This window comes from Puntigrus tetrazona, chromosome 9 (genome assembly GCF_018831695.1).
Source record: "Puntigrus tetrazona isolate hp1 chromosome 9, ASM1883169v1, whole genome shotgun sequence".
Taxonomy (NCBI): Eukaryota; Metazoa; Chordata; class Actinopteri; order Cypriniformes; family Cyprinidae; genus Puntigrus; species Puntigrus tetrazona.
This window is the reverse complement of record NC_056707.1, coordinates 10,551,528-10,838,030: the sequence shown is the minus strand read 5'-3', so window position 1 is coordinate 10,838,030 and position 286,503 is coordinate 10,551,528. Positions and strand designations below refer to the sequence as shown.

Genomic DNA, 286,503 nt, shown 5'->3' with positions numbered 1-286,503 from the left:
AGGTAAAAACCACTGACTGATTCATCAACACACCATCAGAGGGCTCCACTGACACTGAAATCAACCACAAAAAAAGACACATTCACAGAGCAATCACTCTTTAGGTGTCTGATAATAAAATGTATCTAAAAACAATCTATTTATTACAGTACGTATTGATTCATTCTTTGACTTTTCACAAACCTCTGATGGTGTGTAGTATGATTGTTGTGTAGGTGGTTGTTTCTGTAATACACCTGTATGTCCCACTGTAATTGAACTTCACAGGTGAGACGTGAAAGATCAAAGCTTGACTGTCGTATTCCTTTGAAGAACGTCTCCCCGGTTTAATTGGTCCTTTTAACTGAACTTGTTTTCTGTGTTTAAAAGCTATCAGATCAATCTGTGAATCAGGCCTCGGTGCCCAGGTCCACTTCAAGTTCTCATATACCTTTCTAGATTTACAGATCAGTAATACTTCACTGTTACTGGAGCTTTGTCTGTAAATGAGAAAAGCTTTTGATTTCTCATTGTATGAATCTGGAAAGACAAAAGGTAACCTGGTTCATTTCAGTAAATGTATCTTAGTTAAAACATTTTATTTTAATAGGATATTTGGGAAAATATTAAGAAGAAAAACAAGAACTCAGCTATTTTCTTAATGCAAAAATATTATAGATTATTAATATTTTGTAATATTTTTTACAACACAAAATCACCACAAGAGAATATACTTACTTGAAGCAATAGTAAGTGTGTGTCTCTTAACAGTTTCTACACTTCCTTCTTTGGTCAGAATACAGTAATAATTCCCTTTACTGTGTTCATCAACGGTGTGTAAGATGATGAAGGCAGAGTTGTTGTACATCAGTGTGGTGTTGGATGTTTGTTCTCCATCTTTCTCCCAGTGTAATGTGGAGGATTCAGACAGGAAAGGGACGTCACATCTCAAAGAGACATCAGATCCACGCTGGACTTTAGAAAGGTTTACTTAAAATAGAATTATCAAATGTTTAGTGATTCAGTCACACACATAATAGTTACCTAAATATAAATAATTCACATTTTGTAGTTATTTGACTATATTTAAATAAATGCAACAATTTCACAAGTTCATATCTTTGTTAAATGGTTAAGAAAATTCTAAACATCCTGTTTCACGAACTTTTTTTCAGTAACTATTTTCCGGCCAATTATACTCATTCAAGCAAAATTATAAAAATATAGCTATATTGTTTTTATTAGGTTCAGATCTGTAACACTCACCATCTCCAGATTTGTGACAAAACCCACTTCTTAACATTATTATAAAAACAGAGATGATACGCATGTTGTTGTATTCAGTCTTATTTCTGGGAGGAAGATGAAGTATCGCTCTTGCCGTGCAGAAAAAAAGAGGAAATGAGATAACATTGTCTCAAAATTAGACCAACAGCTGGTACAAACAAAAGTGGTAGTATATTGCAGAAGTCTTAAAATATGTTTTGGTAATGATGTGCATAGTTAACCTTTATCAAATTTTTGAATAAAAAAGCTAGTTTTTTTTAATGACTTGAGGAACTACTGTCCTGTTATGCACTTTAAGTGTGCTATTTGTTATGTTTTTTTGTTTGTTTGTTTGTTTTTTGTTCAGTGTATTCTTAACCTTTAATATAACATTTTAAAAAGAGAGTATAAAATAAAACAATACTAGCATTTTATAGACACGTTTCAGCAGACTTGAAAAAGCATACCATTGAGTAATTGTCACCGCTCGACGACTGCTTCTGGTAATGTTTTAGCAAACAAATTTTCAGCACATCTGGACCTGCAGCTGGAATTGCATTGCTTATACAGTTCAAAAAGGAAGAAAACATTCTTTACAATACATAACAGACAATGTTCCTTTTTTGTGTATTCATTTGTCTACGCACACAATTGTGACTCGTTCAATATGACAGTTCTGACAATAGCCTATTATTTGACCATTTTCAGATATAGGTAGGCTACATTTACACAAATTCTTTCAGTAGAGCCTAGTGCGCGAGCGAAAAGCCCATTCTCGCGATACTATTTCTGACACGGGAGAAAGTAAATAACAAATATGGCGACGTCCGTAACACTGCAAGGTTTCATTACAATTTAAATGATCTTATTTTAAAATGAGTCGAGCTGAGCCACGACATCCTTCTTCAGAGCCGATTTAACAAACGCGTTATAACGCACAGACGATAACTGAGCTGCATTTTCGACCTTTATATCGTTATCTCCGGCACACTGTATTTTGACTTTTCAGTGTTGCCTCCAGAATATTACAGTCCATGGTTTGCCCTGCCTCCTGCCTGCGTTTGTCCAATAATAATTGACTCTTATCAGTAGATTTCCAGTAGATCAGTACATTCCCTCTGAAGATGACGGAAAGAATGTTTGAAGAGAAACAACATGCCTCCCTCTATCAAAAATATAGATTTGATCCACCAGATGAGCTGAAGGCGCTCCTTCTCCAGTATCTGGACAAGAAGGTAAGACCTGTCGTGTACTGTTGTAAGTTTTGAGGGCAAAAATCTGACATGTTCTTCCACAGTGTCGTGTGCATGTTTGTTAGACAACCGTGAAACCCTTCCAAAATATTGAACACATTCATTAAAAACCAATTTCAATACATTACTGTAATAATAATGACAATACACTTTAATAAGAACATGCTAATGTGGTTATAATAATATTTATAGTCTACTACTTATAAAAACATCTAGAAATACAAATTATTGCAATATAAAATGTATTCGGATTGTATGAGATGGCATTGGGAGGTTTATTGGCATATTACCTTAGTTATATATCATGGTAACAGTATATTTCTAAGTTACCAGGAGAGGCCAGTCATAAGAGCAAATGTTGCGAACTAATCATTTAACACCTCTGAAGTCACACACACACAAAAACTGGTGTTGCATAACCTATAACACATGCTTCACAGAAAGGAAAGCCCCATCAGCTGGCTGTGGATTTGGGCTGTGGAACGGGGCAAACCTCTCGTCCCCTGACAGCATATTTTGAGCAAGTTGTTGGCATTGATGTCAGTAAATCTCAGGTGGAGCAGGCTAAAGCAGTGCCAGGCTTCCCTAACCTTAGCTACAGGTAAGTAATGCATGGTTCTACACTTCCTTAAAAATCAAACAAACAAACCATTTTTGTCCCATGGCTTATTTAATCTGATAATGTAAAAGATATGGAACGATGCACCAGTATAGCTTTTTAAGGAAGATAAGTAAATGTCTAGATTAGTTTTTTTAGTTTTTTTTTTTTTTTTGAGACACAACATCGTGCAGTGAAGTGTTGACAGATTACTGTGGTCTCTTCCCCATCATGTTAAATGACAGAGTGGGCACAGCAGAGGAGCTGCCATTCCCGGATGGCTCAGTAGACCTGCTGACGGCTGCGTCTGCAGCTCATTGGTTTGACACCGAGCGTTTCTTAAAGGAGGCTGCACGTGTCCTGAAGCCACGTGGCTGCTTGGCTCTCCTTGGCTATGGAGACAATCTGAAAATACACTACGAATCCTGTGGTGATCGACTTAATAACATATATGAGGACGTAAGCCTATTGCATATGTATAGATAAATCAATGAATACAATGAGTATCTAGAGTACAGGTTTAGTAAATGAGCACTGTTTAATATGTACATGCCAAATCTTTAGCTTAATGAATGCATGTTTATCAAGGTTAAATATGCGTATAATAACTGATAACTGCACACTTGCATAATTTATCCTGCAAGGTAAAGCAAATACTGCTGCCTTATACGAGCAGTAGGGTAACTGGGGCCAACAGCAAGCTAAAGGACTTATTTGAAGCCATACCCTTCCCAGAAAAAGAGAGGTAAACCAGACAGTTGCACTCGCTGTAATGAATAACTAAGTGTCTTTGTAAATGAGCCTCTACAAAAATCTGCTTACCACTTTTTTTTTTTGTTTTGTATAGATACATTTGTGCTTAACATTTAATGCATTCTTTTTTTTTTAATGAAAAATAAAACGTAATGCTTTTTAGAGTAAATGTTATGTTTTGTTTTAAATAATGTCATCACCGACATGAGTTGCAGGCGTAGATTCTAACAGTTTTGTAATATTCTTCTGTCTTTGTAAGAATTGAAATAATTCCAGTAAGGAAGCAGCTGAGCATCAAGAATTTAATTGGTTTTATTCAGACCTTCTCCATGTACCAAGCCTATCTCAGAGCCGATCCGAGTGCTGCAACCGCGCTGCTGGAGAGAACAACATCTCGGTAATTACCTCTTTTCTAAGAAACTTCAACACCTCAGGCACTTTTACTGTCATGCAACTTGATTATATAAAACAAAATTAGATTGCATGCTTATTAAAATAATTTTTTTGAACTTCTAGATCATGTTGTTTTTCTTGTCACTTATTCTTTTACAGTATTCTAGAGGAGATGAAAGTGTCATCAACAGAGGCCAAAGTTGACTTTATAATGGAGTACTTCTGTGTGCTTGCCTGTAAACCTGAGTGACGCACGACTCATCTCAAATGTATCTCGTCCCTGGTGTTTAGCTGCTGTAGTGCTGTGCTATAGTAGTACTAAAAGTACATTTTACATTCTTAATCGAGTATTTCGCACATTTTTGGTCTTACAATCTCATTTTTTTTATAATTACACATGAAAGATTCTAAAATCATTAACCATTTAATATTTGCACTGTGCATTATGATGTTGCATAATGATAATGATAATTTATTTTCACTACTGTAATTTTGTTTAAAATAACAAATAAAATCTATGATTTATATATTTTTTTTCAGTTGTGTGGTTTCTTTACATTAATAGTAAAAAATTCTCTAAATGTCACAGAAATGTTTACTCTATCTGGGTGTTATAAAAATGTATATTAATCTTTCCTAACAGCCACAATTTACATTCATATCAACCTTTTTTTATTCCATAAGACTGTTGTTCTTCAGAAGCATTATGCATTTCTGTACTTTTATTTTTTTCACATTCTTTTGTATGATTTTGTAAAGCATGTCCATTTTCATTAACTTTTCTGCTTATATCACTTGTTTTGCAAAAGATCTCGTGATTTTAAACTGAATAGAGGTGTCTTTCAAAATTAGGCAAACCCTTTTTTTCCACATTTTTTCCATGGCCTGATATTACAGTGATTGTTTTATCTCATCCTTCCACCGTGATATCTGGTTAGCCTGGAAACTGTTTATACCCTTTACGGTCATTGAGATGTTTATTATATTTGACAGACCTATTAGTCCAGGGTGAATTTGAAAAAAATTTCCTCATTAGCAAACTGGGCGCATTACAGTTGCCTCAAAGGAATGTTTTAAACAGCTTTGTGCTATTTGCATGGTTGTTGCTGCCCCTCAGTCTGGGAAGAAGGAAGCAAGATCAGAAACCTAAGCTGACTCCTCCTCATATCCCGTCATGTCCTAATTGGATTTTTTTCAGGCTAGTATGCTGACTTTTTAAATCGCTCCAGCTTTCTGACTTGTACAGGTGTCAGAAATGGCTGTACGTTTGTTTGAGGATAAAGAACACGCGAACTCATACTGGAAGTACCGAATTTCTCCTTCTGAAGAGCTCATCGACAACGTTCTGCAGTTCCACAGGAGTAATGTAAGACTTTTATAACTCTTTGTAGTGTTTTATTCATCAGACTTTGTCACTTCATTTACAGTTGCACATATTGTTTACTGCATTTTCTCAGGATAATTCAGCCAGTGACCTGGCAGTGGATGTCGGCTGTGGGTCAGGCCAGGGAACGTTGCTCCTAGCACCACATTTTAATCGTGTGGTCGGGACAGACATCAGTCCTGCTCAGCTGGAGGTGGCAAGGAAACATGTGAACGTTTCAAACATCACTTACAGGTAGGCAAACCTTTTTTAGACGCCAATGCATGTGTGACAGCTCTACTTTGTATAACTCTCCTGTCACAGTTTAGCTTTCATCACCCATACACTACACAGCACTTACATTTAGCAACAATTTTACTGTTAAATTAATTGTTAATCTGAAAAGTTGTTCAACTGAGAAACTGGGATATTATGGGATTTCTGTCGCTATAGGCTTCTCTGTCATCCCTGCATATGCAAACCAAATTAAACTAATCAAGCTCAAAGATTTGTTCATTTGAAGTTTGATTTTTCATTTCAATTACATTTCATTTATTTATTCTTTTATCAAAGAAACATATTTAAAGTGACTTACTATTGATCGGCTAGAAGCTAAAATATTTCACATGTTCTGTGCGGATTTTGGGGGGGATAATCTGCAGATTTACATAAAGAAAAAAAGGCACATAGAATCGAGAGTGCCACCTCTAAGGTGAATTTTTTTTTTTTTTTTCAAAGATCAAAAACATTTTAAAAAACAATATGCAAGGGCATGTACAAATTTTTAAATGTTTTATTTTGCACTATATTTGTATTTAAATATACATTTCCCGAGTTTTCTGAGTTCTCTGTATGTGCATATTTTACATTCGAGTTGTATTTTTTAAAGCAATACATCATTATGATATTTGTTGTATTGCCTATATGTTTAAATGTAAGTAAAGTGTGTCCAGAGGTAATGACTTGCATTACTGCACTACAGCATTTGAATTAATAATGTGTCCATATGCACACACTTCTTTTTTTTCCGTATTTGAAATACAGGGAGAGTCCAGCTGAAGATCTACCATTTGAAGATGGCTCTGTAGATCTTGTGACCACCATGTCTGCGTTCCATTGGTTTGACCATTTGCGTTTTCTTCAGGAGGCTCACAGAGTGCTTAAGACTCATGGCTGCCTCGCAATTCTCAACTACACCATGGACATGGAGCTGAGTTATGGAGGCTGCTCGGATACTTTAAACCACATCTGTAAAGAGGTGGGAATCGTAACACTGGTATTTGTGACGTATGAATGCCTGTCAGCTGCCTAAACATCTGTGTGTATGTCATATAATCTGTGAGAACATTTTAGAAGAGACATTTTCTTCTCATATATGACCCATAACCATAAATGTAATATTAAATCATTTACTCAACAAACATTACTCATTTAACATTACTCATTTATTAGAATTTAACAATACTTTAACTTATATTTCTCTGTTCAGCAAATAGTTACTTGACATGTTTTTTTTTTTTTTTTTTTTATAAAATAACAAATCTGTTACATGTGCATCAACATCTGTCTCGTTACAGTTTTATGCAGCCCTGTGGCCTTTCCGAAGCCCTTACCTAGGTTCCAGCCCCTTTGAACTGTACAAGAAAACATATGACTCTCTACAGTATCCAGTCAAAGAATGGTAACAGAGTTGTATACAAACTAGCTGTTAGAATATTAACTTCCGAGGTAATTAAACAGACTGAGACAGTTCAAAGTGCAATCAGTTTACATATAATGGATGATGCATTATAAAATAAAATAAAATGATTTCAGTTTGAACATTTAAGGGTCCCTGTAATAACAGGCTGTTGCTATACATGATCAAATACATAAAATACATAAACGTTACTTTGTAAAACAGCGGGAATGTTGTATTGACTCACTGGAAGCCGAACAGCAGCTGTGTTTTGTCTCTAGGCAGGACATTTTTTGGGTGAGGAAGCCTGTCACTGTCTCTGACTACATCGGCATGGTACAGTCTTTCTCCACTTTCCAGACACTCTTAAAAAAAGATCCAGAAGAGGCCAGACGACTCTCACAGGACACTGAACAAAGGTACTAGACGCAGAGTTCTCTTATGTAATTCCTGTGTAATATAGGCCACTCCTGTGTGTATCACATCATCTCTCTCTCTCTCTTTTTCTCACACTTCATTATTCCCGGTCAAGACTGTTGCATGCAATGGGCGTGACATCTCTGGAGACAGAAGTTATCATGGAAGTTAAATACCTGTATTTTGTAGCCCGCAAGCCTGCAAATGACAAGACAAATATCATCCTGTCCTAACAAACCACGCATCAATGCAAAGCTAAATATCAATTTCAAAAAAACTGGCTGACCAAATTTGCATGGTCACATATTCGAGTATGATCAGCTGAATTACTCAGATCATAATCCTCAAATAAAAGGTTTTCATGCACGCAAGATCTCGGTCATTATTTTCTAAAATAAATGAAAGCTTCTTTTTTAATGTAATTTAATTTACGTTATTTAGTTAAAACCGTTACAGTAGATGTGCATTGAGGTCAGTGTCTCTGTGCAAAAAATTGCAGCCTATGTTAAATGTTTGTCAGAATAAATGAATAAATCGTCCTCTCATGCGTGAAGCGATCGTTTCGAAGTGCACGTGAAAGAGCGTCCGCTAGGGCGCAGTGTGGACTCGATCAAGCAGCAGTGCTTGCTCGAGAGAAACCGGTCCAGGAAACATCCACGAGCTGCCCGTGCTGTGATGTGACGACACGACCCAGCAATACCACGGTACAGTGATTTAACACAGACTTTCAAACGCAAACACAAACAACGGAAAGCGAGAGTGACAGTGCCGTGTACGCTTCAAAATATTTACAGCCGTTCTTTGAAACAATCAAACCTCCATACTTTCTGCTATATTTTGGAGGTGTGAGATGTAAAAGCATGCTTTTTTTTCGCGTACAAATGCGTTTGAGAGTAATTATTTCTTTTTGGTAGGCCTGCAAGCCAGACTGTATGTTAATGAAATGTGGCACTGTGTGTCTTGGAGCTAGCTGATTATGCATAAACAGCTGAAGGGTGAATGGAAATAGTGGATGTCAGGATCTGTGTGTGTTCAAGTCTCTTACCTAGAAAAGTAGTGCACAGACCTCCTATCAAATGACAGCACATGATACAGTGGGTGTAAGAGAATATTGTGGCAATGCTCATATGCGAGGTAGTTAATAGGTTATACAACACAAACAGTCGACTTGCTTATTCTTATTAATACATATCAAGTGTTAAATGTGTTGGAAATCGATCTTAGCAGAGCTGTACTGTACATACAGTATATATATAAATATATGCACATATATATGTATATAAAATATGCACATATATATGTATATCTGCACATGCGTCGTAGTACTCTTCAAAATATCAGAAGAATTTAACTCAGCGAGAAGATTTGTTAAATAAGTTTTAGACTCTTAGACTACATGGACCGTTTTATCAATGTCCTTGCTACTTTTTATTTCTGGATCTGGGAACATTTCAGTTGTTTTGCTCTCTATGCAGGGTCAGAAGATGTGTTCTGAAGATGAACAAAGGTATTACGGGTTTCAAACCCTTTATACGAAGCACAACTTAAGATTTTTTTGGATGAAAATCGGGAGCCTATTGACTTTCTCATGGATTGCCAAAGAACGAACACTTGAAAGAGTATAAAAGACATGGTCAAAATAGCCCATCTGCCATCAGTGGTTCAATCTGTATTTTATGAAGCTATGAGATTCAAAGCAAAGGGTGAATAAACATTGGAGACATATGCAGCGTATGCAGTTTGCGTCCACTGGATGTTCTCCTAAATGGTGCTATGGTGATGCAGAGGAGATACAGATACAGGGGAGATAAACTGTTGAATAAAGTCATTATTTTCAACGTGTACAAAAAGTATTGTCATCGCTTCATGAAATTTAGGTAGAACCACTGATTGGCATTGTGAAGCCTTTGGCAGTCAATAGGAGAGTCAAAATATCTTAAATTGTGTTCTGAAGATGAACAAAGCTTTTGCAGGTTAGCATTGACATAGGGGTAAGTGATTAATGACAAAATTTGGTTGGAGTAAAACTTTAATGACAGATTTTTCATTTTTGGGTGAACTATCCCTTTAATACTTGATTCACATCATTCAGTGGTCTGATATTTCCTAATATTCGCTGTCACCCATGGCAACTCTATATATTATATCAGTCTGTTGATACAGATAATGGTTCACTGCAGCTAGAGAACTCTGCTCAAAAATGCTAGAGCCCCTCAGTATTTTGACCGTGTAATCGGTTTGACATCTGAATGAAATATAGTAATATGTAAACAATATTATGAGCTAAATCCAGCAGAAACTGACTTGGGTAACAAAAGTGTATTAATTACTGAAAATTGTTGCAGTGTTTGTCTTTTAGCTAGACTGATGGCTTTGAACATTCCATGAACAATTTTTTTTGGTACCACTTCAAACTATGTACTTGGTACAATGCACTGATTATGTACATACAGTTATAATTATACTAGTATTGTACCATTCCATACACCTTAACCTATCCTTAAACCTACCCATACAGCCAAACGTTTCACATAGTAAAAGTTGATGAATGTCTAAAAATATCTACTCGATATCTAAAAGGGTGTTCATGCAGGCCTGAAAACTTGAAAAGTGCTCTTTCCCTATTTTTGAATGGTCATAATCGGGACATAATTCAACAACGATTGCTAAAAGAGCTACCGAACTATGTGTACAAATAACATTATGATGCTTCTATCTTTCTGACATAATCGTCCCCTCAAAAAAGTCCCCCCCGTAATCTGAATCTCAGGTGAAAATTGCCACTTCGACCCCCCTCTACAAAAAAAAGCAGTTTTCTCATCCAGTAAATATTCATCCAAGACATTTTAATATTTTGCTTTTCATCACTATACGCGTTTATCATTCTTTAGAAAAAAATATTACTAAAATCAAAAATGAAATTTGGTTGATTTGACACTATAGTATGTCATAAACGCTACACTATAATTCTCTGCCTTTGTAGGAGGTCAGTTTTCCCCAGTACATACAAAGGGAAACACAATTCTCAAATTCTGCCTTCGTCTGCCTTCGAGTCGACAAGTTTATTATCAAGAATATGATCATTTCCAGTACAGCACGATCAGCAGATAGCAGAATCCTCTTGAAATAAGCGGTTTTGCGAAATTAGACACTTCTGACATATTTTGTTACTTGCCTCCACCCCCTCCTATCTGACACTGAAGCGTCCGAATACACAGTGACCCATCACATGCTGCGTTTTAATCCATTGTGAAATATTTTCATCCTGACTGAGCCGATGGGCCTGAGCTGTTGAATCATCCGCCCCTTCACGCACACAGGATCTGAGACCTGGGCTCACCTCTCCTGTAGCTCTCGCGTACTAAAAGTGAGCCCTAGATTCTCGTGTCGGTGTGAAAAGAGGCTTAGAGCACTTTTTGCAACGTTATGAACGTACTAAACATATGCAGCATGATAAACATGTTTTTAAAAGGACAAACAGATATTCATTATCAAAGGGCACAAACAGAATTTTGTCAGATAGAAAATGCTTTCGTTAAACAAAGGCGATATATACAAATAAAGTAGGCACTGGGATTTTCACTGGAAGTTTCTCATCTGCACAGTATTCCCTATATATGCCATATACCTTTTAATAAAGTCAGTGCAGCTATTCTGTTTATGAGGGTTTTCACTGATGAATAAACTATACAGATAATTTGCATTGATAAAAGTTTGGATTGAAATGTGAAAGTGTGAGTGCAATTCTTATTACTAGAAAATTAAGTGTGTTGTTTGTTACACATTGCATTTATTTCTTCATATCTGCATGTTTTCGATTGGCGAGGTGTTGTTTTCTAATACAAAATTATTGTTAACCTATGTCAGGACTGGGACTAGAACCCGGGTCTCTGGCAGGAGAGTCTTATGTTCTACCTCTGAGCCACAGAAGACAGTTGAACCCAATAGTGAGACGCGTTCTTGGATTAACTCAGCCAAGTTTAATGAGAAAAAGGCAATGGGAACAAAAAATCCCTTTTCTTAGAGAAGGTCAAAAATAATAATCATCAGTCCAAAAAAGCAAAAACATCTCCAAAATTCAGGGAGAATAAACAAGCTTAATTTAACATAGAAACAAGAGATTTGTCAAGATACGTTCTAGAGCAGACTTACAACAGGACTGGCTAAGGAACATCAATATCCAAGCAAAGAACCCAAAGAAAGTCCTCTGTTTAAATACATAGGCTAAAACAAGGCACATGTGAAAGCAGTTGCACTGATTAGAAACGAAATGCAGACATGAGGCTCTATAGGGACCTCTAGTGGCCAAAATAAAGCATCTCAAGCAAAAGCTCTGACAGGACCCCTCCCTCTAGGAACGACTCCTGGCGTTCCATCCAGGATGACTGGGCTTGCGAGCATGAAATTCTCGAATTAGATTTGGGTCCAAGATGTCTTTGGCTGGAACCCAGGAGCGCTCCTCAGGACCATAGCCTTCCCAGTCCACAAGATACTGCCGGGACCCACGTACTCGACGGACGTCCAGTATTCTGTGGACTGTGTAAGCTGGCTGACCACCAATGATACGAGGAGAGGGAGGTTTACCTGTGGCAAGAAAAGGAGATGACAAACAGGCTTTAACAGAGAGACATGAAAGGTCGGATTAATCTTTAAAGATTTAGGCAGGTATAAACGATAAGTCACTGGATTAACTTTCCTGGCAATCTTGAAGGGGCCAATGAACCTCTGGGAAAGTTTACGGGACTCTAGCCGTAAGGGAATGTTCTTTGTGGAGAGCCAAACTCTTTGACCCGGGCGCAGATTGGGGGCAGGTCTGCGCTGCGATTAGCCTGGTGCTGGTACTGTTGACAAACCTTAAGGAGCTTAGCTCGGCCTTTTCCATGTCTGGCGGCAGCGTTTAGCAAATTGTTGGGCAGAAGGAACTGCAACCTCCACCTCCTGCTCAGGGAATAGTGAAGGGGTGTACCCAAACTGGCACTCAAAAGGGGACATGCCTGTAGCAGAGGAGCGGAGGGTATTGTGTGCATATTCAGCCCACATAATGAAGGAGGAAGACCAGGAGGATGGGTTGTTAGCTGCCATACACCTCAGTGTAGTCTCAAGATCTTGGTTAATTCTCTCAGTTTGCCCATTGGACTCTGGATGAAACCCAGAGGAAAGACTCACTGTAGCCCCAGAGACTGACAAAATGCCCGCCAGAATCTGGAAGAAAATTGGGGTCCCCGGTCAGAGACAATGTCTTGTGGAATGCCAAAGACCCGAAAGACATGGTTTATAATTAGTTCGGCAGTCTCTTTTGCAGTAGGTAGTTTAGGCAGAGGGACAAATCGGGTCGCTTTGGAGAACCTATCAACTATGACCATAATAGTGGTGTTGCCTTTTGATAGAGGAAGTCCGGTGATGAAGTCTATGGAAAGAGGAGACCAAGGTCTATGAGGTATGGTGAGGGGTGCAATAGCCCCCTGAGGAGACTGGTGAGACACCTTACTTTGGTTGCATGTGGGACAGGCATTTACAAATGCAGTCACATCCTCCTTGATAGTTGGCCACCAAAACCGTCTCAGGAGAAATTCGAGAGTACGGGAAGTGCCAGGATGGCACGTGAGACGGGAGGAGTGTCCCCACTGGAGGACCTGGGAGCGGGCAGCTTTGGGGACAAACATACAGCGAGTTGGCCCACCACCTGGGTCAGGTTCTTGGGCTTGGGCTTGTTTTACCGTATTTTCCAAATCCCACCTGATAGGAGCAATTATCCTGGAACTAGGGATTATTGACGCAATAGAATCCTCCTGAGGGGATTTTACATATACTCGGGACAGCGCATCAGGTTTAAGGTTCTTAGAACCTGGACGGTAGGATAAGATGAATTGGAATCTGTTGAAAAATAAGGACCAGCGTGCCTGGCGGGGATTGAGTCGTTTTGCCTGCTGAATATACTCCAGATTTTTGTGGTCGGTGAGTACTTGGAATGGGTGTTTAGCCCCCTCAAGCCAATGCCTCCACTCTTCCAGCGCTAGCTTAACAGCCAGTAACTCCCGATCCCCTACATGATAGTTCCTTTCAGTCGACGTAAGGCGGTGGGAAAGGAATGCACAAGGATGCAGCTTGTTGTCCTCTCCCCTTTGGGACAACACTGCTCCAACTCCTACATCTGAAGCATCGACTTCCACAATAAAGGGTTTATCTGGGTTAGGGAGAATGAGAATAGGTGCAGAGGTAAAATGGCTCTTTAATTTCCCAAACGCCAACTCGGCTTCAGATCCCCAGCGAAAACCGGTTGTGTTCCCCTTGGTTAGGGCAGACAAAGGAGCCACCACAGTACTGAAGTTCTGAATGAACTTGCGATAAAAATTGGCAAAGCCAAGGAAACGCTGTACCTCTTTTACTGATGAGGGGGAGGGCCAGTCCACGACAGCTTGAACCTTTTGAGGGTCCATTTGTACCTCTCCAGGCTTGATGATGAACCCCAGGAAGTGCGCTTCGGTCACGTGGAATGCGCACTTCTCCGGTTTAACATAAAGATTGTTATCAAGAAGCCGCCTGAGGACCTTACTCACATGTCTTACATGCTCTTGGGGGGAACTCGAGAAGATGAGGATATCATCTAAATAGACAAACACAAACTGGTTGAGCATGTCGCGGAGAACATCATTGATAAGGGCTTGAAACACTGCAGGGGCATTAGTGAGACCAAAGGGCATAACTAAATACTCATAGTGCCCCGTGGGCGTGTTGAATGCGGTCTTCCATTCATCTCCTTGTCTGATGCGCACAAGATGATAGGCATTGCGCAAGTCAAGCTTAGTGAAGATGGAAGCTTCTTGCAGTATTTCGAAGGCAGTAACCATTAGTGGCAAGGGTAGCGGTTTGAATAGTTATCTTGTTAAGACCCCTGTAATCAATACATGGCCGAAGTCCACCATCCTTCTTCCCAACGAAGAAAAACCCAGCTCCGGCAGGGGAAGTGGATGGCCGGATGATACCAGCTGCAAGGGCTTCGTTAATATATTGATCCATAGCAGTTCGTTCGGGGAGATAAAGAGAATATGCGACCTCTGGGAGGACAGGTTCTGGGAGTAGCTCAATGGCGCAGTCATAGGGGCGATGAGGTGGTAAGGAGGTGGCCTTCCTCTTGCTGAATACTGCTTTGAGGTGATGGTACTGGGCAGGTACTTGAGACAGATCTAGGGACTCTTGAGACTCGAGAATAGGGTCAAGGGAGTTCTGGGCTAAGCAGGTAGTCTGACAGGTGGGACCCCAACTGAGGACTGCGCCAGTGGACCAGTCAAAGTGTGGATTGTGCTGGAGGAGCCAGGGGTGACCGAGGATAACAGGAAACTCTGGAGACTGTATGAGGTGAAAGCACACTCTCTCTTGGTGCTGGTAAACGATAAGACCAAGCAGTGAGGTGAGGTGAGTTACTTTCCCTGGAGCTAACGGTCTTCCATCCAGGGCTGTGACGGTTAGAGGGGCAGGAAGGGAATAATTAGGGATCTTGAGACTCTTGGCAAGGGAAATATCTATGAAATTCCCAGCAGCTCCTGAATCAATCAAAGCTTGGAGTTGGTGTTTCTGGTCTCCAAATGTGAGAGTGATGGGAAGGAGCAATCCAGAGTTGGAAGGTGAAGTCGTGTGGGTAACTCCGTTACAGTCCTTCCTTGCCTGTACGGGACGGGAGTTTCCCGAAAGCTCAGGGCAGGTGGAGCGAAAATGACCTTGTAAACCACAATAGAGGCAACAACGATCTCTCATACGACGATCTCGTTCTGTTGGGGAAAGCCTAGTCCTACCCAATTGCATGGGTTCCGAGGAATCTTGGGGTAACATTTGAGGCAAAGACGGACTAGCAGAGAATGTGTAACCAGGTGGGCGGTTCAGGCTCTTTCCCTCAGACGATTATCCAACCTAACTGCTTGATCCATAAGAGTCTCAAGATCGTGAGCAGGTTCTCTGGTAGCCAGATCATCCTTGATTGCCTCTGACAAACCATTCAGGAAACACACCATTAGGGCCTCATCATTCCAGCCGCTCCTGCAGCAACTGTCCGAAACTGAATGGCATAATCAGCTGCACTGCCATTACCTTGTCGAAGAGTGAGAAGTTTCTTAGAGGCTTGCCGGCCACTGAGGGGGTGGTCAAAGACCCGCTTGAACTCCTTTTCAAATGCCGAATAACTAGAACAGAAAGGTGTCTGGGCCTTCCAGACTGCTGTTGCCTACGAAAGAGCCTTGCCCAAAGGAGGGTGATAACATATGCGATCTTGGCCCGATCTGAGGGGAAGGAAGATGGTTGCAATTCAAATGAGAGAGAGCACTGAGTCAGGAAACCATCACATGCACTGGGATCACCTGAGAAACGTTGTGGTGGAGGTAGGCGAGGTTCAGTAAGGGAGTGGGCACTCGAGAATCCAGAGGGGTACAGGGGCAGCTGAAGTAGAGACGCCGCCGCTGAGGTAGAAGGCAAGCGGTCAAAGATCTGGCGAACAGAGGTCATGAGATCAGATAGCACTTGTGAGTGTTTAACCATCAAGGTCTCCTGCTGCAGCAACACTGATTCATGCCGTTGGACTGAGGCCTCATGCTGAGCCACTGTGGCAAGGAGTTCTTCAGGTTTAGGCGTCTCTGGGTTCATAGTTGGCTTGGATATTCTGTCAGGACTGGGACTAGAACCCGGGTCTCTGGCAGGAGAGTCTTATGTTCTACCTCTGAGCCACAGAAGACAGTTGAACCCAATAGTGAGACGCGTTCTTGGATTAACTCAGCCAAGTTTAATGAGAAAAAGGCAATGGGAACAAAAAATCCCTTTTCTTAGAGAAGGTCAAAAATAATAATCATCAGTCCAAAAAAGCAAAAACATCTCCAAAATTCAGGGAGAATAAACAAGCTTAATTTAACATAGAAACAAGAGATTTGTCAAGATACGTTCTAGAGCAGACTTACAACAGGACTGGCTAAGGAACATCAATATCCAAGCAAAGAACCCAAAGAAAGTCCTCTGTTTAAATACATAGGCTAAAACAAGGCACATGTGAAAGCAGTTGCACTGATTAGAAACGAAATGCAGACATGAGGCTCTATAGGGACCTCTAGTGGCCAAAATAAAGCATCTCAAGCAAAAGCTCTGACAACCTAAAAATATGAATAGAATGATTATATTGGTCGTTCTGTTCCATTTGTAAGAGCTCTGCCTCATCGGCCCCAGGACAGAATTACATCTGTTAAACAAAGAAAAATCATCCGATTGGCTGGAAGAATGATGACGAAACATGCCTAATTAATTAGATAATAGGATTATTCACATGAAGTGAATTCACATGAACAGATGGACCCTAGAAAATCAGATTTTAAAAACCCGCATCCATAGGTGCGTATTCAGACAAATACTTCAAATATCTACAAGAGCCACGAGCTATAGTTCAGACACACAGAATGCTCATCTCTTATAGCAGATTGGTTATGACTGTTAGATATAATTTGCCCAGATATTTAAAGTCATTTTAATGTGATGATAAATGTTAGCGATTCCTCACCCATCGTTGATGTGCTTGCAGATGATTTCCAGAAACTAGCATGGGGAATATCATACCAACATATCAGGTTAAATGAGAATCGTTTGTCGTGAGGGACTGTGGTCCTCATGGGTAGTAGGGCCTCATCTTCATATATCCTGGCAGGGTGTGAAATGAAACACAGTATTGAGTTTCTTATAGCTGCTCCACATTAGAGGTAGTTGTGACCTTAGGCTCTGGTTACTACTGACCTGCTACGTACAATTTATTTTGTTTGCAATATACCTTTCACAAACAATTCATCATACAGTATAATGAAGAAAAAAATAACACTTGGTACAGACTGCCTCCGTTCAAAAGGAAGAAAACAACAGAGAAAACAAAGGGAGAAGATATTCTATTATGGTCTTGTAAGGGTCCTCACATCTTCAGCATAAATGAGGTTGATCAAATGACCTTGAATTAACGTTTTTTTTTTTTTTTGTGAGCTGTTCACAAATATAAATAAATAGACAAACAAAAATATATATAAATTAGGTTATGTTCAGATTTTTGTCTGTAAAATTGTATTTTAAATGTTTTTTATTAAACGAGGGAACTAACATTCATATTCATTTATTAGTTTGACTGTAAACAAAGCAGAGCATAATCAATGAGTGATAAATCCAAACGTGAGACACAGTATATTCTCACTGTAGCAGGGGTGCTCAATGTTGCTGCTATTTATTTATTTATTTACCCTTTACACGTCCGGATGCATTAACCTTCATGCATTTTTCATTGTAACCAAAAGAACCATATTAATTGCCAATGCAATGGAGAAGAGATTATTTAATTAAAACAGCGAAGCATTGTTTACTAGATTAAGATAAATGCATTAGGCTAAATTAAAAAAAATAAATAAATTGTGAAAACTTCTGAAAACAGTAGTTGGCCTAAAGTTCATAAGAACCACAGATGGACCACAGCTATCTGACACATTTTAAACAAACAAAAGCCGGTTGTTATTTGGCTATTTAGGTACATTTTAAGTAGGCTGGGTCAAGCATTGCCTACAATTATTGTGTCTCTAATTGGCATTTGAATGGCATTCATTTGTAGCTTTAATTGTTTGCCTACAATCCCTTTTTAAGTTAGCTGTAGTTATTTTTTTTAATAAAAGAAAACCTAATGACTAGTAGCAGAGGAGACAGTAGGTCTGCTGGAAGATAATTGGAAAGTAAAGGCACAGCGATACATCATTGTGTGCTAGTCACAAACACATCCTCCAACACTTTCTGCTTCTGTTTTGCATGTGAACTTTTCCAATTGTTTGTGAGTTCGTGACCTTTTGTGTGGAGGGAAGCAGGTTCAGATATGATGCAGCTTTTGTTAAGAGTTACTCGCCTTTGTCCATTGGCCTAATTTGCCTGTCTATTGGAGTTCAATCAGTGCTGCTCATTTTGCCAGGGTTTAATAATTTGTTTGTTTAGGAATGCATGTATTTAATTGCTTGTTAGTTCACATTAACCTGGACTTGAACTTTGCAGACATAATTCATAATTGAAGACTCTCAAAAATAGCTAATTGTTCACTGTGCCTAAAAAGTTGTTGATACAATGGATGTTATGATTTGCCTTTTAGTATAGATGAGCTTTTGTTTCAGCTATATTTTCAATTTTGTTAGGAAAGCATTCAAACTGACATCCTCAGACAGACAGATAAGTTATAAAAGCATCATAGTGTTTTTCTTTTTTAAAGTTTTCCAAGCAAAATGTGATCTTTTTATGCTGTGTTTGTGTAACAGGTTTTTTTATGTTTGTGTAACAGGTTTTCAAGCTGTATTTCAACTCCATGTCTTAGTTTTTAATCGCAAAACAAGTCATCAAGTCACCACTGATGTACCATAAGATTGTTCAGCTAGATTAACAACTTTAATATTGCTGTCTTGCTTGTTGCTAGAGTTGACATGAGATGACGAGAAAGTTTGCTGTTTTTGCTCTCTGTGCTGAGAGAGGATTTTGGCACCATCCCGTCAGCTGAAGGAGATTGATGCTTTCAGACACGAACGTCCTCTAGGGACGTCAGAGGCCTCTCGCAGGTCTCTGTCAGAGACCATGTGCAAGTAGGAAAGAATCTTTTAGTTTCTCCACTTATCTTCTCTTTTCACCTAAAGAAGATTTCTTGTGACAATCTAAGTTTGCCCTAGATTTTTATCTTCGGAAATCTTTCATCTCCTGTGGCATCTACTGTGGGAACAGCTAGGTTTCCTCACTGTCGGAGTCAGCAATTTTACCATCACATGTGCAGCTGAGAGCCCTACACTTCAATAAACACCACAGCGGGAGGTAGCGCTTTAATAGTTAGAACTCGCATTGCACTGTGTGCTGGGGTATCGTTTTCTCCCAAAACATTCACTTTTTTTAAGGCTCCCTCGCCGAGCCTCAGGAAATTCACAAAACTGTGCAATTTAAAACCTAAATCTTGTTTAAAGGATATAGTAAGGTTTCTCTCTGGTTGACAAAACCGGCGATCTTTTGAATGGACTTGTGAACGAAGGAGGACGTTTGTTTTCTGATTCTAATTTCGTGGAGTTCTGGGTGAGCTGTTGAGGGAGAACTTTAGAAAAGTAGATTTAAAGGGATGATGGAAAGTCTCCATGTTTTTTTAAATAAAACAAATGGTCTTTGTAAGAGTGTCTATAATCGTTGTTTTTTTTTATTTCTTCAAATTGTTCATTTTTTAAACTAGTGTCGCACATTAGTGGTGAGGCTATAAATAAATACATTAACCGGACCTTGGTGAAAAAGGGTGGACCTCAGTGCCTACTCTTAAACTGAAGTACATCGTTTTACAGTGCGTGAGATTATTTATTTATATAATCTAAAAGCTAAAAGCGACATTGTCATGTTTTGCCTGAAAGAGAAAAGGGCAGAAATATACGCCTAAATTGAATGTCAATCTGAGTGGGCCAGCAGCACCTTAGTCCTTACGTAGCCTTGCTGCTGAAGTACACGGCAGTTTTTTAGTCAAGTGTCATTATCGTGTTCTTCTTTTTGTTAACAAAGTTTCCTGGTTTTCAATATTTTATTAAAAGGCAAAGTAAAGCATATAATAAAGGATACGCCGCTGGCTGTATTTCCCAGATCACATCTCTCTCTTGACACACTGTCGGCTAGCTCAGCTTCCAGACAGCTCCGGACTGTGACTCAAAGTCTTTATTCTCAGAACCCATTAGTCAGCATGTTTTTATTACCTTTCTTTTTTTTTTTAGATGTCCACCTCTTTGTTTCATGGACCCCTTTTTTCCTTGTGCTTGTACATTACTGAAGGTCTTTTTTAGTGTCTTGGCTGCCGTTTAAATGCGGTGCTGATATAAGTGTTTCCGATTCAAAGTATATCTAATAATGTGTGTTCTTTAAATTGTCAGAAAATGAATTAATGGTCTAGTTCTTGTACGTGTTTTTAATCTTTTTTGTATTTGTTTATTTTCCTGGAGTTTAAAGCAGCGGAATAACCGTTTGCATGATTTCCACAAAACTGAGGGTCCTGATGCACACTGACTCAACAGTACAAATCTTTTCACTTCTTTGAAGCATGCTTAAAAGAAATCTTGTGAACCGAATGTTTAGCCTGCAGCCTAGCTTGGAGATCTTCAATTCAGAGAATTGTATTCGATTAAGTCTTTGGTGCTTTCTCCCTTCATATTTCCTAGAAAATGTTTTGTATGTACGTTAGAGGCTACCTTTGTGTAAGAGCATGCTCTGAGCACATCATGATTTTTTGATGAATATTGAACCAAACATTAGAAGGCTCACCTCCACAGTTCAGAAACATAACCTCAGCTCAGGGGGGCCGGATTGGGATAACAGGGTCTGCGATTATCTCAGCTGGAAAAGTCTCTAGAGCACAGACAACACCGCTAACTCCCACAGGGGTCTTTGCAGTGCCAGGTTCTACACCATTATTTATGCTGAGATTGTTTACAGCACAGATACAGACGTTCAAATGGTCTGGAGAGACAGAACGGACCTGCTGACTGAGGGATGTGTCTGGTCACCTGTGTGTAGTTCCACAAAGTGTGCATGTTTCATACAGCAAGGGCTTGTGTGCTTCAGTGAGCTGTCACATTTTATTCGGTGTTTGCGTGTTAATGTTGACTTACGGTTTGGACTTACTAAAAAATGCATTTGTGTATTTCTACGTGCTCCTAAATAAAACACGAGAAGTCTTTGTGTAAGCATTTTTTTTTGTGCTGTGACACTTTTGTTTTTTGGTGAACTTTGACACGAAAACTTTCAAATGTGAAGCATATCAAGGCATTCTAGAAGTATGGTATGTGGTGACAAAGTTTCTCCATGAATTAGCATTAATTAGCATAAATTATATACTGTTTCAATGCAGAACATCATTTCAATGGTTCATATCATTACATTTTTAATTTTACTTAAAAATAAAGGTTAAGTCAGTCAGATGGTTTTATACATTGATCTGTTTTAATCAACTTATTTTGAAGATAGCCTACATTTTTTGCTCACTCAAAAGACTTTTGGGCTTTTTTTTGGCTGAAAAGTAAATAATTTGGGACTAGATCTGAATGTTATGCAGTATGAGAATGATTAATGAACTGCATAATTCATAAGTATTCATCATCTATCTGAAAGTCTGCAGTGGGTGTTTACAGACCCTCTACAGATCTTTGTTGTTATACTGTAATCCTGTTGAATGCACAGAGATCCACCAAAGTCTTTTTGTAATTCCTCCAGCTCTGCCTTTTGTTATTTTGCATAGGTTGCAGAATCATAAGCCAGCCTCACTTTAATGCAGATTCTCACAGTATAATCAGTGTATTGTGGATGCAGGAGAATAAATCATGCTTCGCGCCTTATTAATTACTGTTTAGCCCATGTATAAAATGAACATTTTATCTGGCTGTGTTAAGGTGCATAGTTTATGTGACTGTGTGTGGAGTTTTTGTTTTAAAATGTTTGATGTTAACGTTTTATAGGCATACAGTATATGCAATATATTATACATGTTTACTCATTTATTATATGATTTTATTTAAAACTTACGCCTTACAGTTTGCCATGCAGTCAGGCTTTAAAATGCATTTTTTCATATACATATTCATATACAAACCGGCGTATGGAATCTGTCTGAATCATTCGAACCGATCACTCACATAGTAATCCGTTCTGAGATATTTCACGCTCAGCGTTAACCACAAAGGAGAAAAAGATCCTAACCTGTACTTCGACAAAGGTTTTTAATTAGTTAAAAACATCTTAATGCTCATGAATGACTCGGGTAAAGACAATTTCCAACCTTGAACACTTTGAGACGTTTGGAGTGTTAAATCAACGCTGGTTTGTTTTTACCTCCATAAACGTAGAAACTGTAGGGCTTCAATTGTGACAGAAAATATGTATTTGAAAAAAATATTTTATTTGGAGCAGAAATCTTAACATGGTGTGCATGCCATTGAAAAGCTAGAAAAAATAGATAACAATTAACAGTTCAGGCTCAATTCCAATCCCTGCCATCTGTCTGTCCAAGGATCTCAACTGGCCTGAAGTCGTCCATGCCTAGTAGGCTAGATATTCTCTAACAGAAGTACTAATGATTCTGCTCATTTGTTAGGCCTTCGCCATATAGCACTTTTAAAACAAGCTAGAATTCTTGTGATTTGGGTTTATTAAGACTACTTTAGCATATACTGAAATTCAAATTTTCTTCTTTTAATGAATTTTACCCCCAAGACCTGTCTTCTTTAGAATAGCAGTACTATTGTTCACAGTAGCCCAGTTAACAAGTTTCTTTGAAAGAGCACTGTAAAAAATATATTTAACTGGCCGTTGCTGTTTCAAGTTTTCCTTATCTTAGAGCTTTCTGTCAACATTAGAATAATTCTGTTTCTCTTTTCATGTCTACATTCAGTTTACACTTATTTGTACTGTGCTAGCGCTCTCTTGCAGTACTCCTAGTGTTTTAAGGTGGCAAATTATTCCATAAAATTATTATTAAATTATTATTACTTATGCATTCCGTAATAGATTATTTATATATATATATATATATATATATATATATATATATATATATATATATATATATATATATATTCTCCTGAAATATACACCTAGGTTGGCTTATAATTTGTAAATGTAATTTACAAATGGCATCAAATGAATATTTTTGCTTGTGATCTTTTTCATATGAAAAAAAAGTGACAATGTGTTTATACAATAACACAAATAAAGAGACATTAGACGTGGTTCTAAATGCATAGGATAGAATCGACAAAAACTGTGAGCTTTAAATACAACCCTGATTTCAAACTCAAGTTAAAATACTGAAATATTCCTCACTGATCTGTCAAAATGATGTATGGTTAGGCATTACTGTAACTCTGATAGTATTCTCCTGAAAGAATAAACTCAGATACACCTAGGTTGGCTTAATTTTGGCTTCAGAATTTAGTAAATGTAATTTTCATTAATGGGTGTACTATGCCTTTAAAATTTCCTTTGGCTAAATATACATGTTTACAGAAAATCTGTTTGTTGACCTAAGACCACACTCTCTCACTCTCAAAAGGGTTTAATTTGTCTTGCATTTTGTATACCGTAAATTCTGGACTATAAAGCGCACCTGCATATAAACCACATCCGCTCTATTTAAAAAACTCATTGACGCTAAGCTTTCGAGCAGCAGCGCGGTTTCCTTCTTGTATAGCGAGATCGATGGCCTTCAACTTAAAACTTGCATCATACGAACTTCTTCGTGTGGGTTCCATGATGAAGGGGTGAGGATTTGAAAAGATAGAGTTTGACAGGATTGGTAATTTGTCGTCCTTCTATCCGCTTCTACCGAATTATATCTGCTAAAGAGGAACTAGCGTATTCTTCTTGAACTAGCGTATTCATCTTTGCATTTATTTTGTCTTAGTTTTGATTCTAATTCTGGTTAGAGCGCCCCTAGCGGTGAAAAAAAAAAAATCTGCAGAATAGCCGCACCTTTGTATGAGCCGCATGGTTCAAAACCTATGAAAAAAGTAGCGGCTTATAGTCCAGAATTTACGGTAATCTTTTTTTCTCCTTTATTGACAAAGAGGATATATGCAAATGGTTATAGCCCAAATGGGACCCTTGTTGAATGCATTACAAAAGAGGAAATAGGGCTAAGTATTTTAGCACACTTTGTAATAGCACAGCACTCTGTGGACTTTTCTTTCAAAGTTTGCCCCTTAATGAATTAGAACGGGAGACTCTCTTCTCAACAGTCTCTCATAAACCCTTAAGCTACTAGAATATGACATTGTTTCTTTGCCCCCATTTTGCTTTTGTGTTGTTGGAAAAGCAGATAAAATTTTAATTTTGGTCTTGGTTAAAAGCTTACCACAGTTTTTAGAAGAGTTATACATTCTTAAAGTCAGTTCACATCATGTGAAAGTCAGTCCTTCCCCTCAGGTACAGATCATTCTTAATACCGCTCCTTCTCTTTTCTTTAAAGAGCTCTTTATGCACGATTGCATTACATTTTCACATTCCACAAATGAATAATTGAGGTCCCTGCACACAGACTTATCATTACGGTTCCCCCAGAGTGGGAAGAATGTCCCACAAGTCTCTGAAGACCTGCCAGAATGGCTCAGTGAGACGCAGACCTGGGATTTCATGCATTTAAATGCAGCGTATTTGGGGACTGTGACTGCAGAGCTGTCACTGCGGGCTGCTTTGGGAGAGCGTTGTCGTTTTGCCGTACTGTCAGCACTAGTAATGTGTGAGAGCCCTCCACTGTAATGTAGCACCGCGCATAGTTCGGTGTCAGGGCGGTGTTTGCTGAGCGGCAGCGGGCCTGACGTGATCCAGTGCTGCTGCAAAGCAATTATGCTGTTCTTAAGATCGAGTGGTTTTCACTGCTGTTTGTATTGCACTTTAAAGAGTAGCTTTGAAATCAGTGGGAGCATTTAAAAGCAATTTCAGGATTAAAGTATGTCTGTTTAAAATTTTTCCCAAACACAAAAATCACAAATCAAGAGCAGTTATGATACCAGTGTATATTAAGTGTGAGTGTGAGTATACTACATATATACTATATACTGTATATACACTATAAAACGGTTAGTTCCTGGATTCTGATTGGTCGTCATGGCTGAAGGGCGTTGTTAGGCACAATGCAAGGACAGGCCTCTCTTAGCTTATTTGACATATAGCAGTTCTCAACCGCTTGATTGCTTTATCATTACAAATCGATAACTATATGAACACCCAGCTTTAATTTGCTAAACAGGACTATAATGCACTGAGATTTTAAGGTATTATGAATGCTACCATCTGGTTTGTATTATGAAATGCGGTAAATATGACCTGACTGATGAGAGATTTATCCAGCAAATGCATTTTTGTTAAAAGTATTAATGCTTGTTTGACAGGTTGAGTATGAAAGATGAGATCGAATGTTTCAGCAAGGATCACAAGGACTGAAAATACTACTGTATGCTGTGAAAATTGCATCACGTCACAGCACAGTATCAAAAGAACGATACAAATCCCTTTCTACAATACTCCAGTCCACCCTAAGATAATATAATATGTACGCAGAAACCCAAGTCAAGGCAAAGAGTCTGTGAAAAGTCAATAAAGTCAATAATGTATTATGAGACTGTGACGGACATGCCGCAGAGCGTACACAAGAGAAAGGCCAGCGGTCGCATGGATCATCCTACATGCATGAGTTTGTTTATTGCCTCTGCCATAGCTGATGGCTGCTCTCATGATGAGGCTCGTATCGTATATCAGGAAATAATCAGGAAACACTAGGTGATATTGTGTTTCTGACAGCTGCTGTCTGGAACGGAAATGCATAACTCTCATCACTGTGTCAACTTGTTTTGCCCTCCCTTATATACAGCCAGTTCATATTTGTGTTGACATTTTTGCCTTTTTGCGCTCCGCTGAGCAACTCTCAGTGCTTAATACACTTAATTTTTTTACTTGAAATTATTAGTGCTGTCAAATGCTTCATCTCGATTAATTGCATTCAAAATAATTGTTTTTGGTTACATATGTTGAAAAAATGTACATGTATTTGTACATATATTCATATGTTTTACACACACATATATATATATATATATATATATATATATATATATATATATATATATATATATATATATACATACAGTATATATATATATATATATTAGTGTATATACATAACATATTTTTCTGGAATATATACATGCATAAAAAATATACACAACACATACATGCATTATGTAAACAAAAACATTTATTTTTATGCGATTAATTGTGAATAATAGTTTGACAGTGCCTTATATTATAAATCTATAGATCAAAGAATGAAGACCCCTTTAGAGAATATGTTAGCAGAAGTGAATGTGATGAATTTCACATCTAGTATGCATAAGCCTTAGTTGATATATCAGCATAAGTTATGCATAAACATATGCCATAAATTAGTTTCTATTAGAGCTCCCATTTCTTCATTGTTTTTCAATTATAAATGAAATAGAATTAGGTATTTGTTAGCATAAATTCCGCTGGTTCTAGGAAAATTTGGGTTAAGCAGTTATCGCAGTTAAAGTTAAATAATCAATGGTTTCCTCTAATCGTTCAAATGATTAATTTATTGACATTCATTTATCTTTCTTTTTGACATCCCACAGTGGCAAGAACTCCCACATTTATAACTCTTGTTCTGCAGTCTAAAAACTATCCTTGACCTCATCTATTATTTCATCAAGGAGAAGCCACACAGCTTTTCTGTAGCGCACTCATGTTTTGCCCACAAATGAGCTTCAGTGGTCTTTACTTATTATTCACACTCCATTCCCCTTTTGTTCTATATGGAAAATGGACGTACTTGTGCAAATGACAGGGCTTCAAGGTCATTGATTGTTCTCCATGACTGTATGATCCTTTAAAAGAAATAGGTGTGCACCTTGAATGACTCATTGTTTAAAGCCTGCATGTTTTTTATAGTGTGCCATGTTCACGTGATTATGTAAATATGCCACACAGCAGCTTAGGTTGTTACATTTGTTAAATCTTTTGGTTGTTTACTGGCTTTGTTAGCACACTCCACTGTAATATGTGGTTCCCTAGGCATTTATATGGAGTGCCATATGTGCTGATGTGATTAGTGTTGCATTCATGTCTCAGTACTAAAGTGTGTTTTTTTATTGGGTTTTTAAGATGTGTTTGGCACCTTCAGTCCAGGCGTTCAGTGCCTTTCAATTATTCATTTGGCATATGCTTTTATGTAGAGTGGCTTACATTTTATTAGTATGGCTTCCCTGGCAATGGTGGTAGGTAAGACTGGTAACGTTACTTTTATTATTTATATACAAATCTCAGGGACCCCATGCCATGTACTTATCCAAAAACATGGTATTATCATATGACATGTACAAAAATAGCATGACCATAATGATTTATAAGATGTGCTGTAAAAAGAAGGATCTATCTATCTGTCCTGTAAAAACTGGCCATTTCCCATTTTACGTAACCTTTTGAGTCTCAAATACTAAAAATGGCCATTTTCTTGAAATTACATGAAACCCTTGTCTGAACAAAGAAAATTCTAAATTGTTGAAACGTTAAGGCTTCGTGAGTTCCCAGCATGCATTTCAGCATCAATAAATGATACAGTTACTGTTATAGGATTATTGTTTTGCTGTTTACTAACTTATTTTAGACTTTTTTTGTTGTTGATTTATCATTACTGTTAGTTATTTATTTGCTGCGATATAAAATGCTGATCTTTTTTAACTTGTTTTTCTGGATATTTGATTATTTTAAGCTGTTTGACAGGCAAAGACAATGTTGTCTACTTATTAAAACAACGCTTGCCATTCATAAACAGGCATAAATTCGATAACGCGGTGACTTTTTAAACATTCTTTTCTTCCAAGAAACAGAAAATGAATTACATTAATGACAGCAGTTGTTGTGACAAGAACTTTTCTATTATCAAAATATGACAGTCAGCATTGCATGAATAATCAAATTTAGATTTGCTCAACAGTATCTTTTATGTTAAAAAAAAAAAAACCCAAAAACTATTGTTGAGAGAACTCAACAATAAGTTGCCTTATTTTTTATGTTTATATATGAGTGTGTATGTATGAGTTGCAGCACCTGTTGAGACTTCGATATGAAACTCGATAGAGGGCCCCTAGCCTGTTTTTGGCCTGATGACGTACATGAATATTTATCACAACGCTGGTCTCCTCTATCATCAACTCTGATATATGACACTGTTGCTCCTGTGGAAGGCTGATTGATTATGTGCACTGCATTACTAATTTATAGTACTAAACTGAAGGCTTTAGTCCAGGGTTTCCTTTCTTTTTTCCAGCGGCTAAACAATAATTTTTTTGTTCAACTCATTGTTTCATTGCCATATTGCTGTCGCTCAGCTCAGCGCTGCTGCAGATGAATTGGCTTATATATGACCCCATCGCGTAGCCTTTTAAAAGAGCACCCTCTCCGAGCCGATCGTGACTGCAAGCATTTGGGTTCCATTATGATCCTCTTTTTCCATCTGTTATTTTCAGACCATCATCATGTAAATTTGAGCTCTTCTTGGTCCACTACCTTTGCCAAGTCAACACAGCAAGCTACACATGAGAGCTGGATCACCATTACTCTCGCCCATGCAGTCACATCCATTTCTCTCTGTTTCCTCACTGGGAATCCTCACAGCTCTTAGCTGGGTTTCAGCCAAACGCTGCTGCAGTTAGAGGTGCACTGAGTGGCGCGCTTATGTTTAGCAGTCGCTGCTGTTCTGAGGCAAAGCAGTCTTTGTCATAGTAAAGACCTTTAGTGTTGACTGTGCAAAATGAGCCGTTGCAAACACCGCACGACGCCCTTCCTGTGGCCTGACTTTTGCTGATGCGGAAAGAAGGAAAGTTGTTTAACATCATGTTAAACAACTTTTATCCTCTCCACTCAGTGAAGATTGTAGTAGGCTGACGTAGACAGCTTAAGCAGCTCTGAGTAATATTAGTTATGTCTTAAATAATAAAACGGATTTCATCTCAATGAAAGTTTTGCAGCTTACTTTTAAAACGTGAAGATGAAGATCCTCTGTGTCAGTTCTTTAAGTGCTTCGTAGAACTGTGTGGGTTTAGAAAATCATTTTTTTAACTTCCAGTGAACAGATAAATCACATTAAACCACGGATGTAATTTTTAATATCTTACATTATGTTCCACAGAAAAAGAAAATCGTAGGTTTGGAATTACATGAGGGTGAATAATTTACGATGACAGAAATTTCACAGAAAGATATAAAAAAAATAAAATAAAATAAAACATGACAGCTAACTCATTGACTTTATATTAAGCATTTACTGCAGTTTTCATTCGATTTAGTCACTCTTTAATGGATTTCATAGTTTTTAATGCAGTTGCCTGATAATTTACACTTTGGCAGAGGCCACAAATGCCTCTGATATCATTATCACTCGGCTCCGAGCTGTCTGTTCTCCAACTTGCGGATGAAGTCCGTTGGGATCTGTGCCTGTTGGGAGCTGTAATGCTGAAAAATGTGCTTCATTTATTTGCACAGGTTGTTTGAGCACACGTTTTGCATGCTTGCTTTCTTTTCTTTACTAAATAGATTGTTGGGTAGCGTTTATCTTATAAAACATATTTTATGTCTCACTCCCTGAACAAACGCAGCATTATTTAAAATGTTTGGCCAATAAAAAAATAAATAATCAGAAACACAAGAAGTTGGCTGTTTATGAGTTGGTTTGGCGTTGACAGATTGTAATTAAAATTTAAAGTGCGACTGTTGTTTTTCTGGGCTGTAAAGGGATGGAAATGCGGTACAAAATCACCATATGTTGTATGGAAAAATAACAGTGAACCTGTGGGACATCCTCCTCTCAAGATAACAGGTTTCCCATATCTAGCGTACACTTTTCTGTTTCAGGCTTTCTGATCATTTACAACAGTTCATAGAGCTATGGCATTTTTTTAAACCTGCCATTTAGGCATTAAATATTCTGGCTAATATGAAATTTATGGTTAAATTCAAATTAGCCTCCCTCCCTTTTTTTCTTCACGATATTTTAAGCTGAGTTTGCAAATGACATACATTTTAAAGTTACCCTTAGCCTCCATAACTAAAGTTTAAGTATTCTATTTCTGTTAATGCAGTGATCATCTTTGGATTGCAGACTAAAATGGTTTATGCAAATTAGTCAAACTGAGTATTAAAAATTTAAAAGGGAAGCTGGCTTCAACTCCTTTTTAGTATATCTCAGCTGTTTAAAGAATATTTTTTGATTATCAGCCCTTTAACTCCGAATAAAAATAAAGTGACTTTTTTTTACTTTATCACCGCTTATTCTGAATAAAAATATTATTTTTTCTCTTCACATATTACGATGCTACAAGTGTGGAAAATTTCGGTTTGAAATGAATGTCTTTGAAGCCTACAGCATGCTGGTAAATGTTTTTGTCATATATCAAGTCATTCAAGAATGGCTGGTATTGGCAAAGTGAGAGATATACGGATATACACCGGATATACACCGGGGGAAATTATAATCACTGAAGGTCTTTTTTAGATCCAAACAAAGGATCGGGGGCCGACTCACCTATCTGGGTTAATTCTACAATAAATTGCTCTTGAATGAATACACCAGAAGCCGCGAAGCTGCATCGTTAGGTTATCAGTCTCCTCTGAGTGACTAAACTAGAACACTTCTGTTGAAGATTGGTTTGTTGATTATAATGGAGGCATTTTAGTTTTGTCACATCATTCATTCTCTGTGTGGATGGGGTATTGAATTTGATTTTATAAGACAGCGGTGCTCTATTTGCCAAAGAAATGAGTTTTGAGAAGGACTCGGTGCCACTAGAAATTGGTGCAATCCTGTTCGCATTGCCTTTAGCTTTAAACCATCAGTCTTGTTGTTTTATCTCAGATCTCGGGCAGTTATGATTGATTGGGTGATTTTGATCAAGAGGGCCATTGATCTTGTTGTCACCCAGAGCTGCTGCCAATAAATTTACTGCTGACTTTATGAAGGCATCAGTGCTGTAACTGTGCTGTATAGCCTATTAATGGCGTTTAATCAGGTAGTAAATGGTAGTGTTTACTACTCTATGGATTTAGTGAAGGTTTAATGTGTTGTAAAATGCTTTAGAGAGCTCTATAAATCTTGAAAGCTAATATGCGTGGCATACTGTGAACAAGTTAAATTACAAATGGATTTAAAGTGAAAGATACAGACGAGATAGCTCATTGCACTTTATCACCAAGCATTATCACCGCATATTATTAATACATGGCTCTTAATTCCAATTTTATGAAATATTTGCTTGTTAATAAAGTAGGAGGAGATGAATATCAAAAGTTGGCAGTTGGAGCTTGAGACAGGCGCATAGATGAATGTTCTTTTCCGCTGATGGCAAAGAGGATGGTCAGATGTCAGGATCAGTGAGATGAAGGTAATGTGCAGTGTCTGAAGATATGACAGAAGGGACTCTATACAAGTCTTTGAACTGCTCTGAAACCTGACTCAGAAAGAGCTGATTGTGCAGAAATACAGTCACCGGCAGACCTCAAAAGGCTGTTACCAGAAATGATCTTAAAGGCAATAGCTAAAATAGGGTGGTGAACGAAGCCCTCCTGTAGCGAAACCATGCATTTGTGTAGGACACACATCCATATTTCAAACACAATAAACACTTTTTTTCTTACTTCTGGTATCTGTCAGAATGCGGAAAGGTAAGAGGGATGTCATTTGTGACAAGCGCAAAAACAAAACAAAGTCCATGAACTGGAAGCACAACGTGAGGATTAAAAATCGTTTAAAAAATGTCAGAGGATATAAGCTAAGAGGAGACTGCTTTCATTAATGTCTTGTGAACCAAAAAGCTGTGTGTTGTTAATAAATTTAAAACCATTGCTTCTAGCTAAAATCCTCCTCTATCTGTAATTGAATCATGAGGGAAATATGCACAGATCAAGCATGTTTTACAAGCAAAAACAGCCCAAAACAATTAGAAACAAATATGTTTGAAGTTAGAGGACGACAAGTAGGATATTTTCACTGAAGGGAGCATTATTAAGGATTGGTTTTTGACCAGAAGCAATGATTTACTTTTAAAGACACCTTAATGATTGATTTTGTTTCTTATATACGTTCAGCTTTTTTTGATGTATTGTTAATTTCGACGATAAAACAGACTCAATAAAAGGGATGCTCTTGGGTGCCTGAGGGGGAGTGAACTTTTATTTTTGGGTAACTTGTAACCCGTAACACTGTAATTAGCAAGTTGGTACGAACCTTTAATTAATGACATTGACTTTTAAAGTTGAGTTTGAGTGAAGGCAGTGGCGGTGGATACAGTGCTTCCACGGAGGGATCTGCAGTCACGCGTAGAGGTGCCCATCAATGTGTAAATTTATGCAGTGAAGTTCCGGTGAAGTATTGTGTGGAAAATGTCATTCAGAAAGATATTCACGGATCTCTCAGTCTCACGTAGAAAGGTCTTTGTGAGTAGTTTCATAAAACGTTGCCCTTTTATGCTTTTTAGCACAGCACATCTGCTGCCCGCACATTTGAGCTGAAGGGTTGATGCAATTTCAATTGTGTGTATGCTAATGCTATTAAAAGCTAAGCTGAACTGTGTCATGGATCTAAGTATATGGAAGCCAAAGGAGAAGACAGACTGACTGAAAAGCTGGAAAGGAAATACAGATTTAATAAGACATTTTACATTTATAAATTTTAATCTGATTTTGTGACTGCAAATACGAAGGCAAATGATACTATTTATATCGCTCATTCATTTTTCATAACCCCTGTCATTAAGTATTAAACTTAATGAGTAATTTATCATGCACTGTTTTTTTTATAATTACTAATGTTTTCTTTTTACGATTTTTGTAATTGTATTGCTTGTTAATTTTTAAAATAGTAATTAATAAGTTGGTTTGATGAATTATTTAACTTGATTTGGTCAGAGGATATTTTCTTTTATTTTAACGCTACCAGGTAGATATTCACATGCTTAAAGTTGTGTCCTAAATGACACACTATATATACTGCATATATAGTACACACTTAGCTTTGGAATCTGATAGCCCCTTCCACTCCAGTCCAGTAAATAAAGCTGTGACAGTTTAGTGCGTACATTGTCCTACATAAAACAGATTTATTTTTCAGGTTGGTCATGTATGTTAGATGTCACACCCACTGAACTTTGGCTAAACATCTCATGCATATGGCATAATTATCTGGAAACACTGCAGATTTTAAGTCGTCTTCATCTGGTATAGGGGGCGATTTCAGATACAGCCATATATACTTTCTAGGTTTTTTGGGAGTCACATTCTTTAAAGTTCTGCCTGGAAACAAAGATGCCGTGACACCGAACCCTTTAAGAAAGAAGAAAGCCATCTTGTTTACAGCTGTGACATTGAGCACTTATCAGGATCAACTATCTGCTGGATTTTAAAAAAGTATGTGAAATATTTGAAGTTTGCTTCATGGAATCGTTAAAATATTTCCAAGAATTTTACACAGCAACATTTCCTTGCCCTGAAACGTGAGCCAGCCAGTGTTGCCAGACATATGTTAATTATCACATATTTACAATAATCAATAATCAATAATGAAAAAAAAAATCTCAAAAAGTACAATAATTTCAATATTTTCTGAAATTTTTAAATGTTGGTCATTTTAATCATAGGGCTTCTATATTAATTCATCTAGCTGTGGATCATACGTCTACCTTGCCGTGCTTTTGAAGCAGCACTATGCAACTTTTCCAAGTTTATGTCTATTATTATTCACGCAGGTATGTGTTACTCCGCAGCATTGACCAGAGGTGTAAAAAGTACTCAAAAATTTATAGAGATACTCTGTAAAAATTTTACTCAATTAAAAGTACAAGTATCTTAAAACATAAAACACAACTTTAAATTGTATTAAAAAAGTAGAAGTACTTTTTTTCCTGACATACAGAATTTTGAAACGAAATAGCACAGGTCAAACGCATATATGTAGTGCAGCAATAACAATTAAATGACTTTTATTCATCAGATGAACACAAACTAAAATCTAAATCATGTAAACGAAATCATCTCTCTTCGTATAACATACGTTTAGGACATCCAAAAATGACACTTCAAAAACTAAACGAAGTGAATGTGACAGTAAGTCATGCAATCCCTCTTAATTGTAACATTTTTGTCTTCAGAAATGTAAAGTACAAGTAGTCAATTTAAACTGTACTCAAATAAAGTAAAATTCCCTACAAATAATGATTAATTAAGTACAGTAATCTGACTCAAGTCTTTTACACCTCTGTACATCTATGATATGTATTTTTTTTCCAAATATGATAATGTTGAGCTTCTGTTATGATACTTGGACATTTCCAATCTGTCAACACTGTCTTTAGCCGTCAACCTAAAGAAGTACATGAGACTATGTATATTCTAGAGCAAAAAGAACAGTAATGCCTTTACCAAAAGGTGGCTGAATGGGGAACATAATTTACTGTTATACATCTGCCATATTGATAGCTAAGTTGCCCAGGATTCTGACACGACTGCTAATCGCACATTTACTTTTCACAAGTGTCTTCCTATCAGTACCGAAAGTTCCCCTTCTTCTAAATTAGCCGCGATTCATGTGAGAGGTTCAGTGGCTTAGTTGCATCTGAGAGCTTTGACTGTACATCAAGGTTAATTAGCCCTCTGCAATGTCAAATCCCCATCAAGGGCAGATAGGGAATGGGTAATAAAAAATACCTGTTAAAATAACTGCAGCTCGTTAGACCATTCAGCTCTTGAAGCTAAATGGGTGTCTAATGAAGGTTCAGTTCATTCCTGAGCCAATCATCAGCTAATAAACAGAACAATTCCATACACAGTTACATAATTGATTGCATAGACAATAAACACTTAAAAATATTGTTTTTTTATGTAATTGCTTCATGACTTTCTGCATTGTCTCACATTTTTTCAGTTAGTCTACAGGGAATGATCAAATGGTTCGAAGCTAATTTGCTGTATCCCATTATACTCTCAAAGATGCTTAAAAGAACGAATTATAAACTATGCTGAATTATAAAAATGATTTTAAAGCCCTGTTGATTTAAAGCAGGAGTACAATTATTGTTTTCTCCTCTGAATTCTCATTAAAATTCTCATCTTAAGTCTCTGATCTGCTTTTATCAATTCCCTGGGAAGAGCTTGTTATAGAGTCTTACACCATGGAGGAATGCACAGAAAGCGCAGGCGGAAAGAAACAGCAAGCCAAGAATAAAATAAGCCATGATTATGAGAGGTGAGGAGAGGTATGTTATTACTTTTCTAAGCAATCAAACTTATGATTTCCTGGAAACCACCCACAGCATGGCCATTCTGCAGAAATTGTAAAAAAAAAAAAAAAAAAAAAAAAAAATATATATATATATATATATATATATATATATATATATATAGAGAGAGAGAGAGAGAGAGAGAGAGAGAGAGTTTATTAAAGTTGTTTTTGTTTGTGTGTGACTGTTCGGTGAGCCTAATATTGATTTGCTGGCAAAGTGAGGCACTGCTACATTTTCTTTGTGAGATTTTAGCAAAATGTTGTTGTTTTTTTTTTCATAATTTTATTTTTGTTATTAAATTTACATTTTCAGTGTTAATCAAATCACATGTGCCATGTTTAAAAATGATGTGCTTGATTTAATGTGAAGTGTGAATATGTATAGAGTTGAGACACAGCGACCTTTTTTTTTAAAAGATTTTATTAACAGAATAATGCATTTGCATTTGCCTTTGCACTTTTATTTTTAATGGGCCAAATTATTTTTAATGGCACATTTGGTAGAGATTTGTTGGACTTGTCAAATATTTAGTCCTTCAGCTTGCTTTGGCATAGATGTTCATTGTAACTGTTAAAGTGTAGTTGGAGGGGCGTGCTTATGTTATGTTATGCTCATGGCCAAGCTGTCAAACTGACGTCATCAGAAAAGGCTCGTTGTTTTTGAGGGGAGGAGCATTTTCAGATTTGGATTAAAGATACGAAGACACTTTTTTGTGGATTGAGAGTAATTTTGATTTGACATGGACTTTGATGTGCAAAACATTTTAAATGTGCAATAAAACAGTGATTGCACCTTGACAGTGTATTTAAACTCGTCTTTGTGGATTTATTGCTTTCAGCATATGCATTGGCATGTTTCCTAAATTGATTGAACTAACCCATGCCTGGATTTTTGTTCCCATAAGCTTGTTTAAGAGAGAAAGAGAGCCCTTTCATCTCTTTGATCTCAAAGCTGTTCTCCTCTTTTTTTTTTTAATCTGTTCAAGGTATTATTTAGAAGTTAAACTGCTAGGAATGATGAAAGCCAGTCTCCTGGTTGTTGGTCACATTCATCTATTATAGTAGAAAATCTGTAATTCCATATTCACTTCCATAATTTTTCATTTGAAAAGCCACCTTAGTTAATTAATCTCTGGCAGACTCAAACCAAAAAATGACCGAAAACTGTGTGTGTGTGCGTGCCTCATTAAATCTGCAGTAGTGGAGATAAGTGCGCTTGTGAACTGCTTGTCTCACCGCAAACTCTTTCATAGTTATCTGCCGTGGCAGTCGCCGCTGATAAAGCTGTCTTGATTTCAGTTCTCCACGTTTGCCAGCTCACTTTTGCAGCCTCTCTGCGGGCGAGCTCAGATAATGGAGGTGAGGACTATTTTTGGAGGCTGGAGAGTCACCGTTGTTGTCGGCATTAGCGGCGCTTCGGATCTGCGTCTCACAGCGGTATTTATATTGCTCACAATGGAGCTTGAATCGATGTAGTTATTATATCAGAGTCACGTCGCTGTCAACATTTTCACATAGGTGCAGCATTTTCCCCTCTAATTCGAGTAATTACATCATTCCTGTGAACATAATGAATATATTGTAGGGAAATGCATGCTGAGGGTTTCACACTGTATAACACGATTAGCTTGTAAGAAACATCTATGCTTTGCAGACAGTCTCTTTCGGTTCCTTGTTTGCTTGGATCTGTTCCCAAGGCCCTCTAGATGTAAATACATATCTGTGTGGCGAAATGAAGTCATTTTATCACATCATTGCGGATGTTGCTTCGGGTTCTTGGCTCAGTGTTTTAGCTTATTAGCAAAACATCTGCCAAGTGCCTCATGTTTCTGAGCAATCCGCTGACAGACGATGTGTCCCTGTCCCTGTGATTGACACCCCTGTGTGTGGGCCTGAGGGCAACCTGGCTTAACCTCTACATTTTTAATAAATCACTCTGTTGACTTGTGTGTTTTGGATCAATGAGCTATGTGGAGAAAGCTGGAAGAGGAAAATGAATTACTGTGGAGATGAACGCCGCATAAAGCGATCTATAACTTCTGATGAGGAGTTTCTGCTTTCCGGATCCTCTGCTTTACAGTTTTAATAAAGATTCAGGTTTTTACTATTGAGTTTTGCATTTCGATGAATTATAGTGTATATTTGCTTCCTTAGGTTTTACGATTTCATTAAACCTCATTGAACATATTCGCTGCAGTGGCTCGTCGGCATTGTCCTTTATTAAATGATTTATCATCTAATAATCAAATGCAAATACAATCTGATATTATATTTTAGTCTTATATTTTCCTACTAGTTTAAATGGTGTTGTATAAACGACTTTCAATTGATTAGCAATTATAGTGATGATTAAACAGTCTGCTCTGTTTTGACACGGCTGCCTGTTGTGGAGCTGAGAACTGGGGGAGGTTTCTTTACCCTCAGCGTGATTAACCTCTCAGCGCTGAACGGCTGATATGGATTACTGTGAAGGAAATGGAGGTCATGGCATCCGCAGTCACACACATGCAGTACGCTGCTTATTATGGCTGAAAGTATACGCACTTCTTTACAGTAAAACGGTTCATTGCGCTGGGCAGTAAAGTGGGAGTTGGAAGACATTTTTTGTTCCTTTGAATTTAGTTTGGGGTCATGCATTTTTGCCAGTTACCCCACTTTTAAATATCTGCTTTATTTGTGTCCCTTTCAAGTCGTTCATCTTGCTTCACAGTAATAAACGGGAAAATGACTAATGTCAGTCTCTCAGGTCAGTGACGGTGCCAAAAACTTTGCATTCTGTATACAGTATTTGTAGTTATTGTATTTTGGATTAATTTTGAAAGTAAGTTTCATTCAGTTTGTTGATATCACGTCCGTGGTGATCGTGTGCGCAGGCATATCTGAGTGACGATTTCCTTCAAACTCTCGGTGCTCCCAATAGCTTCGGCCCACACATCCGTCATATGACATCACCGATCATCCGTCTGCCCACAATCTCCTACCGTCTCTAAACTCAAACTATCAACATGCACAAACTTACCCTGTCACGCTCATCTCCTGCTAGACCCAATTAACAAAGCCAGCTGCTGCGTGTGCACCTTTTTTTATCAGTTACAGTTAACTTTCTTTTGTTTTCTTACTCACAGATGTCATATTCATGTTACAAATATATAATTTTTAGCCACAGTAAACACTGTTGCACCATAATGCATTTTGAGCACCTGTTTATGAAGTGGCAAACTCGCTAATGCATTGGCCGCTTTTACATATTTCAATAGCGTGTCTGTGTGAAGCATCATTATAGTTTGCTGCATGATTGATACTTCATAAAACGGTCTGGTGAGAGAAGCTTTTGTCATTGCCTTTTAAATCAATATCTGCCAGTTAGCAGTTTAACTTTTTATCTGGATCAACTTACAGTGTTGTATAACCACATGGCCAGTCTCCCCAGAACAGCTGAAAAGTAAAAAAAAAAGCTTTAAAGTGGAAACCCATTGTGGTACGCAATCTTGTGATCTCAGCAGTTTTTCATTACCACTTACTACCTTTAGTTCGGTTCTGAATCAAAATGGTCATAGCATTAGCTGGCCATAAGCACTCATTTTTAGTAGATTCTAATAAAAGATGAATCATTTTGAAATAACACTCACAAATAAATGGAGTCAGCTTTGATGTAGACTAGATGTAGATTTATGAAAGGTTATGTAGACAGACACTTCAGAGATGTGTATTTCTTTGTGACGTTCCTTTCACCTATCGCCTGGCGTTCCTTTTATACTAGCGAGAGGTACTTAGTCCTGCCATTGATGGTTATATAAATGCCAGTGGAAGCAGTTTTTCCTTTCCCTATTCACCTTTCTCTTTACTCTCAAAATCACTTCCATTATCTCTTAACAGTCAAGTTTTTTCCTTAAAGCATCTGTAGCTTCAGAATAAACATGCTAATTAAAAGCAGTTGTAATACTTTTCTTTCCAGCTTTAAAAATCAAGAAAAAGTTAGCGCTGTGCTCTGAGGCAGATCCATTAGAACAGTCAAAAGTGTTGTTGTTCTCATTAAATTCATAGCTGGGAGTCTAGAAACAATGATTTTCAGGGTATCTCTGCAGGCTAAGTTGAAGGTTAGACTATTAAATTATCATTTGCAAGTTTGGCTATTTTTCGCTATTCACAATACGTTTCAGCACTGGAGTTGCATAATTTGGTGGGTTGAAAAAAAACAAAATTAATAAAATTAATAAACAAATTAAAAAAACGTATTTTAATAGCCTGTTAAAAGTTCAAGACGTCTAGTAAATTCTTGTTCATTTATAGCATAAAAGATGCTTATACAGAAAAATATACAAAGATTCTTAATTTTTGGTCATAGAATAACTGTGAAAAAGCTTTGTTTTGAGGGAATGAGGCAGAGAGCTGTGGGTGAGAGAGCTGACTTCTCACTCAGGTGGCCCATTCTGATTGCATGGGCATAAATGTTTTTTCATGCCCCCCAGCTCCGACTTTAATCAGGAGGAGAACAACCCTGCTATCAGCCTGCATATTTATCTTGGTTTGCAAGAGCAGCTCCAGTTCCTCTAACCAGGACAAACAAAAATTTCATCTGTTGTTAACGCAACATAAATATTTAAAGCAGCAACGACCTTGTGATGAAAGTTGAGTTTTAAATAGGTGATTGTTCGATAAAAGCTGTAATAAGTTGAATTTAACTGTGTTTTTAACCTTACTTGTCGACGTTAATGCAATTTAATAAAAAAAAAATGTCATGTAATTTCTTTCAGGTTTCTGGTATGCACCAAACTTCCTTTTACCTCCAATATTAGTCAAAAATACACTTTTTTTGAACAAGCTACACGGTGATAAATAAATGAGTGTTAAACCACAAATTATGATCGGCAGTTAATTTTCTATACATTGCATTTGTTTCAGTCCATATTTAGTTTGTTTTGGCTCACACATTCCAGCTCTATATAACGAGTGTTCAGCAGAACACTTTAATGTTTGTTACATTAAGTAGTTTCTATCCTTCTCCTCAGTGGCAGGCCTGGCAGCTCAGGCATTCAATTACAATCGCACATATATCTCAAATAACTGACAGCTCTCAGATGCACACACTACTGTCATTCATCCGTGGCTCACTCCAGCAAAATAAAATTGGAACCACATGTTCTCACACACACACACACGTATATCTATACATAACTATAACATATACCTTATTGGTGTAAAATTCTCACCACTAGACCAACACTTGCTAATTCATCTGTGTGTGCATTTTAATACATTTGTTAAACATTTATCAATAAATTAATCAAAATGATTTTTGTTTGTATATTTTTTAACAAAGCTATTAAGCCTTTGTTACATGTTTTGGGTCAGTGAATGGAACAGTCAGTGGGTGGTCCGTCTGAGGCTAGGCAACTACTAACCCTAAAATATTTTCAGTTATTTTTTTTACGTTATTGTTTGTTACTTCACACATGAGGAGGCCACATGGATCTGTGTCTTATTATCGAATGAGCTAATTCTGAATAAGCCTAAGTAGTGTGTTTTTTCTTTAATTCGTGTTGCTATATCATGTGTTGTTTAAAGGAGGAGTGAGCGTGATTCGTGTTCACTATGTGCCTTTAATGAGTATAAAACATTAGGGCAGCAACTTGCCTTGTATCCAAGATATTTTCAAGAACTTCTACATCTGAATTTAAATCCACCTGAGGTATCTAATCAGTCTTGTACTGCCTCTAACGTGTTCTCAATGATACTCAAGAAGCCAAAGAAAAGGCTAATTATATCTCTGATTTGCTTTCGTCTTGTGATGGTGTTTTCTGGATTAGCATTATCTTTTACTCAACGAGTACTTGGATATGTGACTTAATGTGAGTTCACGTCTTTTTGTGGGCAGTCTCAGTATTTTTAGATTGGGTTATTTCCATTTAAATTGCTACTATTGAACAAACCAATGAACTTTGATCTTGTTGAAAAACAGCGGGAAGTCTTTAGAGAGCATCGATTTTCTAAGTTGACAGTATTTGGCGTTAGGGTCAGGGTTTATCCCCCTTCAGAACTGTGGAACACATATGGCTTCCCTATGGGACTGCTTTCTATTGACCATGGTTTTTCGTTTGGTCAATGAATGCTTAGAAGATGCCTGAAAAAGCTTTTGATGAGACAGATCTCAAGCAAGCGCAGAAGGATTATCTGTTGATTGATAATAATAAGCCTCAGTAAATGAATTTGTGTTAATTTTCCTTTAATAGACATTAGACTTATTAGGTGTTATAGGTATTAGCAAATGGTGGTGCTTGCATTGACCAAAGCAATAAAGCATTTGGTTAGCTTTGGTTTTAAGACTTTCTGAATTATTAAAAGTGCGGTTTCTGTTTGTTTGAGACTTTGGTGGTCTTGGATACCTGGAGAGCCGCTAACCGCTAGCAGTCACATTCATCTAAAGCCAGTTACTTTGACTAGTGCAGTGGTATGCAAAAGGCCATTACTTCTGGACTAATTGTTTTTTATTATATGCCAAATATGCCTTATGACTAATTCCTCTGGTGGTGCAAGAAAAATGTGCATATATTTTCCCCTGTCTGCTGCTTTTGATGTTATAGGTGAAAAGCTTAAGACTCTGTGCATTCTTGCGATATCATCAACCTCATGTTTTGGAAACTTTTCTATGAAATGATCATTAATTTCAATATTGGGCTTGCCGGTAGAAAAAGATTACCATAAGCATTGACGTCATCCTCATTTTTTCATTTGTTCTTCATTCTGATAAGGGCGTTTTAGCCAAAAACAATAACAAAGCATTGGCTTAAAATTGGCTCATTGTACAGCATGATTCAAAAATCCCTTCAAAGGCATTTTTGTTCTAATTATTTGCTTTAATCATCTTATGTTTTTCTCTAAACAGTCATAAATATAGCTTCTAATCAAGCACTGGAATTTTCATGACTTTCATACAATGTTAATTTGGTGCTGCTTTGTTATTTTAGTCTGTTATTAATGAGGAAAATCAGCCTTGTGAGACTTACCTCCGTTGATTAATTAAGAGATATTGAGAAAACATGAAGTCAAGAGCAGGTGAGCGCCCTATAAATATTTTATTTACTAGCTATGTGAAAGGCTCTCTTTCTTCATCCAGTGCCCTCGCTGGACGGGATCACTTCTGCTCTATTTAGCTGTAATTTGAAAATCGCTCGCAGCCAGACAAATCTAGGTTGAATCTGAACAGTCCTGTTTTTACTAAGTTAGACTTTTTACTTGACTGGTGTTTCAATGATGAAAATGACTTCAAAATAATGGAACGAGTGAAGCTTTTGTTTTTGCTGGTTTTGGCCAATTTTTCTCAGCTCAATCATACTTTTTTCAACTTCATGCTCTGGAAATGGCCTTTCCCTTTAGCATTGTTAATCCTTTCCTGCGGATTATGTGGGAGAAAATCCTTTTGTAAGATTGTGATTTTTTTTAAAGCATTTAATCATTATTTTATTATTAATGCATTCTTGTTCATTCTCGTTCGAGATACCGGCTCATGGTTTCTTATTAAATTGGCTATAAAGTTCACTGATCTGGACCAACATTACAGGATGCACAAAGCTTCATACATCGGCTAGAAACATTACATCACTAAACTAACACAAAATATATACAGATTTGCAGATAAGTCTCTAAAGAGGATTATAATAAAGCTTTTATTTGGTCTGATTTCTCTCAGAATTCATGTTTCATTATGTGTACACTTACGTCATATGTTAGTTCATATCATCATATGTAATATTTATCTAATCACAGATGTTCCTGTGCACAGAAGCCCTTTACTGTCTGCTGTCTAATGAGTGTTAAAGGGCAATTTCCTTTCCTCTCTAGGGTTGAAGCGGACATGTGTGTTTGCCATGAATATGTGTGTGAGCGCACATCCTTTTGTCTTTGCACTTTTAAGGTAGCTGGGCAACAACGTGTTTGAGAAATCATTTAGGGTGCTTCAGATTCACCTAAAAACACTTGTGATTAATTGCATCCAAAATAAAAAATATATATATTTACATAATATATGTGTACTGTGTATATTTATTATGCATATATAAATACAAATGCATGCAGTATATATTTAGAAAATGTACGTATATATTTTTTATAAATGTATACATTTATGTTTAAAATAAATTATCTTTATATAAATATATACATGCATTTAATATATAAACATAACAGTTTTCTTAAATATGTACATTTATAGGTGTGTTTATATGTAAATAATAAATATATAGTACACATAATACATATATATATATATATATATATATATATATATATATATATATATATATATATATATATATATATATATATATATATGTATATATATGTTTATTTATTTATATATATAATAATAATATATAATAATAATATAATTATTTATTTAATAATGAACGAAAATGCTGCCTTGTGAGCAAATCAAATCTGGACAGGAAATGGCTTCCCTGTGGTGTGTCATTTTAATGTTTACTTTCATTAATACAAATGAGTCACATGGGTTTCCTTTTCCTATTAATTAAATGACAAAAAGAGCAGTGACGCATTTTTTTCCCCAAAAATAGAAATAGTGTAAACACCACAAAATCCATTTTAAAGGTCTCCAGTTGCCCTGTTGAAAACCACTGATAAATGATCTTCAGAAACAGTAATACAATACTGATAATACAATACAGTAATATGTCAGGAACAAGGTGGGAAAATGGTTGGTCCGTGTATGATGCTTTTTAAACCAATTAGATCCTCCGAGAAACATTTAGATCACTGCGCATACTGAAATTCAGGGGAAAATATATATAGAGAGAGAGAGTACTGTACGTTACATTATTTTTGTAATACTCTTGTGGCTGCATTCTATTTACTGCTTTTCCAAACCTGTCATTTCTCTAGCTTTGTATTTTCATGGGTGTTATGATTGCCCTGAGGATGGCGCAGTGCCTGAGATCTCCATTTGATTAAAGCTCAGAACTCATTCCCACAGGCTCATATTATCTGCTTATAAAATCGCTGTCTATTTTAAAGAAGACAAGAATAGCATTATAATTAATTGGCCCTGCACTTGTTAGTATGCTCATTGATGTTTTGACTCATTCAGTCTGTTGTGAAGAGCACCAGGAGAGCCAGATACTCTTTGATGCCCCATAGCCCCCAACATTATACCAACTGGGGACAACTGAGAATGATTATAGCTTCATCCCTAAAGGCTGCGACTTTGACAGTCTAGAATAAACATCTAGAATAGACAGTGTTTGCACCTTAAAAACCCTTTAGGTAACCCCCATATATGCTATATATATATATATATATATATATTTCAAGAGAGAGAGTGAGAGAATCCAGTCGGTCATGTGATTTGTAAATTATCCACCAGATTAATATCCATTTGTACCGAAACTATTTAAAGCCCCCACTTGCCCAGCAATATTTATGTTATGTAAGGAGCTGACTGTGGGAGGAGAAATAGTCTGTGTCTCATGAGGCGGATTGTAAAGACTGGAGTTCTGTCATCCTTATCCAGGCAGTTTGACTCCCTCCGTAGGCCAAATTAACTACCGTTCATGTTTCCCTCTCTGTCTGTAAGGCTTCCAAGAGTCAAGTGCCCTAATTATACTACAGCAGAAAGAGGCTCTCATTCACCCGGCCTCTGTAGACAACAGAGTTCATCAGCGCTGGTGGTTTTCTTTAATGAGGGAACTGCTCAACCCGGGTTATCGGGGGTCTGTCGGATGTTAGCAGTCCACATCTTACAGACCGTCCCCTGACATGAACCACAACAATCATCGATCGCCCTCAACATCTTTTTCTTCTTTGCCGCTCTCCTCTTCTATTGTACTGTACAGATTCAGGCTCCCAGCAGGATTACTGGATTATTATTTTGTCATGGATGTTGCTTTTTCAAAAGTGCAGCTTAGGGTAAGAGATGACAAATGTGAATTTGATGTAATTTGTTTGGTCTTGAAATCACGAAAAGAGAGAGGAAGTTGGATGCCGGAAAAGCTCCAAAAAGTCTAAAAATATCCTGTCATAATCTAGGCATACATCTATATTAAAATCCAGTACATACAAATGTTCATGTTATTGCTGATAACCAATATTTTTAGATTTGTGGTGTTCCCGCTCAAAAATGTACAGCCTACAAAAACAAATAGCTTATAACGTGATATTATAATATATAATTACAATTATATATTATAATTATAATAATTTATTTTAGTAAATAGTAAATATTCCAACCAGCCGAAAAACTGTATTTAATTTTGGAATTCATAAATCTTGGCCTTGATCTAAGCAAGTTTTTGAACAAATAATTATATTTTTCACTCAAAAATAAAGGAAAATTGCATGCACCATTAAATATGCAATAGTGACCAATAAAGATAAATGGCATAAATCTACTACAGAGGTTGGAAATCAGAGAATTGGTTTTCGTATGTCTTAACCAATTGCATCAAGCTATTTTCCGCATTCAGAAAAATAATGATTTTTTGAGCTTTACTGGAGCTTAACAGACTTCCACTTATTAAAAAAGGCAACCAGGATCTTCATGATGACATTCAGTTGTAGCTGTTTTTTGGCAGCAGTCCTTTCAAGCCTGATATCAGCGAGCCTTAATGAACTGCTGTGACATTTAATATCCGGGGAAGACCTGTGGGAAAATGGGAAGTGCATGGGATTTTTAAGCCCAGAGCTGCAGACACACTTAACTGGTCTGAGTCAGTCCATCTCACACTTGATGCACCAGCCACCCTCACTCCTCAACGGATGCCCAGAGCTGCTGTAACTGAACCTCAGAGAACGACCACCTGCCACGCTGAAGGATAAAACGCAGATTTGATGAAGCTGCGCTCAGGACGCTGCACACAAGTCTGGAAACAAAATTAAGCCCTGTCATTTTGAGATGCTGCCAAATTCCCCCGACGATCTTCAGTAAATCCAGCTGTGTGCTCATGCTGTATTCTCCCTGGAATCCTGGGACAACTTTTACCTTTTAAGACACTGCTATATAAAAATATTCATTGTCAGTAATGTCGGGAAATGCATCCAGTACAGTTTCAGAGACCCTGCTTGTTTATAGCTCTTATAGAGTCCTAAACGATGGGCAAAGAAAAGCTATACGTGTGTTTCTCCGTCATGTTTCTCTTATATAACCGGGGTGAACTCAAGCACACCTCCCTCTAGTATATATTCTACTGTCTGTTTAACCTTGAATGTGGTTGTTATCCGAGTATTCCTCATCTCAGTCTTTTAAAGACATTTCATTTTTAATGTTGTGAAATGTAGGTTTAAGTGTCATGCTTCAAGTATGAAGTCTTGGAAATTACAGTAGTATGTCATCTCTTCACAGACCTTACAGTACAAGCAGTCTTTCTTTCTTTATTTCCAATTTAAAATGTTTTATTTATTTATATTTTTAAGGCTATCTACATACACATACAGATAGCCATAAGAATTGTAACTTGCATTTTTTGGTTTGTTTGTTTGTTTATATAAAACTATATATGTTTTGTTTATTAAATACTTTGTTTCAGAGAAATGTAACAAAAAACAATTATTCCTTAGAATTATGCCTTTTTTCATCTTTATTTTGAGATTAAACATCACTAAACTTTATTATTTGTCTAACATACATTTGTAAACATCTTTATTTATTTGATTAATTTGATATCATGTTTAAAAAAAGACAGTTTATTTGAATCCTTGATTTCATTAGTTCTCAAAAGTGTCCTAAAATTGTCATTTAAAGTCATTAAAATTGACCTTAAATGACAAATTGCAATCGGTTTATGTATTGATTTACTATTGTATATTTTCCAGGCACTTTTCTGTAATTACAGTATTTTTAATGGGTTTTACTAAATGGAAGAACCATGCCTCTATGTATAACATAATGGTGAAAAAGATGTCAAAATGTCTTTTTCAAAAGAGGGGTGTTTAAAAAGCAGAGACCTGGATTTGCAGCCAGAGCCGGATCCGTTAGTGTGCAGCGCAGGGAACTAATGAAAAGACTGGGTGTTTCGACCTCATGTATCGATGCTTTATATAGACAGGAAAATACACCTCTAACATGTCTTTCTGTATGAGAGATGGTAGTTTCTCACCCTATCACATCTTGTTATTCTCATCATAGAGAGTTGAGTCGGTGATTGTTAAAGCTGCATTGCTGGCCTTTGCTCTGTCTGTCCTGTGAATGAAAGGAGACTAACATCTACTTGGTCTTCTGTTCCTCTGAAGACTCTGTGTCTACTGCTTTGACATGGGTGCAATTACTTATGATGTCTTGCTGAATTGTGCGACTGAGAAAGCTTGTGTGTGTGTGTGTTTAGCCTTTGACTTCGTCTTTTAAAATTCAGAAGCATGAAATGAGAATGTAGAATGAAGGGTCAAAGAGCATGTGTGTGAATAAAATAGCAAACGTTGACTTCCATTTGGTATTATATCTGAAGTACTAATAAATAATCCTTCACAGATTAAGGATCATTAACAATTATTTTATATTAGATTGTTTATCTGTTCATATTTTATCTGTTTCATCTAAGCTAACTTAGTACATTTCATCTCCTTTTTTGTGATACTCCTGAAACAGTTTTGCAGGGCAGCTTTCACGCTATTTTTAGTGCTTTACTGTTATTTATTTCTTTTAGCTTGACAATAGCGGTAACGATCCTTTCATTCCTCACGCATCTCCTTTTGTGGAGCAGAAAGCAGCATGGGCATTCTGCATTTGTGTTTGAAAGAAAAGTGCATCATACTGTGCATATTACGAACCATCATTAAATCAGAATGTTGAGGCCTGTATTGTATTGAATGCATTATATTACTGGTAAACTGGATCCGTGATAATCCAGAACAAGTCTCAGTGATCATCAGTGCACCTCAACGTAAAAAAAACATGCCATGGGCTTGAGCTTTCAACCCTCTGCATGGGTCCTCAAAGCGTCTTTAAAAATGAACTCTATTCAATGAAGAGAATCATCTACGTCTGAAGTGTAACTGACACGTCGTCTTAATGCTCAGAGCACTTCACTGATTTCTTCATGATACCCCCTTAACGCTGCAGCAGTCTCCAGGGATACCACATAAATCCACACATATCTCCTCCTGGACTCTCACTCAGAAGTACTTGTCTTATCAGTAACAGCTTCCCATTTTAAAGGCAAGGTAAATGCCATCATCTTCAATACTACCTTCATGTTATGTATTTAATGTTATGTAAATGTATCAGTATAACATATTGGTTATTCACTGATATTTAAGTTTTTTATATCAACAGATATATTTATAATTATTTAACTATGCTACTTTTTAGTTTTTCAAACTTAATATTTAAAAACATAAAAAAATTAATAATACTGATAAATGATTTCAAGCAAATCTGTTTTTCATACTATACATTTTTTCTGTAAAATCATAATAATTATTAGTCAGTAATATCAGTTGCACTATTTTCTATTTTTATTTGACAATCTCACAATCCTCACAAATTTTTATTTATTTATTTATTATTTTTTTGTTGTTGTTTTTCTCCGAGACATGAACAGGCACAGAGCAATTAAAATCAGTAATTAAATCAATCACCTATGCCACATTCAAACCTACTCATGCAAATGTAACCATCTGGATATTCTCATATGTGGACAACCTGTTTGGAATATTAAAAATCGCTAGCAGATATTCATATTACATTATGTCATTCTTTAGTTGTGGGAAATGACTGTAAAAGAGAGCATAGGGGCAGCGAAAAGCACGGTTGTTGCATTACATTAACAAATCCAATGAGTGACTCATATTCACCTGCATCAACCTTCAAAACTTTGAGAACCTCATTCAGTTGCACTCAAATTTCTAAATAAAACTGCCTATTGCTCATCCCTACTGCACTCAAACCTAAGAATAGATATGATCACAGTCAGAGTTCAGAGCCAACAGCTCTCTCCACATTATCACATATGCTGCTGTTATGAAAGAGCAGTTCTAGTCTTTTATTCTTTTACTTTTGCTTTGGTAGACAATAGTTGGCATTCTGATGTCCACAGTCTTTCCCCCCCATTCACGACTTCTCATCCCATTGGGACGTTTGTTTGGTTGGTTGATTGGTATTTGGGCCGTTTCAAATTAACATCTGCTCTGTACTTAGGATCTGGAGCATTTAGGATTCTTGCCAAGATGGGGCGGACAGGGCGCAGGGCATTTTTGCCAGTGCTTTTATGCCAAACCTGTTTGAAAAAGCTCACAAGCTGCAAAAGAGATGGGACGAGAGAGAAACAGACCTGTTTCTGAGCCCGCCGGCTTAAATGTGTGATGCCATGACCTGGCAGAGCAAGCAGGGTGAACAATAGACTGTCTTTGTCAAATTATCCGTCTCTCCTTTTTGCTTTTCAATGAGGCTGAGTGTGCAGGCCTGCTGGATGTCCCTCAAGCTAAGCAAAAACATTATTCATATTTATTCTTTTGCATCATTTTGTGATTTTAATGCCAGTGTTTCTGAGTTTTTAAGTCAGCAGCAGGTCACAGTGGTATAGTCCCATTAGAAAGAAAAATCACAAATGGGATACTGTCTTATAGAAAGAAAAGAGATTTGATGGAAAGCAAATGGATTAGTTAGAGAATTAGTTTCTCCCAAAATTAAAATCTTTTTTTTCCAAATCTGTATGACTTATTGTCTTCTATAAAGGTACAAAACCTGTCAATGGGGCGGTACCTTTTCAAAATGCACATGTTTGTACCTAAAGGGTTCATTTTGGGACCTGAAAGGTACATATTAGTTCTTCAGATGCACATATTTGAACTTAAAAGATACAAAAGTGTACAATTTGAAAAGCTACCATCCCAGTGACAGATTTTGTATCTTTATTTCTGAGAGTGAAGATATTCTGAGTAATGTTTCAATGTTTGGTCATTTATTTAAAGATTATTATTGGATTGACAGAGAACCAAAGTGTACGTGACAGGGATTTCATATTTATGTCATATTTTTTCCCGCTTACCTGAGACGATTTCAGTATGAATTTAAAATCCACCATTTTTATTTCTCTGAGAAAACTCAGTGTTGGTAGTTAAACATAACCAAGAACTCCTTTGACACCTGAGCTCTGAAAGAACAACCTCCAAGCAATGAAATGTTCCTGTTCTCACGGTCCTGTCATTAAACTGGGAGTTATATTTCTTGGAGGGTGAGGTTAGGATCACTGTTTGACCAGACAGTGAAGATATGCAACAATAAAACTTGATGCTATTTAAGACAGGATTGGTATTTCACTACCCCGTTCCAGACCTGTCACTAATGCCTAGAGGAATTTTATTGAGAGTATTTTTAAACTTTGGTGTGAGCTGTAGAGATTTAATATAGTCAGACCATATTTCCATTTGCTGCTTCAAAAAGAATCAAGTTGTCAGAGTAGTCAAGCTTTATCAGCAGCGCAGGCAGTCTGCCATGTCATTAGAAAAGTGTACACGGCCCATTTATCTACACTACTGCTCAAACGTTTGGGATCAGTAAGACTTGTAAAGTGTCTTATGCTCATTAACACTGCATTTTTTGGATCAAAAAAAACAATACTGCAAAATGTAATTACAATATAACATTTTATGTATAAATATATATAAATGTATTGATTTTTGTGTTAATATGCTATCACTTTTTATTAATTCAACATATTCTTGAAGTATTGATTTCTTTTAAAAAAAGGAAAGAATAAAAATTTACTCACCCCAAACATTTTAACAGTAGTGTATATTGTTAGAAAATCAAATGCAGTTTTTTTAATCCTTTTATTAATCGGAGAATCCTGAAAAAAAAGTATCACAGGTTTAAAAAAAAAAAAAAAAAAAAGCTTTTCAACATATAATAAATCAGCATATTAGAGTGATATTTGAAGAATCATGTGAAACTGAAGACTAGAGTAATAAAACAGAAAGTGTAGCTAGAATAAATACGAACAAGAATAAATACAATTTTAAACTGAAATAATAGTAGCGTATATTTTCACGGTCACATAATAAATGGATTACAGAGAGCTCTTCTATTGTACAACTGTAGGTAGCATATGTGGTAAATTATACTGTATATACTGTGAAACATTTCTACATAAGCAACCAAGTATAAGTGCATTTAAAAACATAAAACACTTGATCTACAAGTAATGACACAATGACAATAGAAATAATGTCACACTTTGTTTAAATGGGATACAAATGGAGTTTGAGCATCCCAAACACCGGCCACTCAACACAAATGTCTATTTTTGCACCATTGGAGCTGAATAGCAGCAATTGTTTTGTTTGGTTCCTGCTTCAGAGGATATCGGTCTTTTTTTTTTTCAAGGGAATTACTCAGGTGTCCTTGTTTTCCTCCACATGCATTGACTCGATGAAGAGCCTTTGAGTCTGTGTACTTTGCTTTAAATCATGAAAACCACCCACATTCAGAGCACTTGGTAGCATGAGCTCGTTCTACATCGGTGAACAAACCCACACGCTTACTTTACACGTGGGAGGCATTGTGAAGCAATTTGACTTCAATGCAAACAAACACCTTTTTGTGTAGCCAAGTTAAACACAGAAAATGGGGCAGAAAATTGGTTGGAGACTCAGCCGAGCTCTTCAGAATTAATGCAGGAGTTGAACAATCCAAGACCAGAGATCCTGAAAAATCTTCAGGACGACTTATTGCAAACTGACATATGTGAGATCAGAATTTATATTTATCATTTATTTATTAATCAGCTAGTATGCATTTTGTTTGTTTGGTTGGCTTTAATTATACTTTATTTTCGAAAAAATAGAAATTCAGTTTGAAAGAAGTAGTTTATACAACAGGCAATATTTAATATTTCATGTATGTGTGATACAGTAGAGAATATAGAGATCATATGCTGTCGTTGTGATGAGCCGCCTGGGCTTTTCTTGACTATTAAGTCCATTTCTAACAGCTTTCATACACAAAACACAACCTTAATCTGGGTTTATCTGGATTTCCCAGTGGGGCATTCAATGCAGTATTCATACAGTGATTTTTTACATTTGGTGTTCACAAACTGAACAATGATATTTGATCTTAAATGTATCAAAGCGAATGTTTGACATTGGCCTTACATCATGGATTTATCTGTCTTTAACTTTATTCATAATGGCTGGTCATAATTAGTCTGATTTGCTAATTGCAGTAGCACCAACTTCTTTCTATAATAACCTGAACTGAAGCCTTTTCCTACAGAGCATGTAGTATATACAGCATATGTTATGCAATGAGGTCTCTTCTCATCCAAACAGAGCATCCTACTCAGATGTTTCACTCTTCTATAAAACATCTTCAATACGCAATTTCCTTCAGTATTTTAAAAGGAACCTGAATAAAAAAACTGAATAGCATCGCAGTGCTTTCACTCGGGACAATACTGATGTAATAAATGGATCCGGGCAAACACTTTCAAGTAGACCGCCCGAGAATCCAGTCATTAATAACATTCTTTGATATCCCCTAGTTTGATACCCCTATTTTTTGATAGACCCCTAGTGAAGGGTCAGACACCTATACCCTCTTAATAGTGGTCCAGTGAAGATAAACTACTTTCTCTAAAAATAACTTACTTCCACCTTACAAATGGAAAAGTTCACTGCTCATCATTTCAGCTTCTCGCTCTCATTATTGAAAGAACTTCACAGGGTGACACTGGCTTGCTGGGAAATGATATTGCTACCACTTTGAAACGAATGAATATCCCGCTGCCAGACACGGATTTAGACAAAAACTGTTTATAATAAATGCAAATGGCTCATAAAAGATTGTGCTGATGAAAGCAGCTAATGAGCGCTAGTCTTAGAAGATTAGCGACTGCAGTTTGAAAGTGATCGGAATCATTTTAAAAGAATGGAAATGTGATGGCATGATTTATTTGCTGTCTCTTGTGTGAAATGGACCAGAGAATATCATTGCTGGTTTTGTCCTCTGGCTCCATAAGACATGCTTGGTTAAATGTCAATATGTGTCCATTTTTCAATTCTGTGTAATTCGTCTATGTGTAGTATGCATAACAAAACCTTGTTTACGTACTTGTACTTGTTTTTTTCATACTGTGCTTTAAAAAAATGTTACGTGATTTAAAAGTTGGCAAATTGGTAGGAATTTATATGAAGGACCAGACCTGACCCTGCTAAACTTAACCATCACGGAAATCACACAAAGTCTACGAGTGAGATTGTAGAAATTCATCTGAATTAGTCACCTTATTAAATATGTATGAATTGGCTGTAGGATAGTGTTGAATAAAATACACGTTCTGTATTGTTTCGAAAAGTAAAAAAAAAAAAGAATCAAATAAGTGGGACTAAAAGCTAGCTCTGTTTTATCCTAAACTGATGAATGTGAATCTAGCAGCGTTTTATTTTGACTGTTGTTTGCACACTCTTAAAAATAGAGGTGCTTGAAATGCCATTCACAGTGATTTTTGGTTCCACAAAGAACTATTCAGTCAGAGAACCATCTCTTTCTTGTCTTTAAATAATCTGAAGAATCTTCCTTCACCACAAAGAAAGCATAAAAGTAAAAGTAAAGCATAAAAGTTCTTCGGATGTTAAAGGTACTTTATAGAACCACAAAAAGGTTATTCTATGGCATCGTGAAGCACCTTTTTAAACGTGCAAAAATATAATGTGATTGGTACTTAACGGTTCATTCTTTTGAAAATAATGTACCACCTAAACTAAACCCTACCATAAACTGATAGCGATAACAAAGGCTAATATAAGAGAAAAACATTTGCTGAAGCAACCATGCCAGCTGTCTTCTACAAGTCTTTATTGTGAAAAAGGCTCTCTACCAAAATGTAGATAAAAAGGCATATTTTTCCAATAAGTCTAAGGCAATAGGAGGCTGTGCTGTGAATATAGCAAATAATGATTTCGTTTTCATTTGTCTTGGACCAATTTTTAGAGGTTCTTCTCTTGTGGTACAATACAATTGCCCCCAGCCACCCCTCTTAATCCTTTTATAAACCCACAAAATAAAACCAGAGCTGTTTTCTATCATTCCCAGCAGCAGTCTTCAACCTCTAAGAACACTGAACACTGTAATTGTTTTATAGTTAAACCCAAGTAAAGGCATCTGGGTGGCACACGGAAACCGGGTTTTGGGATTGTCTGCCCAGTTTCAAGATCCAACAATTTAACAACAGCCTTTATGAAAGCCACTGGAGCTGAAATCACCATTTCTGCTGGTGCCAGACTTGTACCTGCTTGTACCTTTGGGATACACATTTCAATTACAGAGCCACAAATGAAACGTGTATTGTTATTTTGTACTTTTAAGTCATTGCTGCAGTGGGTAAGGTGCGCAACCTGATATAAATCAAATTTATATTAGGTGGCCTGAACTACTATGTAATTACATTTTAATTAATCATTTGGCACGATGCACTTTTGTACCACTTTTAAAAATACCTATATGTAATTACATCTGTAATTAATACTTACATTTATAATTACACTGTTGACCCATCCATTACACCTTATCCGACCCTTACCCATAACACCTAACCTTACCTGTACCCTAACTCAAAGTGTTTGCAATTCAATATGAAGACGGAATGTACATTGTACTTATTTTTTTACGTAAGTACATAGTAGTTAAGGCCCCCTAATGCAAAGCGCGGCCTTGGTTTGTTTAAACAATGTCAGATCGGAGGAGTGCTTTGTATAATTGTTTGACAATCGGTTTGATAAGATGTGCTGAAATTAACCTCTTAACCTTTAAACACACAATTTATTCATCCGACATTGTAATCTCAATCATTTTTTTTAATAATAATAAGCTTAGAATGTTAAAACGGTTTAAAAAGTGTCGATTTCCTCATTCCTTTGAGATAACAGCTTCTGTAATTAGTGCATTACTTACAGTAACACTTTGAGTGTAACTGAAAATAACTCCCTTGTGATGATGACTATTAGCTCCGGTGCTACTCCAGAGATGGATGATGGGTTTGTCTCATTAGCGTGAAGTCTATGAATATTCCTTATGTCATTCCATTTACCCTTTCATCTAACAGAGAGGAATGTCCTTTCAAATATGGCTATGCATTCGAGGTGATTATTCCCTTCCCTCTCTCTCAAGGTGATTAGACAACATTTTTAATTGCCTGTTATTAAAATGATAAATAGCTGATGCATTAACTAGCGATCCTGGAAAATGTGCTGCCCGTCAGTATTAAATGGTACTTTACTGTGCAGCAAAAGGGAATCCAGTTACAGGCATGTATTGAATGGCATCTTGCGATAAGATTTATTCAATACTATGCACTTCATAACGAAATCAATAAAGCATATGAGGCCAGGAACAGCACATTTGAAATTATTTATTGATTCCCCGTACATAATATATATAGAATTTGCCTGATATAGCACCAATAAATTAGGTCATTTGTTAGCTGTGTAAATGTAATGACCATTCATAATGTCACAACAGCCTGTTTTGGTAAAGTCTTACCTCGTCAATATTTTTTGATCCTCACCAGCTAGATAAATGTTCATACAGAGACATATGCAGTCTGCGACACAACTTAACTCCCAGCAGAACTTTAATGCATATGAATTATAGATTTACACTTTTTCACAAAACCTTTGCCTGTGGTGTCCAAATGATTTGCATTCATGACACAGGAACAGCCATTATCTGCATGAGGAAAAGCATATGACTTGCTTATAGGGTCATTCACTTTTTTTAGAATTATCCTTTTTTTGGCGTATGTGCCTTAAAAAAAATATATATATCAAAAAATTGATAGGACAGAACATAGCTGACAGGAAGCGAAGTGGTGCAAGCCAGGACTTGAACTCTTGACATCTGAAGCACTGAATGTCAAAGCACTGCCCACGGGACTACCAGAGACCAATTCATATGAAAATATGTAATGCATAAATAACATAATTCCTCGTATGCATTTCTTTCTTTCCCAGTCTCTAGCGTGCTCCTCCACAGTTAAGTTCTGTCAAGATTCCTGAAGGCTGTAATCTTTAAACCTACAGTAGGCAAGAAATTATAATTATTGAAAGAACTGTCATGTCTGAGTTGACTCTAAGCTGAAATGAAAGTAGAGTTTAGTGATTTTCTCCACGTTGAGCTGTGTAAACCTGACTTTCATGAATAAGTTCGTCCTGTATTGTTGAGACCTTTTTTACAAAATGAATGACAGCGACTCACAGTGCATTTGAGTTCTTTCCTTCGTGTCTTTTCTTTTTTTTTTTTAATGGAGTACTGATTTAGGTTTCAAATTCGCATTATAAAATTGTGATGCATTGGTGATGCAGGCAGTTATTTACAATAATTTCTTTTTTTTTTTTTTTAATGGCATTACAGAATTAAGTTGAAAGTAAAAAGAACACAGCACATGAACACTTGAACATCCTTCTTGCTACAAAATGCAGAGACATCAAAATCATGTAACAGACATCAAACTAGTTTAGTAACTACTATGCTCTATCTGATCTGCTGTAATTTAACAGCTAAATTTTGGTGACTCAAGACCACATGGCTACCTTTGTCACTCTTTGTTCTCCTGACAGCACATGATGCGTTACAAAGCAAATCTCAAATGAGGGAAAATTATTATAACGGCTTTATTATAACGGCAACAGAAATCAGATGCTTTGAAATTCAGCTGACATTAGAAAAGTCTACCGTCTCTGCGCCACTGTCCAGTTCGCTACAGGCTTTTAAACCACTCACTGTGGGTACAGAGCTCCAGAGATACACAGATATAGCTTAAAAAGCAATTAGCAGAACCATGCGAATGAAAACATCCTTTTAGTGCTAATATATGAATTATTCCACAAAAAAGGCTGCAAGCTTCTTAGCCGGTAGGTTGCTCTCCGCTACAGAAAGACAATATTTTCCCTCGACATGACCTTATGACGAGAGCCCATGAGATGAGAGACACCAAATAAATGCAGTGATCCTTTCTGGTTCAGTGCTTCTAATAGTATCTGATAGCCACTGTTAGCACAAAGCACTGCGGCTCTGATCCAGAACCCGATGAGCCGCCTGACTGTCTGTTGTCTGCAGTATATACTGTAGATGTCTTATCTCTTCGGCAGAGAGTTACACAATTGGGGCTTTTCATGATAACACTGAACCGAACACTTTTGACTTTTAAGCAAGTAAAAGGTTAAATGCAACGCAGTATAGCACATTGTCCCTAATAGCATTCTATTCTGATTTAAAACAAAAAGACGCAGTCTTTAGCCGAATTTACTCTGCACTGACAGACGGAGAGTTGGTTTTCTCAGAGATGCTGTTGTTGGTCTGCACTATATACACCACACATTGTGTCCAATAGTCAATTTTTGATTGTAATTTAAAGGTTTTTATTGATTTCTTTCAGTACTTAAATGAAGCAAATTGATCACATCTCTCCAAAATCTTGGATACTTTTTTTTGATGAAGCAATGCATCGTGAGATTGACTATTGTATGAAAGATACATTCAGTTTAGACCTTAAGATTTTTTTACAGCTTTTTGAGTGTCTTACAATATCCGATGGTGATGTTCATTTTAGGGATTAATAATAATAATAATGTGAATATCATTGGCATGTTCGTGGTTGTAGCCCTCTTCCTTTCTTCCTCGTCTTTCTTAATTCAACAAAAGTACACTAATAATGACTGACTGACTGAATGAATGTCATCATTTGGCACAAAGCACATTTATGAGTGTGAAATTCACCGAGGATGATGGGTGACGCAAAGGGATTGTTCAGTGTCCAATGTTCACAAGATGGTAAAGGTTTGCAAACTCGTGGGATTAACAGTGTCCTCCCTAGTTTGGTGTGTGTCCATCCGAGGTGAAACGTATCCGTCATCACGATAATGACTTCCAGACCTCCAGACTGGAGATCAGTTTTACTGACAGAATACTGCCATGACAAAATACTTAGTTGAAAACTACCTCAAAGAAATGTTTCTGTCTGTATAAATGACTGGTATGTTATCTGTGTGCAGATAAGAGTGACAGCGTTCACTACAACCGTTTGGATTTACAACCACTTGATGAGAAACAAGTCTTTCTTTGTGTTTGCAGTCTGTGAAAAATCCCCTTCTGTATTGTTCAGTTTTTTTCGTAGATGATTATACGATTCCCTCGCTGCGTTTACTCCTCCAGACCACAAGAGCAGTCATGAGCAGCGTCACCAGAATGGGCACCACGATAAAAGGCCCCAAGATCCGATTGGGTGGATCGTGAAGCAGCCGTCCAGACATTGAGCAGTCACGGAAGTAGTGCCTGTGCACCCGGATGAAGAATTCGTCCACCATGCGGTTGGGCCAGAAACAGTTCATCTTCAGAGCCACCAGGAACGTGCAGTTGGTCAGTTCTCCATATGACCTTTAGGAGAGCAAACAGGAGAGCAATGTCAGTGCTATGCATATGATGGCGTTATACATTTTTAAAGCTGGATTCCTGTTTTCATAGAGAAAGTGGTTTAAATGTGAAGGGTGTGCTTTTTTTTCTTTTTGATATTGAAATGCTTTCTCCTGGCCTGTAGGAGGGATGTGCAGAGCCAAGTACAGGAAAGCTGCTTGTGAACCAAACAGCGTGGCACTTTCAGAGCGTTGCTCTTATCAACAACAGAGAGAGGTTCAACGTTTTTTTTAACTTACTGCAACAGCCACTAGATGGAACAATCAAACCCGCGAAACAATGGAAATGTAACAAACTCCTTTGCAAACTAAATTTCCAATGTTTTCATGAAATCTATACAATTCTATCTACATTAAATACAGTAAATGTTTAATATCATGCTAGACCATTGGGTATTTGTGTAATGTGTTCTTTTGCTAATTTATCAGTTGTTTTGTTTGCTTGGCTAATCTGACCAATAAGAAACCGCTATGCCTCCTTTTATTATACAGTTGGTATACAATTAAAAATGTGTACATTATGAAACTGATTAAAGATCAGGTAAATAAATGAAACATTACTAAACAGGGCACATTTTAAAGGAATTCTGCGGGTGATTTACTAATAATGCACAAAGTGAACTTGGCCATTTGGCAATCTAATCAACATAATGCAAAAGGTTTCAAAGTTTAACAAAATGTTTTGAAACACTCATCACTAATGGCTATTTCTGAAAATATTATATTTTCGTAATATTATATAATAATTTTATTATATTATCTATTTTATAGTTTATATTTCAGTTTTCCATAATTACTAAATAGGCATGTTTTATCTGTAGCACTGATATATTTCAGTACAAAAGACATTAAAATGAAAGTCAAGTTGTCAATGTTTTATGCTTGTCTATCAATTGGTGCCACCAAGTCAAATTTGCACAATTCAATTTTATGCGCCAAAATATAAAAGCACCATGAAATAAGCATGTCAAATACCTGGGAGATTTCAAGACTGTATTTTGAAAAACTCAAGAAAACCAAACAAAGCACCATATTATAGAGTTCACATGTGCTAACTATTTGCTTAAGTTCATTTGCATCTCTCTTGTGTCATTCCTAATCATCCCTAAAATGCAAGTCTGCATATTTGTGCAAGAGCGTGCTGCGTAACTGCCTTTATTAAGCTGAAATAATTCTCTTAGTGACCCTTAAGGAGCCCTGCTGGAATCGGAGAGCCCCAATAATGATGATGATGATGATGGTGATGAAGATGGTGTCATCTCTAGTGAAGGAGCTCAAGGAGAGACTGTTGTTCAGATGAGCTCTTAATAGGCCCCTGTGTGAGTGTTAGACCCAGATCCCCCTCCTCTGGGCCGTCTATTTATAAGCCTCGTCAGCCTAGCGTGGGATGCCTGGCATAACCAGTGCAGACTTTTAATCAAGAGTTTTCTTCCGGGCCTGTTTTGGGGGCTGGAGCAGACCGCACACCCCCTCCCCTCACATTTCACCCAGAGGGATAAAGATGGCTCTCAGGATGGCAGCTCAAACACTCAGGCAGAGCAAAAAGCACGTCTCATCTTCCCAAAGAGGCATGTGTGACACATACGAGTGTCTAGGTCACCCCCGTGTGCACAGCCGGCTGCAGAGGCTAAGGGTGCTTTGGAAAAGGAAATGAGAATGATTTAAGAGGCAAGCGGAGAATGACTGAAAATTCAAGAGAGGGGTTTAAAGGATTGACTTGAAAACTGAAATTTACACACTGAGCTGTACTATGTATATTTCTTTTTTTATTTTTAAATACAGCACTTTCATAATGATGTAATATATACTATTTCAAATGTATAATTATATATCTTTTTTTTTTTTTGTTGGTGTTTGTACTGGTGTGCCTGGGTACCAGTAAGTTGTGATGCACATTCAATAATGATGGTGGGACAGTTTTTCGGGTTTTACTGGAATTAAAGTTCAGGAGAAACCCAGGTTGTTAATGGACCGACCCTGAGCTCACACCCCTGACCGGCTCTGTCTGCCTATGTATTTATAGCATTCACAATAAAGACTAAAATAGAAAACACACCATCCAACTGTATCTCCACAATAGACAGTTAAATAGCATGCTAGTAATGAAAAATAGTATGGTATTTATTTGTATCGGTGTTTGCTACGTAAAAAACGTATTCACATAAGTAAACGTATTCACATAAGCTTGCTACGTATCTAAAACGTATTCGCATAAGTAACTTGTAAACTTTTACAGTTATTGGTAATATACTTCAATTGATACTTCAACAAAAGTTAATGCTCTTATCATGTTGGAAATATGCCGTACACAAAATCCAACCTTAAACTTACCCGGTGTTAAAAAACGAAAACTAAAAAAAAACTAAAAATGCATTTGTTAATGCAACCGTGCCATTTCAGCTCCTCGCTCTCAAGTACTCAGTGAGCTACTGAACAAAACTACCATTTATGAAAACCCATAGATATTGAGCTGGATATGCGTGATGCTAACGTTCAAAAGCATCAGCTCTCAAATATCCCTGCATATTAATATTGTTTTGAAATCATAACATGATATTGCTCAAGTAATTGTGGGAAAATTACACCTTATCAGAGTTTTACTGCCTTTCTTTTGGAAATGGCTGTGATATGTACTTATTGGTAAGTATTTCATGTCTCGCTAAAAGGTGCACCAAGGTATGTTTATGCCATGAGACCGACCAGGTAGCATGTATACTATATGTGGTCTCATTTGAAGCAACACAGGACCACGTTTGTAAAGGGCAAAAGATGGTTCCATACAAACGGCATAAATGGCAAAGTCCCATAGTGACATTTCATAAGGCCACTAAAGTGGTCGCCATCATGAACATGAGCAAATCAGAAGTCTAATAATATATCTTCTCCCGGCGGGTTGCAGTGTATGCAAGATATGCACATAAGGTTGTGGCATCCATCTTTACACCAGTCATCACATTTTCTTTACTCAGTAATGACTTTAAACACTATGTCATTGTTACCCTATAATAAATTCATGTAACTTGAAAGCCATTTGGGTTGCACAAGCAGCTGCCTAATTCATTAAGAGCACGTCAAACCAGAATGAGATGTGCTCGACTCGTGGAAAATAAGCTTTTGGTTTCTGCTCCGCTAAGGGGACAAATGAGCATTTCATCAAGTTTCTGTGTTTATATATCCAAATGCACAGAGTGATGAAGAAGAGATGTCAAACATATCATCACCAGCTTGAACAGAAACAGCTGTGGCAATATTCAGCCTGTGGCATCAGTTTGAGAGGAAGTCATTTAGTGAACGAGTTAAATTTGGATGTTTAATCATAAGGAGCCCTGGGAGCTTCGTTTTTGCCCTGTCAAAACCTATTATCATGCAATTAGCAAGTGAATACAGATAAGATGAAGCAGTTCTGGTTAAAATGCACTCAATGAGGATGCGAGACGACACATGATGGCTTTGTACTGAGGCCATCAATTACTCTCATTTCGCTCCAAAACTTTGGGACGTTCTTGTGCGGAATACAAAAGACATTGAAGCAGAATAGATTCTTACATTTAGGTCTGGTTCCTCAGACAATCTATCTCCAAAAGACCAGAAGATTTACTATTATGCTGCTACACTTTTGTATAATTAGGCAAAATTACAACTTGAATAAAACTATTAGGGGCAAAACTGTTGGTTGAGGGTGAATGGCATCACAAGAGAGAAAAATCACACATATTCTAAACATGAATATAAACTGTCTCCACAAAATAAATAAATCAAATTGATCCATTTATTTACTTTTTAAGGAAATGAATACAAGAACAGAATTAAATGTTAAAAAAGTTTATTTATTGGCAAGAGGGGAAGTCTTAGGCAGCACTGTGATGATCAAATGGGGGGAAAAATAAAACATTTGTTCTTAAGAATATATTGTTTTGCACATGGAGAAACTAATCTGATACAAAACTTGATACAGTGCCCTTCTTATGCATGTTACATAATAGTTACACAGTAATAACAGTAAATTATGCATAATTATATGCAACTAACATATAGTAGGTACATACTATTAATATTACTCAGTTCCTACATATATAATTACTCTGTATGGTTACACTTATTTTAAGGTATCGGTTACAGAGTTTAATATAAACCTCAGGAAGTCTTCGAGATTATAATGGGTGACTGCTGGTTCTTTTCTTCATTGACCATGTGGTGGGAAAGTCTCTGTGGAGCATTCAGTCTTGTAAGACAGCAGATTGAATTTCAAAATGGTTTAACGCCACTAAATATAACTAGTCAGGGACAAACATCAACACACAGAGACCATGACTACAGCACACTGTCACTGCTCAGGCTGTGGGATGTGAGGGTTTCCTGCCACTTTAACCAATCACAGAACAGAGATCACAGCAGTGGGTTCATGTTGGGGTTTTATGATCAGTATTTTGTGCTTTCGGGAACAGCCTCTTTGCAAAGTCTTCAGTGTTCAGATAATACACTGCACAAAGTAGACTAGTTCCTCAGTAGTCTAGTTAAAGAAATTAGATATATATATATAATGAAATAAATAGCGTAAATGTAGTTATTTTAAAATGGCATTGACAGTGAAAAATAAACTTGGAGAAGGAGTAGTTTTCTTACTCTATTACTAATTTATACATTTTATTTGTATTTATTTGCACTAAACACATTTTAGTAGACTTAAATAGATAGTCCATCCCGAAATCTGTCATCATTTATTCACACTCATGTCGTTCCAAACACAAAAGTCTGGAACATATTTTTGAAGAATGTTGCAAACCAAACTTTTTCTGTTCCCACTGACTTCCACTGTATTGACAAAAACTTTAATAGAAGTAAATAGGAAACAAACCAAATGTTTGGTTGCCAACATTTTCCCAAAATATCTTCTTTTGTATTCCATAGAAGAAAGAAAATGTTTTGAACCTAAATGTGAGTAAATGACAGAGTTTAAATTTTGTGAAAGTATTCGTTTAATCTAATATATTTTGCATAAGTCAATCAATCTTGTTTTAAGGATTTTCATTTGTACTGGAAAGCAATTAAATAATTATAACTTCATGTATAACACAAACACACACACACACCTGATGCGTTTGACAACACCAATATAATAAAATTATATCACACACACAAATTTTTTTTTGTCCTGATGATTGCAGAACGCCCTTTAAAACACGATCGAGCGTGTGTATCCACTGCAGTTACAAAAGCTGTTGATCTCTGTCCCCTGGATACTAAAGGGGACGTGAATTGTTGAAACATACTATAAGGTGTCACCCTCTAGTTGGCTCTCTCTCTCAAAGTCATTAAGTGTCATCAAGGCTGACGGGGGGTTAAATGCTTTCAAGTGTGGTCACATTCCACAGAGCTACTGGAAACTATCCCACAAGCACCTGGACTATTATGTGAATTGTGCATGCACGGGGAACAGATGGACCTCTGGATCAAAACCTAAAGCCTCCGACTGCATGGAGAGCAGCAGCAGGAATCTGGCTTCAAAACAAGTTAAGCTTTATCGACAGTATGGAGCATTCTGGAGGGTTTAAATGAGGGGTTTGCTGGAATTTCACAGTGGGATAGTTCTCACAAAGGCACAAATAAAATATTTTATACAGGTGGGTAACACGTTTTTGTGTTACATCTCAGTGGCAGAAGGAAGGTATAGAGGTACAGCCACATACAGTGTAAATCCTAACACTCCCAAATGCAGAGATTGCAGGACAATTTTACGTTTCTCTGTACCACTGCATTCAGTTCCTACTTTTTAACTCAGTTTGTGAACCAGCAATTCTACATTTCAGTTGCTGTCACCAAAACAGTCACTATATGCTTTGTCTTTTAGCTTTTAGTTTAGTTCTCACTTTTGATATGATCTGCCCGTCCTCGTCAGGAACAGGACAACAGGTCACATAGGACCCAAAGAGTCTGCTGAACACCAGATGGAAATGATGGTACAATGAGTGAGGATGCCCGAGTTGGAGTTACAGAATCTTAGATGTATTACTGGCTTCAAGAGGATAACGTTCATCATGGAATCATTTACAGGAGAGGCCAAGGGGGAAAAGCCCCAATATTTTCTGACCTGAAAGCATGATCCTTCTCTGTCACAACATTAGCCACTATAAGTGTCTGGAAGTATTTCTCCTACGTTTTCAGTACAAAAATAAATAAAATAAAAAAGTTAAAATTAGCTGCTATAACATAACATATTAACATGGTTTGACATTTAGTGTCTCATTTTGAGTTTAACCCCTGAGTTTCACATATCCAGATAACACGCATCAAAACTTCATAAAATGGCAAAATGAAATCTGATTACATACAGCAGGCAAATTTAAAGATTCAGACCAGACATGTGCTGGTTACTATTTAATTTAAAATTTATGAAGTAATGCCTTCTAAATACCTTTCAGCTGTTCAGGAAAACTATCATGTAACCGTTGGCAGGTTATCCGAGCGCTAAAACACAAAGTCGTTCCTTTCTCTGCTAACTACATACTGACAGCAACAAAAAGGTTTTCATTCAGCTACAGCTACTTGTTTTCTAAATATATGGCGGCCATAATTCCCAAATATCATTTGTACATACACATTTAAACTTAAACAGTCAAGACAAGTCTTTAAATGTATTTTTTTTTTTATGTCATTTTACATGGACAAAAAAAAAAAAAAAAAAAAAAAAAAAAAAAAAACAAAAAAAAACTCTGATGTATGCCACATAAGAAAGAAAATTTAGGTTTGGAACAAAATGAGGGGTACGAATTTTCATTATTTTGTTAACTATTCTATTAAATCCATGTCCTGCAATAACCTAAAACCACAACAAGATCTCCAGGTAATTTCTCCACTTTGATTTAATGTTCAGACTTCATTAAACCTGCTGGGATCCGTTAAATCTGTAGCAAAACGCTTCATGGTAAGGTTTTAACATCTGTTCATTAATCAGATTTCTTTAGAGGGAGTGGAAATTGCGTTTTAGACAAACACCTGCCTATAATCGCAGCTCTGCCATGTTAATTTATATATATATATATATATATATATATATATATATATATAAAAAAATTCTAAGTTTTTTTCCACCTCCAGGCTGTGCTTTACGAGGAGCTTAATGAGCATACCAGCGCTCACAGGAATGACCCCTGGAAGGGCAAAAGGGTTTGTCTCTATATTGCCGGTTCCCTCCAAAGCAGTTTAATGCACCATTTCCCAGGTGCGACAATTTGCTGAAGTACAAGAGTGCTGGCCTCCTCTGATCGTTTGTATACAACCTTAATTACCTCCAGTTGACTGCCCTCAGTGCTCGATAAGTCTTAGCTCACCATTCTGAGGCTCACTGGAGGCCACATGCTGTTTTGCTGTGTTGCTCAGACCTCATCTCAGACCTGTGGCTGTCTCTAGACGGCGCTTTGTGCATAATTGAGCAATGGAGCCGGATGACCTCACGGAGGGAGCCGAGGGGCCATACATACTTTAATGAGTGCTGTTTCACAGGTGCACGGGGCACTTGAACCTGCTTCCAGATCTGAGAACGCCATAATATCTCTAGACCTGTGACAATGCAAGCTTTGTGCAAAAACCGCTCTCCTCGAAGGCTGAAATATTGAGTCTGCTGTCGAACTAGATTGTTAAAAAAAATATTGCATTGAATAATGGAAGTAATATTGTTGGCTTAATGTCACAACAGATTTATGGCATGCATTTTTCTATTGATTTAAAGCAATGTGGCATGAATCATTATTGATGTACTCCATATATTAAATAAAGCCAGCCAACTCACATCTGTGCTTGTTATTGTGGTTTAATCGCATCCTGATCCTTTAGAAATGAAGACAGAAAAATATTGTTATCCAAGATGTTAAGGCTTTGATTTAGTTTGTTGGGCTAAAGCACTTCTGATGTAAAAAAGCGTGAAATAAAATACCAGAGATCAAGGTCATTACTGTTTATTACTATGAACCATTATGCACAGTTAGCACAATCTATGACTCACTGTCTAAAGGGAATCGGCTTTTAATATAGCTGACATATTCAGTCAAGCAGGCGATATGAATAATCATTTCGTGTCATAAATGACAGCTCAGTTTAACAACACCCGCAGGAATCATTCGTTCTCCTGAACAAAATCCTTTTTGCTTGCAACCTCACTGCAACATTCTGAGATTGATCTGACTAACAACAAATCCAGCAGCAATTTTGCTAATAAACACAGCGACCGTTATGCTCTGATAATCATTCCAGCTGAGTAAAGCAAAAAAAATCTGGGTTACAGTGAAGCACATGAATGTACAGGTAAAATATTCAATAGATAAACAATGTGTTAACGCGACAGTATGACAAATTGGAACAAAATGAGGGTTGCTAAAGGATGCAAATGGGATGGAAATGTTTTACATTTTGGGTGAACTATTACTTTAAGCACTTTAGGGGAAAAAAACAAAACAAAAAAAAAAAAACAGGCACAGTCAGCATTTTGCACCTTGGCAGGAGCTACAATAGAAACGACTTGGGCCGCATGGGACAAAAAGTGCCCGGAGTGTTGATGACAGCGACTGGCAGACCTTGCTGGCCCTGATCCGACAGCTTAGACATCCAGTGTCACTTTTCTCGACTGTATCTTTCTCGAATGTTGCAGCAGAGCACAGCGGCCTCAGTCGAACGCCAGAGTGGCAGAGTTTTTAGGGACGGTTGTCACGGACACAAAAGTAAAGACAAGACAGTTCTTCTTGTTAACCTGGAAATGTGAAAGTTCTTCCGTATCATGTGTTTTCTGGGGCACCATGAATAACCTCCTCCATTATGTCACAGAGACAGCTGGGCATATTGCGGCATTCCCAGGAACGGTGTACGCCTGGAGCTCTGCCACATGGCACACTAAATCCCTCTGAAGTATGTGATAATATGGGAACCCGTGTCATCTCTCTTACTGAGAAAACTCTGCTCTTCACTGACCTTGTCATGAAGTGTTCAAATAAACACGCGATGGTGTCAGCGGCAGGGTAGGATTGCACTGAACAAAAGTTGTTGAATGAGCGCTGAACCAATTTGTGTGTGATGTGAAATGTGTAAGGGAAGTTTGGGTTTGCAATGGCAGCAGGTCTTTTATGCTCAAAAAGGGTGAAAACCGTACTATTGCCAAATATTTAAAATAACGGTTTTCTATTTTAAAGCAGTCTAAAATGTCATTAAACGCTTTGATAATAAAGCTGAATTTTTAGCAGCCCTTACAAATCGCATAATTCTGAAATTATTCTTATGTACTAATTCTTCTGCGCTAGGATCGCTAACACTTTATTCACCCTCACCATCCATGCCAGAGAGAAAATGACAATAAAAGGCAATAAAATGACAATAATACATGGATTAATGTCCTTGGAGGATGGGTCAGCCATTTAAAATAAAAAAAATATGACCAATAATATAATAAAGGCTAGAAGTGGGATGTTTATCACTCACTCAACTGTGTCCTCCCAGCTGCACCACTGGCGCTGATCGAGAACCTCCATGTCCAGCTTGAACTTGGCCAGGCAGAACTCCTCAATGGCATTTCCATACTGACTGCTGCATGCTGTCGCCAGCACGGACAGATTCACTGCAAGAGACAAAAAACTGAGGGTGAGTCAAATGATACTTTTATTCCCTGCAGGATCACTGCGTTAGTGCTGTGTGTATTGTGGAGATCAAAAGGTAAAGAAGTATCACAAATGAGGCAACAAAATTCTCTCCTGATCAAACAAAATCCAAAAAGAGCTCTTACACTCTTACTGTACGTCAACAATCGCCTCATGTCTATTTCTGGGAGTTTTCCTATAAATTATGTATTTTTTTTCTGCATTTGCTTTTGATTTTGCTTTATTTGAAGTGGAAAAAATGTTTCCTTTTTGAAAGCAACATCTTCTATTTCTTATTTTCCCATAGGAATAATGCAATCTGGGATTTGTTTTTATGAATATGATGAGGTTTTGACTGCATCTGCCGTTTGTGTTACAAGATCTAAATAACCAAAAGAATCATTCGGTAGAGATCAGAAGTAGTTTCCTTGCAATAAGACGCATAGCCTACTGTACAGTACATACTATTGCAGGTTACATTAAAAGAGTAGTTCACTCAAAAATAAAAACTGTCATTTATAAGTAGTTTCAAACCTTTATGAATTTCTTTGTTCTGCCGAAGACAAAGGAAGAAATACAATTTTTTAAAAAAGCTTGTAACCAGGCGTAAATTATGATTTTTGGGTATACTCTTCCTTTAAGTGCCACAAATGATCTTTTTTTTTTTTTTTTTTAAGTATTGAGATTGGGGAAAATGCCCTTGCCATATTGATGCAATTCAATGATTCAATAATAATGCTGTTCACAAACGCTTTCTCCAAATATTTCTTATTAATCATACTGTAGTTCATAATGGCTAATGGCATGTTCTGGGTTCAATATAGACAATGTGGCCTGCTGCTGATAATCACAGAAATGAAGTTTGTAAAACACATAAATCAAGCTTAATTTAATTGAACCCTGGACATTTCTTTCAAATTTAACATCATGTCTCGATAACCAGCAAACTGAAATGAGTAAATTCATTTAATTAAAAAAAATCTCCTACAAAGTCACTAACAGATTAAACATTCCAGATGCTAGCAAACGTCTGAATACGAAAAAAATAAGAGGAGAAACAGTGATGAGTCATTTCATTAACTCTGACATAATGGTATTAATGTGCAGCTCTCTGAAAAACAATTGCCTTTTAAACAGAGCAGCCATTGTCTGACTGTCATTTTCTTTTATATCTGCCGCTTGCTCTGCTTCCTATTGTTTTATTCTCCTACAGGGATCTACAGTAGCAGCGTAGCTCTCGCCCCCAGTGCCGCAAAGAAAGCGGCTGATCAGTATGAGAGACCGGCTCGCGGTCAGAGCCGCAGTGACGGAGCTCCCCTCGACTCATTCTTAGTCAACAACAGCTCTATCACATCAATTATGTGACCGGTGAGACTCCCTCAAGAAAAATAAAGAGAGAAAGAAACATGTTTGTGTGAGGTCCAAAAAATAAGGAATTTCAATCCGACTTTCTATAATAATCCTTGAAGGACTCCGTGGGACTGCCCTGGATAAACTGAATCCCTACAGAGATTTTTGGCTTTTCATAGAATAGTGTAAAGGATAGATTTGGGTTTTGTATAAAAAAAACTTGTTGTTTTAGAACACAGTTCCCTTTAGAATTGAGTCCAAAGAGAATCATTACACATTCCTTTTGGATTTGTGTGTGTGTGTGTGTGTGTGTGTGTGTGTGTGTGTGTGTATATGTGTGTGTCTGAGATCAACCAGGTTGCAACTAAATTGGTTGTATTAGCGACAGAAAAAAAAAAAAAAAGACATACATTTTTTTTCATTTACATTTTTCAGGACTTTAAACTTTAATCCCAATAGCTGAAATGCAAGTGAATGTAACATCACAACATCAAACCGTGCTGGCAAATAAAAATAAACTTGGCAGCGGGGAGATGAAAGCATGATGAAACTACAAAATGCATAAAAGAACATAAATTTATCAAGAACTCTAGATATTGCAAAGTTTGAGATAGATATGGGAATACGTTCCTGCTTTATTTTATACACATAAATAATCCTAAGTAAATCCTCCAATGACTGGAGCTATCACAGACTGAAATGGAATATCGCAGATTATAAAAGGTTCCTGCAACACAACATATTCCTGGAAAAAAACTTTTATATGCATCATATTTCATCAACTTTCAAAAGACTTCAACTGATTTAACTAGCTTCAGAGCATCTTAGGTATAAATAACTAGCTTGATTTTATACTAATTGTGATTTTAAAATCACATCACTGATTTCAGTAAAGATCAGATCGTCATTATTAAAATGTAACAATTAAATAATATGATTTATTTATTTAAAAGTCATAGCCAGTTGTCAACATTTATAAAACAAGCTACAATTACAATCATACAATGTTCCTCTCTCTGTTTTTGTTAATGTGCCAGTGTTTACCCTTCCGTATGCCAAGAGATTCATGTTTTTGCACATTGGTGCTGCAGTCAGTAACATTTGGAAGAGAGAAAATGTTCATTTTTGTGATAAGATTTTGAATACAAGCCACTAAATCTCGTAGCATTGGAAAGAAAGTGTTCCTCACATTTCCCTGGGCTAAAACACGACCACAACTTCAGTAATACAAAATGGTTCTCTCTTGGGAAGACAAGAAGAAACATAAATCCATTTCCTTTTCCAATTCCTTATCTTGAATTAAAATCATTCCCACAATCCAAATGTTAAAAAAAAAAGCAAAAAAATATTTAAAAATGACAATATAAAAGCAAAACAAGTGAATGAAAAAAGCGAATGGTTATGTAGGGAAGCACAGAAAACTGGATATGCAAATGCAGTAAATCGACATCAAGCATGTCACGTGACCTTTGATGCAATATTCTCAATATGACAGGAACCTTTCCAATAGAACACTTAATTAGTCTCTGTATGCGTAAACATCACCATTCTCACTGACATTCACAGCATTTGTGTGAGTATGTGTGTGTGTGTGCGCGCGAGTGAGCAAGTATGCAGCTAACCACCTGCAATATGCTGGCAAGCTGGATGAGATCCAGGATCCTTTAGACTCAGTTAGTCAGTAATATGTCACTTCATTAACTGTGGTGCACGAATGCAAAAAACGCTACAAAGAGAGAATTAAAATGTTACAGTATAAACGTATCATGTTGCTACACGTAATTTTAAGCACCACTGTACCTTCTGACACCACGGCCTAAGCAACTTTCAGCCTATCAACCAACCAAAAAGGGACCCTACAGATTGTTCCATTTACGCACGGATTTCGATTGGATAACGCAATGCTCCACAAACCGAGCTGTACGAGGCCTGAATTACATCGCAGGTAAAATAGTAACAGTGCAGGGCCGGAGCAACTCCCTGATGTGACATATTTCAGGGTTTTGTGCAAATGACCTATAAAGATGTATTGGTTGGAGGACATGTTGACAACTTTGCACCCAAAGCAATTCTATTTCATAAGCCACATTTTATATTCCACTGAAGGCGAATGAAAGAAACAATTCCCAATACAGGCAAAAATGGCACGTTCGCTTACGGAATATTGAACCAAGACTGCACTGGCAGTAAAAGGGACAGGGCACAAAACTGTGTTCTTTTTTTGCATGCCTGCTTACTGATATTAGTAAAGACAGCTTGCCATTCATTATAAATGGCGGCAAGAAAACAAATCACTGCAACACTGTGGACTTTGTAAGTGTAGTAGTGCCAAAAACACTTGTGTCACGCTTAAAAATGCATGAAAGTCATGGCATTAGATAACAAAAATAAGTGGCATTAGAAAAGAAGGGATACTAAAGCACAAAACAAACTTTTCCCAGACTTTTTTTGCAAATACTTTTAGTGTGTGGGAGGACGCTGGGCCACACAGATCATGCCATCCATCTGTTCTGGCCACTGTTAAGTGGTAAACTCACAAACAAGTGTTTTCAGAACTACTTCATTTTGTCACAAACCACTTACAGTATTTGTACACACAAAACAGCAATTCAGTGTTTAACTGCCCTCAATACAACCTAATTATTGACCTTGAATATTTAACTAGGTACTTTGATTAAAATGGATTTTATCTGTTTTTTTATCAGTACAGATTTCAGGAAATAAATATAGCTATTGTTACGCGCGACTCCATCTGCCGTCTTTTTTCAACGTTTGTTTGCATTGAACTTGTTGCGGTGCATTCTGGGATTGCTTTATCCTTAAAGCATATATGTGATGCTGTCTTAGAATTTGCCCCAAAGCGTGATTTCTTAGAAGGCAGCATAATGTTGCTTTTTGTGATGTTCTCAATGCTGTGAATGAAAAATGCAGGTCTTCTTAAGTCAAGGTTACAATAAAACCTCAAAATACAGTAACGTGTAGCTAGTATATTACAGAAAGTTGACTCCATGCTTATTTTTCTCTCCTCAAACACTGAGATTCTCTTGCATAATGCAGAATGTTCATTCTAAGATGACTTTTGAAAGGGAGGACAAACGAGAGCATTTTGAGCATTTCTACAACTCTGACTGGCATATTCATAGTCATCTTTTTAGTGAAGAGCATTTATGCAGCTTTATGTTTTCATTGTTTAGAACCGATCGACCTTAGAATCTGAACACAAAAGGCACTCTTTAAACTCTCCATTGAATTGATGCTGCTCAAAAGCACCTTACAGGAGACAAAAACTAGTTCTAGTCCAGCTGTAGTTTGAGAACCGTGCCCTTCTCTCTCCTCATCATATCTGTTATGCTTAACTAAACATGAAATTCAGTTTTGTGTTTGTATAGCGGATACGCTATTAAGTCTCTTCTTCCAAACATTGACTCTCAAAATGTGTGAATATGTAACTGGCAATTATGTGAAACGATGACTCGAGTTAAGACAATTGCACTAAATTATCCTAATGCAACACTCTATATGAGCAAAAATGTCTCATTTATGTCTCTCATACAGGGCAAGTGCAGTACTGTAAATGCACATTTACAAAAACTGAGGGATGAGTCAAACTTCTTTTGTGGTAATCGACATCACGCCGCAAATGCTGTCAATAAAGTTGAACTTTTACAGAGGCTGTAAGATTAATTTAAACGTACCGTATTGTTGTGTTAAACTCATCACATCTTCAAGCACTTAAGACAGCAGTAGACAAATACCGCTGACAGATGTGTTATACTTAAATTGCCTGACATTCTTTCCTTCTGTGCGCTTTTTGTGCAACCGTCAATCTGTCATGTTTTCTTGAGGTGTAACGGCCACACAATTGGTCAAATGAATGCCTGCCGCAGCGAGCGTCTCGTGCAGTGCAGTCACTCAAAATCCAGACATATATATACACACAGGGAACAACAGTTGAACAAGCTGCTATCAGCTGAGGGGTAATCAAGAAATTAGCAAGACTATGGCCTTAACAAAAGTGACTAATTCTATATGAAAAAGGGTTTTTGTTTCCAAATAAACGCAATGTGAATGCGATGCGGCTCAGCTAAATGTCATCTGTGCATTTCGTTTTTCAGTAGTGACCATCACGGTGATTTGGGCTGGCAGCTGTATCAGTGGTTTGGGCATGTCTGACTGAAGTCCCGAGCGCTTTTGTGAGAGAGGTGTCATTTGTAGATGTGACACCATCTCTGGGACCACAGGAAGCCTTGAAGCTGCAGATCACCTCAGACTGTTTACTAGCACAGACCGCTCAGCCGTGAACGCAGAGCTACATTTCAGTAGAAGTAAAATCTGTTACGAAAAGAAAATCATGCTGTATTTAGGTAGTAGTTATAGCAAAATAATTTGACATGTGATGGTTTGTATGCAAAGTAAACATTTAGTATTTATTAAATTACATAGTTTTTTTTTTTTTTTTTTTTTTTTTTACAGATTTCATTTATTTACAGTTTAAATAAATATTTAAATAACTGACAGAATGTTAATACACCAACCTGCTCTAGTACTAATCACATGAAGTCATGTTTATTCACACACTGAAGCTGACAAGTAGCTTCCAAAAACTGTAAATTTAGCAGTATTATATTGTAAAATTACATGAAACGCACTGTTAATTTATTCATTTTCACTGTACGCACCTGTTAACTATTTAAAATGGGTATTTTTAGACATTTACCATTACAATCACAATTGTTTTTATTGTGTGGCCTAGCTGATTTAAAAAAAAAAAATTCAAATAATAAATTTAAACAAATTGAATGTATCATCACAACAAGTTAATTTACAGCATGAAAAATTTGTTTTCTTTTAAAGGGACAGGTCATCCAAAAACTCTGTCCTTAATTAAGTCACGTTAATATTGTTCTGAACCCGTAAGACCTTCATCTTCAAAACATAAATTAAGAATTTTTTTGAAGAAATTAAAGAGCTTCCTGAGATAGCAACACAATTACCACATTCAAAGACATCATTAAAATGGTCCGTGTGACATCAGTGGTTCAATCGCTACGAGAATAACGACTTGACTCAACAATTTATTCTCTTTCGCATCAGACTTCGACGGCATTCAAGACAGTGCTTCAACTATTTTAACAATGTCCCTACTACATTTTTGGGCTTTGAACGAGGTAATTGTGTTGCTGTCTACGAAGGGTCAGAAAACTTCATAAAAGATATCTTAATTTGAGTTCTGATGAACAAAGGTCTTACCGGTTTGGAGCAACTTACAGGCGAATAATGAACAGAATTTTCTTTTTTGGCTCAGCTCTCCCTTTAAGAACATTTTGATTACGCATTTAATTAATTAAATGACTTCTTTGTTCTGTGTGACATGTATTCTGTGCCTGCTCGTATGATCTTTCTAAACCCCAGTGTATGCAAAATTGAAGTGCACAGAGATGCTGCTATCCCAGCACGGACAAAAACAGCTGGCGGCTACTTCAGAAAAGCACGATAACATTTGCATTAGTGCCAGAAGAGACGCATTAGCCTGCAATATGCTGCAGGGAAAACATAGTGACAGTCATATAAAACCTTCCCAGTCAAGAAGCAACCCATACAAAACAGTGTTGCGAGCGAACTACGCTGGCCGCCTGATCAAGTACTGTCTGCCATTTACGGAAGCAAGCAATGTGCCAGTACAAATTGCCACTTGCTTCGCTCGTCCTCTCATTGCGTAACATGCTTTCTAACTATTGATAAAGCAGATGCCACCATTTACTCTTCTTATCACACACGCACACACGTGCACAACATCCATCATGGCATTCCAAAATAATCTACATGGCACAGACCCTTTGTGATGAAGCAATTACCAGGGCCATGAATGTCAGCGTATCTGGCTGTACAGGTGATGGATCACTCGTGGCCATTACACCAACGGCTGGATCCCATTAAAGAGGGTCATTTGTTGCGGGTCATCGTGACTCACTGCTGTAAGAGTTAATCGGCACCTTGCACTGTAATCTGTTGTAGGCAGCAATTGAAACGCACTTTATATCAAGCGGCAGCATTCAGCTGTAAAATAAAATCTGATAATTTGTGCGTTTGCATCAGAATATAATAAAAAAAAAAAACTTAATTAGCTGTTACGTTTCCAGAAATTTAGCCCATGCATTTGCTAAAGTTGGGTTGAAAATATGTCAAAAGAACTCTATAGTGAATTACCTTTTAATATATTTGAAAGTCTGTGGCTACAAGAAGATTTACAAAACGCTAAAAAGTCCTAGTGTTGGCAGCGTTATGAGTTCAAAATGTGTTGTACCAAAAAAAAAAAAAAAAACGTATCATCGAGGGGAATAAAATGGTTGATCAAAGCAACTGAGAAAACTATTTAAAGTAGTGGCAAAATTAAAACCAAGGATTATTAGTGATCTGCAACCTTTTTGAGTAATGCCAAGATTTCAGTTAAAAATCATTCTCTACAAAATGTAACTTTTGGGGTTTGAATTACTTAGAACACATAAACAGAATCAAGCCAACCAATAACTCCAACAAATTATTTGTAATTTCTTTAGCAGGGTCGCCCAGTGAAATATGTTCCTTGATCTTTGAGGTCTAGAAGACCATATTCATGACAAATATCATGTGAATCTAAAGGGAAATGAATGCTTTTGTTGACTCGCTCAAGTATTGGTTTGAACTCTGCGGCAAGTAGTCGCGGTTGAGAAGCCAATGCCACTCGGGGGCTGAGTAAGATCTTGTTTCCTGAGCTCCTGCTGTCAGAGAGGTCTTAAAAACACTGCATGGGGTCTCTTTAGACAATAACACCGATAGCTGCGGAATGATACTTTACAGCATATAATGTCACATTCAAAGCCATGTTTTGGGGCCTGCTGAGCGCAAGAATGCTACCGACCAGATAAATCAATCCCGCTCTTATATTCTTTAAATCTAATTTATACCACAGCGATGCAACGCAGTTTATAGGGTGACTCGATCTGCATAATGAATAATCAGCTAATGCAGGGAGGAGTCCCATCCCATCCAGCAGCGCTGCAGAGAGCGGCCCATTCCAGCTTGATGATTCCCTGCTGACATCTCACCGCAGGTTCCACATCAAAAATTAACTGTATTTTTCAGTGCTACACCTGCTTCTTAAAGCATTAAACAAAGCGCCACTTATATTTTGGAGCAGGACAAATGCTAAATGCGTCTCAAGGGCTCAGGGCTGGCGCACAAATGTTTTTATTTATACGATCAGCGGCCAAGAGCTAGGATTCAATACCCATGCCACCCTGTTTAAAAACAAAATATAAAAGTCCTTCTCCAAACCGGTGATTAGAACGAGATTTTTACTTAAGCCTCCTGCTTTTCGGTTTTTCCAGTCGAAAGGCTCCGGCAAACTTGAATGAGTGTCATATGAAATCAAAAAAAGAGATTTTTATGTGAATTTACCTAGCTCATAACATCAAGCTATGCTGCTATCCAAATCCAAAGAAACTCTACACTCTTTTCGAACGCCATCACTACATCTTTATTTCTATTTTTTTAGACATTCTTTATTTGGTATTTTATTAAAAAAGTTATAAAAATACCAATTGAGGTAAGCTTTACTATTACATTGTATGTTTCAATGTGCTTCCAAGAAGTCCAGAATCTCCAACACTGTTTTCTAAATGCTGGACAAATAGGTCACATTTTTGACAAAATATGATCGCTGACGGATGTGAAGCAGTCGTGCATTAAACTTGATGTTTAAAATGAACTTAAAAGTAAATGAAGACCATAAAAAACAACTATAAAAAATATAATTGCTCACATCAAGTCGTTTCACTTTTTAAAAAAAGTTATTCCACGCTAAAGTTAGGCTTTGAGATAACCTTGGATTATGCCTAGACTGTCAGCTCTCATCAGAACTATGGATAAATTTGTTATGTTCAGCTTCAGCAGCCATTCTGCACGATCAAGCGTGCTTGGTTTGTTCCAGCAGCCCTCGGGATGTAATTCCAAACACTCCGTTGGTAAAACTAATTCTATAATCATTTATGGCTAAATTCTTTACACGCGATGCTCGCTAATGAACTTGGATTCAAGACCTAGTCAACTGAATTATTTCAAGGGCAGAACTGCTTAAGGCAGTACATTGAGAATGAAATACAAAGCGCTCCTGACAAGCGTAAAGAAATAGAGCAGCCATAAATTCATCTTCACTTGTTACGGCTGTCCAGATCTCTCCGCCCACTGCCATCAGGTTATTCACCTCAATCAGAGAAATGCACCGTGCTAATCTGCATTTAGAGAACTGTACGGGACACATCCTTGCATTCCCCTTCATCCTGATAAAACGTCCTTTATTGTATTTAGTGTTTTATCTGCGGTAGACTTTCACTTGTCAGATTGTCAGAGCAATGAATCTTGGTGGGACGGAGCGTAATTCCGGTCTGGAACACAGTGAAAGCTTTGTTCGGTTTTGAAAAGTGCGCTTGACGTTTATATCTCGGCTCGCAACAACAGCATGAAGCCGCTGTTTTCTCTGCGCCGGCAGTTAACGGTCACGATGCCATCAATGTCCTGGGACCTGTCAGAGTCCCCTGGTGAGTATCAGAAGGACAAGATGGATATAGCCATCCATAAAAAAGTGGGTTAGGAGTCATCTAAAAAAGAAGAAATATCATGGGGAAAGGAAGGGAAAGAAAAAAAAGGGAGAATTTAAAAGCAAAGGAACTACAAATAAAAAAGGGGGAAAGACATGAAACTAGTTTTATACTGTAGCATCCATTATAGGGCCCTTCGCAGACCCAGTAAAAATTGTTGGAAAAACTGAAATCTAAGCCATCCAATCAAACTTTTATCGGAATACTTTTTTAGAGTAGGTAGCAGGCCTATTACAGAGATCAGTAAACACGCACTTCCTGGCGCCGTTTTAAAACCAGAAGACTCCCCTGCTAAATCTACATATTTTATAGGACACTCATAGCAGGCTTAACTGGAGCAGAAGTGTTTATTCAAGAGTAACATATTTATACAGACTGATTAAATATTTCTCGGAAGTTACATGAGCTTCATTCTCTTACTTGAATCCATCAGCATCCCCTCTTTCCAGACCGATGCTTGTTAGTCACCTCAAAGGAAGAGTCGTCTGTGTGCACTATTTGACTCAGAGTCAGGTTCGTTCACAGCAATGAATCGCTCATATTTGCAGTAAAATTCTTTATAGACATTCCTCCTTAGGAAAGTATGCCATGAATCTTCATAGAGCAGCAATCCCAATTGTATGGTGACAGGAAATCAAGGCGAGCGGAGTGCAGCTTGTTAGTCATGCTCAGCACAGCTCAGCGAGCTTGTTAAGGTAAGTGTGAAATGAATTCTTTCCAACAGAAGGAGGTTGCCATGCATTATTAATTAGAAAATTAGATAATTGACCCATACGTGGGTGGGCTTGTCACTTATGGATTTTTCACTTTCAGCATAATTTCAGATCTCTGCGTATTGTTACGAAAAAAGGTTAAGTGGCATAAGAGCATTTGTGTCCCACGTACACATCTTACATGTTTTTTTTTTTCTGAAAATTACAATCAGGATGTTACAGTACCTTCCAGCCAGGATATAGCCTAATTAAGATCAAATTATTTCAAATGCTAGCAACACTTGCATTATCGCCATTATCGTCACAACATAGAGAGTAAGATGGTACCTGCCATCAAATAGCATACAGATTTATCAAAATGTAAACAGTAAGACATTTATGAAATAATAATAAAAAAAAATTAAAACAACAAAAATGTTAAAAGGTATTCATTTAAAATAATTGGGCCATTTTCCCCATGACCTAATTTGCCTGAATGCACTATAACTTACGCATATATTAAGCCCATTTTTGCCAAGTAAATATTATAAATCAACTGTATATAATGTTTCAAAATAATTGTCCAAACTTAATGTTAATTTATTTAAAAAAATACACTACCTTTTCCTAAGAAAAAATATATTATATAGTTGCCTAGATATGTCCTAGTGCTTTCACTTTTTAACCTGAGAGCTAAAAATTAATTCTATAGCTATTTTTGGTTGGAGGATAAAACTGACAATCATTATTAACAGGTTTGTATAAATCCAACCTACAAAACCACAGCAAAAAAAAAAAAAAAAAACCGTTGAATTTCTCACTGGCCTTACACCTCACCAATACTTCCCATAAAGCACAAACAAGCAAACAAACTGCTTAATAGTTCCTTTCTGAAACATTAAATGTCACGGGCGTTTCACGGCCAGCATACCATTTCAGAAACACATATAACAGGCTGAAACGCAGCCACGAACAGGACAAACCAGTTGAACTTACCAACAAGCGAGAAGAAGAGCGCGTGTCTCCACGACACCGATGCCATGACGTGTCGATGTCAGTCAGAGCAGCAGAAGTTTGTCGATAGTCGCTAAACGGCTCTACTTTCTCCACTCTCCGCACATCTGCGCCTTTGACAGCTAATTTCGCAGACGGTTTCATTCAGCGCCGAAGCTCCGCTGAAGACGCAGGAGAGAGAATCCCTCCGTTCCTCTCGGTCACCATGCCGTGCGTTTCGCGAAGCAGCGCTTTATTGTGACGCGACGAAGCGGAGACGCGCCGCTGAAGTGAGTTCGCGCGGTAGTTCTCTCTGAAGTCGCTCGTGGAGAGACCGGCTGTGCGCTCCGGCGCGCGTCAGGCGCACTACTGAAACGAGTGAGCTGCGCTCGCGGCGACGGTAAACGCGAAGCCACCTCCCTCGCGGCTCATCAACTTATGCTGGCTAATAATAAACGTGAACGTAGTTAATTGGAGAAGTGAGGGAACCGCTGTAAGTTACGCTGTCGTGTTCACACTAGAGGGGGAAAAAAAAGAGTAATGGCGATATTTCCAATGGTTTCATTCTTAGTTCCAAACACTACTGCGCGAGTGCACAGTTTTTAAACCTAGTATACTAATATTATCTAATGCCACACATTTCATAAACTTGCCTCGTAACTTTTAATGGAGCCACGACAATTTTCTGTCCAGATGAAACGTCTTTACTAAAGAGCTGCTCCATCGAAAGACTGACTTTGCGCCTTCTGTGGTCAGGATCTGAATTACAGGGGGAACTGCCTAGCGATTATTAATTGGACTGTTATAGTAAATAAAGCATTAGCAGCCGTTCTTTTAATAATAAAAAAATCAAAACTAATAGGTCAATTACTGGGGATCCGAGTGAACCCAATCAAATAAAACCAGTCAATTAAACTGAAGTCCTCCAGTAACATCTGTTCCTCGATTTCATTTTTTTGTCTTTTTAATCTGATTTTTTTCAACGCTAGTAGATTTTTTATGAATATGTGCGAGTAAAATAGTATGAGTAAAATAAGTATAAATATGTGGTAGTTAAACAGGACAGAAATGGCAAGAAGCACAAGTTTTAAGCAGCTATCTGCAAGCGTTTCTGATGCCGACATTTAAATAAATAAATGAACACATCTGTTGTCGAAAGATTACTTTAAGTGTAAGGTGAAGATCAGCTCCAGGACTGATCGTGAAGAGCTCTGGCTCCACCTGCTGCTCCACTCCACACTTCAGCCTCTGCCAGAGGAAACACTTCTACACAAACACGCGTCTACACGTAGATTCTCACTGATGTAGACTTATTATTAGAGTTATTTCTACCGTTTAGTTGTTTTGCCTGAGCAAAACTATGGCAGCTATGAGTCCAGGAAGTGACGGATCCATTTCTAGATGGAATCAAGCAAAGAAACGCGCAAGGTTATGACAGTTTGTCGTTAAAGAGTAATGGTTTTTATGGATTTATTTATTTTTGGCACAACTAATTATTTAATGAATATTTTAGTGCACTTATCTTGAATTAATCATTTCCTTTTGAATGTAGTGTAAGGTTTCTTCTTCCTGATCAAATCCATCGCAGTTTAATCCTAAAGTACAATCATCATCAAGGTTTATTAAAATTACTTTTTTTGTATTTTATGTTTAAGCCATATAGGTTTACTCATAAATTCCGAATTAATATTAGCAACATTAAAAAAAGTTGCATTAAAGCAAGGAATTAGAAGGGAAAAACTAGGCCAGCAAACTCTAACATTTAAATTAATAATAAAAATGTCCATTTCAGTCACATTACGATTAAATTCAACAGCATCTCTCTTGCGCTCTCCACACACACACACACACACACACACACACCCCTCTAATAACAATGTTAAAATATCTTTACTTGTGGAATATCACAGTATACAAAATGACAAGGCTTACAGTCAGTGTACTGATATAAACAGATCACCGTTGTGTCATCTACACATCATTAATATACGGTATGTAAATAAGCCTACAGTGTGAGACTTAATTAGCATATCAACAGATTCCAGTAACTGCCTTCTGTGACTGAACACTTCCACTAAAGTCAGAGCAAATCAGAACAGGTAGACCATATAAACAACTTTCAGAAATCCGACAAATAATTATTTACAAGATTTTACTACATAAAAAGTTCAAATTCGACCTCCAAACATTTGATCCCAGTGATTTCAGATCCAGTACTTTTCAGTATCCTGAAAAAAAGCAGCAGATGTTTGTTGAATTTGTATCGGAGAAAGAAGGGTCCGCGAAAGGCTTCTCATTTGCAGTAAGCACTGGCGCAGATTGCGGATGGTGATCATTTCTCTTTCGTTGGATCACAGTGATAATATCGTAGTAGTTTGTTTACATGGTCCGAGTCCTTCGCAGTTTTGCTGTAGCCTGAGCCGGTGGGTGACAAGAGGTCTCAGCTGCTCCCGTGTCTCACATGACATCTAACACAACACAGTGAAGCACACTTAACTGCATTTACGCACTACGCAGAACACACAGTGAAATATTCGACTAAACACAGTAGATGACAAATCACACTGTAGTAACATGTCCGTGTATGTTTCAATCTTATACGAGCTATTAAAATAAGGCAGGTCATAACTACTGTGTTTGGATAAAAACAGCATTGATAAAACATTCAAACAGCGAATCTTGGCTCAGTGACTTTGTGACGCAAAGCTACACGACGGTGCTCTATCAGCTGTGCAGTTTAGAGTACAGTACTTAAGTGACTACTTAAAAACACAGAAAAGCAGAGCAAGAGAAAGGCAAAACAAACAAAAAAAAAGATTAAAAAATAGAATTTCTGTAAGAAAAACTACTCCAGTTCTAAAAACAGTCGGCGATGCATTGTGATCCACAGTGAAGCACAAGCTCTTTCACAGTCATCCAATCAGAGGAGATCGGAACAGGAAGTGGACAGCAGGTGGATCAGACGTTCTAAATGATTAAACATCCCGTCACAACAGGACTAGGTCATTCGTGTGCTTCTGCTACACCAAAAGGTCTATATAGAGTCACTCGAGAGGTATAAAAGTTATAAAAGAAACGGTGGTCCCCAAAAACCGGACCCTGCTGTTAGCCCTTTATGCACGGAAACGGAGTTCATTGAGCGTTGAGTTTCTCTGTCCAAAGACAGCGTTCTTGTAGATGAAATTGCAGCCCCATGCATGCCCAGAGTCCAGTGGAATGTGTTTGACTGGAATCCAGGAAAACTTTTGACGGTCCAGTGACAGGTGCTGGGCATGTGCTCAAGACTTGGCTCTCAGAGTTCAGTGGTCAGCAGACCTTTGGGCTTGTGGTTGTCGTCCTTGATTGGGTGAGCCACAATACTGTTGAAATCAATTGAGAACAAATATAAACAACAACTCCTCTTCATTGTTTGAAGTTCAAGCAACTTTTGTTGAACTAAAACCTTCGATGGTGTTTTGAAAGTGATACATTGCATGCAAAAAATAATACTGTTCATATGTTTTAGGTCAGTTTGCTTTTTAAGAAAGTATTTTCATTCACAACAAGGATGCATTAAATTGATCAAAAATTGCAGTAAATATATTCAAAATGTTACAAAAGAGTTTGGTAACACTTTAGAATAGGTAATACTTGTTAACTCTTAACTATGACTTAACTCAAATTCTTAATTTGCTGCTTATTAATAGTTAATGGTTGTTAAATTCAGGTATTGGGTAGAATCAGAGATATTGAATAAGGTCATGTAGAATAAGGCATTAATATGTGCTTAATTAGCACTAATAAATGGCTAATATTTTAGTGATACCCATGCTATTAAGTAACTAATAGGTGTAAGCATAAAATAAAATATGTTAACAAGATATTAGAAATGTAAACACCTATTTATACATATCAAAGAATCTCCAGCAATAATGAAAAGAAATGGTTCAGCTTTCACAGGAATACATTACAAATTAAAATTAAAACAAAAAAATTACAGTATTTTGAATCAAATAAAACCTTGGTGAGCATAAGAATCTTGTCTAAAACTTGGCTTTTTATCATCTACCAAGCTGAAAATGGTAATTCCGATTGCTTAGGAAAGTAATAGGAGCGTTGTCCTCAGAGCAGAAAAAGGTCACGGAGCAGGGATGAAACGAACCTTGTGGCAATCACATTGTGAGTGTGAGAGAGATGGGGGAGGGAGGGAACAGCAGCCCCTTCAGGATGGTGAGATGCTGACATCTTTGCTGTACAGTCGAGGAGGCCGTTAGTAAAGGTGCCAGGCTGCTAGAGGTGAGAGAGGAAGCAAGGGGACAGTCAGTCACTAAATCAACTACTAGAAATGAGAGAAGTCAGGGTAACCAAAGTGCACCCTCCACTGAGCACGTGACTTGTTAGTGAGGGAACATCATTTGCCCAATATGAAAGCTCGTTCTAAAATCTAGACATCTACAGAGTGCACCTACAGAACTGCAGAGAAATATGAAAAGGCATCTCTGTGTACATGCTAAGATAAAGCTGCTGTTCTTCTACTGGAGTCTCCACCAGGAAAATTAACTCTACAGTCAGTTGCTAAATCATATTAAATGCATCACATTCAAAGCATCAATCAATCCATTATCAGATTTCATTTTCATGTAATATCTTCATTAAAATGATTAAAGAGGTCAACTCACTATAGGTGCTGAAGCTGGAATGATCCATCGAGGAGTGATCGTGGGTTTGGGAGCCGGCACCTGTCAAATCAAATATTTTAATAGAACATTAAGAGAACGGGCATCACTGTGCTATACAAGCAATTACAGAGCCAACATTTGCTTACTACAAGCGTGACAAGCATATTGTGAGCTGCAGTACTGAACTTACTACAGGAATGGGGTCTGTGAAGTCTATCAGGTTATCAGTCAGAGGGGCTGTCAGCGGCTCAGGATCCTGAACTTTGACCTGCATCGTAAAAAGCCACACGCTCTAAAGCAAATGCCAACCAAAAGCACATTCAATGACTAAGTCTGCATTTCCTGCAGGATGCGTCGACGCAGGCTGGAAAGACATCGCAAAATGCGATGCTTTTGTAATTATTAGCAAAAAAATGCAAAAGTCCAGAGAATCCATCCTCAGGTTTCTATGATGGTTTAAACTTAATATTATAGTCCCAATAGTTTTGTGTTGCAGGAATAAATACTGAAACTTAGAAATAAGTGCACTGTGAGTTCCATCATCTCAAAGTCAGTGGGGTCTTGATTATATGCCTGAAGTATGGTTAACAAAGTCAAGATTTTATTTTTTTTTATTCTGTATTCATTAATAAACTACTACACAGATACATATACATCTATATATATGCCCAGAGTCCAGTTGTCTGTGCCTTTCTGCAATAATCCAAAAGCTAAAAATTTCTCTTGACTTTTGTTGAGGGATGTTAACTACAAGTTGCTATGACTGCAGCAACCCTGATGAACTACTGAGTAAACAGCGAAACTTCAACAAGCTGTTATGAATGTTTGACAGCCGAAGAAAAGCAAAGTGATATTGTGCTAGATTTAATAAAAAGAGAACATGTTTCAGTGGTGAGTAAATGATGGTGTGTATTGACAGCTGCCGTGGACTCTTGTTACAGTGTGCCAGCAGCTGGAATGATATTAAGCCACTTATGTTACCTTGGATGACTGGGCTTCATTCACTGGATCTGATGACAGAAGCGGTACAGAAGAGATGAAGTCATCTGCGTTGTCTTCCAGGCTGAGGACAGACAATGAATGAGCACTTTCATGAACAAATGCACTTCAAGCCTTTTTTCTGACCGAATCTTGAAGCTGCTGTAAACAATGACGGCTGTAACTGTGAAAATGTTCTTGTCCTTGTTTCCTGACCAAAAAAAAAAAAAAAAAAAAAAAGATTCACATCTTTTCAGCGTGATGATGAACCATGTCTGAGAAGAGCTCTGGACACAACCCTTTTGAATTCTGAGCGCTGGAAATGAGCACAAAGACATTAAAAACCTTTGAGCATTTCAAAGCACCTCTCAAGCTTTTCATTAGCGTTCATTCAAAGGAAATCACAATGTTCACCCTTGAATGAAACCTTATGAACGCCTCTTATGAAGTGTTTGAGGAAATGACTTGGGGTCACTTTGTGATCACTGTTGATTATGGGTTTGTGTGTGTGTGTGTGTGTGTGTGTGTGTGTGTGTGTGTGTGTGTGTGTGTGTGTGTGTGTGCGTGTGCGTGTGCAGTTGGATGATTCCCACCAGAACAGAGCTGCCATCCAAACAGTCGTCAAAATTTGTACCATTGCAAAGGTACAAATTATTTATACATTTGGCAAATGACTTTGCCAGTGTGTGTTCCCTGTGTATCAAACCCATAATTATGGTGTCTACAAATTGAGCATACGATGTAGGCATGAGTAGTGAATTATAATTTAAACTCTGGTTCCTTTCCATAAAACCTCATTTTCGCGTCACATAATTTTAACCATCAGCCACATAATGTACATTTGATTGTATAGACATCTAATTGTCAATGTGATGTTACACAGATGATTTTGTTTTTTCCACATTAAGACGCTCATTTCACATACGTTTCTTTTATCATGTGACAATCAGAGCCGAGTGGTTGCCGATCAGTGTACAGAGCTAATCATGCAGTCAATCTGTGGCATGAGTACATGTGGTTACATAAGAACGTGTTTCCAGGCAGACCACAGCCATATGATCCATCTGTAACTACATATCAACAGCTGACACTAGATGGCAACAGTGAGCTTTAAATCACAGTCAACATTAAGGAATGCTCTGGGTTCAATAACAGGAACATGGACACTACGTGTCTATGAACAATCTGTGAAATGCTGTGAAAATTATTTATAATTTATTTTAATTTATCAACTGACTTTTATGACACTGAAGTGCACAATTTTTTTTCCCTCTTTGGAAACATTCTTACTAGTTAACAGTTGGAGCGTTTGGGGTCAGTCTGTCGTGCTAAACCAAGGCTGCGTGTATTTGACGAAAAATACAGTCAAAACAATAATATTGCAAAATATTATTGCAAACTTTTTTGTTTGTTTTTAATTTGGTAAAATCCAAAATGTATATTCGCCAGCCATTATTCCTGTGATGGGAAAGATGGAGTCATTACTGAAGGTTTCAGCGTCACATGATCTTTCAGAAATTAAATCTAGCATACTGATTTAGTGCATCTTATTACTTCTTATCAATATACATTTTTTGGAACAGGTGGAGTACAAAACATGAACCCAAACTTTTGAATGGCAGTGTAATGTCACATACTGTACAGAAGAAATAAAACGAGTCCTGGCATGTTGATAGAAGGACCAGGTGGCCCCTTTAATCTCGGTGTGCCCCAGTTTCTGCCTGCCTGCTTGTGCTCCACTGCCTCAGACTCTGTCCCAGGAGGATTACAGGCCCGCAGGCTCACTCACATGGCCCTACTACGTCTTAATCCACACACTCAAACAACAAAGCAATTCTTCTTTGTAGTCCAATCTTCTCACTGTACTTGGAGTAGGATCTGTGTTTTGGGGACTCACCTGCTGGTAGAACAGGGCAGCAGGCCGGGCTGCTTGAGCAGGTCCCAGGACTCCTGACGTTCCGCTCTCCCACTCACGGGCAGAGAGGATGTGCTGCCCATACGGCCTCCACGACCCATCAGTCTGATAAAGAGACGGACAGGTATTACCACCAACCCTACACATCTTTTCACTGTTAAAAGAAGTCAAATGCGCTACAATAATTTGGGACTTCCCCTTCTAATGAACAGGTTTGACTGCTTTAGGCATTTTTAGAACAAATCTCAAATGTTTAAGTATATAATGACATGGGAATTTTATAGCAACAGCTTGAATAGGACCCTTTTCTGGCCTACCTGGTTGTTGCCTCCTGCAGGTTACAGTTCTTGTCTGGAGTCAGTCCAAGTTCATCTCTAGAATCCTAAACAAAAGATGAACATTTACAAAATATATACAAGAACTTCATGCATCCTCCTCAGTGTACCTGATATTAACACGTCGTCGTCGTAAACCATGTACGCAGACATTACTCAGAGACTCTTCCTTTGAGGAAGACAAGCAGCCAACTATCCGAGTGGAGAGAAATATTAATATCATGTGTAAATGGGGCCTATGAGAGCGCTTGAATACCTTGAGTGCTGCCTCTGCCTGAGCTTTCAGGATGTTGCTCTTGAGTTCCTCAGGACATTTGAGCTGGTTCAGGACAGGGCTGCTGCCCACGCTATTCAAACTTTTCTCTGTCAGTTTTGCCACTTCCTCCTGCACACAAACCGAAGCATGTGCTCTGATTATGAATTTGTTTGCACTGTGTTTCGGTCTTTTTGCTTAAATAAACATAGCTCAGGCTAAAATAATCATCAGTTCCTTATAGCCTTAAATGGCACTGAGCTGGAAAGGATATAGAGACAGATCAATGACTGCCGTAATCATCTTTTCTATTAACATTAATTTAAAGTACATCCTGAGGTTAGAGTGGCCCAGTAGCCAACACAATCTCTGCTCCTTGCATTTAACGTTTATGTCAAGCTTTTTACAAGAAGCTTTGTTCTCCGTGTGTGCGTGGGTCTTCCGGATGGCTGAACTGACCTGGTTGTTCATGTTGAGGTTGACGTTGGTTCTGGCTGGAGCAGACACTGGAGTGTTTTCAATCTCTAGTTGCTTGAGCCGAGCTGCAGCCTCTGTGGACGAGAACAGATTCAACGAGCATCATTAAACAATGAGAGGTCAGACAAGACAGATGGAAGAACATCTGCAAGTGCATGTATTAAAACATTCACTCTGGGGATAATCAGAGCGCACAATAGATAGGCAAAACATGAAAACACTAACTGTGCAGACAATAATCAAATAATATATTAAGTAAAAAAAAGACTAAGCATGTAGATGGTAATTTAATCCTTAAATATATGAATGTTTGAATGAATCCCTAGCTGCTGCAATAGTAAAAAACTGTTTTATTTTCTGTTTCTATTTTTTTATCAGATTTGCATTTTTTTTTTTTGCATTTTACCATTTTAATTTTGATGAATGCTAAATCCATTTTTTGGGGGGGGACATGAATTAATGTACATCCACATTTAGTCTAGATCTACACTGTTTTCCCAGCTAACCTATGTTACTTATTTTTATAAAAAAAAAAAAAAAGATGTACTGGGCCACTAAAGACTTGAGGTATCAATTTAAAGATTCAATAGAAGAGAATTTAAATATAATTTACATATACTAAATATATTCTACCATTCAAAAGACATAATTGAGAACATGAAAAGAAAATGTTTTTAAATAACTGACTGCCGACTGCACCCCAACTAGTGTGTGTGGGATTGGTATAAGCAATACTGTTATTTATTATTCAGAAGTGAAATATTCTGGAAGAACACAATAACAGTGTTTACTTTTTACTAGTTAAAACTACAAATCCCTTTTCTGTGCCAGATTACAATAGTATGTCTATAACATACAATTGTGTGATGTATAACATGTATCAAATTTTTTTTTTAATTGTTGCAAACAAAATACATGAAAAGTATGAAGAAGAAAAAAAAAAAAAAAAAAATGCAAGGAAAACACTGTCCACAATTTCTGCCATTGCCTCCCACTGTGTCTGTAATGTTTTAACTCACCGGTCAAAGAGAGGGTCTCCTCTGTGGCCGTGCTGGCAGTGGAATGAGCAGCACCTGGTCCCACTTCTTCTGCTGTCGCCATGGGAACAGGGACTCCAAGAACCTCATCTACGCACGTCTCCAAAAGATCAGTCACCAAGGGCACGCTGTGAAGGATGAAAGGGTTAATTACCATCTGTCAATTACACGATGTAACCCTGTATATGCTGCTCGAACAGTGTCCACTTTGGTAAATATATGGCAAATGTGACTCACCTGGACAAAAATGCTTGAGGCCGGGCCAAAACTTAAGTTACACCAAAGCAATAGAACAATATCACATTTCAAATATGTTACAGTTAAAAAAAAACAAAAAAAAAACCCTGAAATGGTCAAAAGCAGACGGGTGCTGGGCAATGGTTGTGTAATAAATACGTATTTCTGTATCTGGTGTATTGCACAACACTCGGCATAATCAAGCCTTTACAATCAAAAATGAGCAGAGACGGTCATTACTGAAGAACACAAAAGGAACGGAACCATTATCTAACACAGTCATATGCCAACTGACCACACACACACACACACACACACAAGCATTCCACTAGATCGAGATTAAAAAGACCACACACGCACATTAGTAATGCCTCTAGAATCGCAAAAAGCAATGTATTCGTTCCCTTCCTGAGTAAACTGAGGGAGGGAGCAGAGTCACATTCCATAAATGACTAGAGTGAGATTGACTTCCAAAGGAGGCTTAATAATGGACACGTCACTCCTTGCCATGCTGACTAAAACCACTTTGCACTATTCAATATTCAGTGTCTGTGTAAATACACAAGTAAAATAAAAAAAACTTTCACCTTAAGACATGACAATAATGTAATTCACAGAAATGTACAATAAAAACCTCAAGAGAAACTGAAATGGGTTGTTGCTTCTGTTTGTTAGTTTTAATCAAACATCTTAAATGTCATGTAAGATGCATATCCTTTGGTTACAGTATACTGAAGACAGATCTAAAAACAGTATACGCTGCACTACACATCGTCAAATAGATAAGATGTTCAATAGCCCAAATAACCACATAAAGTGAGAACTAATCAGATCATTACGATCACACAAAGATATACTGAAATAAGATATTATAATGGCACTTTCCACAAATAAGAATGAGTTTTTCACTTACATGAAATAGTCCATACTAAAAAAGAATCCCTACTTAGTTAGGACTGTTGCCCACTTTGCTCTTTTAGTTTCTTTTAAAAGCTTAAGTTTAATATTCATAAATAAAATCTCATTAATATTTATTAAATGTACAGACAAACATAAAATCCATGTACATTCTTTCACTAGAAATGCTGCTGCATTTTTAATAGTTTAACGCCCTACTTTGTACCCTATTTGTAGAAAGTGTCTAATATCTTTGTTTTAAATGTACAGCAGGCCTAAAAAAAAGTGTGGTTATGATGATCAAAGAATAATTGAAATGTCAAATAAATAGCCAAAGTAAATGTCAGGAGAAATTTCCTGGGTGACAAAGCTGGCTGAACAATAACCAAGGCATTTTAACTGAAAGTACAGACACAGCAAAGATTTCAGGCTTGTCATGAAGGTTATCTCATCTCTCTGGCTGGTTTCAGTCTCAGAGGGGAAGGACAAAACGAGGGGAAGACTTTAGCCCAGGTAGTCTCGCTCGATCTCAGGCAGAGAATATGCCTTTTATCCCGGCGTTCCCTGGAGTTCAGTTTGTATCCGAGGAATGCGGGGGTGGAGGGGCTGTGGTAGCATCCGTGTATGAGAGGAGGTGCCTGTCGGTCACACTGGTGTCAGTGATGGGACTAGGGGGGGGGGTGTTAGCATGAAGGTCAGAATTACTGTAGAGTCCGATGTGCAGAAGTCGAAAAAGGGCAGAAAGAAGACGAAAAGAACAAGGAGGGGGCTAAGTTTGAATGCCCCACAGAAAAGGTATTTCCTGGTTATGAAATTTCACTTGAAAAACTGCACTACTTCTCACTAGCTACCTGCCTGAGAGCATAGACAGAACAGACGTCCACACTAAAAATCAAATGATTAAAATAAAATGATTTGATCTAGAAAAGAGGGATTAGTTTATTACAAGTAAATGTTTCCTGAATCTGTTCTCATTGCATTCAACAAGAAACATCTCAGATTAGATTTACAAATTATATTCATTTTGATTAACTGATTTACATAATTAACATTCAAACTACTGAGCAAATAGCAATGCAACCAAAAAATTGTTTTATTCTTTTATGGTTTTATTCTTTTATAATAATAATAATAATAATAATAATAATAATAATAATATTACCTTTAATTTTTATGTAGCATCAATAATTTTATTCAATATTTAGGTGAAGTACATTTTACTCTTCTAAAATGACTTCTGTCATTATGATTTTTAAAGGACAAGAACATTTTAGAAGATTCTGTAACTTTTTTTTCCATGTGCACCGTTAATGGTACATGAAACAATGATTTTCATATTTAACATCAATATTCCAAAAAAAAAAGTAAAAACTTAAACTATACTTTATTATTGTACAAACTATTTTAAAGCTTACTATTTATAAATTAATCATTTGCACCAATTAATTTTTTACTGATACTGATTAAATTATTAATACTTGTAATTAAAATTACAAATAAAATAATTGTTACTGTTAGAAAATAAATAGCAAGGTAATTGGAAAGCAGATCTTAAGACAGAAGTAAAGTGACAAGAAAGGAGTGCTACATTATTTTAAAAGAACAAAATATATTTGATTAAAGGAAAATGAAGGCAAAGAAGTATTTTTAGTCTATTTACTAGGTTAGGCAGAGGAGGTGGGTTGTATTTTGTTAGCATGGAGAACTGATATAAATGAATAAGAATCAACTCAAGTTAGAAATTGTTGTCGGAAAATGATGTTCACCTGATTCACCTAAACTTGCCAAAGAAAAGGTACTAGTACTGAGACTATCTGTATTAGTTTTGACAAAAGAGAAGACAGGACAGTCACAAAGCCAAAACCTGAAAGTTGACTATTTCAGCTTGCTGTTACACCCCACTATACAATTTCCCAGCTGAGATCACAGGTCTGCCCCACTGATTGGGTTGGACGGTTTGGACTAGAATCAAGAACTGATGCTGATACTGATTTGCAGCCAAAGGAAAAAAATAACTGATCCAAAGCCAATCACAAAGACTTCCTCAGAAATGCACTGATTGGTTGAAGCAAGTCTATGAAGGGTTAAAACAGGAGTGTACATACCTCGCCTTATGAAAAGGCCACTGGGGTTTCAGAACATCAGACTAGAACAAAGTTTAGACAAAAAAAAATAGCTATAACATTAAGCAGTGTGGATCAAATTTTCATAAGACAGACCAAAATATCCGACACACACGATAATCCAACCCCACCGTCTGATTTAATTTCTTTTCAATATTTCAAGTTTAAAGCAAAGCTCTGCGCAGCACAACAATACCCCCAAAAACAGCCTCGGGAGACAAAGCAAGATGGAAAAAAAAGACAGTACGGGAGAAAGCCAGGCCTTTCACGTCAAGAGAGAGTTTGTTGTTGTCAGCCCAGCAGGAGTTTTCTCCTGTGCTGAAGCAGCCATCTGCTCAACGTCAAAGCTAAACAGCATGAAGCACCTTCAGCACCAGTCACCAGCCAGCACCACAACCTCACACCAGCTCACCAACACACCAGCGGCAGCAGCAGCATCCAACAGCCCAAATATATCATTTATACAAGTGCTGCACTCTGCCAAAGTGATGTTAACTGGCTGTGCGGGGGCCTGAAGTAACAGCAGGGAATCAGATTAACCTGCTTAGAGGTCTTATTGCATTAAAATTGTGAGAAGCTCACCTCCTCTTGTCTGATTGGCTGCCTCCGGGGCTCCTGGGGAGGGTTTCGATTTCCATAGGACCTGGTGCAGAGGGTGTGCTGCTGACCACAGGCATACCGGACCAGGGAGGCCGAGTATGGGAGGGCTGAGCAGAAAAAAAAAAGTGTGGGATGAATTAAGTTCCTGCAAAAACTCGGCCAAAGCAAAACAGCTTCCAAGCCAAATGAGCTAAATATGCAGTATATACACAATAACAAAAAACTTGCTCATTCATAGTAATAAACTAAATTTACCAAATGTATGTGTCAGGTTTCTTTTTTTCCAAGTCAAATTCATAAAAGTTTATTTTTCTTACTAAAACTGTGATCTGTGAGTTTGGGGGTCGATAAGATTTTTTTCATTTTATGCTCACAATGGCTGCATTTAATTTGATCAAAAAACAACAAAACGGTACAATTTTTTAAAATGTGTTTTCTACTGTACATTTTAAAATATTAATAATTGGTATAATTGAACAGCTAACATTTTAGCAGCCATTAGTCTTCACCGTCATATGATCCTTTAAATTAGTCTAACATGCCGGTATTATCAGTATCATCTGTATTTTTCTATTAAGAGAAATAATGTTTTACCTTTGTTTCTAAGCCTGAACTCACTCCGTTATTGTGGTTACTGTGGAAGAAAAGAAGCAAATTCAAGTGACATTAAAATTAATATCAGGGTTTATGAGCTACTGTTGACTGACTTCAGGAGGGAGCACAAAGACCTTTTTAAAAGGTGACCAGAGAATGTGGTCAACTCAAACCAACGCTGGATAATGGTGAGCCAAGACATTCCTGATGTTGTTTTGGATGATGAATAAGTAAAACGGTCATATTTCTGAAGCATTATTATATTAGTCGCACCGTGAGAAAATTTCCCATAAATCATCACAGCAAAAGTGCCAGCACATGATGCTGTTCACATTTGAAACTAACACCAGCTGCATCACAGTCTAAGTAGGGGTGCTTATAAGACTAAAGTGGAACACTCAGTCTGACAGCATGTGCTTAAGCTGACAGACTAGTGATGCATTTTGCCCCTGGAATAAGAATGGAAAAAAAATAGTACTACTAACACTTAATGTCTAATATTAAATTCAAACCATGCTTAAAACAACTCAAAATAAAAATAATTGTTTAAAAGCATCTCTGTAAAGCAAAACAATTTTACAATGCTTGTAAAATAAAATCATAAAAGCAACTCTCAATACAATACTGACTGCCTTACTGGCCATTTTGGTACAAAATAAAAAGGCTCTGGGCATTAAATCATTCAGCATTTATAACGATCACTGTACACACTACATTATATACTAGCATACACTAATGGTAAAATAGCTGAGCCCATAGAAGCTCTGAACAGATATGAACAGTGTTTGTGTGCTTTCAAATGACACATACTTTATGACTGATGTTGAAACAGGAAGTCACCTCATCACTATACGAGAGCCATAAGAATTCCATTGCACAATGCAGGAATGTAAAATACTTACTCTGAGGATTTGTTAGGACCTGCGGGGAAACAAAAAATAAGCATGTTATTATGTAAGATCACAAAGCTGAATTATGAGAATGGAAGTGATTCAGTGTCGGGGCTCCAAAATAGTATATTTGATTTAAAGCTGTTGAGAAGGGTTTTCTAAAAACAAAAGCTGATTAGATTAAAACTATTTTTAGGAAGCGAAAATGGACATGAAAGACTGCAAAAAAACTGGAGAAAATTAAAAATAACAAAAACAACTAAGTGATGACTTGTTCACTGTAACTAATTGGACCATTACTTGTTGGGATCCAAAAAAACAACAAAAAAACGCATAAGTAAATAAATGCGGAGGAAAACCCTACTGGTCTGAAATATTTACTATATTTTTTTAAATATATGAATCGCCCAATACAACATATTGATATTTTCTCACCTCTGTTCTGCATGGTCCTTCTTGAGTAACGCCGACTTGGTCTTCTTTCAAAAGAGGCAGATCGTCTGGCTTTGTTGGCCTTAGTTGTCTGATATTCTGTCTTCCCACTTCCCAGAAGTAAAAGAAATGAACATCACTTACATCACTTACACTTACACTTACATCCTTAACTTTTTGATAAATCCCTGCTGACTTGATAAGACTGCAGGCATTTACTTTTACAGGCTTAGTGCAATGAAAGTGTAATGTTGTCTGAAAGAGAAAAGCCACGGTTCTTTGGAGAATAAGCAGATCGTCCAGCATTGACGAACAATTAAACAAAAAAAAAAAAAAAAAAAAGAGAGAGAGAGATGGGTACAAGGGAAATCAAAGATAAGTGAATTCATTGATGTAAAAAAAATAGGTTAATTTTGAAGTGAGTGCAAGTGCTAAAATAAGTGCAGGTAAACAAAAAGCCTGACCAACAGGGAGCTGAACTGCACAGTGTCAATGCTCCAGGCTGGCAGCTGAAGATAAGATACAATTCCATAGTAAGGACAACCCATACACGTCTGGAGCAGACCATGCTATGATTTACAACTTAGCAGCAGATATCGTTAGGAAAAACAGGAAGTCTCCAACCAGGGGAAAAGAAAATTACATTCAACTGACCACTGGGAATAATTAGAAAGGGTTTAAACTAAAAGCCACTGCAGATGTTAAAGTGCAGACAAAACGAAAAAAATTAAATCCATCAAATTAACACTCAAATATTAAATCTAACATAGCAAACATCAATAAATGTTTGCTTCCAACAAAACCAAGTAACCTCAAAAAGATTTGAGTGGTTCTTGGCCATGCAAAACTTGTCTCCACAAGGCTGGCTAAAATGTATACTAAGCTGACAGTTTCTTTGGGATCTGTAAGATTTTTTTCCTCTGTTTTAATATGTGCCACTCATGAATGAACGAATGACTAAATAATTCTAGAAAAGCATACCTGTATCTGAAACGTGAGCCCATGCGGATGAAACCAGAGCGGGCTGAACTCTTCTGAACTGGGCCACGTAGGCGGAAGAAGGCATGGTGCTCTACAGCGCACTTCCACAGATGCTTGCAAGCTTTTGGATGATCCATGCGGAAAACAAATGTGTGCTCCTGTTCTTTCCCCTACAGCGAAGGTCAAAATGTAAGAGCAATGTACAACTAATTTGTCCTCTGCTGTTACAAAAGGAATAAAGAAAGCATACAAATTTAAAATCAAGAGCATGATGGCAAATGTTAAGAACATATTGGCTTAAAAAAAAAAAAAAAGACTGTATGGAATTGGTTTTTTTAATCCTGGCATTCCACGTTTGGTAATGCTGGTGGATGGTGGCCATGATTTTGAAGCTCCATGAATCAGATAACTGCAAGTACTGTGACAAAACTAATCTATATGCCTTCGGGGGTTATCACATGTCCTCTGAAGCAGATCAATGGGTTTTTGTAACAAAAAAATATTTCAGAAAGAATATTTCAAAGCAGTCCTTAATTTTTCATCTAGGTTAGGATGATGTCTTTGATACAACTCATTAGAACTTATAACAAAGCAAGTGTTATTTGTCTTAGCTTTCATTCAGCAGCCTTTGACTGGTAGAAAAGACAAAAAACAGATATCTCTAGCTGCTTAATCTAATTTCTATGCACCCTGTTTGAATCTTAATCAGTTTTAATGCACAGGCCCAACCTATGCTATGACAAACCACTCAAGGAGACCTTGTAGTCTTATACAGGACAGAGACTACTAACATCATCATATGGGGACATTTTTCTGAGACAAACATATTAGTCACAATCCTGTTTGAATTAACACTGGAATTAATTACAACAGACTTACAGACTCAACAGAAACCCATACTGCTGTGTACTAATCACAATTCAAAAACACACCTTTACTGTTCATCATGTGCCTTGACTGACATTGGTATTATAGTTTTAAACTTAGAGTGATGGGCAGTTCTGTCCACACATTCACAGCTCCAGTGCTTTATAAAGTGTGAAGTGTTTCAGAGGCCAGGCATGCCTGGAGGGAGACTGTCATTTATTAACTCAAGCTGGAGAGATGCCAAGTGTCTTAGCAAGCACACACACACACACACACACTTTCTTACACACAAAGTGGTTTGTTCCTGGATGCATAAACACGTTTCACAATGACAATATAAACTGCAAAATTTCTTGCTACATCGCAATGGAAGCATAAACATAAATACACACGAGACAAATTTAAAGTACATGTTGATATAAGCTTTAAATCTCACTAAAGTCAAGTGTTTGTATGATGTGCGAACCCATACATGTGTGTATATATATATATATATATATATATATATGTGTGTGTGTGTGTGTGTGTGTGTGTGTGTGTGTGGGGCGAGATGTATCTTTACCTCTTCTGTCTCCTGCATTACCTGTTCATCATCCTCCACTACTACCAGGGTGAGTTTGCTTTTCTTAAAGTCCAGACGTGTGATCTTGGGCCTGTGCAGACAACCAGTTTGTTTTAGATAAATCTGCCATTGTCATTACCTTTACTAAAGAAAGACTGGAGGGCAAATATTAAAAACGTTCCTAAACTTTTGGTTAATGATAAAGTGTCTGCATTTTTTTTTAAACATCAAAATCAATGATTTTTTAGAACCTTTAAGTTTTGCACTTTAGTAAACTGATAGTTTGGATCCTTGATTCTGATTGGTTGAGTTGAGCCTTGATTCAAAGCTGTTGTAAATAACTCACAAAGCATGCACCTCTTTGTTCCTGTAACTGTGTATTGCTCAGCAATTACTTTGTTGCAACCACAACCATTTCTGAGGAACTACATTGTTTTGCAAATGTTATTAACGTTACATTTTATTAGCTTTTTTAATTTTGTGAAACTGTTAAATACATGGAATAAATATTTTATAAAAGCAATAAGCCCAGTGACGCTGTGGTTTCTAGTGCATTTACAACAGCTAAGTGGGTTTTATCAACCCTTAAACAACATTAACAACACCAATTATCCGTTATAAACCACAGCTTTTGGAGCTTACTGCTTTAGTATATCGATTCAGAACCGATGCAATTGTTAAATAAATGATGCATCTCAGAACATTTTACTTCAGCATTCAATTAGTATTTAAATGTTTATCAGCAAAACTGCAAGTTTAAAATACTCAAGACATGTTTTGTTTATTATGCACTGAAATAGATTTATGCACCAATATTAATAATGATTTTAAAGACAGATTGACCACAGGACATGTTGCAATACTAGTGAATTCTTTACACTGAAAGTGTTAAAAGCCACAAGAGTCTGTTAAATTAAATACCAGCTATAATGTATTGTATTGCCAAAATAACAATGACAAGAAAATTTGATTTAATACCTAATGTGGGATTTTTAATAAAAAACAAGCCTGAAACACAACAGTACACTTATTTTTAAATGTCTATGATTAACCACTTCCAGATGCTCATTTAAACAGGAGGAGGGAGATCACATTAAGCCATATCACAATAACCGTTTAACTGTCTCCAAATATAATACTTTGTCATACCATGTAATATATCTAAGAGTTTTGTTACCATAAATTTTATAAAACTGCATTTAAGACTCAAGGACCTACAGGAAACTAGCTTGACTTTATTGTTATTCTTCGTCTGAAAATGTACAAATGCATCAAACTTTATGATGCAGAAACAACACTTCAGCTATTATAAGCTGTTGAGGGAGCACTTACCAAAAAAACAGCCCAATTTTAGTTTCCCCCTCAAACACGAGCACTCCGGTGGGGGTCAGACCTAAGCTGTATTCATTTCCGTCTCGTGCCTGGAGGAGACAGCAACATAAAGAACAGATACGTTTTTGGATATATTGGTATTGAAGAGAGTCCCCCTCAAGATCCTGAATGTAACACTCTATCATGTTTCAAAGGCGTACCTTGACCATGTGCATGTCCACTCCATACATCTCCAACCATTTGGCCTTATTTAGGTAGTTTATCTCAGCTTGTGCTGGCGTTTGGCCCCTGTGAACATCAGCAAGAAACAGGTTAGAGCAAAATTTAAATAAAAAAAATAAACAACCCGAGATGCTGCACATCTGCTGCAAATTACAGCTCGTCAAGGTTACAGTGATGAGTCATAAATCACATATAAAGTGTTCGGGAGCAACAGCAGAGACAGGAAAGATCCAAGAAGAGTCAGAGGTGAAGACCCACACACTGACATTCATTCACCTGCTTTACATTTATATTTCTTCTCTAAGCACTTAAAAGATAGGAGGTGTGTTTTTATAGAATGAGCTCCCTTATTTATACCTGCACTCCTTCCACATGTTGTAAATGGCTACTTCCATTTCTTCTGTCTGGTTTGGGATAAAGCGGAATTCTGACACCAGGTCAAGTCCGTGTTCGGCTGGGTCACAATCACCCAATTCAGCTGAAAGAGCAAGGTTGCACAGCTCAACAACAAACAACATTCGGCAGAATTCGGCAATTTTGTTTTTGTATAAATTGAGTGTTATCAGGACAGAATGCTCCATCATGACCTGAACTGTACCAGCTTTTATTTTTAGAAAGATATTGTGGTTGTGCCATTTGTCATAATGTTACTTAGTTCAGAAAGAAAGAAGACAAATCGTTCTCTCCAACAGATAAAAGATGTAACAAAATGACACTGAAACCTTATCACATGACTGTTTCCAAAACAGCATAATTTTTTTTAAATGCAAGCAGAGTGCTGTGTATTTATGTAGAAGATCAGAGCAAAGGGGGAAGAGGGGGATTAGTTAGTCTTTCAGACTCACACTAAAAAAAACTGTTGTGAACCCTGTTTGGAATTTATTCATCGCTATATTCATGGCAAAAACAATTTGAGTACATCAAATCAAACAATTTCATTAATATGCTTACAACAATTTAATTTGTTTTCTTGTATGTTGACTTTTGAGGAAAAACAAATTAAATTAAAATATAATAACAGTGAGAAATTGACCTTTTTGATATAATGTGAGCACTAAAAAAAAATTTAGAAAGGTAATGCAAATCACAGATTTTCTGAATTGATCTTAAGAAACATACAGTTCTGTCACTCACCCTGTAAAGCATATGCAGCCAACTCCACTGCTGTGTCGAATGGGCACTCTAACCTGGAACAAAAGGGTATCCAATGTATTTAGGCAAAGTCATCTAAACGTTAAGGCTTATGAATCTTTTTCTAAAGCAACTGCATCAGATGTACCAATGTAGACAACTCACTGCTCAAAAACATATTTCATGCAGGCCAAACTTAAATAAGCAGACGATTAACATTAATTTTTAACAATGAAATAACTTCACTTACTTGCCACTGAGAATGTCCTGTTTTAACTGTAGTACAAAGAGATATCTACAAGAGATAATGAAGATGAGGAGTGAGTGAAACAGTTGCACGATTATTAGTAGATTGGTAATGGTATAAACAGGATGTACCTTGTTAACTCCTCGTGTAAGTTGTTGGGCTCAGAGGAGTAGAACTTTACTCTCATATGGAGGCAATACGGTGGTCCAACTAAAACAAGGCAAAAGGCAGAGAACATAACATATGTTCAACAAAATGCCTAGAAATTAATGTTTCTAGTAAGGTGTACAGTTTGTGGAGAAAAAAAAATAAATCATTATCAATAAAGATTGCAGAACAGAACAGTAATATTATTATTATTAGAAGAATATTATTATTATTATTTATGATTTAACGCCATTGCCAGCAACAATGGCTATATTCACGACAAGATAAAACATCACAATTTCACAATTCAACACACACACACACCCTACCCCTCCACCCCCCATGCCATGCGAATGAGTTTCCATGCATGGTTCATCATCACCTGCCCTTTACAGACATAGTCCTTTTAGAAATATCTGTTGGTATAAGGTTAATGCTTTACTAAGGAAAAATGTTGCTCTGTTCCCAAAACTTGTAAGCTGCCTACCTTAATTACATAAGGTATAGCAGCCCACAAGATTTGGAACAGAGCTCCTGAGCAAATAACCATGATTCATTTTGTATGGAGGAATGCTTGAGTGCATTGCATCAGTCCTTAAAAGTTGCTCATCTAATCAAACCTGTCCAAAACAACAACAACAACAAGTGAGTTCAGTGGTAAGAACAGCACTTTACTTACTTTTGACTTGCTTTTTGATGCTTTTGGTGACATCAAGCCAGTGCTGCAAATATAAGAAAATAAATATTGTCACATGTTGAAGGAACAACATTCTTGTTACAAAAAATAAATAATAATAATAGTAGTATGGTTTATAAAAAGAAAAAAAAAAAAAAAAAAAAAAAAAAGTTAATTCATCAGTCACTTTGACTAGTGGGCATAATTTGAAAACACTAGAAATTTCTGTAGCGTCTATTGAGCTGGGCCACTCTAATGGGGTGATGCATGAACAATGTGGAGGGAGGGAGGGTGGAGGCACTCATGCTGATGGAAGAATAGAGTGTCTCGATCTCTCCCACACATTCCTCACACGCTCTTCCCTCCCTCTTTCACGTAAGACTCTGCACTAGCCTGAGCTCTGTATGCTGCTCTTTGCAGACTCAATATTTTATTATTCTTAAAAGGTTTATCAGAATGTGCGTACATAAGTTCTTTTTAATAAGTGATAAATTATTATCACTGATATAATGATATAAATTATCATTAATAAATGATGATTGCTACTGGAAAATCATCAGAAAATTTAAAGCAAATTAACTACAAAAGACAATGGAGAAAAAAAAAAAAAAAAAAAAAAAGATTGAGAAAAAGCTACTGATTTTTACTTTCTGTGCAGTAAAATCAGTCTACAATGCAAGCTGGGAATGCACCAAAACTACTATAATTTAGATGGGCAAAGGAAACAAAAAAAACCTCCATCTAAACAGTCAGGAATTCTGGGAGTTGCGTTTGACTCAAACCACATCATAAAGACCACCCATCAACGATGACTGGCATACAACAACTTGTTGAGAGTGCATGTTACAACTCTCTTTGCCTCCAGTCGCTGCCCACATACATTTTAGTAACCTTCCCCCACACCTCTGTCTACCTCCCCTGCAAGTTTGCTCTGTGAAATGCTGTAGTACTCATTTGCATGTAGCTTTGGAAAAAAAATTTCAACAAAGCTTTCTGCAATGTATGTCCTGGTTTAATCGTGATGCAACCATTTACACTGGAGATGAGAAAGTGTTGACTATTTAAACATATCAATCAGATCAAATCAGCTTACATATCAAAGCACATCTTGCATCCACCATCTAGAAATTCTTTTGCTCTTACCGGGACTTGGGCTGAATCCATGAAGCGCAGGCCGAAGTAATCCTTCTCAACAACGTCCAGGTGATACATGATCTGTTCAAACAGCTCTGCACCTTTGGCTTTTTTCTGGAGACAGAGAACATGATTTCAATCCTAATACTCCACCGCCTCACACGCATAGTCTTTAAACTGATATTAAGTATGCAATATTACGCAAACGTTATTCTTGTTTATACCCAAGTATGTGTATTGGAACTAAATGTACTGGCTTGCAATAGCACTGACACAGCAGGTCAGTGGATAAGGACTTGGCCAAGCAGGCCAATCTAGCTTTGACTAAAACCATTTCTCTGTTCCAAACATCTGAAGCAAAACCTTCAGATCTTTCAAAATAGTTTAAAGTGTGTGTGTGTGTGTGTGTGTGTGTGTGTGTGTGTGCGTAATGACATGGGTACTACAAGGAGAAGGTGATTGAGGACATTACCTCATGATCCCACTTTTCAAAATGCTTATAAGGGGTAGGATTTAGGTGCAGGGTTGATGTAGGACAATAGTACATACATGTTTATGCAGTATAAAAACCATTATGCCTATAGAATGTTTAATGAACATTTCAATGTAAAAAAAATCCTCCAAACCGCAGGAGGAACTCTTCTGACTTCGTCTGAAAAAGCCTCAACAGCTCAACCTTTTGAAATTAACCGTGTCTGATTTCAAATGTATAGTTCTGCATCCCATCAAGCCACTGAAGACGTAAATAAAAACATTTCTCAAGGCCTTACTACTAAAGGCATTAACAAAGGGGTCATTTCGTGAACTGTCTGAAGTTTCAATTTCTTGTTTTCACAAGATCCAATGCAAACAAACCACTCCAACTAAACGCAATGGTTTAGTAAACAAAGTATTTTATGGACAGGTACACCGACGCTAGCATCTCCATGTATGAAACAAAGTGTCTCACCCAACTGCCGCACTCAGAGTTGGGACGGCCGGTTTAGCTGTAGCCCAGGCGAACAGCACCGGATGCTCACGCAGGCCCCAGTGAGTTGGCATAGTGTACAAAGCATCCCAGTGAGCTGCAAGAATGCAGACAAAGAGTCCATTGTGAGCTTGAGTGAACCCCAGGCTCAGGACTCACATTGTTCAGCTGAGGTTTTCCAGGCTGCTAGGCCAAAATACAGCCTTTGGAGGCGCAGTTACATTCCTCAGTGTGCTTCCAGCAAGCAGGACAGAAAGTAGCACTATGTTTAATTGCTTGCTCTGAACCCACATCCACCACCCTCTCTCATCAATATATTTTTTAGTTCCGTCAGTATGTTTATCGTGCGGATAAGTTTTTAAATTCATCCTCTGAAGTACTGACACTTCAAATATCAGAGCAATGTTTTTCTTACAGTACACCGTCAGCAGTTTGCACATATAGACTGCATACACACCATCAGATTTTGGGACCGACAACCACATTTCAAAAAATGTCACCAGTTCACACAGCAACTTACAGTAGCTTCTCAAATACTGTCTGTATAAACGTGCAGTGGGAGTCAAACTTGTATTCCTTACCAGTAACCATGGTGACACCAAGATGGCGAATTCCATAAAACCATAAAAGTAGCAAGTGTTTCGTTGAACTATGAGTGCATCCATCAAATCTTTCCTTCACCTACAGCAGCTTTTATATTTTTGGCTGGGTGAAAGCCTTCAGATAACACGGCTCATATAGTGACGCATCAGTGGAAGTTACAGAAACCACAACACACGGCAGGAGCTCGTTTATGCAGTAGAGCGTCTCTCTTGCACTGTATGACATAATAGACAACTAGTTTGGTTCCTTTCACGCAGCATGGGTTTGAGAATGTGGCTGGGAGCCCTGGGAATGTATGTCTGTGAATCCTGTTATAGAATGCAGTTGTCACTCCCTCAACCTACCATATTGTGTGTAAACATAACTGTATTAAACAGAACTGACAACCACATTCTGTTGCTGCGTCAACATGGCCATATATTCTTATATTAAAGCACTTATAAAATAGTACAGCTTCATAAAAGTCAATAAACTAGCGGACCGACAGGTTGACCCAGCCCTAATGCGTGCTTCTCATTTGTGATATTGTGCTTTCCTGCTTAGGCTTGGCTTCACTCCTCAAGAGTGTCAAGCCAGGAAATTAATTGAACTTGAATCCTCCACCTCCACACTGGCCAGTAAAACAGCAATTCAGTATTTATGGGTATCCGGGGTGACGGTTTGAAAAGCTTTTCCTTGGAGATGCACCAGATGGTCATTGCATGTTTGTGCAGCTTGCAAACTGTAAAGATATTTATGTCTCTTTTCTAACCGCATAGTACTTAAACAACCAGTTTGTCGCCTCTAGAGATGTGTCATGGTTTGTTTTCTGTACTTTGGTGCATAAATTGTATAAACGGGAGACCAGAAAAAACCACAACAACATAAATTTAATGAAGTTCATTCAGTTTCGGCAATGCTTTTTTAAAGGTGCATAATTTAGAATTAATATCCTGCCAAAAACCTCCTTTAGGTTTAGGTTTTCCAGTTGTGATGTAGACTGGCTTCTGCTCGTTTGATGTCTTTGGTGGAGTTGTTTACTCTTGGTTATGCAGTTGGGAACTCATCCTCTAATTTATCAGTCAGTCATCGCTAGTTCAGTTTATGCTCATCATTCCCTTGTGTACAGCACATCAGAGAGAACCTTTAAAACAACAACAAAACAGTGCCAGCTATCTACAATAAGAACAAAGGAGAAATAAAGGCAGATTAAGATCTTAGAGTAAACTACTACGGCATGTGAATCCCGCTTGCATTGGTTATTTCCTTGCCAAGCCTCAAACAGGCCATTTGTAATCTACAGTGAACAGCCCAGAGACCACACTGATCTTTATCAAACCAGAGCAACATAACCTCAGTAAACCACTCATATCTATTAGACTTTCCACACTGCATTAATAATTAATAAATGCCTAAAATTGATACCCCAAAGCAAATATGTGAATCTGGAACACAAAACCAGTCACTAATATTTGTTGCAATAGCTCTAAATACATTGTATGGGTCAAAATACCCCCAAGACCATGTTCTATGAAGATATTTTGCACATTTCCTACCATAAATATCTAAAAACGCTGAGGACTTTATTTGGATAGCTTTAAAGGCAGTTTTCTCAATATTTAGATTTTCTTTGCACTGTCAGATATTTGAATGGTTGTCCACTTGTGATTGGATAGACAAAACCCATGCTAATACCAGGTGTATACAGGGTCTCAGTCCACATACTGAACTGCAGTTAGCAACTACAAGGAGAAACGCAAAACATGCATGAGTTCTACAATACACTCAAGTCATACATCAAACCTAACACATTCAGGTGGAGGTCAAGGAAATACCTAACAGAGGCTCAGCAACAGTGTAAACAGAGACATAAAGAAGCTCAGGGGATCAAGTCATTCACTGCCCACACAGTCCAATGGCCGCATGCTACAAGAGGGATGATGGTATTACGGCTAATCAGTAAACAGAATGACAAGCATCTGGGTCAGATCTCGGAGACCTGGGCTTGAGGGCACAGCCTGAATCATCATACAGTTTTACAAGTCAGAGTCAAACCTCAAGTAATAACGCAAAACATACAAAAAGATGAACTGCATTAAGTACAAACACATGTATCCTTTGTCTAGTTTAATAAAGTAGCCTATTATAAATAATATATAAAAATAACCTTGCCACTGCTTACGGAAATGTATATTCATTATTAAAATTTAAAGTCACACTGACACTTCGCCCTTGACGAAGCTTATGGGTGATTTAAAGCATGGTATCATTAAAGTAACAGAAAAAAAGTTTTTAAATTTAATATGAATTAGTACTCAGCCTAACAGTACGTTATTATAGCTTGCTTCCTGTAACTGAGCAACAACCAGGTGGGCACCCAATATAATGAGAACATGAAGTTAACATTCATAGAAGAGGAAGATGAATAATATTCCGAAGCCCGAATTGAGAAAAATATAAAATTTTGTGAAGAAAAAAAAACATATTTGCACCTATAAAACATAAAAATTTTGTTCTTATGTTTACTTAATAAAAAGGCCCTTTGTCTGCTAAAATAGAATGAATTATGAAGCAGGATCAGAAGATACGTAGCAGACTTTGTGTAGCAGGTTTTCAAATTCATGTATCAAATATGATGCACTGGTTTATAGTTAGGATGCATGCACTGGCAGGAAAATAGGGCAGCCTGAGAGCACCATTTCTCATTTCACATGCACAGAGTGTTTACATTAAAATCAAAGTAAAAACAGCATCAGGCTTTGTCACAAATATTTTATGTGAGGGCTTGACTCATTGGTTGCAAGCAAAAGAACGTCTATGAAAGTTCTGCATCTCATCAGTTCGAGGCAGGGTCGAAAGTTAGACTCACGTGTGTTAAAAGTGCCAAGCATCATCTCTAATCACCACTAGAGATTGTCTAGTTTCACTGTACTTTTTTCCCAGGATTATGTAATAAGAAAACAAGACTCAAATAGCAGTGAACAATGGAGAGCATTCTCTGTCATACTGGAGTATCAACGTGACTCAGTAGGTGAGTTTCTGTCAGAATTAATGTCTAGGATTCAACCTTGAGCTTTAATAAAGGTCACCTTTTAAACTTTTAAGTGTTGTTCTTGAGTTGCACAATACAGCCAAGAAACAATGTATTACAACCAGCGTGACGGGCAAGAACTGACCGAACAGATTGGTGTATGAAAACGACGGTCAACCCAACACATGCACACTTGTTAGTGTTAGTCAACTCACCGGTAAGTCAACACTGACATCTGTGCCATCTAACAAAGACACTCGGCAGGTGATGATGGACTTGGCATCTCCAGCCGCGGGGATGTGCGTCGTGGCTCGCTGGGCTTCCCGGAGTCGGGTTTTCTCTGCATGTTTGCGGATGGACCGCCGGCCCAGAGTCCGGCGAAGGAAGCTCAGCATGTTCGGGACGATTCTTTAGTCCAGCCTGGAATAAAAGAAACAAATCTCAGTTACAAATGACTTTATTAAAAAAATTTAATTACCACAATTCAAGTGCAGAATCTACAATAAGCACGTTACACAACAGAAGGCACCTTATCTCCTAAAAGTTTACCTCAAATTTTGAATGAATAAATAACCGTTACTTAACCGAAGCATCTGTAACAAGACCACAATAAGGAAAACAACGGCTACGTCAATACAACCATAACTTCTTATGTAAAATAACGAGGTATGATATTTAGGGAATCTAGTTACGACTGCAGTTAGCTAAAATCACCTTCACCCCCACCAACTATAGCTCCAGTATAGTAAATATTCATAACACCGCCTGACAAAGCGCCAGACGTTTAACGCTGCTGTCAGGCGGGCTCTGTTTGAGGTTTAGAGCTAAACGGTAGCGAGCGGCTCACGATCACGCGCTGACTAACCGAACTCCTCTGACACCTGTTTGCTTAAGAAAAAAAACATGCGTACAATTCACTTTGAACGGCCTGCGGATGCCGCATTCATCCAGTAACGCGATTAGCTAGATGCTACAACGCGGCTGTAGCGACTGATCTAATGTGGTCCCGATGTCTATCGCGCGCGGCTCGGGGTTGAGCGCGCTAGCGGCGCGAATCCACTTGTTGATCCTCGGACCAGAGACAAAAGCGGTACTTACTGCAGACTGACTGATATTCCGCCGGTGGGGGAAAGTCCTTTAGTCTCGGCCGCTATCAATAAACAACTTTGTGTTTGGAAACGTCCATCTTCCACGCCGCGCTGTGGCCCATGCACCTTATGTTTTTGGAGGTAAGTGTAACTGATATCCTCCCGGTCCGAAAGATCGTGGGGCGGCTGTTTTCCCTCAGGAAATGACGTCACGTAAATCCCTAAAAGTGGATTTACATTTAAAGGGCCGGTGCGGAGTGAAAATCTCCTCGATACTTTTAACATTTAGCCACGTGTATTATCTTTTTAATGAACTACACTCAGCTATTTTGTGACATGGTAGAAAGTTGTGAATCGGTTATCGAAAAATAAACTTTAGATAAAAAAAATCCTTGCAAATCCAATTTCATACATAAAAATTACATATGTGACAGTATTTTGGAGCTTTGTGTACTGCACATCCCCCATATCTTCCAAACTGGTGGTGTAATGGTATCGTAGTACAGTAATAAGACAGTAACACCATGATACTGAAAAATTACTGATGAGATATATTTAGTCAGGAAGTGATAAGGACAAATGAATCAGAATTTAAGATCTGATTTGTCACATTTTCTTCTACAGGCTGGATTGTTACAGCACTTTTCAAGCTTGCACATTACGGTACATGCATGTTTGCAAGAACTGCAATAATGATTTGTAATTGTCTTTGCAGCATTGGTTGTATTAATAAGATTTCATAAAATGGACTAAAAATGTATTGGGTTTTTAATCAAATAAATAAAAAAAAACTTCTAACTTGATTTTTTGTTAAGAAAACATGCATTTTGTCATTTAAATCCAGAAAGCATCCAAATTATTTACATATAGCATATAGAAATATTATAGTTGCTAAAAATATAAAGGCTTTGGTAATTCTGAACCACTGGCTCATCTGGGCCAGCAAAAGATCCTCATTTTCTAGCTCGGAGCACCACAGCGCTCAAACAGCCAGGTGCTTACAGGTGATCTGTAGTTTTATTTTTCCCAACAGCACCACCCAATGGTTTACTCAGTGCTCAAACCACTGCACCTTCCAAAACCTTCAGAGCAAGTCAAATGTACAATGCAATAAATGATAAAAAAAAAAAAAATATATATATATATATATATATATATATATAACCTTCAGATATATCAAATGTATAATGCAATAATATATATAATAAATATATATATATATATATAATCATTATATACATTATATATACAAAAAGACCCAGATCACACACCTTATTTTTATTTTAAAGATTTTCTTTTTAATATACAACATTGTATGTACACTTTATAATATTTTCATAAAAATGGACAAGTGGCACAACTTGACCTTCCTGTTATTTGCAGCAAATAAAATGTTAACTCCAGTCTACAATTGTACATCTTTGTTGCAAAAGTGCTGTCCCCACAAGGCAGGAGGTGTGTCGTTTTTCCCAAATTCCATGCCGTATTCCCATTTTAAATGTTTATTTTTTTTTGTTGTTTTTTTTTTGGTAATACCTTAAACCTGTTCAGCATAGAATGGAATTATTTGGTCCTAAAACCAAGGTTCTCCAGCAATTATGACCAATAAAGAAACATCATATGATTGACTGTAAATGCAGATAGTACCTTACAAACAGTACAGGCATGGATTCAACTCTGCATTCAACTAGAAGTGACCTGTGAATTTGGGCGATAGGTCAAAAATTAAATTTGAGAGATTAGCAAATGTTAATTAAATGGCTTCTAAACAAATACTGTTTATAAAACTAGGGCTCAAAACTAAAAATCGCACCTCCTGAACCAGACGCCAGCTCTAAATGTGTCAAGCCTAAACATGTGATTTGGGATCTCACATTCACACCAACAGTAATACAAAACACACTTACACATACAGACATCAGAAACATACAGTAATAACACAACAACACACACACACACACACACAGGACACACTTGTGGGATATCCTGCTACAAGAGATAAACAGGTTAAAAATTAATTCTGATTCGATCCCCCAACATGGTACTGCATTTGACACATTGTGGTGTGTAACATTCAGATTTAACACACACACACACACACACACACACACACACACACACACACACACACACACACACACACACACACACACACACACACACACACACACACACACACACACACAGTTATTATTTGCAACATTGATGCAGCTTGTTATATCATCTACAGGTAATACTAGACCTTTCAACTGAGTTCTGATTTTAAATCCTAATATCTTTCAGGGAATGTTTGCCTGCGGGCAGATTAAATTTCTAAATGACAGTTCTCTTATAATAAAACACCAGAGGAGTGTATACAAAAAACGAATCAATTTCATTTTAAAGGAATCTTCTGTATATTAATTTCTGTGGGATGGCAGCCCAGAGTTTATTATTCTATAGTCTCAAAGGTACTTTTATTTCACAACTAATTCTGTAAGCTTGAGGAACTACCATCTGGAAGAAATATTTCAGTAATTAAAGTTATACTTCAGTCTTATCCTCACACAAAACTGCTGTTTGCCTTCAGAAGTCTCAGAATGTAGTTAATATCATTGTGTTTTCTGTCATTTTGTCTTGTTTATCTTTCACTGTATGGAAATTAGCAGCATGAATATTTTTTTAAAACATCTCATATGGGTTTGGAAAGACACAAGGGTGAGTAAATAAATCACATCATTTTCGTTTTAGTATTCCTTTAGCTTCTGCGTGCGAACTGATATTTTGCATCACAGCTGTAATGCAAAGTGCTTTAAAGTCCTTGTGGACTTTACTTTTTAGTTTGACAGCAAAATAAATAAAAATTTTCATCCTCCGCCAGAAAGTGAGAACAACCAAAAAAAAAAGATCCCTGTTGGGAGAAAAAAAAAAAAAAAAAAGTGTGTTTTGTTTAGTTTTGTAAGTAGTTCCTTATGTTGAATGAGCAGGGCTCAATATTGAAACTAAAACAATAAATATTTCTAATAAAAATACAAATGTTCATCTGCAACACAGGCCTAAATGTGAATTGTTTTGTGGGTATTGTTCGTTTCCAAATAATAGGTGACCACATATAAAAACACTCATTCATTCACGGGCCTGCCCTTACACACATATGGCACCAGCAATCTCCACTCTATTCATTATTAACATATATATCTGTTAAAACCCTGAACACTTAAAGTCCCAACAAGTACCTTATTCACCTTTGTTAGATTTCTTTCTCACTTCTTTCTCTCCTCATTGAAGCCTGGCATATAGTCTCTTTGCCAGCGTAAAGTGCAGCAGTGCTTGATTTATGTCCTGTGTTCCTGGCTCTAGATACTTCTCCATCACTCTGTAACATCATCATGCGGAAGAAGATCCTGTCAGTGAATTTCAGCATCATTTTCAGGGAAAAGCTGGCATTGCATTAGTTGGATTCGTACAGCGAGGACTTGAGCGGTTTGACCAGGCCCTCCTCGTAAACCTTCAGCATGGCCTCGCACACAAACTTGAACTGGCTCTGAGAAGACAGAGAACAGAGGGGAAGTCATGGTGAATGCAAGACGAGTCAGTCTATCACGCCACAGCAGCCAAGTGTGACGGCGGCATGTGAAACTGGGATGAGAGCATAATTCACGGGCTGTGTCTGTGTCACTGAGTGAGATGGGAGACGGGAGAATGAACAAATCAAAAGAAGAAATGAAAGTCAGGAAAATAGATCTCAGGTCAGTCCTTTAAAATCATTCACTAAGTGAAGCCAGAAGAGCGAACTGTGTTCAAATAATTGATCGAATTCAAACTTTGGGGTTGGAAAGAGTTTGAAACGTTACATTATTGAAACGAATCTCACAAAGCATGCATTAATTTGATCTAAACGTCAAAAGGAACAATACTGTTTCACATTACAATTAAAACCAACTTTCTATTTGAATCCATTTTAAAATGTCATTTATTCCTGTGATGGTTAAGCTACATTTTCAGCAATCGTCACTTCAGTATTCAGTGTCACATGATTCTTCAGAAATCATTCTAATACGCTGAGCTTTTGCTCAAAAAACCTTATTGTTTGTGGAGACTATGATTAAAAAACAAAAAACAAAAAAAAAACTGTAAATGTCTTTACTGGTCACATTTGATAACTTAAATGCATCCTTGCTGAATACAAATATATTGGCATTGTACGACCAGTAGAAAAAAAGTGATGCCCTTGTATCACCATTAATGAAAAGGCACAGAGTGGGCACAAGTGTTTTCACTGAGCATCAACCCTCAACCCATTCTCTTTCCTGCAGTCAAATTAGTGTGGACCCATGGTCAGCAGCCTCTGGGCGGACAGGCTTCGTTAAAGTATAACAAATCATGTTGGAATCACAGCTGTCTCAAGATCTTCTTTTATAGATGTGGAAACATTATACCCTGCTGCTGCATTTTAAATGTAAGCATTGTAGATTTTGTGGTTTATTTAACAAGCCATCATTAGCTGTGTAGGATTCCACTTCTTCTCAGCAACTGAAGGTGGAAAGCCGACGATAAGCCCCCAATGGATGGCTGACGGAGACAATGACAGGAAGAAAGAAGGTGGGTGGGACTTACAGGCGTCTGAATCATCATGGCCCTCTGATCCCGCATGGTTCTCACAATTTCTAATGGATACACCGGCTGGCCGCACTCCATCAGACACATTGCCGTCTCCATGGTGATGAGAACTCCCGTCCGGCCAATCCCAGCACTGGGACATGAAAGAGGGAGAAGGGGGAGGGATAAAAAGGGGAAACGGTAAGCCAAGACTTGATTACACTTTAATTCACTTTAGATAACTACATTTAGAAACTACTTTGAGACATAGATATATGAATTACCTGCAGTGGACAACAACGGGCTCGTCTTTCCCAGCTCGTTTACTCCGAACCAGAGCCACAAAATCCAGGAAGTCCGTTGAGTCATCTGGTACACCGTGATCGGGCCATGCCAGGTACTGGATCTGGGTCAATTCCCTGCTTTCTCCACTCTAACAGCACACACAACAAAGCTAACACAAATGTATGTATGTATGTATGTGTGTGTTGTTGTTTATCTTATATATATATATATATATATATATATATATATATATATATATATATATATATATATATATATATATATATATATATATTTATTAAGCATTGGCTTAAAGTGATAGTTCACACAAAAATGGAAATGATGTGGTAAATAAGTAAATAATAATTCTTTATTTTTAGGTGAATTATCCCTTTAAGCAACTTTAAGTCATCAATCTAGGTAGGAACTGTAACTTGGCTGTACATGGTTCAAGTTAAGAATATACTCAGACAGTTAGAATGCAAATCTAATACAACTCACCTCAATGTGAGTAAGAGTCATATCCCTAACCAAGAAAGCAGTGTTTCCTTCCTCAGTCTGGCAGGAAACCTGAAAGCCGCCATATGTGGCGCTACCTGAGGGGTTCGGCCAATACTGATGGCACTTCACCTGTGGTAAAAAGAAATAAAATGATGTAAGGATTAAAAAAAAAGATTGATAATAGTTCCTTTATTAAAATTAAACTATCATAGTTACAGTGTAAAAGATAAAAAAAGAAATATACATACACGTCCTCGCTCAACCTGAGTAGTAAGCATGACTACCAAAGAGGAGCCCTGCTCCCACGTCATCTGCCAGAAATCTGGGCACGTATTGGGCAGCGGCCCCTGGCAGGCGATATAGCGGTTTATGAGACTGGAGGCAGGGATTTCCATCTGTGAATATGACAAAGCACCGTTATGAGAGGTTATTAATTACCGTCCATCATTCCTTGGGTGTTTGAGTTTGGTGAAGATAAAATAATTTCACTTACATTGATGTAATTTGCATTGATGTAGTCATCTGTACCTTTCAAGATCACTCGAGTTGCATCATCTGACAAAAAAACAAAAGCGATGTGTTTTTTCCCAACTCCACTGGTTATTAGTAAAAAAAGGAACAGCATGCAGCGATACTCACAAGGTGAGATGTCTCTGTAGCGGTTTTTGGAAAGATTCTGAGGTAATTTGGCACATGACATTGTCATTCCAGGCCTTTTTCGATACAGTTGCTTTAAAATAAAATGAAGTTAGTCAGTATAAAAATTTCATACACTAAATTCCCCTCACAAAACACGCACTGCTTAAGTAACTACAGAAATCTGGTAGGATTGTGCCTGATATATGAGTTGTATAAGAGGCATTTCTAGGAGAACAATCATTTTGTGCTTAAAAACCTGATTGTAAAGTAAAATTGAGTTCTAGAGGCAAGTTTTTCTTTCAACTTAAGCACCTGCATTTTTTTAAATGTTTTCCCATGCATGAGATGGCACTGTACATCTCAAATTTGAGCGTTTCAATAATGGATCATTTTAATGACATCCTAAATCCATGCACTTTATGGAAATACAACATATATCATATCTTATTTAACAGTAAATCTGGCCCAAACTGGATGCTTCATGGCAGGGATGCATTTTTAGCACATAAATAATGCATGCTTCTGCACTGTAAAACTAGTATCTTAAATCCTGCAAGGGTTTAGCGACAAGTGTTATATTGGAACACGTCTCCTCGAGTCATATATTGCACATCTTGATTAACGCTTTCACATACACAAGCCCTACACACACTAACAGGAAGATATTAGGGCTGCCTGATGAAAGACAGGAAGTAATAGGAAGTTCTTTTGATATGACCACATCCTGAATAACCCTGCTCTCGATTTCAAAGCATGCTGTAAAATAGTAATTTAGACAAACAATTGCACATGAGCTTGAACTGCTCCTTTGCCTAGGAGAACAAAATTATTTATTTATTTTTTTTCCGAATTAGTCTGTTAACTCACATCAAACTGGGCCAGTACGGTAGCACTGTTAAGACCCTCCTTTAACTGCAGCATTGAGTCCCTCCAGGCGTCCTGGTCCAGCTGCGATGGGTCTGTAGGAGATTTCTCCGGGATATATTGAAAATCCGGTTCTGTCTCCAATTTCTCCTCAACCACATCGTAGATAGCTACACAAATAGAGACATTTAATGTAATATCAATGTGCTAATGTGATAAATTTACAAAGTTGGAAATGATTTTCCCTAACAAAAAAAAAACATAAAAATTGAATAAATCAATTGTCGAATGTTGTCTTTATACTTAAGTTTGGAAATCATAATTAAAACGGCCCTTTAAAGTGATAATAAAATAATTATGTAAACAGTGCATTCTAAAAAGATGTAACCAAGATATCCCTAGTATTTATTTCACTAAAGTTTGGGGTTAAGACTTTTTTTTTTAATGTAATGAATAATTTTATTCAACAAAGATGAACTGATTTCACAGTAAAGACTCAACACTGATACTAATAATAAATGCAGCAGAAGACCAGTGGAAGTATCGGACCAGTGCTCACCATTGGGCCGCACCAACAGGATGAGCTCCCCCGAGTGGCTCTCACAGCTGGCCTTGATGAACATGACCACCTGATCATGCGTGTGCTCTGCAATATCTCGACCATTGATCAGCACAACCTGATCGCCCTCATTCAGTCGAGGCACACACAAATCAGCCTGGAGAGGAGAAAACAACAGAAAATGAGCAAATTGAAAGTACTGGCCGTTAGACGAGGTTTTCAATTATTGTAAAATAAATATCAACCAGGAAAATTCCATGTCCAATTATGAACAGACCGGCATGAATCCTTGCACGTAGGCATAAACAGTCACATACAGGACAGTTCACTGCTAATCCTATAGGGGTCAGTCTTCAATGGATCTGTCTTTATTGTCTTCAGCTGTAATCCCAGCTGCGCTATAAATGGTAATACTACAGAATTTGTGGCAATAAACAGCATGTTAAACATACCGATGTTCCAGGCGCTACTCGAGACACGATGATGGGCATCTTCTGATCAGAGCCACCCTTAAAAGGAGAAACAGAAAGATGATTTCACGAGGCAATGGAATCGTCAAACAATAATCGGTCACAGGAAATGATGGATGAAGAGCATTTTACCTTCACGTTAAACCCAAATCTTCCGTTCTCATCTGGTTTCATCTTGATCAGGACAAGATTGTCGTGAGGAATGATTCCATTGGGCTAAACGTGAGAAAAATGGCAATAATGTCAACATTTGCATTTCAGTTTCAGTTCAAGTGCACTGCACTGGTTTTAGCTCATTTGCATTGATTTCCGTTAAACATAGGTTTTGGTTGGTTTGAAAACGGTGTATGACTTGGCACCTTCATGCATTTCAGACTGTCTGTTCAAACATGTTTCAAATCATTGTTTAATATCTTCCCAAGCGGTATTATTTGCATACTGACTTGCAAACCTTCGGAGATCAGGTAAAGCTGCTTAAAGGGAAAGTTCACCACAAACATTCTGAAATTCCATCACACTCACAGTCACACTCTGCTTAAAACAAAGGAAGGTATTTTTAAAAATTGGAGTAACCACTTTCTGGTTTCCATTGACTTTCATAGTGATTTTTTTTTTCCATACTATGGAAGTCAAACACCTTTTTAGAGGAAAGAAATTCATAAAACTTAAGGGTGCAACATGAACACAAAAGATAAAAGAGATAAAATATACAAAAACCCTTCAAAATATTAACTCGCACAAAGGCAGTGAAAAAGATTTATGTGCAATGAACTGCATGCACCAAACCACCAAGAGCTTTATTACTTTTTGAAAGTGCAACCACATCAGTGGTACACCATAGAAGGGAGGGACTCAGGACTATTAATGCCAACTTTGGAAAGAGGAACAACAAAGTAGCACACAGACAGTCTGGGTCGAGTGAGTCAGTTGATGTATTCTTACCGTAGCCTTTTCGGTTGCTATAGGGACATTGTACATTTCACTGATGTGGTTGTCCAAGTCCTGTTGAGAGTGGGACAGTATAAGCTGGCTGAGGTTCTTCCGGGACTGTTTGGGTGGGAGGGCAGGGGGCAGACCTTCAACTCCTTCTGGAGACCTATTCAATGAAATAATTTAAACTAATTTAAATAGGTATAAAAATAAAAGGCAAAGACATACTTCAAAAAAGAAGTCAAACATGTTTTGATTGACTCGAGCGCAAGTAAATGTTATAAACAATTTTATTTCAGGGTGAAATTCCCTTTAATAAATACACAATTCATTTTGTCCAAAACAAATTGTTATCAAAAGTTTAGAAGTAGCGACCGGCTATCAGAGACGTCAATCAGGTTCAGCACAGTTCAGCTCAATACACTTCATTCAGTTAACTGACCACATTATACTGTGACAATTCAGTGAACTGCTGAATTATGCAACACATTGTGTTTTAGCTTTCACACTTGGGTGCACACTTCCAATAAACAGCACGCCATGTAGGTTCACGAGTATCTGAGTGTGTGTTTGTATATAGGAGCGTAAGAGTGTGGGTTGGCTCCCAACGACCCTGTTTGGCTTCTAGTCACTTAGTAGTGTTCTCACCCCAGCATGGTGTCAGAAAGTGACCGCTTTGACCCAAAACCAAACACGCCACATCCATACAGAGCAGGTCAGAGGTCACAAGGAGCAAGTGATAGCAGAAACATACAACCAGAATAGATCCTTGTAATAAATCAGTCAAATTATCATTGCAAAACCAGAATTCTGCAATTCCCTTTGCGTTTGGACAGCAAGTGTTTTATTTCTTCATTTATATCTCACGAAAGGCACAAACAAGCATACGCTGAGTGTGTTTGTGCGCACACGTGTCTGCATGTTGCTTAATTCTTTAGGTGTACGGGCAGATAAAGCAGAAGAGAAAGCATTAAGGAACAACCTATGCATCTGTGTGTTAAGAATAGGTATTCATATTCAGTTCCTCTAAATAATAATTTAAGCATAATGCCAATGATGACAAATATAGTCTCATCTCCTCGTTACAGTGTCTATCTTACATTAATCACATTCAAACTTTGTTGTGAAAAAAGTTAATTTACACCTTGTCCTAACACATATCTGATGATGTATTACACGTTAGCAGATGTTGGACTAATTAGATTTCACTGTGGGCAGGGCTACCCAAAGCAATTTGCATTTATGCATTTAACAGATACTTTTAACCAAATTGACTCACAACAGAGAACATAAGCAATTTGTCACACAGCAAACAATGTTCCAAGTATATGAATATGGGCAGTTCAGCAATGCCACAGAATTCAAAACCATTTTTAAACATTTTAAACACAGACACTTTGCAAGCGTTATATAAAAAAATGTAAAAAATATAGTTGAAATATAAATATTTTCTATTGTAACATATACTATAATAAAGTCACATTCTTATAATACACACAAATAAACCTCAATCTTGCAAAAAAAAAATCATTTAAAGTGGCAGTTCACCCAAAAATTATATTTCAGCCAACATTACTCACCCTCATGTCATTTCAAACCTGTTTGAATTTTGTTCTGTGTAGCACATAAGATTTTTTTAAAGATTTTTATTTTTTTTTTTTTTTTTTAACCAAACAGTTTCGGTTCCCAATGACTTTCATTATATAGACGAAAAAAAAATGCAATAGAAGTCGATAGGAACCGAAAATTTTTAGTTATCAAGACTCTTATTACTTGTCTTCATTTTTGCGTTTTTGAAATGCATAAAGTTTGGAATGACATGAGGGTGAGTTATAAAAAAAAAAAAAAAAAAAAAAGAGAGAGAGAGAATAAGCAATTTAAGCAATGCGGGTGACACATCTGACTTGTCTTAAAAAGTAATCTAATAACAATAGGAGGTTTTTTTAATAATCTGTCTGATAATGACAACAGAGCCCATTATCAGACAGGTTATGTGGTGACACCCTCCCCCCTAACTGTAAACAGGTCATTTCTAGAACAGCTTAAAGACTGAAACAAAGGAAAAGGGGATGAGCTGTTATATATCTATTAAACTAGCTCAACAAAACAGCCACATGCCATGCAAATAGCCTATCAGCCACTGGCAATGTCATTAGGCTTAAGTATACTGCAGACCTATTCAAGAGGATCACAAAGAGCTTGACATGTTTACCATGCACCGTTAAAATCCAAAGCCCTGTGCCCAACGCTATGAGAGCGGTAAACACGTTTTACAACTGCGCAGCGTGAGTTTAGTTTCCATTCGGGGCCATTTAAGGGCGCAGACAGAGGGTGGTAGCTGTGATTGGAAGGCAGAGACAAAACAAACAGCCAATAAAAGATGGTTTTGGTGCAGTAAAACCACTTTTCCCATTTGAGGAACAGACTTCTGTTTTTTACACTAAATTATGTGGCTTCTGCAAATAGTGTTTTATAATAACTGAATGATTTAATGTTTGAATAAGTTAGAGTGGCACTGTGGCATGGACAGTCGAGACTTAAAATGTATTATAAAGTGCATTAATAAAGAAATAAATAAATTAAAATTTGAGTATACCAAACGTCTGCTAAAAGAGTTTGTTTCTGGGGTATTCTTTCAGTTTTTGTGATTTAAGAAACAGAAAGTTTTAAATAAAATGTCACTGATATTACTTTAAATAAAAATAGCAGTATTTCATACATATGACTGTGACCTCCGTACAGTGTTTTCCTTAAAAGGCATAACCCACATGTTGCTATGTTGCTTAAACAAGTCTGAACAGAGGAGGAACCTTAGAAAGCAACATCATTCGTAATGAAGCATTACTAAAGCCAGTTTTCAAGGATGGAAGCACTTACGGGGTAGACTCCAGGCTGATGCTATTAGCTTGTGTAGAGGAAGCTGATTTGTGATTGGAGAAAACAGGAAGGCTGGGGGAGGCATGGATGACATGGTCCACCAGGTGACCCATGGAAGAAGGTCTTAGCCGAGGACCCTCTTGCACAAATAAGGAGTTCCTACTGTTGACAGAACACTTTTAGATGCTGTAATCCTTTTTTACAATATGTTTTATGAATAAACACAAATCCTCTGGCTGAAGTTAAACTAAGTGTTTTTATCTATTAAAACAAAAACGTTCAAGGTTAGTATAAAGAGTACCCTGTTGAGGCCTGTCACAATTACTGCTCATGGTTACTGGATCTAATCAAAATGGTTTGAGATAACCTTGATAAATTGCACATTTCCCATCAAATAAGGATGAAAGAAAAAAAAATGAATGTAAAGTCATTATCTGGTTGGGAGTAAAGAGTAAATACAAAAAAAGGTGAAGACGTTATAAGAGATGTAACATTATGTTATATGTTATGTTATGTTTGCAGAACTAAATCTGGACAATTAATCTTTAGTTAGAAAAAAAACAAAACAATTATTAGTCTGCAATATATTATAGCAAATTCTAGTATGACATAACATAATACTAAGTGTTAAAACCAATCCTACAACGTAGACTGTGTCTCTTTCTGAAAACTCCATTTATTGCTTTACTAATAATGAGGAAGTCCATCTCTGAGTCTTTGACACAGAGAGCGTTACTCCCTGACGTCCTTTACGAGTAAAACTTACAAAACCTGCTAAGAATATGACTAGGTCATACTTCTGCCCTAAATCAAAGGGGAAATGAAGAAATAAAAAATATATTTTGTTTTAGGAAATTAAGCCTCTTTTAGAACATTTAAAAATAAACTGCATGCAACATTTTCATTACTGTAAAACAAGAGAAATGCATTCACTCTAGCACCATTTAAATAATTGTTTTATTGTATAAAATCTTTTTCTTTTTAAACAAAACTAATAAAACATTTACATTTTTCTTTGCAATTTGGAGTGAAACAGACTTGACATCTTACGGTCAAATTCACTTAAGTACAGCTTAAATATTTTTTTATTAATATATTTTTTCCTTTTCACTGCCTAAGCACCCTACCGGTCTTTGCTCGTTAGGTTGGGTGTTTCACTACAAAGAGATGCACTCACTGGTTGGGCGTCCCGGGGGGCGAGCGGGTGGGCAGGCTACGGGTCTCCAGCCTCTCTTCAGACAGTGAGTTCCTGCTCACTGATTCCCAGTCTGTCACACCCATCAACTTTCTGCCCAGGGGCTTGCTGGGAGATCTAGAGATGAAACACATTCTATTAAATTTCCACTATGCTCCAGGCTAAAGTCACTTCTAACAGTAAGATATTATTCCATTGAGCAACTCTGTTCGTATTACATGGACGCCATACGATTCAGAACAACAAAAGAGATGTATTGTTTAAATGTTTCAAGTTTTAATACCGATTACTGATATTGAATTCAGTTTTGTTTTGAAACTAAAAATCTGTGTTTTATTATTTTACCTTCATGTACCCCAGACATCATTCTACAATGTTTTATTTATATTTTCAATGTTTAACTACAGGTGTTCAGTAGATTTTGACACAGTAACCCCTAGTGAAATATCTCTTTCCACTGTATGGAAATTGTAGCAAATATTGACACTGAAGTGTCCTGTCATTTTTTTCTTGCAATAAGAATATCCACTTTGAAAGTCAAACGTACAGTCTTTATTCTGGGGAAAAAAACTGATCACATACAAGGTTGACTATGCTCATCATGACAGTTTCTCATTTGTTAACATTTCAAACAAGTCATATAAATATAAACATTGTTGCAAGTTTTCTCATCCATTTGTTACGCCGTTGTCAGCAGTGATTTGATATCATTGCATAAGCTTAGACAACCAGTTTTTGGTGTTTCAAGTAGATACAAGCTGCACTTTCATCACTGGAAATATCTACCCGTGGGTGTTACTAAAATGGTGACCACCGAGTCATCTGACTTACTTGAAAAGGACTTTGATCTCAACATGACTCTCAATGTTTCATGTAAAGATCCAGCAAAAAATTCACCTTCTGATCCAAGTTACTCCTCCTCACCAGCTGGTAGTTTATTTTTTAAGAAAGTTCACAAATTAATATATGCTAATGATCACTAACTGAAGAATCCTATCATAACCGGTCACCAAGACAAAATCCCAAAATACAAGGAGCTGACATTACCTTGCAAACACTCTGTCCTTGATTCCCTTCTCCTTGCCATACTGAACAGATTGTGCTTCCGTCCTCCCGCTGTGAAGAGATTCAAACTGTATGATTCTATGTGTGGCTCTTAGTGCTCAAAAGCTACACAGTGTTTCAAATGTTTTATTACTATAGTGACCACCAATAAACACTAATAATTCTAAAAAGCATCACAAGATGAATTATTGATCACCTCCTCTTCCTAGTTTCCATATATCTAAAACTGCCTAAAAGAGCATCATCAATTTTTCAAAAGTTTATCTTCAAGATTTACTAGAGTATTTGTTGGTGTCGACTAAGGTCAAGCCTTTTGGTGACTGTGGCCTCCCTCAGCCCTCAAGTGACTACTTCAGATGGCAAAAACTACAAATAAATAAATAAAAATATAACAATTTGTAAATGCTGCACAAAATTAAAGTCTTCAAAATTAAGTGTTTGGAAATTGTAAAAAAAGAAGAAATTTTTTTTTATTTGTAAATAAACTGAACATATTAAAAAAATTAAATTACCTTAAAATAAAACTAAAATATCAATTAAATGTAACAATCAAATAATGCTGAAACAAATGTATATATTTCAACTTAAACACATTTTTAAAAATAATTTTATATGTTTACAGAAGTGAAAAACCATGCTTGATTGGACAAACAGAAAAAAGCAATTCATAGCAACAAGCTGTAATTTCTCAAACGGCTTGCACAATTAAACAAAAAACTATTAAAAAACACTGGAAGAACATCATACCAGTATCTGAACTTGGAGCCCAAACTGAAATAGTGCGCAAAGAAGTTCTTCTGTGGCGGAACGGGCCGATCGAGCCGAAAGAAGGTGTGGTGTTCAACACAGGCCTTCCAGAGGTTCTTACAGGCCCTGTAGTTTACCATGTTGAACCCGAGCAATGTATCTCTTGTCTCGTGCTGTGGGCAAAAAGGAAGAGAGAAGATCTTAAAGCAATGAAATCAAGTGCACTGCATCCTTAACCCAAAACACGGGAGATGTTGGTGACATTTACATTCCCTGCTCCGAATGTTACGTCGTACTGAACATGGGCCTCTGTTTGAAACCTGACCAAAGTACCCAGCCAGAAAGCACTGCTCTGGAGAGACCTATTAGGACTGACACTCCAATCTACAAGACTCCATTGGTCACTGGGGACTCCAGAGGGGGGTAAATGCACTTCTCAGCCTGTTTCTGGTTCTGCAAATCGCAGGGGCTGCAACCTAGGTCCAAGGAAATCGTACCCACTCAGCCAAGCTGTGCCATCTGGGCATCAATTATGGATCATGACATCATTGAGTTCTGCTTTTAGTACAACTGCTTCTGAAAGGCCCCTGTGCATTATTCACACTGCCGGGGTGTTTTGAGGTCTCCAGCAGAGGGTCTGTGGCGCTGTGGAGAACTGGTTCAGGCACACGGGTTCTCAGCATTCGCTGTGACTCTAATGTCAGGTCTCATCCCGCTCCCCCGCATGCAAAATGCATCATCTAGTTTCCATAATTAATAAGCTGTAAAGAGTCTCTATCTCTCTCCACATCATCACTGACAGCAGGGCGGTAATTACAGAGGGATTTCAAATAAACAAAGATCAGTGGTGCTATGGGAGCCAATATGCTCTTTAATTTGATATTGCCTGAGCAAGATGGTTTATTAATAGGAATTACTGCTCCCTGCAGTTTGTAAATGGGAATGGTGACGTCTGTTGGGGTCATTTTATGATTCTACAAATTGTAATCAGCCAACAGTACGTTTCTGCACCCATACCATGCCCCACATTTTCAAATCACAACCTAATTATGATATTGCGACACATTGTTTTGCAGTTTGCATCATATTGTGAGATAGCTGGCAATGTCTTAGCAAACACTGCATGCTGTGCATTATGTTGCTTTGCTTTAATGATTAAGAATAACAGTGTTAAAAAAAAAAAAAAAAAAAAAGTACCACTTACCGCCTCTTTTCTCAGCTGGATGAAAAACTGCTTGCATTTAAAAGATATTTTTACAATCTTCAACCTAAAATAGAAGTAAAGAAAATGGTTGGCAAGACAAAAACACATTTTCAAGGGCAGCAACAAACACTTATTCTGAGCTGTTAAAATTCCATGACCCATTTCACGGCCCTTTGTGTGTCTCTAAGCTTCACTCCTATTAAAATATGACTCATAGTGAAGCTAAATATATTTCTACAGAACACACACACACACACACACACACACACACACACACTCTCAAATGTCTGAATAAACACGTGCCGGAGCAGCCTCAACCATTTATGATGCATTCTGTCACACATCCCCAGAACAACACTGTACAACTGACAAACAGCCAATGACTGAGGTAGGTCAAACTCAATCTCAATTGTCTCTATAGAACATGCTTCATTGGCATCCACCTATTTTTCTATTTTAGTCAGCGTAGTATAATAGATACATGATCTGATTTTAACAATCACTCTTGTTTATGAACTGAAGGGGTAAACAATAAAATAATCAATAACTGCAACCATTTGCCCTGGTTGACATCTATGGCGAACAGCCCCTGTTCTCTTCTGGGCTAAACATAGTTTTCCTGGCAAGCATCTGTGCGTGTATTTCAAATGGGAGATGCTTGGACTACAGCTACAGAAGCAGCTGGGCTTGAGTGCCAGAAAAACAGCCCGGTGATGGAGGGGGAATAAAGCTTTGCATGACAAGAATTTGGGTGCCACTTTTTACGCTTACATTTGATCATTTCCTATTCTGGATGATTTGAAATGAGTGCAAACAAAAATGCCTACTGAACCACCATGGTGTATTTTACTGTGAGAATGGAGTTCAGCTTGTTGCACGAACAATTTATGTATTTAAAATTTAACTAACTTTTTATACAAAATTATATAATAACAAAATCATTTTTTAGGGCTTTATTTAATAATGCCTTGAAGCAGACAGCAAAGCATTACTTCATGACTTAAGTTGAACACAAACGACACCACCAAGGCAAGATCACTTACCATGGAAAGTAGTTGATTCGTACCCTGTTCTTGTAGATGGCAATGCCAGTTGATATCACGCCTATGAAAATCTCTGTGTTGCTTTGATCCTGAAAGCAAAAACGGAGGGGAAAAGAGAAATTATTAATGAGGATCATTTAGCTTTTTCGAAACTGTGCTGTGTAATGCTGTTTAAAGAGTTATTCTCCCCAAAAATGAAAACTCCCCAAATGAAAGATCATTTGTCATGATCCGTTCCAAGCCTGCATAACTTAAAAGCTCTGCAAAATGTTAATACTTCTCTTTTCCAAACAACGAAAACAGAAAAGGTGATAATAGTCTTCTGAAGACACACAGGAGCTTTGTCGTTTCATTGATTATCTTTATTTGTAGCATAGAGGCTTGTGTGTGTGTATACACAGTGAAACGGCTCTGACTCACTCACCCTTGCATAGTGCAGTTCCACTCCATAAAGCTCCAACGTTCGTGCCGTGTTCAGGTAATTGAATTCAGACTGTGCTGGAGTAAGTCCACTGTGCCCAGGCCAAAAAATAAGGGAGAATAAGGAGTCAAAGGGAAACATGTGCTTTAGTTTCACATCACAATACAGCGAAGTAGAGGTAACCGAATGTACACAACTCTTGTGTAAATTGATGCTTTTCAGAAGCCTCCGATTTGTTAGTATGGCTAAGATGAGGAGGACAATGAGCTTCCTGTTCTCAGCACAGCTCTAGAGTGGGCGTACTGAGGCATGAGCTCTGAGAAAGCACATGCGAGTATGTTAACTAACACATGCGACCCATCATGAATATTCATAAAGCCATATGCGAAACCAACTAGACTCCTTGGCTGTGGCAAAATCTCTGACAGTAATAAGAATTTTTGATTAGAATAGTGCAGTGGCAAGTTTAGAGCGGTGACTCTTACCTGTGTTGCTGGTGATGTTTGGTGACCTCTTTTTCAAAGCCCTGAGGCTGGTTGGGGATGAAACAGAACTCAGACAGGTATCCTGGCAAATTCTCAGCTTCGCTGTAATCACCCAGCTCAGCTGAATCACACAATACAAACCCAGCGTTATAAAAAACAGCCCTGAACCATGACAGTACAACATGCAGACCTTGTCACCTAATACTGTATATAAAGGGATACCATCACTGGTGCCTAAATCTCTTAATCCCTTGCTTTGTGTGTGACTTACATAGAGTATTATGTGACCAAAAAATCTGAGCAAAATGCCCTACAAAACTGCATGCATCCAACACAAAAGCCTAAACATATAAATAAAAATACAAATAAATGCTGTTCTAATAAGAAATGTCTTTTTATAACCAAATCAGGATATCAAAACGATTTCACAATGTTTATGTGTCTCATAATGTTTATGTATTGTTTGCTTAAATTCAGGTATGTCATCATAGGTAAAAGCTACATTTATGTTTCCCAAAAACATAATAAAATAGATAGATGACATAATATTTCTGTCTTCACAAATAAATGCAGCATCGGTGAGTAATGACGCCTTTCAAAAACATTAAAAGTCTTACCTACTTCAAACTATAGTATTCTATATTTGAGTATATTATAAAGTAATAGAAATATTATAGTATTTATTGGTATATAAATATTACACATAGTACAGAAATATAATATTTGAAAAAAAATGAAAATAATGATTAAAATGTAGACAGTCATATTAATCCAAAGTGCATGAATACAAAAACTTTGTAATGTTTTATACATGCAGGTTTACCGAGTGTTTTAAAGTGAACAAATCAAACATTAACTCAAACATGAATACAAAGAGTATATTTCTTCAGCTGTTTGTTCATGTTTAAAATATTCAAATAAATTCCTTTTTTTCATGTTGGTTTATCTGTTGTCGACCCATGCCAAATGTTGTCAGACCAAACATTCAGCTTAATTTAAGCCAACCATTGGAACATCACTACAATCTTCCTCATTAATTTAAAAAAAAAAAAATAAATAAATCAAGAGTTTGGGATCATTAAACGCCTATTAGAAGATCGTGCAACTCACATGAGCACTCAGTAAACACTCGGACCAAAAAATAAAATAAATAAAACACTCAAATGTAGCATTTAGCATCAATTCTGCCACTAATGGCAGCTTGTCAGTAAACCCTAAAGCAAACGAAATGAGTTGCAATAGATAGCTCCGTCCTAGGCAACCGGGCTCGACAGAATCCCCTCTGACCTATATAGTGCCCAAACGGCATGCTAAAAGCCCCAGAGAGAGAACGGAGCAAATGTGCTCACTACAGCAATCTGTCAAGAATCATTATTGCTGAGCTCAATCTGGCAAGCGGACCCCCAAGGGCCCGGGATATGCCATGTCACCGCTCCATCTCGATTGGGCACTATTAGGTTAACTAAGATGTGCTGGGCTGTGTACTTCAGAGAGATTTCTTGCCCGCGTTTACTCCTGTTTTACAAGCTAGTGCTTGTTAAGCGTTGAGGTTGTGCACAGATGGAATGTGCCGTGCTGAGCTTGCGCTGCTGTACTTCGGTGGTTTGCTTGGAAGCTCGGTACTGGATTTGAGTTTGCATGATACCGTAATATATCAGAAAGAAACGTGGGACGCTACATCGGCGGAAAACAACTTTAATTATAATTCTGCTGCTATGCTAAATTGCTGTCAATTCCTCTCGCTCGAGAAATAGAGAATTGCAGGCGCCTCTTGTTCGACACCAAACATAACATTAAAAAGGATTTAGAATTGTAGCATTAAAGTTAGTGGGACCAAACCAGAATTAAAGCAAGCCACATGTAATTGACTGTCACATAATGTTTCACTGATTTAGATTGTGGCTTCTTTGTTATGTAGATCCTACAACCGTTCTTTTCAAAGGATGGCTCATACTTACACTGAACAGCGTACGAAGCCAGGAGCGCGGCAGTATTGTGCGGACAGGGCAGTCTGGGATGGATATAAATTATATTAAATTAACAGTGTAAAATGACTGCATTTAAGTTAAAGCCATTGAAGAACATGTAGGCACATGCAAATTCAGAAGCACAAACTGCAGGGGTGTCACAAGATGAAGGGACAAATCTACATAGTTACAGTTATCATTTTTAAAAATACTTTTAAACTGGAGTTAGAAATAGATTTACAGTTTTAAAAAAAAAGCCACACATGATCCAGCTCACCTTCCACTGAGCGTGTCCTGCTTAATCTGTAGAAAATACTGGTACCTACAAAGATGAAAAAACAAAAAAAACAATGACAAAAAATAAATAAATAAATAAAAAAAAATCGCTGAGCCACTAGACTCAAAAATTACTCCGATGTATTGTTCATGCGGTGAATTTGTAAATAATATAACGATTATAAAAATTTTATCAAACTTCCTACATAAAATGCAATAACATACTGTACTGCAGTAAAGTTTAAAGGCCACTGCACTGTCGCATGTTGAAAAATAAATATGACCTAACATTTACACACCTCTAAAACTTTTGTCCATTACAAACAATTTTCGCAACCGTAGGACGTTTTTTTGGGAGGAGTTTTGACAATTCAGAGCCACTGTACATGCGAATGCTGAAATCCAGACCCAAAAGTGATCTAAAATCCAGAACGGCGATTGTCTAATTCAACTTTCAATCATGTGATAATCCCATTGCTCCTTAATAATGAGGAGGAACTGTCCTTCCTCATAATATTTCAGGACTGGATGGATCCAGACTTTTTTTTTTTTTTTTTTGTGAAAAAGACAACCACAAAATCACCCTCATTGCTTGATAACTCCATTTACTACCATTTTTACTTATTTTGCAAAACATATTAATACGTATCAGACTCCGTGTTCAAGGTTTCATTTTGTGATGAACTTTAGGATAACAAATATGAAAAGGCCCTGGGAAGGACCTTCACTAACATCACATCAAACTGAAATTATCATCTAACCAAGCAAAAAAAAAAAAAAAAAAAAAAAAGGACATGGCTACAAGATCTAACTTGATTATAGCAGGAAGTTTTAAATATTTACATTTATGCATTCTGCAAAAAATTACTTTTTTTTATTTTCCAAAATAAGTTTTCAGCTTTCATGGTATCAAACCCATGACAATGCTGTTTTTTCATAAACTGTTTTTCACCACTTTTTCTTCCTGTTGGCATTTGCCAGTTGCTTTCTTTCAAAGTGGCTTCCACTGCACACGTTTGATTTGCCCATGCTTTCCCTGGGTACTGAACCCATGATGAACTCGGCATTGCTTGTGACGTCTACTGTTTGAGCTACGACAACACTACAAATAGATAATGCCACATTAATCACTATGATTCACTATGAATCACCATCGCCAATTCTAAGTAAGGAGGTCAATCACTAGTTTTACTCATGTGCTGCTTTACTCATCTCTGTTTTAGCCTGTACTTCTCTGAACTATTTTTGATCTTGGTATTACATCACTTCTTTTACAGCCTCCTTAGAAATGAAGATTACAACATAAGAGATTCAAGTCCGCTAATTAAATACATAAAAAAATAAATAAAATAATCAATCCATGTTAGATTAAGTTAGCCTTAAAGACTTAAATTCTACAGTGCAGGAAAAAAAAATTTTTTTAAACAGACATTTAAAATATAACCAATATATAAATGACTGAATTTGATGACAAACTTTTGTCCAATAAAATGACTAGAACATCCTGTCCACCTTCAAATTGTCAAATGTTTCATCTATACCTGCGAAAACATACACATGTTTAAACTATCTTTACACATAAAAACTGAAAACCACTCACCGTGTGTATTCTTCCTGAAGTTTGTTGGGGTCGCTCACAAAAAATTTCACCCGGAAGTTCAGATGATGTGGAGAGCCCCCTAGCATTTCATTTATCAGAACATTGCGTAAGTACAAAGAAGCAGAAAAACAAAGAGGGAGAAAGAATAATCAATGGCTGGTGGTAAACAACAGCCCAGGCTGGTGCCTTTTATAAAATTACTTACTTTTTAATTGCTTCCTTATGGGTTTATTTGGATCCAGCCACCTCTGTAAATTATTGATTGAGAGAAAGAAAGAGAGAGACAGAGGTAGAGAGAGAGAGAGAGAGGGGAAGAAAAACCTTAATAACATGGCAACAGTCCAACACAACCTAATGCCACTCAATAATTCAATAGGCTTGTGTTTTCTGCTGTGGGGAGGTGGAGATGTACTTATCTGCAGTTACAACACAAAGAGACAAACTGAGAGCGTTTGTGGAATAAAAAAAAAAAAACCTCTTTAACTTTGATCCAGTTTCAGCTCAATCAATAGGACTACAAAGTTTGTTCAACCGCAGATCGAGCGATTGGCGGATGCCTACCGGTAGACGGATTAAGGAGCAAAACGAATGCTGATGGCATACATGCAAAGCACAGACAGGTTTTCGGGAAACACGCATCAATGTTTTTGAGGCGTTTAAGACTTTAAAACGAAGATGCTTCACAGGATCTTTAGAGCTGAACCACTGCGTGTCCTGTTCTTAAATGTGAATCTATTTCAGGATTACTGGTCATTCACACACTCAAGCCTCAAATGCTCCACAAAAAAAAAAAAAAAAAAAAAAAAACTTTAGGAATCCCTGAGAGCAGACCGGCTGGACTCCGGCACATCTTTGAGCTCGACCTCTGAACTCACCGGGCTATCAGAGGATTCGTCGGCCAGGTGCAACCCAAAATAGTCTCTCTCGGTCAGCTCCAGGTGCTTGAAGACAGCATCCAGAAGGATCTGTCCTTGATCGTGCTTCTGTAGAGTATGCACACACAGAAATAGAGAGAAACATGTAAGACCTAAAAATAAATGTTAAAGGATTATTTGAATATTTTGTTGTAATATCTGTAATTATTTGAACGGATTTACTTATTAGTAAATCATTTACTTTTGTGTATTAGATATTTGAATTTCAAATCACTTAATTGTATTGAATATAATCATCTCTTTCTAAATCTAAAATCTTTTTTACAGTTTTTTACAATACAGAAAATATTGTGGCTGACATCGGCGGCAAAATGAAAAAGGAAGCATGCCAATTTTTCCAGTAAAGTCCAGGCCACTTTGGTTGTTAGAAATGGTCAGATGTAATAGGCAGGTTTTATTGGCTGTCAGATCCGTTACAGCATCCTGAGAGCAGAGCTGAGCCTTTAGCAGGGCTTTTATTTCCTGTTTTACCCTTTTAAATGCTCTCGGAAATGCCAAGACAGCATATTCTGAACACATGCCTTCAGAGAAACGCAGACAGACAGTTCAAAGCGCATACACGGCGTGTTGCTCAAACAAAATATGGCAACGGTCACATCAGCAGAATGAATGACTGGCCAGTCGAGGGAAAACGGGCCGTCTAACACCTCTGCAGAGCTGCTAAGTGTGCGAGGAAATACAGAAAAATGGAGCGCAAATACAGCATACATATTTCGAATGGAAAAACTAATATACAACAAACAATATACAACTATTTCAACCGAATTTGCACTTTAAATGTTATTTGTAACACTATTGTCTTGTTGTGGTGACTACATATCCTCTTTTTAACAGACATGTCCTGCATTTCTAAATGGAGTAAAATGCACAGGCTTTGTTTTCTTATTGTTTTCATACTTGCTGAGGGTAATGACTGAAAAATGGAACAATAGCATTTAGTCATTGTACATAATTGGCACATGCCTATAATGTATTAGGACTGTACAGAGTATGTTAATAGAAAAAAAAAAAAAAAAAAAACCTAGAAATTGAAGGCAATTTAGAAAACCCTTTCAGGAGCCTAGTCATGTTAACAATCATTCAAAAGTTTGGAGTCATTTATTTATTCATTTTTCATTATCTTTTCTTTCTCCAGCAGTTAAATTGCTAAAATGTGATAGAATATCGTTAGAAAAAAAATCTATATTGAATGAATGTTGTTATTTTTAATTTTTTATTAATCAAAGCATACTGATAAAATCACAACTGTTTTAACATTGATGATAAATCAGCCTATTAGAATGATTCCTGAAGGATTGTGTAACACTAAAGACTGAATTAACGGCTGTTGAAAAGGTTTACATCACAGTAATAAATTATATTTTAAACTATATTACAACGGAAATAATTTTTCTTAATATTACAAATTTTTTATTATTAAATGTAACCTTGATGAACATGAGGACCTTAAAAATTATTGAGCCCAAACTTTTAATTTGCAGTCTAGTTCAGCTCTAAAGTACATACCATATATTTTTTCAATATATCAGTATTAAAACCCATCTATAATAAATAGATCTTACAGGCATAGTCGGTATCTTATTTTCTTCAATAAAAATCCCATGCTTGAACACCACATCATAACTATAAGCAGCCCTTACTGACAAAGTCAGCAGCGAAGGAAACATTGTATAAAAGGTATACTGTGGGAAAATGTCAGGTATATCCAAAACAGGAAGGTTTTATATAGGATTTGATTCTTCTAAATGTTTTTCCAGGATGTAGATATGAACAAGGTTCCGGGACTTTCAGACCCTTGTGTTTCCTTCCCCTGCCCTCAGCACTTTTGTGCAGATTTACACACTAATTAAAGTGTCTGAGAGGAGATTTGTTGCAGACCTCATGGCTGTATAAGTGTGGATTTTCAATAGAAGTCTACAATACTAATGGTCAAATGTGGAAGTGGCATTGCACTGCGGTATTTCTAATGAATGCGTGTTATGATGAAAGTCAAAATGAAACGGGAATAGTGACAACTCTTTTCTTCCATGTGATACATCAGATTATCATAATTCTGTTATTGACTGAACGGAGGCAGAAAGGCAAAATAATAGCTTGCATGTAATAAAAAAAAAATCCCGGGGTTCAAGCAGTTTAACTTATATGATAATCACCAGAAAGAAGTCTATTGTTTTACTAGAAGATAGATATTTTTATGGTATGAGGTCAAATGTGAGGAAAAAAAAACAAAAACAACTGTTCACAATAATAACAATGCAAACATGCATCTTGAAAATTTTTATGGTGAATTGACATTTCATGCCAACTTTAAAGCAGGAGAGGAGAGTGGTATGACAAAAATGCAAGCAGACGTGTGGCGGCTTGTCCAAAGATCGGAGGTCTGCAAGAAGCCTGTGAGTGTTTTGAAGACAGTTACCTCCACACGGCAACCAAAGAAACACAATCTAGTTATGACATCTGTGTTTTGATACCAGGGAAAGACTGGTACTACGAAGTATTTGGACAAATTAGAACGTATGCCTATACAACATCGTCTCTGGGAAATGTGGGAGCATATTTTTCTATCCAAAATCCTGGGTTTATGCTTCTAATTCATGACTGGTGTTATGTCTTGTTCGGTCTCCGAGCTCATTGCTAATCGCGCAAAGCAATGGTTCTTAAGTCGTCCGCAGGGACTGCTTCCACGTGCCACACTCAGATGAAGTAAAAAAAAGTATTTATTATATCTGAAATATGAATATTTATCTTTCAAAAACACGGAAGTCGCTAGAGGGGGCCTTTCACCCAAGCTGTGTGAGAGACATTTTATTGATTGGACAGTTTTAATATAACTCCGAAATATCTGAGAAAAAAAAAAAAAAAAATCACATACACCTAGGATGCTTCGAAGAAGAGTAAAAGTAAAATTTTTGGTTTAACTAACCCTTTAATACATGTTCCTGTGGTTATTGTGCAAAATCAATTTGATAAAAAAAGTAATAAATAAATAGATAAAATTAAAAAAATAATAATAATAACAACAATAACAACAACATTATATATTTGATTTTCATTTGAAAATACAAATGAACGTACAAATTAATGAATGTACTGGAGTTGTGTGGATTAGTTGTGTGTTCAGAACAAGTGATGTAACGCTACCTTTCACAAAATCTGTTCCAGTCATGTTCCAAAGATTAATGTTTTTTGCCAAGGATTGAAACAAACCCTTAATAAAAAGCTACTTCCCACAACACACTGGTAAGAAAATCAAGATCAAAGTGACCGAATCTATTAGAACCTAGACATGCGCGTTAAGAAAGATGCTACAATGTAATAACCTAGTCTAATATTTCTAAACTTCTAGCTTCTTTTCTACAGTCCAGACGTATCATACGCCTCTTCACACCCACAACTGAGACATTTCTGACAGCCCCTCCGTAACATCAACTTCTGTAACACAAATAACAGCCTTCCTGTTTTTTTTAACACCTCGCCCTCTACTAATTATTTACCTCTGATCCTCCCACTCTCCTGCCATTAGACCTTGTGCTTCTGTTCCATGTGCATCCTATACTCATCAGGGCCTGCAGTGCTGCCAGACTATCTAGGTCACCGAGAGGTCTGGCACAAAAATGTATGAGACCAGAGAGGGAGTGCGTAAATTTGATCAATGGGCCCGTTACATGAGGACTGGCCTTCCTGGAAATGTTGGTTACAAATCAGAGAGCGGCATGACAGACAACCTCGAAGTAAAAATGCCTTGATTCATTTAACAGATCAGCAGCCGTTTAAAGTCATGGGAGGTTTATAGGTTTATTGCTTGCTCTTTTTCAGTATGGAAATACTTCCTGATACACAGGAAATCCTTGGGCATTGTAACTGCTGGGAAAGGTAATAACCACAGGGAAAAACCTGAGCAACCTTCTATAACCAGAACAGCCTTTAATTCGATGTTGGCATGAGCACTTATTTCAAGTCAGGACATAACAGTTCTCCGTAAGGACCATTTTACACAACACTTTGCACAACAATGACGATAAGGAAGAGCAACCACATCGGTTTTGCAATCAGACCAGCAAATGAAAGAGCTGGGGATTTGTGCCTTTGCTAGTCGCGTGTGCGGGGTGTGTCATGGCAGCTTTATATTACAGGTACAAGTATGTACATGAATCTCTGGAACCCTGAGGGCCACTTTTCATTCGGCTGGAATGTCAAGCATGTATCCCTTCTATAAGCAGAATTACACCACTATCCTCTAGCTGGAACATGAGCATTGTGTAGATGTTGCCAACTACTATGCATGAAAAAAAACGTCACGAAGATGGCATTTTTTCAAACAAACGTGTACTTTTTTTTTTCAAAACAAAATAACATTTTATTAGTCAGTATCAAGTGCTATATATATATATATCATTATAGGAGAAATTGAAGTTTCAGTTTAGCTGATTTAAAGTAATTTTTTCTTTTGCTTTCTCTCTACAAAAAAAAAAACCCCAGCAACAATCTGGTATTTTTTGGACTTTTTTAACTGACAATATAGATGTATCCAAAAATGTTTAGGGAGTGAAGTAAATGGAAACAGTGTTATATAATAACAAAACAGTAAAAAAAAAAAATCAGAGAAATATATTTTCAATCTGAGTATTAACAAACGCAAACAGTGAAGCAAGTAGTAAAAACAATTGTGCAAATCTCCTTATGCAGAAAAAAAAAATACAAAAAGTGCAAATGATTCACAAACAAAACAAGAGAGAGAAATATACGGAGTGCAACAGAAAAGAAGTGCTAAGGACATTTACACACTATATACAAATGATTTACATAATATAACAACCAAATGGATCGATCCGCTGACAATACTCTGTATCAGAATCTGTACTACCGGAACATCGCCCAGCAATCTGAAAACAAATTACAGTTTCATTCTTGTTAAGTTTGTTTTATGTCAAAGTGCTCCTTCGCTGTGTGTTTTGGTAGAGAGTGCTCTGTGCAAATGTGTTTTTTGTTAGTTTTCATGCATGCAGAACAATCTGAACCAATCTGCGCACTATCTGCAGACTAAACAACAATAATTCCTATCTGATCCAAAAGAACAAAAATGCAGGTGATGACATAATCATGTTCACTACAGAGGCTCTGAATGTCCAAATCTACCATCAACAAATGACTGCATTAAAAGTAAATACAGAGGGTGCACTGCAAGGTGCAAGACACTCATAAGCCTGAAGATAAAAAGGTTAGACTGGACATTGCTTACAAAAAAACAAAGCCAGCAAAGTTCTGGAAAAACATTCTTTGGATCAACTAGCTCATGATCCATCCGTAAAACACTGCGGAGGCTGTGTGATGGCTTGGGCATGCATGGCTGCCAGTGGCACTGGGACGCTATTGTTTATTGATGATGTGACGCAGGACAGAAGCAGCCGAATGAATTCTGAGGTGTTCAGAGACGTACTGTCTGCTCAGATCCGGCTAAATGCAGTCAAACTAATTGGGCAGCATTTCGTAATACAGATGGACAATGACCCAGTCACCTGATCTTAACCCAATTGAGCACACATTTCACTTGGTGAAGACTAAACGTCCGACAGAAAGGCCCACAAACAAACAGCAACTGAAAAAGACCTGCAGTATAGACCTGGCAGAGCATTAAAAAGGAGGAAACCCAGCATCTGGTGATGTCCATGAGTCTTGGAAGACTTCAGGCTGTCATTGCCAGCAAAGGGTTTTCAAGTATTAGAAATCAACATTTTATTCTCAGTTATTTCATTAGTCCAATTAGCCCATGAAATGAAGGGGTTGTGTTAAAAAGAAAATACTTTTAGTTATTTTAGCTCAACCTACTGAATTAAAGCTGACGTGCTGCACTTTTAATTCATCTGAGTTGTTACATTTAAAAATCATTGTGGTAATGTATAGAACCGCAATTAGTAAAGAGTAGTTTATATCAGTAACTGTATATTAGTATGAGTAAAAAAAATATTTCTTCCCTTAGACCACACCTAAAATGACTGATTAAAGAACCAAGCTATGTTCTCTTTCTCAAGGCTGGAAGATGACTACGTACCACCTTATTTCTTTTAATCGGTGGATGCCTGTAACTAATTAATGGAAAAACTGTGTATGAAGTCCCAATTACAATTTATAACATGTTTAAAGTATAAGTTGTCAAAAAAAAAAAAAAAAAAAAAAAAAAAAAAAAAAACCTTTCTCTTTAGCTCAGAATGTAGAGTAGTGTTTGTTAAAACGAGCATCACTATTATTATTTTTCATACGTAGATTTAGGGATTTCAACAAACCCCCACACATACTAATCATCGGTGCGTGACTAGCCTCGCATCATTTTACAGACATGAATCATACCTCGAATTACCTCAACGCTTGTTGATCAGTGGGATAAGCTATAACTTTTAGTAATTATCATAGTATATAACCTTTAGTAATAATAAGACTCATCTGATGAAATGCGTGAAAATACACAACCAACGAATACTGAAAGAGGGACCCAAGAACAAAAAGAACAAAATACCACAGAAACTTGGCCGTGCATGGGCTTCACCCAAAACACCCTACTAGTACGCATTCAGATGTAATCCATTAACAACTCAGAACACACTACCAACCTTACAGCACCGTAAATGTAATTATTCGCATTACTTTTCGAGGAGTACTTACATTGACTTTAAAAGGCTGGACAGTGTTGTCCAAAAGAAGAACGTTGCAGACCACCTCGGTGCGCTGCCTGTCGCGTGCCAGCTCCGTCGCCCGGACATTGTAGGATCTGCCTGCAGGCAACCGGAAGCGTGCGGTCATTACGGTCCAACCAGAGTCTGTAAAACAAAAATATCTACTTAAGCTTCTGTGATTCCAGCATAATCTAACAGGTCAGGTCAATAACTCATTCAAAAGCAGGAATAATTATTATTCTAAATATTTAATTGCAGCAGAGCCCGTTTTGATATAGTACCGGTTGAACTAGATCACAGCGTTTCAAGTCTGCTTCAGACTCCAACTTATGTACACACATGACAAACTGATATTTTTATGTACAGCCTACATTGCGCCAAATATATCCATTTCCTTAGGGGTCTTACACAGCTTTCCTTCTAAAAAAGTAACAACAAATGGGCACATGAAGGATGGATTCAGAGAAGAACTGCTAAACAGAAATACACTTGTTTTTTTTTTTTTTTAGAAAAGGGGAACATTGTCTCAATTGTTGATCTAAAAGGCCTGAATTGGCCTTTACATAATAATTACACCACTGGCAAAATCCCCAAATTAACCGTTAAAATATCCAATGATCAATCTGTATATTTTTACCACATTTCTCATGTTGTGTTATCTTAGAAGATCTGTTGTGCTTTATTCAGATGAAAAGAGTATTAGGGCAGTTTGTGTGTAAAAGCAGCCATGTGGAAACTCTTTTCAAAAGCAGCATTGTGCACAGGTCACAACCATCTGAGACTCCTGACCTCCTCTCATGTTCATTCATAGATCTACGGTCCCGCAAAGGTCAAAGTGAAATATCTCTGACCTTTAAAGTACCTCACAGGGATTCCTGGACATTGAAGCTTCTATGTATTTTGTGGACAAAAAAAAGCAGGAAACGCTATAATAATGAATAGAATAGAGCAAAATAGAATACAACAGAAAGCAAATATAGAAAGAAATTGCAGACATGAAGTAATATTTAATTCTTTTGTTGTAATGATTAATTCATTCAGTGTCTTGACTATTACCTCTCTCTTTATCGTAGATGGATGCAATGAGTAAAAGAGTAAAAGGTGCAACCAACACCAGGGAAGACAGTTTTTAATCAGAGCCCTTGTTCTTAATTTTTGACATGCAACACGTGAAATATTTGCATGAAGATGTTATATTCATTCTTTTATGGAGCGGTTTCCGTGTTTCATTAACTGTTCATGTTAGCACTGCATCCTATTCACCATAACTGATGTTTCCATAAACCAAAAATATCATTTTGTATGGTTTAAATGACTGCGGTGGCCCAAACCAGCTCAATAACAAAGAGCAGCCGCTACATTTACATTTGACAATAAACTGAATACAAAATACCATAACTAAAAAATGAACATGTTTATCAAACCATTCACAAACGCAGAACATATCTTATGTTCAATGTTCTTGTTGTATCATAATGCTGAACTAGCAGCTGAGGGACTCAAAATGGTGTAAACAAAAAGGCAAACAGCGTTTTTAATAGTTTACTACAGTCTATTCCAAAAACATCAGCTTTAATGCATTCAAAGCACACAAACTGAGCACAAAGGTCAGCAAGCATCTACAAAGCACAGGTGTCCTCAGTGTAGCTCAATCCTCCTACGCAAGCTAACCTTTCTATGTCCATTCCCTCGGGGGATGTCACCTAACCACATGAGCAGGCTTGAATAGGCTTCCATTACATTCTACATAACTAACAGTACATGCATTTCACTCACAAATTACAGCATATATGTAAGGCTCATTTCAAGTTTCTACCTCACAGAGTGGGTTTTATTTTTCAAACACCACCCAAATGTTTAGGCAAAGAAGAGAAGGCAGAACTATTATTCTGGCTGTAGTGTTGCTGCAGGCGCCATGTTCTGGAGATGCTTTGCTTTGTTGTGAAAGTCAAACTACTTTGATTGTGCTTCTAAAAAGGGACATAACTAGTAAAAGTGGTATTCATAACACTGTTCCTGAAGACTTCAACCCAAATGTTAGAGTGTGTTCAATGCATTTACAAAGACATCCTAAGAGTATGCTGGCTGTGCACAGAGACTATAAAGTGGAGCAATTCTAACTCTGCAAGGACAGTCTGGTGCTTCTGACTCACAACATTTAAGTAAGTTCTTATTAGAAGAACCTGCTATATAATATTCAATTCAGTTTTGAGCAGTATTATCCTTACAAGGCAAGATGCAAGATGATTGTTTTGTTGTCATATTGCAGGGACGTGGCATTACAATAGGGTAAGGAGCGTAACATTTCCCCCACATGCTTGCAGTATTCTGCCAATCACAATGTACTGGATAGCTGGCCAATCAGAGCTCACCTTGATTAGCTTTGTACAAATCGACCCATTTAAGGAAGGCAGGGCTTAGGAGGAAAAAAAATAATATACAGTATGCGGAAAATAATGTGTTTTTTGCACCTCCAACCACAAACACATTGCATTACACCAAATACACAAAATAACGCTATTTTTAGCAACATCATATGACCCCTTTAAACTGAGACAGAACAAGTATTATAGCATAACAATATAACACATTTTACATTTAAAAAACATTTTCATTGGAGGATGATAATTGTGGGCATAGGGTTATGCAGCAAATCTAACTTAAATCCAAAAATGTTAAGTCAGTGGGGTAACCATTTTTAGTTGAAAATTTAATATATATCACTTAGCCCTATCTGGGTATGACACACAAATAATACAAATGATCAAATGCAAGTAAAAAAAACTGTCACATTCACATCTGTTAGCAAAACAGCAAGACGTTGCAAAAGGCTACACTAACAAGCTCTTTGATTCCCCTGAGCCAAGACTCGACACTGAAAGAGAAACATTTCTGATTAAAGCTGCACATTCCAGTCAATTTTGCACTGCTTACAGTAGCAGGTTTAACTGCTAAGAGCTTGGACACATGGACCCTGCATGTTTTCGCTCCTGCATCCGGCCTCTCCACCGAGATACAACCACTCACCAGAATCACAGAACCACTTGAATAAGAGGATGAATACCACTGCAATCAATATCTTGTAAACAAATCCACCTCACTTCATTACAGAGAAGAATGCCTCCCTTGGGCTGGAGAAAGCAGAAGAGGCTCCGGCACTTTAGTAATGGAGACTACAGCCGAGAAGGCGTCTAGCTCAAGTGAAGTGTTCTGTATTCATTATACGTCCCCAGACCCTCAAGTCTAGATCGATAAACGCTGTGTGCACTACATGGTCAACTTGAGCCTTGAGCCCTTTACAGGGATCTATTGCATGTTGGAAATCCCCTCATCGCATCTCCTTCCATTCATCTTGCTTAAGCTACAGATGATTCAGGAAACTCACATGTCACTCTGACCAATAGCCTGCAGCATCTCTCCAGATGAAAATGTGACTCATCAAAGAGGCATAAACTGGATTAGTTCACCATAATAATGTCATTGCAAAAACCATGTTAAATAGAGCAAGAAGTCATCAGAGGCGAAGGCAAAATCAGTTTAACGTACAGGTATGAGTCATTATTTTAGAATACAGTAAAAAAAAAAAAAAAATCCAATAATAATAATAATAATTGTTATAATAATAGGTGGAAAAATGCATAACTAGAAGAATATACAAGAAAATACATTGTGTGTGTTATATATATTATATATATTTATTTTTATTAATGTTAATACTGTACTGTAATCCTGTAAATGATTATAGTTCAAGCAACTTGCTGCTTTATTATTCAACAATTCAATTCAATTCATTTAGAAATGAGTAATTCTGGTATAAATGTGGGGAATCATATGTTAAAGTTCCCTGCTTCTGTGAATTTCCAAGAAAAAAAACTCAATGTCTTGATGTTTTTAAATATGAAAGTTACATAAAAATTCTGCAAACTATCTTATACATCCTTGTATCATTGGAAACACTGAGCGTTCTCCCAATGTGATCCCACCTTCAGACACCTTTGCGAAGTGGCTGAATTATACAGTGCCTCGAGTACGCGGATCCAGAAATTGTTACTTTTATATTAAAAAGTGTTCAAATGGGACCAGCACATCTAGATCAGTCAACAAGTCAACCCCTGACCAGAACTGAAACAGCAGGAGGACGACCACAATTATGCACAGACATCATTGAGAATTACTGCTAGCAAAAGGACTCCCTCGGTCTAAAGTTAGAGAGGTTTAAGGTTACAGTAACACTGCTGAACGCTGCAAAACAAACGCAAGTACTCTCTCCAAAAGACATTTGCAACAATGCAGCATAATACCGCAGACGCATAATACAGAGCTGCAAAAAATACTGCAAGCTTGGAATAGTCTGCATATACTAAAAGAATAAAGCATTTGGCAAATTTGCTTCGCGTCTTAGCTTGCAGTTTGTTTAAATCCCATTTTGGGAGAACAAACACAGACCTTTCCTCTGCAGCGAGCGGCCAATGGCAGCCCACATAAACAGCGCAATGTGCTGCGAGTGTGTTCTCTGGCATGCGGGATGGGGAAGTGGGCGTACCTCCTGACTCAGGTGAGTATACACACTTTCAAACTAGGTCCACAGGAGCGTGTAACCAGATCTTACAAGCACGATCCAGCCAATCTCTGAAAGAGCTTGACATTTTTGCAGCCTCTGGCTACATTTGGCACAGCAACCACAAATGCAGTGACTGGAGGAAGTAAAAAAAGGAAAAGAGTGATTTTTCCAACCGCTCTGCTTCAAAAACAGTTCGAATTTGGATGGAGGGGGGGGGGGTGAAAAACAGCTTGGACAGTAGGGAACTTTAAGGGAAAGAACTTTAGGTATTAAGATTTTTAGGTTATATGCTGCAACAAGAACCGCTTTGTAAACGTCAGGACAACAATGAAAAGCTGTAGAACCAAATCGCAAGTTTCTAGTCTGGTGAGGGTAGTTGGTTTAATTAATCCTTGAGTTACTGATTTTAAAGGGAGAGTTCACCCAAAAATGAAAATTCTGTCATAATTTATTCACCCTCATGTTGTTACAAAGTCGCAAGACCTTTGTTCATCTTCAGAACACAAATTAAGATATTTTCGATAAAACCCAATAGCTTTCTGACCTTCAGCTTTTCTGAGAATGCTACAAAATTTCCTATTGTATTTGAATGGTTTACATAAATTTTACTGCAACGAAAAAGGTTATTTCTCCAAAAAGCTTGTTAACCTTTTTTTTATTATTATTATTTAAGCCATATATCACACTGTGAGAATCTAATCTCAGCTGATGTGGCCGAATATGCAATGCCTGTCCAAAAAACGTAAAGGTAAAATGTGAATTTCTGTCAATGTTAAAATACTTATTTATATCCAACTTTAATATGCAGAGACGGCTACAAGCAAAGCCATTAGTAGGCCGATTTCCTCGCCAAAGCGTAAACATTGAGGGCTCTATTTGTTTGCGGATCCCAGTGCAGCAACATCAGATATTTCTGAAATGTTAAGTGAACCCTTTAAAAACTATAACTTTACTATAAACTGCACAGTTGTCTCTTAAGAACTGTACTACAAAGGGGGTTTTCAAAGTAGAAAGAAAGAAACTAGATGAATGGATAGATGAATGACTAGAAGAACGTGTCGCTGCTGTCACACTGCTATGAGAATCAGTGTGTCTGGTATCTGAATCTGAAACCACTTTCCTAAACATTCAAATTAACTTCAAGCAGCGAAACCAAAAATTTCATTATTTCATTTCACAGCTCTGTAATTATAATTAGTTTCCACTCTCTCCAGATTTGTAGAACACAACATCAAACATGCCAGAGAAGAAATAAACCAACACTTAACTAACTTTTAACACATCCTATTACCCTTCCGCTCAGTCATTCCAACTACAGCAAGCCCAATAATCTCTCTATATTATAATTAAAAAGCTTTTTTAATTATCTTTGTGTGCCGCATGACTGCGAGCGAAAGATCATGCACAACTTATCCAAACACAGGGAACGGACTGTAAAATTGAAGGGCTACAGATGTACTCGTGTGCAGTCAAATATTTTGACTCTTCCTCTTTCGGTCAAAACACAAGAACTTTACTCATTAATTTTTAAAACATCTCATTGTCTCTTAGAGATGTGTCACGAGCCATACATTAAAAATGGAGGGGGGGAAAGAGGTCGTCTATTTTTGTCTGTCTGAGTTTGCTTGCAGACAGCCAAGAGAAGCCACTAATGCTGTAGGGAATCTCCACAAGTTTCGACATAAACTTCTCTCAATCTGATTTTCACACACACACAGAGAAAAAGTACAAAAAAAAATATTCTATATTAATTGTTTATATACAAACAAGCCAATGTTAACCTTAAATATTAAATTACACTCAATTAAGTTTTATAATACTTTAAATTACATAGCTATATTTCTAGAATAAATCTTGATGGATTCATTTTAACTTAAATTAAAATATTGAAGAACAAACAGTTGTAAAACAGTTGCACTGCTTAATATGTGTGTGTGAAAACATTCTCGGACAGGATAAAATAGAATTTTCTGTAACATTATGAATGCCTTTGCTGCATCCTTGCTAAATAAAAATACTAATTTCATAAGAATAAAACACATACCTACCTCAACTCTTGAGGTGTCAAAATAAAAGATTTTATTTCCTGTCCACAGTGTGATATAAGTCACCAAGTAAAAAGGAAGCTCATGGTAGTTATACCCTATAATCTTGGAGCGCCTACCACAAAAATGTGACACTCATTTCCTCAGTGCCGAGCGCGTGTTTGGTGACAACAGACGGAAACGACCCTCGGCTTTATAATGAACGAAATCTAAGATGTACGTTCGAAAGAAAGAATATGCTATTTTGTCAGGAAACCTGAAATGGCACCTGGAAGAAAAATGAAAATCCTCCCTCACAAAAACCAACACGGTGCTGATAATTAAATGCATCGGTACGCTTGTGAAACACCTTGGAGTCTGCGACAGATGGACTGCACACACAGCTGTGGTTTGCTTCTGTCATATCTGCTGAAACGCATGGGATGTATGACTGGTGATCTGTTTTCAGTGCCACATGAGCAGTCACCGCAACAATGCTGACAGAACAGCCTCCATTCATAATACGCAGGCCAGTCATCCATCTCTTACCTTCTCAGGCAGAAGGTTTCTATTGAAAAGAACGAGCAGACAAAACCTGTCAAAATAAGCTCGTCTCTTAATGACTCAGATCTGAGATGGCTGAATATGCTTGAATATATTTGAGCTGGTATGAGAAGGTGCAGTTCCTAGATGAACTAATTGTTGATTCCTGAATGTCCAGTTAAACATGCTGGGTGTTTCTCCATTGCAGTAACAAATGCTGCTATATTCAAATCCAAAGCTTCAATCACTTTTACCACCAGTGCACAAGGAGCTGCTTTAAAACATTGCTTATTTGAAAACTTTTGATAATCTCTCTCAAGATTTGTACTAAGTAACTTAGTATACCAAACCAGATAATCATTTCAACAAGGAGATTATTAGCTAAATCGCAAACACGAACGTTTCAAGTGTTATCAAAAGGGTCAGAGACTGAAACACTTAGCTGGTAGTGAAAGCTCAGCTGATTGGCCTTGCACGTGTCGTCTTGGAAAGTACATTATCGATTCAAACGTTTGTGGTCAGAACGATTTGTTGTTGACAAAACTATTATATTTTTATTAAGCAAGGATGCACTGAACTGGTAAAAAGCCACATTAAATACTAACTTTTATAAATGCTACTAAAAATGTTGCTTTGCAATTTATTGTAAATTTTAATAATATTTGATAATATTTACCATACTTTTTATTCAAATAAAGATAGCCTGGGTGAGTATTCTTTCAACAGCATTATAAAAGAAATTGACCAATAAACTTTCGAAAGGTCCATCCACACACCAAAAGATTCAAATTAATTGTTCAAAATAAACTTTAAAAGCAAAAACACTTTTCTTCAGTCCTACAGCTTGTATAAAGATGTTTACAGCAATTAAGCGACTATCGTTTGTTCTCAATGTGAACTGGCGAGCCTTGACCACTGCCGCTGAATTGTACAATTCTGCCATTTCAAGCGAATAAGTTCATCGACAGACATTCATGCTTGAAAACACATTTTAATAATGTAACTTTAAATGAACTGATGCCACACAGGCTACTCCCAAGTGAAAGTCAGCAATTATTACAATAAAAAAAGACCAGTGGAAACAACTCTACAGCTTAAAACTAAATGATATCTCTGTCTGACAGAGTACATGGTGCTAAGATCCCATGAAAGATCCATAATTAGGTGCTTAACTTGGCCATGGGTTGTACTCAGGAGGTCAGAGCTAGCGCTGCAATGTGCTCGGTCAGGCAATGTGGTTTCCCATACTGAGATGGGCAGGTGCTGCCAGTTCCAACTGTCTGAACACCTGCCTCCTGTTACCCCCTCTTCGAAGCCCCCCAATTCAACTCTACACGGCTTTGGCTCAGGTGCACAGAAATGCCGGCCAGGGCCCTCGCTGCAGCCCTCGCGCCCCTAACAGCTGACAGCCTAAAATCATCCAGACTGCTCCTGCATAAAACCCACTCAGCCCACAGGGACTGGACTGCTAACTCAGACCTCCAAGATCCTGAATCACTGAAAAATCGGACAATAATGGAGACCTCTGAATGATAACAGATTTAAAAGGTTTCATTCTGCAGATCTTTACAATTCACGCGTACGTCTACCTGCTATCCTTTTCACACGGAGTCGGTGGGGGTTTTTTTTGGGGGGTTTTTTATTCGGCAAAGATGTATTAAATTCATTAGAAAAGTGACAGTAAAATGTAAAGTAAATTCAAATCACTGATTGTATAAATAAAAGCAGGATATGCAGTTTTAACATAAGTGTTGATAAGAAATGCCTCACTAAATCAGCCTATTTGAATGACACTGATGAAAGCTGTTTTCAGAGAAGCCAATCACATTAAAGAATAACACACACACACACACATATATTATACAATTTAATATTAATGTATACTTCATAGATGAACGTAACAGTAAATGTTGTGAAATATGACTGTATTTGTGAATAACCAAATGCAACGTAAACCCTGAAAATATTAGAGACCCCAAACTCTCTGTGTGTGAAATATCGCATTGTATTCTATAAAGAGACACACACACACACACACACACACACACACACACACCTACATCTATGCACCCTTGCCAGCTTGAAGGAGGAATTCTGAACAACTGGTTTTCACCTGTCAATATGACGTCGCAATGATTAAGTCACGTGTCTCTTCAACGCCGCGATAAACCCTGTCAAAAAACATGACGTCACTGCCAATATATCACAAACCGTCTCTGATGAAAACAAACTGAATGAATAAATGAGAGAGACTGACCACAAAAACGCGTCGGTGACTAATAAATCACCAAACGTTTTCAATGTTTTGACCGGGATCGTCAGTGTCTGGCTATTAATAATGTTAAGCTAAATGAACATAATCCTCTCAAACGGAATAAATAATCATGTAAATCTCTAATCAAAGCTCTATTGTGTTGCTGAAACACACCGCAAGCTCCAACAAAATCCAATCTGCCACCGCTTCAGCTACAGAAAAAGCCGCTTAAACCGCTCGATCTTCTGGTGCAACGTTTACAAATAAAGCGGCGAAGAAGTGTTCCTTGCACGCGCTTGTTTTCTCGTCCGAAACATAACAGCGTTACACAGAAAACTACTTAAAATCTGTTGATAGCGCGTCCAGGAAAGCAGGTAGCATTTTAATACAAAACCGCAAGCAACAGCAAAATGACAAGCCGATTCTTACCGTCATAAACTGCTCCAGGGGTGTCCAGTTTTATAAGTGAATTTTATTTAGTAAGAGACCCGAGGCGGGGAGCGGAGAGCCCGCTCAGAGCAGCGGCAGCCTCATACTGACCCACTCCAGCCCAACACGTTCAACTCAACGGGGCCTCCGGTTCCAGTAATCCACACGAACTCGAATCTGCGGAGCCAGACAGCGGGGACGCTTCGCGATCCTCTCAGCGGGACCACTGGGGCGGCAGAAGGGGTCTCGCGGCAAACCAAAAACGCATTTCCCGCTCTGGAGGTCGGCTCGTCGGGGTCGGTCGCGTCTCGAGCTGCGTCTCCGTTCGCGGTGCTGTTACATTGCAGGAGCCGCAGAAGCAGCGGCAGTGCTGAGTGTTACATTGTAACATGGCGCGACATCTCTCCGCAGCGCCACCAGCGGCCGGGGGTGGAGTCACAGCCTGGGAGATGGGACATTACAGACAGACGGAGAGATAGATAGATAGATAGATAGATAGATAGATAGATAGATAGATAGATAGATAGATAGATAGATAGTACTGCCGTTAGAATCAACGTGGTTTAATATCTGATATAAATGGGCCACATTGGATTACCCCGATAAAACCAAACAACTGTTACAGTTACGCTGCTTACAGGGTTTTCCTCCGGATAGTTTATATGGACAGTGGTGACATCTAGTGGCAGAATTGTGCTGGTGCGCCCACTATTTGTTTTTCACGAAGACGTTCGATTTCTTAGAGGTACATCATTATAAAATAGAACATATTTGAGCTTCGTTTTATTTTTATTTTTTTGTATTAACTGTATGTAATTTATTATCTTAGCTTGTTATGTTTAGGTCATGTACTATGTAATAAACAAATACCAGGAATTCTTGAAATATGCACTATATTCGACGTTCAGTAGTAAACAAGTTATTAATCTTGCATTATGACAAAGGTTTACAGACTAAACTAGATGGTGGGGAAAACTTAGCTCGGCGTGAGCTATTAGCCGCAGAAAAAAAGTGTTCACGGAGACGCTGCAGAAAGCCAAACTCACTGGACATTACAGAATGAGTAATCTAGTATGTAGTACATGGAGTGGGGAATGTCCACACCCAATGTGTGCTTCAGCAAGATTGCCTCTCAAACATCTTTTTGGCATCCACTCTTCGGCTGACAGTCACTTACACTATGACTGTTATGCAGGCTTGTACCATCAGCAAACATTTTAAATATACAACTGTAAACTGAAAAAAAAAACCCTGTGTATACATTAACACATTTTTAAAACAATTCTGATTTCATGTCATTGTGATAGCATACATACATATATATATATATATATATATATATATATATATATATATATATATATATATATATATATATATATATATATATATATTCAGCCTAGTGTCTGTTACTAATTATAATGTAACACTTTGAGAGCCTAGAACATGATGGACTTAAGTTAATTTGTTTATTTGTGAGAAAGGGAAGACAAGTTATCTGTTGTATCACTTCAAAAGCACTGTCCACATACAAACGCAGCATGATTTTCACAGTGTAGAAACTAAAAACGTTTTTAAATATGATCAGACACTTTCTCGTTTTTGAGAAGATTAGAAATCCTATCCCGTCTAGATGTGTAAGGGGCATGTCTGAGCTGCAGCAGATGTCCAGGAAACAAGTTTCCGCTGGGGCTGTACATCTCTTCCCCCTTTGTGCCCATTAGAGAACGCAGGGTCTTGTTGCGTGTTAACATCTTGTCGTAGAACTCCAAACCACCCTTTGCATAATTGCTCGACAGACACGCTGCACGGTGGTCCGAGCTGTAGTCCAACCAATGACTCAGAGCATCAGAAGCCAGGAAATAAGACACGATCCCTAAACCCACAGCAAACACATTAACCCCAGCCCTGAAGAAGATGGACCCGACCTGGAGCCCAAAGATCTGCTTGAGGGCTACGCTATACAGACAAGCCCCTGCCAGACATGCTGGAGCAACCGCGGCGTGCAACACGGGGCCCCCAGCTCCCAGTCGGGCCACTTCTCTGGCTAGAGCAAACTTCTGTGCCTCCCGAGAGAACACCAGGGAGTTTTTCAGAGCCGAGCCTGAATCACTGTCCCACTCCAGCTCTTCGCCATTGATGAGAATAGTGCGGTTGGTGATGCCCGAGGGATCATCGGAGGTGCTGTTGAAGTTGGCCGGGATGCCAATCTGTGCTCCAGAGGGAAGCCATGGAGCGCCAGCCCCTACCGGGTGAAAGCCGAAGGCGGCAAAAGCAGTGAAATGTTTAGGGAAGCTGACAGCAGAATCTTTGAGCACCTCTTGGAAGACGTTCTCAAGCTTGTCAGACAGACTGGCTGGTTGTCCTTTGTGCCAGGCCTGGTACACTTTTCTATACGTGTATTCTGGAAAAACGTGATAGAAAATGTTGGCAGAAAATACCCCTCCACAGCCGACAAGGAGCAGAGGTGTCCGATACTTGTGAATAAACACAGAAAACCTCGCAAAAGGTGAAGCCATCTCTTCTCTTGCTTTCGACCACTTGACTGTCAACAAAAATATCAAAATATATTATCAATCATACATTATCATCTTTGCATTCCACATCATATGTCATCCCTCGTCTACCGTGCAAACATCATTTTTTTATTTTCAGAAGACCATGTGCAAATTAGTTCACGAAAGAATTTCTACGTTTTTATCACTTCGTGTCTCGCAAGTCCTTCTTTTCCGAAATAAGATGCAGATTTTGGAATAAGGCCTTTAACGTATACTCAAAAATCTCTTACTTGCTAGTTTGCGCTCATTCTCACAAGGACGTGCCGTTGACTGTTTCGGAAACGCACACCTACAGCAAGAACTCTTTACGACAGTTTTACGACAACACAGACGTTTTGCGGACTCCGTAGAAATAAAATAAATATTAGAATGGAAATTAAAGCGTATCATTTGTACCACTAAAATGCATAAAATCCATTTTGTGAGGAATCAGTGGCCATCGGCTTCCTTTATTGGCTATTCTATGTCACGTATGAATGGGCATATTTTTTTGACTGAGCCAAAGGTTTCGAGCCACCGAGCGCCTTCTAGAGGAACAAAACTTTCTGAGTCGTAAAATGACAGAAGCCGAAAGCCATTATTTCCCTATGCAGTGAACTTGATAATTTTCTATAGAAAGCAAGTATACTTAGTACATTTCCAAAACAGGCACTAGTAGTATAACAGATTAATTTCATATTTAAAAGACCCATAACATTTGTTCAACCTCTTCTTTTGAAATATGACAAATACCCCATTCACCTTTCTATTTAACAGTATTAAAAAGACAATTACGTCCGTCATTTATCCCTCAAGATAAATAGGCACAATTTAAAGTTACTAATATTGCCGTTTCATATATAATTTAGGGTTTGTTTGTTTTTTATCTCAAACATCATCTTTTTTAGCATCGTCCTGTAATAAACACAGCTGCCGCTTTAAAAGTGACGACGAGCATCACACAGAGGAACAGTCCATCTGCGCGCGGGGGGGCGATGCGTCCGTTTATGTGACGATGAACCGGTTTTAAAGAAGACGGTGTTTTAGGAAAAGTTCAGGGTGTTTGTCCAACCTCGTCTGTTCCGGATGCGTAATGCTGCTAGTTAAACAAACGATAAAAGCACTGTAAAAGTTGTGACAAGAAACACATCCACCCCTTCCAAACCATTCTATTTATAGCATCGGCAGTTGCGATGTGAAGATTGTTACACTGTAATTTCATAAGGGCGGAGGAAAATGTCTTAATTTTTTTCATTTAAGCTGAAGGGCAGACCACGTTTTGTTAAGAGCCTGACGATTTTTCAGGGATGTCGAGGAGGAGTCTGGATTTTTTGCACACTTGGTAAATCAACCAACCCATGACTGGTAAGTTTCCTGCCAGAGTTTGATGATGGTTTCTGAGGATCATTGTCATTTATCAGTGCTCGGAATCACGCTCGTGTGTGCCATGTCACATATACACCTTTAAAGGATGTCAGTTTACAGCCCTCGGATTCCGGTTGGCATTGTTTGTGGCCGTCGCAAGTGTTTATTAAATAAGATAACTCTAAATTGAGTGACGGGTCCGACGGAATACGTCAGCACGCCGCGTTCAGAGTGACGTCATCAATGATGGAGAGGAGAGCGCGTGAAACTTCTGAGCAATAGAGTATTTATAACGAGAAAAACATAGCTTCACAGCTGCCTGGGAGTGATATAATGATACATTTGCAAAATAAATTATAGGCTACAATTTTGTAATGACATTAGAAAAGTTAAACGGTATGGCTCCAACCCATTTTTTTAATAAAATGCTTGAAACAACGCTACGAACAATATTGACATATTGAAGACATGTATGAAATACGAAAGGTCGTCGATTTCTGTCACATAAGAATAAAACAAGACAAGTTTAAGTAAATCATAATTAGAAAATAAAAAGTCAAAATTATGGCGTTAAAAAGTAAAAATTGCCATATTAAGTCAGTAAATAATTATGACGGAAACTTTTTATGGCAGCGTCTTCTTTTTATGTTTTAATTCTGATTTTGATGGACTGATCTAAATTTGAAAAGATAAGATCAGAACTGTACAGTCATTAATTTATCTTAACTTGGCATATGTCTGAGAGAATGTCTCAATGTTATTTATTTTGTTATGAAGTAAGAATTCAAATGATAGGTTCTTTGTACTTTATTTAAATTTATTTACTAATGACATTTTGGTTAAAAACACTGGAGGGAGAGGGAGAGGGAGAGGGAGAGGGAGAGAGAGGAGAGAGAGAGAGAGAGAGAGAGAGAGAGAGAGAGAGAGAGAGAGAGAGAGAGAGAGAGAGAGAGACACAGAGACCTTTCCACTTAAACAAAGTCATACAGAACAACACAAAGGAATAAATTACCATTTTCATATTTGGATGAACTCCGCCTATTGCCTGCATCTGCAGCACATGAACTGTGATCATAAGAGGTCAGTTTGAGGTCTTTCTCATGGGTGTGTTTGGTCAAGAGGTTCTCACAGTTCTCTTATGAAAGCGAGAGCACTGAAATATTCAGGCCTGGTGGATTTAGGAAGGAAGTTTTCTCCTTCCTCACATTGTGAGCCGCAGGAAGGGGTGGCTGTCACCCACTGACAGACTTTTCCTCCTGAATAGCACACAGTGCCCTGCTCACGGGCCGGGCAGACATTAGCATAGCTGACTTCTTCAAACCCTTCGCTCAGCTAGAGTTCTCTTTTTAGGTAAGAACATGTGTTTTTACTTATTTCCATTCAACTTTTAGGTACGGATGGTAATTTCTCGATAGGTCTGTACATAATAACATTGGAGAACTTGCTAAATAGTTTTACACAGTCTATGTTAACTCTTGTTATTTGTTGTAACAAGAAAAATGTTCTCTTGTTATTTGTTGTATTTTGTTTATTTGCAGAACAATTAGATACAAATGCTTGTACATTATTTATTTATGTTTTATTTATTTAATTTTCTTTTATTTTGTAGCTTAATGTGGAATGTAAGTGTGGTGCTTTTTCGTCTCTCTTCTGTAACAGAATCAAATATACTTACAATAGATAAATACATGAATATTATCAACATATCGTCTTATTCTCGCTCTTTCATTCTCCTAGAAACGTCACAGAGCTTTGTTTGATTTTTATTTTTTACTTTATTTTAGACTGTAATCGAAAATAAAATAGACTCGGGTTTGAAAGATTTCAGGGCTTGCGTTGTGCAGAAAATAACAGCAATTACAAAGAACCACACTGTCTGTGTCTAGACCATATCCTTTGCAATGCATCCCTTTATCCTAAATTAGCTCTCCGCAGAACTATTCCCAAACCACAGAAAACCTCATTTGAACTTTTCATCGGTATTCTCAGCTTCTTTATTTCATATGAAATGGTAGAAGCCCTCATAACTGTCATATACCTAATGCTTAAACTTAAATAACGATGAGGGATAACTCTCCTGTCTCTCCTCAGGTGTAGCTGTTATCATGGCAACCAGTGCAGTCCCTAGCGACAACCTCCCAACGTATAAATTGGTGGTTGTGGGAGATGGAGGTGTGGGAAAGAGCGCTCTTACCATCCAGTTTTTCCAAAAGATTTTTGTGCCAGATTACGACCCTACTATCGAAGACTCCTACTTGAAACACACAGAGATCGATGGCCAGTGGGCTATTTTAGATGGTATGCGCCAACACCTCATTATGTGTAGCATTTTTCTGTATTATAAGTAATACTCGTGCTTTTAGCGCACTCGTACAGTTGCAGTTTTACCAGTAAGCTAATATCAAGCTTTTAGCCTCATTACAGCTCAGCAGAAATCACAGCTAATGGAAAATCCAGCAAAAATCTTGTTGGTAGTGGTTTTAAATTACATGAAGTCTCTCTGAGCTGGTTCAGGTTTGAAAAAAAGAAAAATAATAGTGATACAAAATAAGGTTAACATTTATTTTGCTTTCTAAAGATTGATAGGTCTTGGTAGGTAGAAAATATACGGAATATTATTTGTATAGAAAGAGATTTGGTATTTTTCTGATGATGTTATAATAACTTTATTTGTCGTGGTATAGCATGACAACAGTATGGCCTAGTCATTATCTTGTCCCTGTTACCTTTACTCCTTGCAGTTTTAGACACGGCTGGTCAAGAGGAATTCAGCGCCATGCGAGAGCAGTACATGAGGACTGGTGACGGTTTCCTCATTGTGTTCTCCGTGACAGACAAGGCCAGTTTTGAACACGTCGACCGCTTTCACCAGCTCATACTACGAGTCAAAGACCGGTTAGAAACCATGTGCATTAGTCCGCGGCTCATTTTTGACACTTCAGCATGTTCATTCATTCCTTTTTGTTTTTAACATATATTGCCTTTACCAGGGAATCCTTCCCTATGGTGTTGGTGGCTAACAAAGTGGACCTGGTGCATCTGAGGAAAGTGACAAATGAACAGGGCTGTGAGATGGCCGCCAAACACAATGTGAGTCTGAACATCACGACTGACAACAGTGCAGTTGTTATTGAGCCCACAATTAAAAGCGCTTGTGTCTGGGTGCGTGCCGACTGACAGCAGTTAAGGGGTTAGCTCAACCAAAAAAGAAAATTGTGTCACACTTACTCATATGCCATTCCAAACCAGTATGACTGCTGCTCCTACTACTTTTGCGGTGCTGTTTTGTTTGTCGATTTTTGGAGCATCCGACCAGATGCAAAACGAAAAATAAACATAACAATAAACTTAAATATGCACTGCACTTCAACACACAATTTACAAAATACAAGTCTAATTTTCAGTGGATATTTGATCAGTTCAGTGCATCATTTCCAAAACAGCAAAAAAAAAAAACCCTGAAAAGTAATTCTTCGGAGGAGGGGGATTATTATGATCTTGCATACATAATAATAGCCTGTTACATTGCTCAAAAGATTTGAACATTTACAGTACCTAAAATCTTACTTCATTACTTGCAACTCTTATTTAAAATGTCAAATGTGAATTTAAGGTGCTTCTTTCTTTAGATTACTTACATTGAAACAAGTGCCAAGGATCCTCCAATGAATGTGGACAGAGCCTTTCACGAATTAGTCAGAGTTATCAGGTAAAATAACTCATGATCTCACGTACTGTATGGAGTTTGTCTTTTCATAATGATGTACTAGCATGATATACAAGAAATATACTGCCTACCCAGACATGTTTGGACGTCACAGGGGTACTTCAAAGTTTGAATCTGCCATTGTTATAATATAAAATGGCACGTTTCTCTTTCATTCATTCTTTGCCTTTTTAGACAGCAAATTCCTGAGCGGAGTCTAAAAAAGAAGAAGAAGACAAAGTGGCGTGGAGACAGAGCCATGAGTTCCCACAAGCTTCACTGTGTGATATTGTGACTACCTCTCATCTTCAGCGTTTGGCAACATAAACTGCCAGAGAGGACTGACTAGAGATCTGCACTAATCAGAGGACCACAGACTTTATCAAAAGAACTGGCATGAAGTCAGACCATCACTTCCTGTCTCAGGGAAGCATATTAGGTGAGTCAAGGGATCGCTGCAGCCAGACCGAGGAGGAGCAATCAGTAAAACACGTCTGATTTGAAGCGCTGCCTGAAACCAGAAAATCACAGCCAAGCAGAAAATATCTAATATTAAATATATGACGTGGGATAAAAATTTTAGACCAGTGAGATTGCGCAGTGGGCGGAGCTAGAAAGATCCATCCAAACCTGAACCATGCACCGCGGTCATTCACGTACATACTTATCCAAATTGCCTGCAGCGTCCACACATTCATATAATTACGTGGATGATTGTTTTGCAGAGCTGTCTGAACATTGTTTTCAGTCGTTACAACAGTTATGAAGGGATATTGTTGTTTTAACCTTCAAGGAGGACTAAAATCTGCCTTAAATGCATATTTATTGACACATTTGAAGGAATATGTAGCTGTAGTAGAACTTGTCTGTAGAAAACATTGAGTGTTTGATACGTTGTCAGTATGGCCTTTACCGTTAAGCACAAAAAGTACTGACATGATTGAAGGCCCATTGCACTAGCAGGATTTTTGCACTTTTAGTAGTTACTCATGGGCTTTTGCTGTTTAAAATTTGCCTTCTGATTTCATGTTTTTAATTCTGTTGCGTACTTGCAGTACAGATGCTCTAAGCCATTATTAGACATTTTTATTTTAATGAAATTATTATTAGATGTCAATGAAATATGCCCTGAGAAATCACATTTACGTATACAGTGTTCAAAATATACAATACCATATCATGTAAAAGTAACATGGTTTCATCACAAGCTAAAAAAATTTGGCTTTGCCATTATAGAAACAAATTCCACTTTAATATCTATTTCATATTGTAATAATATTTGTTTTTCGGTTTTTTTATGCAGCCTTGATGACCGTAAGAGGCTTCTCGCGATTTCGACATTTTAAACTCTAGTGCACCTTTTGTTTTTCTACATATGCTGTGATTCAGTGTTGCCAAGAGTAAAAAGTGAAAAGTATGACTGAGCTGTACAGATGGGTTATATTTTATGCTTGATCAACTTTCAGTATTTATCAATTTGTCAAACCTCCTGTGCCTCAGTTTCCTCTGTGTCGGACCAATTTATGTGCCTGTGCCAGTGTGATAATAATCAATTTCTAACCACTGGTTCCTCTGACTCTTCCCAAAGGACAAAGAAGCTGTTAGAACTAGAAGCACGGGAGCCCTTAGCCAAATGTTATGTTGTAATGTTCAATAACTCTCCGCTCGACACATAAATAAATCAGCGAGGAGCCGCATCAAACCTTGCTGTTATCTGTTGAATGAGGAGGTCTTGGTTGATTTAGTTATTTTTGCGAAACGTTAGGTCTAATGAGCTAGAGAGTGCAACATGTCTGGAAGCTCTGTAAGAATTAGTTTAATGCTGACAGAGATTCATTTCCACGGTGTATTAGACGCTCCAAGTAAAATCACGGCATTCTAACAATGCATTTGATTTTGGTCTCCTACAAATATTGTAACTTTTTTTTTTTCTTTTGGTTGGTGAATTACATAAACACTTCACAATTAGAATATAAACCGGTGTAGCAGTTTGAGATCAGAGATCATAGAGATCATATCAATCCAATTCCATCTTGCTGTATTATACGATATAATAGATCTAGACTTTGTTGAGAATTCATCATCGTTTACATGCACTGCTAGTAAATGCGGAAGGGAGCTGTTTTGCATTCAGAGGTCATGAAGGGCCTAATGGGTTTTTTTCTGCTCTGTTGCTGTTTTTTTTTTAATGATGAATTAATGCAAAGATTGGTGTTGTGTTACATGTCAGCTGTTTTACAATGCTAATGTTTATTTAAGTTACATCTCAATCATAATGAACATTTGTTGTCAGGTTGGTTATTGCAGTGCAACAAACGCTTTGTTTTCTGTTTTTTTCACCATGATAAGATTGTTTTAATATGCATGTCATTGTGATAAAGCTGCTCTGCTTTGTTTCAAGTGACTCCGAAGTAAATGACTTGCCAAGTTGCCTTGGGTGGTTTATGATGGGTTTTTAAATAAAAGATTCTTCATATACAGCGAGTTAAGCGTGGAATTTATAAGGACCTGATTTCCTTTTGAATTTATGTATTTTGATTAGCTACATCAAGCTATGGCTTTACATCTTTAATGAATGCATAACGATTTTTCTTTCTGCATCCTCATCCTCAAGTAGTTCCAAACCTTTACGAATTTCTTTGTTCTGCCGAACACAAAGGAAGATATTTTGAAAAATTTGTAACCAGGCTGTTTTGGGTCACCATGGACTTCCATAGTAGGAAAAAAAAATACTATGGGAGTCAATGGTGACTCAAAACAGACTTTGTCCAGCAGAGCAAAGAAATTTGAACAGGTTTGAAACTACTTGAGGTTGAGTAAATAATGACAGAATTTTTAATTTTGGGTGAACTATTTCTTTAATGTAACATTTGGTGCAACGAATAAATACATTTGTCTTTACCAGCAGATGGCATTAAAGCACAAAGCATATTTGAAAAGCTAACACTGGATTTATCTGTGACACACAAGAACGATTTATTTCTAATCCTACATGAACAACATTAAGAATATTCAGATTTCTCTTGATAAATTAAAAGGCTGAGATCTGTAAGACCAACGGCATAATAATGATGAATCTTTTGTTAATGCTGAAAGCATTTAATTTACCCATTTTTACTGACAGAGGTACTATAGAGACAGGAAGATGATTGGAAGATGACGGAAGTCAGGTATTGGTACTGTACAAGCTAGTCTATGACTTTTATATTCCAGATTCTAAATCAAATTAATGTCATATGTTCAATGTCTTTTGCTATGTATAACAGATTTCACATTAATGAAAATTCTGCCTATTCACTAAATGAAGAATGAGAATTTGAGTATTTTGACGTTTCAGCGAATTAATATTGTATCTTATCTGTTACCCTCCCAAAATAATTAGGCTTCAATGCAACTTTTCTAGCTCTTTAATACAGTTCCTTTGATGATTCATACTGTGCTTCGAGTCTGACTCTAACATCCATCATCAAATGCTGAGTGTGTCAGCAAAATTTAGATTATGCAATAGAAAGTGGAATTTTAAAGAGCTCAGCATTTGATTTCTGTTTAAATGAAGCCCTAAAATACCGTACAATCACCAGCTGCTCCCACGTAGAATAAAGTTCAAATGTAATTGGTTTGATGCTTACTTTGCAAAGCCGTTAACAATGCACTGAATGGCAGTGGCATTTAGCTGGTCGTGTGATCTCAACGAGTTGGGCCCTGTGGTGACTTCCATGCAAAATATAGCAACTTTAAAGGTATAGTTCACCCAAAAGCCATTTAACACAAAATAAGGTCTTTAAAGAACATTTGTACAGTTCACAGTAGCCCATAGCATGGAAAAGATACAATATAGTATAGCATCTACTATGTTGTATGCAGTAAATGGTTGTACGTCCTTCAAAATAGCTTATTTTGTACTCCACGGAAGAAAGAAACTCACATGCAGCATGTTTGGAACAACATGAGTGTTGCAAATGATAACAAGTTTTTAATTTTTGGTTTAACCGTCCACATGAACTGTACTGTCACAGTTTTAATTATATACAGTATATTGCCACACTCATTGGGTCACCCCCTTCCAGGTTTAACTACTTTAGTAATATCCATGAGTACAAATCTTAATGCAAAAGCATATAATAATATTCTAGGAAATTGAGTGCTTCAACGGTTTGGACAGGACCCTTTTCTATTCTAATATGATAATGCCTCTGTGTATAAGGGCAAGGTTAAAAAATCCATTAACTGATTGAGTCGGTGTGGCAGAACCTGACTGCTCTGCATGAAGCCAACTCCTAATCTATTCTAACATGATAATGCCTCTGAGTGTTTATTGGAAGGGCCCAATACTTTTGGGTGTAGCTTAAAATAATCCATTAACTTGAATACTTCACGGATGAGTGCATATGTGTATAAGTACACAGTGTAACATTTGATACTGCTCTGCATTAGAAGATCCATCTCCTAATCCAACACTCAAAGCTCAATAAAGAAGCATGTGTTCTCTTAACCTTTTACACCTCCAGACATTTACACATGCTAACAGGAAAGTGACTTTATATTTAGGAATTCGTAAAACCTTGACATCCGTTGAATTCAGAAATGCACATGAATGGACACAAAGAGTGACTTTCCAGTAATGCTTGTAAAAGTTAACTACAGTACACTTTAGAATGCATTCTTTTATTTTCGGCTCTTGTTGAGCTGCTGACATTTGACTCATATTGACAAGAAGACCATTTGCATAACATGTTACGTACACAAATTATTTATATTAAAATAAAGCCTGTTCAAGGCCACTTAACACATCCTCAAGAGGATAGATAAAAACCGGTGAAACGTCTGCTTGTGTGGATTTTTGGTTTGTATGTGATTGCGATGACATTGTGTTTAGACAAAATGTTAGATTTGACTTGGACTTGCTTGCAGTTACTAGTTAAGCTATAGCAGTCAATTCTCTGCAACCTTGAGTATTCTGGGAATGTTTCCTAAAAATACAACTACAAATACAAGAAAAGAGTATGATGTTAAAAAAATTGTATAGTGATTTTTCTGTGGGGGTCTTAATCTTAATGAAAAAATACAGCTACAAATACAAGAAAAATAATTATATATATATATTACAGACCAATCAAGAGAATGTTGAGGTCGATAGTGTAGAAGATCTAATAGCACTGATAAGGAGATACAACCGCGATCAGATGATAGAAGCAGGTCATTAGTAACTCTAATGAGAGCAGTCTCAGTACTATGGTACGATCTGAATCCTGATTAAAACTCCTCGCAGATACCATTTTTCTCTAAGAATGAATATAGTAGTGAGGGTCTTTAAGAGGAAAAGGAGAATCGAGAATAGATTAGAAAACTATGTTTTATTATCAGGAGACATGGTGTTAGCTTTCACTGCTATGCTGATGATACTCAGCTGTATATTTCTTTGCGGCCCGGTGATACACACCAAATGTATCAATTCTGAAAAAACCGAGGTGCTAATTATTGGACCTAAAAACCCCACATGTAATAATCTAGAACACAGTCTAACTCTTGATGGCTGCTCTGTTAATCCTTCATCATCAGTTAGGAACCGCGGTGTGCTGTTTGACAGCCATCTTTTCTTTGAAAACCATGTTTCTTGCATCTTTAAAACTGCATTTTTCCTTCTCAAAAATATATTCAAATTATGACCTATGCTCTAAACGTCAAATGCAGAAATTTGGTCATGCGTTAATGACCTCAGGGTTAGATTATTGTAATGCTTTACTAGGGGGGTGTTCTGCACGCTTGATATACAAACTTCAGCTAGTCCAAAACACAGCAGCTAGAGTCCTTACTAGAATTAGAAGCATGACCATATTAACCTGGTTCTGTGAACACTGCACTGGCTCCCTATCAAACATCTGATAGATTTTAATATCTTGTTAATTAGTTATAAAGCCTTGAATGGATTAGCTCATCAATATTTGAGCCAGCTCTTATCACATTATAGTCCTGCACGTCCACTCCATCTCCCTAACATGGTTCGGGAAGCAGACACACTCTGTCAGTTTAAATCTAGATCAAAGACACATCTTTTTAACCTACCCAGAACACACTAATACGCTTATATTATTCAAATTTGTTAAAGGATTGTTAGGCTGCATTAATTAGATCAGCTGTAAAAAGAATGGCATCTTCGCTAAAACTAGTCTGTTTCTTTCTCAATCTGTTATTTAGCTTGTATCCAGATCAGATGGTGGATCAGTACCCAGAGATGACGTTTATCTGAGACCAGAACGCACACAAAAGTCCTATACACAATCTGACATAGCTGCGTTAATAATTGAACTGTAAATTAAGTGCTTTTCTCCATTCTCCAATTGTTTCTTGTCACTGTTGCCTCTGGGTTAGTTGGGGCACTTACTTTCTATCGATTACCGTCGATTTGATTACAGAGACCATCTCTGTATTTAAAACAAATTGTTGAATCTCCTCATACCATTATAACATCCCTATCATTGTATTCTCCTATTTGATACTGTTCAGTGCTTTGATATAATATGTATTGTTAAAAGTGCTATATAAATAAAAGTGATTGATATATATATATATATATATATATATATATATATATATATATATATATATATATATATATATATATATATATATACATATATAATTACCATATATATATACACATTGCAATTTAGAGAATAGGGTGAAATTCACCTCAACCATGCTTGAAAGCCAGTATCCAGTAACTAAAACATCCTGATATGAGTGCTGAATAATTATTAGACCAGAATACGCTCAAAACACACGCTTTCATTTAACGGCAATTTTTACTTTGCATGCATGAACATAGTATTCCATTGAACAGAATTAAGCAAACATTCCATGTTACATGACAATTGGAATTAAAGACCAGACACGTGTGTTGTTGAAGGACAGGAAATAACCATGGCAGTTTGTGCTAGCATTTCTGCAGTATGTATATGTGTAGTGTATGCCAATTTTGAGTGTACACTATTATAACTAGATGACCTTCTGTGTTAGTTAAATTAGATGCATTCCTGGAGCTCATTGCACTAGCAGCACAAAGTTCATGGGTGTGACGCGTAGGAAATGTATAAATTGATGAAATGCTATGAATAAAAACATTGACCAAATGCATAAATGTATACTGTGTAATACACAAGCTCAAACTGAATGAAACACTAATACATTGGAAGAAGAAGTCTGCGGTATTCAACGTGTAGTATGCAAATTTCATCTTAAGCATTTTCATTCTAGCATTTGATCAGATTTTTAAATTTTTATACCAAATTTGCAATAAACCTGTAAAACCAGACATATAAATGATTAAAGAATAAAAAATTGTGTGTGAAATGGAATTATTTATTCATCCCAAATTGAAAAAGTTGTCTTTAATCACTTACCTCCGTGTCATTTCAAACCCGTAAAAGCTTTGTTCGTCCTATGAACGATATTTTGGATGAGAACCAAAGAGGCTTTTGACTGTCTCATTGACTGCCACGTAATGAACAGAAAAGACATTGATATTTATACTTTCTTACTGTTGTAACTGTCATCACATGTCATATCAGAGCTCATTGACAGTGTCTCCAGCTGTTTTAAGGCTTTAAGTAGCACTGACATTGCAGGTTAACCTAGATCGCCTCAACAGGAGACTGTGTTAAGGACGGGATCTGCTGGAGAACTTCATGCCTTCCAGCTGTGACTCTCTAATGTGACAGTGTTGTACAAATGCTGATGAAGCTCTGAGCGGCCCACCCGGGATATCAAGCTAGATTGTGCTGAGCGCAGAGGTTTAACCAGCGTCTCACCAGGTACGACTCAGTAGAAGCACATTCAGCAAACATTTCATGCGCAATGCTGTATTGTTTCTGAAACAATAATAATAATACAAAAAAAACTAGCAGTCGCAGGATGGATAACAAGGCCGCTTGACACGTCGGACACATCTCTTTTCTCTGAAATGCCTTAAACTGGGGGGGAAAACCCATTTCTCCTACTTGCCTTTCTATGAGCATTGTCGAGCTCCCAAACAACATCATTACTATATCGTGCTCTACAGCAAACATGATTAATGAAGTGTCAGTCAAGTAAAGTGTCAGTTCACTACAAGCACAAAAGCCTAGCGTTCCCTGGTGGAAAAAATCAGCCTTCTGCCTTCTCAGCATGTTAACAGTAACATAACCCCTTATAGACTGGATCAGGCGTCTAGTCATGCAGAGATAATTGCTGCATCTGCTTTCAATCTTCAAGCATATTAATAGCGTCAGGTTCAGAAATCGACACGTGCGACGCTTTTTTCTTGACATTCACGATGTGTTAAATAAAGGCCTGCAAAACATTACTGATTAATTGGGGGAAAACAAGTTAGGAGTTCTGGGGAAATACTAGCCTTCAAGGGAGTGTTGTGTCTATTGCTACGGTGTCGTGTTGGGTTTGAATTAGTCGCTATGTGGTTAATGGGGTGTTTTGAGTTGATGTTCAGAAGTGAAAGGCAGTTGATACGGTGTTTTGAGTGATTTTTGATGAATCGTTATGTGGTCATGAGTGAGTGTGGTCATGTTCTGAGTGATTGCGAGGTCATTGGCATTGCAAACGTAATTTAGGGGGGCTTTAATGTGTTGCTGTTTGGTCATTCTGAAGAGGTTTTAAGGTTGCTACTGCTCAAAATACTCGGGGGGAGGAGGGCTTATCATCAAAGTCCATTCTGTAATTTTGTTTGGCGTCGGATGGACAGGGATATTCCAGGATAGACTTGATTTTTAAACAGACAGGGAACAAAGCCTGAATCCAGCGGTTCATTTCACAAATTCCATCGGAGAAAAAAAAAAGATAAATTGAACGTGTGTGGAAAGGATATTAGTCAGTCCTTTTCACTCGTTACAAAAAAGGCTAATTACAGCTCATTCAAATTGTAATACTTTTTTAAAAATCTTGGATGCAGAGCCAAACACTGGTTATTTTGAGCCACTTTACTGCAGTGAGCAAGTGTCTTTTGTTCATGCAGGCAGCGGTACATTTATTTCTCTTTTGAGCTTGCGTGAAGTAGAACCATTATCACTTTAATAATTGAAACAGCCTTTTCTATGGTGCATTTATGTGATTGCATGTTATTGTTTTTTTAAGTCCGTTATTTGTCATGCTTTCTGGGAAAACAAACAAAATAAATAAAATTATACATTAACAAACATCTGTGTGTACATGGTACATGGGCCTTTGATTATAGAGAAAGGATTCCTGTGGAGATTGTTATGTCTGCCAAAAGCTGCATCAAAATTCATTCGCTAGTAATTGTCGGGCTCATTCTTGTTTACTTTGCAGGTACGTGATTGGTCTAAATTGCACTGCTAAATGTAAAATGAATTAAATAAAGATTAGGGCCCAGTTCCAAAGTAACTATTTCCACCTGAAAGCCTTTCAAACCCATTTAAACATAATTTAACTTGTGTACTCTTGAGCATCAAAAGTGCATTGACTGTTGTACAACCAGCAATGATTGTTAAATCGCATCGATATGGTGTCTGACATGCTCTGCGCTCTTGTGACGTGAGGTGTATTTTATTTCTAATATACAAAAGTGTTTATTTATTTTTGCTTAAAAAAGAGAGAGCGATTTCGCTACTGATAAACTGAAGCTGCTGTTTTGTGTCATGCAGCTCAGCCAGCTCCTCTGTGGGCTTCAAATCAACTTTTAAAGCAAAAAAAAAAAACATACATAAAGGCACCTGCCTTATATTTACAGAATATGTTCAACCACCTACAGATATATATTCCATAGTTCACCTCCTTGTATTGAATATTTGATGAGCGCCGTATGTCAAGCTGAACCTGGTGTAAAAAAAAGTCTCCTAAGATCGATACGCTTTTTTATTATTTCTCCTGTGAAAGCAGAAATGTATGAATGCCATTTTCATCTTTGTAAAAAAATCGGACATCTTTGCAAAAAAATCTGTGTCATTGACAGCATAATGTATAAATTGATTGGTTTGTTATTAACTGAAAAAAACAGATTATTGCGAAACGTCGCTTATAAATTTATATCACAAGTTTCAGTTTATATCACAAGAGTGACTTGAAGACATGAATCATTTTGCTATGCTTGACTTCTATGCATGTATGTTACTACTGTGAGCAAACCCTAGCACACAGTTGAGTAATGTTATCTTGCAGTGAGGATTTAGAAAGTATTCATCCCCGCACTTAAGGAAGCAGGTTCACACAGTCAGTGGGCAGGATGAAGTCCTTAGAGAATCGAGGAGACGCGTCTGATTGCTCAAAGTTAAACCCAGGAGAATCAAACCTGACAAGCTGTCTCCATGCCGGCAGTGCTTTCTTGAAATCCTCAACACATTTTCTGAGCTGTTCTTGATATGATGTTATTTCTGGCAATACAAATATTAGGCCCAGGCTGGCAATACATTGTTGAATCCTTCTGATAAAAAAATGCAGAAGTTAGGTATACGATGTTGCCCCTCGTTTATAAGACATCTTCCTTAAAATGACATTTAAAGCATCTATATTTACAAAAATATGCAATAATTCACCCTAAAATTATAATTGGCTGAAAATGTAGTCAATGTAGTCTACTCTCGGGCCATCCAAGATGTAGCTAGATTTGTTTGAAACAAATCTTTGGTTATATATATATATATGAATGAAATGAATGAAAGTAAATGTAATATTTGTATAGCTTATGTATTTGAAACATCCCAAATGTACCTTATTTTAAGAAATGTGTAGCATTGCTGAAGTATTTTTAGTTAGCAAATTAATTTACATTTATGTGGAGCGATTTGCAATTGGAAAAGTTTGATGGCCTTTACGGAGATAAAGTGCAGCGTTTGCCTATAAAATTCCCCACAATGCCATGAGGCTGTGGATCATAACCAGCGGTTGCTTACATATTTTATAAATGGTTCCCAGGGCATACTGATATTCCAGTCCCCAAAATTGGAAGTCTGATCACTCAAATCACCTCAACAAGCTGCAGGATTTGAGGTATCACTCATGCCTGAAGCAAAAAGAGTTTAGGATTAAAAGGCAACTTTTAATACTTGGGGTTACAAGTATGGGCTGTAATAATGATGAAGTTTAACTTGAGAAGTGGCACTCATAAATAACCATGAGCTATTTGCTGCAAGTTGTAGATTCGTGCACTGATGAGATTTTTGCAACATAATGAAGAATACATTAGCGGTTCCTAAAAGCATGTATGCATAAAATAAGTTAACATCAAACGCATTAATGAAAAAAAAAGTTTTTGCAAAAAAAAGGGGATAAAAACTAATTGATATGTATGCTAATGAAGAGAGATGATTTTAATTAGCCTTCATACTTCATATTGCTCTCTGCTAACTGAGCTCAGAACTTTCAGAACCAAGTCTATAAATGCTTGCGAGCACTAAATAATGAGTATAGTATATAGTACTCAATTAATCTAAAAAAAATACAATTTGAATTTGAAAATAAACAAACTCATCTACATTATAAATGGCCTGAGAGTGGGTAGATTTTCAGACAACATAGGTGTCAGATTTAATTTCATTGTACTTATGTAATCTTTTTAAGAGTACGCTTTATTATTCTGCACATAATGATCTTCAGCATTTCTACAACATGACAGCCTGTGGCCTTCTTCAGATTACAATGAACATGGTGGACCAATATATGGACAGATCTGATTAAAAATGACATTACCACATAACTAGGCTCAAGAGGGCTTGTTATATCATCAGCAGACTGAGAGAAAGGACACATATGCATAGATTTGGGATGAGCTAGAAAACTGTCAGATTATGACACACACATGTCAGGTTTCCTTCCATTTTGCGATAACTTCATTATTTTGTGTGTGTGTGTGATGCTGTGGTAACATGGTGAATATTTTCCTTTCATAAAAGCATGTCTCTGCTGACAAGGTAATTATTTGGTGTGTTCGCCTCACTGTTTTTCTATAAACCAACTGTAAGCTGAGGACTATTATTGTTCAGCTTATCATTTTATTTTTTTATCCTCACATATTTGGCTTACATAATTGTTTTAAATTGATCTACGCTTCACGCTTCCTGACTGCACTTTACTTAATAACCTTACAGGTCAAAGATGAATTACTCAAAATGTCTTCCATATGTGGTGTTTGCTTGCACAAGACTCTTGACATTTCAAAATTAACCTATCAACACAAGCTACTGTGCCTTTGAGAGCTGTGTAGGATAGTAATGGATTGTGGATAACCCACTGACTTCTATAGTAGGAATAAAAATACTATAGAATGGTGACAAAAAACAGCCTGATTGCAAACTTTCTTCAAAATACCTTCTTTTGTGCTCGGCTTAACAAAGAAATTCATACAGGTTTGGAACTACTTGGGGGAGTAATTGATGACAGAGTTTTCATTTTTGGATGAACTATTCCTTTAAGTCCATCCTCATCACATCACGCCAACAGCTGAATGGTCCGGTGCTAGTGAATCTGAGGTGACTGAAATTCAGTTTTGGTAAAAAAAGCAACTCATTCAAGAACTAAACCAACAGTTTGTATGCATTTGAAACAAGTTTTATTAAATTATTAAATAGTTTTTTTCTGTAATGGAATACTACAATAAGAACGATGGAGAACTCATTAACTCGGTTTGCCCCTCCCAACATTCAGTAGTCCGTAATGAAAATCAGTTATCCTGAGCGTTGCTTCCATGGTCTACACAAATGTGTGGAAGTCATGCTAACTTTAACTAAAATCTTGATGGCATCATGGTTCTTAGCAAATTAAATAAGTCAATTTTCAAAAATAAATAATTGGCATTGCAGTTTAAAATTCAAAACCTCCAGCATTCAAATTGCCCAGCTGACTTAGGAACTGCCTGAAGTTTTAACCATCAGTATTTCCATTGCTGTAAACTGTTTTTTGTTATAGCGATGAGTGGCAATATCTTGCCATGAACATGTTGATCTGTCAGCATATGGCATTGTGTCAAAAACAAAACTATGGGTCACAGCTTTAACAGGAAGTGTCCTGTTGTGTGCTGTCGCCACCCAAAGCATTGTGCCCTGCAGGTGATGAACTGTCATTTTTTGCTCTTTAACAAATGCCCTGTGTGCTATTACAACCAATTTAACTGACTATCACTGTGCCATTATCTACAGAGTTTCCTCGTCATCCTCTAGGCCGCTGCTGGGCCTTGTGGGCAGGGACTCCTTCAGCAGGATGTCATCAACCTGCTTTGCACTGTCCTCCGGCTCCTCGGGTATGGACGGTGGCAAGCTGTCAGCGTCCGAATTGAGCACATATCCTGGCAGTGTGGCATGGGCACTGATGGTTGGCCCCCCGCTGCTGCGGTAGACTCGGCTGGAGAAGAGTGTGGTGGAACGGGTGCCCTGGCCGCCGGTAGCCAGCTGGGACTGACTGCTGGTGCTGTTGTTAAGGCCCGTCAACACAGAGCCATAGCGGTAGCTCCCACACACCACTGGGCCTTTCCAGTCAAACGCTAAGTTCCATCGTGTCCATGTTTTCTTTATCTCAGTCTGGACCTGTGGGTCAGATATATATGCTAAAGAACAATGTTGAAATGCACAGAGATTTTTTATACAGTCACTAGGGCGCATTTCTCAATACCTGGGTCTTCTTTACACAGTTTCAAAATACTTTTATATTATATTATTTATCTATTACTATTTATATTATATTAATATTTATATCTCTCGAATCAACTCATTCTTGCAAATATATACATACATACATATACACACATAAAACCTAAAAACACTAAATAAAGGCACAAAAATACAAAGATTTCTTTGCATTGTAGATACCAAATATTGCCTGGCCCAAAAATTCATTTCAAGAATTCATTCATTGCATTTTCATCTTGAACCAACGCGAAAAGATCAACGTAGGCTGTCAATATGCCCATGTTTCATTTTGACATCAACATGAAACATTAGGATATTGCCTCCCCACTTGCTGATCTGATCACGTTGGTTCAGAATAAAAATTCATTCTTTGCCATTATGTGACGCTTTTAGAGCATTAAAACCGTCACATGAAATCAAGCCATCACCAAAGTGGCTTGGATAAATGAATCATTAAACAAATTGTTTGGATGTCGTTGAACAAATAATGTAAAAAAACAAAAAAACAAAAAAACACAGAAGATGTGGAGGGCCAATGCGAAGCTGAAGGCTCAGGCGACTGATGCAGGGATCTGGGAGTTGGAGCAACTGAGAATGAAGGTGAAGCTGGTGGTGCCTGACAGAGCCAGAGTGATGAGGCAAAGCTGGAGCAGTGAAGCCCCAAGGTGGCAGATGGCCGACAATTGACCAAAGTGGAGCCAGAGAGATGAGGGAGCCCGGTGGAGCTGGTGGGATGAGGATCCACGATGAGGGAGCTAGGATCCAAGGCAAAGTTGATGGGTCGAAGGACTGAGATGAAGTTCAGGGCTCATAGGCTAAGGATGGAACAGCGCACCTAGATGGCTGGCTGGAAGCTTAAGAGACACAGGAGAGCTGGAACCAGCAGAGACTCAGGTGATTCAGGGCTGGATGGAACCAGTGGAGATGCAGGAGATTCAAGGACACAGGGTAATAATTCTCCATACCAGTTCATTACAAAAATGTGTTTTAGTTCTTCAATATATCTCCCAGAAACCAGTTTTAGCACACCGTCAGAGTGTGGATGGGGCTTCCCTCCAGTCCCTCGATCTCCACCAAAACTCCCTCAATAATGGACAATGTTGCCGGCTCACACACTTGGTCAGACGTTGTTTAAGGATCAGGCTCCGGGCCAATGATTGGCTCAGTTGGCAAAATCCTTTCAGAGACCGTTTGCTGGCAGGTGTGCCTTAAAGAAAAACTCATCTGAACTAAGGTCTACTATTTTGGGTCTTGCATTCTGTCACGCGTGGCTAAGTGATAATATGACCGACTAAGAGAAGCAATGTAAAACTAACCTATATGCCTCCGTGGGTTATCATATGTCCTCTGAAGCAGATTGATGGGTGTTTGTAACAAACATATATCTTAGTTTTAAAATTTTAACATTTTTGGGTCAGCTATTCCTTTACCAATTCAGTAAATTCTTCTTGCCATTCTGATTGGTATTGCCAGTTAAATTTAAATTCACACTCAGGAATTGAAAAGGAGATCATTCTTCAATTCTGAAAACAGCTGGAACAGAAAAAAACATAACTTCACACGTTCCGCCCACAGCTTGTTCTTATTGGTCTCCTGATTTAAAACAAACACTTGTTGCAAAGTGCTTAAGTTTAACTACAGTATGTTCAAATTTATATTTTTTATTAAAATGTACATAGCATTAAATGTGATTTAGCAGGAGGTAAGATCTCCATTAACACCACCAGATTCTAGCATCTGCCTGGCTGAATCAATGGCAGCCGTTGTTGCCAAAACGCCCACCACACACTGGCTACTGGTGGAGTGGAGACCAATGATGTAGCCAATCAGTTTAAATAAGCATGAGTAGGAGGCTGTGATGGATGGAGACCAGAGACCAGCATGCCAGGGTTGCACTCCTACTCTTTTGTAAAAGAGCCCTGGGATCACTAATAACCTGAGAGAGTCAGGACCAGTTTAAGACTCCCTGCTGGCCTCACTAACACCCAAAAGCAACCTAGCTTTCTCAAAGAGGTCTCCCATCCTCATACTAACTAACCTCAACCCTGCTTCAATTCACTATTTAGTGTGCAAACACCCCCAAAACGTAGGCAACAGCAGTACTTGCCTTGCCAAACACTTCAAACCCACTGCAGCTGTGTTCCAATTAAGATCCAAAATTCACCCTTTGTTTCCGGTGCCATAAAAGATACAGGAAATGAATCCTTCGTAGCCCAAAATGTAGGGTTACAATTTCAAATTGTCACAAAAAGAAACTTTAAAATGTTTAAATATTGATTTGTATCTTACTAATATAGTATGTGATTTTATAGTTTATAATTTTAATTATGAACATTTGTTTTTGTAAAAGAAAAAAAAAACGTGGTCTATGATTATTTGTGCACATGCACAACAGAAAACAAGAAACATGTTGTCCTGACAGGGCAATAGTTTTTAGTCTTGAATTGCGACTTAGCCTGGAAACAAAAAACTGGCCTAAGTGTCAAACATCAATGAGAAATAGTACAGGAATCAATAACACATACCTGTGATAACGTTCTTAATATTGTAAAGCAGCTTTGCTGATGCTTACCTCTCCATTACAGTAGCAGTAGATAATAGATACAAAGAAGCCCTAGAGAAGTAAAATAGATGTTAGTGTGATGCCTCAAACAGCTGACTGGTAAAATAAAATTAGACTTTCATTTGTATGTTTAGTCATGAGTCACAATTAGGAAATAATGATTCATTAGGTTATGCACTGGTCCATGTTTTGTCTTGGTCATAGATTGTATTCATTGAATCATTTTTATGCTAGGTGTTTAATTCGTTACAGATGACATTGACTAACTATTTAGTTTACTAAACAGAATAATACATATATTTAGCAGCATAAAACAAGTGAAATGTTTTTGCATTTCATTAAATAATTTTATTGTATTAGTTCTGTGACTGTGTTTGTGAAGATAATTTAAGTGTAAAGGGAAGTAATGTATTCTTGATGTGAAGTGCATGCAGTGAATCGTGTCATCAAGCTCCAGATAAAAGGCTCTTAACCTAACCAGCACCTGTCATTTAAGTCAAGCGAACATCTCAGACAGAAATCAATGGGGTGCCATGAGATGTCAAACCTATTTGAAATGCTGTGTATTGGATTGACCCGTCAATGCATGTCTCTGTCTTACATGCTACTTAAAACATTTTCTTTTTTCAGTCTGTGCAACAACAATTTACATGTCAGCAAAAATCCTTGTCAACATTTGTGGGTCGATTGTATTTTTAAATGATTTATGCTGGTTGTAAATTATTACATTTCATATTTTTTCTTCATATTTAGTTTTTGTATAAAAAGCACATTTTTATCCTTTCCTGTGACATGTGAAAGAGAACATTACAAGTGTTTTCTTTGCTCAGTTTTTTTCCATTTTTTGAGGTTAAACTAAACAGATCTTTTCATTTTTTCTCTCTCAATTCTTCATCTGAAATAGTCTGAATACTATTTTCATATTACAAGAAAATTCTTAATGCAAAGAAAAAAACATTTAAATTGCCATAGCAGTAAAAAAAAATCAGTGCCTTTTTTTTATAGCCTTTCTACCAAATCAATAATAAATCATGCAAACTGCATGCATGCATTTATATAAATGATGCAAAACTACAAATCTGAATTTATGATTTTTGGATTATCAAAAGAGAACATATGCAGCGATCACTGATTACATTAACTATTCATGCAGGCATCGTTTCCAAGTACCTGGAAAGAATTGAAGAACAGCTCACAATACATCCGCACCTCCCAGCCAAGACCCTCAAATGTGTGCGGCATCCCAACAAACACAATGTAGTGCACTCCAAACACAAACACCAAAACAAGCGTGGATTTGGCAAGCTTCCTGAACAGAGGGAAATAAAAATGTTCTGTGAATTAAAGGTAGAGTTCACTCAAAAAATCTGCTATTTACTCACCCTCGTGTCGTTGCAAACCTCTATGAATTTGCTGTTACCTCTTTACAGTGAAAGCGATCTGAAATCAGTGCACAGGGACACTCAGTGACTAAATTCCCTGTGGCGATTTCCCATCTGGTTCAAGACTGTTGAACTTTGAACAAGCAGATTTGCTGCATTTACCAACATAAATGCATATATATCACCTACTGCTGTTTACTAAGCTGTTTGGTTTAGGGGTGACCTCTGTGCTTCACACATTGCTTTATTATTGACAATTGACTTTATTATTGATTATTGACAATTGACTTACAAAGGTATTTTACACAATGTACACAGAGATGGATGTTTTGAGCTTCAACAAAAGGTATAAAATCATCATAAAATAAGTGTTATATGATGCTATACTAAAGACATTGTCTGCAAAGTTCATATGGATTTGGTTGGCTATGGATATAGAATTTAATCTCTATTCAGTTTCACACAAAAGTGTAAACACTCTGCCTAAATTCTCCTTTTTTGTTCCATTGATATAAATTCACCCTCCAGCCTATAACAACACAGAATCTTTATTGCCAATGTGACCACTCTTGAAATATTTCCTTTCAAGCAACATGGAACACTTTTTGATCTCATTGAGATCTGCGTAGGTGAGTGACGTAGTTGCGACGTTACGAAATCGTTTCTTTTTAATCTGATTTTGTGATTTTCTGAAATGACATCTCACACGCCTCTGTGCGGCTTTAATCAGGATAAAGAAAAGCGCAACATCTTTTTAATAGCTACGCCTTGCCTGCCAGACAGGTTAAAATGTCTTGCAAATTAGTCATGAAAAGAATCGTGAAAAATAATTGGAAAAAAGCAATGCTGGAAGATCACGAGGTACAGATCCTCTTTTAATTGAAGCCCGGCTAAGTCTGATCTACCAAAGTGTTCCGGTAAAAGGATCGCCGTACCAAATGAGAGTCAAAAGGATCTGAGGTCATTAGCATTACAGATTTATTTCTATTGAATTTCTCACAAAGCTTTCTTTGGCTGAGCAAAACGCCCTATTCACTAATGTGTTTGCAAATATGACTGTTTGCGTCTTTATGTCTTATCTACCAGCTGTGCGAGCTGACACCTGTGACTCTTCATACTGCTAATTAGTGGGGAGGCAGCAACGATCAAATTGATTACGGTTATTAGCCGCACAAAATGACATCTATTGGCATTGTGTTTGCTCAAAACTGGATTCTTTTGGGAGCATCCAGGATAACATTTTGACACGCCAAACCCAAATGGCCTTTATAGGGTCTAAAAGCATTTTTTTTTCAGAGCCAGACAAAAAAAAAACGGAAGCCAAAATGTTTCTTTCATTATGTAACAAGATCAAATCTATAATATCCAGCGCCTTTAAATGCGGCATTGATTTCAGCGCATGATGGAATGATGAAAAGCACAATCCGAATCAAACCGCAGAATGAGTAGGTGTAGGGGAAGCTTGTTATCGCATCTCTTAGCCACAGGCGATTCTGCCTTCAAGCTGTCAGATAAAAGATTTAGCCTAAATTACATGAGGAAATAACTAGTTACTGGAAGGACAGCTTCCACTCTTTGCAATCTAACAGCTGAGACGGTGCTGCTGTGATGATGCAGACAATTTGGGCAATGAATTTACAATTTTAAGGCACTTTAAATTCATAAAAAGAGGCATTGTGGAAGTGGACACACAAACCTGTATTGTTTCCGTGTGTCGTATCTGCCGGCGTTGGTTTCGCGGATCTTGGTGGCGAGGACCCTCACAATATTCACAAACAGGATGAAGTTCAGCTGGGAAAGAAGAAGCAAAGAAAAATATCGGAGTAAAAGATGACAGCTAATAAAATTCCTTCTCCTGCCTAAATATAATTTGAGCAACTGAAAAACTGTAATAGCGACTGAGGATTTCATGCATTATGCATATCTGAACAATAAAGCCTGTCGCGCAAGGGTCACTGGCAGATGACTAAGTGATGTGTATGGCTGCTTTTTCCCAAATGACAGGGGATGTCATTTCGAAAAATGCTAATTTCCATCTGCTTTATCATAATGAGTCGGATGTCTGTGCCAGAGATTTTAAGCTTAGTGTGGAGAGAAACAAAAATCCTTTCTGGAAGCGGACAATATGGTCTAGGGTCATAAGGGTGTAATTTAAGATATGGTGTTTGTATTACAGCATTTCACATACATTAGCAATGGTATTGTTAAACATGATAAATGAACATTTACAGTAAAAGCCTCAAAAGACAGAATGTAAAGACAGATGTAAAAAGGTGTGCGTTTATATATATATATATATATATATATATATATATATATATATATATATATATATATATATATATATATATATATATATATATATATATATATATATATATATATATATATATATATATATATATATATATATATATATATATATATATATATATATATATATATACACACACACACACTTTTTATTAAAGTTTGCATATCAGAAGTAAAAAAATAATAATAAAAGGTAATTAATGCTTTGCTTAAAAAAACACCTTTGTGAAAACTGACGCAGGGGGTTGCAAAAGGCAAGATGAACCTCAAACAGATGGCGCTTTGAAAACTACCAATAGAAATAAAAATTTATATTCCTCAAAAATACAGAGAGGGCATTCAAATTACTAAAAAGACAAAAAACCACCGCATTTCACTCATTCTGGATCCGTGGCGTTCTTTGACATCAGGACACAGGAAAACTATGATGTCATTCTTAATCATGGCAATCACACATTTAAATGACCCCTTCTGCAGAATATTGCCCTCATATCCACCATCTGTTCAGTGGGAGTATGGGAAAAATGGAAATGTGCTTTTACAGTTTGCAACATATGAATCATCATTGGCCACATTTTGCTCTCATTATACATCTGACTTTTACTATTAAATTGCTATCCATCCATCCACAACAGCCACAATGCTTTTAAATAACAGCATGAATTCACTGCCTGCTTAATCGCGGTCTCGCATCTTACAACCATATACAGTAGTTACAAAATAAGTATCAAAGTATGCAAGACAGCTAAAAATATTTCACTCCAAAAATGATTCAGTGATTAATCTTTCAGTGTTTGTGAATGTGTTAACCTAAATGACACTGCGAAATATCATCGTTTCAGCCTAAAATGGAGCTAAAAGACACTTCAGTGAATACGTTTTTTGCAACCACTCAACTTCAATCGCCTTATGCATGTAATTTGTAAGGAGAAACCCAGCTGTGCTGCCTGGCACAAGTTAAACAAGGCTGTGGAAAAAAAATAAGTCATGCTGAGGCAGCTTCATCATCCCCACAGTATACTACATTTCCTTGATGTGCACAGAAATATATATGAGCAGTTGGACATACACAATTTAATGTCTTACCAGTACAGATATTACTAAAACCTTCAGCAAATGCAAACATCTATTTTAATATGCACACGAGATCCATAAATAAACACATCTCTCAAACGTTTGATATAATGCCATGAAAACTACACTATATAATGCAATCCCTATATAACAATGAAAAAATAAAATTACATATAATTGTAAATAATCTAAATTATATTGACAAATAATTTAAAAAAGTTATGCCAAAACCGAGACCTACATCCACTGGAAATTAAAAAAAAAAAAAATCTAATTCATATAAAGAATTTTCTGTCTTATTGTGGGCCATTGTCATTCAGTATTAAATAAATTATCATTAAAATTATTATCTAAAAAAATAATTATCTAAAATTAGCTATTTAAAAAAATATATAAACACACACACACATCTGCTTAAACCGAGTTTTGTTGTAGATTATCGAGCTTCTTATATTATATAACGCACTGATGCCTGGCCAGTCTTTCAGCTATATAGTTACCTGCCAGCCTCAGTGATGGAGAACTGATTGTGCTGTGGAGCGTTGTAAATGACCTAAACACCTTGAATTGCAAAGGTTATGTAGCATAAGATTATTTTATATAATACAGTTAAGAGCAAAACATGTCAGTAATGGCTTAGATATATATTCCACTAACACAATTGCAATTAAATAGTAAGAAGGTACTATTACAGTGTCTAATCACACTAAGCGTTAAAAATAGATGCAATTTACACAGAGCGTAAACACTGACATATACTGTTTGCTTGAAATAAAAAAAATTTGCAAACACCATCAAGATGTAAAGTAATACAAATGATATTCATACAAAGAATAAACAGAAGAGATTTGCTATTCATACTAAAGATAGCCTGTCCTGTGTTGCAATTACCACAAAGTAAATGCTTGTCCCAGTCCACTTAACCCATGTCAAAAGCCCTGGCTCCACTTCTGCCAGCATGACTAAGAATAACAAATATTGTCACAGGGTATCAATACAACCAAAGCCCTTCAAGAAAACTCTGCATGCCAAGAAAAAATATATCTTTGATAATCAGTCGTGCAGAGAACCATATGGAGTCAGAGCACTTTCACTCCTGCTCACCGAGTGTCATGATGGCATCATCTAGGTGACTGGATGTGGCCAAAACATCATTAAAGGCTGCAGGCACCTCATGCTGACTCAAGGAAAGTGCCCAGTACTGTGATATGAAGGTTTTTCTCTCTCATTGTAATAGGCTTCAGGAAGAGCTGGGCATAAAGGGATAATGCACTCAATACATTCCCTCATGCTGTTCCAAGCCTCTATGACTAATGTTCTTCTGTGGAGCATGAAAGAAGGTATTTAATTGTTAACCAAATGGTTACCATTTACTTTTGCTGTAAGCACCCAACAATTTTGGCCTATTCATAAAAAAAAAAAAACCAACTGTGTAAATTCAAAACCGTTAGTGAGACCTTCTTCAGCGGTTAAAGAGGGTACCATTCCATTTGGTTAGACATTTTGACTCGCATTAATCTACAGAGTGATTTCTACTTTTTCACGATTCTCTCACCAGGCCAGCCAGTTCAACCTTCTCTTCAGTGAGGTGGTTTAGCATCTGTGGATCCATCACTCTCTGTTCATGACAGCGCACTCAAAAATGCATCAGCAGTGACCCTCTCTGCCACCTGGATGGCAGTAGATTGCCCAGAAAACATCTAGAAGCAGGCAACCAACAGCAGCTGTGAGCAAACGGCTGTATAGAAGCAATGGTGTCATGTGACCAAACACCAAACCGCTGGACCACAAACACTGGTGATAGCCGAGATTTGCAGAGGAAAAACTGAATCAAAAGAGATAAAGGTTGAGTACATTCAATTTCATAGCTTGCTACAAGTGTAGGTTTTAGAATAGAAAAAAGGCATTAACTCAATTTCAAGGGCCTTGACCGAGAAGCAGCTGTCATTTTGAGAAGAAAAATAAATCGTGGGTAACTGCAAAATCTGCATAATATTGATTCACTCTATAAAGCAGCGATGTTCCGAAATGAGGATGCAAAGTTTACAAAGGTTTTTTTTCTTTTTCTTTTTCTTATATAAGTATAATCATTTGTAAATGTCCTGGTTAAATAAGGATATACTTTTTTTTTCAGAGGAAAAACACAAAGTAAGTTATTTCTGAGTAGTTATTTCTGTAGACCATCACTTCAATTTGAAAGTGACAAATAAATCCAGTTTTTAACTTGCTGAAATCACTTCTAAATTAACATAATGAACTAGAAAGGCGAAGTGAGGTTAACATGTAGACACCCCCACTGAGACGCTTCGGTCTCTCCTACTGTGCCCATGTCTGAATCATGTTATTGTCTGCATCTAATAATTGGCAGAACTGGCAGAAACACATACATTCACGTTGTAATTATGGTAATGTTCTTGCCAGTTCTTCTGACATTTGCCTTCCTTGCCAAAGTGTTTTTCATCTTGCAGTGGTGAATAACAGAAAAAAGAAAGTTTAGGTAAAGTTAGACGATTTCTCCCTCCTCAGGGAAAATTGCCTCAGTGTTTGAACTCTTTCCCAGGCTGTTGCTTGGTTCTCACGCCGTGTTTATTAAGAGCCTGACAGTTTTTCACATCGCTTTCACTCACCCCAATGGCTGTCAGAATAGGGACCTGGTAGATCCATTTGATGTTTCCTGCGCTCAGCTCCCAGCATCTGCACAGATAAAGATCGAATGATAAATTAACCGGCACACACATGGATTATGATTCTTGGGATATTTAAAAGGCACAGAGCGTGACAGTTTTGCACTCCCAGAGGCGGTGCTAGCACGGTAATGATGTACTTTACTTCACAGAGCATACTGTATAGATCAAAAATACATAGTTTAGTCTCTTTCCCTCTCCTTGAAGTTACTGACCCACTCCTCTGCTTTGAAAAAAATGAGGTGCTTTATAAAACTCATTTTCATTTGTTTACCGCCAATTTGTTTTGCCGTTCATAATCCCATTACGAATGTTTACTATGATGTGCAGCTAAATAGATAATCTGCCGTACAGAGGATACGGTCCATAAATAGGATGTACTGTAAGTATTCAGAGGGAAGCAGAATGCATGCGGTCTGGAGAAATACGAAAGAGTCATATTAGACATTCGTTTTTAATTACTTCATAATGACAAATAGATTTTTATTCATCCGCATATAAAAAATTATAATAAACATTAATAGCACAGATGAATATTAAATCAAGGTACTGCAGGCAGCCGGGCAGTGTATCACGTGACAGTCCACTCTACTTTTACAAAAAGAAACAAAGAGGTGTTTTTTTTCTTTCATGTAAAATCTGACAAGGAGTCATTTTTTGCATAACAATGATAAATAAAACAAGCTTCGCAGCAGAAAGACATCAACAGAGAAGCTCTAGAGAACTATGTTTGTGCGTACAAATAAGCAGCACCACCTATAAATCACCCAAAAATCTGAATTTTCTCACCAGGTGGGCTGAAACCCACCAATATGCCATGAGGGGTAGTATTTTAAAGTGCTTTACTGTGGATAAAGGTTAAATGCCACTGTTTAACAAATAAATGCACTAATTATATTCTTCTTATTGTATTGTTATTATTTTACGTATTTTAGTTTATATAGCTCATAAGTGTTGCTGTTTACAGTTGCTAAGCAACACAGCAATATTCCACATTAATATGGAATTCAACTGCAGTCAAAGCCAGATTCTAGGGCACTTTGCTGACTTTGAATGTGACTCATCCAGTCAAATTTCTCATTTGATACTAGTTCTTCCCAGTATATTATAAATATTTGCAATCAGTTTGTTATTATTTGTTGACTATACTGTAAAGTTAACAAATCAGTGACCTCACTGGTTTAACACACTTCTAATTGAACATTAAGTTTCCCAAAGATCAGGGGCACAGATGTTTTCAACGGCGGGGATCAAGTTGTCAGCAGTCCTATTTTATTTAGTCCAGAAAAAAAAATTAAATCACCAGCTCTGTCATAGACTATAGTGCATCACCACTGTGGTTAAAACTACAGGCACAATGGTCATTCTATGGAAATACCTATTTGTCTGTCCATAGCAGTTTAACAAACAGTATTTATTTTAGATAAAAATCACACTGATGTCATCACTTTCTATTTGAAGATCTATGAAAAAAGGCCCACTTTAAGTCCATTGTCTCTTCTCAGTTATCAGAAATGTTCTCATGATTCCATATGAAGCTTGCAGTTGATGTAGGTTTTCGTCAAACGATGCTGATATTTGAAAGCATCAAAACAAACACGGCCATACCCCGATGGGAACTTGCCCCTATTTTAATATCTCCGCCCCACAACGTACGCAACCATGGTGACAACGATTGCAGAGTGATGAGTACGAAGCAAAATCAACATTACGCACCTATCAAAAAGAAACAACACAACCTCGGCACTTGATTCAAGCCATCGCTGGAAAGCTGCTCCAGTATTTAAGTGGGTCCAGACTTGATTGTAATTTCTCTGATATTCTCCTTTTTTTACCTGCCATCTCTATTGATCTGCTGTCTGTCCTGTGCACTCAAACTGAGCGCTCTCTTATTTCTTACAGCACAAAACACGCTTCATTACTGCTGATTGACTACAAGTGTGTTCTCAGTCAGACACTGCAGGCCACGGCTGTGCGGCGGAAAAAAACTTTTTTTCTAAAATGGATTAGTGCATGTTTTAGGAGTGGCTGCCACTAATGTAGATAATGTAAAATCTGATTAATCCTCTGTTTACTGAGGTTGCCTTTCGGAGGACCCCCCTCCTTTTTCCCCAGTGCCATCTGCTCCCCTGCTAAAGATTACATTATATAATAGACCTGATTTACTTGCATCGTGACTTTCTTTAACAATATAGTGCAAACACTAAGATGTCTATATATTTTTAGAGGTTTAATTCATTACTTTTCAATGCACTATGCACAGTGCATACAATGCACAATAATTCTCTGTAGGAGATGTTTCATTAAAAATATGTACAAGTAATATTTCAGAACAAATACTGTACAATATCCTATTTTGAGATGAATGTGGAATATCAAACACCCAGACAACATTTATGTTTACTCATTTGGCAGCCAGTGCGAGTTATGATGTATTCATAGGCTGTATCACTATGTGTATTTACAGGGAATCAGTCTCATGACCCTAGCAGAATGTAGATCAGAACAGCTTGATGATACATGTAATCATCTTCACATTTACTTTTCTCAGTGTTAGGTTTCACGATCTTGCTGAAAGCCATTAACCCACCATCACAACTGACAAATGTCAGGAGACAGACAGTTCATTTTTTGTCCTTTCTAAGTAAACATTTCATTTGCATTTACTCAAGTGGAATACATGATCAGGGTAGAGCTATTTTTATCTTCAACAACAATTAAAATGAAAAGCAAATTAAAAACTTCCAACAGTCTAATTCGTTTTCAAAAGCCATTCAGCGTATTACAAATGAGTTATTATTCTTGTGTTTTTGTTCTCTGACACAATCATGATTTACTGTATTTTAGTTTAGATTAGACTTTTTTTTAGTAATATAACTACAGTAATTTTTCATTTGTGCATTTGTTCATTTTTCCAAGCGCATGAAAACAGATTTTAATTCCAATAGTTCCGATTCAATTATAGATTATTCAACAGCTTCGGTCTACTAATTTGGTCAAGAAGTAATCCAAGAAAAGAAAATACATTATTTTTACTCTACAAATGAAAATAACAGGACAAAAAAAGCTAAGAAACACAGTGTGAAGAAACACAAACACACACACACACACACACACACACACACTGGAGTGTCACGTTCACTGGCAGGAGAAATAAAATCAATACTGTTGGACTGAAATAGAAGCTATAAAAAGAAGAAGATCAACCATACTCTTCAGAACTCAACAACTTTAAACTGTGCACAAAAATCACATTAAACACAAAATATCAAATACACATAAAACAAAAAACATACTAAGTTAAGTACTTACACAAATCATACTTTGTTTTCCCCAAGTGGCCCAATGTTTTTCTTGTCTCCAAATTTAGTCGTAATTTAGTTTTATGCAATGTAATTATGTTTTTTATGTAATTATGTAATTTTTCCATCTCATCCTTTAAAAGTGACTTTTTTTGCTGCAGTGATTTAAAAGCACTATGCTGTGCTTTCTGCTTTGCGCCTTGTTTCCAGATGTTCTTGTTAACGGTCTTGTTAACCTTTTGTCCCTTCAGTTTTTCTGTCGGTCTTGTTCTTTGTCAGATCTCGTCCTGTACGTGCTGCCCAAAACAGTTATGCCTGGACATAGTACACATAAACTTCAGCTGCTCTAATGTTATTATCTTTAGGAAAGCAGTATAGCAACATCTGGGAGGGTCGGCGACCTCACGAAATTCATCAAAAACATCTTGTGTTCTCAAGATGACAGGATTTATTTTTGTGTGAACTATCACTTCGCAATACACTTAAGAGTTGAGTTAAAGATCCAATCTGTGATCAGTTAAACTAGGCCACCTTAACAACACAGAAAGACTACAGCTGAAACAAAACCTTATGTTCCCCCCAGAGAAGCAGCAAGTTGTTGCTTGAAGACATTTGCTTTTATACCATCACTAACAGTCTCTAAGCTGCAAGAATACAAATTGTGCTCTCGAGGGGAGTAAGACAATGGCATTCAGACAGTGTTTGAACATAAAACAGGGAAAGATAACGCCTCGGGCATGGTCCTACATCAGTGTGAGTTGAACGCTACTTCATTAAAATGATCTGGTGATAAACAGCTTGAACGCTGCAGAGGTGTTTTAACACAAGAACTTTCCCAGATCCAAGACAAACAGTAACTGATCCGATTAGTTTCTGACTAGCACTAGCACTAGCTCTGAGTTGCCACATCAGCAATGAGAACTAATACGTGAACTATACGAGCTAAACATACAAAATATATAAAAATAAACAGTAATGGGATCATTTTGTGTCCACTTTTATTTGTTTTGTTTTTTTCCATAAAAATTACATATTGTGTCAACTTTGCAACCCGTGCTGTTTGTTTGAAACAGTGATGCCTCGTATTAAAGGGTTACTCTACCCCAAATAGAACATTTTGTCATTAATTACTTACCCTCATGTCGTTTCAGACGCCGTGTAAGACCTCCGTTCATCTTTGGAACACAAATTAAGATATTTCTGATGGCTGCCATAGACAGCAATGTAATGAACACGATCAATGTCCAAAAAACGTAGCAAGGAAATTGGTAAAATAATCTACGTGCATCAGGGGTTTAACCGAAAGTACATCTATATAAATATCGAAATGCAAAAACAAATTTACATAAAATGTATTTTAGCTTTACAGCCAAGATACACTGTATTTTCGAACGCTGCCATAGGAAGTCCTTATATGAATTAATTTCTACAAAAAATGATTAGAACATGAGATCAAGTCTGTGAGGATGAACACGTGAAATCACCTTGCATCTGCCAGCGTTGCCCTGACAACTGCCCAAGCTGCAACAAAAACAGCGGGAACACCTGAAATGAAAGAAAGGTGGGAAAAAGTATATTTCAGTAAACAAAGAATCATTGTATAATGCGAGTTGTATTATACGGTAAAGTCAGAGGGAATTTTATCATTTATATTATCTGGAATGTAATGAAAGATTCTAACACTAGGACTATAACAGGACTACTCGGTAAACCATAATAAATGGCCTAAAGGAAAGCTAACATCATGTAAATGGATGTTAAAATGCCTTTGGATATTTTAAGGAAGCATTGAAGCATGATTGAACCTTCAACATCTCCACGGGGGTTCAAGTGCACCCGCAGAGATTTGCACTCATAGATGACTATCCTGTGGAGTCATCTAAATAAAAAAACTACTGCTTGTTTACTTATTGTCAGTGGAGTGTTTTTCATTCTAGACACTGGGCAGGAAGAGAACCTTTTCTGTCTGGTACACGGGAAACATGATTGAATATTTCTATTCTGGCAAAGTGTCAAAATTGTTTTCGTCATTATTATTTTTACTCTGAATAGTTGCCTTCAATTCACAATCAGCAGTTGAAATGGAAAGAGCTAACGACAATTTCTGGATACTGATCACGGAATGTTTTCATATGCCCTTCGTTACGCAGCCCAGTAAAAAAAAAAATCAAGTTCAAATCTTTCGCTGACTATAGGAACACTGCCTGTATTATGTTTGCAATATAATAGATGGTTTTTTAAGATATATTTTGAATTGTATTAAACAAAGTGAAATATTAATACAATCCTGAAATGCAAACTATAATACTGAAATAATAGTAATAAAATAATGCAAAAAAAAATACTTTTAAAGTATTTCTCTGCTTTCGGAAAGCCCATAATGATGGTATTATTCAACAAATTTGAATATTAATACATTTTATCATTCATTTCATTTTGATTGGCTCAGCCACTAAAAGAAAAATGATCCTTGCTGTTGATGAGATGCATGGTATAACCTCAGAAAAACCAAGATCACATCATGCATATCAAGAAGCAAAACTGCTTGGATCTGAGGGTGAGCGTGTCAATCGAGGGTGCCCTCCTCTCAGACAGTAGTTCCCATGGCAATGATGGGATAACTAGGGGAATCTGGGATTATTTCACTGAAATAATGTGCGCCCTGACTCATACTACATTCGCTTTATGATACCACTGAAGAAATGGAGCTCACTGCACGTCCTTTAACCGGAACACATGCTGTTTTGGATCTGCCAGCATGAAAATCTACTTATCATTATCTAGTAATTCAGGAAATAGGTGAGTGCGAGTGTGAGTCAGTCTAAAAGTGAATATCTTCGTTCACCAAAACAAGGATGTTCTTTCAATTATTCTTTTTCCTCTGTAAAATGCAAAATAATATAGAATATTTATGCAAAAAAAAAAAAAAAAAAAGATGGTAAATGTTAAAAAATGTTACAATTTAAATAAATAAATAAATAAATAAAAACAAACATAAAAGTAATTCATACATCTCAGCAGCATACAATATTCAGTAGGTCAATAATAAAAATTTAAAATTTTAAGTCCAAATAAATGGACAATTTTGATATTATAGATGTAAACATTTTTGATGTAAAAAGTTTTGCTAATTAATTTATGCTTTTAGCATATTTTTGGGGAAAGGACAATGAGCTAGTCACAAGTTATTCACACGAATAATCCAGTCAGATCAAATGATAACCAAACTTCAGATTCAGGATGTGTTGTACACCATGGAATAACTTCTTGCAAATAAACAAAGATTATTAGAACATATTTTACAAGAGGATATGTTCTCAGTCTTTCTTCAATACAAAAAATAAATATTTATTTCTTGCCATTTACCTCTACTTATTATTGAATTATTTATTATTATTATTATTATTATTATTATTATTATTATTATTATTATTATTATTGTATTATTATTGCTGTATTTATCATTATTATTATTATTATTATTATTATTATTATTATTATTATTACTACTACTACTATTATTAATTACTGTTAGTGAAAACTGTTTTGCTAAAAAATTTTGGAAACTTCACACTCCTTTTACATTTACAAAAAAAATAAAAATAAATGAATGCAGAAAAGTGATTGACAGATACTTCCTCCTTTTGCTGAACTCTTTAAATAATTCTTAGATAAAAATTTTCCTTTGCCACAATGATTATTGCATCACACAGCACAGCTTAGTTTCCCTTTCTAAGCATTGGCTCGATCAAATAAATATGAACCCTTTATGTAATGCATACTCATTGTCCCCTTATTATAGGCACTAAAAAGTAGTGTTGAGGAAATTAAATTCACAACATGAATTCCTCATCCTCAGAACACGACTGATTTCCCCTCATTATGACTACATTAACCCAATCAACGTGACATTATTGTGAAGTACTTTCACAGACTTAACCCGTAGGTCATTAATAAGCCATGCCGAACACATTCACAAGAACAGGGAATCTGCATATCAAAGGTGCTTCTATCTCTGCCCTTCCGGTAGGAACACATCAAACAAGGAATGACAAATAAATAAAGAACACTTCAACTTGAAACCACTTGAAAAGGAAGCAACCTCTCAAAACAAACTGCGGTGAGCTCTGGTTGTGCTGTTTCTCTGTGTTGGAGCGGAGAGAAGGGTATGAATACCACTAGCTATAAATAATAGCTGATTGGTTTCCATGTACACATTTCTCAAAGGAATACATAAGATATAGGGTCCAAAGGCATCCATCTCTGAGATGGCATCTGTACAGTATGGATATAATGTTCAGCAAAAGCACCGCGACCTTAACAGTTGCAGCATATATGTGGGATGGCCAGCAACATCCCCGCTGGATTCACAATGCCGCTTTGACCAATACAATGAATCCCATCAGAGAATGGTTCTGCTTCTAGCAGTTCGGTCTTCTTAAAAAAAAAAAAAAAAAAAAAGACTACGCACTGTTCAAACTAAAAATGTGATAAGAAATGGAATGAGACCTTGTTAATACTAAGTATGCAAACAGGTTATTGCACCACTATTAATATTTAGCTGTATTAAACATTTCAATATTCAGAGTTTGTTAAACCTGTCAGGAATGTGTAATATATATATATATATATATATATATATATATAATAATAAAATCACTACGTATATTTTAGGGATATTTTCACCCCACTTAATCAGCGTCAATAGTGACCAGTCAATAATCAAAATTAAAACTATTAGTATTCTCTGCTGATTACACGTTTAGCTACTATAACACTGATAAAACAATGTAGAAGCTTTTATCAAAGTTCTGTAGATGTATGCATTTATAAAGCCTCTTGTTTTTGTTTAAGCAGAAAAAAATCTTCACATAATACATTTTTTTTCTCAAGATACAGGTTAAAAGAATGCAAAATGGCACAATATCTCTGCAGGATTTTTTTTCTGCTTGGATTTGCTTTGGGAGCTGCAGGGAGAAAAGAATTGCACCACGTAATCCAAAACTGCAGAAAATAGCAGAAGCACATGTAATAAAGAAAAATGCACCGGTATGAAAGGAACTCTGTCCATTATTTGTCAAGTACAGATCATGATTCACACGGTCAGTCAGAATGACTTTGTAGCTATTCTATATACTTTCTCCCTTCCTTTATCCCTTCATACACCTCTTTGTTCCACCAGCGTCCTCGTTGTTGGTTTGCTCTGGGTTTTCAAACTCAGTTAAGTAAATCGTGTTTCCTGTGTGGTGTTTATTACAATGTAATTCCATTTGTCAAAATGATATACACAAGAAAACATTATGTGGAGAGAAATAAATTCAATATAAAACCTATTTTTACATTACAAAGTATAATACTTTACCCTTCTCCTTCAAATGGAATTAGCAAGCACACATTAAATTAAACAAAAGTGTATAATATTACAAAAGATTTCATATAAATGCTGTTCTTGGAACTTGTATGGACAAAAGAATTCAGAACAAAGCCGTACAGCTGTTTTCAGTGCGCTAGTGTATAGGTGTTACAGTATCTCTTTCAGTCACATGCACACCATAGTCACTATATAAAAGCAGTCAGCTATAGGCAGCCAAAAATGAAAATATGAGTGAAAAAATTATTGGCCTTGTTCTATGAGGAAAACACAATTACGTGTCATGCAGCTGTCTATGAACAAAACCAGATATCTGGCAGTACAACACCACCGGCAGCATTTCATTTCAACACAACAGAAGCGGAAATATTTACAAATTGCCACTTCCAGGAAAATGACCACCATGTTATACTCACCCCATCCGATCAAAGTGAAGCCCCACAGGTACTTAGAGTCAGACAAGAAGGCCATGAAGATGAGACTGTGCAGGTACAAGCCCTCCACCAGGATCCAGTAGTAGTTTGTAGCCAGGAAATAGATAAACAGCAAGACAGTCACTTTACAACCCATCTGAAAAAAAAAATAAAATCAACATTTATATTACAACATTAAATAGCGGCAAACATCACAAGTTACTCGGTAAACATACTGGCTGGGGAGCAATACATTTGCTGTGACAAACTTATTTCCTACTCTCAGTTGAAGGCCACCAATATAAACAGTCTTCTGTTCAGACTAAGATGAGACATAAGAGCAAAACCAATGTCACGGTGTGGTTCAGGGAAGGAGTACTCGACGAGAAAATAATCTTGATAGTTTTTAATCTTACACAAAAGAGCAAATAACACTGCTACATGCAGGTAGTTAACAAAAACCACATGTTAAATGACATAATTAACAAGACACAGCTGAAGACAATAAGACAATAAACAGAAAGTAGGTCACAGAGCACGTGGGACATGAAAAACAACAGAAGCACATTACACCACTCTCCCGGAATTGCACCCCGAAAACAGGAAAACAGGAGGTTCTGGTGGAGGACGGGCCCCCAGGAGGGGGTTGGCAAACAGAGCCCAGGGAGGAACGGACGGAGGGAGGAGCCAGGGAAGAAACAGGAGGAGTCCGGAGCAGGAGGAGATCCGTAGGACCCAGAGCACAGCCCTGACGACCCACGGTGGAGCCGACGGAGGGAGGAGCCATGGAGGAAGAATGACCGTCGACTCCGAATAGCCGAAGAGCCAGGGTGACACAGAGGAGCTGGAGGGCCTGAGTGACGCCGCTGGCACCGACAACCAATGCGGAGGCGGGGAACGAGAAGGACACGGCGGAGCCAGAGCGACAGAGGACTGAGGTGGAGCCGGAGGGAAGGAGGAGCCTGACAGAGCAGGAGGAATCCCGAGGTGATGGATGGTCGGCGACAGACCAAGGAGGAGTCGGAGGGATGATGGAGCCTTGCGGAGCTGGTGGACTGATGGTCCACTGTGGAGAGGAGGGAGCTAGGACGTAGGTCACAGAGCACGTGTGACATGAAAAACAACAACAGTCCAGATACATGACAACTAACCTAGATGCTTTTGTTTGGTTTGCTGATTTGTGCTTCTTTGGATCGAACCAAAGACTCTCTAAGGTACTCATATTTGTTCAAATGCATTGCACCAGTACATGATCATGCCGATTCAGAGAAAAACTGTTTTACTTAGATAATATCATGCCATGAATTTTTTTTTTCCATATTATCATAAACCTATATGACCTTCTGGGAAACATGAAAAAGGCATTATAAAGAATGTTTCACCACTTGAAAATCTAAATAGAATTGGAACCCACTGACTTTAACTGTATGAAAAAAATAAGCTTTTGTGCTCCACAGAAGAAAGAAAAGGTGAACTACCAACTTTAATTCCATTCTGATATATTCTACAAAATTACTCACATCATCTGAAATTTGAATGATTAGCTCACTAACTTCTTTTATAATGACACACGGTCAGCGTCAAATGAAAGTAGAAGTGTGACTAAATGACAATCTTTTCACTTCAGTTAGCTGACTGACTGTACAGTAGGAGAACTGCACTTTAATGAAGCTATTTGCTCACTACCGTGACAGATCGGTGTGCTTAATGGTCATAAAGGATTTCCAAACCAATGAACTGAATTAAAAGGTATTTCACATCCCACATCAAAAGATTATCAACGTTTACTTATGATAGCTATTTCTCTCTTTAATATCAGGGGTATTTATGTGAATGTTTTACTCTGAAAAATCTTGGTTGCAAATCACAAAGGTCATTCTCACACTCTCTTGGTATTCTGAAGTCATGAAGTCTGGGATGATGTTAAAGGAAGACTTGTTATGTTTGCGGGGTACTTGTTTTTTTGGGTTAGGTGGATGATATGCTAATAATGAAATATCTTGCTGAAAATCCCAACAACACATGATTTCTTTGCATATATTCTCTCTGAATTAGCTGATCATATGAAAATTTGGCTAGATTATCAAAGTCTTCGGACACTTCAGTGTCTTTTGATTTTGCTAAAGGATGTAATGTGTTTTCTAAAGCACTTAATGGTAATAAATTCTTGTGTGTAATGAATTGTTTTTTCTTATGGCTTTGGCATATAGTATTTGAGCGTTCAGGAAATTAATGTAAAAACAAGTTGACTACACTGAACTAAAAAAGCCAATTTTGTTTCAAACAAAAAACAAGTTACCAAACATTTGTGGACTAAAAGGTATTAAAAAAAATCAGTCATAACAAATCAAAGCTGCCCAAAATATTCTTGTTGCTGTATTATCTTGAAAAAACTTTTTTGTATAATATAAAAATGCACTTTACTGATCTCAAAAAGTATATTTTTATTGTACCATATAAACAATTCAAATTTTTGTTTCAAAATAATCACAGAGCGCAGAGCAATTACTATACACAGTGAAGTATAAATGTCACTGTTAATTGATCCTGTATGCGGTGAATAAGCTACCAATGATTAAAAAAATCAATATGAATGATGCTGAATGTGGAAGTGTGCTTTGATGCATAGTTTCTTGGTTGTAAGATATACAGGCTTTAAGTAATATGCTATTGGGTGCAAGAAGCAAGCTAACATGCATTACTATCTGTATCTTCCATTCTATATAAATATAAATGCCTTTTAATTATGTATTTTTGTGCGTCCATTCTAAATGCTGTTTTAGAAAAGCGCTTGCGTGTGTAAACATGTGAGGGAACCCGCGTCAAAGATCAAATAAAGCATAATAACAGTGTATAAAAAATTGTAAATTAGTCATAGGTGCAATGTTCAATACAGCAGCATTTTAGAGATCTCTAATAAGTCATTCCTCCACCACATGCATGTGACGACAATCGCCCACTAATGTGGTTCAAACTACAGAAATGTGGCTGTGGCTCGGGAAACAACTCGCTAGTTGTTGTTGTTGTTTTTTTTTTCAAAACAATGCATCATATTATGACGAGTTACGCAGTTGTTCGGGAAACGCACCCGAGGTATATAACATTGAAGGGAGCAAAGCAGGGGGAAATACAGTAGCTATTACACAGGAAGCTGCTTGGGAAACGGTTACCTGTGGCACAGTGCAATCTTCACCTGAAAAAGATTAGACTCTTGGACACTTCAGTAAAGTTGAAGATGGAGACTAGGCCAGCTGATTTGTCTAGTGTCGTATTTCTCTCAAACGCCTCTAACCTCTGCAGTGTGCCTGGATCTGCCAAAAAGTATGTGTCTGTGCCTGTAGAATTTTTTTTTGCCCTATATAAAAAAAAATATATATAAATCTGTAGGCAGAAAAAAGGTTTAGTTTGAGCTGAATTTATATACAACCTGAACCTGTAAATGTTGGGATGGTTTTTATTTTTTATTTGAATAAAATAAAAACTAAAACAATTTCAAATCACATGAGCCAATATCTTATCCACGATAGAACATAGATAACATAACACATGTTTAAACTGTCTTATTGACAGAGTCTATTTACGCAATCAACCTGGGTTCGAGTCTGCCTTTTGGTGAATTTTTTTCTCCCTTTATTAAATTTCAAATCAAGTCAGGAAGGCATTTATTTAATAGGAATGAAGTAAATAGCCTCTATCGCTATTAGCGCTGCTGAAGAGTTTGTGGTTGTTTTTGACATATCTTTTGTTTAATGATGTTTCAAATGCTCTTTATATCTGGACTGCAGCAGACCAATTCAGCACCCTCTAAAACCTCTAAAACCTTTCTATACCTTGCAGCATTCATAGTGCCTTCTAAAACGATGCTGGCTTTTGAAACAAACATTCATAACACACTGGAAGGTCTCCTTCCTCTTGAGCCTGGGCCTATTTACTAAAGTCAATGAAAGAATGAGTGATGCAGTGTTATCCGAGGGCCCGAAGACCATGGGTATCCAACAAAAGTCTTCGGCCTTGTTCGTTACACAGAGATTTCTCCAGATTCTCTGAATCTTTTGATAATGTTGTTTTTAAAGTACTTCACAATCTTTTAATACTCTTTCACAGACTGGAGAGCCTCTGCCCATCTTTGCTTCTGAGAGACTCTGCCTCTCTAAGACATCCCTTTTGTGACTAATCATGTTACAGACATGATGTCATGAACTTAACTAGTTGCTAAATGTTCCCCCAGCTGAATCTTTTCAAAATGTCTTGCTTTTTTAAAAATGTAAAATTTCTCAGTTTAAACATTTGTTATGTTTTCTATGTTCTACTTTGAAAGTCTTTTGGTTTTCATTTTATTCACATTTAAAAAAAACAAAATTGGGGTTGTATACCGTCAGTAAGATAGTTCTTCTATTCAGTGAGGATGCATTAAGTTCATTAAAAGTGACAGAACTTGTACAAAAGATTTCTATTTCTATTTATTTACTGTTCTTCTGAATTTGCTATTTACCACAATCCTGAAAAAGTGGCCTACTGCAAAATAATGTCAGATCTGGTCCCCTCTCTCCCTCTAATATCGTCCCACATCCTTACATTCTTCCGGAGCTCCCCTTGAACTTGAGAGTGGCATGCAGGTGTCGCTCATCAAGGGTGTCAGGGTTCTGTCACATATTCTTAGTATGCTGACAGAATTCTGAACCTTATTTATAGTTTTGCCTTCTACGCTGCACACTCTCTAGTCCATGTGATGTTACATGTGCGGAGTATGGTGTTTACAGCCCAGAACCTGCTTTGGTTCAGTTGGTTCAGATCCATGTTTCTCTTCCACTGTGAGCACTCTCTTCTCTCTTTTGAGTGTGTTCATTTATCGCTTACACAAATACGTGGATTAAAGACCTGACAATGGACATGCCTGTTATAAAGAAGGTGTGACACTATCACATAAAACCAATAGTTATAGCTACACTATCAAATAAAGTTTTTTATTAAAACCAAGTCACATCAAAGCCTAATCGAGTAATGTTACATGCACGTTGCTTTAAATATACTGTAATACAGAAACAAATACGTTGTGCAGCTCTGGTCTGTTGCTTCCACTATTAGTCCACAAATGTTTGGTAAACACAGAAGTGTCATGAAAGATGCAAGTGGGTGAGTTGTTTACTAATTAGTCCATCTATTACCAAGTCTGACCCATTTCAGCTGACTTGTGGAACAGCTATAAACATGACAGGTGAGTGTTAACAGCTAGACAGTGTAATCAGTCACTCGCAGAAGCGCAGCCTCCACTCATGACTTTTCATCCATTTTGTGCTTAGAAATCACACAAAATCACTCAAGCCAATTATTGATAAAATAACATATCAACCTTGTCTGCACTGTGAGCACGAGGAAACCTCACTCGATTCAATCTTCCTGTTTTCTTAGCTACTCAGAGATGAGACTGTTCATCCAAAAGTTACTGTATATAAGGTGACTGCGTTCTGGCCCAAGAGTGTCAAAGAGCACACCGCAATGACATCCCAGTCCCTAGATATGGATTGGTGCCTTCATTGTAAGTCTATGTGATTTCCAAACTTGTTTTGTCGCCTAGCAGGTGATAATCTCTCCTCGACAAGCTGCAGTATTTGAGGTATCACTGAGCACGAATGATGCAGGATGAGTTCCCCATGATAGTTTAATGTCTATGATTAGGATTTCTTGAAATCCCTAATACAGAGTATGATCGGTAATAATGATGCCTGCTACAGCAACCACTGATCAAACCTTAAGACAGGTGTTTTAGCTCTGCTTTCACCACACACTTTAAGTGTCGGGACAGGAATATAAATATGACTGTTTGATAAGAATGGCAAGTAAGCAATACAGAAAAAAAAGTTTCCCAATATTGCAATTTTACTGTGTTTTTGTCCAAATGAGTGTGCAGTGATGTGCATAAGAAAAAAAAACTTAGAAACTTATGAAACTAATGTATATCCAACTATGAGAGGTAAAAGTAATAAGAGTTTTGAATTTTATTGCTCAGATGTTTCTGTTTTATAACTCCTTCTCATTTACATTCATACATCTCATGCAGAAGTTTTCCATAATATTCCTTGGGAGTAATACAAAGAGATATAAATTCAGACTTATAAAACTATACAATTACGTACACTAGCTCACATCATTTATTTTTGATGATTTGCTTGAGCAACATTTTAAATCTAAGGAAAAGTTCAAATTGAAACTGCTAACGTTTGATAGCAGACTGATATATCTTTCGGATTTATTGATGTCTGGTTGTGTCTCTCCAGTCGTCTAATCAAAGATTGCTACGTACTGCTAAATCAAGGCTGAAAAGTAGGGGTGATCGTGCTTTTTCAGAATGCACTACCTACATCTAAATCTGTTTTAAATCTAGGTTAAAAACTTACCTGTTGAACTGGCAAACAATCAACGATGAATTGTTTTTTTTTTTGATATTTTTAATGCACATAAATTGTGACACGGTTAAAATTTCCTCAGAAACTCTGAATATAATGTCAGAAGAAAAAATAAACAACAGGTTAATAAAAGTTTCCATTTGCTCACACACTAGGCTATAATAAACTTATGTTTTAAACCGTGGTCCTGTATGCAAATTCATAACGCAAAAATGTCAGGCTGATTCTATTTAGAGGTCCGTCAATGATTTTAATGTCTGAGTTTCCATTTACCACAAATATGAATGTAGCACATCAATCTTGACTCATCAAAACATTATCTCTCACAAGTGATTTGAATAAACTGCAATTAGCGCATATAATATGCAAAAGCAGCTATAATTACAGTGTCTTTGCCAACATGAGCTCCATTTTCAGCCTGCGCAGAGAGTTAGAGGTAAACATTGCAGCTTACGAGTTGTTGTTTTAATCAGTGTTTCTTTTTATGCTCTAGCTCTATTCTTTTATTCATCCTTACTTTGTTCCAAACTTGCATGACTATCTTCCGAAGAACACAAAGGGACGTGATAGCTTTGTGTGAGGAACAAAAGTGAAGTCATTCCGTTTAATCCGTAGTTTTACATGTGATGTGGCAAGTTTGAATTTGTGTATGCTTAAATAAGATTAAAGAGTTTTGGTGGAAAAAAAGACTTTGCATTCCATCTCTTAAAAACCATGCAACCTTTGAATGAAATGTAGTGTATGAGTAGTACATCCTGCTAAACATCTCCTTTTATTTCCACAGAAGCATGGAAGTCATACACTTTTGGAATGACGTTCGTTAGTGAATAATCACAGACTGGTCATTTTTAGGTTAACTGCCACTCTCTGTTCTATACTGAACTTGCTTTTTCCCCCCAATGGAGTGCATCTGGGACTCGGTAGTGCAACAACCCAGTCAAAGAGCTGCTATTCAGAGCAAGGACAATAACAGCACCAACTCCAGACACGTTAAAGTGCCAGAAACTAGGGGTAACCGCGAGAGCTTGAGAGTTTCTGACAGAAGATCAAAGAGACGCCAGAGAAAAGCAAGGTGCAGATTATGTTGTCAATAAACCCGGAGGATCACCTGAACACCTAAAGTTTTTGTTCTGTCTTTTCCCTGCCTCTCTGCTGATGATGTACTCTAAGACATCTCTGCCCTCTTTTCACAATACTGATTGAAAGCATAATGCCTACTGCAGACCACCACAGTGAAGCGGTTGGGAGGCTTGTATAGAAATAAAAATGTTATAGCAATCAAATAAAATCATAGGTCAGCAAAACACTTCTGGAAAACTGGCCCTAAAAGTCCAAAAAAAAAAACACTAACAAACAAAACAGCACTATTTACTAAAATCATTTAAGGTATCTATAACCAAAAACAGCGCTCTACAATTTGTTTAATGAATAAATGGAAATTTCCTATTCTTCCCCATGCACATCCCGGTTATTATAAATAATGAAAATTACTGAATGCTGTGTAGAAAGTAATCACACAATATCACAGAAGCATAATGGGTATATAACAATATAAATCATAATTTCTGTCATAGCAGCCTTAGTCATGCAATGTTAGTATTTTAAGATTTAGAAAGGACAAAATGGCTAAAAGTAATATTCAATTCTAATGTAAACACATTTTGAGTCATTTTAAATACTCCCACAATATAGTATCACAATTTTATACTAACTTACCAAGCATAGAAATTAGCTTACTGAGGTGGTCTTTAGGAAACTTTATGTCCAGTGTTTGAAGTATAACACCCACCAAGTGTTGGTAAAAATCAGCTGTGGCGGTAACACTGTTAAATCACTAGCCCATTTGGGGGATTACTTTTCTTATGTTTACTCATTCATTTCTTGACGTTTATGCAAGCCAAATCTGCATTTAGATGTCATACATCATGGCACAAAAAACAAACAAAACCAACTTATATTGATATTGAGTTTATGCAACAATCAATATCAAGAGACTTACATTTTAGACACCGGTTCAGTCGCAGTGACTCACTTATTAACACTGACGTGCTGCTCGCTACTGCAGATTTTTAATTTCACATTTAAAAGTATATTTTCATTTTGTAAATAAATTCTACATCTACATGTAAATCTAAACGCCACTTCATATGCAACTTCTGCATATGATACTGATTTTACTTGTTTAGTAACAGCCTAAATGTATTATTATAAATGACTGATTAAATGTTAAAATTTGATTCAAAAGTTTTTTGTTTTTTTTAAAAGTGACTTTAAGAGTCAGCTGTCCATGTTTTTGTTGTAGCTGTTTTTGGCTAGCAGACATTATGAATAGCCGGTAACTTAAAAAAAAAAAAAAAAAAAGTGTAGCCAAATTTGCTGGTAAGTGAAAAAGTTCATTTCAATCCTTGGTTATGTGCAAATTTAAAAAAAAAATAATAATTCTGTAAATAATAATAAAATAAAAAAATTTTCTTCAATACTCAAAAACAAAAAATATGGACTATTTCATGGGAATATACTGTATGTATGAACTTATCCGTCAGTAAAGTAAATAGTAGTAATAATAATAATAATAATAATAATAATAATAATAATATGCTGCTTGGCTTTAAAAAGAAGACAAAAAAAACAGACAAATGACTGCCTGTTGTCTACACTGAAAAGTATTTGCAAAGATTCCTAATATGATGCAGAAAGCATATATATATAAAGCAAATATTTTTCCGCTAAGTTCTGCTGTCATACTGTTCCATTAAAAAAATGGAAGGGTAGGAAATTTGAGAGTAATAGCAGCCTATTGATGTTGGCTAACATGTTGGCTGACTGACCTATAGAAAACGCAACGCACTCAAGTTGCTGCATAAACAAATGGATCAAAGCATAGCAGTTGAGTCTTTGATCTCTGAAGACACATTGTTTGCACCAAACATAAGCATTGCAGCTATGGATGCTAAACAACGGATTGCAAAATCCACCCTCACACATTGGCTTCATAGCACTTATCTCCTGCAATGCAGCTGTTTGAAGAAAGGCTGAGGGCGCAGTCAATGAGTCTCAGCATTGCCTGGAATGGGCACCGATACAGTTCGAGTCTGAGCGTTGGTGGCAATGGATACAGTAAACGGGGACAAGTGAGCTTTTTTAACCTCTATGAGTGGATTGCTGATGCTGGCCATGTGGTGGGCGTAGAGTATACACTCAGACATGTTTAGTACAAGCTTTGGGGTGGAGATTGGAGATGGTATTAAACAAAAGCCCTCCGGTAGGAGTACGACACACTACACAGAATGAGACTGTAAGAACTTAAACAGCTTCTTGCAATTCAGTAACCTCTGACGTCTAGCTTTGGCATTTCTTCCAACAATTTGAGCCCAACAAAGTGTCAAGATGAGGCATTAAATTATTTATTCCCCGCCATAATCAGAAATGGAGTCAGACCTCACCCAGATGTCACTTCGTCCAGACCCAACTTGACCTCTTTCAATTTCCGCTCTTCCAGGCTTGTTTAACATATTACCGTGCCTCTATGCAGCATTCTAGCTGGTAAATATGACATTCTATAATTATTTTTGCTTCTGGTTACTCATGGGTTATTAATTCAAATGTCACATTTTGCACACAGCATGATTTTCACTTTGAACAGACTGTTGATCATTTAGAAGAAATGATCAATATGTGCTGATCATACTGTACGTGTTGATATAACAGCTATTCTTGCTTATAAGGGATACTTATAAAATAATATTGGAACAAACATACTGGAGGGATAACATATACACATACGCTGTAAATCTGCATAAGATGGCAAAACTCACAAATATGAGGTAAACATTTAATAATTTACTAAAAGTTTATGTACACTCTTTTAAAGTAGCATAGAAAAACATTAAATACCACTAAATCTACCACCTACCATTAATTTTACACAAAAGCCATTATATAACCCTTATTTTTAGAATAGACTCTCCCTTTCAAGTGCCACGGCAAAGCATGCTCAGAATCAGAAATACTAGCTCAGCTTCAGTTAAAGAGAAATGAAAAGAAGCGAGTTAATTACACTCATAATAACGAAACAGTTTAGATTATTTAAACCGTGCCGGTTTTGTGAACTCAGAAGAAACACTAAGTTGTAAATATGCATAAAAGTTCATTAAACTAATTTGTTTAAACTTTGCTCTACACAAACCGGTTAATTAGTTAGAGTGTTTGCAATTTATACAGCATATTAATCATTTACTTATATGTATGTAATGTTTCGTTTTGAATTATATCACCCGACCCGACATGCCTGATACATTTTTGATGAAGCACTTTAATACTAAAATGAGATAGCGCTTGACTCACATACTGTGAAGTGTCCACTGGTGCCACATCCACGGCATTGGTGAAGTTATTCATAAGCACAGCGTCAAATTCCTGCAGCCCGGCACTAGTGTGCACAACGTGATCCTTCACAAAGATGCTGACGGCACGCAGCATGAAGGAAACAAACAGGTGCATGTGAATGTAGTTCCTGGTGCAGTGGAGGCGCCTGAAGACACAGAAATATGAGGCTTGTTAGGCAGAGGATGGAAAAGATGGGGAAACACAGACATGACGCGACATTGTTTCTACATGACGCCTGAGACGATTTTTAATTATTCACTGTAGCTTAGCTGTATGCCACTTAATGTTATGGTGTTCTGCATTTATATTTAGTTTACCCATTCAGTTTAAATCTGGTTTCTATCGTGTATCATTTTCACTGGGTAATATTAATACACTCAGCAACCATCTGTTCACCAAAATCCCCAAAGCATGTATGGGATAGTTTTTATAACAAAGCATGCTATAAAGGCTCTTTACATTTAGTACCCTTTAAATATTACTTTATTAAAGGATGAATTATTAGGGAGATCGCGTGGATTGCACCGTTACAATGCCGATCTAATCTTACTATTACAAAAATTTGGGATCGCTTTATTCATGAAGGAACATAATGAGGTATTTTATATTTTTAGATCATTTAATATTGGAGCATTGTAAAAATCCATGATGGCACAATATGCTTTCTAGGTAGGCAGCTCATTAGGTTTTCTAATAGCACTAAAGCGTAGAGAGTCTCACAATTTTCTTTGTTTATTTCTGATCGCTACGTGTCGAGAGCAGGCCTGACTCCGGTAATTCAAAACCACTTCAGCTGCCATGCAAAATTTGGCCTTAGGAGCAAATGCGTTGACAGGTGTATTTTGTCGGCAATTGCTGCGGTCAATCCACTGCATCAGACACTTGAAAGTGCATAAGAACACGCGCATATTCTACTGTATACAGCAGCTTGGATGTGACTTCATAATTTATTTACCTCAAAACTCTTTTGATTTGCTACATCTTTCATGACCAAAGTTTCAACAACTTTCATTACATCATCTGCAACATTTTTTTACATACATTTTGTAGTTGCTGTTTTGAAAGTTACATCCAAAAATCATAATATTTATTGCGTACATTGGTTTATGAGAATTTGAATAAGTATGAATAACTGTAATATCTATTAGCCAAAACAATTATTTGACTTTTTGTTCTTTCATTTAGACATTAAATATGCCATCGAATTGTAGAAAAAGACCCCATACAGAGTGAAAGCTTTATCGTATGGCCCAACCAATAAAAGTGTAGATGTTGAATACGTATAGTTAATATATATGTATAGCAAATGGGGATATACAGTACAGTGTATTCTACCATCTGTTTTCCAAAAAGGCCTGATGCAATTTTGTGGAAATTGCACACTGGCAGATACTTTATTACAATGCTGGCCCTTAAGCTTAAACCATTTATTTTAAAGTTGAAAGAATGCAATGGTTGTGGAAACAGATAAAATCCAGGAATAGTCTATAGTATTAGGCTTGGGCGATATGGTCATTTTTCATATCATCATATCGCCGACCTGTGGAATCGCCGATACACAATATTATGGCTTAGGCAAAAGAGAGACTCTCTGTACTTGTCATAGGCTATTTCATAACTATTTGGTGATTTTAAACCACACGTGCATGAGAGAGAGAGAGAGAGAGAGAATTGAAGCACCAATAACCAAAATAATATACTTTCAAAACATACTGAAAACTGACATGTTAAATATAAAAACATTCAAAATCAGTCAGGGTAAAAAGCAGACCAATAATAATAGGCATATTAATATTAATAATAACAAAAGCTTTATACATTAATAGTAGAATGAGCCTAAAGTCGTCTTGACTATTGACAAAGACATCTGCTATCATCAATATCTCTGACTATCGTCGATACACGATACTATCATTTATTGACACAACCCTATAATAATAATATGTATCAGTACATGTCAGCATGCATGTAAAACATCAACACAATAATGCGTAAGAAAAAAAAAATTTTTACTTCCTAGAATGCATTCTCTTTTCAAATTGCTTTACATCCCTGCATGTAGATGTAAGCAATGTGTTAACACTGCTCTTCATCAGTCACCCGGAGAGCAATTAATACTGACATTTTGTACCATTAGTTTTTAAATTGCTCACATTTGGAAAACCGAGCCACTCTCTATTTATCTCAAGCCATGGGTATATTTTCAGTCAATTTATTTTTGTTTTCAATGGTCTGTCTTCAACAGAAAATGGGAAAATGTGAGAAGGCACTTCCTTTACTGTGTGAACAGTATTGGCACGGCACGTTCTCACTGAACTCGAGACACGTCCAATGAGTTGTTAATGGAGCACGGAGTACAGAGAGAGAGAAAAGACACGGCAGCCCTGATTCTCATTTGTGGAATTACAGTATGATAGAAATAGAAATATTACACTTGAGGGTGTAAGAAACCTATTTAAAGCATCGTGAAAGGACTTTTTCTTGCAGTTTATGTGAAGAAGCACATCAGACATACGTTCAACTTTAGTCAGTCACTCACCTGAAGTATCCAATAATAAAGATAGCCACTAGAAGAGAGCTGAAGGAAACTGCATAGCCCACTGTATACATGATGTGCAGCCTTTCAAAAAAGACCTGCTGTGGGAACAAAGACGTAGTGCGTCAAACCACCTAGAAAGTAATCTCAGTCCATTAAAGACAAATGACTGTAATGTGGCTTACTCTCTTTTTGTTGGGTTCTGGGGATTTGATGCATTCAGTGTAGTTGACCCATGTCTTGTTGGAGCTTTCTGCAAGCACCCAGGAACCATTAGAGTCACACCTCCTGTAAGCGTGTCCTGGAAGATTGATAAATACTTTCTGCTGAACATTTAGGCTTAAAATTGTAGTATACTGCACAGTATGCTGCAAGTTAATTGTCAGAAATAGTATGTGAAACAGTACTCGCCGTCCAACAATAAAAAATAAATTAGTTTGTTTTACTTTTTTAATCTTTTTCCCAAAAAGAAACAAAAATCTATGGTAATCAAGAAAGACTGAAGAAAGATTAAGCATTATATATATATATATATAATGTAAAATACTGGGTCTCAAATGAAACAAACTTTGAAGGATAGATTTATAGTCTCTACATTTTATGAAAATCATAGATAATGCAGATCATTTTCACAACTTTCAAAACTTTGCAAAACTTTCAAATTATGTGCACTGTACTTCTTGTTTTCATTCTTGTCAAAAATTAAATATTGTGTTACCCAGGCCAACATACCCTAAGAGGCCATATATTTTTGTTTTAGCTCTTTCTGGTTTTCTCATCATGCACAACTTATATTTCTTATTATCTCAACATTTACAACATTTATGATGTCTGACCCATTATCAGTTACTTATTTATTTCTGATTAAATGTAGCAGTAGTGTAGTTTTGATCAGAACCTGTCCCACATGTAATGGTCAGGTGGCCTATTGTATATGACAATATATATATATTGTATAAAAATCACAAGCAAATTCTATAATATAATTTTATTTCAAGTGGATGGCACTGGCATTGTTGCATTTTCTCTTTTGTAAGACTCTGAAAAAAATAACTGATTATACAATCTGCTTTTTGTAGACTTTATTACTAAGCAAAGAAACTTTTTGCTGAAATGGCCACAAAATGAACAACAAATAAGAGCACACAGATTATCTATCGATCAGATGTGCGGGAACGTTGTGTTCATCACTGTCGCAACCGCAGACCCTGTTGTAAAATTAAAACAACTTTGATTTGTTGAGATAACAAGAAAATTAAGTTGTGAAAATGAGAAATCAAGAAAAAAAAAATCTATAATAATCCATGGCATTTTAGGCCTTCAGCACTAGGGTATATTGAATGGATTAATACACAATGTTCTCACAAAATTTTTACCTAATCCTCAACATATATGAATTTGTATCTAAACTCATTATAAAAAATGCATTTAAAGCAAAAAATAAGTTATCAACCATGTATCCAATTTGAGCAATTTGCTCTTTTTTGACAAAATCTTTTCTTTTACGGCTTAGGTGTGCTCTCATCTACAAGCTCAAAACCAGCGCAAACACCTTCATACCCACCCAGGTTACAGACTTCTTATTTGTATGTTTTTAGTTGTTCCTATCAGATCAAATTAAGAAATATATTAAGAAATTTGGAGCTAACAATTATGCATGTTAACAGGTGGCAAACAATGTTTCAAACCTGCATGGTTGAAGTCATAGATGTATCTGGGACAGGGGGTCTTGGTCAGAGTTCCAGGGAAGCCTTGCGGCCAACATATTAGACCATCCCACTCTGGGACGCAAACACCAACTGAGAGCAGAACAGTTTCAGAGGAGAGATGTCAATTCACCAAAGGACAAGTTCAGATACGAAATCATCCGATCTTTCAGCAAAACGTGTGACAACACGAGAAAGTCTGGCACATTTTCATTCCTTCCTGATCTTTAAAGTGGCAAGACAAACAAGATATGAGCTACTGTATAGTAAAAGCCCATTAGGAAACCGTCACACATCCTTATTATCTGCAAATGAATCATGCTTTGCTTTGGATAAAAGCTGTTAAATTAAAAAATATCACTCATAGTATCACCGGAACACATACTGTATGGGGGATGTCGTGCATGGATATTGGAACATATCCAACTGGCATGGTCTAACATGAGCACTCATGGGGTGGCCCACACTGACACATCATGCAGAGGCAACAAGTGAGCTTGTGCAATAAATTCATTGTTTGATTATATTATGAATCCTGAACTTGATCAGTGTATCTATCATTTCGTGCCAAAGCAACGCAACTGAACAATCCATAACTGTAATAATGACTGTAATGATTTCTTTAGAAATCCAAAGAAATTATGCAATTTACGTTAGGCAGTTAAAGACGTTGAATAAATCAGCAGAGTTTTTAACAGAGTCAGTCCAGCAGCCACAGATTTCTGTCTACATCAGACCACAGAAGCAACGAAGATTTAAGTTTGAAAACATTAGACAATAAAGTGCTTTCAAACTGTTCGTTCAGAGTGCTGTTCTGATACTATTTAACGTCAAACTGTGAAACTGCAGTTGTGACACTTATAAGTGTGACATGCGATATTTTCAAGTGAAACAATGACAATGTAGGATGGGACTTGAGTTCTTCCATCAAGAAAAATGACGCAAAACTATGAAAACTCCTGAAACGCAGCTGGTACTTTCTTCTGAGAATGCTTTTAGAATCCAATGTGACGGCTGAATATTCAACCTTGAGAACAGCTTGACATGTCTGCATGTTAGGTTCAATTATTACACAACTTCCTGCAATGATATTACAACCGTTGGTTGAATCATAACAGTTTAAAAGTGCGATCACATCAGTGAGGTTTCAGATAAATGTTATTGGCAAAGAAGGCAAAAAACATACACACAACCAAATAATTTGCCCTCATACAAGATTGCAGGGATTGCTATTTAAATCAAACAAAAATCTTTGCCCACAAAAATTTGCCAAATAACAGTAAATGTGACAGGACATTAAGCTAAAACGATTTCATTCTAGGGGCATACTAAAACACTGTTGCCAACTATACAGTGTATCTTAAAAATCATGTTCTGTGCTGTAGATAGCAGTCATTGCACCCACCACCTTTCTGCATAATATCCTTTTATAAAACATAATTATCTTTATCTCCTTGACTTAACCTATGGCGTTAAGATAAAAGGTAGATGGGATTAAGCCAAATTAATATTTTTAAGTTGCCAGGTCGCTACTGTTTAATTTATAATGAGCCTCCAAAAGATCTTGTTCTTGTTTTGTTTTTGTTTTGTTGTTCTGCCTTATCACCCATGAAGTTTATAATGAAGCTAAATGAATTAGCAAACTGTGCAGTGCCTAACCATGAGTTGCGCTAAACAAAGGTCTTGATGGAGTCTCATTAACTGTACGTCTCACTTTATTTCATTTGCGTCTATAAACCACACCTGATTGAGCTGACTCATTCAAGCTTAATAGAAAACTTGTTTTGGATGTTAATGGTAACATGAATACGTTACTAGACAAACTGCGGTGCACAACAACAGTAAAGTTAAAGCAGAGAACTGAAAATGTCACGTAATTGAAAAATGTGTGAAAGCAATGTTGAATTGATATGCCTACCTGCAGGGTCGTCTGTGGAGACCTTCTGTAGACACTGCAGCTTTGCATCCAGCAGCATCTGAACCTGTTCTTCAGCTGTTATCTCACCATCTTCACCTGCCTGTCCAAAACAAAAGGCTCGTTTTTATTTCTTCCATGCGTACTGAATCTTCAAAAGCTTCATCTGAGGATGTTATTTTCCAAGCTTAGCCTATTAAGACCTATTTGAGATCAATTAGGAAATTAGACCTGAGGTCCTTTTCTCCCTGCAAATGATCGTATCGTATTTTTGTCATTTGCTTTTACTTTCGTTGTATGGAAAACAACGGATCTAAAATTCGCTGCTGAAAAATGTTCTTCTCTCATACACTTTACAGTGACATAAGAGCGAGAAAACAATTACATGTCTTTCAATAACAGTTTATGAAAAATTGTCTCGTTCCATTGAGATATCAAAAGGAGAGTGCGTTATGTAAAAAAAAGTGTGCGTGTTGGTGTGGTTATGAAAGGGTTAGTTAGCGTTGACTTCCTCTCTCTGTCTCATTTCAGGTTGCTTAAATGAATCTGCGAGGGAGTGAGAAGAGATGAACTTCTAAATACCCTGAGGAGATGAAAGAAATTAAAAGATTCACTCTCTGTAATGATGAAAGAAATGTTTTCAATTAATGTAAAAGTGTATCAGAAGGGTATTGGAGCCCATTTCTGCCTTAATTAAAGTCATTTTCTCATGCAAAGTCAAGATACAGCTATAAGCATTGTAAATTTAGCATAGTTCGGGAGGATTTTAAAATGCTGCTGTAACACAAAAAAAAAAATTGTTATGAAATATAACATGAATTAAAGCTGAATGGAAATACATCCATTAATGTCTTGTCCTTTTATTCTTTACATTTAAAAAACGAGAATGGATCTTAGTCAAGCAAGATGCCATATTTAATTTGACATGCATGAAAGCTTGGCTGAAGAGACGGAAGAGCAGCCTCATCACTTAGGTTTAATGTCATAAGATTTTTTTCCTTAAAGGTTATTTTTAATTTAATTGGCTAGTTTAAATGCTCTGTGCAGTGTACGGTTCTGATATCTGTGGCATTCTAGAGTAAAGCTGGTTAACAAATCAGCAATCAGTTCTTCCTTCACATTCAGAATTTAATTTGGGTGTTATTTAATTAAGAGAGCGAAAATGTTGACTGAATGAACCACTGATTAGAATCCTACATATTCAACCTTTATGAAGCAGCTCTTTGCATATACTTCTTCCAATTAGCAATTTAGCAATTTCTGTATTCAGCTTTGTAGCACAAAAACTGAGAAAATGTGAACTGTATTTACACATATTACAATTTTATGCCCTTTTTACATTAAGTAGTAAACACAAACAATGCCAGAAAAAAATGGTGCAGCTAGACACATCAACAACATGTCACGAGCAAAATCTATTATTCAGGAATGCCCACAAGATTTAAGAAACCAAACTATTTAAGAATATTTTTTTTTCACACAATGGAAAGCCATTTCTAAAGTCCTCCACTTGCTTCCTTTATATCACCCACTGCTGCACTGATATTATGACTGAAATGAGCTTAAAACTAATGTGCTCAGTGGAACTCAGCGTGTGTAATACATCTACGATAATGTTCGTATATCCTTTGGTAGCTTCACAAAGTTTCAGGTGGACTGTTGGCTCCCCGGCAGAATGCAATTTAATAATAGCAATGCGGCTTCCTTGACGTTCATCAAGCAACACTGTGAGACTGCTGACAGTGCTCCAGTCAGATGATGCTTGTGCATTTCAAATTCCCTAAAGAGATCCAAAATGTATCTAAACAATCAATAAGCGGTTTGTGCTCAGAATGAAAACTATTCTGACATTGATCGCTTATAATAAACGTCCTCCAATTTGCCATGGGAAGAGATGTGTCTGGAAGTAATTACATGACTGAAAACTGACTAAATAAGCTGCCGACTACTTGTTGTTGGGACATCATGTTTATTTTTGAATGCTAGTGCCATTGAAACTATAATTAGCATATAGTTGAATAATTAGAGCTGTTCGTCTCAAAAGTAATGTATCATACATTTTCATTACAGCTGATTTTTATGTCAAAACAGCAACTGAGAAAAAAATATATGTTCACTGTAAAAAAAAGTGTATATTATAGTACCACTTCCACCGGTCTGACCTTTAAGATGAATTCAGGATACGTCAGTCTTATTTGAAACGTATCACTATAATAAATAAATAGTACATAATAAGCCCACTTAGATCAATGGCTCTCAACCAAAGGGCCAGTACAACAAGACTTTTTTTTATTTTCACATCATGTCTATTTCATAGTAGGGCAAACAGGAATATTGCTAGTATTGGGTTACCTCTTCCAATGAACAGGTCTGACTACTTTAGCAATATCCATACAAATCTTAATGTTAAAGCGTATAAAGATATTCTGGGGAACTGTGTGCTTCTAATTTTATAGCAACAGTCTGGAACACCAATGACTCGTACGTTCACTATATGGACAAACGTTTTGGCACACCCCCTTCTGTAGAACAGAAAAAGGCCCTATCAAAACTGTGGCAAGGAAGATGGAAACATAATTTGTATGAAAATTTTTTTTGTATGTATTTAAAAATTTCTAAAATATGTGTCTAAAATATGCACCCATATGTACAAGTCATTGGTGTTTGGTGATGAGTTTCATTTAAAGTCACACCAGAGGTGTTCAGCTTGGAATAGTGGGCTTTGTGCAGAGCAGTCAAGTTCTGCCACACCGACTCAAACAGTCATTTCTTTTTTAACCTTGCCTTATACACAGAGGCACTGTCATGTTAGGATAAAAAAGGGTCCTGTCCAAACTGTTGCTATAAAATTAGAAGCACACAATTCCCTAGAATATTATTATATGCTTTAGCATTAAGAATTGTACCTGTTCATAGGAAGGGGTGACCCAATACTTTTGGCAATATAGTGTATCTAAACAATATATTTTCCAGAATTTCGATGATAATCACCTCATGAAAAAGATATGATCTGGATTGAACCTATGGATGTAATTACATAGCACATACCAGCTCTTTGGTGCAAAATCAACACGTGGGGTGGAGAGATAGTTGGTCCTCGATTCAAAAGGTTGTGAACCACTAATTTAGATGTAATGCATTCAGATGTATCGAGTACAACGTGTAGATGTTTCTCACAGGATTTATGCACATAGTAATGATTTGCTCATTTATTACTGTAAATTTCTGACGATGTAGTGGTAATAATAAACCTGATAAAAAGGTAATTAGTAACATGTACAAGACATGCAATATGACCAAGCTGACCAACGTGAAAAATAAATCTTATGAAGCATTTTTAGTTTAATAGTGCACAACTGTGAAGTGAGCAAGCGTCATTATTTGGTGCTGCATAGAACAGATATGTGTGACACTGGGTGCATAAAAACAGAAATCATTCTGCAAAACAAAGTACAATTTATACATTACATGCATGAACAAAAATACATGCCACTCAAGTGTTTTTTTTTATGTGTCATTTCGCCCACTGCACAGGTCTATATGTGCTCACTTTGTGATTTCATTTACTGGTCTTCTATACAGAACTGACAGAGCAAGGAAGAACAATGCTTTACCAACATATACTGGATATATTATTTAAAAAAATATATATGTTGTATGAATTCCATACGCACTGAAAAAAAAGCAACTGTTTTTAAATTTCCACTCAATATGGCCAGGCTCACTTGGTCAAATTAAATAATATTGTTCAATCAAATTTACATGAGACACATTTCAGGTCACCTGACTGCGCATTTTTGTAGTGTAGGGAGTAGCAACTCTTTATAAAGTATAAACAGGACTATTAGGAGAGGCTGTGAAACAGCAAGCTTTCATCCAAACCACAACTGTTCCATTTCTCAGAGGCTAATACATATTAGGAATGATGGTTACAGCTTTCATGCAAAAAAAATTGTTCTGTCAATATCTATCTAACTGCATTTTAAAAATGTTTTGTCAACCTGAAACACATATTTCATGCTTTATTCGAATGCTCTATCCCGCAAATAAGATTTTAAAGATCAGATACGCTGATCCGTTTCCATTTAAAATTAGATTTTGAATGAAATTTTAAACACGCAAGTAACAAAGCACAGACTGATACCCGTGCGTGCATACACACATCTAATGCGTTTAAAGCGTATAGAAAAGGTGTTTGGTAAAATGCTGCGATTGAAACCAAATACTGCCAGGTCTACAACTGTTCAGTCAAATCGAGTCGCAACTTTTGGGTTTTCTTTAATGCAATTCATTGTCAGGTGCCACAAAAAGGTATGCATGCACTGTTAAGTTTTAACGGTTAAAGAAAATCATTGTCATGACACACCTGTACAGACCCAGTGTCTTACCTGAGCATCGGCTAATGTCCAGAACAGAATCACTTTGGCGAAGTTCCACAGGAGACAATCCCTCATGTTTCTGAGGTGAAGCTTCTGTCGAGATAGCAAGCGGTCCTCTTCCCTTAAGACTTTGCGTGTGTCCTCACACCCCCCAGTGACCATGATCTGCTCGTGTCATCGGTGAAAAACATCGTTAAACCTCCCCGAAATCTCTGCTTCAGTTTCTGTCGAAAAGCACTGGATCGCAAGACGTCGATGTTCTGCGAAGTTCAAACGCGCTCACGTCTCCTTCGCAGGGAAAAAAAAGCACAACTTTAAAAGCAAAGCGCCTGAAAGTTTGCAAATGTACTCCATGAAGACATGCCTTCGGTCAGTTGTGCCGACGGACTCACAGCGGGTCTCTTGAATGAGAGACACTCCTCCGGTCTCAATCAGGGAGCGTCTCACGCTCGCTAACGTCGGGCGGATCGATCTCAAAACAGCTATAGTATTGGAGTTATTAGTCCTCTTCACCTCAATAATATAGTAATGTTTTAATTTGTGCTTTCTTTCATTCTTTTTTTTCTTTCTTTCCTAAAGTGAACAAGTTTCAAGAGCGGAGAAGTAAAAACATTAGTCATCAATAGTCGTGTAGGTTAGGGACTATTTCTCCTTCCGCTCATCTCTCTCAACGCAGAAATACGGGCGCAGTGATAAGCAGCGTCTAATCGTCGTGTCTTTGAAGAGTTGAGGCAGAAATAACATTTTTAACTTCATGGAAGTTGTTAAGTGATTCTTCTGTAATGGGTGTTACTAAATGACAAAAACCATTTGAAACTTATTTAATTCTACTAATGATGGTTTTAAAATCTTATTGTTAAATAACTGGACTATCATGCAACAATGAAAATTATAATGGAGGGTTCAAGTTCACCTCTTTTTCAATAAAAGTGAATGAGGCTCTTAGTCGTTTCTAGTGAACAAGGTGATGTATTATTATGTACATTAAGTGACCATTAATGTAACTTCAGACATTCAAATATTTCAATAATCAGCTAATTTGTGAGTAATTCAAGCCCTTCACAGAAAGTGCTGTGGCTCAGTAATAGAAACAGATGGTAATATTAAAAATGTAACTAAGGTTCTTTCAAGAAAGCAGCATCTACCTTGAGGCCCTTGCTTATTTGGAACTGCTGGCTTTATACATGAGAGGTGTTGTACAGTCTAATGGCTGAAAAATACACTTTGGTATCAAATTGTTGAAAGGCCATGGAGGTACTAATAAGTAAAAATAACCAAATTAGCCTTCAGGAAGCTGCATATAAGATTATGTTATGGAGCTGTCCATGGTGCTGAAACACCAGCTCAAATCCAATTCCCAACTGACTGCTTATTTAGCAGCATCTTTTATTCATTTCACTACAACAGTTCCACATTTCAGTGCAATATAGGTGAAACAGCCTGTTATGAGAGGAATGTGATGCAGTCTAGAAATAAAACCCTGTATAGTAAAATGCGTGATTAACTATTATAAAAAGGAATCGTGCGGAGCAAAATGCCAACACATTTTCTCACACAGCAGACTAGATATTCAGAGCAACCCTGAGGATTGAGCGTAACTCTTATCAGTTGGATTCAATCTCTTTGAAGAGGAAGCGACAGGCCACCGCTTAACCGTAGCAGAGGCTGAGCTCACGCATTTGTTTTTTCCCTTTTTGACTTCAACCAAAAGTGGCTAATAAATATATAAGGAAATACAGTCTCTCTACATGTGTGAGATATTATGTGAATAAAAGGCGTGTAATGGATGATGACAGGGAACAAATTATAATCATTTCTCTGTAAGGTTTAAGAGGAAGTTCAATATAACAATCTCAGTCCAATTACTGAGGGTCTCAGGTGGAGATTATTGCTTTTATATGAGTCACGAAAGACATATTTGATATACCTGTTTATTCATACGTCCATATTCATATTAATCAAGTCACCTTTAATCATCACCACTGATAAGCAAGAAATGCACAGAGTATCCACTAGTGTAAATAATCTAGCTTCTTTCTGACCATGCTCTGTCCGTTTCTTCGTAAATAAAAGCTGCTAAAAGAAGAATATTTACATATTTATTGGTCTTTTGTTGCAATGCTGTATTCACTTTAACCGAATATCATTTTTTGCATTCATACACAAATAACCTAAGAATCTACCACGGCCTGATTTTTCTACCTTGAGAAAATCACACTCTGTTTTTCATTTTCTTCGTGCCACTGCAGCAATTTTACCTTTATTTTATTTTTTTGGCCTAAACCTAATGCATTTACATATAAATTAGCCCAGGGAAATATATTCAACTCAAATTCAAAATCTCATAACTGTCTTCTGTTTCTAATTGAGCGAACATTTCTTTTCCATGCAAGTGGCTTAATGAGCTTCAAAACATGCGCCGCCGAGGAAGGAGTTGTTAGAGTGCAGCGTGGCATTGTTTAAAATTCATAAAAGGCAGCTCATCTGATGCAATTCAAAAAAAGAAACTGATCATCCAATCAAAGCCGTTCTTCTGCAGACTGACTTTAAGATTTCAAACTGGTGTCACTTGTACAAACATTTGAAAACATACACAGATGGGGAGAATTACAAGTCAACTCTGGGATTTTTATGATGATGTTTTAAGATTTAAACAAGAAACCAGGCACCTATTATGCAGAATTGACTTTTGGTGTACAGTGAGTGACTTTCTGTTTTTATTTTATTGTTTGGGTCATATTAACTGTGTAGTCAGCAGATACATATTACACTGCTGTCACTTAATACACTGATCTGATGCAATTCCTTTCCCAATTCCTTTCAACTGCACGGATATGACAAGTGTGTTTTTGTAACTTTTAACTTTTGTAAGACTTTCGTAGCTTAGTTTAAGTGCATTAAGACATTAAAAGAGAACTTGGTTTAGTGCTCACACGCTATGTGACAGCTGCTTTTCCTGCTCGTGCTTCGAATTCATGCACTCGGACATGATAATCAAAACCAAACAGTGCTTTTTAGAGAAAGTATCTAAAGTACAATCTGTAAAAGCACAGCCCTGTTCTGAAAAGGGGGCGGGGATCAGCAGCTCATTTGCATTTCAAGCCAAATGCATGCTTCTGCTTCCACTTAAATAGAGCACTTTTAAAATGATTTAATAAATTATCTGTGGGGTATTTGAGCTGAAACTTCACAGACACATTCTGGGGACAACTGAGAATTATACATTATCTTCTAAAAAAGGGTGTAATAAGTGCCTTTTAAAATGAATGAGAAATATTTAAGATAAAAATCAAATTTTAATCATTTGAAACAAAAGGTTAGAATTCGTGCTGAAGTAAAGCGTTCATTAAAATGTAACTTTTTAAGTTAAAAGATCATATGTAAAAAAAAAAAAAGTGGATTAAAATAGAAAACAAATGCAAACGGGAAATATTTTCACTATAGTGGACTTTGGTATCCCACTGTTTGAGGTGCAAACGGTTCAAGTATAAAGCTAGTACTGGCAGCACTGCAGCATCAAGGTTCTCAGAAGTTTAAGATTGTATGTTTGGCTGGCAGTGTTGAGAGAGATTTGTGTCTAAAAAAAACTCTAATAGAGAATATGTCATGTCTATCCGCATGCAACCGAATCAGCTTTTACCACAAATTTATAGGTGGTCCAATTAAGACGGATTTAGAAGGGCTCAGAGTTATCTGAACTGCTTAAAAGTGTCACATATTGGGAAATTCAGAGGATTTACTTGAATTGTTTTCTCTAATGCCCGTCATTTTTTTATATTACATCCTAGCTGAAGCACACATGCACTGCAACAGACTAGACCTCATTAGTGCATGTCTGCACAGCAACCTTGCAGCTTCTTTTCACAAACATTTGACAGTGTCTTTTTATGTCTTTTTTTTTCGTAAATGTTATAGCCATATTTTCACAGGGTCATTTTCATTAAACTGTTAAAAAGTGGACAATGGCTATGGTGGAAGACAAGGCAGTCATTTCTTAAATGTTGAATACTTTTTTAATTGTAGAATCAGCCGTTTTTAATGTGCATACACACACACACACACACACAAAGTGGAAACAGCTCATCAAACGTGCTGGCCACCATTAAGTCAACAACATCTGAGATATCTACTGGTACAGTAAAAAACGAATTATAATAATAGTTATAAAATGAAATATGATGCTATATTTACATACTTGATTAAAAGTCATATTCTCAAGCAAAAGTCTAAAATTAAACATTAACATGTCAATAGTGCCCAATGCTATATATTGTATTCTGATTGTTATATCTGTAGGTAAACACTTTCACTTTGTTGCAACATAAATAATTTCCAAATGCCCACCCAAAAACAATTATGCATTTGATCTTGCTGAAAAAAAACTCATGTAGGTCTGTGTGAATTCCTCATTTGTTGGATATTTCAAAAGTGTTGAAAAATCATTTCACAGTATTACGCAACGCTGCTAGATGTGTCTGAATCTGCAAACCCTACTAATTGGTAAGCTGCATGGGATTGCTTCCTTGTCGTTTTCAATGGATCGCCACATGTGATTGCTGTTACTCTCGGCTGTGGTAGGAACACACTTCTAATTTACCCATAACCTTCGATGATTAGGAACAGTCTTTCTGTCTTTGCAAGAATTATTACTTCTCTACTCCTCTGACCTATATGGTTAAGAAAGAAATTTCAGTTCAGCTCAAATGCTCCAGACAAACACCAATAAACATTTTAGATAATGAATGCATTCAAACTAAATGTCAGATTTGTTTTAGTTTTTTGTGAAAGTATGCTTTAAATACAAGTAATTTCAATTATTTGTATTTATTGTTTAAATAACATTTTTTGGCCACACCAAGTTGAGATTTTATGAACTTCACACAAAAAAAAGAAAAATGAATCCTGAAACCTAAAATAAGCTTGAATAAGAATCAAGAAATACAACTGAACAATATATTAGAAGTGTATTAAAAGTGTTGGGAAAAGTTACTTTTAAAAGTGATGCATTACAATATTGCTTTACTCCCTAAAAAGTCACTAATTATGTTACACACAGCTCTATCTTTTATTTCAAAATCAGATGATACAACAGTAGCTTATCTATATCAACATCAAGCTGACTTTCAAAGACCAAATTGCAAAAATTGCTTGATCTTGCATGTTTGCATTGCACTACATCAGAAAGATCAGGCCCTCATCACGCACAATCAAACCTTTACAAATGATTGAGAATGCAGCAGCACAACTGGGCTTCAAATGTGTCCAAAAGGGCCCATGTCATACCTCTCTTTATCTTCCTGCACTGACTCCCGGCTACAGCTCGTATCAAGACACACTGATGCTTGCATAAACAACAGCCAGGGGCTCAGCACCCGCCTACTTGCACTCATTGTTGAGAATCTGCATCTCGTCCAGAAGCCTGAGATCTGCTAGCGAGCAATGCCTTATGCACCATCACAGAGAGGCTCAAAATCACTTTCCAGAAGGTTTTCATTCACTGTTCCTGGCTGGTGGAATGAATTTTCCACCTCAATTTGTAATATTAAATCCTTGACAATCTTCAAGCCACACCTGAAAACGTATCTCTTACGACATCACATGATCTTCCTCGACCTCTCCCTGTAGCTACCAATTACTTTGAACAGTGCCTGAAACTTTCTGTTGCAAGCACTTCTTGTGTCCATTTGCCTTTTCAGAATGAATTACTTATTGCATTCCTCAGCTGTAAGTCGCTTTGTATAAAAGCGTCCGCTGAATGCATAAATGTAAATGTAAATGCAATTTAATGAATCCTGTTGGTAACCATTTGGATTTGAGGCCAATAAACATGAACCCTGGTAAAACCTGAAATGGCCAAAACACTGCTTTCAGGTGTTGTTTATCACAGTCATACGGAAACAGCAAGACTTTTGCTTCAAAAAGGCTCTATTCCATCAATAGAGGCACTGAAAATTCAACCTGTTTTCACTCACGGAGAATGGACAAGCACTTTAGCCTCATTAGTAACACGAGTGAGTTGTTAGACAAGGGCAAAAAGTCAGTGTCCAAACCTTTACCTTCTTTGTCCTCTCTAGTGGAAAGGGCTGCTAAAGTCCACCTGAAATGCAGAGGCCATAACATCTTTTAGAAACCATTCTACACTCTTAAATCGACCTAAACTTTCCTCCTTCATTTCTCCTCTTCTCTAGATTGTTTCTAATCAAGCTGTCTAACAGGTGTTCTACAGTACAAATATTGACAATTGACTTTGTTCCTCCTCTTTTGTAAATTGTTTTGGATAAAAGCCTCTCCTAAATGAATAAATGTAAACGTAATTAAGACGCTAAAGGCCTCTAGGTGTCACTATATAGAGGCATGAAAAAGACATTAACTGTCATTAAATTATGCAGTGACATATACTTTTGACATTTTTGAGTGGCTAAACTGACCAAACATAAACTTGACTACAGTTGCAATGAATTAATTAAATTATCCAAGGCCAAAGATTGCTTTGTGTGAGAAAGAAACTTAAAAGTGATCACTGTGTCTCCATTCACAGTAACACTAAAGTCCTGCTCACGTAAAACTGTTGCCTAAAAAGCATTGTTACATCAGTTTTCACTGTAAAATTCCCTTGACTCTTATGTGTGTTCTGTGACTGATTTCATCATGAAAAAGTTCAGACTCATCTTTTGAATAATATGTCACTACCTGAATGGAGCGGGGTCATTTTCAACAATTGAGAATTTCACTATTTTTCCTTACTTAAAGGCATTGTATGTCTTCAGAACTTGACTCACGTCTTATACTTTTATACTGTTGTTGTTTTCAATTTATGTAATTGTATTTTCTTGACGGTGTTTATAACATATTAAGAAAGCAAATGGAAGCAATTGCGCTAGTTTGTTGATATAGTGATGCCTTTAGCGACTTAATAGCGATGTTGAAGTTGTGTGACTGTGCTTCGGTTTTTAGAACGGGCTGGAAAATTGCGGTGGCTTACATTTTTGTCACCAAGCCAGCAGAGGGAGCTCTTACCTCTGGGTGATCTGTGATCACTTCCTCTTCTGCTACTTCCTGTTTGTGGACTATAAATACTGTTGTAGGCCCCTTACCTGCAGGTTGCATTGTTCGCCTGTTCTATTGTTGTTCCCGAGTTTCCGAGTGTTTTCTGAGTTATAGATTCCCTGGTTTTGACCCTGCCTGTCTTCCGGTATTCTGATTGTTTGCTGCCTGACCTGACCACCGCCTGTTTTTGGATTTTGTTATTGCCTTGCCTCTGATACTCCTGTTTGCCCTGTTTGACGCCTCCCTGCTTTGACCATGCCTTTGTTTAATAAAAGCCTGCGAATGGATCCGCACGCCTCAGACCGCTCATTCGTGACAATTTTGCTAAAACAAAGATGAAGGAAATTAGTCATTATTATTTAATGCCACCATCCTTGGCCTAAATTTAAATGCTTTCCCTAAGACGAGAGGCATGTGGATCCATATACAGATCTTTATTCAAAAACTTGGTCGAAACACAGGCAGGGTCGGATAACTGACAAACAAACAGCGCTAGGCTAAACTTAGGGAAAACAAAAAATGTGGCTCAGTAAAGTAGCTATGAGCTAAAGCAGTGATAAGTGCTAGACAGTACTCGGCGGTTTGATCAGGAACTGAGTATTTTACATGGACAGGATAAAAAGCTAACAAGGGGAAGGAGCTAATCAATTACCAAGGAAACTAACAAGGTGGGCAAAGAAACAAGGGAACACTGAAACAATGGGGAACAATAGTCAACAATGAGTCAACAAAAACCAAGGCAGGGGAACATAGTTTGAAATCAAGACACCAAGGTCTATGGTATTATAGATGCTGTGGTTATACACTATCATGTTTATGAATATGTTCTCATGACAGATGCTTAGATACTGTAAGACAACATCTGTTCCTTGATAGCTTTGCTGTTCTCTTCATATGCTTTTGATTTCTCATTCCAGTGTTTATGACCACTTTTGTGTTGCTTTGCCCCTTACCTAGACCTTACCAGACTGACACTGTCAATTCTCTTCTCATAACACAATTCCTCATGTTATTCAAAGCAAAACTGTCCTTCAAATTCAGACTCAAGTTCATGGTCTTATCTTATTTTTTTATATTTTGACATTCTCCCATATGGCTGATAACATTACCAGCAACACTTTTTAAAGACTTGTGCTCTTCAAGAGCTTGTGCTCTTCATTCCCCTGCACTACTTCCTCAACCTATGTAGGATTTGTTTTCTTTTTCACAGTCTTTTAGAAGGCGTTATTATTCACTTGTCACAATAAACTCTTCTTTTTGCTGTCGGCTAAGAAAATTACTCTTGGACGAAAAAAGTAACTTAAAGAAGGCATAATTGGCTGAATTAAGCAAAGCAGATGCGAGAAGAAAGCCTGCGAAGTTTGGCAAGAAGGAAAACAAAGTTCCTGATCTTGCAGAGTAAAAATACCAGCACCTCTCCTAGAGTTAGAAAGCTCAGCTCTTATTACAGAGAGAGCAACTAATTTGTGTCTTATAAATAGAATTTTTACCTCATTATTTTTTTAAGCAATTAATACTTTTTTCAGAACAGACGCATTAAATTCATCAGAAGTGACAGGAAAGGGATTTATAATGTTACAAAAGATTACTGTTTCAAATAAATGATGTACTTTTGTATCACGGTTTCATACTAAACAGTGCAACTGTTTTCAATACCGATAATAACAAAATATATTTCTTGTTCACCAGATGAGCAGATTAGAATGAATTTTTGAAGGATGATGATGACACTGAAGATGAATTAAATTTCGAAATATATTAAATCAGAAAACAATTCATTTAAACAATGTTATACTGAATTATGCATAATTATATAGGCTGAGCACACACACACTCAGGTTGCTTTCTCCTTGATTTCTTCAAAGCATTTTTGGAAAACTCCTGCTCAATTATTGGTGAGTCTCAAGTGGTGCTTCACTCAAATGTCAGCGCTGTTCTACTTTCTCCAAACAGCTTTGTGGCTTCCTTTAAATCAAGCAGTTCCTGTAAACACTCAAGTTCCTACGAGCATTGGGCCCAATTGTATAATTTATGCTGACATTTATGCTCATTTGTATTCAAAAGAAAGGGAATGAAACTTCAAAATAAGCTTCTCTAAGTGGAAGCATTAGCATCTGATTAAGACTTACAGTGAAATAATGCACATAAAGGACTATGTTTACGCTTCTGATAGATAATACACTCTTTATTTAACAACAGCGACGGATGCTGTACTTGAGGAAGGTTGGTGTAAATAGTAAATAATAATTTCGTATATTGTAGTAATGTTTTTTTCTCTTTGTTTGTTAAACAGACTTAAATAGGCAATTTAAAAAACATGTATTTTTTTGTAAACTAGATACTGTATGGACATTATCTCTGATTACCAAGTCTATACACAATTGTGTTCATTCCTTCTGTGTTCTTTTTTTCTCCTTCTTTTCCTTTTTTTGTGCAACAGAAGACAGACAAGTACAAGTATTTGACTTTTGCTGTGATAATTACCGAGTTTATGCCAATCTTGCGATGTCAACCATTTCTCATTTATCTGTCAGTAGAATTCAGATGCAAAATAAAACAACTTGTGCTTGGTACCTTAACATGTCAGACAGAAACTTTCTGTGTAAAGTGGCTTTCAGCGGTTTGTGATGGCAAAGAACCAGAAATCATTCATTTTGGCAAGTTCGATACAACAAAGCTTTAAAAATGTAGGCAAATGAACAACAATGACCAATGGGAAAAGCAGACTGTAGGAGAGACACGGTAATTAGTGTTACTGTGAGACATTTTTGTATGATTTGGCTCAGCCCTTATACAAAGTTAGAATAAAAATGCATGAGCAACAAAAAACAATTGTCGGCATTTTGAGCAAGTTTGTTACATGATTTAATAATCATTAATCTTGCTATTTTATCTATTTTACATTAATAATTAGATTTTCAAAAGCTATTGCCGCATGTTAGAGCATGTTAGAATGTCAAGCAACTAACCGTGTAATGCCTTGGTGATCTTCAATGATCAAAGTACTCTCAGTGTTGATGTCTTGGCCAGAATCAGCTGAAATCTAGACTAGACGTCAACAGTGACGTAACCTCTGGCACTGGTCATTGATGGAACTGTTTCTAGCTTATAGTTCCAATATGCTGTGCAAAAATAAATCTTTGTCTCTCTCATAATCCTGCACGCTGGTGTTTTCAGCAGTGACAGTCTACTTTCAGATCAGCCAAGTGGGTAACTGTCAGTCAAAGTAGCTATGATGAAAGAAATCGTCCTTTTATCTTCCTGATCTCAACTTTTCAAAGACTTCCCCGACACACCTACTGAAAAAGAAGCCTGATCATAGCATACATATTTTCGTAGCTAGCCGGGAAAGGACAAAAAGATGTGAAAAGCAAGAGAAGGGAATGAGGAAATGGTCCTGTAGATAGGACTTTGGCAAAGGAAGGATGCTATAAGGGTCTGGCTTTTGAAGATATCATGAACTCTGCCTACGGGCCTTTCATCTGTGCTGTGATCAACTGTGAATGCTTCTCTCATGGTACTTCTGTACTTTTCCTGGTAACACAGATTTGCTGAACAAAAACAAATCTTGCAACATTGAATCTAAAATCTTTCTCCCCGTAGTTGGACATCGGACCGAAAGGCATAAAAGAAAACTAAATTATTTGATGCACTGTACCAAAAAGTTGTTGCTAAAGTTGCTTTACTTTAGTTGTTCAATCATTTTAAATGACGTGGGTCAGGAATTGGTTGGTTTCGCACTATTCAGAAATTACTTTTCCTATTCAGTTACTGAATTATATCAATAGGCCGCATACATACATTTAACACTGTCGAGTTAAACCGGAAAGAATTTAAAGAAATTCATGGAAAAAAGTCATGAACAATAAAGTTAATATTAACACATTATTAAAATATGAGGTTTTCTAAGGATGAATGTCAAATATTAATAATGTTTGTTTGAAAAGCCACCTACAGAAACTTGTTTGATTATGTATGTTGTGCATACTTTAAAGTATATAAAATTTTATGAACAATAAAACAAATAAATTAACATAAATAGAAGGAAAAAGAAAACTGTACACATACAGTAAGTCATTATTCTTTTTCTATTTGCTCTGTGACTATTCCTTTCTCAATATGTGTCTCAACATTACACATTAAAAGTAATTTTCCACTCTTGGGTAATTTTTGTGTAGTGGCTGGGTTAATCTCATTGACTATTAAAACTATAAACCCCTATGCCTCCCTCAGATGAAATAACCCAGCGTGGGCACTTTAACCCATCTGTTACAGTCGGAGTGCAGGATTTTTCATTCTCCTCAGGAAAAATGCAACACTTAGAGGTGCTGTATGTAGGATTTTTGACTCTACTAAAGCCTAAAAATACCATAATATGTTTGTGAATATTTAAGAAACTAAGTTAGCATACTTGTTTATGTGAAAAACAATACTACAGTCTGTAATTTTCCTTTGAAAATGTGAGTTGGGAAAAAAACAGAGCGTATTCCGTTTCAGTCGTGGAAGCTGGAAAATCAAAGGTGTCTGAGCGGGAATCTGGCAACCTGAGTGTAACAGGCTTTAATAAGAGTTAATTTTAATTTATTTTGTTTGGTGTTGCCTTTGTAATATTTAATGTTTAATGACCAAATTATTTTCGTTGTTTATGGGGGACTTTTATTTTGAAACAAAATCCGCTTTTCACAACGCACAACGCTAAAGAGAAAAGGGGAATGGGAGAGTGAACGCTTCATGACGGCTTAAAACTCGTTCACGAAAGAGATGTAACAAGTTTATTTAGCAACCCCCCGAAAAGGCATAAGGTTTGTGTTTTTTATACGCTGTTGATTTAATACAAGTGTTTTTGTCAGCATCGCTGAATATGTCAGGTAATGTTGATATACGTTTTGTATCAGTTTGTTCAGCTCTTACGGTGATTCTGAAGACGAAAGGGAACAGAAATAAAAGTCTGGAAACATCAGTAAAAGTTTCGGCCATCATTCGGACGGGGTCCGCTACACTGAGCGTGAGTCAAGTCTGAGTGGGAGGGGCCGGGTGGAAAAAAAACGTCTCCAATATTTTGAATTTGGACTGCAATACCTAGTTGAACCACTCTGTGTCAATCACTAGAAGCCCAGCTTTCTTGATTTAACAGCTAATCGCTGACCTGTGAAGAAACAGTCAGCATTCTGACATGTGCGCATAGATCTCAGATGAGAAATACGCTTTTTATAACGCTATTTCAGCAAAACAACAACAGTTATTGCCCAGTTGTTGTCAGCTTGTTTCACTTATTATAATTAATTATAAAACATAGTTTCATTGAAGAATATTTAAACATGAAACCATGTCTATAGTTTTCAGATAGAGGTAAGAACAAAATCAACACCATGGACCGGTGAGAACTTTTTATTTATAAGTTTATAAATAAAAGAAAGTTTATAAAGGCACAGCTTGACCTAACAAACATGTTGTGTTCTTGACAGCTAGTCTCTCAAATTATATGCTGTGCATTTAGACTGACAATATAATAAGGAAAATCAGTTATGGGACAGTTGTATAAGCCCCTGTGTATTAACTGCATGTTTCCTGTAGAAAACAGTATTATGGCCTTTAAAGATATTGTATGTGGGCGGCATATTATCCCATCTTATTAATACTATAATTGAGACACATTTATCAGGCTCTTAATTCTTACTATTTTTATTTTGCTGCCTGATGTTATGCTTAACTGAATAAGAGCACTTTTTTTCACAGAATAAAAGAAAGTACACTATTAAAGGCTTTAATGTTTAACTATTAAGATTCATTTCATAGTTATTTAGGTTTTTTCAGCACGTATGTTGAATCGTGCACTTTACAAGTTTGACAGTCGACAAAATGTGCTTCATACAGTAGTATAAATGTGTTTGATAATGTATAATGTAGCTCTGTATGACAATCACAATCACCACAGGGCAGTGTTAGGCTTACACAGCAATTACTGTCAGTGCCACCAATGGACAGCTCAATCACTGCACAGAACCTTCGGCTGGAGCGTAATTTCAGCTCCATGTGTCTACACATGGAGCTGAGAAAAAAAGCCACCATTATTCTAATAGTAAAAGAACAGCACACTTCCAGTACACTGACACCATTGCAGGAGTAAATAGTAAACATGCTGAGAACAAAGAAATGGACAGAAGTGTCACGCAAAGAACTTCCCACGTGCAATTTAAAACTTCTAAACCTCATTATGCATCAGCATTCTAAGAAATAACACAAGTCCTATCCTTTAAACACCTAGTTTGCTTCGAACTTTCCTCCCAACTGCAAGATAATTGCAAGCAACGCTGCGTTACCTCAGTTGCTGTAGCAACACTCTATTAATCACATGTGCAAGAAGTTGTTTGTTGGTGGAGAAGCTGCCATATCTCTCTCCTCTCTCCTCTCTTTTGTGCTTGTTGCTTTGCATTGGTGTTGTGCTCCTGCAATTAGCATAGAGCCGTGATGATAATCATCTGTGGTCCTCAGATCTAGAACGAGTGTGTGAAGATTTTCTTTTGTAAGCACTGCACCAAATCCTTATCATCATTATAATTTTTAAGCTAATGGGGCCAAAAAGGCTTTCTGTCCTTGAACCTTCCCGTCTTAATAAAAAGAATGGAAAATGTAGTGGATGAAACAAATCAGAATCCAGTCACTGAGAGTTTTCATATGGGGTCATTTAAAAGCTCCATGATGAGCAGTTTCTAATGAAAATGTGTTTTTCTGTTGGAAGGAAAGCGGATGCCAAACATTTAGGCCAGTGCCATTTCCCTAAACACTCATTTCAAATATGACATACAGCATAAGTTTTTAATCACCTACTTTGAATTTCCTCAACGCAAGTGCTATTGGACATGGCTCGTTAATTTTATCTTAAACGTTCAACCTAAAAACCCAAGTCTTAAAATCACTACAAAGCATCCTGCTTGTATTTCAGAAGAAGCTCTCAAGTCTCTGGAGCAAAGCTGAAGCCATATTAAATGTCTTGAGGTAAAATGTTCTGACCACATGATAAAGCAGACCTTATTTCAGTAGTCTAAGAAACTGAGGATCATGATACACATTTGAAGACTGTGAAATTACTTTTTTTTTCTTTCCAGTCAGCTAAAAGAACCCGAACATTTAAATCAGCAGTGCCAAGCATCTGTTTAGCTGGCCAACCAGCCTTCTCCTAACCCGACCAGTTTAAAAGAGTCCAAAATCAGCCCACAGATCATCACAGCCAGGTTAGAAGGTTAAGACCAGACCAGTTTAGACAGATTAAGGGACAGTTTCAGGGAGCAGTGGTGGCTGGGCTGGTGGGGCTGGTGCCATCATCCGCCATGTCTACTGTCCATAGAGTTGCAAGACACAAAGCACCCGCTCAATGTAGGCTGCTAGGCTTTCCTGAGGACCGTCCCTGGACAGCTGCGCTCGTGTGGAGCTGTCCAGTCTGATAAATGAGCAGAGGAAGTGAGTCAGGTTGGTGAGGAACGCAAAGATGTCCGTGTGCGCCTCAAGAGAGTAGCGATCCTGCTCCAGCAAAAAAAACTATGAAAACGGAAAAAACTAAACGCAGGGAAACACGCTGCTTACTTTTGTTTCGGTCCAGTCTTCTGTCACGGTGTGGTGCGAGAAGGAGCACACGAAGATGACGGATGATAATAACCAGTGTTTCATAATTTACAGCAGGGTAATACACACAGACGATTACATTACATGGACGACACTGGACAAACTAACTCTGAACAGAAAAGCAATTTATAAAGGGGAGGTAAATGAGGATAATTGTACACACATGCACCTGAACACATGAGACACCATTAATGGGAGACAAAACTAGGTCACACGGAGCACATGGGGGATAAAGAAACAACAAACCAGAAGCAGACTAATATATCATCATGATGCGATTTTTGATATTAAAGTTTAAGAACAAAACTTACACTTTAAAACTATTGACACAAGAAATAAGGCTACACAACATCTGAAATGTACCCGGTTAATATATCTGTAAAATATTTGTATGTGTTTTCCTAGAAGAGAAACACTGCATTTTAAATGCACCTATCTGTTAAAATAGAAGTTTGTTCATTATCAGCTAAATGTGTCATAATTAGTGAATAGATCATTGCGGTACTTCAACATTCCGGTATTTTATATGTGTAATATCACTGATACATTTTTGCACAATCATTTATTTGCTTATCCGTTTGTTGTGTCCAAATGGTCTAAAAATACATGACCATGCCATTAGCAGTGTGCGTGTCGGGCCGTCCATGTTATGTGCCCTACAACATAATCTCAGATCCTGTTGATAAACATGTGGGTTATTTGAAAGTTGAAGGTGAATAGCGTGACCTTCCGCATGCACCAATGTCACCCCGGTGAAGAGAAGGTGCAAATATTTGACGTAACCCATATACTCCTACATTACAAATACATATGCAGGCTCGGAAAGCAGAGAAAAAGGGAAAATGAATAACAAACAAAAACAGAATAGAAACGAATACCGTGACATTCAATTTTCATAAAAAGTAAATGTTGAAGCAATAAACACCAGCTTATTTTTTTTACCCGGGGTTTAGAGAGAATTTACAAAAGCTTTAAATAAAAGCAAACGTGGGAATTTCAATATAAGATCATTTAAGCGTAAATCAAGGTTGTTCAGAAAAAAATAATTAGTATCTATTAAGTGCATCCTTAATTTGTATTCCGGTCTTGGTCGTTGGAGTGTGTCTCGGTGCTCTGATAAGAATCTCGTGTGAACGCCACACTTCAGCTTTTTCAGATAATTTGCTCGTGCACTGCAGCCTTTGCCTGGAGAGAGTGGACACAGACTAGCTCAGAAGAAAAACACGCTAATCTGTCATCACGTCAACCACACAGCAACTCCCACTAATGAAGTGTCTGTCCTTTCAGAAAGACCCGAAACCAGCACAGTCGATATAGCCTCTGAAAAAAAAGTAAATCCTTCGCTAAAAGATTTTAGTGCAAGATAGGGACCAGTCTTGCAATGCCACAGATCAAAGTGAAAGGTCTCTTTTCTTAGTGTGTTCTGGAATAAAAACGGCACTGGCTGAAAAAAAAAAGCTCTTTCTTTCATCTTATGGTGTATGGCTTAAATAAATGTAACAAAAAAGAGAAATGTCAAATGAGATCCCTTTAATATTTAAATTGTTTTTCCAACAGCAGTAAGATTACACAAAGAGCAAATAGAGACTTTTGTTTGAGCCTGCTTCTGCTCACATTTTTCTTCTCTCATATACATCTGATCTTGTGATTTGTTTAATATTATCTCGCTCACAGTTAAGTACAAAGGAAAATTCATGAGTTATTGTCGTGAGTTCAATTGCTGGGGAAGGATAAAACGTGAACTTTAAAGGCAAAATAAGTCGCTTTGGATAAATGTGTCTGTCAAATTTCTGAATTTAAAAATATAACTGTACTGTTTTAAAATGAAGGTAGTATAGTGGGATAAATGGTGTATATAATAAATTCATCTATGATGAGCGTGTACTGGAAGACACCTCAGGTAATTAACTAGCAGAGCATAATATTGTTAATTATTGAACTATATCAAGGGAAAAACTATTTTCTAATAACTATTTTTACTGTAGCAGATTGACAGTTTGTTTAATTTATTTATAATTTTACCATTTAAATGTATTTATTTGAATATTTTCCATATTGCTTATAGTTATAATAATTATTTTATATATATATATATATATATATATATATATATATATATATATATATATATATATATATATATATATATATATATATAATCAACCTTTCTCCAGGGAACAAGTCTGGAACAAGTCTTTCTGTCCTATAAAGGTGATCTGATGATGGGAATAACAGTTGACTGGACGTTGGGTTCAGTATGTTCTCAGTAATCAGATTCTAGATTGTTGGAGTTATTTTACTGGTTCATCCAGAACTTATAAAATGACATTGAACATTTGACGGGAAAACAGCAACCACAAGGACATTTTACTGCGAGCATGTGGTTTTTAAGATTACTGCCGACTGGGTAGTTTTAAAAACTTAATACTGATCGCCATCTAGTGGTAAGACATGGATAGTGACTGGCGCACAGCGAATATTAACACCTTTCAGGGATATATATGTTTAGTAGCCTATTATAATCTGATGAAAAGATCGACAGCACATGAGATCTTTTTCAGGTCACATTACTCTTACAAAGGTTTACTTTGTTTTGCCCTTAGAATGATTTCTGAGGATCGTGTGGCACTCAAGTAATTGCTGCCAAAAATTGGACTTTGCCATCAGGAGTAATTCATTAATCTAAAAGATATTCAAAAATATTATCTTTGGCGGAGGCAGCAGTCTAAGCAGGGACGCCCCAGACTTCCTTCTCCCAGACACTTCTTTCCTGGTGGGAAATGCTCAGAACAGGTGACCGGGAGGCATCCGGAACAGCCGGCCTCTCTCCATGTGGAGGAGCAGGGGGTCTACTCCGAGCTCCTCACCCTATCTCTAAGAGAGCGTCCAGCCCCCCTACGGAGGAAACTCAACTCGGCTGCTTACATCCGGGATCACATCCTTTTGGTCATGACTCAGAGCTCATGACCATAAGTGAGAGTAGGAACAAAGATCAAGCGGTAAATGGAGAGCTTCTCCTTGCTGCTCAGCTCCTTCTTCACCACGATGGACCGGTACATGGACTGCATTACTGCAGAGGCTGCACCGATCCGTCTGTCATCTCTCAGTCCAACAAGACCTCCAGATACTCCTCCACCTGAGGCAGGAGCTCCCCACCATAATTATTGTTTTAAAACGCAGCCATTAAAATACTATTTTTTAAAATCTTAAATATTAATTATTGATGCGCTCTGGAATAAAAACAGAAAGGGCTGAAATGAAACAGCTCCTTCATTCTTTAATTTTTTTCATGTTACCATGAAAAAAGAAATGGCAAATGAGATCCCTTTAATATTTCAATATTTCTCCAACAGCAGTAAGATTACACAAAGAGCAAATAGAGACTTTTGTTTGAGCCTGCTTCTGCTCACATTTTTCTTCTCTCACATCTAGATCTAGAGATTCACTCAATATTATCTTAAACTGCGCTCGCGGTTAAATCCAAAGGACACTCAGAGTTATTGTCATTTTAAAAATCTTACGGACTTTTGAACAATAAGTCAATAACAGTCTGACTGAGCATTGGACTGAAAGTTTTACAAGCTTCACTGTGATCACTTTCTTTTATTTACAGGACCCCTATTATGGGTGATGAGTTCATATTTTGATTTTAGGAGTCCCAAACAACAGGTTGACATGCATGCACGGTCAAAAAACACTTTTATTTTCTTATAATATGCCTTTGTTTTTGCATTATGTGTTCAGCGACTCCCAAACGATTCGTTCATTGAATCATTTCTCTAAACCCCACCACTCAATGATTCAGAGTCAAAAAAATGTTTTGAGCGAAAATAACTTTATACCCTGCGCATGATGTTTTCATTCACTTAGAGCTGTGTTACACACGACAAGGTCGTTTTCAAAAATCTATAATAGGGCACATTAAATAGGCCTCGTCTCCCCCTTACTCGTAATCATATTTTCAACAATTGTCATTGTAGGCAGTGGATATTTCTCAGGATAACCTTCGTCTGGGTGATTATGTTCTCACACACAACAAACAAAAACTTTAAGACCGTCTGGCCATGTCTTTGGCCTAATGTTTCCTCATACCATAAGTTGTGCTAAATAACTTCCCGGTTCAATCTATTACAGTACATGTGCTTTTGTGTATCTGACTTTATAACTCAGTTTTACAAACAAACACTGGTAGCTCCGGAGTCATCTAAACTGATCTAAACTGTGATTTTTGATTCATAATGATTATTTTTTCCACACAAGCATTACACATATTTGTCACAGGGCGTGCGGGAGGGTCTGCATGAGACAGTTTAGAGTAGTGCATCTTTAATGTCAAACGTTCAATCACAGTGTACTGGGTGGGATATAAAGATCAGGATTCTCATGAAGTGTTTGAGGAAATTAGTGCGTCGGGAAATTACAGGAAATGGTAAATATTAACTCAAGGCATAAAGCTCACTTCTGTGATGAAGAAGCTGACTCACCTCACAAACCTTGTTTCTCAGGAGTGAAGGCAGACAATACAAAAATAGATGACACTTGAGAAGTCAGCCACACGACGCTGAATGTGACCATGACTCTCTTGTGACTGCATCCATACACGCTTGAAAACTATCATGTGGGGAAAGTGAGGGATCAGCCGCACTTGGTGAGTTCAAATTAATGTATTATATGTTGAAACCTGTTGAAATGTGAACGCTAATGACTGAGACAAAAAAAGAGCCATCATATGTCATTGATTGATATGTCATATGATGGCGTTTACTGTGGTATCTTTAAAAATATATATAATTATTCTACCAAATACAAGTTTGTCTTTCTGTTCAGCACTCATTTCTGATCATGAATGAATCTCTATTTTGGAATGAATACTGTAAAAGAAAGAGTCTAACTTTTCATTAGTGTCATATTTTTTACTGAGATGTGTTACTTTTTCTTGCCTTTATGAAATTCGTATTACACAAAAGGCCACTTATGGTTATTACCTGGCTTTCATTAACTTGTCATACTTTTAGGAGCAGTTTTTTCAGACAAAGATTAAGTCCTAGACTAAAATGTCCATTTAAATCAGATTTTAAAAAGTCTGCTATCTCCGTCATGGTTTTAAATAGTCTCTGACTTAGTCTAGTCCAGATTTTAATAGTCTGAGGAAGACTAGAGCTACTTCAGGACAAAATGGGGCTTGAATTAAACCTACCTAAATTATTGGTACCCTTTGTGGATATTAACAAAGAAGCATGTGAAAAATGCATATGCACTTTTAATCACTTTAATCTTTAAAAAAAAAAATTAATTCTCATTCAAGTAAAATGGAAAGGTAGGGAAATCAGTGAATGAATCTGAACAAATGTCAAACAGAAATCTTTTTTTTTTGTGCTATAATTATCCAAAACATGACATATCAAACTATATCACTATCTTATACCATCAATGGACCGTGATAACTTCACAGTGTGTTTCTGTAAGTTTATATTTTAATTTATATATACGCATATACTTTGATATAAGGCCACATTGCTCATTAAATTAACAATATAAATTTGCATTTTCAGTGCGTTCGCCACATCTCTGTATTTGTTCTCAAGAAGCAAGAAAAAGCAATGGGGTCTCCGGAAATAAACTCAACTGACTGTCTTCCTATCGATGAGTACATTAAGTCTTATTATCTGCCAGTGATGTACAGCGTCATTTCTGTAGTCGGGCTCGTGGGAAACTTCCTGGTGATCATTGTTTACCTACTAAAACTCAGGCCTTGGAAGAGCAGCAGCATTATAATGGTGAACCTGGCAGTAGCTGATCTGCTGTATGCGTTGAGTTTACCTGTGCTGGTCCAGTTTTACGTGACCAAAAACTGGACTCTGGGGGAGTTAATGTGCCGTTTCATCCGCTTCTGCTTCTACTACAACCTCTACGGCAGCGTCCTCTTCCTAACCTGCCTCAGCATCTTCCGTTACGTGGCAGTGGTGCACCCTCTGAAGGCTGCTGAGATCCGGAGGAAAAGATGGGCCATCTTGGCTTGTCTGGCAGTCTGGGCCATTTCCTTGGTGGAGATCGGCCCGATGCTGGGGATGATTACTTTACAGCAGAAGGACAACATGACTAAATGCCTTGACTTCGCCAGTAATGATCCCCAGGTGGTGTGGTGGTACGGTTGGGTACTCACGGGGTTTGGATACGTGTTGCCGCTGCTGGTGGTGTGCTGGAGCTACACTCACATCGCAGGCTCTCTGGGCAGCAGCATATCCAGAAACAGGCCGAGTCGCTCCCGAGTTCGCACGCTGTCCGTTCTGATCCTGCTGGTGTTTGTGCTGTGCTTCTTGCCGTACCATATCATGCGTCTGCTGAGGGTGGACAGCCTGCGCAGGCCTGGCGTGTCATGCATACAGAGGAGAGGCATCCACACAGTGTACATATTGTCACGACCTCTGGCTGGCCTCAACACCTTCTTCAACCTAGCACTGTATACACTGGCAGGAGACAAGTTTCAGCAGGCTTTCTGGAGCTTTGTGCAGAGGAAGAAGAGCACGAGCAGCACTGTATTTGTGATCCAGTCTCCAAACAACATGTCAAAGAAAGACCTTGTAAGGATCTGATACCGTGTGTAGACGCTATAAAGACACTTGGGGTTTTTTGAATGAAAGCTATTAGGCTCACAAAGGCTGCATTTATTTTATACAGTAAAACAACATTTTGCACTTTTTTTTTTATTTGAAAATTTTTTACATTTTTATATATTTTAAAATGTAACTTATTCCCACCATAGTAACGCTGAATTCCAGTCACATTCACTTTTAATAATAATTTTTGTATGCTTATTTGTAAACATTTATTCGTATTACCAGTGTTGAACACAACACTGCTTAATATTTGTGTGAAAACAATATTATTATTTTTTTCTAGTTCAAAAGAAAAACATTTAGATTAAAACTAAATGTTGTAATGTTAACTTTATTAATGTCTTTACATTCACTTTTAATCAATTTAGTGCACCCTTGCTCGGATGCGCAATTTTTTGTATTTTTTTAAAAAAGTAATTTTCCTGACCCTAAACTTTCAACAGTTGTATATATATATATATGTATATCATTTTACAGATTTTGTACAATGGGCAATAGCACTTTAAATAATGTATTCTGTATGACGGCTGCTTTCTTTTGTACTATGAACATTATAAAAATCTTAAAATATTGATATTGTAAATTATATATAAGAAAAAATTCAGTTACAAAAATGTATGTTTTATTTGAAACATTTGGGTCAGATGCTTTTGTGTTCATTTAAAATGTTTCTCCACTCATCCATTGGACTTCTTATTCTCAAGATATTTCAATCCAAGAAGGCTATTGCTATTGATAGGCTATAATCCATTGTAAATCATCTCATTTTATAATCCTCTACTATTCCACACCAAGTACAGTAAACACTGTCAGAGCACAGACAAAGATCGGTGTGGAAATGAACAAAGCGTATCCTTTGGGCACAAGCATCTGCTGACCAGTGTTGTTTGTTCAGTTCATCATATCAGTTTAGTTGATTCAATTATTAATTTGTATTTACACAAATGGACTCTCACCTATAACCTACTCTCATCCAAAGTCACTGAGATGAAAAGAGATCACTGGCACGTCTCCCATACCAGTGCATTCTTTAAGAGATTCGTTTTGGATGAATAGTATGCTGTTTTTCATTCATGACAAGAATAAAAAATACCTTAAAAAAGAAATCTGCTTTGAATCTAAGTTGCTAACAAGATAACAGTCAAACACAAACCTTGGTGTAGTTTGTATATGGCAACTTGTTAGTGAAATGTGGACTTTAACACTGACTTTTACCATTAAAATGTCACATATATATTCTTAAAGCAAATAGCTTTAAGCAAATAGCTTAAGCAAATGGCAAATAGCCTAATTAGCAAATGAATGCTGTGACTGAACAGCTTTATTGTGCTCTCCTGTGCATGGTGCTGGGAAAAGCAAACTTCACAGAAAAAAGGCAAAGTTCATCTAATACTGCATGTTGATTATTGAGATTGTTGTTGGCATAACAAACAATAAAATTATTTTCATTTCCTGTTCCTGTCCACAAAGCAACCAAAACAACTAAATATCTACACCAAAACCTGACACTAATGCAGGTGTCTTTACTTTTCTCTCTCTCTCTAAGACATGAGTAACAAAAACATAACAACCTTTCAGTGAAAAAGCTATTTCAAGTGTTCTGAAAATTATATTTCTGACAACTGGACACAATCAGGATATATCACTGCAGGCCATGAAATGGTAACCGGTGGATGGATCGGTCATTGTCTAATAACATGACGTCTTTTATTCTGCTAAATTACCAGAAATGTGTTATTGTGGAAGAATTTTGCAGTGCAGGTTGATCTTTTGGTGACCTTTCTCTTTCATTTCAAGCTGTTTCTTATAAAGGTGTGCTAAATAATGGTTTTCAGTTATGGTTTTTCAGTTGTATTTTAAACATATCCAAAAATCACATGTATTGGTTACCCACAAGATAAAAATATATATAAGATATTCTACAACCAATAGTACTGAGGTAAAGCGAGCATTAGGGCTGGTCAGTAGAGGGGACCGCCATGGCATAGAATTAATAAATAAATAAATAAAGACGACATTATCTTGTGTAAGTGGACATTATTTTTTTAAACATGCAAAAATTGCTTGGATGTATAACATTTTAAAAAAAGGTAAATACTTAAATGGAATGTAAAAAAATCAATGCAATTTTCAAGTTGTTCATACACAATATTCTTAACCCTGTGTAAAGAATGAGAAACAGTAAAACATTGGTGGAGTTTGTCTGCCCTCTAGTGGTTGAATCACAGTAACAGAGATTTTTCCCCATTTGGACACTTAACCCACGCTTTCTTTAAAAAATACAATTATGTTAGATACAAAATATCACACCAAATGGCACCTGCAAACAAATGACCTCTGACCTCTGAGCAGAACTGACACTTAATCGAAACGTGAAACATGCAGCATGAACAAATGCTTAATGTTTCGGCCTGTGATCAACATAATTACGAATTTTAGGTATTTGAGCATCGCTTTTATCGTCAAATTGTCCTTGTGGTATTTGTTATTTTACTTTATGTAATTGTATGAACAATATTAACAATATTGGGGCTAAAATAAAAGCAATATTTATCGAACAAGCCAAAACAGCGAAATGTACAGACTTATTAACATCTGTATTTCCCATAAGGGGTTATGTTTAATATCATATTGCACTTAAGTGAATAAAGCAATTAAATCACATTGCAACACTTATATTCATTTCAGAACACACACACACATACAAATACACACAAACTTGCATTGGTACATAACCTCAGGTCTTCTGGCCTCACACAAAGGCTCAAATTAGAAAAAAACATTTAGCAGCACAGATTCAAGTTAAAACATATAAAACAACATGTAAAAAGAAAACAAAACTTCAAAAACAGTAAACTTCTAGTCTTTTTTTGGTCTGCAATCATACATTTCTGGTACTGCATTCCAAAACTTTGATCTTTAAAGCTAGCATTCCCATGTTCTCCATAACCACAATGAGCAATAAAGATCGTTTATTTGCTTTTGGAGATAGAAAACGTTTTTTCCAGATGTGATTTGCATCAGCAGGGTTCGTATCTTTTATTCATTTGCACACAGCATCTGTGGATCTAGTTTTTAAAAGGTGCCACAAAGCACAGACCAGAAAAAGATCTGCTTTTAAAGCGCCGATGGTTTAAGGACGTAAAGACCACAAGCGCTTCATTCCCTGTGACTTGGACGTTCTGGCTTCAGAAAGTTTTAGGGTGGACGGACTACAGAAATGTGTGAAACAGCACTGGAGAAGAAACAAAATACTCAGCCATTCATTCAATCTTCCTGAAAAAAACATACTTCTCTTGCTGCATAATGCATTTTGTATTTGATTAATCCTGTTTTCAAATAATCCTAAAGTCTTTATGCTGCTCTATTTTAGGTCAGATGTGAACTAATGAGACAAGAAATTGAACTTTGAACAACTGTGTGCAATCTTTTTGGTTTTTTTTGTGTGATGTGAATTTTTCACCTTTAAGGGACGTACATACATGAAGTGTTTTCACATTCCAACTGTGCTATTTTTAACTTTTTTCTTTTTTTGCATTCATTATATACATAATCTCTCAACTCTGTCTGTTTAGTTTATACTTTTACTTGCATTGCATTTAATTTATTTTTTTAACGTTCTTCTTGTGCAACTCATACACCAATAAATAATACTTGACAAAACAATGAAGAAAAAGCATTTTAAATACCATGTAGTGTTTACGGTAGCAACAAGTCTCTGCTACTGTGTCACAGATGAGGCTCTTGTTGTGAGGGAATCTGCTAACCCTGAATTGTACGACATATCATTGAGAAACTACTAGAGACTAGAGATTCTCAGTACAAACTGTCTCCATGCTGCAAGCTTGCTCCTTAAAAAAAAAAAAAGAGAGAGAGAGAGAGAGAGAGAGAGAGAGAGAGAGAGAGAGAGAGAGTCTACTGAGAATCTTTACTGGCAAAAGGCCTGAGCATTAAAAACTTGTCAACATTTTACTTCATCCACTGCCTAGTGATTTTGAAAGCAAGAACACATCTTAAGTGTGCTCCCTTCACTTTTTCAGGGCTATAGCTTTCTATAACTCTGTGGTGTGGGGTTTGTTGATCCTTCACAAAGACGGTGGAGGTTGCTTGGCGAATGAGCACAGATCCTGCATTCTGCAAGGAATCTGCAGAAAAAAAAATGTGCACACACACTGCAAAAATGATTTTCTTAAGCAGTATTTTTGCCGTGTTTTACAGTAAAAATATCAAACTAAATGTGAGTGCTGAATGCAATTAATGTAAAAATGTTAATTACTGAAAATGGATCTGTAGTTGCACCGTGCACAATGACAGCTCTATTTCATCTAATACATATTGTGCAAAGCAAATGATCAACACTTCTCGTTGAATTTTCAAATGTTAATGTTAAATGAAATTAATACTTATTAATACTTATTCAGCAAGGACCCAGTAAATGAATCAAAAGAGACAAGATGTTTATAATGTTACAAAATTCTATTTCTAGTCTGTTTCGAATTAATACTGCTCTTTTGAATTTTATATAAATGAAAGAATTAAAAAAACACAATGATATTAAGCTGCACAGTTGTTTTCAACATTGACAGTACCAGGAATGTTTCTTGAGCACCAGATTTGCACATGATTTCTGAAGGATCAAGACAAAAGTAATGGCGGTTGATATTCGGCTTTTACAGGAATATATCTAAATAGAAAATTATTGTTATTATGTTATTTCACAAAATTGCTGCTTTTACTGTAGTTCTGAAGAAGGAGCTGGTTTACTGATGACAGCCTTTAAAAACATTTTAAAATGTACCAACCCAAAATTAAGTTATTGTATCTTCAAATAAGAGTTCACGTATGTTAATTTGTGCATGTATGTGTTGATTTAAGCAGTAAAAGTAATTTTAATGTTGAAAATAAATCTAAGTGTGATTTTTTTTACTTATTTATTTTACTTTACTTCTTATGTAACTGATATTATTTTTCCCCTCTGGAAATCTTTCAAAAATACTGCTCAAGGCAATGCTTTTTTTGCAGTGCAACAGGCTTCATGACTAAAAAAAACCCTCGTTAGAGTGCTAGACAGAGCCCAAACTGTGCCCTACTCTTCCTCAAGTGATCCATTATGTTCTCTGTGTTCTAGTGCACGTTTCCAAGAGGTATCACCAATGGACCACTTGGCTGGCATAGTCCTCGGTTGTGGTGACCTGAGGTTGGTTTTCCACACCGGGCTGTTTGTTCTGGTTGACTCTGCGCTCCCTGAGCCAGCGTCTCTCTTCTCGCCTCTTCAACCTCTCCTCCTGCCGCTCACGCTGACGGATGAACTGGTATCTCTGCAGGAAAAGTTCCTTGGCGAACTCGTACAACTGCATATCCAGGAAATTGAGCAGCTCAATGCGTCTGCGCATGTCGTCACGCAGCTCAACGTTGGCGGCACGCGTGCTGTTGATCTGCGTGAAGGCGGAAATGAACTGCAGGCGGAAAGTGCGCTCGAACAGGTATTGCGTCTTGCGCTGAAACTCGGTCAGGCCGTAGAAAGCCATGTTCTTCAGGTTGCTCTTGGCGCTGGCCAGGAGAATAGGGTTGCGCTCGCTCTCGTTCATGGTGGAGAGGTTGTAGCAGCCCACCAGGCTGAGATCGGCCAGCATACGCACCTGCCGGTTGTTGGCCAGGTTTGAAGGGCAGTCCATGAACTCATGCAGGGTGACCCCCGACCAGTCGTCTCCGTTATAGCAGGTGGGCAGTTCGTCCTGTGTGGGCGACCGGCCGTCACACATGTGAAGCGAAGTCTTCCAGGTGGCACCGCGCTGCACGTGCTTCCATTCGCTCAGGTAACGTGACACAGGGTCTCGCAGCATGGTGATGTAGTAGAAGTTCCTGAAATAAAATGACAAAGTTGCTTAAAAAATCTTTTTACTTTCTCTTTAGCAGTTTAGTTTGTACACAGGAAACTCTCTTTAAAGGGATATCTCACAAAAAAAAGGAAAATTCTGTTACTGATTATTCATGTTGTTCCAAACCTGTGGGGAAGGATGTTAATCTTCAGAACACAAATGAAGATATTTATGATGAAATATCATCAACTTAGTTTTCACAGAAGGACTCTTATCCAGGTACTGACCAGACGCAGCCCTGCTTAGAAGATCAGGCCCTTTCTTTCCAAACCAGATTTATCAAACCTTTACAATTAATCCAAAATGCTGCTGCCAGATTAATCTTTAATGAGCTAAAAAAAAATGCACATCACTCCTCTGTTTGTTAATGTGTACTGGCTACCAATAGCTGTTCGCATAAAAATTAAGGCATTGTTGTTCATTGATGCCTACAAAACTACCACTAGCTCTGCACCTCTTTACTTAATTTCAGTGCCTTTTAGACGCTTGGGTTCTGCAAGCGAACGTCACAAAATCACTTTCACAGATATTAACTGTTAGCTTCTGCTGAATGACCTGCCCAACTCAATCCGAGTCCTTAGCCATCTTCAAGAATTGGCTAAAAACTCATCCCTTTCCATATATATGTATAAATAACACTACTTTCTCTATTTTTTTATTCTATCTATTCCATTTCTTTACTCATACAAATAACAAAAACAAAACCACAGACCTTATTTTGCTGTTAACTGAATTTGAATATCAAAAAAACACTACACTAAAAACAAATGGGAAACCCATGGAGAATTAGCCTTTCTGATGAGTAAATTAGCATAATGACTGAACAACTATATTCCGCAGAGCTTTATGGGGTTTTTTTTCCTCATAAAAACCTAAACAAAAACAGCGATGAACTTATCAATCTAGCTTCCACATTTCCGGCGTGCAATGTAATCCACCAGCTCTTTCAGCGCAGAGAGCAAAACAGAACATATTCTTTTTACACACATCACTGCATCTCTTACAAAGAAAGACCATCTTCTCAATCCTTGTAAGCTGGAGGACAGACACAGAAGGGTGAAAAGCTGATACATGTTTCAATTCATCCGTCCTCGGCAGTGCGGCATTGAGGAGGTTTAAAATTCAAGAACAAAAACTTCTTTAGTGCTTAAAAAGTGAACATAGTACCATTTGTTTTCTAAAAGATCGTTCTATTAGCTACAACCGAATTTCCTGTTTTCAATCCATATTTACAGAGAACCAAACTTGAGATGTGAGGGGAAAAATTCATTTGTTTGAGCTAAAAATGTGTTACCTAGCTTTAAGTAAATATTAGCTATGTTATTCCAAATTGTTTCTTTATTTCAGTGGTATGTATATTACAGCCATAATGTAACTATAAAATAAGAGAACTAATTAATATAACACGTTTACAGAAAACGAGGAAATAAACTGATAAAACTGAACTAAAACAAGTGAACACATTAATAGAATGTGGCCACAAAACAGTCATGGAAATATCTTTTTAATTTCTGCCCACAATATTGAAGTACAACCTGTGTGTATTTCCAGGTGAAAGAACCATTCTTTTTAGCAAATGTGTTACAGTGAAGCTGGTAAAAATGAAAACGTAATAAAATTATGCCTAAATGTCTATGTTGTTTGCCTATTGGTTAATGTAATCCAAAAGTCCATATGGATTCTGATTAAAAGGTAATAAAAACAAACAATTTCTTCATTTGAAATGACTCACTGTAACAACACTCAATTTATATTTGTTCAGTTTGTCTATCCGTTTCAGTATCTATTAAAAGAAGCTACATCTGCATCTGGTGCTGTAAAGAAAAGTCAAAGATGCATCTGCATTCACAGTCAATTAGATTGTCAGCCCTTGTACATTAATCACAACTGTTATCAGGCGCGCGTACATTTAAAAAAAACACGTGAGGGAACAGATGCCACCACAGTGTTATTAGCAGCAGGCCGATGCGTTAATGAAGAGAGAGGAACCAGACACAGTCATGGTCTGATGGAGAATGGGACTGAAGCAGGTGGCGACCGCCCCTGTGCTGGAAAGAATAGTGAATGAGGCGTTTGTGATGTTCCCCCTGAGAGGACAGGCGCCCGGGATAGAGAACGCTTCTCTGACTCCTAAAGCTTTCAAGGGCTTTGGCTGTATTGTACCTCTGACGAGATACTTTCTGTTTACTGGTGATTGGGGATTGATTTAGAGCTACGCTGTGTAAATTTCTGGCTCTGTATGGATTGAAATCAATTTATTAAACTGATGTTTAATGATCTAACAAAAGATTACATTACAAGTCATTAACATTTGCCATAACAGTAGTCTGATAAGCTTCAATGTTAAATGATGGACTCACGGTTACTTATTGAACGCTACATGGGAAAGAAGACCAGAGGCCTTTTTTGAATCTATATCAATGGATGAGGTGCTTCAGTAATGTGATTGGTTACTAAGGAAGGCACACATGATCCAAGATGGCTGTTATGCTTTTACTAAAGGTAGAGCTGCAGACTTTGGTATGATAAAAAGATGTCTTATCTTTTTCTCTTTAGGGATATATGACATGACCTTCATTGGCAAATGATGTATGTACTGTATAGTTTCATTCAGAAATTTCTATAATATAAATCCTTATTATAAAAGTAAAGATGTGGTTTGTAAGGTGTACTCTTTTTGCAGTCTCTCTATAATAACATTTTGGTTTTTATTTATTCATTGAACGATGCAGATTTAACATTCAGTCCAAGATTTGCAGGATTTGTATTGCAGTAATAGATTTATAGTTTAAAGTTATTAATTTTAAATATTATAGTATTTATTAATTGCTATCATTTGAATGAGCAACTAAGCTATATTATCAGTTTTCTTTTCAAAAATGTAATTGTTCTTTTGTCATATTTATATTTTATTTATATTTTGACATTAGTGATACAATAACAACACTGATTTAGATCTTTTGAACAGTTAAAGTGTTGAAACTGCCATCAAAGATTAACTTGCATAGATCAAATGTCCACTACGAGACAAAGTGCACAATTGATGAAAACACGACTGGATTTTTAAGGTGAATTTTTTTAAGTCCCCATCTGTCCAATTTTCCTTTGTTCAGACAAACAGGATATCCCAAATTCACAGCACTTGTTGCACATCTTATATGGATTATATATATATATATATATATATATATATATATATATATATATATATATATAATCCAGTATATAAACTGGAAATAAATGAAACTATGAGGACTGAGGTGAGGAAGTATAAATAGAAAAGAGAGGCTCATATTTGTAAGTGTGTCAGTGGAAAATCAGTAGTTTGCGTTACACGCTGATGATGTTGTGTGGGAGGGGAGACGTGTCAGGGTTTAACACACACACACACACACATATATATAGAGGGGTGTCAGGCTGTAGGGTGTGATTAGAACCCTGCCAGCAGCAGCTGTATCCGGCTCGTCTTTCAGAGTGGGTGGAGTGCAGACACTCTCTCATTAGCCTGTCCCAGGGACACAAACACATGCAGGAAGTGGTGTCAGAACAAGCTGACTGCAAAAAGGTCATGGTGAGCACCATCAGTGTCACAGTATATTAGCCTCAAACGGCTCCAGCTCGGCCCTTTACCTCAGCCAAGAACAACCCAGGTGCAATTGTGGTGAGCTGTGCTCGTTTCTTTCTGCTCAATGATATGTATTTGAGTCATAGCCCAGAACAGTTCCACGAAGCACCCATTTCTGCCCACAAAATGTTACTGAATAACTGAATATACTGCCTCTCTCTTGGTTTATAGCAATAGGAAAAAATGAATTCAGGGGTTCGGACTTTTCATTCTAAGAGCTCCAATTTTGATGGACTAGCTTTATAAAACACAAAGAGATATATTTAGCGTGCAGAAAGAAATGTGATATTATAGTCGCTGCTTACAATTTGACAAAAAAAAATTGTCAAATAACTTGCTTATAGAAATATTGTATAAAATCTCTATTAATCTCCTAATGTTCAACAAGGCTGCATTTATTATCAAATTATCATTTTTTACTATTACGTATTACTTTTACCAAAAAAGAATGTATCTATCAATTAAGTCGAGAATGAAAGCATGAGGATGAATAGTAACAAGTTTATAGTATTTAATAATCCGCATGTATAGACAATAACAAATGACCAAACACTGAACAGAAAGCTACTTATAAAGGGGAGATAACGGAGATAATTAAACGCACACCTGAAGATAATCATACAATCTAAGGAAGACAGAAACTAGGTCACAGAGCACATGGTAAATGAAAACACACAAAACAGTCCAGGGGTGTCACACATATATACCTATTGTAAGAAAAAAATCAGCAGCCATTATTTATAGCTTCAGTGTCAAGTGATCCTTCAGAAATTCTATGCTGATTTAGTGCTCAAATAACATGTTTGCATTTTTGTTATTTTGTTATATATATATATGGTATACTCTGGTATACTCTCTTAGTATATATATTTATTTATCACCATATATTTTATTGTGTACCTATACAAAAACACATACAAACATCTCAAGAAGGTTACTTTCAGTTATCATTAGTCCCCTTCCAAGTATTCAAAGAAAACCTGTCTGAAGAGGCTGTTCAGTTTTGACTGAACTATTGCTTTAAGGAAAGTTTGCTGCAAACAAGCAAAAATAGCCCAGCCGTTCATCTAAAGTAGACCGAGGCAAATGTGTTTAGAGATTACTTGAGGTTTACCAAACGTCTGAAATCGGAAGCCCAGTGAAGCTCTTCAAACCCAGGGAGAGCGATCGTGGAGTGGAACAATGTGTCTCAATAACACTCAGCTGTCAACGGCTAGAGGCGATACGCCAAACACAGCTCAGCACGGCAGATTTCACAGAGAGCAGTAACTAGAGGAAGCGTGAAAACAGGTGAGACCAAAGAAATGAAATGTCACAGCGCATTAATGAGTGATACTTGGACTCCTCTGAGGATCTGCTAATACTTGACACATTATGTTCGAACTCAAGTGAACTCTCGTGTAATGTGGAAAAATCACATTTTTAATATATTGTCTTTTACACAGTACTGAAATTAAAGGAATAGTTTACCCAGAAATTGACTTTCGATCAGTAATTCAGGTGGTTTAAGCTGAAGTCCGTATTTTTTGGCGCTGTAGCGGTTAATAAACAGAACAGTGCGTCTTGTGGAAGAACACTATAGCTAGACTAGAGCTACGTTTATATAACTAGAGCTGCTTCTCTCTGTGTATGTGTATGGCGAACCACGCAGGTATGGGGCTACTCCGCAGCAGTACATACCCAAACCAGTCAAAATTGTCCAAATATAATCACTTGTTACAGTTGTACAGTAGTGATTCAGATCAAGCCAAAAACACGGTTTGGAAAATGGATTCAGTTAGTATATATATATATTTAGTAAATTTTGAACACAAAAAAATAATGCATCAGATAATGCATTAAAATTAATGCATCAGTAAAAAAGCCCCACCTTGAAGGATTTGCTTCTAACACACAGTTTTTCACTTTACAAGACATTAATTGACGCACTAGATCGCTTGCGATGTTTTTATCAGCTGTTGGATTCTGACAGCACTGCAGAGGACGCATTGGTAAGCAAGTGATGTAACGCTACATTACTCTAAATCTGTTATACTGAAGGGAAAAAAAAATCTTTTTTCAAAGCTTCATATTGGATGTCCTGAAAATGAGCCATTTTATGGTGAACTATTCCTTCAAATGGAATAGCAAATGGAGCATTTCGTAGCATCTAAGATCGTTCATACATTGTAGTTTACTTGTGAGTTATTAAAGAGCATCTTCTGAGAAAACTCTAATTCTGCTGTTCAACTCAGCACCAAATGGGAACAAAAAGGTACTTTCTAATAACATTATACGCTATCTGAAACAGTCCAGACAAAGCTCTCTGTTCTCTAGCTGTTTCGGTTTCAGACCTTTGGGTTGTGATAGGCTGTAATTAGCCACAATGGCACAATCACGCCCTGCTATTGTCTATCCAGTTACATTCTGACATTGAGCCAAATATATGTAGACAAACTATATGCCTGCTACTAACAGAAGCTTTAGCTTTCTCTTTTAACCAGGCAAATGCTGACTGATAAGAAAAGCTCTTGAGAAAGCCCAGTATCTTTTGTGTGTCGCTTGAAGTGTTGTGACTGGTTAAGTGGCCTAATCAGCTAAGAAAGAGGAAAAGAAACTATTTGTTTTAATACTCCTTTTAGGAGGCACTATGTAGCTTGAAGCTTCTTTTTCTAAGTGATACAGCAGTTTGATTCAACTGCAGTACAATCATCTTGCAAAGTCAGATGTGCACTTTTTTCATATTTTCCCTTGCTATATCAGATGCAGAAAAGTTCACGCACACGTATGAATACCAGAACACAAAGCTCACGCATAAACAACCATAGGGCCTATATACTACAGTGAGACTTTAACCAAACAACCATTTAATCCATTTAATCCTTGCAGAATTACTGTTGTTTTTAACTTTTTTAAAGTATATTAAAATTACAGTAAAATTACTATGCAGCCTTGGTGAGTATAACAAATGTTTCAAAATCTGATCCCAAACTGTATATTCAGAGTTACATATTACAATCAAGCATTGGTGTAAAACAGATGGATAACTGTTTATTACCTTTGGAAACCTATACATTTTAAAATTGCCCTAATACAGCAAAATAATAATAATAATAAATACATTAGATTAAACATAAAACATAATAGGGGGAAATACATTTTAGTAGGAATTGCTGTAGTTTATGCATTTTAACTTAAACTTTACATTTACTAAATAGTCAGAGAGCTACCTCCCTGTTAATCAAACACTTAACCCTGGTGATGCTAATTTTATTGTATCTGAAATGCATTTTGTCAACTCTTTTAAATTTCAAGTTGAAATGAAACATTCACAAATATTCACAATATTAATCACGTACATATACAAAATGTCCAGTCCAATCTGAAAAAGGCATCTGACAAATCCGTTGCAATTACGCCTTCAGGTAAAGATTCTCGGTGTGTCTCGAGTCACCCAGGGAAGCTGATGTATGTACAGTTCACAGTGACAGCATTATGATTGAGGCTGAGAATGCACTCAGCACCTCTATTGACTTCTGCCCTTTCCTCATTCAGTTTTCTTCCTGTGTCTCACAGCCATCACTTCTCCCGCGGGACCTCAGACCTTTCCTCTAAAGGTTGCTAGATTAATCACGCCTCTGATTTGGATGTATTTCACACAAAACTGAACCCCCCTCCCGCCCTTCCATCTCTTTGCCTCCGCTCGGTAGCCGTCTATCACATATTTCGTCACTGTCCCCGTCTCCTGTTCTTTCATCTTAATTATTGGTATCAGATATGACATTTTGTCTCAGTACAGGGATATTCTGTGTGAAATTACATTGGACCGGAGTCATGCTAGAAGATAAACCTGCGGATAAGGATGATCTTTCAGTGCTGTCTGAGGAGAGGAAGAGAGACTAATAACAGAAATTAAACTAAAAGTGATTTGCAATGAAAAAAGTAGTTTAAAAAGATGTTCTGTTGTTATGAGAATGTCCAGATCTATTTCAAAAGAACCTGGAAAAGTCATAAACTTTAATAATATGCTATAACATTTTCTGTAGTATTCAGGATTTGTATGCCGCATTGTGCTTTACTTGCAGACATAAGAGATTGAACAAAGTATTAATTCTGCAGGTCAGTATGGAAACTCAACCTGCAAAAAAATTCAGGATATTATATCTGTCCCTTAAAGCGTACCTGTTATGAAAGTCCCCAACAGTAGACTAACATGCACGTAAAGTCAAAAACCCTTTTATTTTCTAGAATATGCATTTATTTTCATTTAGTCAATTTCATTTTTTGTGAGCTTTTAACGCTCCAAAAGCGACACCTAGCGGCAAAGAATGAATTTGCATTTTCATTTTAAAACCAACAAGAAAAGATCAGCATGCAAATATTTCACTTTGACATCAACATGAAAAGGCACGGGACTCATTTTTGAACGACTCATTTCAACGATTCAGAGTCAACTCTTTCTTTTGAGAAACAGTAGCTTTATGCACAGTGCACTTTCAGATTTAAAACTTTGCAGGATGTTTTCATTCACTTAGAGCTATGTTACACACTGCATAAAAATCTATACCTGTATTTTAAAGATGCAGTTCACCCAAAAATAAAAATTCTGTCACCACAGTTGCTGTTAGACATTGATTTTCATAGCATGGAAGAATACAATGACAATGCCAATGCCAAAATATCTACTTTTCTTATCAAAAAAAGTTGTTTCCTGGTAATTTCCAATTACACTACAGATAAAATAAGCCAAAAACCGAATAGAGAAATTAAATCTCTTCAAACGGTTTCAGTAAAAAAAAAAAAAAAAAAAAATAATAATAATAATAATAATAATAATAATAATACAAAAAAACCCCATCTAATTAAAGCTCTGGCATCTTCACACAAACAAAGCTACAGACATTACAGAAGAATTTCCCACTCCCCAAAAAAGATTTCACAACTTCAACATCCAGTCCAGTTTGTCTGTAACAAATCTTTGTGTTTTATCTTGGTCAAATGGTTTAGGGCTGTCAGGTTTTCATTGTTGTTCTAAATGTTGTGTTAAGCAGTCAAAAGGGTTATATTCTGTAAATCTGAGCTTGCCTCCAGCAGATCCTCAGGCCAAACGGCAGCTGTAATCCCCATACAGTTTCCTAGCACTCCACCCCTCAGGCCAGAAACTGCATTACCAACAATACTCAATACTGAAGTTCAAATGCTGAAGAAAACACAGCATGAGGCAAATGAGAGCAGACAAGCTATAGTCGACATGACATCGCAATTGCATCCCATTTGAATTTCATAACGTGACATATTTCCAAGTGAAACGAGATACATAATAACAACAAAAACTGCGTCAGGAAAAGTTATGTAACAGATGAAGGGGATAAAGGGGACTGATGACATCGGCCAAAAAGAACATCATTAAAGAGACAGAGTAAGATGTATGTTAATAGATATTTTTTAGGAAAGATTACAAAAGACATTTTTATTATAACTTGCACCGCAATCGTGCAAAATCTAGGCCTGAAAATGATTTTGGACTTTTAAGGATGATGGATACAAGGGAAAGACGGAGTAATGCATATTAAATAAGTCATTGCACTTAAGATTTCTCATTCTGCAGTGACATTATAATAGACATGCTGCCCTAACAGCAGAAATGACATTCACGATGCTCAGTCTCAATATCATTAGTGCTCTTTTTGTAACGCAGATACAAAGAGAACCTTATAATATATATATATATATATATATATATATATATATATATATATATATATATATATATATATATATATATATATATATATATATAATACTGTTGCATAAAAGCTCCATTTACGAGTTTCAGATGAATGCTTATCAGAAATCCTGACAAAACTGTTCTTCTTTAGTGCATTTGAATTAGCATATCACTATAGTATATGGTTAGCCCTAAGAGCTTCTGTCACTTTTTTTTTTAAAGAAAATAATACTTTTATTTAGCAAAGAATGATCAAAAGTGACAGTAAATATGTTATAAAAGTTTCTGTTAAAATAAATGGTGTTCTTTTGAACTTTTAATTCATCAAAGTATCCTGAAAGAAATGAATCACAGTCTGTGAAAATTAAGCATACATATTTTTGGTGTTTACTGGAAATGTTATTTTATCAGGAAATTATTTATTACACCATTTCCAAAGCAATTTAGCCATTCCATTAAATTCTCATAAATGTCTTAAAACTGAATTATATTTAATAACCTAACATTTTTCTATTAAACTCCAAACTCACTGAAGGTATTTTATTTCCCACTCACACTTATCCTCTTTATAGCAGTTCAAAATTGCATACCGAATCAAATTAGCCATCTGGCAAATGACTTAAACCATGGGAAAACACAGAATCTGTGCCTATCTACAATATGAGACCACAAAACCAGACCACAAAACCAGCCTTTATTTTTATAAGATATTAAGTAAAGATTGTGTTCCGTGAAGATATTTTGTAAATTTACTACCATAAATATATCAGAAATTAATTTCTGATAAGTAATATGCTTTGCAAAGGACTTTATTTGGACAACTTTAAAGGCGATTTTTGTAATACTAAAATTTTTTGCACCCTCAGATTCATTCAGCTTTCAGATGGTGTAGCAATCCCAGATCTTTATGTTTTGTGGTCCAAGGTCACATGTTGGATCTATTCAATTTTTAGTTTCACTGCTTATATAAACAAACAAACATTTAAACTCGCAAAATATTTCATCGAGGGTATTTTTATGTAGAATGCCCCATCTATAGATCTCTATATGTTCTTATATCTTGACACAAGCTGTGTAAATCTAAGCTGACACATGCAGATTGTGGATACAAAAACCCAGCATAGGCTCATAGCTTTCTTTCCTGTAGTCTTACACTAAAACAGTAATGCGCTCGCTTCTGCTGCTCTGCAATCTTCTCCCGTTGTTGCCCTTGACAGAATGGAGCGAGAGCCTGGAAACATGCATTATTTGTAACGGATATCATTCCCTAATGGTGCCTGTACTCCCTCTGGCAGACCATAATGGACCGTTTTCCAGACTCTCTGAATCTCCTTCTGTCTCTTTGATAGTGACGGAATGGGGACGGCATGTCACCTGGGAAGAAACAAGAGGAACGAGCGGCCCTTCATTTACTTGTCAGGAAGCTGGCATTAGGGGTAGTTGACATGGTGTGCATACTGAAAATGGCACTAGCTGGCAGTTACAATGCAGCAAGAAAATCCTACCCTTCGACCCAGGTGCACCACGACAACCGCATCACTGTTCAGAGCACAGAAAGTTGAATCGGCTGCTCTTTACTGGCTGAAAAAACACCAAAATCAATCTAAGCTTGCTATTCTTAGCTTGTCTGTTCTGGTTCAGCTGACCAGGCTGGAAGCCCAGTTAGAGATTCAGAGTGGTCTGGTTTAAGCTTTTTTGTATCTTTTGTCTTATGTTGTTAGAGCTGAAAGTTCCTTGAGTCGTTCAGCATTAAACAATTTATAATGGTATAGTTCACCCAAAATGACAATCTTGTGCTTACTCTCATGTCATCCCAAACATTTCTTGTCAAAAGTCAGGTTTTGTTTTTCTTTGCATGGACAAAAGCACTGAAACACATTCTTGATGGGATGCATGAGTCAATGATAACAGAATTTGTTTACATTTCAAATCTGAGGAGAACGGATACATGCCATATACATACAGTACTGTGCTCCCTTTGAGAGAAAATGACAATTCTGCTTTTGTGTGAAACACAGAAAAGCACTCAGTACATGGTGATGACATACTGTTGGTTCTGCAGGCTCTCAACACCTGCACGCCACCAATCTGTTTTTAGAAGTTCAAACCGGCTCAAAGTTTTCACAGGAACTGGAAATTAATCGGTTTTTACAATATAGGCTAGCGAATACTACTACTATCGGCCATGGATGTAAACCCTGACTTTCTGACAATATCTTGTACATTTTAAGTTAAACAAATTTATCCAAAATGTCAGACTTCATGATGCATTATTATTTCATGATCGTCCGCCAAATAATTGATATTCTTGATGCTGCTCTGCTACACTCCATTACGCTCTGCTGTCTGTGCTATTAGGATGACAGCAAGTTTAAAGTGTTACAGTTTTAGGCTGGTCTGCCTCAGAGGTCTAACGGCGCTCATCAACGTCAAAATGATTGAGATAAGGAGGTTTTACCGTTCACAGAATCTGAACATGAATTACAGTGTGATGCGTTAGTTTTATTAATGAAACGGCGGAAGGTAATAAGTAGCTAAATATATTATATCTGACAACCGTTTTATGATAGAAATATTAAACAACAGTGATAACCATGTACATTTTTGCCATTATGAATTGACCAAATCAGTATTTCGTGGTTTAATGTGACGAGACGAGAAACATTAAAAGTGCCATTTTAGACATTTGACACAATATGATCACGTATTAAATATCATTCGCAATAGTTGCATTATTTTACATTTATAACTCCTGTTTACTTCTTCTTCTATTATAACTCCTGTTTACTGCATTAAATTAAAGATAACATTTACGCATTTCACTGGAAAAAAGAGGCCATTTTAAATGTGTTTATCTTAAAAAAAATAATAATTTACAATTTTACACAAACTAATTAGAGAGTACACATGCATATGATGGCCTTAAAGCTAACAGACACGGACTAACAGCCACGGAACTCCGATTTTAATTTCGCTGGGTCTTTTAATGATGCCTCAAAGCCATAATTTGTTGTGCGGGAATGTGAATGTAATTACCTCACTGGTCATTTATGTCCACTGAGGTCGAGGCAGGAAAATGAATGTGGTACATTTCACAGAGCAGCAGGCACTTCCTCTGATTGAGTTTAGCTTCATTCACCATCACCACAAAGCCGAGTATTTGCATGCACTGTATTAGAAGCACTCCGTCAGCGCGAGAATCAATATCTTTGCTTACAGCCTATTTTGTGTTATCAAACCAGCAGTCCAGACTGGTACACACAGAGAGAATAGAAGGATAAAAGAGGTTTAATCTGAGATCTGCGGCTCAGCCTCGTGTCTCTGTTTCCTGGCAAATCTGTGGAACAGCAGAGCGCTTGGAAGGGGCTAATCTCCACCCCACAGATTGGGAGGGGTGTGTTTGTGTGTGCGCGGCTTTGCTTAGCTACAATTTGGGATTCCTCGGAAGTTGAAGAAATCTGACAAAACCTCTATCTGGGGATATCTTTAAATAGAAAAAGAAAAAGTAAATGTACGCGTAGGGGAATGTCGATGAAAGTTTACCCCAAAAAATACAAATTCTGTCACTAATTAGTCTAATGTTTTTTTTTAATTCTGAGAGCTTTCTGATAGACAGCATGGAACACAATCAAGGATCAGAAATTTACAAAGGACATAATCCAAGTGAATTCCAGTGGGTTCATCAAAGATATCTTAATTTGTGTTACAAAGATGAAAAAGGGTCTTACCGGGATTGGAATGACGTGAGAGTGATTAATTACTGACAGAATTTTCATTTTCATTCATCAGGAGTAATGAAGAGTCAATAAGACCAACTCACAACTAGCCTAAAATGGTTGCCAGCTATCTGCCTCAGGATTTAAACATTTTAGAAATATTTGATGATAATGAGCTTTTAAAAAGGTTTGCCTTTAGGTTTGCCTTTAGAATTTGGAGGTTATCCAAACTTCAATTTTTCCTTTGTTTATGTTAACGTATTATGGCAAGAAATAACAGCTGTTCTTGTGTCCAGTTTACTCTTCTTTTACGTTTGCATGCCTTATTACCAGCCATGATTATCCTATTCTGTTAATTATGCACTATATATATATATACACACACATACATATATATACACACATACATATATAGATATTAATCAAATATGTGCAGCAATTATATGGGTTTTGGCCAATTTCTCCTTAAAATAATTTATTTTACTTTCTGCATTTTGTGTTGTGTTAAATGGTTTGGCCCGTATTACTCCACTGAGTTTCATTAAGACTGAGGACTCTAACATGGCCATTCTGAAATAAGCAATTTCTTTAGTTTCAGCCATTGTGTTGGGGACTGAATCTGTTATTCTAGAACATTGTCGTAATCACCAACATTTTGCTAGAGTTTCAGATGACAAAAAACCCGTCCATCTATTATTTTACATTTTTTTTTACATTTACAAGCATGTTAGTAGCAAGCAAGCAAGCATGCTATAGCTTTTTTCCTAATGCTCTCTAGCAATCCACAACCAATTTCTGTTTCTTTTACATTTTTCACATTATAAACACTGCAATGTTTTTTTCCTAGCGTTGCATGGTAACATCTAATGAACTCTATTCAGTGTTCATATATTGCCATGCAGATTTCTGGATGCTACAATTGGCACTTGCACAAGATTTATATGGCATTTGTGCATGAGAAAAATCACAGGGCTAAGATAGCTCTCTCTAAGGCTTTCAGAATGAGCACCACCTTAAACACCACAAAAGTAACCACAGAAACATTTGGTCAATGATTCATTTATCACTCATCCCAAATTATCCTCTCCCTCTCACTACTAAAAGTTTATTGGGACTTGCTGATTCGAGTGCCTGCTGTTTTCAACATATAAGATATTTTGTTGTATTAAGGATAAGTTTACCTGTTTACACTTTATTCTGTCACTTTCATTTACTTCAAATTCTTCGACATTTCACATTCTCAGTAAGTCAGCAGATTAATGTCCACATATAAATCCACTCACTGTTACATACAAATATTTACTGTTACATCATTCTAACTGAAATACATGTGGCTGTATTCATGAGCAAACAGATCGATTCCTGAATCTAGTTTCATTTTAATACACTTTATTTTTTGCATACAGCCTTTAGTGCTAGTGGTGATACTATTGATTACTCTTTACATCTGATACGATAACCACATATTTATAATTCATAAGTGTCCCTTCTCTGAAACGCATACTTTCAGCAAATCTCTAAGACGATAAGCAACTCATATTCTCCAAAAAACTCACTTACATAGTCCAAAAAATTTGAATTATGAGCCCTTCCCAGAAGGAACCCTCAAGCAAAGGTGATTTATTCCAACTTTCTCTATACATAATTTAGACTATCATACTCTCTGACCCTTAGAATTAAACAGGCAGTTACTTGCATTGCTAAATGCTTGAGGTCAGAGGGATGTGACCAGCAAAACGAAGGTAATTATATTACAAAAACAAACGCACCTGACACAAAACATTAACATCATCAGAGCTTCTCTCAACGGACACTAATTAGCAGAACATAACTTCAGGGCTATAAAAAGAGATGTTTACAAGTGGTTGCAGACGACCTGAGAAGACCGATGTTTCAGTACACAATAGGGCTGCACAATATTAAAAATGAACGCTGTACGCGATAACCATACATAAAAATCAATTCAGCTATGTAAAAAAATTCAGTAAATGTTTCATTATGAGAGGATACTTCTGACAAGAGGACAAATGGATTTTCTGACAAGAGGACAAATGGATTTTGAAATTGTTATGAACATTTCTTAGCCTTTTAACTACAAACCACTGAACAAATGTTTTGGATATGCTAAAAGATCAAAGTTTTTGACAACAAAGCCTCCATCCCTGCATGAGCGAATTACAAAACACCTCAGCCAGCTGAAACGTTCTCTCACAGATAAAGAGTCTAGACCGCGGACCACAATGCGAGTCATTGATAATGAGAGCACAGGCTATGTTAAACACTGCTGTTATTGATGTTGCGGGGAGCTGTTGGGAATCAGGGATAAGCGATTTGTCCCTGCGAGCTTGTCGCCCTGACTGCACAAGAATACCAAAAGCACGAGAGGGGCCAAGAATCTGATTGTGACAAATGAAGGCGGTTTCAAGGTGTTCGCTGACATTCCCTTTGGTGCACTCCGATGCGCCCGGGTTGGCCCTTGCTGTATGCTCTCTGAATGAAGATCTGCTTCTTTATGGCTGAATTCAAATGAGGAAACAACTTTTTAAATGACTGCGCACTTCCACGCTGATCTGTTGTCAGAACTTACAGCCACTGCGTAGTGGTATACTGCAAGTCAAGGTAATAAGACGTTATTTAAAAAATTGCTAATTATTTACACAAAGTTATGTTTCATTATGTGTGGAAAGCACATACTCTGTTTCTTTTACTCTGATTCCTATACAAATGCACACCCATACCGACACGCACTCACACGGAAATATACACACTTACACAAAAACGCGCAGTCCCCACTGCTTTAATGATTTTATAAATAAAATAACTCAATAACTGCAAAATTACATCATTCATCAAAAGTGCTGTGAGCCATGATGGCATTACCACCTCGGTGTCCATAAAATTTTTTAACAAATCTAAAGTTCATGCTGCTCATGCTACATGTATGTAATATTTGGATAGTCATTAAATTCCATGTTTGCCTCTAATTTTTTATGCTACAGAGGGCTTGTAATAGAGCAAATGAGCATTTACTCATATTTTCATTCTCTCTTGTGCTTACAAATGAATTCCAGTTTTATAAATGGCAATTAAAAGCCATAAAACATTTATATCGGTGCATCCCTACTACCATCTATTTAATTTTATTACGCAATGCACAATTTTATTGCACAATACAAAAGCGGATTTTTTTTTTTACTTTTCAAATAATGAAAGCTTTTGCAATACAAACTAGTATCTTTCCTTAACCTCTTAGGCCAAGTTCACACAGCAGCATAATACAACTGTTATTAATCACTGATATTAATAATCAGATATGTTTTTAATCAAATAAATCTTAAATCTCACATAAACATACAAAACGTGACAAAGTTTAGACATGAGGAATTGTAAAAGTTTATTTTAAAAAAAGATTGAGCATTAATATTCTGTTATTTAAAAAACATTGAGCAGAAAGATTCCAGAATGATATCCTACTTTTTTTTTTTTAAGTGTTCTCCACATGGGCTAGTCATTTCTGCAATTACAACTTTTGTCATTTTCAGTGCTTTTTATTTGCCCCCAGCCTCCCTTTCTGACTCTGTTGCAAAGCCAGGCACATTCCATCACAAAGCCCCTAAAATGAACACGTGTCTTTCTCACTGTCCTCTCCTCAGTGAGCAGAACTTTTAGTGGCAGCATGCAGGAGGAAATGATGTCTGTGCTGCTCGGCTGTGTCCTTGAGCCAGACTGGATCTGACTCCTCCGAGCCTAATTACCTCAGAGCATCCATGCTGCAGAGCGCTTCTTTAACTGCCCTCTCCTCTGGTTTTCTCCTATGCTGTGGCACTCTGAGTGCTGTTTGCTTGTTTTGCTTTTGTATTGTTTTCTTGTCTTGACTAAGCTATTGTAATCGTTCCTATAGGAAAGCAAAATGTTGTTTGTCAGCCCTGCACAAATCCGCACAAATTAATTTTTTGTGAAAAGAACTCAAAAGTTTTCTTATTAATAATTGTTTCCACTTTTCCACAGGATCATAATCACTTCATACATCATACATGCAATAAACTGCATAATAAATATCATCCCAACTGTTTTGTGAATTGTTGGTTGCTAAAATATTTATGAATAGATATATATATATATATATATATATATATATATATATATATATATATATATATATATATATATATATATATATATATTATAAGATGCAATGCACTGACCATTCCCAGTGTGAATTTTTACCATGCTAGATATTACCTTCAGGATTTTTAAGGACTCATTAAAACATCTTAAAAATGTACAATAACCATTTTTTATTTCTGAGATGATAACTGGGGACCACGCATAGAATTAAACTAAGCAAACATTATTCTAAGATTTCTCAAAAGTGCTTTTTTATTTATGTATAAAACTTTTTTAATAAGAAAAACATTACTTGGTGCACCTTTATTTAGGAAATGATTTGTTAAATGAAGGCTCTGGAGACGAATCTTACAATTCAGTAAACAAAACATCCTAGCAGGAACAATGTATATACCCAATTCAGCTGTTAAGTATAATTAAAAACTTTATTAATAGAGGGATTACTGCAGAGCTTCAGCAGACCTAATTACAATTCTTGTAACCCCAAATGAGTTTATTGTCGCTGACACAATTTCAGTACATCGTCAAGACTTCATTCAGGGAGCCAGTCATTAAATCCCTAATGCAGAAACACAACTAAAATGCCAAGTAAAATAAACTGCACAGAGTTTAACTGTAAACAAATTAACAGTATTTTATTAAAAAATTCTCTTATGCTCACCCATAAGCTGCATATATTTGTTCAAAAAATACAGTAAAACAATAATAATGAGAAATATTATAACATTGATAAATATACAGTTCAAAGTATTTGTTTGAAATAAAAATCTTTCATAACACTATAAAAGTCACTTTTGATCACATTTCATTCATTGCTAAATTTGGTAACACTTTGCAATGCAGACGCACAAATGAAATAATGCTTAATTAATGCACAGATAATCATGGGTTTGTGTATAACAATAATCAATTAATTGTTAATAGTTCAATTTGACATAATTTATTAATTCCCTAATAACAGATTATGTTAACTTCATATGTTAATTACCACACTGGACCAAAGCCATGCCTTTGTACTGCTTTAATTAATCAACATATGAATTTCCACTATTAGTTAATATAGTATATCATTAGGGAATTAATACATTATGACACATTTAACTAATGTGTTAATGCAGTTCTTTTATTATTACTAAATGGCTAAGTTCTTCATAGTTAAACATTAAAAAAACACATTTGTACCACAAGTGTTACCATTAATTTCTTTAAAGATAAAAATAAATATTCTAACCCAAGTTTTTGGAAGTTATGTATTTTATACACATAGCTCAAAGCAAAGTGATATGAGCATCAGACATAACCAGTTATCTCAGGAAAGCCCTACCTGAGCCATAGACACCAGCTTCAGCCCGTGCTGCACTCTGCCACGTATTAAGAATTAACACGGCTCATCTGTCTATTGATTGCTGGCCATGAATTGCTGGTCCAGCTTTGATGTCATTCTAATGCCACTGTATGAAAGATTCCAGATAAAATTATGGAAGCTTTGGTACATAAGCTTGTTATTTCAGGGGATTACCGGGACTGAAGCTGAACGATCGTTTTCATTCTCTGTCGCAAAAACTGGATTACCTCTCTACGATTCTCCCCCCTTCCCCGGCAAAATCTGGAACTCATATTTGATTTCCTATTGCGGCCATGAACTCTCTCCAGCCTGCAAAAAGAAAGACCTAAAGTGTGCATGCGTAAAAGGAATAGGGTTTTCCAACTAGCAAATAACACTTCCCAAAACATTTCCACATTCCTAATTAGCATTGCATTAGAATTGTATTTTAAGGAAACCCCTTCCTTCCTCAGCTGTGGATTTTACGAGGATGTCATGAAATATTTTCTGTTCTTCAAGATATTGACACGCCTGATTTCACACAAACTATTTCAGCTGCAAGATTTACTTCGGTCGAATTCAGTCCTCTGATTGCTGAACTACTGTAGAAATTTATAGTAAATTTCTATAAATGCTTCTAGAACTACAAACACCATTTTCTGTCCTCTTTCTATTTCAAAGATCAGCTTTAATGGCTGTCAAAATATGAATCCTTAACTCTAATCACCTCACATTTTAATTACTCTGTTCCATTTAATGATGAACCTCACAAGGGTAGCTCTAGTGGCATTTAACCATCAAAATGAAACTCTTGTATTTGCATATATTGAACGAAATGATTAAATGTAACATTTTAGCTAGCACGTGTGATTAAAAGATTAGTTCACCCAAAAAGGAAAATGTAAATGAGTTTGCTTCTCCATCTGAACAGATATGGAGAAATTTAGCATTACATCACTTGCTCACCAATGGATTCTCTGCAGTCAGAAAGAGAATCCAAACAGCTGTTAAAAAACATCACAATAATCCATAAGTAACCCACACATCTCCTGTCCATCAATTAACGTTTTGTAAAGCAAAAAGCTGTGTGTTAGTGCAAAACAAATGCATCAAGATCAAATGAGCCCTCTATAATATTGCAGTCTCAAGTAAAAAAGTCACCTCGAGAAATATGCGCAGATCAAATCGTTTTAAACAAATATGTCATGCATATAAATTCAGATTCTCATAATCATTCCAAAACAAAAAAATCACCTCGTTTTGAGAAAGCTCCAAAATTGTGCCAAACTTTCACTTTTTAGTTTTTGTTTAACGGATCAGTTTTGCCGCTCAAGTGATTTGTTTAAATGCAAAAGTGTGAACGCAGTATGCATAAATATCCATAATTTGCAGCTCATCTCCGTATTTGTGTACAGTGATGACAGAGGATGGTGTGCTGCGTGCTAGTAAGGTTTGATGGCCTTGGGCAGTGCAGAGCGCTGTGACGCCGATCCCCTCTCCTGCGAGCGGGAGATAATCCTGATGCATGCTGGAGACCTGGATGATTCCACAGCCCTGCAGAGCTGGACGGCAGCCCGAACACAAACTCACACACAAACACGCCGTCATATAAACTCTGTATACCGCCTTTCACGTGCATGTGCGTGAATCAAACACGTACAAACAAACAAAACTGCTCCCACATGCACACAATTCTTCTCAGATCACGATGACAGGGTAAAATACTTGCCGTCTGAATGGGAATATAACACCGCTGTCTGTGCGTCTGCCATGGCCGCCACATGAGGTGCCACAGTACGATTCTCATGAGAGATTTGTGTGTGTGGGAAGCCGAGAGCCAACAGCGATGGTTCCTCCTTACCTCATTACACAAAAAACATCTCAGCTAACAGTCAACAGGACAACAATACCACCGCTGATATATTCTCCTATTTTCAGCTCTACCCTGTTCCTTCGTATATTTATTTATTTCCATTTTATAGCCTCAGTGACATTTACTCTCAAGCTCCTGCCTGGCATGATTGTGATTTGTGCGTAATTACAGAAAATATGTGGCCCGAAATGGGTCTTTTCCACAAACGTAACCTAAAACGGCCAATCTCGCTCTGATATTAATAGTTTAATCTGATTACTTCCCTCAAATGTTCCGGTAATTGATTTGAAACGTAATATCTCGCATGGAATTGATCCACGCTCAGTCCCTGTGATGATGCCCTCCAGAAATTGTGTGTCAGTGCTGCCCTCAAAAACCATAATCGATACCAGAGAGGAATTTAATCCAACGATCTATAAAACATCTTGAGCAGGACTGGAATCGATAGTCCTCCAGTTGCATTAGAGGTTATACCACATAACGGTTCCGAACCGCTGAAATGAACGCAGGCGAACATATACCAGAGCAATCAACTGCTTCAATCAGCCGGTTTGTTAATCAATCAATACACCTAATTATGTTATCAATGGCCGTGAAATTGCAATAACTGCAACATTGGACAAATGATACGCCAGTTGTCCTGATCCATGGTTATGAAAAACCTTTATGTTCTTCTCTGGACAAACGTGACTGGATGGATGCAATAAGAAACTGTAACCATAGAAACTGAAGAAATGCTCTGCAAAATGCTAATTACTAACTGGCACCTGGGTTTGGCTGATTTATGATTTATTTAATCAACATAGTTCAGAAGTCAAGAAAGCTGAGGAAGTGTCTCACTAAGCATCCCGCTTGATCATTTTAGAAACAGCCACCTGGGAAGATTCAGAAAAATTAATCTTGGCCACTGTTATAAAGATGGTAAGGTCATTTAATTTTTTGGTGAAAAAATAAACATTCTTTACATTTTCAACAGTCAACTCCCCCAACACCAACTTAAAAGATAAGTTCACGTCCAAAATAAAAATTTACTGATAATTTGTTGTTAAGAAGTATATAGTTTTAAAAAATGACGTTTCACTAGATAAGACCCTCAGCTGGGGTTGTGTAGAGCCTTTTGTAGCTGCAATTTGGACCTTCTACCCATTGGCCTCCACTATTAGTCCCCTATATGGACAAAATCCTGGATTGGTTTCCTCAGAAACCCTAATCTCTTTGCAACTGAAGAAAGAAAGACCATCTTGGACTGCATGAGGGTAAGGAATCTATCAGAAATCTTCTACTCTGGAAGTGAATTTTTGCTTTAAATTCATCATTATATTCAAAGGGAATCATGATCAAGACAAATTATGATTAATGATTAATTCACCAATCAGCCGTATCCCAACTAAGTCATTCATAGGTTGTTTGCAGGAAACAGGTCACCTCTCAAGCAGTTCATCTCTCAGAACTACTCCACTACTCCAGTCCAAGTCACTCGTTCTCTTGATATGTGACTGCCGAACAGGCTCTGATAAGCACAAAGAAAAGATTACAGTTGACCTCTCTACTCCAGAAGGTTGTTTTTCTCAACACAAGCTTGCCTTCCAGAACTAAAATATCATAGCCACAATAAAATATTACAACCACCTGTTTCCTACGAATCAACTAATCATTTAATTCGCTAATTTCAAAGAAAAGGATGTTGAATAATTCCCTCTCTGTCACCGTCCATATAAAAGTCAAATGAAAAAATTGTGAAAGTCAAAATGAGATTACTGTTTATGAGTTACCAATTACTATTACTACTCAATCAGGATACACTGCAACAAATGTATTGGCACTTCCTTCCTGTATTCCTTACTTCCTTGAAAGGAGACTCATGAAAATCAGACCTGTTCAGAAAACCTAATATAGATACAAGCTAGTTAAATAAACATAAATGTAGTTTGTCTAACGCTAGATCTTCTGTCTCCACAAGTTGAGTTTTAGCTTTGTGTGTTCTTAATCATTAAATTTTAAAGTTCCTTTCCGAGCCAAATTAACCTGCCAAGTGTAAACCATCACACCAGATGGACACAGACGGATCCTGCAGCGTTTGTTGCATCTGCTCAATTGAGCTTCAGACGAAACGTCACACTGAGGTCGTTCATTACTCACACTCGTCACTCATGTATCCAAAACCCAAATTTAGACCACTTGTTTGGCCAGAGATGACAGATCTGACGTACATAGGCAGATGACAGGCCGTAAAAATTGGAGAAACTGGACAACCCTCCACATGCCTGTTACTAGGACTTAACAACGGGCTTCGTGTTCATTTTCACAAGCTGTGAGAAGCGCGGACGGGCGCAAGAGCAGCTCTCTCATGGCAAAACATTAAAGTGAACTTACCTACGAGTCCCTGCTTGTCTAGCTGTAGAACACCTATCAGATGTGAAAACTTAAATATCTGAAGAGCAGATCAACCTGCTCAAGCAGAACATCACTCCAGGCGTCACTCTTGTAAAAGCTGACGAGCTAGTGCTGGTTAATATCCTTTTCTGTAGCATTTAATTATCAGAAAATTATATCATACAATCAGGGGTTCCTTCATAAAGGCAAGAGAATGAATCACTGCTCCTCGTCTATTCCTCTTATCAAACCAGATAACCAAGAGTGTTTTGTTAAGATACATATTCTCATCTCTCAAAATGTAGCATCACTCATCACCTACATATAGCACCTGAGGAAAACTCGATGCTCTTCGGGATGCATACGGCCGTTAATCAGTGATTTACGTTATAATTTTAAAAGTAGAAATATTTTTGTTATAAAAACCCATCAATCTTGTTCAGAGGACATGTGATAACCTCCCGGGAGGTTAATAGGTTAGTTTTCCCACACAGTACTTCTATATCTGATTTAAGAATAATCATGGTCACCATCCAACAGCATTACCAAGCTTGGAAGAGCCTTGAAAAATTATTAAAGATAACTGACTGTGTAGTCCGAAAGAAGAAAGTCATATACACCTTGGATGGTTTCGGGGTGAGTAGCCTAATTTCATGTTTAAACATAGATATGAATACATCACATTTACAAACCTAAAACATACAGTTTTGTAAGTTTTTACAGATGCTAAAACGTACAATTTAGACGTATTTTAAAGTGTAAAATTTTAGTGCATTTTTCATCACTTTGTCATTTCTATCATTTTAATCAATATTTAATTTTTTAAACCCCTTAACATAACCTCAAACCTAAACCTACCCATTTTATATAGAATATAAAAGGATATAAAATGCAATTGACCAAAATATGCAGGAAAAACTACTAATTTTGTAGCAACATAGCAATAGTCGCTAATCTTACCTCTAAACCTAAACATAACTATCTTTGTACAGTATAAGAAAAACAGATAAATGCAATTGCTCATTAATCATTTATTTATTATTGTTTTAGTGTCTGTAAAAATGTAAGTAAATTTATTTTTTATAGAACTCTATTTTACATAAAATTGCATACAAATTATCATGAGATCACTTTGGTAGGTTATGGTGGCAATTTCATTTTGGGGTGAACTATTCCTTTAAGACACTTATAGTTTTATATGCAGTAGGCATTCAAGGTCAGATTTAAGGTTTAGGTTTTAAGGTACAGTTCAATATCTACTCCTTCAAGTTCAAGTGCATGATTTGCTTCAAAGAGCTGTCCCTGGAAATGTAAAGTTCATTACTGCTCTGAGGTCAAGTTGATCAAGTTTCTCACTAGAATTAACTTAAATTAACCCAAATGAGAGTGCACTCCTGTTAATATTTATTCCTGAAATTTAACTTTCTGTGCTATTAACCTCTGGCCCAATCAGACGGTGCATATTTCTTGTGCATGCTAACAATTTAGTAAATGTGAACTCTGTGCGTTTTCATATTAGCTAAGCGCAGCTGGGTGTTAATCAGTTTTTCTTTTTTTTTTCTTGATATATTAAATTAAAACAAACAAGTACGCTTCTTTGTTTGGAGACACCCCAAGAGCCTAAATTCACTTCACTGAAGATGCAATACAGTTTTCTTTTTTTTTTTCATCTTTAACACTGGACAGATATACAGTATTCACACTCGTAGCTGTATTATGAAATGCTTCAGTTATGTTAGATTTATTTATTTATGTTATTATTTATTACTCATTTGTTTTCAATTTCAGTGGTTTATAATAGTTTTTCCCTCCGTACACAACATTAAAGAGGAAATTGCATTTTCAGTGCCTGTGAAGGCCAATTCTTAATATTAATGTGGAAAAAAATAGACAGACATATGAGCTTGAAAATAAGGTGTTTATAGAGAGGCTGCGGCCATAGAAGTCATTAAAACTGCATCAAATACTCAAGTGGAGAGGAAAGACTTCTTGTGATGCACAAGAGTGACAACGGAGTTTGTCATGAAGACTTTAAATCACAAAGGTTTCTACTGATTCTGATGATCTTAACAGACATGATAAAGAAACAAAGCATGCATTTAATCAAGATATATATATGTGGGTATATATAGTTGACATAAAAATTGGAAAAAAATGTAATGCACAAATACAAATACACAAATGTATCTTCATTCTAAAACTTCATTCTTATCTGTACAGGGATAAAAACTATTACCAACTAAAGCCCTATTCGCACAGGATAATTACATGCTGACCTCTAGTAATTTTTAATAATCGCAGAGGTTGTCTGTGATTTTAATCCTGTGCGAATCTGCCATATCTGTAATTTTTAAAGTAAAAATACCCCTGCAAATGACCTACTATATTTCACTTAACACAGGTCTGAACATCTCTGTGATTTGGTCAGCATTTTGAGGTGTCATATCATTTTTTATCTATTTTTCATCTTTTGCAAAAAAGGATGGCTGCAAAGAATTTTAATATTTAATATTTTGCGTGCTGGGCTGTATCAATATACAACATACTACTGAAAACCATCAGAAAAACAAAAACAAGAAAGATTAGACAGAGATGGAAGACATGTATAGCATCATGCGGTAACGAACATTCTTCTTTTTACGATAAATAATATTATGCGAAACTTTGACATCATTAACAAGTCTGTAAATTCAAGTAAAATCACAGGCTTCCATCTCCCGTGCGAATGCGCCACACAGGATTCAGATGTGGAGGGGTAATTTCTAAAACACATGAGGTCTCTAGATAATACTAATCCTGTGTGAACAGGGCTTAAGAAAGCTGGTTTAAGAGCACACCAGATTTATCTGGTTATTTAATTTGTCTGGTGGTCTGTTCTTGGCCAACCAAAAATAAAAAAAATAAAAAAAAAGTCAAGAGAAAGCTCATCCAGCCATGAAATTGATTCTGTAATAACAAACAAGGGGGATCTGTTTCTCTCTACTGTTAATCAAATCATTTCAGAGAAGATGAAAGTAAAATCATTAGCTTCCAGCACTACATTACATTCGCTTACCAACCTGTTGTCCCATTAACCCTGAAAACTGCTCAATAGCTAATTAAGGCAATTACTCTGAGCATGACACCACACTTAATCAAGAGTGACGGAATCATCCATATTGGTAGCTTCATTATCAGCGGCAGCTCTTGGTTGGAGTCTTAATACCAAGACTGTGATAAAAAAGCAGGAGTACAAATGAATCCTGCTTAGCTTTAGGCCAAACAAGCGGGAGATGAAATTTTGGAACGTATCTGAATATGCATCCAATAAGATGTAACCTAATTTTCTAGCTGCCAGTGCATAATCTGAACATAATTACTTTAAATTCCTCTACTGGGACATCACGAGCTGTATATGCAAAGAAAACGCATCTAAATCAAGTTCAAGCATCCCTGTCTGTGGTCCAGAAGAATCAAGTGCTGTCTTTGTATCTTCTAGTACTATCTCTGCCTGCTGTGGTCTGACACCTCTTGGTCAGCGCTTCCTCTGAGAGCACAGTGTGACAGACACCACTCAGGGAGGCCCTGTTACAAACCATCCACACTGAGAGTATTGATTTTTTTTTCTTCTGTCTCATCAAGCCGCTCTCGCCAGGACTTGAACTCAGCATTGCCCTTCATACAACAACTCGGTGCACAACAACTTCGAATGTGTGCTGCTACACCAGTGCTGCGATTTTTTTCTAACCAAAAGGTACCACTGTTTTTGGAAAGAATATTATCTTTTTCTAAGGCTGCACTATGAAAATGAATGATGTTTAGGTTGGGTTAGGTCTAGATGTTGATAAAACACAATCTAATAGGCAGATAATTAATAAATCATTTAAATAATTTATTGCTGGTTTCCAGTCGTAGATGTATCCCTTCTAGTCACAGCAATGGATAACTCATAATCACTTGTATTTACATCACTGTAAGGGGAGGTTTAGGGTTGGGGTAGGCCTAGACCTTAATAAACCATATTTTGACAGGTAGCATTTTTCCTTATCAAATTGTACTACCTACTGTTTTCATGAGAGGTAGCAAAATCTGACACCAGCTCTTCTATACTCTTAAAGAGATTCTGTCAAATTCTATCATGACATTCTGACATTCATTTATCTTCAGAACACAAAGTAAGATATTTCTGATAAATTCAGAGAGCTCCCGTAGACATCAAGAATCATAACACAATCAAGGCTCAGAAACATAGCAAGAACCTAACAATGATCTTGAGACAGATCTGTCATCATTTCATAAATAAAAATTGCCATCACCATCAATAAAAGCACATGTCCAACTTTTATGCATACAGTATATTCGCAATGCAAAATATGTATTGTCGCCACATGTAAACTATAATGCCATATATATTTATATATATACAGTATATATAAAATATTTGCATTCATCATCTAGCTCTAACCAGCTATGACTATAATGCATAAAATATTCTAAACATTAACACCATGTTTTTCTGTGAAGCTGCATCGCGGAAAGTGGTATACAAATACATGATTTGACAAAGAAAAATGTCCATTAGTTATTTGAGAAAGCCTCAGTCCAGCTAAGGTGAGTGACAATGGACACACAATAAATATTTCTTAAGACTCCCAGATGAGTTGCATTAGCAGAGAGGATGAAAGCATTGCTGGACAGCTTTAACTTTGATCTGCTTTCATTAAACAGGAGCGCTGGACAGGTTTATTGCTGTGATTGCAAGTGCCGTACAGTAATTAAACACAGCAGCAGTGTTACCCTCCTCTGCATGTTGTTTGTCTTCTTTATGTGGAGCGAGAAACCATTCATCAAAGTCATGTATAAACAAGCATCTGTCTATGTTCATTTCGAATTTCAAAACCCAGAGGAACCATGTTGCAATGCCAATGTTGATGAAAAAAAATATGGTCAATGTGGGCAGAAGAACAGAAAACAGAAAAAAAACAAAATTCCTTTAAACATGCAACACCTTTAAATAAAGTAAAATACAAAGCATAAAGAAACTGTCTGCCAGCGTATCTTACATTTTTACATCTATCAAACAATGTATGACTTCACGTAGGCACACACAAAAAAAGCATATAATAAGATTATATGTTTTTACATTAAAGGGATAGTTCACCCAAAAATGAAAGTTGTGTCATTAATTCATTGGAACACAAACTGATTTAGATTTTTTTGTATTTAATCAAGAGTTTTTTGATCCTCCCATAGACAGCAACGATCCTTGCATGTTCACGACCCAGAAAGGTTCAAAAAGTAGTCCATGTGACATCAGTGGTTCAATTTAAATTTAAATTAAATTTAAATTTTTTGAAACAAAAATAATAATAATTATTATTATTATTATTATTATAATAAACTAAAATAAAATAACTTTATTCCGAATTTTCTTCTCTACCTTTTTAATATATTTTACAATAAAGTTTCTACCTCTGATTCTAAGTTTAATTTTTAACAGCCAATACTCCAGTCTTGAGTGTCACATGATTTTTCAGAAATCATTCTAATCATAATTCTAATCTTCATTTATCCTAATCTATGTTTTACATCCTAATGTTTCGGTGGAAAACATGATCTGATATCTGAGTTATTATGATGACAACTGTTTGCAGGGCGTCTTTATCTTCATTCTACTCATAAATAAAGCAGCTTGGTTTTGAAACTCCGATGTGGGAAACCTCAGGTGGCCATCTAGTGCGGTCTTTAATGAATACATGCAAAGACAAAGTACCTGTATTTGAGTCCGACAACAAATCCATGCACGTCTGCTGAGCTAAAGAATGAATTCATCACACAATTAAAAACTAAACACATTTCGCATGACTGACCGCCATGCGGGAAAGTGGCTTTTAACCACTGTTCCCAAAGGCCGCTGACACTCCCCTACTGAGATGTTCAGGCACACAAAAAACACTTTCTTATTGGGCTTAAAGTCTGTACACCAGGCTATACTTTCCTTTGTGATTACTACATAAGTCCAAAACACTGCATATTCCTTAATAATGCAGAAAGCTGCTGAAATGTTAAATACAGTCTGGTACATAGTGTTCACTGCGTATGATTTAAATTGTAATATAAAAAAAAATGCGTATCATATATATATACACACACACACATATATATACACAGTTACCTGACCCCCATCCCCATGTCTGTTTGGTGTTCATTAGTCAACTCACATTTATTTCTATACCACTTTATACAACACAGATTGTTTCGAAGCAGCTTCACAGTAAACTGAAAAATAATTTACCAACTATAAAACAACTGCGATTTGAGCTATAAAGCAACGGTGTTATTATTCAGTTCAATTTAGTTTAACAGCGCTATCAGTATTGCAAAGACACGTGTCGGTCATATTCACACAAACAGCTACTCAAATAGCATTTGCAGGCACATCTTTAATGTTACAGACATCTAATATATAACATATTATTCCGGTGGTGATTTTTCACATAATTTTCCACATACTCTATAAAACATCACTCTGAGAGTCAAATGTCAGCATCCCAGCCAGGTTTCAATCTTTACTCCAGCAAATTAGACCGTGCCAACCAATGAAGGCACCGTCAACCAAGCAGAACGCCCTAGCAACTGCAAATCAACATGCTAAAAACCACTTAGAACACCTTAACAGCCACCCACAGACCACTCACATTTTCTTCAGAAAAAAACTGATATCACATGTGGGAGGCAGGTCTTACTCTACTGATGGTATACAGTCAGCCAATTCTCAAATACTGCCATTATATCGTTATTAAATATTATTAAAGTCTCATAGTGTAATCAAACTAAGCATTTCAAGCAAGCCTTTGAAGCTCTCAAATGAGGGCATACAGTATGTAGCCTTGATAAAAGGAGTGGAAAAAAGAAACAGACTTAATTCCAAAAATAAAAATGATCAAAAAGCTAATTTTATTTTTAAAATAAAACATTCCCACTAATTATTATTATGCAAAGATAAAAGTAAACAGATCCCATGACACCATGAGCAGCAATTTAGCTACTGATAGTGCCTGGCTCTTATTTATTCTCTCTATTGCAGAGCGTGCCATGTGGAGCAATTAGCATTATGTTTCAACATCATCTTATCTCAACACTTCTCAGTCTCCTTCATTATTATATGAACATTTTATTATAACAACTGCCCAACTTCTTTCAGCTTAACGTTGCTGAAATAAATTTCGTTATGTACAACACACACTGAAAGAAAATGGCACCCTTTGATAGACATTAAAGTAAAAAGCACTTAAAGCTCTTTGGTAACACTGAAATTAAGTGCTGTATTTAATGGAAAAAAGTTGACAATTTAGTTTTTTTTCTATGCACTATAGATGCATTTGGGTTTTTTTTTTCCTATGCAGTATGGATGCATTTCTGGACACTATCCACCACCTTTTTGAGCATTATCCTTTGACCCAGATTCATACTATTTCATAAAGAAGCATTTATTTTCAGACACAAGTGCTGAATCTGAATATGCATACTTCTCTATATACTGTACTAGGTTAAAAATGTAAAAATGTCAGATTTCACAATATTGAACAGTAGAAAAAACTTCCCAATAGGTAATCTACTTTCGGGAAGATTCTGAAGTGCACATTCAGTGCAGCTTTTAAATGGCAGCGATAAAACTGGTAGGTCACATAACAATAATAACATAATGAATATGTCCAGATAATTCACATTAAACACATTCATCCTATAGAACATACTTTTTGTAAAATAAGTGTAACAAAGAGAGGAATTAGGCCATGATATACTTCAAACTAAATCGAAGAACACACTGAAATGGCGTCATTTCGAACTAAATCAGGGCAAAACCAAGCAAAAAAACTTTGCTTGATATATATCGGGGCCTTTAGGATCCACGTGCAGCTTTATTAACAGAACAAAGTCTAGTCAAACAGTTGCAGGTTGTTAATGAGAGAGCTAGGAGTAGATCAGAAATCCCAGTGCGTCAATAGGGTTGAGGTAGGCAGCAAACAATTAAGATCTAAGTCAGAGCAATTTAGAGCAGGGGTTTCTAAGCAGGCAGGAAAGAGTCATAAATGAGGTAAACAATCAGAAAGTCAAAATGCATAAGCAAGGAAACGTACGTAAAGGGATAGTTCAGCCAAAACCCAAAATTACTTTTTGTCCGCAAACTAAAGTAAGAGTAAGTAATGGCAGAATTTTTATTTTGAGGTAACCTATCCCTTTAAACAGTCTAAGAAACTGATAGCAGGTGAGGATGCATCGGTCCATGTATGTGTGTGTTTTGAATGCAGTTCAGAGTGTAATCCGGCTAAGACTCAAGCCTACGGTGGCAGGGCAGGAAGACTCTCAAAACCAGTTCATTACGATAACTACATATTTAAAAGATGTACTCAGAGAGCAAGTCATTTTAAATGCAGCCGTTATTTGTTTATATTCTGCTGGCTTAAATTAATCCCAGTCATTTTAGATTTTATACTGACACCTGCTGGCCTGAATGTATTAAGTTTGCCTTTTAACAGCTGCAACTTCTCTAGAAGGCTAATTGATCATCCATTGTATTACCATCAATGTTTTCTTCATTCTGTCTCTCGGCACACAATAAAATGGATATCGCATTAGCTATCTTTTGTTTGTTTTTGTGCTTTGTCCTTGCTCTGTGGTGTGGGAACTTTACAGGTCACCGCAGTTCATTTTTTCTCTCCAGCAGAGATTGCTTGACTGGACTTCTGTTTTTCCGCTCAAACTCATTCTTTCTAGACCACTGGATTGCATACATGATCTATTCTATCAAAATCTGTAATTCATGGTTTCAAAGGTTCACATTCTTGAGATGCACATTTGTGTTTATGTTTTGATAAAAAGGATTACGCACTGGCTGAAGCCATATCTAAACACTGACCACTAAACATTATTGGTAATACTATTATTAATAGCTCATAACACAATGATGTCAACACACGTGAGGTAGATGACCCAAAATGTTTTAATTTGTAAAATGGCAAATCAACATTGCCTTTCCTAAAATGATCAATTTCTCAAGGAAACTGCAGGTTGCACATCAAAGTTTGTGTACTTCTTTGATCACGCTATCAAACAACTGATACAAATGCAAAGATACAAATCAGATGCATTTTAAGAAGTGCTGTGCTTAGTTCAGGGAAACATATCAAATGGTCATGCAAATGTAAGCTGTGTCACATAGAGTCGCCTATTTATAAACATGCAAATTAAAGACGCAATCTGGACAGCAATCTGCTCACTGAGATCATACCCTTTTCTCAAGCACTTAGCTCTCTGCATTTAAAACCACTCAAGGCACATCATGAAAACATCCAAATACACCAAAGACATTTTAGAACAACACCGATGGGCCCATATTTAAGTGGCAGAGCTGCCAGATGTGATAAAGAGAAAGAAAGAGACCAGATCTGAAATAAAAAAAAACATGTAATTTTTCTGTTATTTCTTCTAAACCTGTGAGATTACAAGGAAAGTAGATGAAGCTTTTGCTTCTCATATGTTTCTATGAAACTCATAAAATGTCCCTACCGTACAAATATCCTCAGAATTAGGTGGCTTGAAATACCACACTGTGACAGGGAACTGATCAGATGACTTATTTTGATTGTTTTTTTGTTTTTTTACATATCTTACATATCTGATCTCATACATACAGAGCACAGAAAGACTGCCTTGTTTAGGTTAGTGAAACAGCTAACATCACTTGCAGCACCATGAAGAACTAAATGAAACAAGACTAAAGGAGACAGTTCAACCCAAAAATAAACTTTAATCATGTGCTCATTCTCAAGTATGACTTTCTTCTGCTGAACTATTCTGAACTATTGTATTAAATTTATTTTCAGACTGTTTTTGCTTTTTTTTGTTTGAAAGAAGTTATAGTAATACAGTAATACGTATACAGTAAACAAATGGACAGCCCTTTTGACAAACATGGTTAAAACACACAAAAGTAAGAAGTGATTTCAGCCACCTTTTAAGTTGTTTTATTCTGCATAAGGCAGGTTGCCATGTTAAGATCACATGACCAACAGCATCTTGAAATACGTTACTAGTACTAGTAGTAGTATAGTAAATATACTTTATCAATGCTCAAACACCTATACATGAATATAAATTAAACTATAAATAATCCAAGGAAAACAGGTACTTCGGAATACTGGAATATGTAGCATTAACTTTTTTAGTGATTTTCTCATGAACATTATTGTAGCATAGGCTATTTAACATATATATTTTTAAATAAAAGCTTTTCAGCTAAACAGTATTTTACTATTTCATATATACTGGGGCTGCAGTATTTTCAGCCTTAAGCCTGTAAGGCGCAGCAAAATTGCCAGAGGAGCTGGACAGTACAGGTCAGTCAGATTTAGGTCCGCTGATCAGATTAGGTGTTATGAAGGTGACTCTATTTTGGCCCCTTCCCTGCCATCACCCACCCACTCGTCTCTTCATATACCTGTCAGCAGGGCCACACCAAATAAGGAAATATGACATTTTACCATGTGGTGGTGATGAATCACGCTTGTAGTGACTTACTTTGTACAAACACCTTTGGTCAGGCCTGACTGATCACGGTTGAAAAATAACGCGCAGAAAGCCTCTGAGCTGGCATTTTCCCTGTCACAAGTTGATCTGTCAATCCGTCAAATAAATAGGGCTTCAGGAAAGTGGTGAAAAGGGAGTAAATCCCTGTTTGCAGCAACACTGACATCTGCAACACTAAATTTGCACTGCACTGGCTTCCTTCCAAAATAAAAGACGATAAAAATAAGACTCACTGGTATAGACTTGGTTACCACGCAAAATGAGGTATTATCGTGTGACGGGCTTGAATGAAAGATATTTCCTCCAGCATTATATCATAATCATCACTGAACAAGTAACACTGACAGTTCTTTTCCACGTCTGCTCTATTACTAGAAAGATATCTCAAGATCTTGTTTCAAATACTTGGGCCTCTTGTAAGCAATTCTGGTAGATCCCAGGAATAGACTCGGAATCTAATAACTAGACAGCTCTGTGAAATCTTTTGGCTTCAAAATGCGCTATTTAACACAGGAAATAATTTTAACCCACAAGGATTCCTAAAAAGGGACTGTTTACGCAGAGAAAAAAAAAGCCACCCACAAGAATTATGCTGGTAACTCAAAACCAGAAGTTTGTCTTCCTAGAATAGCAGTCCCACCATTAAATGAAACTTTATAGCTTGCATATAAAGGTTGAATTAATATTAGCGCTTTAAATAAAAATACAAAATGTGCATTGCTGCTTTTGAACAAAGTTGAATTTCCTGCCCCATAAATTTTCATTGTAAGTGCAGTAAAAAGAAAACATGCACATGTCAAAAATAATTGCTAGTTGTAACCTGTAGCAAAAACAGCAAAACTTTTTGATTCTGGAAGATTTTTACAGAGCAGTATACATATGACCAACCTGGGAAGTGCAGCTCAGTAATTATTTGAAGAGCGCATGGTCTTCTAACAAATAGCAGTAATTATAGCTCACAGTATAAAGGCAGTTTGTTCTCCGAAGTACAAATATTCATATATAGTGTATATTCCAAAGGGTTGAGAAGTAAACAGTGTGATTCCCAGCATGCCTCACCCTTATGTGACTCATCTGTTATCAAATCTATGTTTAACATCATTACATTGTGCTCAGCTTGATTCTGAATATAATCTGTAATGATGCTCCAATTTCTGCTATGGTAATTGTGAGAACAGTTAAACATTTGTTTCATGAAGCCAATCATGGATCAATCTAACAAATATGACCCAATCTAAGATGTCAAACAAAACAATTATAGAACTTGGCACTTGTGCCAACACATTAACAGAGCAATTTATTTTAGTTTAGGATTTTTCCCATTTGAAATGAACCGTTGAGTTTGTATGTTCTTGGTCTGTAGTAAGATACAGGAAGAAGAGATGAAAATACAGGTAAAATTTTCACTGACCATTTTTAGGCAAGCTTGTTGGTTTTTACATGATTTTTTTGTCAGCTGTTTGGTCTCTTTAAAATGTTATAAATAGTATGGAAAATAAAAATGAAAACTTGTATTAATACGCAAAAATGTAACTTTGGCAAATGACATGCATGTGTTTGGCATGCATATAATACACAGTGTCCCCATGCATGATGACACGAAATTTGTTGGCATGCATATAATATGCATTTTTCTCGTATATATGATACGCATTTAATTCTACCATCATGCAGCATAGACACGCAAAAGTCCATTTTTGTGTATCAATACAACACGTTTTTGTTTTTATTTGCCATACTTTTTATATGCTCTTTCTTGAGGACAGGTAGGTTTAGTATAAAAACGACTGTTTTGAGTTTATTGGCAAAACTGCTTGTTCAGTTTGCTCTGAATCAATCAGACACTTTGATTATGTTTTGTTTGTTTAGAGTGTTTTTTTCAGTCTGGACAAAACAAAAAAGGCACTAAGTGAAGTGTCTATTTTCCCTCAATACATTAAAACTAAATAGCCTGTCATCCTCATGTTTGTCTTTGCCAGAGATATAGGCCCAGTTTTGTTCAACACCTGCATACTCTCGTACTAAAAGCAATTGCAAATAAAGACTGCATTCACCTATTAAAGTGCATTCATTTTATACCCTATAAACACCATTTAATATTTCTTTATTTTCTGTTTTCTCTTTAGACATCAGCTATAAGTCCATTCCAAAGCTACAACTATATCCAATAAGAGATCCAGTTTAGACTATTTGTGAGTCATATATGCTAAAGCAGCATTTTTTGACAGCAGTGTCAAAAGAGCTGAGCGTCTGCTCTGGCAAGACCTGTCTCATTACACTGAGTAGCTTTCACAGTGCACGTCTCAACCTCTCAAGATTTATACAGATTTTCATCAACATGAAGAGATGCAGGGAGCTAGCAAAATGTTAGTTTGTTAACCAATTTTGGTAAAGAAATCAGGCTTGTTGTATAAAAGAAAGAGCACAATGAAATGAAAGAAATAAACCCATTTGAGTCAATTAACTTGGGTATGTAATTACAGTATACTGTTTAAGACAAGAATACAGCACAGTGAATTGTAGTACGCTGATATACTGTGCTATATAGCTCTTTGGGGGGATAAAAATCAATATTTGGGGTGATTTTGTAGATGAATTAAAAGCATAGATAAACATAATAGAACAAAGATACAAATTCTTCTTCACTGGATCCAATTTTATTGTGCAGACGACTCCAGAGCACACACACACGTCACGCACCGGAGCGCATGCGCCCTCAGATCATTTGGACATGGTAGTGTACAAGAGGTAAAAAAACTATAGAAATACTGTTTGTTTCTCACACAGACCGTTTCGTGTCTTAGGCCATCCATGTATCATTACGATGGGGTATGGTTTAATTTGGATTTCTCTGTGCATGTTTTGTTTTCCTTTCATAGAGGAAGTTCCCTATACCAACCATTATATGACTGAAAGACTACAACGGCTTGACTTAAAAATCTAAAAATTTTATCTAATGAAGAAAAAAAGGCACCTACACCTTAGATGCCCTTGGGGTAAGCTGATAAACATCAGAATCAAATTTTAGCTTCAAAGTGAACTATCTGATAAATCTGTGTTACAGCTACAAAAATCACTGTGTTTTGCTGTTTGACTTACATTCACGGCACAGAAAGCAACAGGAACTTTACACTGCTGTGTACTACTTCTCAATTGTTTACCTTCACCTAATCCAAAACAACTGTGTTTACAAGGATACTTGCAGAGACACGCGTTTTGACAATTTCGAGTGCATGTAATTTCAGGGGTCCAAAATGCGTGCTTTATATTAACCTCCTTGTTATTGAGTCGTGGTGCTGGTCTAAATTTCAGCATGGATTTTTGACTCTTCATAAATGCGCCATAGTCTGCTGTGTTGGTTCCCAAACGTAGAAAAAAATACTGTAACAAAATGCTGCTCCAAACATCAAATTGTTTTTCAAAGGCCTTTTTTGCTCGTATCATAGACTCTAGCTCCAACAGAAGCAGTCGACTCAAAAGATGCACCAACTTTCCCTTTCCTGTCAGCACATAATTATCACAGCAACTGGATTACAGCTTTTGCTCCAGAGAATATGGTGACCTGGATTAATGACACGTGAAAGCAATCTCCAGACCCCGCCGTGTCTAACCCACAAGGGCATGCTCAGCCCAGCACCTAATAAACATCCCACACCAATGAGGATGCACAGGACTCAAGCAGGTCCCTCCAGGCTGTAAATCCAACAAATTTAGTCCCCGCAGCCCCATGCATGCTCAGAACCTGCTAGGGCTGACAGATCTAGCAGAAAGGATCTGAACATGACAACAGCAGCCATCTAACAAGAGCAGTGATGTGTGGAACATACAAGGAGAAACGGGAAGAAGAATTTAAAAGGTGACAAGAAAAAGCGCTTTGCATCCTTGCGTAAGGTGGGTGATGGTGCCTCAGTATTGATCCGAGCCCATGCAGATGCTGACAGTAATTGTGTGTCTCTGTGTTGACTATAATGAATAAAATATCATGCAAAGAGTGTTATTGTGCCAAGAGGATGTCATCACTTTCTCCGTGTGAGTAATAATGGCCCATTAGTGCAGCTGCAGGTTACTCATTACTGTGATTGTCTGGGAAATGAGGAGCTTGTGAATCTATTTGTACTCTAATTGTTGAGGGGGAACGGAGGACCTCGACTGTTCGGAGCGCTGAATGTTTGGCCTTCCATAAGTACAATGGGAGATTTTTCTAGGTCTCATTACATTAGTGTGAAAACCCTAACCACAGAAGCCATGAAAACTTAACACACATTCAGGCACACATGCAAATAGACTGTTTTAATATTGATGAGCTGATGTGTTAATAGATAATGCGACTTTGTTTCACCATATACAGAGGGCAAATATAGTACAAACGAACATTTTTTTTTCTACATGTGTACCTAAGTATTGTATCAAACCCCGTATGTACTTCATTTAGTAACTCTTGCCGCAGACAGTGGAAGTGTGCCTTCAAAACTTGAATTGAGAATGCTATTTAAATTCCAGTTCCAGGTGGCATGATACATATGACGTGATACTAAATTGCAATTCATTTTGAACATAAGCAAGTCTCTTTACAATTATATGAAATGTAAATAAATTCACACAGTATACCAAATTACACTTTAAAAAAACTAAGTTCAGACAAACATAGAATGTTGGCATTGAATAAAATTTATTTTGATGTAAATTTGTATTTCTTATCATATTTAATTAATGCAATTAATTTACTAAAGACTTATTTCCAAAAAAAAAGGAAAGCCAATTCTAACTCACTAAAAATGAATAATATTGTTCTAAATTCTGCTACAGACACTAATGAAGTACTATACATTTTTTTATCAATTCGGAATTATGGTTTTGCCTACTGAACAATAAAAACGACAAAAATAACAAGGGAGGGGCTCAAGTCATGTCTAAGGATCTTAAGGAATTGCAAAATGCCAAAAAAAGACCCTCTCTCTTCATAATTAGCACGAAAACTTTGTAAAATGCATTTTGACCTTTATTCCAGTAAGCAACAACACTGTGAAATCAGTGTTGGGCAGAAAAACAGAACACCGTTTTAATGCTTTTGTGTTCGTAATTATGAACTATAGCTGTCTTAGTGTTTTTTTGTTTTTAACTGCAAACTAAGAGACTGTTTCTGTAAACATGTGCAGATCGTTTGCGGTGCCTTTAATCTCAGAACCTGTGTGCAGTTGGCTTAGTTAATTGCATCTCATTTCAGCAGATTGCACATTCGTGACTGCCCAGAAACTCCATTTGGTTATAATGCCAGGGGACTTGGCAAATTTAATTAGTGCTAAAATAAAAAGAGGCAGAGAGAGGTCCTGAAGAGAGGCAGAGCTATGAAAGAATGAGAAAGGAAGGTGAAAAGAACGAGTCAGGGGTTTTTCCAAATCAGAGGGTTTTATCATCTGAACAACATAATTTAAAAGGATGTGATGCCTATGGGTATACAATACTTGACGCCGGCATCCAAATAAAACCCTGTCATGTCTGAAATTCATCTTAATTTTCCTGTTATATGGTTGGTGGTCAGAAATCACAAGATTAGAATCTTTAATTAAAAACACGTTTACAATGCCCATTTTTCTTACGCAATAGGTTGTATTTCTGCGTGAAATAGAATGTTTAATGTGTAGAAAATTGGACAGGACTTGATCAAACGTGGCCTCGGCTTACTTCTTCAGAGAGGACCTCGCTGAACGGACAATACCTCACTATAGATCCTTATGAGTGGCTCCGAACATATCATGTCACAACCAGCGAGGACCACAATGCAGACTTTATTCCTACTGATAAGATAAACTGAAGCTCTGCCTTCATTTTTCTGCTTTCCGGACAGACAGAAACTCTTACTTTTCTACCTAACACCAATGTGACATATCTCAAACTATATCACACCATGTGAATTCATTTAAGCCAGAGAAGAACTGGTCCCCTCACTGAGCCTGGTTTCTTCCAAAAGCACTTAATAATGATTAATATTTTTGACTTGATGGCACCAGAGATGGGCACTCGAGTTGCATTTGTATAGACTTCAGACATGGCTCAGACTCGAACTGAAATGACTCCGGACTTGACTCAGACTTTAAGTTAAAGACTTGTGAATATCTCTGGCATCTATGGCACTAGCAAATTCGAATGAATAAAGTGAATGCCATCAAGGACGTTTGCTGCCGTACCATTGCAGGCGCAGTTCTATCATTGATTGGATAGAATTGATTGGCTCTTGACAAGTAGGCATTGCATATTATTTATAACAGCTTGCACTAATGCATCATGTACAATATGACCGGCAATGTGCATTAAAAAAATGAATAGTGGTTAGTGCGAATAGTGTTTTTTTCCTGCTCGTTTACATTCTCTAACTGTTGCTTTGTTTTGACAGCTTTGACCTGCAAGAGAAATTCATGACCGTAGAAGAAGACAAACAACCCAAAATAAGAGATCACTTCAACTCTCCCTTCTCATTGACTCTAACAGTGTCTGTTGATCTGCTCTGACACGGCTGACCTTTCCAGGTCCTGCAATGTGCCCGCACTGTTCGTGCCAGGCTAAAAAGGCCACACTATGCCTGAGAAACTTTGCTGCCACATTACCACCCCACCACCGGCAAGAACTACCCTGCATGTTCACAATAACAAAAAAAAAAGAAAAACCCGCACGATGCTTTTGCACTGCTGCACTAATCTGTATTATTAGATTATAGAATACCGTGAGTGCTGTAAATTCCAAGTGGCCTTTAAACACATGAAAAAACGAGGATCGTATGTCCATGAAAAGCTTCCTCCACACACAGAGTGATCCATCTTAACGGAAATAAACAGAGCTGGGTATCAGGATGAAATTTTCATACAGACACCACTTAGCACATGCGGTTCAGAGAGCAAAAGCGCCTGTTGTCAGAAGAGATTTATTTGCGTCTCCTGGTGTATCTTTAGAGAAGCAATGCGAAGCAGCATTTTGAAAGCACAGAGAGAGTGAGAGATTGATTTATGTTTCATTTGGGCTTCGGTTCTCCGTCGCATGCCGACTGTGAACTTCCAGAATGAGTTGGCTGATTCTGCAGAGATGAATCATATAACTGTGGTCTTGCCGTTTTGGGGTATGTGTGTGAATTTCTCTTCACCCCATAAATGTCTCCTCTCTGAAACTTCCTTACAGGCGACATGCGTTTTTATAGCTGTTCCTCAAAATGAGCGCTTTAACATTTTCTTTCATTACAATACATGTAGGCCTAGCGACTAATTATTTTGATCCGTATGCTTGGCGGCTGTTAAAGTGAGTGATCGGTTGAAGTTTTCATGATAAAAGAGCAGAACTGACACGGACACAGCCAGTTGTGTCAAACATAATTCATGGACTAACATTAGATCAGCAAGTAGCCGAGGATGACGACAGAGCTATTTTATATGCTATTTACGAGAACGACATTCACAGGCACTAAAAACACATATGTCTTTTATTCACAGGCACTTATAAAAGTGAAAGTCTGCATATTTTTGCCATATTAAGCCATCATTATACTTAGTAAACAACTAAAATAACTTTTTAATGGCTTGCTTGTCCAGACTGGCACTGTCAGGTTTATAGATGGAAATGCTCGACGGCTCAGCTCGGCTTTATGATACCTCGTTTAAAGTTCATTACAGCACAGGCTCTCAGTCATTTAAACGGGAATGCAGAATCCGAGTAAGAGAGCTATGGTCACAGATACTGTAGAAAATAACATTTTAGGCTTGGCATTTAGTCATTTTGACCGGCTCTCTCTTTATTGTGCATTTTAATGTGTTTGCCATAAAGCATGTTGGGTGATAAGTTAATAATATCACTGTCACATTAATCACATCACTGAATGACACAGAGAGGCCACAGGCAAAGAAAACCCCCAATTATACTGTCTTTTCTGACATGGTGAATATAACTATTTAAAATCATATGTGAAGTAGATTAATCTTCACATGAAGAGAAGACTAATGGTGGACTAAAATACCTTCTGAACAGTGAAAGAAACATCGCAGAGGGCATAAAATGGGAAAATGGATTCATAATGCACAGATCTCTTTGGAGAGCGTTTGTGTGGCAGAGGAAATATGTTAAATTAAGTTTACCTTAAATACTTAGTTTCAGGGGTGCAGTAGTGGTTGGCACAAATTTTGACTCAGATATGTAAACTCTCCAAATGACATCCCACTAAATTAAACGGGACTGAAATCTCTGAAGGAGATCTGAGTGCACTGTGAACACAAAACTTTATTATTTCACAATAACAGTCACACACAATAAGAATCTTAGATTCCCATAGCAGTGTATTTTTGTGGTAAGCAAAATAAGAGCTTTTTATTGATGGACAAAAATAAGGCCTGGTTACTTTCGAACCCAGGTTTATTGTGCGTGAAAACAGAAAGGGGTGTGAGTGCAACCAAAATATTTCCACTACATTGCTTAAATTACTACTTAATGGTAGTAAAAAATATTTTCTAAATTGTAATCGAAGATTATAGAGTATGGTTTCCAAAAACAATACTATGCAGCCTTTTTTCGAAAATGTTACTTTAATTGTATTGTAATGCCGTTTCTTTTCTTGTTTTAATGTTTTAAAAAAAAAGTTGTTCATACGTCAAATTTTTCTGTATATTGCTTTGTTTGTTTGTTCATAATAATTAGTGGCTTAGTAGTTGTAGCAGTACCTATTAGTAGTCTTATTAATGAGATCTAAGCCCACTTTTCCAAGAGTGTGAAAGCCATTTTGGTCTAGTCAAAGTGGTCTGAGTGGACTCATGTGTGAAAACACCCTCAGACTACATTTTACACTTCATCATTACCTTCATTAGAGGCAACAGAGCGGCAAATGAATTCTCCGAATTAGTTTATGAGAGAGAGAGAGAAAGAGGGAGGCGCGTTACCTCTTGCGCTTTGGAGGCTGCCTTTTGTCCATTATCACAGGCACGCAGTTGGTCAGTTCCGTCCAGTCCGCGTGCAATCCGCAACTCCAGCCCGTGGAGAACCTCGAGAAGAGCCATGACTCCTGCTTGCCGGGCCGGTGGCACGTGCATTTCTTTTGTCCCGCTTTGCAGTCGCACGGCTGCTCCAAGCGGATATTCCTGACCAGGTGCCTGCCGAAGGTGGTCCCGCCTGTCTTCTGAATGTGCAGAAACACAATCACATCGTCTCCCTTGATGTTGAAATCGACGTCGCGTGTCAGATCGCGCTCCGTGAAGTTGAATTTGGACGCACATTTAGTTGGGCTGTCTTCCTCCGGGTCATCGGTGGTCGGGTCTGGAGTGGACGGGGGACCGATCCTAACGAGTTTGTCTCCTGTCCTGAAATGGCAAGCCTGGCCGCCCGCCGGACAAATATACTGGTACCCAATCATGACAAAAAGAATGGCTAAAATTGGGATGAAAATCCATTTGTTGGGTTTCTCATTCATTTTAACACAAGGAAATTCTTCATGCAGTTAGTGTGAATCATGATCTCCTCTCCAGGTCTTCCTCCAGGACGTCCGCGTGGGATCCAGCCCAAAAAACCCATGCCACATGTTGATATGGTAAAAAAGATGCGCAGAAGTGTGACATCCAAGACATCACATAAGAAAAAAAACTTGCTCTCTCGCAAAGTTGCGAACAAAGTGTAAGTCACCGAACAAAACGCGTAACCAAAGGCTGTTTAAGAACCGAACATCGTGGTAAAAATAAAGTGCAAGGCTTCAAAATGCCAACGTTTGCTCGTCGCGTTCAGATGAAACGCTTTGAATTGCCTCGTTGCTCTGTTTTAGTCTGCGGAATCTCCGCGCACTCGCGATGAGAGCGTGCTCTCCATCCATCTCGCGACGCGCATCGGCGGGATGATGCGAATGATGTCAATGAGACGGTATAGCGCGAGCTCTTTCGTTGCACGCAAACAATTTCATCTGCACCTGGTCCCAGTCCAGCGCTCCGCTATATTCAGCAATAAAGTGTCGCCACTGCTGAGAGAATTCTCTGTGTGCATGCCATTATGTTCTTCGCAGTTCTTTGCTCTGTGCAATCTTTGTGCCATATCACTTTGTGGGAAATCCTGTAAAGGGAATATTAACGTCATTTGGAGGCAATCCTGTTTGGGTGAGAAGCCTTATGGCTTATTGTACATTCTGGAAATTCGTTTAAAATGCTTTTTTTTCTGCTAATTTTATGCACTTCATAGACTATACTTATTTTTGTGTTTATTAGTACCAGGTAATAAACGTCTCTGCTCGTGCATCTCAGCTGTCACCTGCCAAGTGAGATATTAGTAGATTAGTGCTGTCATATTTCAGACCGAGACTATTTATTATCAGACTAAGTTTTATACTTAATTTTAGTTTTGTAATGCCATTGCCAATAATCACCCGTGCTATGGCATTCTTTATACATCACTCGTCCCTTTTTTCTTTAATGCAGAAAGTAAATACATTGTTAATAAGTGAATAGGTGGTTATTTAAATAAACCTGGCTACATGCAAAAACATGTTTGCAAACTTCACAAATGTCAAATTAACTATGCCTGTGCGGTGTTTTGTGGTCGAAAAACATTATTTTTCTTTGTGTTTTTTCATGGCAGATACGTATGTGTCTCATCCGGCCAATAGCTATTCGCTTTTTTCTTATGCAGTGCCCCTTTGACAAATCGCTAAATTCTCTGGTTTATTTTTCTAATTATATAATAACTTAAAGTAGCAGCCTATTATTGGTATTAAATTCTAACTCGTATCTTATGGAGTAACTTAGAATCAAAATAAAAACACGACTTAAAATCGAGATATATGCATTATGTTAACACATCAATCCCAATCTCTTTTATATATAAATTTTAACAATATTAAATGCGTTCATTAATTCAGCTAGACCTATGTACACATATAATACCTATAGCCTACATGTCTCTTTCACCTTTAGGTATGCACTCAAAACTGATAGCAAATCTATAGCTCAAAAACTCATATAGATGAAAATGTGTGGTTTGTTTTAACAAAAAAATATGATGAGTAGTTTGTGGGTACAATATTTTGGTTCCATTTCGATATTTTATATTTTACAAATGAATCAATTTGGATAAACCCGCCGTTTGTTCATACCACTGACATAAACTCCACATGCTTGGAGCTCCACCGTTACTTTCCGACTGCATCAATTGCCTTAGTCGTCCATGAAAATGCCTGAACAACGTTCTCCGGCGTACAACTTACAAAATATGTCAATGCTGAAATATACTTCTCTGCCATTACTACGCTGAACTTTATTTAAAATACTTGGCCTACAAATCATTAAAATGTTGGAGTTGTTTACTAAAGAGGAAACAATGTATCGCGTTCCCGTTTGTGAAACAGGGAATTAAAGATGCAGGACCCCTCAATGGCGGCGTCCTGTGAAACCGGGTAACACAGCGGCTCAACGTCCGATGATTTAGGTGTGTTATTAAAACATATTCATACTCTGTATCACAGGGTCAGGTCGCGGATTATTGCCGTTGAATAATATATCGTTGTTGCTTCTGAAAAGAAATGCCGATGGGGTTGAGGGTTTGTGCTGGATGCCTTTTATCCCCTTTCCCATCTTATTGTTTCTTCATTCATAAGAATGGCCAATCACAACCGTAGTCTGTTTCATCTGATTTGCATGTAGTGTATATAGCTTGACAGGGACGCTAATGTCTGTAAAATAAAGAAAACGTGTAATAATTATGTAGCCGCTAATTGACACATAACGTTACATTGTAGCTACGTGGCGTTTTGCTGGACAGTTTAACGTCGCCTTACTTTGTTTTACAAATACTACACCGAACATTTTCATTTAAAAAAAAAAAAAATCAGATTCCCTAGCTTTTGATCAGGTGAATATGGAAGTGGTTTTCTGTCGATACTTTTTATTGTCATGTTGTTGTCTTGGAATAAGACATATTTGATTTTACAAACATTTGGCCTATAGTGTATCGTGTCGATATATGGGATCGGTTGTTATAAAGGAAGCCTGCTGTTTATTGACAATGATCTGAAAGTAATATGTTGTGTTTCTACAGCCTATCTATTTGTAAAAATCGGGCTATAATTTTAATATTATTGCAATTCTGAAGCATAAAACAATCAGTAGGAGCTTTTTATGACAAAATGTCCACGTGTTCTCTAATAAATGAAAACATCAATAAAAGGTTTTTTTTGGCAATTTTATAAATGCATGCAAATGAATATAAATATTTGTTCGTTATTAGTTACTGAGGTTGTCTTTTAGCAGTGTCTGATCATGAGGGTGGTCTTTGTTGTGCTGGTCTTGCTGAGGGTCCAGCATGTGTACTCTGCATCTAAAGGAGTCGTCGCCACTCTTCAGGCTAAATGGTCCATGACCCCTCTCCTGCTGGAGACAAGGTGGGCTGGAGTACTTATTATTCTCCCGTAGTTCAGTATTTCACTGGCTATCCTTCATATTTATATAAAGGACTTAATTCAATTCGTTTATTTGTACATGTATTAACCTTTTTTTAAATGTTAAAATGGACATGAGATGTTTTAGCTGCTTCAACTAGTTACCGTTTCTTTAGTTACCAAACTGTTCACATTTTCATGCAGTTAATGAGAAATTATAGACAATGTTGAAATAATTATCAAATAATTTGTTTAATAAGTCTTTTTGAATAAGATTTCAATTTGCTGCCTTGAAAACTTAATTTATTCCATATCTAAAATGATCTTTCACTGTCATCTCATTATAGCAAAACCCTTTTTTATTGTTTGTATTCATTACTATGTTTTATGTTTGTGTGATGTATGTATTGTTTTATAAATGTTTTTTTTCCATAGTGAGTTCATCAGAGAAGATGGTGAAGAGAAGTTCTGGCAGTTTGTTGATACTGTAAAAGAGTTAACTGTTTACAAAAATGGAGGTAATTAATCTTTTAATTTTTTGCTGTGTTTCCTAATTCGATGAGTGGTGTGTAAGATGTGAATTGGATAAATTCAGATATTTACTTCCCTGTGTTTAGAGTCAGTCCGGTCATATTATAACCTGATAATCAAGAAGGCTGGACAGTTCTTGACAGATCTTCAGGTCAGCCTGTTGAAACTGTCTCTATCTCTCAGGGCCTATTCACCGGCTGTGCATGCTTTCCAACAAGTGAGTCCTTTTCTGTATGTCAGAATGATTTTATATAAAACCAAATGCTTGACACTTATATTCATACCATCAGTATAATTTTTTTTTAAAGCTCGAAGCTTTTGCTACTCTGTGGTTTACCCCATGGGCGTATTGTTAACGATTTCTTTTCAATATATAGATAGCAAGTGATGAACCTCCTCCCGATGGCTGCGCTGCTTTTGTGGTTGTTCACGGTCAAAATGCATGCAGCACCAAGGATATGAAGAAGCTCTTGAAGACCGCAGCAGGCAGGTAACAATAAACAACAGTATACTGTATTCAAAAATATTTGGGGTGGATATATGGTTTTGAGTGGTCTTTTATGGTCTTTTATGTGTCCTATGCAGGCCAAGACCTTACCTGTACAAGTCTGACCATCAGTACCCCGGAGTCAACGGGACAGACCTGCCTGTAGCCGTTCTTTATGCTGAAATCGGCACAAAGGAGTTTAATACTTTTCATAAGGTTCTGTCAGAGCGGGCACAGGAGGGTAAAGTCATCTATGTGCTGCGACACTTTTTGTCTGTGAGTATTAGCGATGTAATTTTATAATGATTTGTCTGTGCCTTATAGTAAATACCTGTTGCCCACATGCTTATTTCTCACCACAGGAGTCAAAAAGTGAAAAGATGTTGCTGTCTGGATACGGTGTTGAACTGGCAATTAAAAGCACAGAGTACAAAGCCGTTGATGACACACAAGTTAAAGGTACCGTACAATCGCAAAGTGCCTTTTGTGTAACAAAAAATGTCAACGTAATAAATGGTTCAATAACTCAATAACAATTTTATTATTATAGTCGGTTTTAGCTTGACAAACTGCACTACTCTGCAAAAGTTTGAATATACTTTTATTTAGCATGGAAGCATTTTAATTAATCTAAAGGGAAAGTAGTGTCCTTTGCATTGTTAAAAAGTAATTGCATTTCATATACAGTATATGTTTTTCTTTTGAAATTTCTTTATCTTCAAAGAATCCTGAAAAATGTATCACAGTCTCCAGCGCAGTTGTTAACAACTAAAAAAAATTTAAATGTTTATTAAGCACCAAATCAGAATATTAGATGATTTCTGATTGGACGAAATAAACCGAACCATGTTGAGAATAGAAGACATCTTTCAAAAATGTACCAACCCCAAATTTTGAATTGTAGTTAAACTACAAAATTAGTAGTAGAGAAACTACTTATTGGTTTTCTATAAAATGAGGTAGCTAATGATGTTGAAACAAATCAGTTGAAACTGACATGACCTGACTTTGTTTACAGAATCCAAATCGGTTTCCACTGATAATGAGGATGAAAATGATGAAGTCCAAGGATTTCTGTTTGGCAAATTAAAGTGAGCTCTCAATTGTTTTTTCTTTATTATACAGTTTACATATATTCATACATACAATAGATAAAAAATTAACGTATATTGCACATTACAGTATCTTAAACAATGTTTCACTGTGTCCTTTTTCACCTCCAGAAAGTCTCACCCAGAGCTTCAGGATGAACTTGGAGAGCTTAGGAAGCATCTACTGGAGAGCACCAATGACATGACTCCTCTCAAAGTGTGGGAGCTCCAAGGTGGGCAGACTGTTGTTATTGATGGTCCACTCTTACGGTGTTCTGGTCTCGGTGCTGCGTCACCCAGTGAGATTAAAGCAATCCATATGGTTCCTGGAGAGAACTGTCCACTTGATGAATTGGGAAGCAGTGGAAAGGTTGCAGTTTGTACCCTTTGCTTGCTGCAGCGATCTGTCCTATTCCTGTTCAGACTTCTGAACAGATGCTCATGTTCACAGCCAAGTTCAATTTTGCGAGACCTGGAGCAAAGTTGCTAAATAAGAGCCGTTTTAGTTTTGTGCTGATAGATAAATGAAGCAATTTATTTAACTTGACATGAAGGACTCTCATGATGGTTATCAGGATGGTTATTGAAACAGTCGTTTGAATTTGCAATAACTTTGTAGACTTCTAAGTCCATCTAGACTCTTTAGACTAGTTTAAAAATCAAGCTGTATGGCATCCACAATCATAATGTTTTCACTCATCAAAAATGCATTCATTAATTGCCTCACCCAAAAATGAAAACATTGTTCTTAGCCTGATGTTGTTCCAAAACTGGTCGCTGTTTTCCATACTAAAACAGTGTATCCTATTATAATAACAAGACCAATCATTCATTCGCAAAACAAAGATGCTGTATTTAAGATGATTGCATTAAGAAGAGTTAGGGCTGTATGTGTGACTTCAGTTTCATAATGTTCATCACAAAAACTGTTTTATGTTGTTTGAAATACTTTTATGACATTTTTTATGATGCCCTTTTATCACGGGACTTGAAAGCTCTTCTATTGCATAGAAGACAACAACCATTCTTCAAAATTATCTTGTGTTTGTGTGCAAGTAAATCAGGATAATGTTGAATTCAGCTGTTCATTTAATCACAGACTTTTAGATTTTATATTTTAATTGTGAATAGTTTTAACTAACTCTTGCATTTCAGGCATTTTTAATGAATTATTGGCTCTTTTAAAAAAAGATTTCGAAATGCCTTTTTCTGTCTTTCCAATAGACCTCAGTTTCCAGGCAGCATCTCGTATCATGACTGTGCCAAAGTTTGATTCGCTCAAATTGATGCAAGACCTCAGCCAAAATTTCCCAAGCAGAGCCAGGTAAAAAGTCTGAAATTCAGTCTTGGTTTCTCAGAGAAAATCCCAGACAGAAATTATTAACTTTGTTACAACTCTCTGCATCAAAATGAATTGAACAAATTATTCCTTTTTAAAAGGTTCATTCTTGCTGAGTCTAACATTTAAAATAAACATTAAAAATGTTGAGAACAGGAAGATCTGTAACAGTTGTTGTAGAATATTCCACTATGCATTTTTGCATGTATAACAGCACAGAATGCATGCATATGCATTATGTGTAGGTCATTTTTAATGTGTTACTGTGACTTTCCTCCACTGCTGCTCAAGACAGCTTTATGTGCGGTGTTCGCAATTTGCTGAGTCAGAGTTACTGTGCTTTACAGTTTGTCAGCATAGCCGATATGGCGTCTAAGAGGGAACAGGTTTTCTGAGATTAAAATGAGTTTTTATGACTGTTCTGGGATGTTGGCGAGAGCTGGTACTGACTGTACATGTTTTACTGTCCCCACAGATCACTGACAAGAGTGGCCGTAAACCAAGACATGAGGAAAGAAATAGAAGACAATCAAAAGGTAAGGTTTTATAAACAACTTTTCTGATGAGCACTGTAAAAAAGTTTCAAGTACAGCCATGTTGGCCAGGATTTTTCTGATTTATTTTTAGAAAATTAAACATGTCCTCTCTAACTTTGATGAGTACTCTGGAGTGCCTTGAGGAATCCAATACAAAAAGATCATGTTTCAGCAAATCATGTCCATGCTGAATGATGTGATGGCCATAAAGTGA

General features: G+C 37.0%; 12 protein-coding genes and 1 long non-coding RNA gene across 32 annotated transcripts in view; 5 read left to right on the top strand and 8 right to left on the bottom strand.

Annotated features, from left to right (window-relative positions):
• The window catches only part of LOC122352014, a 3,600-nt gene extending 1,657 nt beyond the window's left edge, over positions 1 to 1,943 (bottom strand). For 2 of the 5 annotated variants that reach the window (XM_043249487.1, XM_043249488.1), the window contains exons 1-5: positions 1,713 to 1,911; positions 1,246 to 1,355; positions 718 to 969; positions 184 to 519; positions 1 to 54 (exon numbers count right to left, since the gene is read on the bottom strand). The exon at positions 1 to 54 is cut by the window's left edge and continues 282 nt beyond it. In XM_043249487.1, the coding sequence (XP_043105422.1) occupies positions 1 to 54; positions 184 to 519; positions 718 to 969; positions 1,246 to 1,309 (706 nt within the window). In that variant the 5' untranslated portion in view covers positions 1,310 to 1,355; positions 1,713 to 1,911. Of the gene's footprint in view, positions 55 to 183; positions 520 to 717; positions 970 to 1,245; positions 1,356 to 1,712 lie in introns of all 5 variants that reach the window. The other 3 variants (XM_043249484.1, XM_043249485.1, XM_043249486.1) reach the window with 3 other exon arrangements.
• A 117-nt stretch (positions 1,944 to 2,060) lies between these two features.
• On the top strand, positions 2,061 to 4,769 carry zgc:162396 (uncharacterized protein LOC555292 homolog). Its single transcript, XM_043249490.1, has 6 exons — positions 2,061 to 2,480; positions 2,939 to 3,099; positions 3,342 to 3,555; positions 3,741 to 3,841; positions 4,109 to 4,246; positions 4,402 to 4,769. Exons 1-6 carry the CDS (start codon positions 2,370 to 2,372, stop codon positions 4,490 to 4,492), a joined length of 816 nt encoding a protein of 271 aa, XP_043105425.1. The 5' UTR covers positions 2,061 to 2,369; the 3' UTR covers positions 4,493 to 4,769.
• Positions 4,770 to 4,914: 145 nt separating this feature from the next.
• On the top strand, positions 4,915 to 8,117 carry zgc:162780 (uncharacterized protein LOC555377 homolog). The gene is made up of 6 exons (XM_043249489.1): positions 4,915 to 5,608; positions 5,700 to 5,860; positions 6,650 to 6,863; positions 7,183 to 7,286; positions 7,565 to 7,702; positions 7,816 to 8,117. The coding sequence occupies exons 1-6, from the start codon at positions 5,498 to 5,500 to the stop codon at positions 7,931 to 7,933; spliced, it is 846 nt and encodes a 281-aa protein (XP_043105424.1). The 5' UTR covers positions 4,915 to 5,497; the 3' UTR covers positions 7,934 to 8,117.
• Positions 8,118 to 23,411: 15,294 nt separating this feature from the next.
• Positions 23,412 to 34,171, bottom strand: LOC122351147. The gene is made up of 4 exons (XR_006251705.1): positions 34,162 to 34,171; positions 31,225 to 31,230; positions 28,705 to 28,707; positions 23,412 to 23,503 (listed from the first exon to the last, which is right to left on the bottom strand). It is a non-coding gene; the product is annotated as an uncharacterized LOC122351147 (long non-coding RNA).
• Positions 34,172 to 56,777: 22,606 nt separating this feature from the next.
• ramp1 (receptor activity modifying protein 1) lies at positions 56,778 to 80,790 on the bottom strand. Its single transcript, XM_043249680.1, has 3 exons — positions 80,278 to 80,790; positions 68,449 to 68,584; positions 56,778 to 58,951 (listed from the first exon to the last, which is right to left on the bottom strand). The coding sequence occupies exons 1-3, from the start codon at positions 80,321 to 80,323 to the stop codon at positions 58,696 to 58,698; spliced, it is 438 nt and encodes a 145-aa protein (XP_043105615.1). The 5' UTR covers positions 80,324 to 80,790; the 3' UTR covers positions 56,778 to 58,695.
• Positions 80,791 to 82,145: 1,355 nt separating this feature from the next.
• On the bottom strand, positions 82,146 to 108,869 carry epb41l5 (erythrocyte membrane protein band 4.1 like 5). 5 transcript variants are annotated; one of them, XM_043248755.1, is made up of 26 exons: positions 108,678 to 108,869; positions 107,795 to 107,999; positions 103,009 to 103,113; positions 101,869 to 101,911; positions 101,174 to 101,252; positions 101,046 to 101,090; positions 100,799 to 100,851; positions 100,022 to 100,142; positions 99,643 to 99,730; positions 99,443 to 99,531; positions 98,111 to 98,201; positions 96,682 to 96,851; positions 95,704 to 95,810; positions 95,281 to 95,299; positions 94,379 to 94,418; positions 93,767 to 93,891; positions 89,910 to 90,055; positions 88,873 to 88,964; positions 88,417 to 88,545; positions 88,143 to 88,207; positions 87,808 to 87,930; positions 85,914 to 85,995; positions 85,123 to 85,200; positions 84,933 to 84,992; positions 84,416 to 84,543; positions 82,146 to 83,633 (listed from the first exon to the last, which is right to left on the bottom strand). In XM_043248755.1, exons 2-26 carry the CDS (start codon positions 107,972 to 107,974, stop codon positions 83,567 to 83,569), a joined length of 2,325 nt encoding a protein of 774 aa, XP_043104690.1. In that variant the 5' UTR covers positions 107,975 to 107,999; positions 108,678 to 108,869; the 3' UTR covers positions 82,146 to 83,566. The 5 variants fall into 5 exon arrangements, with proteins under 5 accessions (XP_043104690.1, XP_043104691.1, XP_043104692.1 ...); XM_043248756.1 differs by having other exon boundaries at positions 84,416 to 84,540; XM_043248757.1 differs by having other exon boundaries at positions 98,132 to 98,201.
• Positions 108,870 to 109,942: 1,073 nt separating this feature from the next.
• On the bottom strand, positions 109,943 to 148,183 carry ptpn4a (protein tyrosine phosphatase non-receptor type 4a). 4 transcript variants are annotated; one of them, XM_043248914.1, is made up of 29 exons: positions 147,788 to 148,182; positions 137,966 to 138,120; positions 131,249 to 131,356; positions 130,579 to 130,621; positions 130,374 to 130,452; positions 128,775 to 128,819; positions 128,489 to 128,541; positions 126,531 to 126,651; positions 126,049 to 126,136; positions 125,625 to 125,713; positions 124,582 to 124,645; positions 123,378 to 123,550; positions 122,613 to 122,681; positions 121,548 to 121,682; positions 120,371 to 120,532; positions 117,506 to 117,659; positions 116,696 to 116,779; positions 116,546 to 116,602; positions 116,094 to 116,250; positions 115,538 to 115,704; positions 114,671 to 114,761; positions 114,525 to 114,586; positions 114,280 to 114,426; positions 114,032 to 114,160; positions 113,530 to 113,678; positions 113,264 to 113,399; positions 112,114 to 112,190; positions 111,892 to 112,022; positions 109,943 to 111,557 (listed from the first exon to the last, which is right to left on the bottom strand). In XM_043248914.1, the coding sequence occupies exons 2-28, from the start codon at positions 138,101 to 138,103 to the stop codon at positions 111,926 to 111,928; spliced, it is 2,874 nt and encodes a 957-aa protein (XP_043104849.1). In that variant the 5' UTR covers positions 138,104 to 138,120; positions 147,788 to 148,182; the 3' UTR covers positions 109,943 to 111,557; positions 111,892 to 111,925. The 4 variants fall into 4 exon arrangements, with proteins under 4 accessions (XP_043104849.1, XP_043104850.1, XP_043104848.1 ...); XM_043248915.1 differs by having other exon boundaries at positions 109,943 to 112,022; positions 120,371 to 120,529; positions 147,788 to 148,183; XM_043248913.1 differs by having other exon boundaries at positions 109,943 to 112,022.
• Positions 148,184 to 149,242: 1,059 nt separating this feature from the next.
• Positions 149,243 to 150,714, bottom strand: tmem177 (transmembrane protein 177). Its single transcript, XM_043248239.1, has 2 exons — positions 150,576 to 150,714; positions 149,243 to 150,332 (listed from the first exon to the last, which is right to left on the bottom strand). The coding sequence occupies exon 2, from the start codon at positions 150,304 to 150,306 to the stop codon at positions 149,362 to 149,364; it is 945 nt and encodes a 314-aa protein (XP_043104174.1). The 5' UTR covers positions 150,307 to 150,332; positions 150,576 to 150,714; the 3' UTR covers positions 149,243 to 149,361.
• A 689-nt stretch (positions 150,715 to 151,403) lies between these two features.
• On the top strand, positions 151,404 to 157,873 carry mrasa (muscle RAS oncogene homolog a). Of its 3 annotated transcripts, XR_006251823.1 has the most exons (7): positions 151,404 to 151,689; positions 153,781 to 153,987; positions 154,431 to 154,584; positions 154,680 to 154,779; positions 155,319 to 155,398; positions 155,591 to 155,834; positions 156,699 to 157,873. XR_006251823.1 is itself a non-coding variant. In XM_043249417.1 (6 exons), the coding sequence occupies exons 1-6, from the start codon at positions 151,683 to 151,685 to the stop codon at positions 155,688 to 155,690; spliced, it is 648 nt and encodes a 215-aa protein (XP_043105352.1). In that variant the 5' UTR covers positions 151,404 to 151,682; the 3' UTR covers positions 155,691 to 157,873. The 3 variants fall into 3 exon arrangements, 2 of the variants coding, with proteins under 2 accessions (XP_043105352.1, XP_043105353.1); XM_043249417.1 differs by having other exon boundaries at positions 155,591 to 157,873; XM_043249418.1 differs by lacking the exon at positions 151,404 to 151,689 and adding an exon at positions 152,705 to 153,039 and having other exon boundaries at positions 155,591 to 157,873.
• A 10,058-nt stretch (positions 157,874 to 167,931) lies between these two features.
• On the bottom strand, positions 167,932 to 209,888 carry pth2ra (parathyroid hormone 2 receptor a). 2 transcript variants are annotated; one of them, XM_043248164.1, is made up of 13 exons: positions 209,458 to 209,888; positions 205,073 to 205,172; positions 203,137 to 203,247; positions 201,634 to 201,749; positions 201,452 to 201,549; positions 198,871 to 199,057; positions 188,126 to 188,279; positions 183,823 to 183,883; positions 178,980 to 179,046; positions 174,662 to 174,756; positions 172,754 to 172,892; positions 171,593 to 171,634; positions 167,932 to 168,918 (listed from the first exon to the last, which is right to left on the bottom strand). In XM_043248164.1, the coding sequence occupies exons 1-13, from the start codon at positions 209,608 to 209,610 to the stop codon at positions 168,529 to 168,531; spliced, it is 1,713 nt and encodes a 570-aa protein (XP_043104099.1). In that variant the 5' UTR covers positions 209,611 to 209,888; the 3' UTR covers positions 167,932 to 168,528. The 2 variants fall into 2 exon arrangements, with proteins under 2 accessions (XP_043104099.1, XP_043104100.1); XM_043248165.1 differs by lacking the exon at positions 203,137 to 203,247.
• Positions 209,889 to 228,639: 18,751 nt separating this feature from the next.
• Positions 228,640 to 231,837, top strand: LOC122351611 (2-oxoglutarate receptor 1). Its single transcript, XM_043248816.1, has 2 exons — positions 228,640 to 228,763; positions 229,668 to 231,837. The coding sequence occupies exon 2, from the start codon at positions 229,716 to 229,718 to the stop codon at positions 230,706 to 230,708; it is 993 nt and encodes a 330-aa protein (XP_043104751.1). The 5' UTR covers positions 228,640 to 228,763; positions 229,668 to 229,715; the 3' UTR covers positions 230,709 to 231,837.
• A 3,702-nt stretch (positions 231,838 to 235,539) lies between these two features.
• hs6st3b (heparan sulfate 6-O-sulfotransferase 3b) lies at positions 235,540 to 279,390 on the bottom strand. Its single transcript, XM_043248815.1, has 2 exons — positions 278,836 to 279,390; positions 235,540 to 236,594 (listed from the first exon to the last, which is right to left on the bottom strand). Exons 1-2 carry the CDS (start codon positions 279,360 to 279,362, stop codon positions 235,880 to 235,882), a joined length of 1,242 nt encoding a protein of 413 aa, XP_043104750.1. The 5' UTR covers positions 279,363 to 279,390; the 3' UTR covers positions 235,540 to 235,879.
• Positions 279,391 to 279,451: 61 nt separating this feature from the next.
• Positions 279,452 to 286,503, top strand: part of uggt2 (UDP-glucose glycoprotein glucosyltransferase 2) — a 26,927-nt gene continuing 19,875 nt past the window's right edge. For 3 of the 6 annotated variants that reach the window (XM_043248811.1, XM_043248812.1, XM_043248807.1), the window contains exons 1-11: positions 281,271 to 281,356; positions 282,175 to 282,308; positions 282,741 to 282,823; positions 282,923 to 283,053; positions 283,214 to 283,326; positions 283,422 to 283,599; positions 283,686 to 283,782; positions 284,342 to 284,414; positions 284,547 to 284,647; positions 285,639 to 285,738; positions 286,229 to 286,289. In XM_043248811.1, the coding sequence (XP_043104746.1) occupies positions 282,187 to 282,308; positions 282,741 to 282,823; positions 282,923 to 283,053; positions 283,214 to 283,326; positions 283,422 to 283,599; positions 283,686 to 283,782; positions 284,342 to 284,414; positions 284,547 to 284,647; positions 285,639 to 285,738; positions 286,229 to 286,289 (1,059 nt within the window). In that variant the 5' untranslated portion in view covers positions 281,271 to 281,356; positions 282,175 to 282,186. Of the gene's footprint in view, positions 279,563 to 281,270; positions 281,357 to 282,174; positions 282,309 to 282,740; positions 282,824 to 282,922; positions 283,054 to 283,213; positions 283,327 to 283,421; positions 283,600 to 283,685; positions 283,783 to 284,341; positions 284,415 to 284,546; positions 284,648 to 285,638; positions 285,739 to 286,228; positions 286,290 to 286,503 lie in introns of those variants that run through there. The other 3 variants (XM_043248809.1, XM_043248808.1, XM_043248813.1) reach the window with 3 other exon arrangements.

What these genes read in the sequence shown, in the direction of transcription:
- hs6st3b (XM_043248815.1), bottom strand. Translation starts at nt 279,362, where the DNA reads ATGAATGAGAAACCCAACAAATGGATTTTCATCCCAATTTTAGCCATT. An exon ending in CAGCCTCCAAAGCGCAAGAG is followed by an intron (nt 236,595 to 278,835) that starts GTAACGCGCCTC and finishes ATTTTATTTCAG; the next exon opens with GAACTTCTACTACATCACCA.
- zgc:162396 (XM_043249490.1), top strand. Translation starts at nt 2,370, where the DNA reads ATGACGGAAAGAATGTTTGAAGAGAAACAACATGCCTCCCTCTATCAA. An exon ending in TTAATAACATATATGAGGAC is followed by an intron (nt 3,556 to 3,740) that starts GTAAGCCTATTG and finishes TTATCCTGCAAG; the next exon opens with GTAAAGCAAATACTGCTGCC. An exon ending in CTGGAGAGAACAACATCTCG is followed by an intron (nt 4,247 to 4,401) that starts GTAATTACCTCT and finishes ATTCTTTTACAG; the next exon opens with TATTCTAGAGGAGATGAAAG.
- ramp1 (XM_043249680.1), bottom strand. Translation starts at nt 80,323, where the DNA reads ATGGCATCGGTGTCGTGGAGACACGCGCTCTTCTTCTCGCTTGTTG. An exon ending in GCTCTTCTTCTCGCTTGTTG is followed by an intron (nt 68,585 to 80,277) that starts GTAAGTTCAACT and finishes TGTCTCTTGCAG; the next exon opens with TGAATCTGTCCGTGCTGGCG. An exon ending in AGCTGGGAGGACACAGTTGA is followed by an intron (nt 58,952 to 68,448) that starts GTGAGTGATAAA and finishes GCTCTCCTAAAG; the next exon opens with GTCATATGGAGAACTGACCA.
- zgc:162780 (XM_043249489.1), top strand. Translation starts at nt 5,498, where the DNA reads ATGGCTGTACGTTTGTTTGAGGATAAAGAACACGCGAACTCATACTGG. An exon ending in GTTTCAAACATCACTTACAG is followed by an intron (nt 5,861 to 6,649) that starts GTAGGCAAACCT and finishes TTTGAAATACAG; the next exon opens with GGAGAGTCCAGCTGAAGATC. An exon ending in TCACAGGACACTGAACAAAG is followed by an intron (nt 7,703 to 7,815) that starts GTACTAGACGCA and finishes TTCCCGGTCAAG; the next exon opens with ACTGTTGCATGCAATGGGCG.
- tmem177 (XM_043248239.1), bottom strand. Translation starts at nt 150,306, where the DNA reads ATGGCTTCACCTTTTGCGAGGTTTTCTGTGTTTATTCACAAGTATCGG.
- LOC122351611 (XM_043248816.1), top strand. Translation starts at nt 229,716, where the DNA reads ATGGGGTCTCCGGAAATAAACTCAACTGACTGTCTTCCTATCGATGAG.
- mrasa (XM_043249417.1), top strand. An exon ending in CCAGTGGGCTATTTTAGATG is followed by an intron (nt 153,988 to 154,430) that starts GTATGCGCCAAC and finishes TACTCCTTGCAG; the next exon opens with TTTTAGACACGGCTGGTCAA. An exon ending in GAATTAGTCAGAGTTATCAG is followed by an intron (nt 155,399 to 155,590) that starts GTAAAATAACTC and finishes TTGCCTTTTTAG; the next exon opens with ACAGCAAATTCCTGAGCGGA.
- ptpn4a (XM_043248913.1), bottom strand. Translation starts at nt 138,103, where the DNA reads ATGACCGCACGCTTCCGGTTGCCTGCAGGCAGATCCTACAATGTCCGG. An exon ending in TGGAACTGCACTATGCAAGG is followed by an intron (nt 125,714 to 126,048) that starts GTGAGTGAGTCA and finishes TTTTGCTTTCAG; the next exon opens with GATCAAAGCAACACAGAGAT. An exon ending in CTACAGAGACATCTCACCTT is followed by an intron (nt 114,587 to 114,670) that starts GTGAGTATCGCT and finishes TTTTTTTGTCAG; the next exon opens with ATGATGCAACTCGAGTGATC.
- epb41l5 (XM_043248755.1), bottom strand. Translation starts at nt 107,974, where the DNA reads ATGCTGAGCTTCCTTCGCCGGACTCTGGGCCGGCGGTCCATCCGCAAA. An exon ending in TGGACATGCACATGGTCAAG is followed by an intron (nt 99,532 to 99,642) that starts GTACGCCTTTGA and finishes TGTCTCCTCCAG; the next exon opens with GCACGAGACGGAAATGAATA. An exon ending in GTTCAGGCTTAGAAACAAAG is followed by an intron (nt 93,892 to 94,378) that starts GTAAAACATTAT and finishes TTTTCTGCTCAG; the next exon opens with CCCTCCCATACTCGGCCTCC.
- pth2ra (XM_043248164.1), bottom strand. Translation starts at nt 209,610, where the DNA reads ATGGTCACTGGGGGGTGTGAGGACACACGCAAAGTCTTAAGGGAAGAG. An exon ending in CTATTCTGACAGCCATTGGG is followed by an intron (nt 174,757 to 178,979) that starts GTGAGTGAAAGC and finishes CTTCTTTCCCAG; the next exon opens with CTGAACTTCATCCTGTTTGT. An exon ending in ACTGCTACTGTAATGGAGAG is followed by an intron (nt 168,919 to 171,592) that starts GTAAGCATCAGC and finishes TCTGACCCACAG; the next exon opens with GTCCAGACTGAGATAAAGAA.